Raw genomic sequence first — 226,285 nt, forward strand, 5'->3', positions numbered from 1 at the left:
TAATTTACTGTCCAATTTTGCAAAACGTAAATACCTGCCTTTCTGCTGAAACGTTGGTGGTGGAGATAGTGTTAAAGGGGCTCCCGATAGAGGCATCCAGTCCTACAATTTTAAACTCTTGTATGATTCCGGTTCAAACCAAGTGCCAAATCTTTCCTTTTCACTTAAAAGTTGATAGGACAGGGGCCCAATTCATTCCTCAAACTATACAGATTGAAAATCTTTGTAAGGTGCAACATTCAAAAAGGGGGCAACCTGCCCCCCTTTTTGCTAAAAAAAATATACTAGCAATCAGGGAGGGGGGCTAAAAATACCTTAATGGTTCTCCATTCGGACAGATTGGAAATATGTGCTGGATATAAGTTCAAACAAAATGCAGTGTGTCTGCCTTTCTGATAAAAAGCTGATGCTAAAGGGGAGAATCGTGCAGATTAAAATTATTTCATTTTCCAGTTCAAACATGATGCTACGTTCCTAATTTTTATCCAGAAAATACAGGCATTGAGGGAGAACAGAGTTTAGCTTGGACTTGCTTGAACCGACCAAGGACTTAGCTCGCTGTTACATACAGTCATAACGTAAATAGTTATTTGACTGAATCAGGATTCAGCTAGTGTATGAACAACATCAGGATTCAGGCATCAATCTGCAGTTTTGCTTATTATACTTTTGCACCTAGTCAGGAATGAGCCTCTTTTTGAACTGAGGTAGAACTTAGCCATTTTTGTGTAGATATTATTTGTCTTGATTTTGGTTTAAACGAAAAGCAACGTGGACATTTTTCTGCTAAAGTGCTGGCAGAGGCGGATGTTGAGGGTTTACGGGACCTAAGCAGCTAAAACCGCAAACTCAATGTATATTTGTATAATGTAACTTTGAACATTATGGAACATACTCAACGTTTCTGCTGAAATGCATCAATGACGACTGATCCTTTTGCGGATTTGCGACTTTTTCCCATTGCCGTGCTTGATTTAGGACCCTAGGTTGGCATCTTTTTTTAATTTGTTTATCCTTCTCAAGGGAATCGTTATCCAAATCGTTTGTCTTCGTAAAATGGTCTGGAATAAAACAAAGTTGGGGGGCATGTTGGTCTGTCATTATATTTGACCTTTAAAAAGTTACTAGAAATCTCAATGTCCAATCGAATGATCCTCTTTCGAAGTTTGACCTTCTCTATGTAATGTGACCGGTAAAAATATAAACAGATAATACAAGGAATGTACTCCATTCCTTAGTAAGTCAATTGCTACTACACTTAATCTTACTTGAAACATTGTCCTTGCATTTTTTTTTATTCAGCCGTGAAGACAGCCTATAGAATCCCCTCTGCCAAAAGAAAATAATGTTTCCTGGTATGGATGCTTTCAAATCATTGTTCGAAAAGGAATTCGTTCAACAGGCCATTATCCATAGATTTGGATGATTATTCTGAGCTGCGTCAACTTTACCACTAAACGACGTCCATTCCTTATTTCTGGCAAATAAAACATAAGTTAAGTTCTTCATAATGTAGTTTGTAACTAGGCCTGTTCATATTACTGCTAATACTGCTAACTACGAGCTTCAGCAATAAGCCACCAGAGGCTAGCACCGCTGCACATGCTCCCCCATCATCCCAGTCTATTTAAACCTTCCAAGAAGCTCCAATCGTCCCTAAGTCCTTTTTTACGACCTCTTCCCGTCTCATTCAGGGACGACTTGCTTTTTATTTGGCCTTGTAGTGATGGCCTAAAAAAAAACAATCTTTGACAATCTGTCATCCTTCATCAGCAAAATATTTCCTAGCCATTTCAATCTTTCTGTTATTATAGTCATATAAAGTGGGATAGGACCACATTTTTGGCACATCTTACTGTTTGAAATATGGCCAGTCGGCCGTAACAACGGCCAGTAATTCCTCTAGGAAACATCTAACAAACCCCCTCTGTCTTCTGAAGCAACCGGGTTTTCAGGATCGTACTTAACCATTCTTACCACTATAGCTTCCAATATTCTAATTTTGGTTCCCAGAATTACCTTCCTATTCTTCCAAACTTTTCTTTCCTACTACTGCTTTTAACGTTCTATCCCACTTTTAACATTCTCACTGTATCTACCATCTTTGCTAATAATTCAACCCTAGGTAAGAGAATCTATCTACTTGATCGATCTTTTCGGTACTCAATATTACGTCTTCACCTTCATTTATTCCTTGTCAAAGCAACTTTGTCCTCTTAAAATTTTATTTTCAAGCCTATTATATTACCCTGTACCCCCAAAACCAACGAAAAGCTATTTATTTTGCTGAATTTTTCATATAGGGCAGTGAAACCACAAGCATAATCTAGTTTTAGTGGAGTTAGGTTTAGGGGAGTTTTACCTTCCCAGCTGAGTCGATGCTTTCCCGTAGCCTTTGTCGTTCTCCTCAGGACAAAGTCCGTCAAAATATAAAAATGGGATTGAACACAAACCTGTTGAAATTTTGATTCAATTTGAAACCAGCTACTAGCCTCGTTCCCGCCCTTAACTGCAGCAAATGCTGTTGGTTTCGCAAATAATACTAATCATTTTAATGTATTTATGTGGTATACTATACAAGATTAAAACCTTCACAAAAGCTCTTCTACCTGCTGAATCAAACGCTAGTTCATAGTCTTTAAATCTGAGTACTTTTTTTTACCACACTGTTTATTTTTTAAAGTTTTATCGACAAAATCTCTATGTCAAGAAAGTATCATCATTTAAAGTGCTTTTCTTCCTACAAAAACTAGGCTAATGCCTGTATAGTAACCCCACTAACTCATATCACCTTTTTTTTTTATAAAAGGGCTTAAATAAAGTTTTTTAAACTCACTGGGTACTTCATCCTTTTTGAAATCATAGCCATAATAGTTATTTTTTTTATTATTTATTGTCACCTATATTATTAAATATCTTTTTTCAAGTATTATCCAAAGATTTTTTTAAGTTGGTAAGAGTAGAATCTGTTTTGTTTTTTACACTAGTGCCAATTTCGACTTTCAAGTCCTTTTTTCTTTTTTGGGTTTGTGGACACAACAGAAAACCAGTAAACGAATTAAAGTGCAATAAAAGAATTTAATCAATTTTATTTCAGAGAATTAAAGGTAAATAGGAGAATTTAAGAGAATTTTTTTGAGAATTCAAGCAATTTTAGCGCTACCTATTTTACGCTCTATAGATTTGTGGAAGAGTGCGCAACTGTCTCCCGCCTCTGTGGCACAATTTTTAAAGAAAAGAACAAACTGCCCGTGATTAACAAACTTACGAAGGTAAAATCCTGCTATGATAATATTGTATTGAAGTAAATATAACAGTGAGGAAGTTTTATTAATTGTAGATGATGATCATGGGAAAGTAGAGTAATTGAGTTAGCTGGATTGCACTTTCAGGAATGGATAAAGCCTAGCATAGGCCTTGGCAAATTTTAACTTTTTCACATATCATTGCGAATAAAGTGAACACATTAATAAAAGTATATTTATGTTTTTTTCTCTCTCTCTCTCTATATATATATATATATATATATATATATATATATATATATATATATATATATATATATATATATATATATATATATATATATATATATATATATATATATATATATATATATATATATATATATATATATATATATATATATATATATATATATATATATATATATATATATATATATATATATATATATATATATATAATTATATATATATATATATATATAGCCTATATATATATATCCACTTTAGCCCATGTTGACTGATTCCATTCAACATGCTCAAATGTTCTGTTCTATAGTGACCCCCTCATATAAGGTCTGGGGAATATTTGCAGGGGTTCCAGTCGCAAATTTATAATTTTAAGTAGTTAAAAGCACTTTGGACATTTTTCAAAATGGATACTGAGTCAAGCAGACTGAATGGTTTGTAACCAACAAGCTGTCTCATTTTGATGAGACTTGATACCAGTTTCAGACACAAATTGGGGCCAAACTCTATCATGACTTCTAAATACAAGAAAGAAGCAACAGTTTTGATCTGTAAAAGTTTGACACACCAATTGGTATAACTAATGCACACTTTGCCAGGACAACAAACAAAACATACCATACAAGACCTAGTGAAAATGAAAGGGAAAACTAGAGCTCTCTCTCTCCTTAGGTCTCCCACTGGCATGCTAGTCAACTTTTCTTGTTAGAGTTTTCAATTCCACACACTATCACACTCATACACTGAGTACAGCTACACAGGAGCATGGATGCTTAAGGCTATGAACTGTTGCTCAAGTGGAAACCATGCACTACACCAATACCAACAACATGTTCATTTGGACTGAGATCCACTTTAGCCCATGTTAACAGCTTCCATTCAACATGCTCTATTTTTTTTCTATAGTGACCCCCTCATATAAGGTCTGGGGATTATTGGCAGGTGTTCCAATTACAAATTTATAATTTTAATTAATTAAACACACTTTGGACATTTTTTTACATGGGTACTGAATCATGCAGACTGAATGGCTTATAACCAACAAGCCATTTTAAACTCTCACCCTAATCACAAGCCATAGTGGGAATGAAAGGGAATATGAGCTCTCTCTATCTCACCTTGGGTTTCCCACTGGCATGCTAGTCAGCTTTCCTATGGTATAGGTTTCCAATTCCACACACTCATCAACTGAGTACAGCTACACAGGTGCACAGTTGCTTAAGGCTGTGAATGGTTAGACTGTTGCTCAAGCAGTAACCATGTGCTACACCAATATAAAAAACATGTTCATTTGGACTGAGATCCCATTTAGCCCATCTCCACTGCTTCCATTCAACAGGCTCAATTTTTTTTTTCTATAGTGACCCCCCTCATATAAGGTCTTTGGATTATTGGCAGGAGTTCTAGTTGCAAATTCATAATCTTAATTGATGAAAAATAATTTAGACATTTTTTAGCAAGGGCATTAAGTCAACCAGTCTGAATGGTTGAAACTCACTGAAATTCCTGAAGGGTTAGACTGTTGCTCTAGTGGTAACCCTTCCCTACACAAATGCCAACAATATATTCCTTTTTTTTCAAATAGGATACTTTCTTGCCCATGTTTACTTCTTAAAGCATGAATGCCTCTAAGCTGTGAATGGTTAGACCCATTACTCTAGTGGTAATACACTGCTATATACATACCAACAATATATTCCTTTTTCATATGGGATACCATCTAGCCCATGTTCACTGCTCAAAGCATGGATGCTTATAGGTGTGAATGGTTAGACACTTATTTTAGTGGTAAATATCTGGTATACACATACCAACAAGCCATGGCTAGTTAGACTGTTGCTCTAGTGTAAACCCTGCATTACACAATTACCAACACTATATTCCTTTTTCATATAGGATTCCATCAAGCCCATGTTTGCCACTTAAAGCACTGATGCTTGAAGCCATGAATAGCTTGACTATTGCTCAAGCAGTAGCCATGCCCTATGCACATACCAACATATGGGGTTCCCATGTCCACTGGCATTCAAGCTTCCCTCTCTCTCTCTCTCTCTCTCTTTGGGATAGGCAGGGAGGGGGTGCCTGCAGTCTCCAATCACTTTCCAAATACTATCAATTTGTTGCCTCAGCTTAGTCCATCATTCTCAACCAAGTTCATTTTTCACTATTTTTTCCATCCATACTGACCCCCTCATATAGGTCTGTGGATTATTGGCAGGGGTTCCAGTTGCAAATTTTTCTAATTAATTAATAAAGACAGTCAGATAGTCATCCCATCTAACTTGTGCCCACCTCTTAAAGTATGGATGCTGAAAGCTGTTGAATGGTTAGACTATTTCTCTAGTGGTAATGAATTGTTAAACATATACCAACAATGTAATCCTTTTTCATGCCCATGTTTATTGCTCAAAAGCATGGATGCTTAAAGCTATGGCTAGTTGGACCATTGCTCTAGCGGTAACCTTGAGCTACACACATACCAACAATATATTCCTCTTTTCTCATGGGGTACCATCTAGCCCATGTTTGCTGCTTAAAGCACAGATGCTTAAGGCCCTGAATGGTTAGAATGTTGCTTCAGCAGTAACCATGGCTAACACACAAACCAAAGGTTTGCACATTTTTTAATTAATTAATAATTACCAGACAGTCATCCCATCTAGCTTATGCCCACTGCTTAAAGTATGGATGCTGAATGGTTAGACTGTTTCTCTTGCAGTAATCAATTGCTAAACATATACTAATAATATAGTCCTATTTCATGCCCAGGTTCACTGCTTAAAGCACAGATGCCTTCAAGCCATGGCTAGTTGGACTGTTGCTCTAGTGGTAATCATGTGCTATGCACATACCAACATCATATTCCTTTTTCATTTGGGTTTCCATCAAGCCCATGTTTGCCACTTAAAGCACAGATGCTTAAAGCCATGAATGGTTGGACTGTTGCTCAAGTGTAACCATCTGCTACACGTATACCAACCATATAGTTATTTTCATATGAGGTTCCCATCTAGCCCATTTCCATTGTATGGTATTCAAGCTTCTCTCTCTCTTCCTCTCTCATTGGGAGAGGCACAGATACGCTAAGGTTTGACTCTTTCTCTCAGTTCTTCTTTTTAAAATAGTAAAAAACTTTAGCATAAAGAGCAGGGTGTTGATGAGGAAGCAGGCCCTTTCATATACAAAGTAAGTTCTGCTCGTTTTAAGTTTTAATGTTGCTCCTTACTTTCAGTTAAAAAACTTGTTTTTTTTTAATTTAATTTCTGAACGTTTTTGAATCAATGCATGTTTTGATTTTGGCTCTCCACAGAGGAATAATTAAAACGAAATTTGCATATTTTTTTTTTGGCTAAATGGCTTTCTCATAATTCTGATCAAATGGTTTTGAGAAAAAAAAGCAGGGGAGGAAGCCTAGTTGCCCTCTGATTTTTTGGTTAATTAAAAAGGCATTTAGAACTTTTAATTTATTACGAATTTTTTTATTAGTAAAAGATTTATGTAACTTATAAATTAGCTTACCTAAAGAACTTTTGTATTCTCATGTTTTTTCTACATATATGAGGGGGTTCAGCCCCTTGTCAGTACCTTGCTCTTTACACTAAAGCTTAAATTTTGTCCCAATTCATTAAGAATGACCCCTGAATCACAAAAGCTGTAGAATAAATAGTTGAAATTACTAAAAATACTTTAGCGTAAAGAGCGAGGTATTAGGAGGAGGTGAGCCCCTCATATGGATAATAATTTCTGTTTGTTTTAAGTTTTAATGCTGTTCCTTACCTCCAGCTGAAAAAAACTTTTTCATGTTTATTTTTTCATTGTTTTTTTAAATAATGCTAGTAAATCCTGTGCTCCCTTCATGGAAATTTTCTTCCCCCATGACAAATACTCAATGGAAAGTTCCCCCAGCATATCCCCCTCTTCTTAATCCCTCCCCCCAACCAAAAAATCCTCCTGAAAATGCCTATACACTTTCCAATAACCATTACCATATGTAAGAACTGGTCAAATTTTGTAACTTGTTGCCCCTCCCATGGGGACTGTGGGGGAGTAAGTCATCCCCAAAGACATAGTTATAAGGTTTTTCGACTATGCTGAATAAAATGGCTATCTCAGAATTTTGATCCATTGACTTTGGGAAAATAATTAGCGTGGGAGGGGCCTAGGTGCCCTCCAGTTTTTTTTGGTCTCTTAAGAAGGGCACTTGAACTTTTCATTTCCGTTAGAATGAGCCCTCTTGCAATATTCTTGGACAAGTGGGTCGATATGATCACCCCTGGGAAAAAAAAAACAACAAACAAACAAATAAACATGCATCCATGATCTGCCTTCTGGCAAAAAATACAAAATTCCACATTTTTATTGATAGGAGCTTGAAAATTCTACAGGAGGGTTCTCTGATATGCTGAATCTGATGGTGTGATTTTTGTTAAGATTCTGTAGCTTATAGGGGGTGTTTCCCCTATTTTCTAAAATAATGCAAATTTTCTCAGGCTCGTAACTTTTGATGGGTAAGACTAAACTTGATGAAACTTGTATATTTAAAATTAGCATTAAAAATGCGATTCTTTTGATGTAGCTATTGGTATCAAAATTCAATTTTTTAGAATTTTGGTTACTATTGAGCCGGGTTGCTCCTTACTACAGTTCATTACCACAAACTGTTTGATTGAATAGATACAGGCATCAAGCTACAGTTAATTGTAGAAAAAGCCAAGACAGATAGTCCAATTGAGTGAGAGGCAAATCTGGCATTAACCTCCTATCAACTAGATCTATGTTGTATGGGCAACATGAGGTGTTGCAGCAACCTTTGTTTGGCTTTGCCAAGTAAAGTGTTGCAAGAGCAGCACTTTGGTTTTGTTTCCTTGCTTTGATAAAATGCCGAAGTTGTTAATCTGTAAGGATCTTAAAATAAATACTTAGGTACAACAACTCCCAAAAGTTGCATACCCCTCATTGTAACTAGCAAAAGTTGCAAACCCCTCATTGCTGAAGATGATTGTAGCCTAACACCCAATTATTACTTACATGTCTTACCACTGAAACCAAATTGGTCTTACTATCAAATACACCAGACACAAATAATAAGTACACCAACTAGAAAAAGTTGCAAACCCCTCATTGCCAAAGATGATTATGAGCTAACAGACAAATGTTGCTTAAAACCCCTATATGTCTCACAATTGGTATCAGCCTATTTTTGGTTTCAGTGTGTACCTTACTACTGAAGCTTTCAATCCCTTTAAACTTCAAAATGGTATATCTCAAGAAGGAATTTTTCTACCCAAAAATGGGTGACATACACTTTGATCACCTCATTAAGAGCTATTGACTGCTGTCAAAAACAAAATCTACCTGTCTTAGTTCAAAAGTTGACTTTTTTGCCATAGGCCAAGTTTCTAACATCATCACTTAGAAAGGAGCAAAAGATAAACTCTAATTTCCCCAGCAATAAGAGAACTTTTAAAGTTTAAGAGGTACATCTGATACCATTTCTTTACTGCAATTCTAAGTGCAAAAAAACAACTTATAAACTCAGCTGAAATCACAAACAGAAACGGGAACAGAAAAAATAGATTTTTGCTCCAGGCAAGAGATGAAGCTTTCCAAAATGCAAAGTTATATTCATCAATCAAGCTGAAGTCAGGGTGCTAGGAAAAAAAACAGAAAAAAACCAAAGTGTCGCTCTTGCAACACAATGATGTTAGTTCATTTGCTCCTTTAGAAAATCTTGCCAGGGATGTGACTTCATCTTTGGCAGAATCCCAAGTCAGCTTCCATTCCACATTTCCCCAGTCTTACACTTAGGACACAACCAGTATCATACCAAACTCTCTAGCTGAGCTCATTCAGAAGGTTGCAGACACCCATAAGGGTGACCTATTAATTGCAGGCAACTTCAACCTGCCAATCATCACCTGGAAAGACCAATTCCCCTATGTCACCTCTGATACTGTGAATCCCATCATAGATATGATCCATGATATTTGCCTCCACCAAATTGGTGACCAACTGACCCGTTTCATGAGGGGGCAGCTTCCAAGACTCCTAGACCTAATATTTCTTAGAAGACCAGAATCCCTTCTTTATACTAAGTACATGCCCACAATTGGGAAAAGCGATCATGTTGCCATAGAAATAAAAACAACATTCCTCAAAGTAACTAACAGCTACATCAAAAGGACCTTCATAGACTATGAGAAGATTAGAATGGATCTCAGCATCATCTCCTGGGATGATGTCCTAATCCGCTCTTTAGAACAACAATGGCAATGCTTCAAGGAATTACTGCTAAACAAAGCTGAACAGTACACTTCAAGCAAGCTCATCCCAAAACCACGAACACTGCTGACAATGACAAAAGATATTAAAAAGGAAATCAACCAAAAAAAAAACAGACAATGGAAGAACTACAAAAAGTATCCATCCCCAGAAAACAAAGAAAAATTTTCAAAGAGCAGGAACAGACTTAAAAATTTAACACGCGATTTATACACGGGCTTCGGATCTAAACTTGCAGACAAATCCAAAGAAATTTTGGTTATATGTCTCTAGCCAAGACCATAATAGATGAGGCATCAGGAAACTAATAACTGAAGAAGTTGAAGAAATATCCAATATCAACAAGCTTGCAAATTCACTAAATCAGCAATTCGTTTCTGTTTTCACCACTGAACCCGATGGTCCTTTACCCTCTTCACCTGAATACATGTAACATCCCCAATGGAAAGCATCACTCTATCGCATACAGAGGTTCTCAGACGCTTACAGAAATTAGATACTAACAAATTGCCAGGACCAGATAACCTACATCCCAAGCTATTAAAAGAAACTGCAGCTATCATAGCAGAACCACTTAGGAGAATTTTCCAGACATCACTTACCTCTAGAGAGCTGCCAGCAGACTGGCAAATAGCCAACATTACTCCAGTTTTCAAGAAAGGTAATCATTCCAAGCCTTAAAACTATTGGCCAATTAGCCTGACCCCAGTAGTTGTTAAAATACTTGAGCACATAGTCAATGATTCAATCCTTAAGCATTTGACAACCAACATGTCTTGTCCCCCAAGCAGCATGGCTTCCAGTCAGGGAAGTCAATTGAAACAAACCTCTTGGAATCATATGAGGAAATCACAGACCTAACTGACCACGGACATCCGGTTGACCTGCTACTGCTGGACTTTGCTAAGGCCTTTGACAAGGTTCCTCACAGTGGACTGCACTCCAAAATATCTGCTATCAGCATCAATCAGGCTGTTGTAGACTGGCTGATGAATTTCCTTATGAAGCGCAGGCAGAAAGTTCGCTTATTTGCTACAAATCATCAATGACATATTCGACCATATTGAAAATGGCTTGCACCTATTTGCTGATGATGCCAAACTCTTTGGTATTGCATGCCCCCAGAGTATCTAGCACAACATAGATGAGCTACAAGTTTGGACCCATGACTGGCTTCTCCAATTTAATGTAGGAAAGTGCTGTGTATTACACCTTGGATCCAATAACCCAAAAACTGCACGATCTACAACCCCACCACCAAAGTAAAAGAGCAACTAAAGAACAGAACAGAAGAAAGGGATCTAGGTGTCATTATTGATGATAAACTTAAATTTCACAGCCATGTCCAGCATGTTGTTTCCCGAGCAAGCTCCAGTCTTGGACTACTAAAACGAACCATCAACAGCAGACAGGCATCTATATTAATAAAATTATACAAGGCTCTTGTCAGACCTCATCTCGATTTTGGCATGTGTCTTGCTGGTCCTTCTTATCAACAAGATGTGAGGCTCATCGAAAACGTACAGAGACGAGCAACAAAATGCATAAGAAGTCTAGCATCAATCTCATATGAGGACCGCCTCAAGCACCTCAAACTACCCACTCTGGTTTACCGACGCTTGCACAGCGATATGATGCTTACTTACAAGCTACAGACCGAAAAGTCAGCAATCTTTGGTGGCAATCTCAGTACCAGCCAGGACAACACAAGAGGACACTCCAAGAAGCTACCAAAGTCAAGCTCCCGATCTAAGACTCGCCAAATATTATTTTTGAGAAGAGTCATAAATCATTGGAATAAACTGAAAGATTCAACTGTCAGTGCTCCCTCCATCCAGTCCTTCAAAAACCAACTTGACAAAGAGTGGGAGAAGAAGCAGTGGAGGTTCGATTGCCAGTCATCCACTCAAGAGCACTACAGGTCTGGAAGACCTTAAAGCTCTCAGATGGATTAAGGTAATTTAGGTAAGGTAAATATGGATAGACTAAGGCCTTATAGAGTTTCCATATTGCAAACAGTTTCCTGGTAGTAAAAGTTCTCTTCATGAGTCCAAGGCCCAATTTGCTCTTGCAGTTTGAGGTGGTGTATGGCTATATAACTTAAGCTCCCTGTCTATGATAGTGCATAAATCTGTTTCTTAAGCTACCACCCTTAGCTGGTCATTCCTAATAGTGGATGATTGGTTGTGGCTATTTTGGCTAAGATAAAGAACTTCACATTCAGGTCTGCATTAAATATCTGTGGATTCTTCAGGTTTGTTGAGCAGTCATTGAAATACATACTCAACAGTATAGGGCCCAAGACCTGCAGGGCACCACTGAAAACTGGCTGGCTCAGAGAAGATGGCACCATTCCTGGTATTTGTGGGAACCCTGTGCATTCTACTTGGTAGGAAAGTCCCTATTCACCTTATAACCTTGAAATTGACATATCCTGTTGCACAAGTTTTACATGCCTAATATTACTGCTGAGATTACCCAGGTGACACTTTCAAGAGGACAGCATTGAGAGAAGGGAGAAGGAAAACAAGATTTGAGGGTCATTTTTAAAGTATATTGGAACCACAGAAAACAAAGGTCTGATTGTGGAGACATTAAAGCAACCATTATAAATGTTGTGGTAGAGTGTGGTCTGGATTTGGAAGTAGAAATTGTTTATTGTGCTACTATGCAATCCTCAAGCTTCTCTTTACCAAGCTTTTTGCTAAAAATGTTCAATAGAAAATTAAAACCACATGCAAATCCCAACAACTCCAGAGCTGAAAGTTAAAGGAAGCAAAGTACCTGAAGAATGTTGGACAATGGCCCATAACAATCTCAGCAGTGATAGAGCAAGTTCAGGTTGACAAACTTTGCTTTTTTGTCTGTGGAGCTCAAAATAACTGATGAAATTGATTTTGAGGGTAGGCTATATTCTTAACCATTAGGTTTGGCTACTACTAATGGCTTAAGGCTTTGATGTTATTAAGCTAATTACACTGAAAAAAACAAACTGAAATTGACAAACATCTAACCACAGCACCCAATCACATACTTAATGACCACCTACACTTCAATTCCCACACTATTTTACAAAGCAACTCACAAACCCCCAACTAAAAATACCAACATTCCACATACTTTGCTAAAGAATTAATCCTCCCTCCTCTGTGCTATATTGATCCCACAAATTCCAACTGTCAAGAGAGAAGACACCAGTAGCAGCCAAGGCTGACAATACTTCCAAAACTGCAGTCTTATACACAGTCAGTCATAAATCTGAATTTCATAGTATTAATTTATTTTCATTTGATAGGATCATCAACATAATCATATCATTTATTATGTCTTATTATTTTTGTAAGTAATTCTATATATATATATATATATATATATATATATATATATATATATATATATATATATATATATATATATATATATATATATATATATATTGCCCATCATAAATGTAAAATACAACACTGATGGAGTAATAAAGAAAGAAAAGGGAGAGAAACAAATAAATTTTGACAAATACAAACAAAACCAAAACAGAGAAGAACTGACAAGAAAAAAAAATATAGAGGCAGATATAAGGACAGTATATGTTACAACAAATGCGTGACCACAAAAGCACAATTTCATAATTGCTTTCACCAATAATCTGCCTCTATTATCTCTCATTTTTTTCTGCACTGCAAAAACTAGACTAGCAACTTCATACCATGAGGATAGGGAGTTGTTGTCCAGAGAGGCAACTGTAGTAAATATTTTGCATACTTGTACAAACACTTCCATATATCCTTAATATCTAAAGCAGCAAGAAGAGCCCAAAATGGTGCAAAGTTGAACAATGACAGTATTATTCAACAGGGGCAGAGAAGTAACTGCACCCTGTCTAATACCCTTCTTTACTGGGATTGAAGGAGTAAGTTCCACTGTACTAGGGTGACCTTAACTCTTGGTTTTAGCTTTTAATACATATCATACATCAATTTGAGGACAGAAATATTAACTCCATGCTTATAAGCAGTCAATAAGATATGTGGATATACACTCATGTTGAAAGCTCTAGACATGTCTAACCCAGCAAAATATAATACCTCATTATTTTCTTAAGCATTTAAAAGAAAATTAGCAATCAAATGATGAGCATGGTTGTGGATTACTTCTTTCTTGAAACCAAATTGGTTATCTGGTGTATAACACTTATCGGATATCTCATCAGTAATTACTAACTTAAAAACTTTGCACTAAACTGGTGACACCATAATTGGTCTAAAAGAAGAACATTGATCTAAGGGCTTTCCCCTTTTTGATACCAAGGTTATTACTCCAGTACTGAACAAATCAAGAACTGTACCACAACAGAATGTCATCTGAAATAGTATGGTCAGATGCTCAATCAGGAGAGGGGGCCCACATCTTAGATGCTCTGCACAGATGTCATCAACATCACAAGAAGTTTTCTTTTGTAGCTTAAAAATGCACTCAGTAACTGCCAATTAAGTAACAATAAAACTGATCTCTTGGCCATAGCAACCATTTAGCTCCCTTTCGTATTGATTTGACGATGGTGGATCAGGCTTGGAAAACTCACTTCAAAGTAACCATATCACTGACCACTGGTAATTTTGACAGCATTATAGGCCTTTGAATTATCTCTTATGAGCAATTTCTATACAAAATTAGGATCACCTGTGACTTTACTTGATAGTTTGACTACTGATTTAGCTTGGTGACACTTTTGCAAAACGTCACTTTGTTTTCAGATGAATTTCATTTACCAAACCTTACTGTGGCATACCACACTCCCCGAGACACAAAACCAGAATGTCAATTTGGCACACGAATCAATAAGGTCAGGGGTACCTGACCAACGATGCTTCTCAGTTCTAAGATGTACTGTTTGTACAGGTACATGAGCATGCTCAGCAGTGTGTAGGGTGTGATCAATCTCAGCACAATAAATATTCAGTAAGGTTCGCTTCTCTTCAATGGCTAATAGGTTTTTCAGGGAAAGTAGATGAAACAGCACTTTGATACTTTCCAAAATAGAATCACTAACAGCCCAGGACATAAACATACCTACACAAGCCCAGTCAGCGGTTTCATGCTATTGACTATCATTGTCTTGACTTGGGTCACTTGTTGCAACATGTTGAACAGGGAATATATTGCTGATAGGCATATGGTCTGCAGTTTGGAAAGTCCAGATAAGTGAGGATCTGGAGTCTGGTTTTACATTCAGGGAACACATGAAAAAGTCCTGATGGATATGTATGAAACCTTGGGCATTCTTGACTCCCACAAGCTGAGGACACATAGTATTCAGAGTGTTTGCATGACTGCTACTGTTGTCAAAAATGTTACAGCTCATATCCCCAGCAAGGTTTACTGCTAGATTTTGCACTTTACAATAACATACAAAGGAACTGACTAAGTTGCAAGCTTAATCAAATTGTCTTTCAGATGCGCATAACAGTAATCGGTGGGTAAATAGACTAAGACTCTCGATTGCACAAAATTGATGTAATTGCTGTAACAGAGGTCCAGGCGTAGAGTTCCAATCTTTAACTACTCCGAATTCATAAAACCTTGTCCTCATGACCACCCCCTAGGTAAGAAGGGAGGCGGGATATTATTATTTGTAGGTAGCTATCTTCCTTAAATTAGTTAATACTCCCAACCTTTCAGATTATGATGAAATTATTTGCGTAAGTGTGAGACCCAAAATTCTACCTTGTCCTTTTAATTTGGTTGTTTTTTGCTGCTTTTATCATTCCCCAAATCAAAACACTGCACACAGACAGCAGTTCTTCCTGCGACTGCATAGTAGTACTGCCTTTGTCCTCTGCAAATTCCCAAATGCTGGTATTTTCCTAGTAGGTGATGCTAGTGACCTAAAGTTAAATTCCCTTTGTAGTTCACTTAATTTAAAACAGATTGTAAAAATACCTACAACCAAAGGAAATACTAGTCTTGATCTAATTTGCACGAATAGGTATACTTTCAATAGCTCACCTGTTCCTTTGCCCCCTTTAGGAGGAAGCTACCATTTTTTTTTTTATTGATGAAGCCTCTTTCCAGCTTTAATCATACATTTTACCCAAATCTCTTATCATCCAATTTCCAATGAAAGTCTTTTCGAGTTTGGATATTGGATGACTAATGAAAACTGGCCAGCTCTTAAGGGGAATAACAACATTAATGTTAAAGTGTCTTACTTCTGAAATCTGATTAAAACCAAATACTTAGAATTCTTCCCTGAGAAAAAGTAAAATCGTGTTCTAATGACAAACCTTACACTACTAGTCAGTTAAAAAGCTAATTAGGCTTAAAATTAATCTTTTTCAGAATGGTGAAACATCTGAAGCTAAATCACTGCATTAACATATAAAAAAAAAAGAAATATGTAAATCAGCTTCTGTGTATTACAAATGTAAAGTCAAGGATCTGTTTACGACTAAGCCAAAACAGTGGTACAATAGTATAAAAAAAATTTGTAGGAAAACACATAATAATATAGATTTCCATTTACAAGAAGAGCCCCTTGTTACAGCCAATGATCTGAATAAATTTCTTTCCTCCATAGTGCAAAGCCTCCCTCCCGTCTCTATATATACTGATTATGATCTACACTCTCCCTATTTCCCTATTATTTTGACCTCAGATGTTGAGGCAAAAACTAAAACATTAAAAAATGTAGCACCTGTCCGCAAGACATCCAAATTGTACTAATTAAAGCCTTTGCAGACATTCTTCCAGAACCTTTGTCAGTACTTTTTAATGAAATTACTTCTACTGGTAAGTTTCCTGATTGTTGAAAATCAGGTTTTATTACTCCCGCAAAAAAGAAGGCTATTAAATAAGATTTTGCTAGTGTTTGGCCCATTACTCTTTCACTGGTATTTTCCAAGTTATATGAAAGCTTTTTAGCTGATTGGTTGAAAGTAAAAATAATCCCAAATGTTGACCAAAGGCAATTTGGAAATTTGCGTTCTACTTCTATCGCACACAATCTTGTTCTTCTCTTGGACATTATATGTAATAAACTTGAAAAACCCATTACCTGGCTCAATGTTATCACAATTGACTTACAAAAAGCTTTTGATTTAATTAACCATAATGTAGTAGTAAAAAAACTAACCAATGACTTTCTAGTTGACTCCTATTTAATAAGAGTAATTTTGTCCTTTCTTTCTAATAGAATGCAAGTTGTCAAATGCCTGAATGTATGTTCTCACCCCCCCCCCCCCAATTTGTAATGGTGTACCCCAGGGAACCCTCTTAGGCCCTATTTTATTTCTCACCATGATAAACAGTCTTGGTGTCAGTTTCCCAGATAGATTGAAATTCGTCAAGGATTAAATTGTCTTAGAAAAATATTTCAAAAATCTAAAAAGTAACCCAATGGACATCTTGGTGTCAATATCAGATGAAACTGTTGCTAGTTATATGAGAGTCAACCCTTTAAAGTCAACAGTTTTTACAATTAGTTTTTTAAAACTCCCCCTTCTTTCTCCTATCCAATCTCCCCTGAAATGTCTTTTAATACTATGGAATTACTGGGTGTTACCATCTCAAGTGACTTAAAATAGGATTGCCATGTTAATGATTTCTTAAAACGCACAGATACTGCATTTTCTCTCCTCGAACTTCCTTATATATCTAAATGTCCTAAATCGCATTGTTTGAGGATTTATCTCTGTTTTGTATATCCTACCCTTGAATACACGTGTCCTTTTGGCATCCTGCCATCTCCAGTGAATTGTCAGACAGAATAGAGGCAGTTCAAAAAATTTGCCTAGGAATTATCAATGAAGATGAAGTGCCTTACATTTCCCTTCTTTGGAAAGCAAATATAGTCACCCTTAAGGAAAGGAGAGCACAAATTTCTTTGCATTTTGCCCACAATGCCATGCATAAATCTTGTACTACTTCTCTTTTCTCTAGTGAACATTTACCCCCCGAACCCGCCCCCACGTTTTGTTTCAAGAAAAATCCCCCTGATTGCCCCAATAAGAGTTTCCACTGAAAGATATAGAAGAACTTTTATCCCTCACATAGTTGAAATTTTCCTCCCCTTCTCACTCTACTTTTATCTTATAGTTTTAGTGTCTATTTTGTAACTGTGTACTTTGGAATTCTTGCTAGCTAGACTTTTGTTAAAATTTGTTTTCCCTGTTTTAATGTTACGAGTTTTTATTGTTTGACCTTTTTATTAGTTAAAATTTTATGATTTTATGCCATTGATCATTTCTTAAATTTTTGCTATTTTTTTGGTATTGACACAAAAGTGTGAGTTTGACACTTTTGGGCTTGTGATAGCCTTTTTGTTGAAATAAAATCTTATCTTACCACATAATTCTGAATTTTGACTGCCATAAAATAGTCAGAGCTACAGAAGTGTTCGGGCATGAAGACACTTCTAGCAAGGATAGCAGTACTTACACTTGGCTGACCAGCCTGGGAGTGCTTAGCAGCATATTATGGCTTATTATGGAAGTAGAAGCAATCATGCTCAACAAACATAGACTGTCAGCAGTGAGAAGGTGCTCATGTTGGCAGAGAACACTATTTATGTCATATAGAGTTTGGATTATGGGTAATTTCACAGAGACACCCCCATTAATATTCCATGAGGTAATGCATAGATCAGTGTTCATTTTGGGGGATTCATAAGTTTCTGTGTGAAAGGACATTTTTAGCTGTAACAAGGATGATCAACCTGGTTGCACAATGCACACTGCTTTTTATTTTGACAGGGGGTTTCCATTTTGTTCTAATGTCCAGTCTGCAAACAGCAAGTAAGAGCCTTACTGGGCTGGGCAATGTGTCCTCAAGCGTGGCAGCTATAGCAGAGAAAAGGGAGAGGGAGAAACTTCTCAATGCTGATTCGCTCATACTTGATTATCAATGACAAGGAAATCGCTGCTAATAAGTCTTCTTAAAAAGAAAACCAAAGCTTTAGGACCTAGTTTTGCTGATACAGGAGACTTTCGTACAGTTAGTTATCAAGTTCTGCAACTGAGCATCAGCAACACTGTCAGGAATGAAACAGGCAATTCCATAATACACTGAAACCTTTAGCTATAGTCTTTGCGATTGGTTTTTAGATTTGATAGCATAAGCTACAGCAGTAGCTTCCTTATTATCACTTACAACGAGGTGCCAAGTATCTTTTCCTAGTCTAAGCTCAGTTATTGCTGACTTTGAGTTACCACACAAGTTATCAATAAAAGTTTTGCAATCCTTGGGGTTGTTAGCTATTTAGGTGGATTCTTTGATATAATGGCTATAGAGGGCTTGGATGACTTTGTGGGGACTTGAGACAGAGAAGGTAAGGGGTTTTGCTTTGATAGGATGTAATTATCAAATTTGACATATAGGCTAGTTTGTTAACTTAACGAGTAAGCGTAGCAATTGATTCCTTTCAGTAACGGGTGCTTTGTCAGGCTTGTACAGCATGGAACGTGGTAGTGGTATTTGCTTTATTACGCTTTTCAAGAATTGAAGCATGTCTAGACTGTTTTCTGCAGCTTTCTGTCAGTCATTTGGACGCTTCGTTGTGTTTTCAAAATTCCACAATATTTTCTTTGCTTCCATTAACGCATCATTGCTAAAAAAAAAGTCCACCAGTTTTTGCAATATTGGCTTAAACATTCCCCAAAACCTGGGCACAGTATAAAAAGTTCAAGACTAAAGACCATACAAGCTGCTGGCTCTGCAATGTATGTAGCAAACAAACATACAACAGATATCTCACTTAATCAGAGAGGAAGGTTGAATAGTTGTACAGAAATTACTGGGAGCGCGGGAAGTGTGAAGATCTGCTCACCTGTTCTCTGCAATTTAAGGCTGATTATAACCAGTAGGTACCTATACGGTGCTTCCGGCAGCTTCTCTCCCTTCTTCTGCTTGCTCCCAAGCGATTGACGCGGTTCTGTCGACGCACCTTAAGAAAAGGTTGAAATGTGCTCCAATTTGACCAGATTCTAGAAATTTGGCTAATTTTTATAAGATTCGCCAGAAAAAATCTTCTATAGGCAGCCTCTTATCACCAACAAGTAAAAATAATTATTCCCTGGGGAATTAACACATTTTATTGTGTTAAATATTATCTAATTTTATTTTAATTATCACTTCTTATAATCTTTTGTATTAATAATAATTGATTGTTATGGATTTTATGTGCACGGTTATTAATGGGCTATTCACTGTATCCTATTAATTTGTTCTTTAGATAGTGTTAATTATTATAAAAATATAGTTATTATTGCACTGTATTTATTTTATCTGTTTAATCAATTATTTGCTCGTGGCATTGATGTATTAAGTTTGTCTAACTAACTTTTAAATTATTTTAGTTTTGTCATCTGTTTGAAGGTCTGGAAAACAAAGGAATATGGGAGTTCCAGCATTTTTTAGGTAATGTGGTCTGCTATTTATTTGTGGCAGTATATGACTGCTAATTAGTATTTCATAAACCCTCTAAGTACTGTACTCATTAGAACAGATATAAAAAAAAGATCTGAGAGGCCCAGGTTGTCATCAAGAGATTAACAATAAACAAAGAACCACCTTCGAAAGTCAAAAATTTTGGCAACCTCCAATAAGCATAAATGAGCAAAAATAATTGTTCCCAGGGGGATTCACAGCGGTCAAAATAACCAAACGAAAGATAATCCGATTATAAATAAAAATCTTCAAATAGATGTCCAATGGGAAATCACTCATAATGAAACCTTCATACTTTTAACTTTTTGAAGACCTCTGATCAAACACCTGTACCCCTTTCCCAACAACAAAACTTATTTATAAATAATGGGCAACTTGCATAACTTACAACCCTTGTCCCCAGTGCTGTGGGTGTTCATGACATTCCCAAAGGCATAGTTATTGTACTTTACGACTATTTTGAAAAGATCGAAAAAAATACTTTTTTTGCTTGCTGACCAATGGTCTGCGTTGTGGAGATACTGATCTTCCTATTCACTGGAATCAACCGGGAGTGCAATGCGATGATAGCATATGTGCTTTTTGAGGGTCATATTTAATATATGTCCTTTCTCAAGATTCTAAGCATAGAGGCGAAGTTTCAAGATGTTGGAAAAAATCTAAAGGAACAGATGCTGTGTGCTAATAAAGCATTTTATATTTAATAAGATTTTTCTTCTGAGTTAAAGCTTCCCTATGCGTGATTGATCCTATTCTAGAAGGGGCTTATTAACCCCTATTAGAATTGGCTCCATCTAAGTCTCCTAGTACCATGAGGGATTGTGCTTTTGATAAAGTTTAGGTTTCACATTATATTTCAACTTGATATTTCAACATTGTGTACATATATGCTCCCATTTGCTCTTCATATTATCTTGCTTTATGCCTCAAAACCTTTTCTATCCTATTTATTATAGTTTTTCATTATTGAGGGAAGTGCATTTTCGAGTTTTTAATGGTTATTAGTTGAGACATATTAATATGTCACCAAACATAAATTTGGTTTGCAACTTGGAGTGTGACAAAGCTAAAAAACAACTACCGTATTGATATTTTGACTGACGAATTCAGACACTTTGATTGAGACTTATTAGGGGTTTCAGAAACTCACATCCCAAAGGTCAGAAACGTGAAATTAGGTGATACAGAATTTGTTTACTCAGTCAGGAAGGGCGGGGTGCGAAGTTAAATTGTGCTTTTAATTATGTGTATACAAGATATCTTACATATGGGGATTAGTCATTTTTGTGCTAATGTATATCCTTCCATATATTTTTAAATCCTGAATTGCTAGGGAGTAGCCAAGAATGCAGGATTGTTTTTTTTCAAGGGTGGGAGAATAATTACAAACCAATCTTATTTCATAATTCGAATAAGAAGTTCCCAGGAATTCTGAAAAATTCACGATTTCTGAAAAAATTACGATTTTGGGGCAAAGCGAGCTCTGAGCCCTCCTCCATTCCTGCATCTTTATTTGTCCCTGCTAGGGAGATATTTGAGCTTAAATTGAAGAATAAAACAATTTGGGTTGTATAAAAATCATCACTACTCTGAAGACAAGCTTTTCCTAAGATTGGCAAAGATCCCTGCTGGGAAATACACAAGATTAATGTCTGAAACATCCTTTTGGGTGTTCGAGATGCCTCCCTTTGGGAAAACCCTCAACTATGTCTTCCTCAAAAATTTTCTGGTCGTTTGCACCTACAGAAAAAGAAGAAGAAATAATCACTTCAAATATTTTCTTTTAATCCGAAATGTTTATTTTGTAAAAAATTTAGAGCTATCGATTGAAAAAAAAACTTTTAGAAATTTCCTTTAAATGGGTATTTAGTGTCTTATTATATATACGTTTTCATTGGTGCTTCTTATGATGAGGTCTTTCTTAATAGTGATGTTCCGTGGGATTGAATTTTTTAAGTTTTGCCTATGGTTAAAACAAATTCTCGTATGCCAATGGCTTTCCGCCGAAAGAGGGGTGCATTGGGAAACCCCCACTCTGATAACCCAAAGTACAAAAAACCAAAATTATTCTATATTGGGAACAAAAATGACATTTCTTTTCTTTGAAAGTTCTCAAAACTCCATCCCCCATCCTGGAACATGTTTGCATCAAAGGTTGTATCAAGGGGGTGAGTTAGGGGGGTTTTGGCTCCCCCTAAATGGAAGGTGGAGCTGATAGTGTATATACTACTACTACTAACAACTCACTGCAGCACCAAGCCACCTGAGGCCAACACAGCTATGCACGCTCCTCCTCCATCCCAATCTATTCAAAACCTCCCTGTTTATACCCTCCCAGGAAGCTCCCGTTTCCTTCAAATATTTCTTTATGACATCCCCCCACCCCAGACGAGGATGACTTGCTTTCCGTTTAGCCCTAGACGGTTGGCCGAAAATGACAATTTTCGGCAATCTGTCATTCTTCAGCTGCACAATGAAAAAAACAAAGAAAGAAAGAAAGAAAGTTTATTTGAGCCCTACGGCCATACACAACATGATTTAATAATACAAAACTGCACAGAACCCACACTCAATATAAAACAATGCTTATTTTCATTCACTCGGGCTCGACTGAGCCTCTCCCGCCTTTTCCACATATCGTGCCATTTTGCACATGGTTCCAGGCATCGAAGACCTCAGGATATCAGAAAGCAGCACCAACCGAAGGTCCCCCCAAATTTCATCCCTAAGACTTTCAAGCTCCTGGCACTCCATGAGGAAAAATCTAGCCATCTCAGTCTTTCTTTCATTATAGCCCTAAGAAGCGGGATTGAACCACATTTTTTGTACAGTCTACTGTTTGAAATACGGTCAGTCAGCCGGGTACCCAGAAAAATCCGTAGGCAATTTCTTTGGAAAGTATCTAGTAAATCTTAAGACGAAGTCCACCAAAATGATCCGTGTAAAAGGGGATAGAAAACAACCCTGATTAACTCTTGATTTAATACAGAACCAGCTACTAACCTCATTTCTTACCTTAACCGCGGCAGTGTTATTCTCGTACCTAGCACAAATCACTTTAATGTATTTGTCTGGTATACCATACAAGGATAAGATCTTTGTTAAAGCTCTTCTATCAACGGAATCGAACGCTTGCTCATAATCTATAAAACTGAGGATCAAAGGTGTTTAATAACTAAGGCACTTCTAGATTATTAACCCAAGAGTGAAAATTGGTCAACACATTCTCTACCTTTTCTAAAAACGCACTGTTCTTCTCTTAAAACTTCGTCTACACCATCTCTCAGTCTAGAAAGGATCATATTACTAAGTAATTTGCTGCCTACACAGACAAGACTAGCTTCTCGATAATTACGACACTCACTCTTATCACCTTTTGCATACAGTGGTTTAATTACGGTTTCCCTAAAATCGTTAGATACTTCCCCTTTTTCAAAAATCATATTCATAAACTTCAGTAGCTTTTTTCTAACCTCAGAGCCACCATATTTAACGAACTCATTTGCTATACTATCTGCACCTGGAGCCTTATTATTTTTTAATCCTTTTAGTACTGTCGTTAATTTTCCTCACAAAACAAAACTTTCTTCACATTCAAGGAATCACAAATTTTTTCATTTTCCTCTATATCATCCTTCAACTGTACCTCGGTTTAGCACATTCTCAAAATGTTCCGCCCATCTCTCTTTAACTCTTTCCTTATCTTTAATTGTGGCCCTGTTCATATCTTTAACTGGGACAAGGCCGAATTGACTGCTCCCTAAATATTGTATTATGCGAAAACAATATTTTACTATTATGCCGTCTAGCTGCATCTTCTAGATCGTTGGCAATTTTATCTATGGCCTCAACTTCACACCTCCTTAGCTCATATTTTAATGCTTTCTTTACATTCCTTTTGTTTTCGTATGATCTAATCACTCAGATAATTCTTGTACAAACCCCTTGTCCTCTCTATTAAACATAAAGCCTTTTCTCTAATATTCCTATCTGCAGTCTTAACTTTCTTCCCTAAGACACCATCAGCAAATTCACAAAATGTTTTTCGAAAATTATTCCAACCATCCTCCACATCGTCAGATTTTACACTCTCAAGTTAAGTATTCAACGGTTCCTGGAAATTTTCTCTCAAATTTCCATCCTGGAGTCTACCAACGTTCATAACTTCCCGGGAGGTAGTTACCCTTCCGAAATTTAGTTTCAATTTAACCCTAGACACTACTAGATGGTAATCTTTACTTTTAACATCAATAACAGCCCTCTCATATACCCTAGTATCTTGTATTGATCCTGCCAGTCTTCGGTTTACTATTACATGATTAATAAGGTTCGCTGTCTTACCATCGCCGTGTCAACTTACAGGGAAATTTATGACCAAACACCCTATTGGTTATAATTAGATTGTTATACCTGCAAAATTGCGAAAGTCCGTAGCTATTACTGTTTTCTTTTCCTACACCAAATTTACCTAAGTTAAGATACCACCTATCCCTATTTCTACCGATCTTGGCGTTCAAATCTCCTAGTAAAACCGCTATATTCCTACCTGGGAACCTATCTATTTGCTCCTTTAACTGTAAGCAAAATTCATCTGAGTCAATAGCATCTCTGTTTAGTCGGTTCAACAGGGGCATATACTACTATAACTTATACCCTGAACTTTTTATTCATGAAATGACCAGTTAGTATTCTATTATTAATACTTGCCCAGCCTAAACAAGACTTGGCAGCTTCCTTATTCATCACGAGCCCCACTCCCTGTCTATGTACCCCACGCTTCCTGCCTGAGTAAACAAATTCTATATCACCTAATTTTATGCTTCCTACCCCTGGGATATGAGTTTCTGAAACTCCTATTAAGTCTAGTTCGAATCGTCTGAATTCATCAGTCAAAATTTCGATACGATAGTAATTTTTAACGTCGTAACATTCCAAGTTCCAATTTTCGTGTTCTTTAAATCATGGAAATTATTTTGGCCTCAGGAAAAGCAATGATCCCGGATACCAGTGGAGGATTGGGATCAACATATTTTCTTAAGTCTACACCGAAGCGCTTATGCCGAAGTAGAACTGGGCAGCAAGAATTCCCTGGGACCCTCCAGTATGAATGGAGGCTTTGTGCAACCCTGGGCCCATCTTGGTCACAACATGGTTTTCAGCACTTGGCGATGCTCTTCTATCAACAAGAGTCAAAATCCTGCACAGACAGTTCCAAACCAATTACCTCTGACTCATTGTATATTCATGCCTACAAATATTGTGCTATTATGGGGGGGGGGGCAATCCCATAGTAGATAAATTTGCTAGAAAGAGGTTGTTTCAGCCCGAAAACGACCATCAAAACAGACTAAGCCCAGAAGAATTATCCATTATTTAGGATCACGTGCGAATGCTATGTTGTTTGCTAGGCTATAATTTCTTCGAGGGGCGCCACTCCTCAAGTGCGAATAGAGTTCACCGCAAGGTCTCCAGTCTTGCAGGTACCCCGAAAGGGTCCTGGCATCTCTTTGCAGAGGCCGTTGTCCATAGGTTTGGATCTTACGCCCTGCCGCAGTTGTCTTCCTATAGAGAGTCCTTCCACGATGGTGTTCTCCGTCCTAATGCAATTTAATCCATTACTGGGAGAAGGTTTGTAACTCTTGGGACGTGTGAATATACCAGTGGGCCCTGTTGAGTGTACATTTAAGGGACCTTCTTCCTCCTCCACCTCTTATGGCCCCAGGTGATGGTGCCCCAGTTTCTACTGTGCACCCCCAGGGACAAGGTCCGCCCTTGATCCGCGCCTCTTACGGAGATACCCTACTATTGCCACCTGAGGACACGCTGAGTGGCCTGGGGAGGCCCTTAAAGAGCATTAGACACATAAAGCTCTTTTTTATCTTTTTATTTTTTTTTTGGGTGTATATAGTAAACTTGAGCAATGTTTATCCATTATTTTTGACAAATTATTCTCTTGTTTATAGATGGCTGTGTCGGAAGTATCCCTTAGTTGTTACGGATTGTGTAGAACAGTCAGTGAGTAGACACCTTTCTTTTTCTTTTTAAGTCAAAAACAAACAAACTTGTAGTCCATAGAATATGGGTTACTTATAAGATTGGAAACTGACGCTAACGTCGAAAAATTCACCAATGCTATCTAACAGTTGGACTTTCTTGACATTTCAGTTTAATAATAAGGCAAAATTATTGTATTAATAAGCGTCTGATCTTATTCTGACATTATCAATTATCTAGTGACTCCTTGCAACGGGTTGGATTGAACCTCAGTCCCTAAAGTTTCCAGGTGTGGCTTTATCCAGTATGCTGTTACAAACTCTCAGTTTCTAAAAGAAAACAAAACAATTACGGAGTTTTAAAAGAATTACCAAGAAACGCCAAGTGCTAGATTGCGTTAGTAATTGTTTTTGGATATTAGCGCCGGTTTTCATCCTTATAAGCTTTGCCTACTCTTTGGCACCGTCCTTGATAAAAAAGCGAAACCAAATAAAAGCAATCTGGAGAAATCAAGCTCTTTATCTTTTAATAAAGTCAAGGAACCCTTCCTTGACATTCAGTGCTAGTATATAGCACTGTTGAGCAGTTAGTGAGTAGAAAGCCTTTTTTTTTAGTTCTCTCTGTTTCCCACCGATAGACCATTATGTGTAAGTGTTTCTGTAATCCCAGTTGTAAACAAAACGACGTTTAAATGGCTTTCTAATCTCATTGACCAATTCAATGACCTTTCTAGTCTTATTGGCCTTTCTTAATATTTTTCAATTTGTAAAAATATAATACTTCTTTGAGATTCAGTGAGTAGCAACCCTTTTCAATTTTTCTTTTCTTTGTAAGTTACTGAAAGATCAGTTTGTGAATATGCATTACCTGTTACAAAAAACAAAAACAAAAAACAACACTAATTAAGTAGTCCAGAAAATCTGAGCTCCTTTCAATTCGATTGTTTTGTAAATCTAAAATATTACTTAAGACTCGATATTATCAATTTTCTCGGGGGGGGGATTTTCAGTGAAGATGAAATATTTTGGGGGAATTTTCCGGGGGTTGTATTTTACGCGAGAAGTGAATCATCCATGGAGAACTTTCCATGGAGGAATTCTCTTGGGGGGGGGGTTCTCTTGGGAGAAGAATTTCCCGGCATTATCTTAAAAACGATTAGAAACTAAATAAAAAAAACTAAAGTTTACTAAAAAACTAAAAAATTAAATAAAGTTTTTTTTTTTAAACTGAAAGGAAGAAGTAACATTAAAAATCAAAACGAACAGAAATAATTCCGTATATGAGGGGGATGGGTGCCCCCTCCTCAATAGCCCGCTGTTTACACTGAAGTCTGAGTTTTGTCCCAAATCTTTATAAACGACTCCCGAGCCATTTAATTAGAATCAGAAATATTTTTAAAAAGGCCAACAAAAAAGAAAGAAAGAAGTGAAAAACAAAAACAAAAAAGCAACAACAAAATCTAACCTTCCGAAGTGAACTCTGCAAGATGAGAGTTGGAGAGTTCACTTTAGAAGGTTAGATTTTTTTGATTTTTTTATTTTTTTTTTAGCACTGAGGACGACTTGGCAGAGGTCCTAGTCGAAATATTTGCTTGATTTTCGTCTTCATTTCGTCTATTTGATTTTTTTTCTTTTCATTTATTATTTCCTTTCTTGGTTTCATACGCTATGATTTTAAGATTTTAAGAAACTATTCTTAATTTTTGAAATCGGAAAATTCAGATAGAGCAACAGCAATGGCAATTACCAGTGGCAACGATTTAAATACTACCTCAAAAGGCGGAACTTTACTAATGTCCCATCGTTTGTTTTTTTTTTTTTTTTTTTTTTTTTTTGTCAAGTTTCTTTTTCCTAAGGAGACTTTTATTAACCATCCTAGTGATTTCTGACTAATGGTAAATATTGAATCTAAAAAGAAAGAAGTAATAATAATAGGCAGATTTACGTCTTGTGGTGCACATTTGGGCGCTGATGAAGACTTGAACTTACCTACCTAGTCTCACTTAGGTAGTGAGTATTATTAGTAAAATGGTGGATGCAGTGGAGACGTGACAAATGGAATAGGAAAGGCGTATTGGGCTTTTTCGAGTAGCAAAAAGTTCAGAGGAATCAGAAGATAAGTCTTAGAACTAAACTTAAGATACTAGAAGCTATAGAAATCACGATGGTCAAGTATGACTTTGAAACAGGGTACTTGGAAGGGTTTGGGAAGACATGCTTGAGGTTTTTGAGAGGAATTGCCTAAGGATGATTTCAGATACTTTCTTGAATGATCATATGCCAAACAGTAAACAGAGTAAAAATGAGGTTTTATTCAAGTTTAGATGGTTGTTATGGAAGAAAAGGTTGCATTTTATGAATCAAGGATATTACGTTGCCAGATATTTTTTCTTTTGACAATCCTCCTGGGATGAAGCGACAATCAATTTTAGGGTTATAGTTCTATGTTTTAAAAGGGAATTTCTTCGAATTTTTTTCAGTAGGGAAACCCCCCAAATGGCCATATACCAAACATTAAATTTAGCAAAAATAATGTTGGTATTAAGGGTAAGCAATTATAAGCTAAAATTTGGCTTAATTAGAAAGAGGTAATCAGTAAAGATTTCGAGCTTGTAGGAACTTCATGAGAGGGAGTAAATTCCTCTGATTGGAATTTAGCGAAGGAGGATCGTGCATGGTTATGATGACATCAGGCGTCTCGATGCTGCAGTGAATTATAGCCTAGACAGGGACAAAGCCAGATGATTGACCTGGGTTCATCGATCCACTTTGATAAAGACGATGTTTGCCTATGGTTGAACTAGGGCCTGAAAAGTCTGACGTTTAAAGAACGTAACTTTCATGTTATTATTGATATAAGACGTTGTCAAAAATTGGTCACACATAATTTATATGGGATATCGAAAAATAAACAAAAATGTCACATTGTTTCTGTAAGCTTCCTGTAGTTTTCCTACAAATCAGTCGTGGAGAAGTTGGCACTGCTGGCAGTTGACGCTCTTCCTTGTTGCAATCGCTGTAAGAGTTCTGTCTGTGGTACCACTGCATAGGGCATTTTTCTCTCTATAGATTCTTGTCGTTTTACTGAAGGAAACCGACCAGACGTATAAGTAACTGACTTGGGCTAAAAATATAGAAACAAAATGAATTATATTTAATGCCAAATTGGGACTTGTACATAAGATTGCCTTTGTTTCCCCTAATAGGCCCTAGAGAAGATCAAAGTTGTTTTCAGATTGGCTTGGAAGAGTCTCCATTTTTTCATGAGCAGGTATTTCTATCTAGATCAGATCTTAATCCAATTCACCATTCTTTTCGCGACTCTACTTACAGATATCCATGCTAAATTGGGGCTGTTTTCTAGGTTTCTAACGAAATTCCAATTTGGCAGTCGAAACTCCCATAGTTTGTCCTACGGCCAAAGTGAACAAGTTAGAAACAATGTTTTGACCAGGTTAATTTCTTAAAAATTCAGCAACCAAGTTGAATATCATAGATTATTTTTCTTTTGTGAGACAAAAAGACGACAAACGGGTGGTCCATAAAACAGTGAAAAAGAGGAGCAAAAAAAATGAATCAAACAATTAAAAAAAAAAGTCAAAAAAGCTTCGTGGTGCTTTATGTGATTTTTTTTTTTTGAAAAAGCTAAATGTTGGTAATAATGTGTGTTTTTTTATAATTTCAAGATGGAATTACATTTTATGGCTCGAGTACGTTTTTGATGTCTAGACGAAAATAGTCGGACACTATTTGTATATAGAAACTTAATAAGTATTAGTAGTAATTACACAAAAAAGGCAACTAACAAAACTTTCATAATTAGACTTTTACTTACCTCGCCATCAGTGGCATAAGTACTTTGGCCCGAAACTGAGCTGTAGCGTGAATAGACCGAGCCATCTTTCGTTGGATCGAATATTACGTCGTCATCATCTTCTACCTGAAATAGTATAAAAGCCAATAGGTTCGTTCATGAAACCATCAGTTCAATGCTGTCATCTTCGGAATTCAGATTATTAAGAATGTGGGGATACAACTAAGAGAAAACAAAAGATTTCTTAGAACCTGCCTGTCAAATGGTTTGCGAAGTGAGTTTTAGTAGGTATGATTGTCCCCACATTTGATAGTGCCTATTTGAATCCATTTTTAGTTATTTCTGGCCTTCAATAAGGAATAAAAATTACTGGATTTGGCCGCCATCTATGTTTAATTTTCTCGTGAATTTCGCAATTCTTTTGAATTTGGAAACAGTTCCCCTGATATAATTTTGGGTCCTGTGGTGGCGCAGTGGATTTGACCCAAGCTTGGTAATACGGGACTCAGAGATCGAATTACGCTGTGGGAATGCACTGCAGGACCGACGCAGGGACCTTAGTAGTCAAGAAGCGTCGTTAATTCTTAAAAAAAAATATAATTTTGGATCTAGATCTATCCCTCAAGTTTCACATTTAGCCCCCTAAACTGCTGCTTATTTGGTGTTTTCAGGAACTTTGAAGAAATACGTTATCGCCAGCAGCCTACAGCTTAAAGTCAGTGAGTCTACCTAACCTCTCAAAAAAAAAACAAACTTCGAAATAACCCATGATTACTATGTTAATGCCTGGACTTGATTTAAACAATTTCTGGAAACAAGAGAGTTCTGAGTAATCATTGATCCCAGAGCAATTTCAGCTTTAATCATATAAAAGTACAGATTGATTAACCCTGTTATCCAGTCCTTTTGAGATTTCATACCTTTTTAATGAAGTGATCAGTTTTTCTGCTGTTTTTCTATCTTCCTATTTTCTATTGGCTATCTCCCCTTGCCAAACTGCCAAACTTCTGGCTCATACCGTTTCTTTATGCTCTTCGGGTGAAGCTTATAGAAAAACTAAAAGCTGCCATTGCTCGTTCAAGCTAAAGTAAATCTTTGAAGCTTGTTGGGTTCTATCGCATCTTTTCCTATGGTTAGTATTTTTATGGCTTTTTAACGGTCGAACAACAACCTTTGTTATGCAAGTAGTTGATTAATTACTTACCCCAAAACCACTCTTTTTTTGTAATCATAGAAAATGACCATGTTTCAGACATCAGTTTAAATTTTCACAAATTTGTTGAATTCATACTAGATCCTTCGTTGATATGTAGCAGTGGTAATCTAATAATCGAAATGCATAGGTACTCGAACTAATCCTCCTACTCAGGATGGTACGTAGGGGAGGGATGAGGGAGATCTTTGGTATATACTTCCCCCACCTCGAAATCTTTGGGTTTATGCCAGTTTGAACGATGGTCATATGTTCCATTGAAATTCAAATTTTATTATTTTTAGAAGGCTTACCCCCCCCCCCCCGTACTCCACGAAAAGCAGATGAATTTGTTATCCATAACAAACCTGTCTTTTCCTTCCTCTCTGGTACGTTGGCTGTATTCTAATTTTGGCTTCATCAGGTCGATTAGTTTCTGTAATTCCCCATTTTCATCTTTATTAAGCTTGTCATTTGTCTCTTGCATGCAAATGTTCGAAAACATTAAATTTCCGTTTCACTTTTACTAGATCTACTGTATAATGAGACAAGCAAATGAAAAATAAAGAAAAATCTAGTTTCTGATTTTTATGATGTGTCGAAAAATTTCAAGTATTTTACGAATTCTGATGACGGTAGCAAAATGGGAAACTAATCAGGGTTCCCCCTTAGGAGAACCGTAGTGAAGAAAGAATCATAGCCCATATTAACCGAAAATTTAGTAATATGTTTCGGAAAATCGCCATTTGAAGCTAATTTGACAAAAACTGCATCTCCATATACAAGATGATATAATACACGCATCCTTTAATAAGATAATATTGTTGCTAAAGGGAGGGATATATTAACAAGGTAAGCTTGTTTTGGTTTTACTTGGTTGTTTTACATTTGCTGTTTTTTTTTTCATAGGCATGTATTTTGGGGGTGATACCTGACGCGGGGATGCCATGGATATTCTGTGGTAGCCACAACACTGTGTTGGGTAGAGAATTTAGAGTGGCGAAACCCTATATAGGCCAGTGTATTCTCCTGATGAGCCCTTATGTTGGGTGTTGCCTCTGAATTATTTGTCTATATTATTTTTTCTATTGTTCGGTAAATGACGACTTATACTTATTGACGACATGACTGCCTGTCCATGGATTATTCTTTATGGTTGATTGTGTGTGGCTATGCTGTTTGACCTATGTGATTGTATGGATGAGTAGGGTTAAGGCCTCATTCAAGTGCTGGTCTATATTAATCACTAATTTAGGAAAACAGTCTTCCTTTTCTCCTTCTGTCTCTTTTTTTTTTTTTTTTTTTTTTTTTTTTTTTTTTTTTTGTGTTTGTGCTGTAGCATTGGTGATTTCTCTTTTCATGATAGCACACACATCTTTTGAAAAGTCGTTTCTCTGAGTTATGATGTCATATTTTAGTAAGATCTTAGTCCCTGTGGTTAGGTCTTTTACTATAGCAACTAAGAAAAAAACTGTTTTTTTTTTCCTGTGCCACTAGTAGGGATGAATGGATATTGGCTAAATTTATTGAACTATTGGTAGTTGCTTTGTTTATTCAGCCACAGAATACTATTAGGAAACTAATAAAAAGAAATCCTAGACCACTACCTTTATTTAGGTTTAAAGTGAAATGAAAAGTGAAGTCGAAAAATAGCAAAAAAAAAGTTTAGTTCGCCGATAATTTTAAAACTCTGAATATTTCGGTTCCACGTGTGGAAGTCTTGATCAAGGGGAAAAAACTATACAAACTAACTTGAAATAAACAAAACTTAAAAAGGGAATAAAGAAACGATAAACACGACACTACAAAAAGGAAAGAAAAGCTCACGTCTTAATAACGTCATATATTTAACTTTTTATGTATCGCGAATTTCGTTTTGTTCTTCTTAAAGCCTTTTTCTCTTCTTTTTTTTTTCTTTTACTCATCGTTTTAACTCATCTTAGGTTAGTTTGTATTGTCCTCTTCTGTTTCCTTTTTTCACCGTTAATAAAGGCTTCCGAATATGAAGGGGGAATATTCGGATCTTCATTATTATTAGTGAAAGAAGCTTTTATTTTTATATTGCCACCAAGGCCATATCCAGTTTTTTTCGTAGAGGGTTTTACAAAAGAATTTTTTTTAATGAGGGGGGAGGTTAAAAAATTACCTCAAAAACACATGACAAATTTGTTTAATTTCATTTTTTTACGTTTTTACGAATCGAAAAAATTTCAGGGTGGACGAGGGTTCAACCCCCCTAACTCCCTCTCTCCTGGATACGGCCTTGATTTTCACTATCTTATTCTAGGTTGGTTTGTATTGATCTCTTCTTTCTTTTTATTCCCGTTAATAAAGGTTTCCGAAAGTGAAGGGGCAGTGTTCGGGCCTTCGTTATTATTAGTGAAAGAAACTTATTTTTTCACCAAGGCCGTATCCAGTTTTTTTAGGGGTGGGGGGTATTTATTTTTGTTATGTTTTTACAAATCGAATAGAAATTTTGGGGAGGGGAGGGTCAAACCCCCTAACCCCCTCTCTCTTGGGTACGGCCTTGATTTCTGCTTTCTTATTGAAAATTTATATCCATTTTTCGATATTTTGATTTGTTCTAATTGTTAGAAGCTAAATGAAATAATTGCTCTGCCTTTCTGTTTAAACTATCAAGAAAACACTTCAGAGTATGGGACTTCACAGAAGTGACGCTTACGTAATTACTTTTAGTTTTTTATTCTTCTATGATTTATTTTTCTACATGTATACATTTTCTTCGTAAAATTTTTGAAAATGAAAATGAAAGTAAAATGAAAGGTCAATGAAAAAATTATCCTAAATAAAATAGAAAGTAAAGAAGAAGCTCTTTCTCAAAACTTTCAGGCCCTGTTTAGAAAAAAAAAGAAAAAGAAAAAAAAAGAAATAAAATCAGTATTTCAAGTTTATTGATCGTCCCAAGGAACTTGAAAAATTGAATCATTATTTTAGTTAACCGATCGCACTACGTAACTTTCCGAGTATTAAAACTTTTAAAAAATTGAATTAAATTTTACTAGTTACAAAAGCTTATTATATTATAAAAGTTAAATAGACTTCCCGAAAGATAGCAGGAGGTTACCAGCACAAACCGAGGATCACCCACTCTCCAGCGCCTGGTGTTTACGGCGCTGGGTGCCATATGTGAAGCACTGTCACAAAATGCTCAGTTGGGTTTTACCACACTGGGTACGCCTTACATGGTGTAAATATTTCTGGAAGTCGGTACGCCCAAGGCAGATAGATTTCCCCTTAATTTAAGTTTCTGCTTGTGTATGACATTGGCATAAATTGGCTATTGCTTGTGTTTAAAGTTTATTTTGCAGAGAAGTTCACTTACCGCTTCAAAAGCTTCATTCAATTCCCCAGCTTTCTTAGCAGCCCAGTTGCTTTCTTTTCCATCATCTGACGACGCTTCTTGGTATTGACGCGTTGAACTTTTAATCTGTTTTCTATAATAATAAGCAGCCGTTCCTCTCCAAATTGCCAGTATTGCCACAACAATGACGGCTAAGCTTATCACGGCTAGTGGAACAGCAATAATATTGTAAAAATCAAACATTTCTTCGGGGAAGTAAATGCTGTAATTTGATTTCTTCCGACATTCATAGTCACCCAAGGCTAGTTTTAATTCATTCATTTTTAAAATGTTTGATGCCACCTGTGCTTGGGTACAGTTTTCGAAGTCCACTGTCCAAGAATGTAAACAAGTTGCTATATTCATTAGATATATATTATACGGATCAACTTGTGACTTTTCTAAACATGTATTGCTGGAACAATAGCAGTGCACAATTGTTTCTATGTTTTCCTTGACTTCCTCTGCAGCTGTATCGTTTAATTGATGTGATATTTCCCATCCGAGTATCACGATGCGTATATATTCTAGTTCTGGTGGTGGTCTCAGTGTTGTTGTGGTTGTTAATGGAGATACAGTAGTAATTGGGTCATCATACCTGAATGTTGCTTTAAAGCTGATATTTAAGGGCTTTATATGTCTCCCTGTTTCTAGGGTTACTTGCGTGGTTTGCTGTCGAAATTGAATAGTAACATTCTTAGCTATATATGGCATAACAATTGTTTCAGAAACAAAAGGGATGTCATCACTTACGAGTAAAATATCCCCAGCAGTGGTGGACAGATTAATACTTTCGAAATTGGCTGTTAAGTGTTTTTCACTGCTGTTAAAATTGTTGTCCAGTTTCCATGTGTATATTGCATTTCTTTCAAGAGACTCTGTCTCAATTCCAGTTGCATCTGCAGCATTCTGAAATACTTGTTTTGGAACTGATGTTGCTTGTATAATTATTGTTGGGGAAAAGTCTTTAGATGCAAGGAATTCTATTACAATCCAGAAGTTTTCTTCGTTCGTAAATACTAAGCCATCTTCTGAAGAAGTAGAGCTATAAATACCATTTTGATTGCTTACTTTACCGTCTCCTATGCTTAAGCTACTTTCAGGATTAGGCATCGTTATGTTCTTCACTGTTATTTCGTGGAATGTTTTTACTCTTGAACATGATACTAATAATTCCACAGAGAATCTATCATTGGGGAAGTAACCTTCGCTAAAAAGTATTTTATTTTTGAAAGTTATTTCATTCTCTTCTTCTTGTCCTGGACACTCTAACGTTTCTGTTATTGAGCAAGATGGATTTTGTAATTGTATATCCATGTCACAGAGGTTTGCAATGTCAATAGTTTTACCATTTACACAAACATTAATCAGAATAAAGATTTGCCATATAGATAATTTGCCTCTTACCCAATCCATTTTGCACCTGTAAGATAAATTTTGAAAGGTTGAAAAACTTGAATTTATAAGAAAAAAGAGGAAGGGTGAATCACGAGGGACGATGGAGGATATGTTTTGTTCTTTGAAAATTTACTGCAAAATAAAAATAAAAACTTAATTCGAGTAATTTTTGCAAAAGTCAGTCCTTGAACTATGGCTTTCTGTTAACTCAGGAAGTTTTCATGCTACTTTAACGTATATAGTCAAACTACTTCAGAAGAAGCTATTTTCGACCCATTACGTCAACAATCACCATACTTCTAAGCCCTGGATAATTTATGAATGCAGGTCCTATATTGATCTCATTTTGCTTCTTTTAGACTATAGTTGTCTAATCATAGTATTTGAGTCAGAGCCAATCTTTCAAACCTTGCTGGTAGGGAAATGAGAGGCCAGGTGGGTATGCCCTCCTGTTTGTTCAGTGTATTGGATGGAATTTTATCCTCCCACAAGCAAAAGTTCCAGAATCATAAGAATTCTAATGGTAAAGGGATGATGTAGGAAGTTGAAAATACCTCCAGAGGCCCTAATTCTGCCAGTGCATCAGTTCTCGAGAGGTCTGTTTGTGTAGTATAGTAGGTTAGGTAGATGGATTATATAGAGCAATCTTATATACCAGAATCAAATTACCTGAATTCTCGAGAAAAAAAAACAACTGTCCCTTCTAAAACCTTACTTTGCCGCTCTTACAAAAAGATAAAAAAGTTATATAGTGTGTGGTTTTGTGCACGGAAGCATGATATAAGTATGTCCAAAGGGGATGGAAGGATATTGATCACTCCCCCCCCCCTCGAAGAACGAAAACTATTTTAACAAAGTGCAACAATTGTAATATTTGGAAAGTATGCAACGTTCTTCCTTAAGCCACGAAACAATCAACCCGTTCTCGTTAAACGCCTTATGAACGTAATATATATTTTTTTTTTATATTTTGAGGTTATACTTTTCCACTATTTTTAAGCATTATAAAGTAGAAGCATCACACTCATCAATATTTTAAAAACATATACCGATAATTTTCACTTGGTTTACTACTGTTTTGTTTACCATTTAAACAACCCAGTCCGTCTGTCAGGGTGTTTTTATTATATTTTTTTTTTAGTCTTAAGAAGTATTATTCTTCTCCAAACAACTTCCTTGGTGGGCAATTAAGTAGGAGAGGGGGATTTTATGTCGATGTGCCAAAAGTAAGTGTCATTTTCTGGCACAGTGTGTGTGCTATTTTTCCTACCTGACAATTAATCTTAAAGTTGTTCAGTATAATGCAGCAAAATAATTTACTAAACAGTTTAGTCCCAAACCTTTTTTGTAACCAAAATCGTTGAAGTTCTGTCATAAAAAATGTGAATTATGCTGCTCCTGCATGGCTTATGAGGAAAGTCACAAAATAATACAAATGTTCTTCTACCTTTATTTCCTCTCAGCTATGTTCTGTCACTGAAACATGTCATTTAACTGATAACAGATTGTATGCTTTTGCCTTATCATCGTTTTATCTATAATGATTACATTTTTTAGAATTTTATTACATTCAAATGAGTGGATTCTTAATATTCGCATTTCTAGTTCTTTCGTTTTTTATGGCACTTGGTATTAACCAAGTGACATATAGCGATCGCAAATTCTGTCTTGTCGGTCTGTCTGTCTGTCCCGGTTTTGCTAGTTTAGGCACTTCGAGATAAGCTAGGAAGATTAAATTTTGCAGGCATATCAGGGACCAGACCAGATTAGATTAGAAATAGTCGTTTTCCCGATTCGAGCATCTGGGGGGGGGGACGGTTAATTTGGAAAAATTAGAAAAATAAGGTATTTCTAACTTACGAACGGGTTATCGGATCTTTTTGAAATTTGATATTTAGAAGGATATTGTGTCTCAGAGCTCTTATTTTAAATTCTGACCGGATCTGGTGACATTGGGGGGAGTTGGAGGGGGAAACTTAAAATATTGGAAAACGCTTAGTTTGGAGGGATCGGGATGAAACTTGGTGTAAAAACTAAGCACAAGTCCTAGATACATGATTGACATAACCGGAATGGATCCCCTCTCTTTGGGGGAGTTGGGGGAGGGTTAATTCTGAAAAATTAGATAAAATGATGTATTTTCAACTTACGAAGGAGTGATCGGATCTTAATGAAATTCCATATTTAGAAGGACCTCGTAACTCAGATCTCTTATTTTAAATCCCGACCGGATCCAGTGTCATTGGGAGGAGTTGGGGGGGGGGGGGGGCGGAAATCTTTGAAAAGGGTTAGAGTGGAGAGATCTGGATGAAACTTGGTGGGAAGAATAAGCACAAGTCTAAAATACGTGACTGACAAAACCGGACCGGATCCGCTCTCTTTGGGGGGGGGGGGGTATTTCGGAGAAATTAGAAAAAATGAGGTATTTGTAACTTGCGAACGGATAATCAGATCTGAATGTAATTTTATATTTAGAAGGCTCTTATGCTTCAGAGCTCTCATTTCAAGTCCTGACCAGATCCAGTGACATTGGGGGGAGTTTGAGCGGGGAAACGTGAAAATTGAGGTATCTATCTTACGAATGGTAATCGGATCTTAATGAAACTTGATATATAGAAAGATCTTATGTCTCAGATGTTCCATTTTCAATTCGAATTGGATCCGGGGACATAGGGGGTTGGAGGGGGGAAACAGAAATCTTGGAAAACGCTTAGAGTGGAGAGATCGGGATGAAACTTGATGGGAAGAATAAGAACAAGTTCTAGATACGTGATTGACATAATTAGAAGGGATACGCTCTCTTTGGGGGAGTTGGGGGTGTTAATTCGGAAAAATTAGAAAAATTGAGGTATTTTTAACTTAAGAACGGGTGACCAGATCTGAATGAAATTTGATATTTGGAACGAACTCATGTGTCAGAGGTCTTGTTTTAAATCTCGACCAGATCTGGTGACATTTGGGGGAGTTGGAGGGGAAACCAGAAATCTTGGAAAACGCTTAGAGTGGAGAGATCGGGATGAAACTTAGCGGGTAGAATAAGCAAATGTCGTAAATACGTGATTGACATAACCGGACTGGATACGCTCTCTTTGGTGGCGTTTGGGGGGATTTAGTGCTTTGGCGAGTTTGGTGCTTCTGGACGTGCTAGGACGATGAAAATTGGTAGGCGTGTCAGGGACCTCCACAAATTGACTTGATAAAGTTGTTTTCCCTGATTTGACCGTTTGGGGGGCTGAAGGGAGAGGAAAAATTAGAAAAAATGAGGTATTTTTAACTTACGAGTGGGTGATCGGATCTTAATGAATTTTGATATTTAGAAAGACCTCGTGTCTCAGAAATCTTATTTTAAATCCCGACCGGCATTAAGCCTCTGATTTTCCTTTTTAATCAATCTATTGATTCTTAGAATTTTGCTAGAGCTCATGCCATACTAGCTCTTGGCTCTTCCGGCCTCGTCACAAGTGCCATATGAGCTCCTAGCTCTTGTTATTCTGATTGATGTAAAATTATAGTGATTAATGTAAATTATTGTAGAAGAAAAAAGTTGAATGGGGCACAAAATAGACAGGGAATATATTGGATCGAAATTCTATTTCAAGATTGCCTAGTTTGAAATTTTAATATTTGCTCGCTCAGCTGAATAATTTCATCGTCCGAAGTACGTAGTTCTTCCTCAAGGATAAAAAAAGAAAATATTGTGATGAACAGTCAGAGACGTGTACAGGATTTTGTCTCGGGGTGGGGGGGGGTATACAAATAAAGCTTTAAAAATGTAAACAAAGTTTGTTGAATGAATTTTTATACAGTTTCTATGAATTGGACAACAATTTCGGGTGCAGGGGGGGGGGTTCAAATCTCCTAACCTTATTGGACACGGCCTCATGGGTAGTATTTGTGAATTACATTGAGTAGCATTTTAGTTGCCTTTAAATTCACTCAGCATTGTCCCTCCCAAGGGTGTTGCCGTTGTGTAGAAAAACTTAACCATTAATTTTCTTGGATTGTTGCTGTTGCGTAGGAAAAGTTGCATGTTTGCCTCATAAAAAATAAAGAATTTTAACTCAATAAATTGCTTGACAAAGCAGTTACAATTGCTTAGTTCGGCCACTAAATTGCTATGAAAAGCGAATGTTACTCCTTTGCGAACATAAGTGTGAATCTAGAAGTGTAGAAATTTTAATTAATTAAAATATTAAATTTTATTTTCTGAAATGCGATTTTTTTTTTACCAAAATATATTTTTTTATGGTACTTGGTATTTTACAAAGTGCCACATAGCGATCGCAATTTCTGTCCTAGTCAGGGAGCCACTCTACGAAAATGTGTCGGGTAGGTGATCAGTGAGCAGCAGAAGGTTTGACAACGGAATATGGTGTAATCGATAGCACTGATCACGAAAATGGGCGTTATATACTTGGCCGGGGAGGGGGGGGCTTCACCCCGAAAATTGAAAATTTCGCGTTTTTTGTTTGCTATTAAATCATGTTTCAGAAAAATTTCTACAATGATCGCCAAATCTTTTGTAACTGATGCCAGAAGTGACGAGTACAGTAGGGACCATTGCGAATGACATTGAAACTTACAATTTTAATTTTATTTTTTGTGTTGGAAAAGATTTGACGCCTAGATTCAGCTGGTAGCGGATAGTTTTATTATCTCAGACAGGAAGAGTACCACTATACTCAACAATGACCTTGATTATAACTCTCTTTTGATTCCGAATCATAATTATTAGTAAACTTGACAAGATTATTATTGAATAAACTGAATAAACAAAAAAAAGAGACTACTGCACTAATACCTGCTACGGATTTCGTGAACGGCACTTGTTACTACAAAAGTTAAAAAGTAGCTCAGCATATTAAATTATCCATCAAGCATATCAAACTCGTCCATAAAACACTTCCCACCAAGCCACAAAGTAAATCGCAAGGTCTATTTTTTTGTACAGCGCTTGCACGAGCAGTACTGGGGACCACACCCTCTGGAAATACCTGAAGGGTAGACACAAATGGCCTAACCCCTCCGTCTTGAAACATCCAGCCAAATTGCAGCGGATCCAGAAACTGTGGCTTTGCTCATTTGCTTGCAAAAAAATGTCCAACTGCAGGTACACGCGCTTATCATGACACTCAAAGGCAGCGTCAGATGGTGGCAAATACTTAAGCTACCGCTTTCGGGGGTACAAATGCACTCTTAATTCATTAAGAGAGGTAAAGTGGTCTGGGTCTTTTCCGTATGAGGCAACAAAGACCTTTTTGCAAATCACACTGAATTTTTCTAGAACCGCAGGGTTGAGATTTGGCTTCTGTATCTCTTGCACAAGCAAAGCAATCGGTTTCTCTAATCCCCATTTCTCGACAACCTTGGCCACCACTCCTTTTCCTTTAGAAATAAAGTATGTTATAGCGTAATAGTGTGATAGTATATTTAGAATTAGTATATTGTTTAATTTATTAAATTCACAGCTACGTTAGAATCTATCACAGTCGAATCTGAGCTGTCACTACCAGCATCATCTGAATCTATTAGAACAGCACTGTATTCAAATTCTTCAATCATCGCCTTAACTTGTGCTGCCATATCGCCAGCCGAACTGTTCCTTTCAGATGGTAAAACGTCCCTTTTCGAGGATCCACAAACTTGATTAACTGGCTCCCGAACTGTGTCCAAACTTCTTTTTAAGCCAAAGCAGTCCATGCGTCTGCCCAACAAGTCCATTGTCAATCAAAACCTTTCTTAGCTTTTCTTTGAAATCAGAAATGTGGTAAATCCTTCCTTCTTTAAGCCTAGACTCAACCCCTTCTAAGAACTGGGCAAATATTGTTTTGTTCACATCATGCACAACGTCACATTTTAGCTTTGTAGCCATAAATTCGTCAATGCACTTTTTGTGGTACTTTGCCTCAGCTGCTATTAGGTCAGTCCCACTAACTCTGCTGAATACCACTGGCAGTGTGAGCCAGAAAAGATTAGCTTTCAGGACAATAGCTTCACTGCGAGAAAAAAGTTTTAAAATTGGATAACTTTCGAGTTTTTTTTTTTACTGCTTCCTGCTTTGGAGCAAAACAAACAAGTTTTGTATGAGAAGGAAACGGCTGCAGGTTTCGAGCGCGTTTTTTTTCTGGTAGTGCTTACATTTTCAATGCTGGAACATCCCTCTGGAGAAGAAGTTCCTCTCCTGATGGTGTAAATAAGCTGGCGGTGACAGCTGGAATGCCATTTCGGGCTTTTAGACAAAAAACTGTCTTTTGTCGCCTCAGTCAGCAATCTTCTGAACTTGGGATCAGCAGATGTTTCCAATGTCTCAAGTAGCTTCTTAGAGCTTTTGATGATTGACAGGTTTTCTTTCTTTCCATCTTGGCAAACAAAGCATAAAGAAAAATCAGTCTTCCTAATTTTTTTGGGGCTGTCAAAAAATCCAACCGTTTTCTGTAGTTTTCCATCTGAAAGAATAAATTAGTGAGGAAATTGTACACCTGGTTAAGTTTATGTTAAAACATGGCTAACAATTCTGGGAAAATAACATTTGTTTATGGCTTAACAGTCTGTGACATTTCTCTAGATAAAACCTAGTTTTGTATTTGTTGTAGTCTACAACTTGTATTACAGGAGTAATTTAATGTAGCTTTTACACTGGCAAGAATTCCTGTCGAGTAGAAAGGAATTTGGTCTATTTGGAAGGATTCCGATGGTGAGTAGAGACTAGAATACGAATAGGAAAACGTCTAGCGGGCCGGAATTCGTGCCTACTTTAACGGAATCTCGCCAACAGTACTGTTAAAAGACAAAAAAAAAGTTTAAGCTAGCTTCTGAGCGCAGTATTCATCACTGCTGAGTTCATAAATACTATCAAAACATGTCAGTTGGATAGTGAATTTATTCTTGTCAGATTTTCAGGTTCGAAGAATTATTTTATCCCCAAGACCGGATTCAAGCTTCCCTGTACCGTACTTAAACAAAATCACTTTGGCTACTACTATTAACTCGGTAAAAAGGACTGACTGGCACTGACAGCAAGAAGCAAAGTAGAGCATTAGCCTGTGAATTAAGTGTGATGCTGGGTGTATTTGCTAAAAGAAAAAACAGACTATCCCTAGATATCCCTTAACTTGATTAGTATTTTCTTTTATTTCAATGATATTAGTCATTTAAGAACCAGAAAAGAGAGACTGTTCACACAAGAGGTCAACACTCACCGGTAGTTGAGAACCCAAAAGAGTAGGCTAGAGAACTGTCAAAATAGAAATAAGGCGGAGACTCGTCTCCAGCAGCCTGAGCAAAATGATTTGATCATCATGACATATAGAAATATGTTGATTGAATAGTTTTCAATATAAAAAAAAACAACGAAAACAAAAAACCATGTACAAACTCATTATTTTACGGAAAACTGAGGAAAACGATTTGATCATGAAAATATATAGATGGCTCAAATACAACTGCTCTGTAAAGCGATCGAAAAATCTGTTCGAAATGATTAACCAATGATATAGCCAACTTTTTCTTGGAGAAGAGGAAGAGGGTCATTGGAAGCAATCTTCAGAGGTATTTCTTCTCTCTGTATGCTTGTAGAAATGTCTGATTTTATACCCAGCTCATACATTCTTTGCCATTGACCTTTTTTATATGAATTTTTAGTTGTGCTATTTGAGAATAATTTATTTTTAGCCTCGTAACGGCGAAAAGGTCGATTCAAGTGCATCAAATCCAAATGGCATTGAATTTGACAATTTATATCTAGACATGAATGGTATCATCCACCCTTGTACTCACCCTGAAGATAGGTAAGATTTCAAATTTTATGCTGTGTTTAAGAAGTCGCCCTGAATAAGTGCAGTATTAAAAGTAAAACAGGGGAGGGGGTTACGCTGGCTTCTTCTTCTTAATGGTAGAGATATACCAATTGAAAATGGTTTACAGTGTCATGTTTATTTTCAATCTGGTTTAATGCTTATTCTGTGTTCGGATATCAACAGTGGAGAGGGGAAGAAGTGAGGCTGTATATTCCATTTCACTGTCAAGCATTTTCTTAAATCCCATTTCAAACAAAATAGGGGAGCAAGTTTAACTAGTACAGTGATAATATAAAAATAAATACTGAATGTTTCGAACGCACATTCCGATAGGGGTGCCAACTGTCCCTATAAATTCCCTCCCCCCTCTCGATTTCAAAAATACCTTTTTGGTATTTTCATTTAAAAAATAAAAAACAGCAAAATTACCTCCCTAGATTTAATAAACTAACACACCCCTTCCCCCTTAAATTTTCATAAATTGGTTGTGCTGAACCCCAAGTTGTTTTTTAATCAAAAGATCAACCAACAAGTAAGGCGTAGTTCTATTTAACGAGACAAAAAACTAAATACAAAAATAGAACAAACACTCTTTTCATCTGTCGGTTTTATTTACCATTTCATAAGCACTGTTCTTTTTTTAAACGTAGGGTTCCTTCTTTTAGAAATACACTTCTTAGAAATACTGTCTTGGAAATATTCTAAAGAAGTATTTCTTAGAAATGCTTTCGTAGAAATACTACTTAGAAAAGGACAAGTGCTCCTTTTTCTTGTTACAGGTCAGTGGTCAATAAAGCGCGGCTCCAGAGCAGGGCTGCCAACTGCCGACGCCAAAAAAGAGTGCAAATCAGAGGCTAAAAAGAGTGTAAGTTGTTAAAAAAGAGTCTAAGTAAAAAAAATTCGACGTTGCGCAGCCCCTTCCACCGTTCTGACCACTCTTACGCCTTTTACAAATAATTTTCAGTTATCCTTCGGACAGTAAACATATTACCTTTAAATGTATTTAAAATAGAGCAAGGAGGACTCTCTACGCAAATCAACCTCTAAATAATGGGTTAGATAATGATTATCATTCATTTTTTTGTGCTGAAAAGGTAATCCTCTGCTGGAAATTTGTAAGTGTTTATTTTGATTGCTTGGATCTTAAAGTGAACTGTAGTTGACTGCATAAAACGTTTAGTAAAGTTTTGTCTCCATTTTATCCAAATGTTTTGAAAGATGTTTATAAGAAATGTTTATCAAAATGTTTATAAAAGGTACAAATAACTGGTCGTGAACTATACCTTTTCTATCATCATTTCATAAAAGAGTGCAAAGAGCAAGTAATGGACAAAAAGAGTGCAAATCCGGTCCATGGTGTGAAAGATTGCAAAAAAAAGAGTGCATTTCACACGAAATGTGTGCAAGTTGGCAACTCTGTTCCAGAGCCACATGTGGCTCTTTGGTCCCTTAAGTGCGACTCTGGCATAAGTATCCAGGGAAGGCATGATAATATTTTCAGTAAAAAAAAAACTTGGTAAGAAAGAAATTCCATCTTATTTTGACAAATTAAAATTCTTCTATAAATCGAAAAGATAAAGAATTGTTGTGCAAGTTAAGAAATTTTAAGAACAAAGCAGATGTTTTTAGAAGACCTAAAGAGTTGCCATTGTCTTTCAAAACCATCAAGAACAATTAAAATTTGTTCGAATATAAACACACAGTATATGGAAGATCTGAAATTGGTTTCACCTTTATCAATAGCAGCTGGTAAGCCTTGTGACGTAAATGATACAGCATAAATTCTACTTTTTGTCAGATTTATATCTCATTCAGACCCTAAGAAGAATTTTTAGGATTGTTACCACTCAGGGTTCAGACACTTGAGAAGATATCGCAAGTACTGTAATTGAATGTATGGAGCAACATCATATTCACCTCTAAAAAATTGTGTTGATTTCAACAGATGGGGCGCAAAAGTATGATCGGCGTGAGAAAAAGGGTTTTGTTACTATTTTGAAAGAAAAAAAAACTAATCACGAAATACTTGTTTATCATTCACCCTGAAGTGCTTCGTGCGCAAGCATTCCTCGAAGAAATTGTAAATTGTTGGAATTAGTGGTTACAATAATCAACTGAATTTTAGCTAAAGCAAGACATAGCCAATTCAAAGATTTTTTTTTATTTGAAATGGTGAGTAAGTACGCTAATCTTCTGCTTCATAACAAGGTAAGTTGGTTATTAGAAGGAAACGATTCAAAACGATTTGCGTCTCTCTTTCCAGAAATCAGTGCATATCTGATTGAGAAGGGCGTTTAATATCCAGAGCAAACCAACGATGAGTGGATCCAAAACTTGTAAAAGTAGTTTGTAAATTGATGGAATTAATGATTGCAATAATCAACTCTATTTTAGTTAGAGCTCTTAACCGTCGCCGATTCAAAGATTTTTTTTATTATTTGAAACGGCGAGTGAGTATGCTGGTCTTCTGCTTCATAACGATCACAGCTTAGATGTACAATACAGTTATGAAAACTCCTATCTTGCCCACGAGAAGCTTTTGGTACATAGCTCTTAACTTGGCACCTCCTAGATCGTACTACAACACCATAGGTGGGAACGCAATTTTGTTTTGTCTGTCCAATTGCTCCGATCTTTTATATTCAGATTGCCAGTTTCCTGTCTCCAGCCGTTTGCATCGCAACTGCGCACTGTGTTCCAAAAATAAATTGAGTTTTCATAACTGTATTGTATATCTAAGCTGTGATAACAATGTACCGTCATTATTAAGAGGGAACATCTCAAAAAGTTTCGTGTCCCCTTTTCCAGAAATTAACGCATTTCTATTTGAGAAGGGCTTTCAATATCCAGAACTAACCAACGATCAGTGGGTCCAAAACTTTTATGTCACAGTAGACATTGTGCATAATCTAAGTCAGCTTAATGGTAAACTACAAGGGAAAGGAAACTTAATTTTTTCCATGTTAGAAGAAGCGATAATGTTCGAATAAAAATATCCATTTTGCTTAGATTATTGAAACATTGTTTCACTTCCCGAACCTGCTGAAGTATTGCCAAGAAAATAATTCCTCTATTTATAAACACTATTATAAAACAATAAATTCAAATATGAGGAAAGTTTTTGTCAGCAGGTTTCAGAAATTTAAAAATAACAGAACAACTTTGGCATTTCTGAAAATCCTCTTAATGCTACGATAACCGAGTTTAAATTTTCTCCTTTTGAAATTGACATTGGTAGTTTTGAAATACAGCTGAGGGATTTAAAAACAAGGAGATATGACACTAAATTCGTACTTCTTTGTGTTGAATTGGAGTGGGGAAGAAAAATATAATCTTAGTTTGCAACACAAGTGGTCTGCTTTGAATGATCTTGGCGAAGGAAGACATTAGCAGTTTCAACCCTTAAAACAGTATTCCTGGTTCTTACGATCAGCTGAAATAGCTTGCGTGCTTTCCCTTATTGGTTCCGGATATATATGCGAACAATTTTTTTCAAGCATGAATATTGTCAAGAGTAAACTGAGAAATCATCTTATCGATCAGAATTTGGAATCATGCCTAAATTAAAAGCAACAATATATAGACCTGACTGACAAACTTTATACAAGGAGATGCAAGCACATTGTTCGCATTAATGAGTGTTATTTAAGTGTGAAACCTAGTTTTATTTAGTGTACCCTTATCTAGTGCAAAAAAATTTACTAAACAAGCAGATTTGGCTCCAAATTTTCTAAAAATTGTTATAATGTTCATATTTGGCTCTTTGGCTAATAAGATTGCCGACCACTGGTATAGGCGATTTTATGCACATCCAGTAAAATATGTCGCTGTGTACGTAATTGTTAAAATTTTGAAATCAGCAACTTTTGCTTGATTTAAGTAAATAGTTGCAAGTAGAAAGTAAAGGGTCGACTTAAAAAGTCAGAAAAATGTTGTAAAGGAAAAAAATTGTGAAGTCTGGTGTCAAATAAGCCATTCAACGGTGATTTGGTTCATTAGACAAATAGTATCAAAAATATAAACTCAAAACATAGATAGTTTGTTTGCCTTCAGAAAGGGAAAACCACAGAGATGGCATTATCATATATAAATTCGGTAATCAATGGAGCTCTTGATAATAAGCTTAAAGTAGCTGGTCTGTTTTTTGATTTGGTTAAGGCATTTGACACTGTTGACCACTAATTACTACTTCAAAAATGTGATTTTTATGGACTAGGAGAGGCTACTTTAGCTTTGCTTTGTGATTATCTCCAAAACAGAGAGCATTATGTTCACATTAATGGATTTTCTTCAAGTAAGAGTCTTGCTGAATTTGGTATCCCCCAGGATTCTGGGTTAGGTTCTTTTTTTTCAAAGATCTCCCAAATGCTGTTGCAGCTACTTCTAGAATAGGGGATATAGTGGATACCGCACCTTCGGGAACCAGGATCACTACACCCTTATTTGCTGATGATGTGACATTGATGTGTGTTGCTTCAACTGAACAACAACTTACCTCAACAATTAATGCTGCAAGGGCTATGACATGTCTTTGGTTGAAGTTGGCTGTTGTATTTGAGTACTGGCAATCTTCTTATTATGCCATCATAGATTTTATTAAATTGGCTGGATTTTTTTGCAGTGTTTCCTTTTTTTATATTTATTTTGTATATATTTTACCAAGCCTGTTGAAAATTAGATCTATGAATATAGACCATTAACACCCAATATTGTGCTGCCCCTCTAAAAAAAAAAAAAAAAAAAAAAAAAAAAAAAAAAAAAAAAAAAAAAAAAAAAAAAAAAAATTAAAAGGGAACTTAACCGATTTGACCTTTGAGACTCCCGCATTTCTATTTGTTATGCCTGGAACTTGAAGCTTATACCAATTCCCAAAGGGGAAATTACCATCCCCTACCAAATATCAAAGGAGGAATGGACACCGAGTTATTTTATAGCTTTAGATTGCTATCGGTTGGGAACAGTTTTCCTAATAAAATTTATTTTGCTTTTTCAATGCAAATAGTCAATGGTATTGTATTAAAGTTTAAAACTTAAGCAAATTCCAGAAGGAAAAGTTGCAATCTATAAGTTTATATTGCTATCATTCGGCTGATTATTTCCCAGTGAAGTATCGTTGTTTTCAGCGCAACTGAGCAATGTATAGCATTAAAAATAGGAAATTATTGACAATTCCCAGTGCTATCTATGTGCTTGGAGCCTACCTATGGGTTTATATACCTATTGGCTGGCGAATTGTTTCTCTAATGAAATTATTTTTGCTTGTCGACACAACTGAGAAATGCTATGTTGTAGTTGTTTTCTTTTTTTTGTAATAGTAATAGAATGAATATTTGCCTGTATCCATAAAAAAAATTGTGCTAATTCATTGATTTTCTAAAATTCTATATTGTCTCCCGTTCTTTGATTAATTTTTATAGTATTTTGCAATTAAATTCTGCTATGATTGCGTGGTGAAAAAATTCAACAAACACACGACTAAGAAGAACTAGGTATAAAGTCATTGATTTCTGATTAAATAAAAAAAATACAAGTTTTTTTTTTAACTGAAAGTAAGGAGCGACATTAAAACTTAAAACGAACAGAAATTACTTCGTATATGAAAGGGGCTGGTCCCTCCTCAACGCCCCGCTCTTTACGCTAAAGTTTGACACTTTCTCTCAACTCTACTTTTTAAAACAGTAAGAAAATTTTGCGTAAAGAGCGGGGCGTTGAGGAGGGACCAGCCCCTTTCATATAAGAAGCAATTTCTGTTCGTTTTAAGTTTTAATATCGCTCCTTACTTTCAGTTAAAAAAACTTTTTTTATTTAATTTCTGAACGTTTTTGAATTAATGCATGTTTGGATTTTGGCTCTCCGCAGATGAATAATTAAAACGGAATTTGCATATTTATTTTTTTGGCTAAATGGCTTTCTCACAGTTTTGATCGAATGATTTTGGGAAAAAAGGAGCGGCGGAGGAGGTCTAGTCCCCCCCCAGTTTTTGGTTACTTAAAAAGGCAACTAGAACATTAAATTTTTTAAAAACGTTTTTATTAGTAAAAGATATACGTAACTTACGAATTAGCTTACGTAACGAACTTTTGTATTCGTATGTTTTTATTATGTATATGAGGGGGTTTACCCCCTAAGCAGTACCTCGCTGTTTACAACAAAGCTTAAGTTTTGTCTCAATTCCTTAAGAATGACCCCTGAATCACAAAGGCCGTAGAATAAATAGTTGAAATTACTAAAAATACTTTAGCGTAAAGAGTGAGGTATTGAGGAGGGGATGAATCCCTCATATGCGTAGTATTTTTTGTTCGTTTTAATGCTGCTCCTTAGTTTCAGATGAAAAAACTTTTTCATATTTATTTTTTATTGTTTTTTTTTTAAATAATGCTAGGAAATCCTGCGCTCCCTTCATGGAAATTTTCTTCCCCCATGACAAATTAATCCATGGAAAGTTCCCCCAACATATCCCCCTTTTCTCAACATCTCCCCCCCCAACCACAAAAATCCCTCTGAAAACGTCTGTACACTTCCCAATAACCATTACCATATGTAAGCACAGGTCAAAGTTTGTAACTTGTAGCCCCTCCCACGGGGACTGTGGGAGAGTAAGTCGTCCCCAAAGACATAGTTATAAGGCTTTTCGACTAAGCTGAATAAAATGGCTATCTCAGAATTTTGATTCGATGACTTTGGGAAAATGATTAGCGTGGGAGGGGCCTAGGTGCCTTCCAATTTTTGCGTCACTTAAAAAGGGTACTGGAACTTTTTATTTCCGTTAGAACGAGCCCTCTTGCAACATTCTAGGACCACTGGGTCGATATGATCACCCCTGAGAAAAACAAACAAACAAATAAAGACGCATCCGTGATCTGCCTTCTGGCAACAAATACGAAATTCCACATTTTCGTAGATAGGAGCTTGAAACTTCTACAGTATGGTTCTCTGATATACTGAATCTGATGGTGTGATTTTCGTTCAGATTCTATGCCTTTTAGGGGGTGTTTCCCCCTATTTTCTAAAATAAGGCAAATTTTCTCAGGCTCGTTACTTTTGATGGGTAAGACTAAACTTGATTAAACTTAAATATTTAAAATCAGCATTAAAATGCGATTCTTTTGATGTAACTATTGCTAAGAAAATTCCCCGTTTTTTAGAGTTTTGGTTACTGTTGAGCCGGGTTGCTCCTTACTACAGTTCGTTACCACGAACTGTTTGATATATTATACCCAAATTTTTGTAGCGGGCTATCCGATATTCCGTTCCCTTAAACCGACATAGAATGAAATCTTTGAAAAAGTTCGCATGTAACGCCTCTAAAGCTTATTATTATCATTATCATTTAATTTTTGACTTACATTATACAGAGATATAACACGTGTAGTAATACGAAGAAAAACATACAAAAATACAATGTAAATCAAAATAGAAATCAGATGGAAACCAGTTACAGAGTAACATAAAAATCAAAGACAATAAAACAAAAGAGAAAAAGCATAAAAGGAGGGGAAAAGAGAAGAAAAAACAAAAAAACTCACAACTTGCCAAAACTAATAAAGCAGTAATGTAGAGAAAAATGGACGCAAGCTGTCTTTATTGTTATTATTATTCAATTTTTGCTCACTCTGTACAATACTAAGAAACGGGGAGTAACAAAAGAGGGGAAAACTAAAGTTAAACAAACAAACAAAAGGAAAAATAACTTTCGATTGAAAAAGCTGATAAGATGATGATGCGGAGCAATACGAGTACAAGCGGTATTTCATAGCTTTCTACGCAGTACTTCCAATTTTACTGTAATATCAGGATCAAGAAATTGTTAATAAGAACCGGGTTTTTTCTCCAAGGAGGAAGAAACAACAAAAATTTTCAAAATCTCAAATAACTATTCCGGATTCTTTTTAGTCCTTTTTTCTTGAGAAGGGGAAAAATTCCAGAAGCAAAAAGAATTGAATAGTCGCAAAAAGTTGAGTAGAGCTTGGCCATCGCAAGTTTATTATGTTTACCTTTATTGGCAACAATCTTAGCATATCCTAATTGGATTTTCTTATTAATATCGGAGACTGTGTGCTGGCGTCAGCTTGGAAGAATATTAGTAAATGAAATACCAAGCAATCGAAGGGAATCTACTAGAGGGATAGTAAAGCCACTACAACGAAGGAGGGTGCTAGAATTTCTGTTTAAAGACAGAAATTCACATATATCTATATTAAGAGAAAGTTCTATATCTGAAAAAGAAGTAGCAACACGAGAAACTATGTTAGATAGTACGGCTTATAAGAAGCAGGTCATCAGTATAGGAAAGATACGAAACATGAGAAAAACAGAAAGATAGGTAGCCGGTATCTTTGTCAGAATTCCATAAATACATAATTTATATAGGGTTAGAGATAAAACTCCACCTTGCCTTAGACTACTTTACACTTTTAGTAATAGTAGCTGGTTACAATTTCACCTTGTCAAAACTCTGCCTCCGAGCATCCCCTTGTCAAAGGAAGATTTTTGCATTACATTGTAATTATATTTTTCTAGACCAGCCCCCAAAAATGAAGATGAAATGATGGTTGCCATATTTGAAGCTATTGACAGGCTGTTCAATATAGTTCGTCCAAGGAAGGTTCTATACATGGCAATAGATGGTGTTGTGAGTATTTTAAACTTGCTAATTTTTTAAAGTTGATAAACACTAAGTCCGCTAAAATGTGTCACTCGTTTAGTGCCTTCAGAAAAACTAAAAATATTTTTCATTTCCAGATAAATTTTTTGTTATTATTTGTATGTTTGTCTTTTCAATCGTTGATCCCGTCTGGTTGATCCATCCGGGTAAAGTTAATATTGTGTTTTGGAAATCTCTAGTGTGCAGGGCATTTCGCTCTGGCTTGGTCTTCAGCAATTAGTTAGTGGTGGGTGATTGTTATCATTCTATTTTTACCGTTTGTTTTTGTCCCTATCTTATACTTTTTATTTGTTCTTTTTTCTTTCTCCCTGCATTCCTAGTCATAAAACTTTGTAGGGGGGAGGAGGGTGTATATAATAATAACAATAATTTATTTTTTGCCCTCTTTCGATTCTTTACAAAAATGCACTTGAGGAGTAGGTCTAGAAATAAGAAAATACACGCAAATAGTTAACGATTATACAGTAAAGTGACTAAAATGTCTAACGAAGAAAGAGAAACAAGCAGAAACTGAAATCAAACAGTTCGTGGTAACAAACTGTATTAAGGAGCGACCCGGCTCAATAGTAAACAAAACTCTAAAAAATGGAATTTTGATACCAATAGCTACATCAAAAGAATCGCATTTTAATGCTGATTTTAAATATATAAGTTTTATCAAGTTTAGTCTTACCCATCAAAAGTTATGAACCTGAGAAAATTTGCGTTATTTTAGAAAATAGGGGGAAACACCCCCTAAAAGTCATAGAATCTTAACGAAAATCACACCATCAGATTCAGCGTATCAGAGAACCCTACTGTAGAAGTTTCAAGCTCCTATCTACAAAAATGTGGAATTTTGCATTTTTTGCCAGAAGGCAGATCACGGATGCGTGTTTATTTGTTTTTTTGTTTGTTTTTTTTTTTCCCAGGGGTGATCGTATCGACCCAGTTGTCGTAGAATGTTGCAAGAGGGCTCACTCTAACGGAAATGAAAAGTTCTAGTGCCCTTTTTAAGTGACCAAAAAAATTGGAGGGTACCTAGGCCCCCTCCCACGCTAATTATTTTCCCGAAGTCAACGGATCAAAATTCTGAGATAGCTATTTTATTCAGCGTAGTCGAAAAACCGTATAACTATGTCTTTGGGGACGACTTATTCCCCCACAGTCCCCGTGGGAGGGCAACAAGTTACAAACTTTGACCAGTGCTTACATATAGTAATGGTTATTGGGAAGTGTACAGGCGTTTTCAGGAGGATTTTTTTGGTTGGGGGAGGGGTTGAGAAGAGGGGGATATGCTGGGAAGGGAGAGCAGGATTTACTAGCATTATTTAAAAAAAAAACAATTTAAAAATAAATATGAAAAAGTTTTTTCAGCTGGAAGTAAGGAACAGCATTAAAACTGAAAACAAACAGAAATTATTACCCATATGAGGAGCTCACCTCCTTCTAATACCTCGCTCTTTACGCTAAAGTATTTTTAGTAATTTCAACTATTTATTCTACGGCTGTTGTGATTCAGGGGTCATTCTTAATGAATTGGGACAAAATTTAAGCTGTAGTGTAAAGAGCGAGGTACTGACGAGGGGGCGAACCCGCTCATATATTTAATAAAAACATGAGAATACAAAAGTTCTTTACGTAAGCTAATTTATAAGTTACGTAAATCTTTTACTAATAAAAAGATTCGTAAAAAATTAAAAGTTCTAGTTGCCTTTTTAATTAACCAAAAAATCGGAGGGTAACTAGGCTTCCTCCCCCGCTCTTTTTTCTCAAAATCATTCGATCAAAATTATGAGAAAGCCATTTAGCCAAAAAAAAAGAAAAAAAAAATGCAAATTTTGTTTTGATTATTCCTCTGCGGAGAACCCTGCAGAGAAAAATCAAAACATGCATTGATTCAAAAACATTCAAAAATTAAATAAAAAAAATCAGTTTTTTAACTGAAAGTAAGGAGCGACATTAAAACTTAAAACGAACAGAAATTATTCCTTATATAAAAGGGGCTGTTCCCTCCTCAACACCCCCCTTTTTACGCTAAAGTTTTTTACTGTTTTAAAAAGAAGAATTGAGAGAAAGAGTCAAACTTTAGCGTAAAGAGCGGGGCGTTGATGAGGAAGCAGCCTCTTTCATATACGAAGTAATTTCTGTTCGTTTTAAGTTTTAATATCGCTCCTTACTTTCAGTTAAAAAAACTTGTTTTTTTTATTTAATCAACACTAAGACACAGGTGCTATATTATGCCCTATTATGTAATGGGACATAAAATCAGGCCACATTCTTGGTCATAAATGTGAAGGGCTTTTAAAATCTTTTAATTGTTTGAATTATTCATTCCTTGATTGCTTGAGTTGGCATTTTGACTCATTAAATATTTAACTGAAACTCCAGTGTTTAACTTGATATGTATTATATTAGTTTAGTCTTCATATTAGTTTGGTTTTATATACTGAGTTTGGTCATATCGTATTATATTAGTATATAAAAGAAGGTTAAGTGGAAAATCCGATATTTTCTTACACCGGTCTTCAGAACCAGTCGATAATTCCTCCATCTTAGCAGGTATATCGAAAACATGGTATTTTACTAATGTATGTGTTCCAGAACAACAGAGGAATATCAATAAAATATTTAGCATACCCGTAAATTGGACCCTTATTGGTTTTTTATCCCTACAAAACCAACAGGAGGATATCAAGAAAATACTTGGCATACTAGTAAAATTGGACCCTTATTGATTTTTTATCCCTAAAAAACCAACAGGGGGATATCAATAAAGTACTTGGCATACCCTTAAAATTGGAACCTTATTGGTTTTTGTCTCTAAAAAACCAATAGAGGGATATCAATAAAATACTTAGCATACCCGTAAAATTGTACCCTTATTGTTTTTTTATCCCTAAAAAACCAATAGAGGGATATCAATAAAATGCTTAGCATACCCGCAAAATTGGACCCTTATTGGTTTTTTATCCCTAAAAAACCAATAGAGGGATATCAATAAAATACTTAGCATACCCGTAAAATTGGACCCTTATTGGTTTTTTATCCCTAAAAAACCAATGAGGGATATCAATAAAATACTTAGCATACCCGTAAAATTGGCCCCTTACTGGTTTCTTATCCCTAAAAAACCAACAAAGGGATATCAATAAAATACTTAGCATACCCGTAAAATTGAACCCCTATTGGTTTTTTTTTATCACTTCTAGAGAACATATCCCAAAACGGAATTATGAAAAACAGATGCTGTGGAAACACGGAGTTGTAAAGCTTTCCTACCGTATATTTGTCAAATTGCTCTTTAATTTTTTTACCAGCATACCATATGTTTTACGGAGTTTATTTTTTAGCTCATTAATAACAAGAGTACATTTTTCTCATATCGATGAATCAAAAGGAGCGCCTAAATAACTCATAAGAGTCGGATACTGAGGCTATTTTAAGGGACTCTGATTGCGCCTTTTCATACGGGTATGCAGTCATATTCTCAATTTTCGACGCTTTATTAGCAAGGCCAATCCTGGACAAACTTTAATTTTTTTTAATTTTTAATTTTTTTCCAGCATACCATATGTTGTATGGAGTATATTTTTTAGCTAATTAATAACAAGAGTACATTTTGCTAATATCGATGAATCAAAAGGAGCGCCTAAATAACTCATAGATTCGGATACTGAGGCTATTTTAAGGGACTCTGATTGCGCCTTTTAATGCGGGTATGCAGTCATATTCTCAATTTTCGACGCTTTATTAGCAAGGCCAATCCTGGACAAACTAGCCTGAAAAGCCTTAACGACCCTTCTTGTTGATGACAGGTTATCAGCTAGAAGAAGTATATCATATGCATACAAAGTGAGTGACTAATATTACCTGTCGAAACCTGACTTTAATTGGTCATAAAACATCCCATGTTGAATCTATTTTATCAAATTCATTAAAGCAGCAAATAACATTAAAATAAAGTTTTTTTGCCATCAAGGTTATATCCAGGGGGAGAGGGTTGAGATATAACTCATGAAGAGCATCGAGCAAGTTGAAGCTTGTAGGGCAACGCAATAATTTTCTAATTGTGGCATCCGTTGTTTCAAATCATGTGCCAACCCTATATGGAACTAGAAAATGAAGTTTAGTCCAGGGAAGTCAAGAAGTAATAATAATAACAATTGTTTATTTTATTTCAGTAGAAAAAATTAAAAAAAAAAGAATAGAAAAAGACAATTAAGACAATCTAATCTCAGTTCACTTGTTATTCTAGACACCTAGGGCCAAGATGAATCAGCAAAGGTCTTGTCGCTTTCGTGCCGCTAAAGAGACTGCGGAAGACCAAAAAGAGATGGTGCGAATAATTGGAGCGTCTCTGTTTTACAAGTGTAAAATGTTTGCCATGAAAACACTGTCTTTTTTTTCTACGAAAGTAAAGCTGTTGTTAGTGTATTTATGCTCTTAAAACGGTGGAAGAAAACGCTAGGTCAATCTAGCTATCTAGTCTCACTTCACTTGTTATTTTAGGCACCTAGGGCCAAAATGAATCAGCAAAGGTCTCGTCGCTTTCGTGCCTCTAAAGAGACTGCAGAAAAACAAAAAGAGATGGCGCGAATACGGGAAGAGTTGTTGGCACAAGGTTGTGAGCTTCCACCATTGAAGGAAGGACATGAGCATTTTGATTCGAATTGTATTACACCTGGAACACCATTTATGGCACGGCTGAGTGACTGCCTTCATTACTATATACATGAGCGACTCTCAAACAATCCCGGATGGTTTGGAATTAAAGTTATTCTCTCTGATGCAAGCGTGCCTGGTGAAGGAGAGCACAAGATTCAAGATTATGTTAGGAAACAAAGGGGTAAATATTGGTATTTTAGAATATTTGCGTATGTCGTGAAATCCTTTAAATCAAACATAAAACGCGATCTAACAGGCTGGAGACTCCTGTCATCTGAGTACTTTGTGTCACTAGCTTGTAAAAATACTACACATGCTTAAAAGTTTGCTACTTTTAGGGCTTTTTGGCTCTCTGACTAAAATTACTTCGAAAAAGTTGTGATGTTTCTTGCCATGATTTATTTTTCAGTGTCTTGAATAACAGTGGATTGTAAAACGGAGCTCTGCAGAGTAAAGGGATTTGTACGACACTGCTTCGTCTCCCCCCCCCCAACACACAATCGAGTTTAATTCTCAAAGTACATTTGAATCTCAAATTTTAAGATCAAGTAGTTGTGGGCATCAAGTTGTGGCTAATTGTAGAAAAAGCCGAGACAGGTAAGTCTATCTATCATCCGTCCATGCGTCATTCCTAGGGCAGAAAAACTAAGGTAGATAGTCATAGAACTATGATTGTACAACAAAGGAATTTGTACAACACTGCTTCCAAACACACACACACACACACACACAGTCGAATTTGAATCTAAAGTTTTTTTTTCTATGTTTCTAGATTTTCTTCTGTAATTAATTGGGGCAATAATACACAACGACTTTTATAATAATTAATTTAAAAACTTTTTACATAAGAGTTTTTCAAAGAAAAGTAAAGAGCTCTATTAAGCTAACAAACGGAACAAACCAAAAAATGACCGTGGATTGTCAGTTAAATTGACATGTCTTTGACATGTCATTCGAAAGACATTTCTTCGTTAAGGTTTTTATTATTTTTCATTTGTGAAAATAAGAAAGGTGAAAACATTACAAGTATATGTTTTCAGCAAACCGCAAATTATATTCTGGTCTTGAGAAGGCATATGGCTTATCAGCCCCACTCATGCTATTGCTCGTTTCGAGTCTGACTCGGTTATTTACTGTAATTTCTGTTCGTTTTGAGTTTCATTTATTTATTGATAGTGATTTATGGTAGTTTTAAGCTGGGAAGATTATTTGACTTAATTTTTGCTCATTCTTGACTTAATGAAACTCTTTATTTTTCTTTGAAAAACTTGTCGTGTGAAAAAATTTTTAAAGTTAATTTCTGTCCGTTTTTTATTGACATAATGTCTTTCTTAGGAAAAAATATTGTATATTTTTCATTTTTCTTCTATAAGAATCCATAGTATGGGTCGCTATTTGTATGTTGGAGAAACTTGTTCAACAATTTTTAATCCTGACACAAAAAGTATTTTTAATTTATCCATGGTCCTCATCTACCTGTGGAGCCCCTCAAGGCACTCAGCTCGCAGCCACTGTATTCTTGTCAGTAATTAACTTCCTCATAGCTTACTATGACGACCGCTACAAGTTTGTGGGCGACCTGTCATTTATCCTGAAATATTTAGTACAAAACGGAGTTTTGACGCCACAATTCAGTTCAAATTTTTTCAGTGTTTTCACGAAAGAGTGCGCGGAGCTAAATATTGAGATTAATCGGAACAAGTCGAAGATAGTACGCTTTTACCCGCTAAAAATCAATGTTATGGAGCCAAATGTTCAATTCCCTCTAACAAACAGTCTCAAGATTCTTGGAGTTACTTTCTCCAACGACTTCATCTTTGCCGCACATATCGAAAGCATGATTAAAAGTGCAAACGCTAGTCTACAGACTTAAAACGGTATGTGTAGGTTCTGGAACTGGAGCTGCTCAGGCTCTGGAACTGCTAGGACTGCCGTCACTCCAAAATCGGTACGAAACTCTGATAATAAGTTTTGGAAAGTTCTTGCTTTCTAAACCTCAGAACCGTGACATTCTACCTGATCAACCTCTACCATCAAGAACAAGAAAGCACGTTAAGTTTGTTCCCGTCAAAGCAAGAACAAACCGATATGGTAATTCATTCGTCCCGGTTTTCGTCAAGATGTACAATAAGAGTTAATGTTTATAGTTTGATTTATATTTACAAGTGTAGTCTGAATGTGTTGACTATGTTATAAAGAAATGCAAATCAGCGATAGCTGACAAGTTTTTGCTATTAAACCTGTCTACTATAACTACTAATACCCCCAGTCATTCTCGATATATTGCTGAAGTGTTTTATTGGCAACCATTTAACACAATGCCTTTTGATTTATTTTTAGAGCAAAATTTAGTTTTAAAGTATAATGGGCCAATTGTATAATTGTTGGGGTTGACATGCCTAATATCCCTAAAGATATAGTTGCTGGACCATTCTACTATGCTGAACAAAATGGCTATCTCAAAATTTTGACCGGATGCGTTTGGAAAATGAATGGGCTTGAGAGAAAGGCTGCTTACCCTCTAATCTCTTGTTACTCTCAAAAAGGGCACAAGACACAGTAGTAAAAACATTAAAAAAAAATAAAAATAAAGTGAAAACATTTTAATATATTTTGTTTTCAGTAAAGTGCAAATTGTGTTCCGCTCTTGTGAGAAGCAATGGGGGGTTGTCAAACCTAGTCATGTTAACTTTTGCTCGTCTTGAATTTGGCTCGATTATTTATTGTATGATTTGAAAAAACAAATACGTTTGAAATGTTTTAATTTTTTGACTTTAATAAATTAAAACTATTAAAACTATAAGGAATATATATCTGTATGTGTATACTGATAGAATATATCTATAGAATATATGTATAGTATATGACAATCCACAGCCATTTTTTCGGTATAGAGCAAATTATATTCTGGTCTTGAGAAGGTATGGGGGTTGTTAAAGACATAATTTTCAGATATTTCAACTACACTGAACAAAATGGGTATCTCAAAATTTTGACTAGATGTGTTTTTGGAATTGATGGGCATGGAGGGGGGGAACTTATTGCCCCTTAATCACTTTTGATTAAAAAAAGGCATTAGTCCTATCAATTTCCGATTGAATGAGCCTTTGAAAGTTTCTACGACAGGAATATCATCTCAAAATTTCTATCAGAGATATTACGGGAAAATACGAGGTTTGGAGGGGTGGGGTTTATCCACCCTCCGATCACTCTGAACCTTAAAAAGGGCACTAGAACTCCTGATTACCAATCGAACAAGCCCCCACCGAAGTTTATACAATTACCCTTTCTATATCTATCTTATATTCCCCTAGGGCATAACTTCCCTTGCCCTGAGGGGTGTTGGGGGTTGTCACCCTCAAAGACATAATTTCCGGTCCTTTTAATTACGATGAACAGAATGGCTATCTCAAAATTATAATTGCACGCTTTTGGGGAAACAGTGGACGAAGGAGGGGGGTTAGTTGTCCTCCAATCACTTTCGACTATTAAAGAGGGCACTGGGCTTTTCAATTTCCAATCGAATGAGCTGTTTTTGAAGTTTCTACGAGAACAAATGACCACCTCAAAATTTATACCAGATGCATTTCGGTAAAAATACGAGGTATACGAGCACTTCTGATAACAAATCCAATGAGCCCCCTCCGGAGCTCATATGATCACCCTTTCTATATATACCTTATATGCCCCCAGGGCACAACGTACAACTGTGTACTGCTGTGGGGGGTTTCCATCCTTAAAGACATAATTTCTGGATCTTTCACTTACGCCGAACAAAATGGCTATTTTCAATCTTCAAGTTTTTATTGGATGTGTTTGGGGCAATAGTGGGTGTGGGAGGGGGGATAATTGCCCTCCAATCACTTTCGACTATTCGGTTAGTTTGACGTTTCAGTTTCCAATTGAACGAGCTGTTTCGAAGTTTCTATGACTAAAAATGGCCATCTCAAAATTAAAATCAGATGCATTTCGCTAAAATATAAGGCTGAGGGTTGGATATCCACTCTCTGATCACTGTGGATCTTAAAAAGCGCACTAGAACTTTTGATTACCAATCCAATAATCCCCCTCCGAAGTTTATACGATCACACTTTCTATATATACCTTCTATGTCCACGGGGCATAACTTACAACCCTTGCCCTGAGTACTGTAGCGGGGTTGTCATTCTCAAAGACATAATTTCTGGCCCTTTTAACTACGTTGAACAAAATGGCTATCTCAAAATTTTGATTGGATATGTTTGAGGAAATGTTGGATGTGAGAGGGGCGTTAGATGTCCTCCAATCACTTGCAACTTTTAAAAAGAGCACTAGCCCTTTTAATCTCCAATGAAATGAGTTCTTTTCTACGACAATAAATGGCCATTTCATGATTTCTATCAGACACATTTCGAGAATATGCGAGGTGTAGGGGATTCCGCCCTCTGATCACTCTGAATCTTAGAAAGGGCACTAGAACATCTGATTTCCAATACAATGAGCCCATTCCGAAGTTTCTATGTCCACCCTTTCTATACAAACTTTATATGCTCCCAGAACATAACTTACCACCCTTCCCCTGTGGCCTGTGGGGGATCGTCATCCTCAAAGATACAATTTCCAAACCTTTAACTACGCTGAACAAAATTGGTATCTCAAGATTTTGATTGGATGTTGGAACCAAATTTTGGTTGTCCTCTAAATACTTTCGACTATTAAGAGGGGCACTAGCCACTCCTATTTCCATTCTAATAAGCCCTTTTAGAAGTTTCTACGACAGCAATTTGTATCAGGTGCATTTCTGGAAAATGCGAGGCGCTGGGGGAGGGGGTATCCACCCTCCCATTGCTCTGAATCTTAAAGAGGGCACTAGAACTTTCAATTATTAATTCAATGAGCTCCCTCCGAAGTTTAGACGATCACTCTTTCTATATAAACCTTAATGCCCCCAGGGCTTAACTTACAACCCTTGCCCTGAGGGCTTCGTGGGGGGGGATCGTCATCCTCAAAGATGTAATTTCTTGACCTTTTAACTACGCTGAACAAAATGGGTATCTCAAGATTTTGATTGGATATTGGAACCAAAATTTTGGTTGCCCTCTAAACACTTTTGACTGTTAAAAAGGGCACTAGCCACACCGATTTCCAATCTAATAAGCCCTCTAGAAGTTTCTACGACAACAAATGGGCTTCTCAAAGTTTCTATCGATGTATTTGGGGAAAATACGAGGTGTTGGGGGTATGCACCCTGTGGTCATTTTGAATCTTAAAAAGGACATCAGCTCTTTCAATCGCCGATGGAATGAACCTTATTCAAAGTTTTTATGACAACAAATGGCTATCTCAAAATTTCTATCAGATGCATTCCAGGAAAATACAAGGTGTGTGGGGAGAGGGCATACACCCTCTGATCACTCTGAATTTTAAAAAGGATACTAGAACTACTGATTAGCAATCCAATGAGCCCCCTCCGAAGTTTATACGATCATCCTTTCTATATGCACCTTATATGCCGCCCCCAGGTCACAACATACAACCATTGCCCTGAGGGCTTTGGGGGGCTGTCATCCTCGAAGACAAAATATCCAGACCTTTCAATTCCGTTGAACAAAATGGCTATCTAAAAATTTTGATTGGATGTGTTTGGGAAATGGTGGGCGTGGGAGGGGTTTAGTTGACCTCAATCACTCTTGATTATTAAAAAGGACTTTAGCCCTTTCAATTTCCAATCGAATGAGCCTTTTTCGAAGTTTCTACGACAACAAATAGCCGTCTCAAAATTTCTATCAGATGTATTTCGGGAACATATGAAGCGTGGGGGTTTTTTCACCCTGCCGACACTCTGAATTTCAAAAATGGCACTACAATTTCTGATTAGCGATTCAATGAGCCCTCTCCCTCTCCGAAGTTTATACGACCACCCTTTCTATATAAACATTATTTGCCCCCAGGGTATAACTTACAACCCCTGCCCTGGGGGCTGTAGGGTGGTTATCGACCTTAAATACACAATTTTTGGACCTTTTGACTACGTTGATCAAAATGGCTATCTCAAAATTTCGATTGGATGTGTTCGGGGAAATGGTGGGCCTGGAAGGGGGATTAATTACCTTCAATCATTCTCGAATATTAAAAAGGACAATAGCCTTACAATTTCCAATCTAAAAAGCTATTTTCGAAGTTTCTGCGACACTCCTTTGATACGAAGTGCTCTGGTTTAAAAAAAAAAATAATAATAATGGAAAAAAGCGATACCCACATCGCTCTTTACTCAGGAAGTGCCATTACGCTGCGTATGATATAGTTTAAAACTGAACAGAGTAAAAAAAAAATTTGAAGTGATTGATTGTTTGTGTCCTATACTACCTAATCTTTACGCACTCAGATTTATCGAATTAAGATTGCCTCTTTATATTATTAAATAAAAAAAACTAGTTTTTTTAACTGAAAGTAAGGAGCGACATTAAAACTTAAAACGAACAGAAATTACTCCGTATATGAAATGGGTTGTCCCCTCCGCAGTCCCTCGCTCTTTACGCTAAAGTTTGACTCTTTGCCACAATTCTACTTTTTAAAACAATTAAAAACTTTAGCGTAAAGAGCGTGGGACTGCGGAGGGGACAACCCATTTCATATACGGAGTAATTTCTGTTCGTTTTAAGTTTTAATGTCGCTCCTTACTTTCAGTTAAAAAAACTAGTTTTTTTTATTTAATTTCTGAACGTTTTTGAATTAATGCATGTTTGATTTTGGCTCTCCGCACATAAATTATTGAAATGAAATTAGTATATTAATTTTTTTTGGCTAAATGGCTTTCTCTTAGTTTTGATCAGACGATTTTGAGAAATAAGGGGTGGGGAAGGAGGCCTAGCTGCCCTCCAATTTTTCGGTTACTTAAAAAGGCTACTAGAACTTTTAATATTCAACGAACGTTTTTATTAGTAAAAAATATACGTAACTTAAGAATTAACTTACGTAACAAACTTTTATATTCTTATATTTTTATTATGTGTACGAGGGGGTTTGTACCCTCGTTAATACCTCGCTCTTTACACTAAATCGTAAGTTTTGTCCCAATTCTTTAAGAATGACCCCTGAATCAAAAAGGCCGTAGAATAAATAGTTGAAATCACTAAAAATATTTTAGCATCAAGAGCAAGGTATCTATCTCCTCCTAAATACCTCACTCTTTATGCTAAAGTATTTTTAGAACCCCTCATATGCGTAATAATCTCTGTTCGTTTTAAATTTCAATGCTATTCCTTACTTTCATTTGAAAAAACGTTTTCATGTTTATTTTTTCATTGTTTTTTTTTATAGTAATGCTAGAAAATCCTGCGCCCTTTTCATTGAGTTTTTCTTCCCCCGTGACATATTCCTCAAAGGAGAGATCCTCCCACAAAGCCCTCTCCCATCAACCCCACCCCCCAAACCAAAAAATCCCCATGAAAACGTCTGTACACTTCCCAATAACCATTACTATATGTAAACACTGGTCAAAGTTTGTAACTTGCAGCCCCTCCCTCAGGGATTGTGGGGGAGTAAGTCATTCCCAAAGACATAGTTATTATGGTTTTCGACTATGTTGAACAAAATGGCTATCTTAAAATTTTAATCTGTTGACTTTTGGAAAAAAATGAGCATGGGAGGGGGCCTATTTGCCCTCCAATTTTTTGGTCACTTAAAAAGGGCACTAGAACTTTTCATTTCCGTTAGAATGAGCCCTCTCGCGACATCCTAGGACCACTTGGTCGATAAGATGACCCCTGGGAAAAAAAAAAAAACAAACAAATAAATAAACACGCACCCGTGATTTGTCTTCTGGCAAAAAATACAAAATTCCACATTTTTTAGATAGGAGCTTGAAATTTTTGCTATAGAGTTCTCTGATATACCGAATGCGATAGTGTGATTTTCGTTAAGATTCTGTGACTTTTAATGGATGTTTCCCCCTTTTTTCCAAAATAGGGCAAATTTTCTCAGGCTCGTAACTTTTGATGACAAAGACTAAATTAATTGAAACTTAATATTTAGAATCAGCGTAAAAATTTGAATCTTTTGATGTATCTTTTAGCATCAAAATTCCGTTTTTTAGAGTTTCGTTTACTATTGAGCCGGGTCGCCCCTTACTACAGTTCCTTACCACGAAGTGTTTGAAAAGAAAATAATTCGGTATTTCGGGGCTTCTGACATTATTACTCCTTTGCGGAAGTTAGGCTCAAAATTGAAAAAGGATTATATTTTTTCTCTGGGCCCCTTCCACCTCTTAGTTCGTTTATTTTCCCGTTAGTTTTCACCTGTTTTCGCTTTATAGTTGTGTTATCACTTAGCAGTTCTTTCGTTAGTTGAGTTATGGTTGTGGTATACATGTTTTATCGCTCGTATAGTTGTGTTATTTTCAAATTATACTCCATAATAGAGAGGCTCCGAACACCCAGCATTGTATATTAAGCTCTTAATTTGACATTTTTTTCTAACGTGACCAGATTCGTCCTGCACCCTTTTCATTGAATTTTTTTCCCCCATGGCATATTTCTCCAAGGAAAGATCCTCCCACATAGCCCCCTCCCTCAACCCTACCCCCAAAACCAAAAAAATCCCCCTGAAAACGTCTGTACACTTTCCAATAACCATTATTATATGTAAACACTGGTTGAAGTTTGTAACTTGCAACCCCTCCCCCAGGGGCTGTGGGGGAGCAAGTCATCCCCAAAAACATAGTTATTATGATTTTCGACTATGCTAAACAAAATGGCTATCTCAAAATCTTGGTCCGTTGACTTTGGGGAAAAAATGAGCGTGGGAGGGGGCCTAGATGCCCTCCAATTTTTTTGGTCACTTAAAAAGGGCACTAGAACTTTTCATTTCCGTTAGAATGAGCCCTCTTGCGACATTCTAGGACCACTTGGTCGATACGATGACCCCTGGGAAAAAAAAAAACAAAAAAAAACAAACAAATAAACACGCACCCGTGATTTGTCTTCTGGCAAAAAATGCAAAATTCCACATTTTTGTAGATAGGAGCTTGAAACTTCTACAGTAGGGTTCTCTGATACGCTGAATCTGATGGTGTCATTTTCGTTAAGATCCTACGACTTTTAGAGGGTGTTTCCCCCTATTTTCCTAAATAAGGCAAATTTTCTCAGGCTCGTAACTTTTGATGGCTAAGACTAAACTTGATGAAACTTATATATTTAAAATCAGCATTAAAATGCGATTCTTTTGATGTGGCTATTTATATCAAAATTCAATTTTTTAAAGTTTTGGTTACTATTGAGCCGGATCGCTCCTTACTACAGTTCGTTACCACGAACTGTTTGACCATCTATCTTTTCAGCAAAACCCTAAGACAATAAGATTCACAAAACACTACAACACCAAATAAATAAAACACAAAGACTCCCAATAAAACACTAGAATAGTGTAGTTTTAATTGCCCTAGTTTTGAGTTTTGTTGTTTCTCAGTGGCTTATCTAAAGCCCTTAGAAAACTACTAACACTGTTTTCAGCAATATGTATAGGCTTTCTTTATGTGATAGAATGCACCTGATATTACCGAAGCCTGTTAATCATAGGTCATTAATTAAGGAAGTGTAATTAAATAAATATTTATATACCAATATTTAAGAAGCATAATTAGGAATCACATTCGGCCCATGGGCTATGCTTTCAGATTGAACCTATTTAACTGAATGTCTTTTTTTAAATAATAAATTGATTGAATTTGTTAAGTAAGAGAAACATGGATGCAGTATGCTTCTTCTAGCTGTGATTCTCCATATTAGCGGCTATTTCATCTTCGTATAGATCCATTAAGCACTTTTATGTCTACACGTTCAAATTTTTACCGTGATTTCATATTCTTGGTTATGAAGTTAGAAACATCTACCTTACAATAAAGAAACACTCACCTTACATGTAAAGTAGTAAAGCTCCTTTACCCACCAATTAATTAAAAGAATTAGCAACCGGAATTCAGAGTCAAATTTGGTGGATGTACCTATTAGCTGCCTAATATGCATTTTAATAGTTTTTGAAGGTAAGAGTCCATATTTTTACTCTGAGGGGCTCTATTCCCTTGCTTGTAGTCGATTTTGTTATTTCCTTTCTTTTTTTTCTTTTTTTTTTTTTTTTTTTTTTTTTTTTTTTAGGGTACGAAAACCTATTTTCGTTCTCACGACAGACAGGTTTAATATAGGTTTATAGGTTTAATATAGGTTTTTTTGCGCGCTATCATGTTCTGGATTAAGGAGCTAGAAGCCTCAACTGGACTTCTCGGCAAAAATGGCTGAAGGCTCATTCACAGTGAGATTTTAGCAATACTAAAATTTAGCTGATTTTCGCAGATCAGATTTTTCATAGGACCTTTATATAATTTTTCATTTTTTTTTTAAATCTCATTGTGAAAACTTGGAAAGTACTATTTTATTGCTATGGCCATTGTGGACAGGTTACCTGCATAGCCCATCATTTATATCTGCGAAAATCAGGAATGCCACAAGCATTAAGTGTAATGTAACCGATGCACGGATTCTAGTAATTATATGGTCGTATTGTTTGTCCCAGACGACACACATGGTACGTTCCAAGCTTACCTATATTATTTACATATGCCACGAAATACTATTTTTGGCGAGATAAGTGTGCTTCATAATGATTTAGTTATTACAGTTTTTTATACAAGGTGTTCTAAGAATCCTCACTAGATTTCTAAGAAGGTAAAAAGAAAGCTGAAAGCCGATAGGAGCTGGAACTAATAAAGCTCTAATAAAATTTTAATTTCTGGTACTGCAGATAGTAATATGGTTATCAATTTAGTCGAATTGAACGGGAAAGGGATCTCTATTTTGAAATATTTCCACTGTTGTTAAACTTGTTTCACTTTTGTCTTTCAACTCATGGCAAAGAAAAGAAGCGTAAAAACACAAGTTCGCGTTGACAGATTACTTTCGTGCAGCTGTTGTTATCGCGAGTATGGGGTGGCTCTAATGATTGCTCTGAATATCACGAAAGAAATATAAAACGCTACCAAACAAAGATATTGGGAAAAAGTTATCTTTTGTAAAGTTGTCTGTCTAAAATGTGTAATCGCCGCTTAAGAATAGTTTATTTAATGCGAGAATAAAATTTTCAAAGGAAATTCTCATGTTGTGTAATAAATTTTATGCCAATTGTTTTAGTTTTCTTCTTTTAATGTGTAAGCTTAGCAAAAAAAGTTCTAGGTATTCAGACTAAGTATATAAGACTATTTAACTGAGCAGCATTGTGATAACTTGCTTTTTTTTTAAATTGCTAGTTGACAAAAAGTTGTTTGGAACTAGTTTTAGTGTTGCATCCTACAAGTCTTCTGAGAAACCTTAGGCAATATTGACTGAGAAAAGAGGTGCGCAAAGGATCTATCCTTGCATAGCTTTGGTTTCTTACACATCGTTTGAGGTTAAAATTTTTTTTCAGAAGCTAGATGTAACTTTTTTTTTCTTTTTAGCTCAACCAGGTCACGATCCGAACACGCAGCATGTGCTTTGTGGCGCAGACGCAGATCTTATCATGTTAGGATTAGCTACCCATGAACCGAACTTTACCATAATCAGAGAAGATATTAGAGGAGACAATCCGCCAAGACCATGCGATATGTGTGGTCAAATTGGTAAGTAAAAATTAAACTTGGGCGCAGCAATGTTTAATAAACTGATTTATGATATCCTTGAACTATAATATAGGCTGTAATAACTTGGTATCAAAATAAATAATTTAGATTGAATAATTAAATTTGTTTTTCATTTGAATTTCAAGGGTACGCTACTCCTTTGCCTGATGATCATTAGTTACAGAGATAGGCTTTAATCAAGTATTAGACTTAAACTTATGCAAATGACAGTTTCTTTAAAAAAAAAGGTGTGAGCTCTAGTAACTGGTGTGAAATTATTTTTTTAAATGCAGTTCGACCAAGTAAGTGATTTTTCGCATTCCAAAATCAAGGGCGCATTCCTCGTCACCTAATTATTATCAGTATAAGGTGGGACTAATGGCCAATGGGACAGGGGGACTAAATGGCCAATTTGTGTCTTTCCTGGGCATTTGGAACAATTATATAAATTTTATCAGTTTGTTAAAATAAAGCAGTGTGTTAAAACTTATTTTTAACAGGAACAAGTCTGGATTAACTGCTGAATCTCAATTTATTAACAGGCCAGTATAATATTTTACTATTATGCCGTCTAGCTTCATCTTGCAAACCTTCAATTGAATCTGAAGTGGAGGCAATTTTATCCATTGCCTCCACTTCACACCTCCTTAGTTCATATTTTAGTGCTTTCTCAACTTTCTTTACACTTCTTTTGTTTTCATATGATCTGTCACTCAGATAGTTCTTATAAAATCCGCTTCTTCTATATATTAAACATAGTTTTTTTTTACCAATATTCCTAGCTGTAGTCTTAACTTTCTTCCCTAAGACACCATCAGCAATTTCACAACTTGTTTTTCTAAATAACTCCAACTATCTTCCACTTTGTCAAATTTTAAACTCTCAAGTTTAGTATTCAACAGTTCCTGGAAAATCTCTCTGTAATTCTCATCCTGGAGTCTGCCAACATAATAGCTTCCCGGGAGGTAGTTATCCTTCCGAAGTTTTAGCTTTAAATTAGTCCTAGACACTACTAGATGGTGATCTTTACTTTTAACATGAATAGCAGCACTCCTATGTACCCTAGTACCTATCGTCACGCAAATACCATGTCAACTTATGGGCCAATTTATGACCAAACACCGTATTGGTTTTATCTAGATTGTTATACCTACAAAATTGCAAAAGTCTGCAGCCATTCCTCTTTTCTTTTCCTACACCAAATTTACCTAGGCTAGGATACCATCTACCCCTATTTTTACTGACCTGGGCGTTAAAATATCCTAGTAAAAACACCATATTTCTACCTGGGAACTTATCTGTTTGCTCTTGTAACTGTAAGTAAAATTTATGTGAGTCACTAGTATGTCCGTCAGTCAGTTAACAGGGGCATTTACTACTATTACTGAAACCTTGATCTTTTTAGTTATACAATGAGGAATTAGTATTCTATTTTTAATACCTTCCCAGCCTAAACAAGACCTAACAGCTTCCTTATTTATCTTGCGCCCTACTCCCTGTCTATGTACACCATTCTTCCTGCCTGAGTAACCAAATTCTATACCACATAATTTCATTCCTCCTGTCCCTGAGATGTGCGTTTGTAAAACGCCTAATAAGTCCAGTTCGAACCGTCTGTATTTTCAGTCAAAATGTCGATTTGATAGTCATTTTTTAACGTCGTAAAATTGCAAGCTCTAATTTTCATGTTCTTTAAGTCGTTGAAATTATTTTTGCTGGGTGCATGACGGGGATCAACATATCCTCTCAAGTCTACACCGAAGCGTTTAAGCCAGTTGAAACCGAACAGCAAGAAGTCCCTGGGACCACCAGTATGAATGGAGGCCTTTTGCAATCCTGGCCGATCTTGATCACAACATGGTTTTCAGCACTTGGTGCTGCTCCTCTATCAACAAGAGTCAAAATCCTGCACAGACAGTCCCAAGCCTATTACCTCTGGCTCATTATATGTTCTTGCATACAAATGTTATGTTACTACGAGAGGCAAACCATGGTAGATAAATTAGCTAAGAAGAGGTTTTTCAGCCCGAAAAGGTCCGTCAGAACAGACCGATCCCAGAAGAATTATCAATCGGAATCCCTTGCGAATGCTATGTCGTTTACTAAGCTATAATTTCCTCGGGGGGTGCCACTTTTCAAGTGGGAATAGAGTTAACCGCAAGGTCCCCAGTCTTGCCGGTACCGCAAAGGGTTGAGACATCCCTTTGCAGAGGCCATTGTTCGTAGATCTAGACATTACGCCCTGCTGCAGTTGTCCTCCTGTAGAGGATCGTCTCTTGATGGTGTTCTGTGTCACCATGCAATTTAGCTCATTGCTCTAGAAGGTTGGCAACTCCTGAGATGTGTTGACACGCTGGTGGGTCCTGTTGAGTGTACGTTTGAGGGGCCTTCTTCCTTCTCCACTACTTTTTATAGTCTTGGGTGAAGTTGCTCCAGCTTCTATTAAGGATCCCAAGGGAAAAGGTCTCCCCTTGGTCTGTCCCTCCTGTGGAGGTACCCTAGATATCTGTAGGGAGTTCCTCTATCGCCACCTGGGGACATCCTGAGTGGCCTGCAAAGGCCCCTAAAGAGCAGTAGACTCATAAAACTTTTTTTAAAGCTCCTTCTAATCTAAGCTTTCTGATTTTTTATGGCACTTGGTATTTACCAACTGACATATAGCAATCACAATTTCTGTCAGTCCGCCTGTCGGTCTTTCTGTCTGTCTGTCCTGGTTTTGCTAGTTTGGGCACTTCCAGATAAGCTGGGAAAATTGACTTTGGGAGGCGTATCGGGGACCAGGTCAGATTAAATTAGAAATAGTCGTTTCCCCGATTCGACCATCTGGGGGGGGGATTGGGGGGACGGTTAATCCGAAAAAATTAGGTATTTTTAACTTACGAACGGGTAATCGGATCTTAATGAAATTTATATTTAGAAGTATATTGTATCTCAGAATTCTTAATTTAGATCCTGGCCGGATCCGGTGACATTAGGGGGAGTTGGAGGGGGAAACCTGAAATCTTGGAAAACACAGAGTGGAGAGATCGGAATGAAAACTGGGGGGGGATAAGTTCAAGTTCTATATTCTTGATTGACATAATCGGAACGGATTCATTCTCTTTGGGGTAGTTGGGGGGGGGTGTTAATTTGGAAAAATTAGAAAAAATAAGGTGTTTTTAACTTACGAAGGAGTGATCGGGATGAAATTTGATATTTAGAAAGATCTCGTAACTCAGACCTCTTATTTTAAATCCCAACTGGGTCCAGTGTCATTGGGAGGAGCTGTGGGGAGGGAACTGGAAATCCTGGAAAATGCTTAGAGTGGGGAGATCGGGATGAAACTTTGGGAAGGTTAGGCAAAAGCCCTAGATACATGATTGACATAACCGGACCGAATCCACTCTTTTTGGGGGAATTGGCGGGGAACCTAATTCGGTAATTCGGAAAAATAAAAAAATGAGGTATTTTTAACTTAGGAATGGGTGATTGGATCTTGATGAATTTTGATTTTTAGAAGAACCTCGTGTCTCAGAGCTCTTATTTTAAATCCTGACTGGATCTGGTGACATGGGGGGGGGGCTGAGGATGAACCTGGAAATATTGGGAAATGCTTAGAGTGGAGAGATCTTGATGATAGTTGGTGGTAAAAATAAGAACAAGTCCTAGATATGTGATTGGCATAATCAAACCGGATTGTCCTTCCTTGGGAGAGTTGGGAGAGGGGATTGATTGGGTAAAATTAGAAAAAAATGATGTATATTTAACTTACAAACGGGTGACCAAATCTTAATGAAATTTGATATATAGAAGGCCCTTGTGTCTCAGAGCTCTCATTTTAAATCATGACCGGATCTGGTGACATTGGGGGAAATTGGAGGGGTAAACCGGAAATCTTGGAAAGCGCTTAGAGTGTAGAGATCGGGATGAAACTTGGTGGGAAGAATGAGCACATGTTCTAGATATGTTATTGAAATGACCGGACCATTCCCGCTCTATTTTGGGGAGTTTGGGAAATTTTTTTAGTTTGTGCACTTCCAGATAAGCTAGGGTGATGAAAGTTGGCAGGCGTATCAGGGACCAGACTAGATTAGATTAGAAATAGTCTTTTCCCCGATTCGACCATCCGGGGGGGGGGGCGAGCAAAATAGTTGATAAGAATTTCATTTGCCCATAAAACAAATGACTGTTCTCCTTAAGTATGGCTTGTGGTCTTGGGGTATGATTCTAGCTTAGGTTGCGAGAAGTATCGGGTTCAATCTCTGACTATCCCATTTCTTACATGAAGAAGATCCAAAACTTGATACTTGATCAATATAGCGATTACTGAAAATGGGCAGGCATATAAGGGACCCGACAGGATTAATTAAAAATAGTCGCTTCCCCGATTTGACCATCTTGGGGAGGGAAAGTGGAAGGACGGTTAATTCGGAAAAATTAGAAAAAAATGAGGTATTTTTAACTTACGAATGGGTTATCAGATCTTTGTGAAATATCATATTTAGAAGACCTCGTGTCTCGGTGCTCTTATTTAAACCCTGACTGGATCCAGTGTTATTGGGGGAGTTGGAGGGGGAAACCGGAAATCGTTGAAAACGCTTAGAGTGGAGAGATTGTAATGAAACTTGATGGAAAGAAGTTCTTGACTCTTCTGACCTCGTCACAAGTGCCGAATTAGCTCTTGGCTCTCGTTTCTAATCGAAGCTCATGAAATAAAAAATCAAAGACTATCAAATAAAACTGTGAAAAATGGTAATCCTAGAATAAAAAAAAATAGAAGAAAGTTTCAAAATAAGATCACCTTCTCTTGACAGTTATGAGACAATAAGTGAAAAGTTCAAAACGAGGACAAGGAAAGAATCTGACGTGAAAATTGTTTGCAGAAATAACAGGATTAAGGGACATGTAAGGTGAAGTATTTGGACAACGTGAAGTTAGAAATCTATTCTTACTTCATAATATGTAGAATAATACGTAGCTAATACATTTTGCATGCAGACCCGCTATAATTTATTCCCCTCCCCCCTAATGTGCAAATATATAGTCCAAGCTTGTTTCTAAATCATTACATTTTTCTAATATTTTGATGTATACAATTAGAATTAACTTAACCTAACTTCTCGAGTGTGTACCATTGTGTACACTTGTCCATAGTAGTTTACTAAGGGTTACCGTAAATACGAGAATGGCTGCATTAGCAATCCTTAAAGGATTAAAAAAATAATTAATGGAAAAGAAAAAGAAAACAAATTTGATATTTCTGTATAACTAAAAAGGTAAATAGAGAACTTTGACGACAATAACTCACCATTTGTAAAAAGAAATGGATGTAAAAGGTGTAAAAAGAAAAAAAGAAAAGAAAAGGTAAAAATGTAAAAAAGAAAAGGGTGTAAAAAGAAATAGATGTAGAAATAGTTCCCAAGATATTTATGCTCTGATTAGTTGAAGACCCATCCTTGTCTAATGAAGATTTATACGAGGTTTGAAACTTACGATAGACATTCTTGCGAGACACAAGGCACCACATATTTTTCGTTTTTTTTTTTTTTTTTTTTCAAGTCCTAATAGTTTTTATTAATGATATTTTTGAATTTTTTGAAATAAATAACAAACCTCACTGTGACGGGGTCTGAATTATTTCGTGCGTATAAAAGCTTATTGTCAATTATTAAAGTTGTGAACTAAATAACAAATGCTAACAAATTGAATGGATCGGAATACGAATACAGATAGATGCGTTCATTTTACTTAAGTTACATATAGATAGATACACATATATTTAATGTTTTAAAGCCACAATGTCCATGTCCATAAAAACAAAACTAAAAATGATCATTTTTAGTAGTCACCATCACGTTTAACATCCATAAATTGTAATGCTAAGCTTTCAACAAGCAAGATTGTTATATTATTTTGAGTCCAACTCTATTTCCTACCCGAAAAGGTTTTATACTATACCTGGAATTGTGCCTGATGAATTTCCCTATGAAGAAATTACCAGATGGGTTTTCAGGGAGAAGATTCCTCAGAAGATTATCCGAAATTGAGGTGGTTTAATAAAGTTGTTCTTCAAGTATTGGGTGTGGGATACCTCCTCTTATAGGTAATATAGATGTAGAAAACAGCCATTGATGCTACATCAAATCTTTCACTGAGAAGCTATAAAGTTACCTGGTTGGTGCTACAACACGCACTCTGATCCTTTTGGGTTGAGGTGGTTTCATTTCTTTAGTAACTTAATAAAAAGAAAATCTATAAAATTTCTCTCTAATATATTAGTAATGATTCTTATAGGGTAACTACTCAGACAGTGCTTGATCTCGGTCAGATGTCCTGATTAATAAATATCTTTTCTAAACGTAGACAACAAGCTCAAAATCATGGATATTATGCATATAGGTTAAATAATTTGGACTGGCTGATTAGTTAGGACTAGACTAGTTGGAATTGGCTGCCACTATCTTGGAAAACTTCTGGTTTTTCATAATTTAAATTTAGACGAAAGTTACTTTTACAGCCTAACTAATTTAAACACAATATTTTTTCTTCACAGAGGTTGTGTTGGATTAAATTTGTCCAAGGTTGGGTCTCTCTGTGGGTTGGATGGTTTGGTCCAACTTTAAGATTTTGTGTCCAAAACTGGACAGAATTTTCCATTGGGCTCACGTATTAAACGTGTGCCTGAAGATTGGGTACCACTATCTATCAGTATGCTTGGAATTGTTAGTATTGTATATGGTTAAAATATTGAAGCTAATAATATACTTATCAAGAAGATTTCGAAAATTTGTGAAACAATTTACTTTATATTATCAGAGCCATTCCTAAGACTGGTGGTTCCCGGGGAAAGGTTAATTGCAGCCTACCCTCTCCTGACTCAAATAAAAAAAAACAAAAAAAAAAGAATAAAATGATCAAGGAGGGGGGGGGGGGTAGGAATCGCCCAGCTACGGTGCCCGGGGCAGCTGACCTGGTTGATTGATTTACATGACATAATTTTATTTGATGCTAGGCTATGAAATAGTAGAATACATGAGGTATATATTGCACACAAATGGTGATTGATGAAAAAATTTGGATTGCTTATTCAACTCTAGTGTAAAATGTTAGATTAGGAGGGCAAAGAAGATATCTTGATGTTTTCCCTTGTGATATTTTATTGTTTCTTTTATTATTGGTTGTTTTTAACTAGGCCATGAAATGGCAGAATGCAGAGGACTTCCTAAAGAAAAATCTGGAGAGAATGATGAACTGCCAAACAAAGAAATCCCACCAAAGCCGTTTATTTTTGTTCGATTGTCTGTACTCAGAGAGTACTTAGCCAAGGAGCTGGAAATGCCAAACCTTCCTTTTCCATATGACTTTGAAAGAGCTGTCGACGATTGGGTAAGTAGTTTCAGTTGTCTTTGTTCGTTTTTTTATGTTATTTGAATATTCATATAAATAAATATCCATATTTATAAATAAATATTCACATAAATAAATATTCATATATTCATGAATATTGATTATTCATATAAATACCATGACATTGGAGGGAGTTGGAAAGGGAAACCGGAAATCTTGAAAACATGAAATTTGAGTGGTCTTTATCTTACGAATGGGTGATCGGATCTTAATGAAACTTGATATATAGAAAGATCTTATGTCTCAGATGCTCTATTTTCAATTTGAACCGGATCTGGGGACACAAGGGTTTGGGGAAACAGAAATCTTTGTAAACCAGAAATCTTGGAAAACGCTTAGAGTGGAGAGATCGGGATGAAACTTGATGGGAAGAATAAGCACAAGTTTACGTGATTGACATAGTTGGAACGGATCTGCTCTTTGGGGGAGTTGGGATGGATTTCGAGTGGCTTAGTGAGTTTGTTCCTTCTGGACGTTCTAGGACAATGAAAATATATAGGCGTGTCAGGGACCTGCACAAATTGACTTGATTACAGTCGTTTCTCCGGTTCGGCCATCTGGGGGACTTGGGGGAGTGAAAAATGAGGTATTTTTCACTTACGAATGGGTGATCGGATCTTAATGAAATTTGATATATAGAAGGACCTTGTGTCTCAGAGCTTGTGTCTTTGTCACCAGTTCTTGACCAGAACTGGTGACATTTGGGGGGGGGGGGAGTTGGAGGGGAAACCGGAAATCTTGGAAAACGATTAGAGTGGAGACATCGGGATGAAACTTTGTGGGTAGAATAAGCAAATGTTTTAGATATGTGATTGATGTAACCGGACTGGATCTGCTCCTTTTGGGTCATTCGACCATTTGGGGGGCTGAAGGGAAAGGAAAAATTAGAAAACATGAGTTACTTTTAACTTACGAGTGGGTGATCGGATCTTAATGAATTTGATATTTAGAAGGACCTCGTGTCTCAGAGCTCTTATTTTAAATCTCGACGGGTATTAAGTCTCTGATTTTCCTTTTAAATCAATCTATTCATTCTTAGAATTTTCCTAGAGCTCATGCCATACGAGCTTTTGGCTTTTCCGACCTCGTCACAAGTGCCATATGAGTTCTTAGCTCTTGTTTTTAATTTACTTAGTTAATTTTTACTAAAATACCAAAAAGGAAGTTATATCGACTCGCATTGATTTTCACTCAAGAGGCCTTAGAAACAAAAAAATAATGGCTCGAAGGTTGACTGTTTCCTTTTTTGCAAATCTGTTGATAAGGGACTGTGCTAAGTCTTCCTTGGTATACAAACATTAATTTTATTTTGGGGCTAATTTAACCTTTTAATATGATTTATTTGCGGGCTAATTACATAATTTGTGGCCTATTTGTGGGCTTCAGTTTAAGCTGTTTGGTACCATATGTTTTTACATTTTTTTTATGACTTTTCATCTATGTGCCACACTCCTGTGCCATATTTAGAAGTTTATTACAACTGAACTTTGTTAGCAAGTTTAAAACTACATCAGTTCAGTTTAAGATTGAAATAATTTTCAGACAACTAGGATTCCTGAAGCCTTCTTATTAGATGTTGTAGGGTTATAATTATTTTCTCTGATCTTTATTTCAGGTTTTCATGTGTTTTTTTGTTGGTAATGACTTTTTACCCCATCTACCAAGTTTGGAAATTAGAGAGGGGGCTATTGACCGACTTGTCACTCTTTACAAAGATTGTGTCTACAAGACGGGCGTAAGTAATTCATTTATTGGCTTGAGTTGAAGGTTTTAATATAAAACTTGTGTATTTTATTGAATCATATGCTTATTATTTTTGTCAGCCTCCAGAAGAAATAAAGGTTTTTGCTCCTGATGATTTTGAATGGTCATTATATAAACTTTTCTTTCGAGGATGCCTTGTTGTGCGAGAATGGTAAGTTTCTTTGTGCAACTTTCACAGTTACTTATTTATGATGAAAATAGTATATGTTCGATTAAAATGTTAACCATTCTAATTTATAAAATCGTTGGCTATGTAATGATTATATACTTAATATCACAGTTTTTTTTTCTTTTTTTTTTTCAAGGAGACCATATCTAGGCTCTTAAGCCTAAAATTGGCTTAGTATGGCGTACATACGAAAAATTGACCCACCCCCCTCCGTTTCTAAGCTCTCCATATTTACACTACTCAGATCAACAGTGTTTTGAGTACAATAAAACACAATTTCGAAAGCAGAAAATGAATACTTTCTGAATTTTTGCACGTAAACCATATTTAACTATTTCTTGTTCTTTCTATCTCTTTATTATTTACCTCTTATATCTTATTTACTATCTTATTTACTATCTCTGATCTTAGTATATTTACTGTCTTATACCTTATTATCTTATTTATAATCTATCTCTCTCTTATTACCTTTCAACTTTTTAAATAGGCAAACTTTTTTCGTCCGACATCCGCAAAATTAAGAGGATTTTCTTTTGAACTGATGGGGTATTTAAAGCTTGTTGTAAAATCGTCGAAATATACAGTAAATCTTACTGAAGAAAAATACATTCCTCCCACGAATAGATTTAATTTTTTTTTGTTTCATTTGGGGTAATAGCAGGACCATATCTAGGATTATGGTTCAGGGGGGGGGGACTACAGGATAAACTTTAAAGGATACAACAAAAACATACTTATATGTAATTTTATTACTTTTGTAGGAGTTAGACAAAATTTTGGGAGAGGGTCAAAATCCACTCCCTCTGGATAAGGCCCTCGCTGGTAGGCTATGGATGGTTCAAAGTATAAGAATCAAATCTTTTTGTCAGTATTTCACCTACTGAATGGATTGAAATTTACTTTCGTAAACTCCAGGGTACAAGGAACACTTGTTTACAGAGAAATAGGTTTGGACCAAGAACCCACGAAACCGGAACCAAAAAATGTTTTTTACGGTTGGCTTAAACTAAACTTAAAGTCTTAGGTCGAAAGGACCCTAATTCACAAGAAAATTCGGTTAACCCTAAAAAGGTCCACCTAAAAAGGACTAACTAATTCTGATTTCCGAACAACTTGAAGCTTAAAACCATGAGTTCTTGGCTAGATTGACCGTAAGGAAAAAAAGATATTTTTTTTTGGGGCATGGGCCCCCTTCTGTGTTTTGGTCCAAAAAAGGGTCAAAACTTGTTTCCGATCGGTTTAAACTTTCAAGGTTCACTGCTTCGACAAGGGAAGGTAAAGATCCATATTAAAACCCATAACGAGCAGAAGTAAAGCTATAATTGTACTCTTTATCTTATAATGAGTCAGTTGTTTGTATCGTTTTTAAATGACAGGCCAGTCGTGACCATCGTTATGTGTTCTTATAATGTACCTGAGAGAAAAAATGACAAATTCGGCAGTTTAATGTTGTGAAAGTTCGTCTGTAAATTAAGTTTCATTTATTTAACTAATATAGTTATATTTTAAACAATCAATCTAATTTTATTATGTCTTTGGTTTAGTTTGGGAAGGGGGTCAGTGGTGTGACTCTGTAAGCTCAGCCAGGGTCGACCCAGCTCTAAATGGGTACCTGGAGAAATCTGGGGAAGGTAAACAGGAAGGGTGTGCGAAAGCACAAGATGGTTAGCCCCCAACCCCCCATTGCACTTCCTGAGCTAAGAAACGGAGATCAGCACCGCCGGTAGGGACTATAAAGTCTAAGCCGTATTCTTTACCTTCACCTTTTTGGTGTGATCTTAACTACTATCGTGGTTTGTTTTTTTGTTGTTGATATTTCGACCGATAAAAACTAGACTGTTCAAACATAATACATTTTTCAGTAGGGTTTGAGAGAAGGAGGGAGGAGGCGTAGCTCTACTCTTATTTGTAAACTTTAAGTTGCCTTGTCACAACATATTGTTGTTGTGTTGCTGGTGATGTTATGACAAATAAAAACGCGCCGCTTAAATACAAATTGCATTCAGTAAGTCTTTAATCACGCTCTGGCTTTTCGAACGTTTTGAAGTGGTGTTAATTTCGGTTAGTTTTAACTTTAAATTGATTATTTGTTTCAATTTATGTTCGTTAGGGTATTCAGCTATTCATCAAGAGCCAGTGGCGTCAATTCGCTGAATTGGGGGGGGGGGGGTATTTTTGTTTGATGGAAAGACAAAAAAGCCAAAATTTCAATGAAAATACCAAGAAAAGATCTTTCCCAATTTAGAGGGGGCTTACTGTCCTTCCCTTAATTGAAATGACTGTCTATAAGTGTATTTGTTTATGTTTAATGTTACTATTTATTCTATTTCCTATTCATTTCTGATTGCATTTATCCATTCATTACAATTTCGGCTCGATATAAGTTTGAATTACGACATGGCTTTGTTTCTGCTCGTTTTTGGTTTTAATAAGACTCGTTGCTTTTTTCTGATTTTTTTTTTTTTTTTTTTTTCTAATTCATTCTGTGACAAGATAAGCTTACCATCTGCATGCGTACGCTCTTACAACGCCACGCCTATCCAGCCGTTTTGTTTCGAATTGGGAGATTGTTCGTATGTATAACAGGCTGAGTGTCGTTACTGATTGTATTTCAAAAGGTAATGCATTTTTACTAAAAAGATGATTTTACTCTCCTCCTAGGGTTGGTTAACTGAATCAGGATTTTTCACTGCAAGTCGAGTTCAGATTATTATGAATGAGCTGGGCAAGGTAGAGGATCAAATTTTTCGGGACAGACAAGAAAAAGAGAAGAAATGGAAAGAGCAGGACAAATTTCGAAAAAGAGCAAAGATGGACTCAAACTCCAAACCGAAGTGGGTTCCCGGGGGTCAATTTGAGCCAAAGGTTTGTAATGTCACACATCTTTTATAATTTTTTTTTGCCCTTATCTTTTTTCTCTTTTTTAGAGATTATCGCTTTTTCAGTGCTTGGTGGAAAATTAAGCTCTGCTTTACAGTCTAATTTCGTCTACCTTTATCTGTATCCTACTCTAATTAAATGTAACTATAGGACATTAACCAACTATAAATTTTAGGCTCGACTACAACCAATTTAAACAAGACAAACTTTAACTAGAAAAAAGAAGAACAAATATAGCGTACGCTCTTTTGTGGAACCAGAGAAGAAATATTATTACCTTAACCCCCAAGTATAAAATTAAAGGTCCTCTTGTCCTCCCCCTCCCTATAAAGAAACTAATTGGAAAAATAGAGGTTCATCCCCTTCCACCTGTGGAACAACGGCTGGAAACGTATAAATTAACGTGTTAATTTTTCACCTTCCAAAGAAAACCATTAACTGAATCCAAACTCTTTAAATTGTATATAGTGCCCGCTTGCCTTTGGTCATTAAAAAAGAAGTAAAATAATATTCTCTGTGATCATCGGAAACTAACTGACTCTGTAACTTGTGAAGTATCTTTGGGGATTCTACTTGCCTTCAGGAATCTGCTCCCCGTTGCATTACACAGACATCAGCTATTTAAAGACACTTTAGCAGTTACATAGGTGGACGGACAAAGAAAGATCTTGTATATTAAGCTTGGCAATAATTTGCGTTATTAGCCCGTTGGTCAATAATCAGCCCATTGTTTACGCAGAAGTAGTATTTAACAGTTCTCCTGAGCCTTTTCTCCTAAACTTAACCCGAGTTTAAAACTTTGATTTTTACAATTTCATGAATCAGCCTAGTTCATTGGGTTTTTTATGTTTTTTTTTCGATGCGCTTCATAAATTGTTTGTTTTGTTTCATAATTATTTAATTAAGTTTAGGAAAATTAAGTTTTTGAAGTTATTTTAAATAATTGTTCGTGATTCTTTTAAAGATGATTCTTAAAAACCAACTTACGAAGGGTGACAGAAATAGACAAAAAGGAAATAGATCTATAAAAAGAATCAATGGGCTCCTGGCTAATTACAGAAAGAACAGACAGCAAGTATTTCTAGCCAATATTTTCAAACTGTCCTTACGCCTAATCTTCTTAGCAATAAACAGGAAAAAACCTCAAAAAGTGCATTAAGGTGAAAGAATTATGAACTTGTTTATATTGGAAACACTGCATGTTCGATGCGTAGGCTGTATGCAGTGTGCAAATTTGTGAACGTTTTTTCCACAATTGCTTAACCTCCAGTTGAATATCCTCTGTTCCAGTAGTGCCTGGATTGAGGTTTCAGTTTCCTTTTTAAATTGTAAGCCAATTTTCAAGCTATACCAATCTGTAATGTTAGAACGACTCACGGTACTGACTCAGGGTACTGTGACACCGATCGTATAGCACGCCATTTTAGCAACAGTGCGGCTGCGGTCTGCCAGAACTTTGTATCGACATTTTAAATTTATTGAGACAATAGTAATACCGATTTTTTTTTTCCTTTTGTACAGAACACAGAGGTTGTCCAAGTTTGTTTTCTTCCATTCTTTTGCCACTCCATTTTTTCCATACTAGCTTTTGTATTTTTAGTATATTCGTGCCAGGTTTTGACTTTGGTAAAACGATGAAATTCCTTTTTACTCCTGTAGACACTCGTGTCTAAGAAATTATAGAATGTAGAAACATTCTGATTACATCAATGGATTCGAAGTGTCAAGGTTAGAGAAGATTCTGTCTAAGTTCGAAATTAAACTTCTTTGTTGATGCTAGGTTTTGGTAAAGGATAGTTCAGTGGAGGATCCAGGGGGTGGGGGTGACCCTGCCCCACCCCCTCAAGATTTTTTCTGTTTTTGTCTCTTTTTCAGATAAAATTGTCAATTTGGTCAATTATTGGCACCATTGTCACATTCCTCACCCCAAGATTTTGCATATTGGTGTCCTTGTCACTTTGGGCCTCCCCCCAAGATTTTTTTCTAGATCTGCTCCTGGAATAGTCATATGCCCCGTGGGATATAAGAATCGAATTCTTGGGTGTATTGGCTTCAGTATTCTCACTTTAGGAATCAGAAAACCATATACTATCTTGGAATATTGTCGAATTTCATGGACCTATTGTCTGGAATAATGAACAACTAATGAGATCCGGTAGTGTAGTACTGTGGCTGAATTTTTTTCACCCGCAGTCAAACAGAAAAAAAAAACATAAATTGGAGAAGTAGAAATTTCACTGAAGTATGGCAAATTGAATCTGTTGACATATTTGGAAGTCATTCGTGCAAGTACTGTAGGGAATGGGGATGATTATTTTGGCATTCAAGTTGAGGGGCCGGATCAATTTGCCACGAATTTTAGTCATCTTACAGTTTAGAATCTCTGCTATTGACATTGCAAAAAAAAAAAAAAAAAAATGTAAACAGAGAAATTGCCCAAGTAAAGAGCGATGTGGGCACAATGTATTATTTATTTATTTTTTATTATTATTTTTTGGTTTTAGACCAGACCACTTCGTATCGAAGGAATTGCTGTAGAATTTCCGAAAAGGGCTCATTCGATTTCTAAATTGGAAGGGCTAGTGCCCTTTCTAACAGTCGAAAGTGACTGGAGGGCAACATTACACGCCCTCAAACTTCAAAAAAGACTCATTTGATTGCAAATTGAAAGGGCTAGTGCCATCTTTAATAGTCGAAAGTGATTGGAGGACAACTAACCCCCCTCCCACGCCCACCATTTCCCCAATCACACCCAATCAAAATTTTAAGATAGCTATTTTGTGCAACACAATTGAAAGCTCCGGAAATTATGTCTGAGAGGATGACAACCCACCATACCCCTCAAGTCAAGGGTTGTAGGTTATGCCCTGGGGGCATATAAGGTATTTATAGAAAGTGTGATCGTATTAAACTTGGAGGGGGCTCATAGGATTAGTAATCAGACGTTCGAGTGCCTTTTTTAAGATTCAGAGTGATTGGAGGATGCATACCCCCTCCCTCCCATACCTTGAATTTTCCCGAAATGTATCTGATAGAAAATTTGAGATCGCCATTTGTTGTCGTAGAAACTTCGAAAATAGCTCATTCGGTCGGAAATTGGAAGGGCTTGTACCCTTTTTAATAGTCGAAAGGGATCGGAAGGCAACTAACCCTACCATTTCCCATCCAACACATCCAATCTAATCATTTTTGAGATAGCCATTCTGTTAAACGTAATTGAAAAGTCCGGAAATTATGTCTTTGAGGATTGCAACCCCCCTACAGCTCTCAAGGCAAGGATTTTAAGTTATGCCCTGGGGGCATATACTTCTACTAACAACAACTCAACGCAGGACCAAACCGCCTGAAGCCAATACATCTACACACGCTCCTCCATCCCAATCTATTCAGAACCCCCCTCTTTAAACCCTCCCAATAAATTCCCATTGCCTTTAAATCTTTCTTTATGACGTCCTCCCACCCCAGACGTTGACGACCTGCTTCCCGTTTAGCCCTAGATGGTTGGCTGAAAAGGATAGTCTTCAGCAATCTGTCATCCTTCATCCGCAGAACGTGCCCTAACCATCTCAACCTATCTTTCATTATAGCCCTAGAAAGCAGGATTGAACCACACTTTTCGTACAACCTAGTGTTTGACATACGATCAGTCAGCTGGGTACCCAGAACAATCCGTGGAAAACATGTAGTAAGTCTTCATCTGCTTTTTGGAGCACCCATGCTTCAGAGCCATATTTGACCACTGTCATCACCGTACCTTCCAACATTCTAATTTTGGTTTGCAGACTTATGTTCCTATTCTTCCAAACTTTTTTTAATTGTGAAAAAAACACCCTGAGCCTTGGCTATTCTACTTTTAACATCTTCACTGCTCCTACCTTCGTTACTAATAATACTACCAAGGTAAGTGAAGCTGTCCACCTTTTTTGTTACCCAACGTCACCTTTTAATATTCACTTCATCCTAGCCTTAGTGACTTAGACTTCTTAACATTAATTTTTAAACCTACTCTACCACCCTGAACTCGCAAAACCTGTAAAAGTCCATTCATTTTGCTCATAATTTCATCTAGGATGCTTAGATCATCAGCATAATCTAAGTTCAGGAGAGTTTTCCTCCCATTTGATTCTGTGGTCCCCCATTGCCTTTCGTGTGCTCCTTAATACAAAGTCGACCAAAATGATCCATATCAAGGGAGATAGAACGCAACTCTGCTTAACTCCTGATTTAATACAAAACCAGCTGCTAACCTCATTTCCTACATTAACTGCAGCAGTATTAGTCTCATACATAGCACTGATCATTTTATTGTGTTTGTCTGGTATACCATATAAGGATAATACCTTTGCTAAATCTCCTTTGTCAACAGAATCGAACGCTTGCTCATAATCTATAAAACTGAGGACTAAAGGTGTTTGTAAACTAAGGCACTTCTTAATCATTAATCTAAGAGGAATTCTTTGGTCGACACATCTTCTACCTTTTTCTAAAACCGCACTGTTCTTCTCTTAAAAATTTGTCTACAGCATTTCTCAGTATATAAAGTATCATATTACTAAGTAATTTGCTACCTACAGGGACCAGACAAGTGCCTCGATAATTACGACGTTCACTCTTATCACCTTTCTTATACACCGTTCTTTATATTTTCCGAAATGCATTTGATAGAAATTTTGAGATGGCCATTTGCTGTAGTAGAAACTTCAAAAAAGGCTCATTCGATTGGAAATTGAAAAGGCTCGTTCGTTTTTTATTAGTCAAAAGTGATTGGAGCGCAACAAGCCTCCCTCCTCACACACCCATCAATTCCCAAAACACATCTAGTCAAAACTTTGAGATAGCCATTTTGTTTAGCGTAGTTGTAAGATCTGGAAATTGTTTTTTTGAGATTGACACCCCCCCCCCCACAGCCCCCAATGCAAGGGTTGCAAGTTGTGCCTCGAGGGCACATAAGGTTTTTATAGAAAGGTTGGTCTTTAAGCTCCAGATAGGGCTCAATGGATTGGGAATCAGATGTTCTAGTTTCTTTTTTAAGAGTTAAAGTGGTCGGGGACAGTCGCCGGAATCAGATGTTCTAGTTTCTTTTTTAAGAGTCAAAGTGATCGGGGATAGCCGCCCCTATGTCTCATTTTCCATAAAAGCAATCGATAAAAATTTTGAGGTAGACATTTGTTCAAAAATCGTTCAAAGATCATATAATAAGGCCGTTTTGGTGGACAGAATCTCCCAGAGTCTGAGGGTAAGGTTTTTAAGTTATGCCTTCGGGGTGTATCAGGTTTTTATGTAAGGGGTGGTTGTGTGAACGTGAACTTTATATGAGGCTCATTTTATTTGAAATGTATAGTTCTATTTCCCTTTTAAGAGTCAAACATGACGGAGAGTAACTAGCCCCCCTCCCTGATATCCTCTTTTCTCAAAACACATTCAGTTGAAATTGTGAGCCAGCCTTTTTTTTTACCAATAGTTCAAAATTCATATAGCAATGTCTTTAGGGTGGACACAAACCATCAGAGCCCCGTGGGCAAGGGTTGTAAGTTATGCTCCGGGGCATATAAAGTGTTTTGGGAATGGGTGGTCGTATAAGCTTTGGATCTGATGGAGCTCATTTGATTGGAAGTCCGAAGTTCTAGTGCCCTCTTTAATAGTCAAAAATAAATGGAGGGAAATCAGCCCCACCCAAGCCTATCATTCCTAAAATATATCAGATTGAAGTTTTAAGACATCTGTTTTGTTCAGTCTTTTTGAAATATCTAGTAATTATGTCTTTAGGGATGTCAAACTGTCCAAAGCCCTTAGGGCAAAGGCTGTAAGTTAGGCAATTTGTTCATTATGGAGAAAGGTATGCATGTTTGAACTTTGCTTCCCAACAAGACGAAGGGCACTTAGGTGAGCCCTTCAGAGAATGTTTTGAACTGAATCAAAAGGCATCATGGGTATAAGGAACTGAGAAAGAACTGAGTATGTTAATTTTGAAAACTCAGGAAATGATAAGGGAGATGATAAAAAAGGCAATATTTGCTTGCTACCAATACTACTACAACTACTACCACCACTATCACCTGACTAATCTATTTACAGTATTGAGGGGAAATTCGAGCTAAATCAAAAGACGCTCTGTGTATGCAAATCGTCAAAATAGCGTTTCTTCGAATTGATTTGGGTAACAGATTGGAACTTTCAGAGAATGCTTAAAGGGGAGTATCATCTCAGCAAAAGGCACTACACACTACTGCTAATACTATTGTTACTGCTGCATTTATTACTGCTACTTCTTCTATTGGTACTACTTGTAAGGCTAAGAGCACTGAGACTATAATATATATCAAAAGGACATATCAGCAAGTCGTAGCAACGGGTAATTGTATTAAGTTGAAACCTCTAGGACTTGATGAGAGCAATGTTCTGCTGATCAAAAGGCAATATGTTAATACTATTACTAGTAATATCAATGCCTCTACTGGGACTACTAATACAACTATGCCTAAGGGCATGAAGGTGAAATTTACAATGGATTTCGTGGGGGGAGGCGAACTGAACACACCACGCCGTCTGTATGCAGATTATCAAATGATGCAACAGCAATATCTTAGGAACAGTTTGGTGTGTGAAGTTTGAAACTAACAGGGCTTGTTGTGAGGGATGTTGAACTAACCAAAAGAAAGTATTTTCAACCTAATGCTACAGCTTCTGCTCTTGCCACTACTTATGCTACTATTAATACTAATTCTATTGCTACTGCTGCCACTAAGGCTTAGGCTATTACAATTAAATCTAGTGCTAATACTACTTGTAGTGCTAATAAAGATAAAGTTATTAAGGTGAAAATTTTGGAATGTATAGTGACTAAATGGAACTAAATTGAAACACACTATGCCCCCACAGGCTGTCAAGTGGACATAACAGAAATGCCTTAAGACCGATCGATGGTACTAAGCTGAAACTTTCATCGTGTGTTGAAGGGGATGTTGAAGAAATGCTATGCGCATACTTCCACTAATGCTGCTACAACTATTGCTACTGTGCAATCTATGGGTTTTAAGGTGGAGCTTTTAAGGAACATTTAGGTGGATATTGAACTAAATCAAAACGAACTATAAGCATGTTGCCTTTCAAAAAGTTGACGCAGCAATATCTGAAGAACAAGTTATATTATTAACTTAAACCTTGAAGGGTAAGTTTTGGGGGATTTTGAACTAGTCAGAGGGCACTATATGTATACTTTCAATACTACCACTACAGTTACTTTGATTAATGACGTTAAGGGTGTTAAGGTGAAAATTTTAGGGAAAGTTAGGAGAAGTTTCATTAGAAAAAACTTTGTGCATACAGGTTTTCAAAATGGCATATAAGCAATATTGTAGGCTGCACCACCCTAATAGCTAGAAATATAAAAAAAAAGATTGGAGGGCAAGCAGCGCTCCTCTCAAGCCCATTGATTTTCCAAATACATCCGGTCAAAATTTTGTTCAGCATTGTAGAACGGTTCAGCAACTATATCTTTAGGGATATTGGGTATGCCAACCCTCCACAATTGTGCAATTAACCCTTTATGCTTTAAAACTAAATCTTACTTTAAACTAAATAATAAGGCATTTTGCGCATGGTTGCCAGGAAGACACCTCATTAATACATCGAGAACGACTGGGAGTATTAAGTTAAAACTTCTGGGGCTAATACTATTACTACTTCTGCTCTTATAATTTAAATAAATAAAAAGAGTGTAAGTGTATCTATGAGCAAAGTCAACTGGCTAGGACTTTAAAGGAGCAATAAAAGTGAAAACTAGAAAAATTGTTACATGAAAACTTGTCCAACCATGAAACGTTATATAACAATTAATGACAATAAGGGAATAATTGAGATTTCAATTTTCAATGGAAAAGAACACCGTATGCACTCAAGGTGTTTTCGCTATTAGTGGGCGTCAAAAAAGAAAAAAGAAATGTAGGTGAAAAACCAGCCAAAAATAAACTAAAAATGTATGTTACCAGACAGCTTTAGAAGACATAACTTAGCTTTAGAGGTTTAGTGTTTATGGACGAAAAGCGTTGCCAAATTTAACAAATTGGTTCTGTTTACTTATTTTCGTGGTTTAACTGGGCAAAACTGACGAAAGTGTGATACTGTCCTAAAAACTTCATAATTTTTAAACAGCCAAACAAAAATCTTAAAAAATCGCAGTGTTTAGGTATGAATAGACCTAATATGGATCCAGACTGCGGGAAAGTGTTTTCTTTTTTACTTTAGGGCATTTTGGAAGTAATATGATTACATATTTGCCTTCAGGTTATATTGCCGTAATTTTTGAAAATGTCAAAACTCACCCTTTGATCAGGGATTGTGAAAAAAAGCTAGTAATGTTTTCGATTCGTTGGATCTAAATACTTTATTGTTTCAGTTATATGGTCTAGTTCAGTTTTTTGCAACTATACGAGTTGTATTTTTTAGCCCATCGGTAGAGCAGTAGAACCCTTGGTCGATGCCCACCGGTCAATACAAGAGGTGCGAACTGAGGCTTTCCGCAGAGAGCAATCAGCAAATTATTCAGTTGCAGCTAGTATCAAAACTCAATTCAAGAATGTGAGTATTTTTATAATATTTATGTGGTAATGTAGATGACTTTGGTGAAATACACTGAAGCTAGTGAGCCAGTTATGAATTAGAGGTTATCGGCTAAAGTCTCTACCGGCTGTAATTAGGCTGTAAATTAGCTGTAAGTACCGGCTGTAAATTAGGGGCTAAATTCTCTACCGGCTGTAATTAGGCTGTAAATTAGACAGTAAATTAGCTGTGAGTACCGGCTGTAAATTAGGGGCTAAAGTCTCTACCGGCTGTAATTAGGCTGTAAATTAGACAGTAAATTAGCTGTGAGTACCGGCTGTAAATTAGGGGCTAAAGTCTCTACCGGCTGTAATTAGGCTGTAAATTAGACAGTAAATTAGCTGTGAGTACCGGCTGTAAATTAGGGGCTAAAGTCTCTACCGGCTGTAATATAGTGTTCAGATTATGGATTTATTGAGTAAAAATTGTCATCGAATTTTTGTCACTATTTTGGCCACCAACAAATTCTCAGCAGAAAATATACATATTTTTTAAACTGTTTCTACTTATACTATTAGACTGAAAATTAACTTAGTACTTGTGCAGACTTCGTTGGTTTGCCGTCGTAACTTGATGGTATAAGCAGCCTCATACCTTGTACCTACTCAGTAGGGAGTTATATGTTTGCAATCCATCGATGCCAGGTTTTTTATTGCAATGTTTATGATTTGGTATGCAATTGCTATGACTAGCTGTCTACCAGTAAGTAAATGATGAACCTCGAACAAGTAATATTCAGAACTTTGCTATTAAAAAGGAAAAAATAAACATGGTCAGTATTTGAGCTTCTCATTCAGGCTATGCACAAGTAGGTGAGAACAGTTCGACTTGCTCAATAAAGAGTTTACATAGAATAAGAGCAAGTTTCTTGATATTTATTCCATAGCTTTTATTAAAAATTAGGAGTTTATTGAAGTAGAAATTCGCAAAAGGATAAAAAAAAGATAAAGATCCTCCAGAGCTATTGCTGGTGCATAGGATCGATTAATAAAATTGAATCGATAGAATTGATAGGATAGGACTGTATCGATAGGATTGATAGGATAGGATTGAATCAGCGTAAGAATGCAACTTTCAAGATCCAATTGCATGCAACTTTTTTTCTTCACTAAATACTAATCAAAAGTTTTTTTGTAATCTACTTTTAATACAATTTGTTTTTTTGTTCACTATTTTTTATACAATTTTTTTTCCAATCTTGTTTATGCTCGCTATGTTTTAATACAATTTCTTCTTTGCTAAGTAAATTTTTAATGCAACTTGTATTGCTTTGTTCACTAAGTTTGTCCCAGTGAATTCCCCAGTAAATTGTCCCAGTGATGATATATAGACTAAGCAAGTGTTAATTAATTATATTGTATTCCTTGAATTGATCAAAATCACTAAAAATATCCCGTGATAATATCTGTATATCTGTCCACTTGAGTTGATAAAGGATAAAGATCTTTCAGAGCCACTGCTGGGGCATAGGGCGTCGAATCGACATTTCAGTTGCTGATTTCAGCTTCAGCATAGGAGCAAGTTTCTTGATATATGTACCTTAGCTTTTATTGAAAATTAGGAGTGTACTTTGAGCAGTATAAGAAATAAGAGAGCTAGACCTGTATTGTTAATCAATCCAATATACCCCTTTTCAATTGGATTCTCACCATTCTAATTGAAAATTTCCGACATTTTTACAATTTCCCATCACGAGCTTTACTATCAAAACAGGTCTTATGAGATAAGAATTTTTGATGTAATTTAAAAAAAATTGTTTAATTATATTTTATTTTTTCTCTATTACTGATAAATTGTAATAATTTAATATGACATAATATTTAGTGGATTGTTCGATATCAATAATAAGAACAGTTGTTATTATCTTTCCCTTTTCTTTCAATAACCTTTAAATCGTAGCTTTATCTAATTTTTTCAGTTTATTTTCAAAATCAGCTGCCTTAGATTCAAAACGCTTAGGTTCAGATAGATCAACCATTCCACCTTAAAATCAATATTGATAACCATTTTCGTTCCATATTAAGTTGTAACACGTTTTATTGCTTTAATTGCATATTCCATTCCAATGTCTAAATCTTCTTTCCTAATAGTTCGATTGTATTTATTTTTAATTTTCTTTTCGGTTAAAAGTTTCTACATTTACTAGTAAATTATTTTACTAAAGTAACCTACATGATTGCTTCTCTTTCTGATAATATAATGCAGTAAATGTTATATGGAATAGCAGGTACTTGATCTAATAAAAGTTTAGTTTGTATATCAGAAGTTGATCCAAATAGATAAATATTCGATTCCTGCTTTGATACATCGAAACAAAATAAAGGATATACTGTTTTAAAATCATTATAACTCACAATTGTTCCACTATCAACGTTTTATGTTTATATCCTAACTATAAAAATCGTTCATAAACGTTAGAACAAGCTTTGTTAGCATCGCTTTAATCGCATTTAAAATCTTCTTGTGGATATTTATATCTATTTACTCACATTTCAATTCTATAAGTGTCCATATGGTCAAATACCCTATTGCTTTGCGTATAACTGCTATATTGTTCAGATTTCTCTAACACAACAACAATTTCAGTAGTAATATGGCGTTCACTGAATACCCTCCTTGTTAATTCTTTATCTGTTTTATTATAGAATAGAATAGAATAGGTTTTATTTGCACAATCTCTTGTAGTCATAAAACTAAATGGCGCTTGTGCTTACAAAAAAGAAAAAAAGGATTAAATCAAACGACAAAAAAAAAAAATCAGAAGACAAATAATTTAAAATCAACAATTGTTATACTTTGATACAAAGAAAGGGATGAATGAGTTGGAAAAACGATTTGTGCGTAAAGGAGGTGCTGCTAATCTGTCAAATTTCTTCAACCTAGTACTTCGATGTTTCACTAAAACTGGTGGTAGTATCGATCTGTATTTATCACTTCTGAGAAGATATTGGCCAAATTTAAGAATCAAACTGAGACGACGCTCTTGAAGAGAGGGAATTTGTAAAGTGGATAATGCTAACTTATATTCGATAAAAGCATCGCACAATATTACTTTGACTGCTCTTTTTTGTATTGACTCAAGCTGGTCACTTAGGTAAATAGTGTTATTGACTTGTGGGCCCCATACGGGACATGTATACTCTAAAATTGGTCGAATGTAAGTAAGATAGGCTATCCTTAGTTGTGTCACTGAAAAACCAAATCGACGCATTAGTATAAGTGTCCGCATCGCACTATTTGCCTTTTTGATAATTGTATCTACATGGAGGCTGAAAGAGCAGTCGATGCTAAACTTGACACCAAGCACTACTGCCGAAGATTCACTAGGATAAGGAGGAGGAGGGCACACAAAGTCTCTCTTCAGGGGATTAAAGCGAAGGATTTTAGTCTTTCCTTCGTTGATTTGGAGGCTGTTCGCAGTACATTCATCTTTGAAGTTTTTGATTATTTCGTTACAGAATTGGGGGACAGCCTCAGACTTCTCAACAATGTACTTCAGTAGGACTGACAAGTCGTCTACATACTTAAATCTTTCTTCATAGCCGGAAAGGATGAAATTTATCACTGCCAAAAACAGTAGACTAGCGAGCTTAGTACCTTGTGGGGCTCCTTATGTAAGCTCGACCCATTCGGAGTCGGTATCTCCTGGGAAAAGACTGTAAACGCACTGATAGCGGGCTTGTAAAAAATTGATCACTAAAAGGAGAATATGTGTTTGCGCACCCATGGTGCGTAGACTTGTGATAGCAACGGAATGGCGAATAAGATCAAAAGCCTTTCGGTAGTCTACGAGGAGAAGGTCGACTATAGCACTTCCTCGGTCGAGCCACTCGACAATGAGATGGTACATCCGTACTAAATAAACAGTTGTGCTGCTGCCTCTTAAGCATCCATACTGATACGGGTCTAGATGTGCAGAGACCTGTGACATAAGTTTGCGGTAAATAAACGTTTCTGCAACTTTAGAAAGGTTCGGAGTTATTGATATAGGCCGGAGTTGATCACAAGATTTTGGACACCTTACTTTTGGAATAACGCGGACATATGCTCTTTTCCAAGCACTAGGGAATACTTGCTGAAGGAAACATTGGTTGATTATAGAAGAGAGTGGCTTAGCCAGAAAAATGGCGAATTCACGTAACAGCTTTACTGGAAGCTCACCTGGGTAGGACGCACAGCTCGCTTTCAGTCTTAGGAGTTCCTTATAAACAGTGAATTCAGAGACCTCACATACGTCCTCAATCTCTGCACCAGCAATGATAGTATCAATTTCTGATTTGGTGATTGATGGAAATGAGGTACAAATGTCAGCAAAAAAGGATTGACTTCATTAGCTGAGGTTAAGGTACTGTCCTCTTTGAGGAGCCTTAGATCTCTGAGTGTTGTCTTACCGGTAAGTCTTTTTACTGAGAAATGCCATTTGTTGGGGTCTATTGTGAGTAAGGGAGTAATTTTATCCCTCACATACTGCCTCTTGGCACGCTTGTTTAGTTTAACAATATGATTACGCAACTTGGCTGAAGCTACGTTATCACCAGCGATATGAAGGCGACAACGGGTTTTTATTAAATTCTTTAGATCATTGGTTATCCACGGTTTATCAGTGTCACTCACAGTAATGACTTTTACGGGAAAACAAGTCTGAAATTGCTCCTGAAGCAGAGTATTCAGCTTATTGACTTTAATATTAATATCCTGTTCAGAGCAAATGTCCTCAAACTGATAATTACCGATCCAGCGACCAAATGTAGATATCGAGTCCTCAGTAAGTGGTCGCACCGTATACTTGACTCGTTTTGGCTTCGGAATTGCCGAACTGGCTTCCCAGAAGATGATAAAGTGATCAGAATTCAGAAGGGGTCCTAGGGATCTCGGTGCGTAATAAAAGTCTGTCAAGTTTGTAAAAATCAAGTCCAGTATGCTGCCACTTTGATGGGTAGGTATTGTAACGGCTTGTCGCAAATCTAAAATATTTGAAACCCATTGCCTATTAGTTTGATTGAAGTCTCCGGCAATAACAAAGCCAGGAGAGACATGCTTGCGGCGCATTTTGTCTACGAAAAACTGAATGTGTTCAATCAAGTCTTTCCTGTTTTTAGCACTTTCAGGATAATAGACCGAAGCAACAATTAAACATGAAAATCTTTTTGATAAACGTGCAGGTTTGCATTCGGTCCATAATATTTCGTGGTCGGAGTCAAAAGGCTCACTTAACAGCCTTGAGGATAGGTCATTACGAACATAAAGTCCAACGCCTCCTCCTCGACGATTCAAGCCACGATCGTGACGCGTATTAAAGTAGCTTGCGTAACCTTTGATGCGCGCCGATTCGTCAGAAGTGTCCCAACATTCGCTTATTATTATTATTGAGGCGTTGTTCTGCCTGGCAATAACTTCAAGTGGATCAGTTTTGTTGTTCAAAGATCTAGCGTTACACACAAGTATATTTGGCAACTTACTTTTAGCTAAAGGACGTTCGGGCTTAAGAACGGGCGGGCTATCCTGGAAGGGGCACACGGGAGTTTCGTCAAATCTCTTCAGACTCGGTATTTTAGGTGCTCTGGATATCTTGATTTTCACCAGGTTTCGCTCAAACACTTGTTTTGGCGAAGAACAATAGTCACGGCTTGTCACTAGTACCGAAATAGCACACCCCGTACGCCTTCTCCTTTCATTTTTCCCTGCCCGACATCCACGTTTCTTTCCTGTCGGATTGTTTCCATTGGTGGACGATGCGCCACCTGTGACTTCTCGCAGTAAGTGCAATGCAGTTAGCGTAGTCAAGATAGATGGCGCCAAAAAGGTAGAATGGAAACGCAACTTTATTAAGTCATTTTTTGGCACAGCGACGGCTTCAACAGGAGTGATTCTGGTACTCAAAAATAGAGCGAAAAAAAACTGCATAAGTCAATATCATTCTCACCATGAAAAACCAACTTCCGCGCACAAATAAAAAGGTAAACTATGGTAGGATGTTTTGCTAGCCGCACATGTGACATCATTTTTGCATAAAGTTTACTATCACTTGGGAGAGTCCAAGATTCAACATCTTTTAAATGAAATCATAACTTAATTGTCGAGATACATTCACATTGTTTTCTTTAGTTTGTGTATATTAATTTCTGGGTGTAGAATTATCTATAATAGGCTTTTGAAATATTTTCCAGAAAGGAACAACAACTTGATTCACTGCCATTTATATCCGGAAAAAATTATTAAATAAACTATAAAAGATTAACAGTGGAGGAGGTTCTTCGATTGTCACTGAGGGTGTCAATAAGAGCTTCATTGGGGATATAAGCCTTTCTTCTGCTCATCAAGATGTTTATTGAAATGTCTCTTGTTATTTGAAACTATATTTTTTTTTTATGGGATTTGGTATTTACCAAAAGTGATCGTAAATTCTGTCGGTCTGACGGTCTGTCCCGGTTTACCTAGTTTGGGCACTTCCAGATAAGCTAGGACGATGAAATTTGGCAGGCGTATGAGGGACCAGACCAGATTGAACTAAAAATAGTCATGTCCCCAATTCGACCATCAGGAGGGGGGAGGGGAGTGGAGGACAGTTAATTAGGAAAAATTTGAAAAAATGAGGTATATTTAACTTAGGAACGGGTGATTGGATCTAAATGACATTTGATGTTTAGAAGGATACCGTGTCTCAGAGCTCTTATTTTAAATCCCAACGGGATCTGGTAACATTAGGGGGAGTTGGAGGGGGAAACCTGAAATCTTTGAAAACAGTTAGAGTGAAGGGATTGGGAGGAAGCTTGGTGGGAAGAATAAGCACAAGTCCTAGATACTTGATTGACATAACCGGACTGAATCCGCTCTCTTTGGGGGGATTGGGGGTGTTAATTTGGAAAAATTAGAAAATTTAAGGTATTTTTAACTTACGAACCAGTGACCGGATCTTAATGAAATTTGATATTTAGAAGGAACCTATGTCCCAGAGCTCTTATTTAAATCCCAAACAGATCTGTTGACGTTGGGGGATTTAGACTGGGGAAACTGGAAATCTTGGGAAACACTTAGAGTGAAGAGATCGGGATTAAATTTGGTGGGTAGAATAAGCAAATGTCGTATATGTGATTGACGTAACCGGACTGGATCCGATCTCTTTGGGGGAGTTGGGAGGGTGTCCAGTACTTTGGCGAGTTCGGTGCATCTGGACGTGCTAGAACGATGAAAATTGGTAGGCGTGTCAGGGACCTGCACAAATTGACTTGATAAAGTCGTTTTCCCCGATTCGACCATCTGGGGGGCTGACGGGAGAGGAAAAATTAGAAAAAATGAGGTATTTTTAACTCACGAGTGGGTTATCAGATCTTAATGAATTTTTAATATTTAGAAGGACCTTGTGTCTTAGAGCTCTCATTTTAAATCCCGACCGCCGTTAAGCCTCTAATTTTTTCTTTTAAATCCATCTATTCATTCATAGAATTTTGCTTGAGCTCATGCCATATGAGCTCTTGGCTCTTCCGACCTCGTCACAAGTGCCATATGAGCTCTTAGCTCTTACTAGAAATATCACATCTTGTAAGTGAAGAATGAAGTAAAAAGTTATCAAATGAAGTACAGGCAGTAAAAAGTTAAAAAGCCAAATAGAAATCAATAAAAAGGATGTTCATTAAAATCGTCAATTCGTTCGGGGTTTAACTGGTAGATAGAGTTTTAAAAAAGAACGGAATATTGCTATTTCAAATTTATTTATAAATAAGACGAAAATACGAGAATTTCAAGGTATTTCAGCGTATGTGTTCATAGATGAGGAACAAGATAATAGCCCAAGTATTTAACGGTTTATATAAAACTCCCTTTCAGTTAATATTTCAATGAATGCAAATGGAGGTGATTTTGGATCGCTTTTTGATACTGTTGTTAGAGATTTAAAAAATAGAATCAATGATAGAGAAAGTTATTGAGTTAAATTTAAAAAAAAAACGTTTAATATTTTACTCTCAGAAGAATACTGAGGAACTCGAACCTGTCTTTTATCATAGCTATTCCTGAGTTTTTAGTAAAAATAGTGACATCGGACAAAACCATCTGAAAAGTAATCACATGAATATACACACATTAGTCATAGAAAATACTCCCAGATCAGGCTTACAATTTGAAAGTGTCGATGGAATTGAATATCAAATGATAATATCACAAAATTTCGTGGGAGGTACTTACAAAGAATTGCTTGAATTTATAAAAAATAAAAAAGCTTGCATTAGTGTAAGGAATAATGGAAATAAATGCTTTCTTTGGTCGATACTTGCTTGTCTTCACCCAGATAAAAATCATGAAGAAAGACTATCAAACATATGAAAATGAATTCAACTTTAATGGGATTGCTAATTTTCCAATGGAAATTCGAGTTCTTGTATAAATTTGAAAACAAATATAAAATTAGAATTTGTTTCTTTGAAACAAGTGAAAATAAAGTGGCTAGAGCTCATATTCCTAAATGGAAAACTGCTGCACATGTGAATAGTTACTCCTTTTTAATAATCATTTTGTTTTAATTAAAGATGTAAACAAACTACTTGCATCCCAAATATCAATAACTAAATGGAAAGTCCAACTATGTAAATTATGTGGAAGATACTTCAATGAACAAGAATTTTTTTTTTTAATTATGATAAAAAGGAAAACTGTGAGGATCCTGACATCATTGTGCCAAAACCAGGATCTAAAATTGAATTAAAAAATATAGCTAAACAAATCAAAGTGCCCTTTTGTATTATAGTCGATTTTAGATTTTATAATGAAGAATTTAATCTCAAGAAAGGTAAAAAGACAATTAAAGTAGCAGAGCAAGGCCATTTACTTGTGGATTCCAAGTATGCTGTTCTTTTGAAACAGCACAAAATAAATATTATGAATACTTCGGTGAAGATGCTAGCGGGCACTTTGTAACTATCATAAGAGAAGTGTGTTAAGAAATAGCCAATGAGTATAAAATAGACAGAGAGGACAGGGTTATACACTAGAACAAGTAAGAGAAAAATTCAATAATATAATTTAAAAAAGCTGTCATATTTGTTAATTGGAAATAGTAGCTAATAATTTTCAGTTAGATCGCGACCATATGCCTGGTAATATTCTTGGACTTAATCATACTACATATAATGAAAAATTTAGTATTCCTAAACATATCCCCATTGTAATGCATAATCTATCAAAAAAGACTCATTATTTTTTTGGCAATTAGTACCTGACAACGGTATTTTTGATTCAGCGGAGAATTTTATATCGTTTTATAAAAACAATTACTGTTAATGAAACTCAATACGACATGTGCTTCATAGATTCACTCTGTTTTGTGACTTAATCGCTAGATAAGCTTTCTAAAAATTTAGCTAAATGTGAATTGTTATTTCTTAAACAATTGGAATTGTTTAAGAAATAATTTTTAGTATGCTTCTGATGTATTTCAAAATGCTGAAGAATCCCAAAAATTAATAGAGAAAGGGATTTATCCCCATAAATATATTGAAAGCTATAAAGAAGAAATGATAAAAATTACCTTCAATAGACAAGTTTTATTCTAGATTACCGGGGAAAATGTTTCTGAAGAAGAATATATAAGAGCGAAATCTATTTGGAAATTATTTAAATGAAAAGCGCTATTAGATTAAACTAAATTATACATAAACACTAATGTTTCACTTTTTTGAGATATTGTTGAAGATTTTAAAAGTTTATATTTGAATGATTATAGACTAGATCCACTGTTCTTCTACTCAGCACAAGGACCAACATGGGAAGCTTTTCTCAAATACTAAAGCTGAAAGCCCATTATTTTCTGACAAAGATATGTATACCTTTATTGAAAAAGGAAAAAGAGGATGTTTATCTCAGTGTATTAAAAGATATGCTAAAGCAATTAATAAATATGTGACAAACTTTAATAAAACACAACCTTAACTTGCAATGTATCCAAACACAAACTTGCAATACTACTACTACTACTACTAATAACTCACTGCAGCACCAAGCCGCCTGAGGCCAACACAGCTACGCACGCTCCTCCTCCAACCTAATCTATTTAAAGCCTCCCTCTTTACACCCTCCCAGGAAGTTCCCATTTCCTTTAAATCCTTATTTATGACATCCTCCCAACCCAGACAAGGACGACCTGCTTTCCGTGTAGCCCCAGACGGTTGGCCAAAAAGGACAATCTTCGGTAATCTGTCATCCTTCATCCGTAGAACGTGGCCTGGCCATCTCAACCTTTCTTTCATTATAGCCCCAGAAAGCGGGATTGAACCACACTTTTCGTACAACCTACTGTTTGAAATACGGTCAGTCAGCCGGGTACCCAGAACAATCCGTAGGCAATTTCTCTGGAAAACATCTAGTAAATTTTCATCTGCTTTTCGGAGTGTCCATGCTTCAGAGCCATATTTGACCACTGTCATCACTGTAGCTTCCAATATTCTAATCTTGGTTTGTAGGCTTATCTTTCTATTCTTTCACGGCAGGAGAATGATTAGAAGAATTATTTAAGTAACGATCACTATGTGTGGGTTTTCTATAGACTCCGAACTCGAAGCATATACCATTTCGGTGAACCAGGACATCTAAGAAAGGAAGACGCCTTTCTGCTTCCAATTCCCAAGTAAATTTAAGTTTTGGATTCAAGGAGTTAAGCAAGTGAAGGAAAGACTCCAGAGATTCACCACCATGCTCCCACAAATAAAAAAATTTCATCTTTGAAACGAACCTAAGATTTCGGTTTACAAAAACTTTGCAAAATAGCCTTTTCTTCAAGGTTTTCCATTAAGATGTAACTCTCAATTGGTAAAAGGGTGGCACGCATTGGAAGCTTTATTTTGGTTTTTGGTTTTTTCCTTGATTGTATTTTTTTGTTCGCGCTGAAGAAGAGTTTTCTCTCGAAATGTTCGCTTTTTGTGTTTTTTTCAGTATTTTCATTTGGCCTTTAAAAACCCTCATTTTTGATCGTTTTCTTTCTTTATGTTATGGCAGGCCAACGTGGTTTAAGAAATTATCTATGAACAAGAAAAGGAACAAGACTAAACTGTATCAAGCTAATGCAAAATTGCTGTCACTCATCCAAGATTTGGCTTAAAAATAGCTAGTGTGGGGTTGAAAAAGACAAAAGGGTTTTTTTTTATATTTTCTTCTCAGATGAGGAAGGTTTGTTTGTAAATTTTACTTCTGAGTTTTTAGATTTTTAGGAATTCTTGACGGATATTCGTTTAAATTATGCTGTTTTAGTCTACTAATTTAAAGAAATGCTTTACAATGTTTTGTCTCCTTTATAGCCTTCAGAGGAAGTTCTCGGAGGTGACAAGCGTGGTATAAAGCGACCTCTGGAAGAAGAAGAAGAAGAGGTAGAGAACCCGGACGAAGTAAGACTTTGGGAAGACGGATTCAAAGATAGATATTATGAGAGTAAATTCCGTGTCCTTCCAGATAATTTAGATTTCCGAGAACATGTTGGCCATGAATATTTGCTGGGACTTGCATGGGTTCTACAGTATTACTATCAGGTAAGATTCTTTTTTTTTAAATTAATTTAGAACAATACGTGTATCAGTTCGAAGGATTTCGGCTCTTCATGGGATTTCCTTATAGAGGCTTCACTAACCAAGATATTTGCGGGGATGGGTTGAAGCCTAAAATTTTTCGTGGGTGGCTGGTAAAATTCACTGGCCGTTTTATCGACCGAGATCGACTTTTTTTGTAAAATATATAAAGTTTTCATGGGACAAATTCTATGTCACGCTGTTAACACGCCCGGTCATGGTGTGTGTATTAGTTAGAAAGCACATCTTTCTTGAAATTTTCTAAATCTTTTTCTTGGAAGCGAGATTTTTCTTCAAAAAGATTTTTTTTTTTCTCGAAAAATTAGGCAGGCCGAAGTTTGCCTATAGGGGTCTAAAGTCTCAAAATTTTGAAAGTCTCCATAGTCTCTTCTACTCTTCAAATAATTTGCCTCTTTTGCATGTTGTAAAATTTGAACACTCCCCACACACACACACACACACACACTTCTCCTGTTTCTGCTTCTCCTGAAAGGCGTGGTTCCTGCTCTAATTGAGCCATAGATTATCTTATCAATAAAATGGCAGTGAAAATAATTTAGCACGCTTTTGAGGATAGCATTTGATTTTTAGCTGAATATGGGAAAGTGTGAAACCAAATGGGACGGTAAAACTCTCCTGGACTTATTTTATGCACATGATATGAGTGCCCTAATTCTCTTTTTTCTTTTTTTTTGCAAAATGAATAAATTTGGAGGTTTCGATAGTCCAGGGTGTAAGATTAGGGTTGAAAATTATTTTTGAGAAGAAAAAGTTGCTTTGACTGGGAATGAATGAAGATGAAGAGGGGATGATGGGTAATAAGGAGATCGATGAAGTAGATAGCCCTGTACTATATGCACTATATATGTAATAAGTAAAATAATTGAAGTCCATGGCGTTTTTCAACATTAAATAATGTTTGGAAGAATAGAAAGATAAGTGTACAAACCAATATAATAAGTACTGGAAGATATTGTTGTGAAAGTGGTCAAGTATGGTTCTTAAACGTGGGCGCTTCGAAAGGCAGAGGAAGATTTACTAAAAATTTTCCATAGGAATTGTCCACGGACCAGTTTCGGTTTGACTGACCGTATGTCAAACAACAAACTGTTCAAAAATGTGATTCTTACCAGTTTTTTAGGACTACAAATAAAGAAATGTTGGTATTGCTAGGACACGTTATACGAATGCAGGATAACAGATTGCCAAAGTTTGTTCCTATTGGCCATGCTTTTGGGACCATAAAAAGCAGGTCGTCCCTGAGTGGAGTGGGAAGAAATCATAAGCAAGGATTTAAAAGAAATGGGAACTTCAGAGGAGAGGTAAAGAGTGAGGTTTTCAATAGATTGGTCTGGAGGAGAGGGTGTTGGCCAAAGGAGGCTTGGTGGTGCAGTGTGTTTTTATTAGTAGTAGTAGTATGTGTGCGTCCGTTTTTGCGTACATGAACTTTTTTGTCGTAGGTAGCGCAATAGTGCTGCTTAAGTAAAGAGCGATGTGGGTACAACGTATTATTAATTTACTTATTATTTATTTTTTGGGGGGTTTTACACCAGGGCGTTTTGTATCGAAGGAGTTGTCGTAGAAACTTCGAAAAGGGCTCGTTGGATTGGAAATTCAAAGGTCTAGTGCCTTTTTTAATAGTCGAAAGTGATTGGAGGTCCAAAATTTTCCCAAATACATTCAATCAAAATTTGAAATATGTATTTGGTTCAACGTAAATTAAAGATCCGGAAATCATGTCTTTGAGGATAACAACCCCCCTCCCAGAGCCCTCAGGATAAGTGTTGTAAGTTTTGCCGCGGGGACATATAAGGCTTGTATTGAAATGGTGATCGTATAAACTTTGGAGGGGGCTCTTGGGATTGGTAATTAGAAGTTCTAGTCCCCTTTGTGAGATTCAGAGTGATCAGAGGGTGGATACCTCCCCCCTTATTTTACCGAAATGCATCTGATAGAATGAGATGGCCATTTGATGTCTTAGAAACTTCGAAAAAAAAACTCGTTCGATTCGAAATTTAAAGGGCCAGTGTCCTTTTTAATATTCAAAAGAGATTGGAGGGCAACTAATTCCTCCTCTCGTTCCTACCATTTCCTTAAACACATCCAATAAAAATTTTCAAATAGCCATTTTGTTCAACGTATTTGAAAGATCCATAAATTATGTCTTTGAGGATGACAACCCCCCCCCCCACACACACACACACACACAGCCCTTAGGGCAAGGGCTGTAAGTTATGCACTGGGATTATATAAGTTTTATGTAGAAAGGGTAATCGGATAATACTAAATATGGATAATACTACTATGACTACTATTAAAACTACGCCTAAGGGCAGGAAGGTGAAATTTTCAGGAAATTCTGAGAGGGGAAGATGAAATGAATCAGGATACGCCCTCAGTGTGCAGCTTTTCAAAAGTCTGTAACAGCAATATCTTAGGAACAGTTTGGTGTGTGGAGTTGAAACTAACAGGGTTTGTTGTGAAGGATGAAAGATGTGAATGTGAATGAAGAGAGTGTTTATGAAGGATGTGAAGAGAGAAAAAAAAATTTGTATCGTAAAGCTACTGCTTTTACTTTTACTACTGCTACTATTACTACTACTGCCACTAAAGCTTAGGCTACTACAATTGATACTACAGCTACTACTACTACTACTGCTATTAAAACTAAGATTATTAAGCGAAAAATTTGGGATATATAGAAACTATATGGAACTAAATCGTAACACACTATGTCCACACATGTTGTCAAGCAGACACATCAGATATGCTACAGGAATGGTTGATGGTCTTTATTAAGCTGAAACTTTCAGCGTGTGTTGAAGGGGTTGTTAAAGGAACCAAAGGTGCTATGCGCATTCTGCTACTAATGCTGCTACAGCTATTGCTACTGCACAAGCTAAGGGTATTAAAGTGAAGCTTTTAAGGAATATATAGGCGCATGATGAACCAAAAGGAAACAAATTATGAGCATGTGGACTTTCAAAATGGTGACAAAGCAATATCTGAAGAACAACTTATATCCGTAATTTAGGCTTTTAAGGGTAAGTTGTGGGGGATTTTGAACTACCCAGAAGCACTATATTTACACTTTTTATACTACCACTACTATCAATGTAACTAATGTATTTATTAAGCTTTTCAGAAGGGCATATAAGCAACATAATAGGTATCATCAAATAGCTAGAATACCATTGGAACTTTTAAAGGAGCTTATTCAGTTCAAAATTAAAATTTCTGGTCCCCGTTTTAAGAGTAACAAGAGATTGGAGGGCAAGCAGCCCTTCTCTCAAGCCCTTTCATTTTCCATTGGCATTCAGTCAAAATTTTGAGACAGGTATCTTGTTCAGCATAGTAGAATGGTCCTGCAACTATGTCTTTAGGTATATAAGGCATGTCAAGCCCCCACAAGTATACAATTTGCCCATAATACTCTAAAACTAAATGCTGCTTTAAAATAAATCAAAAGGCATTGTATTTATGGTTGCCAATAAGACACCTCTGCAATATATCGAGAACGACTGGGGGTATTAAATTGAAACTATTGAGATACTACTATTACTACTTTTGCTCTTATAATATGAATAAATAAAAAGAGTATAGTTGTATCCAGGTTGTCAAAGATCATAGATAGAATCTTTTTCTATTTCTACTATTTCTAGGTCAATTTCTAAATAGAATTTAAATAGAATCTATTTCTTAGGTTAACTTCAGAAGCTATAAAATTAAATTAAAAGACACTGTTTGTGTCAGGATTAAAAATTGTTGAAAAAGTTTCTCCAACATACAAATATGAATTCTCATAGAAAAAAAAGTGAAAAGATATAAAATAATATTTTTTCCATGAAAAAGACAATGTAAATAAAAAACGAACAGGAATTAATTTAAAAAACTCTTTCCACAAAGCAAGTTCTTAAAAGGAAAGTGCAGAGCTCCATTAGGTCAAATAATCTTCCAATTGTAAAACTACCACAAATCGCTATCAATAAATAAATGAAATTCAAAACGAACAGAAATTACAATAAATTGCCCAATCAAACTCAAAGCAAGCAGAAATTAACATGAGTTGGACTGATAACCCCTATACCTTCTCAAAACCAGAACACAATTTGTACTTTACTGAAAACAAAATACATTTGAAATGTTTTCACTTTTCTTCCGTTCATAAATAAAAAATTGTCAAAACTTTAAGGAATAAATATTAGTATATGTCAATTAAACTGACAATCCACGGTCTTTTTTTTCTTTCTTTATACTTATTTCATTCATCTCCAGTCTAAGCAACATAATCTTCTTAACATCAATTTTGAACCATCGGAATCTCCAAAGGCTTATTCATTTTGCTCATATTTTATCTTGAATGCTCAAATCATGTAAATCATTTAATCCTAAGAAAATTTTACCTTTCTATTTGATTCCATGCTCTCCCATATTCACAAAAAACATAGAAAAGCACGGTAGAGATACTTCAGGCATTCAAATACAAATCAAAAGGGTCATATTAGGCTATGATTATAACAGAGCTAGAGGAAGGTGCCAGAAGAAATGGCACTCGTAAGCAATACTATATGCTTAAAGACTACAAGAGAATAGGAAACCTGATAGCTGGAAATGTAAAGAAGGCGGACGGCACTGTAATAATTGGCCGACCAATCGTGACCATTTGCGAATGAACCATCTCAATCGCAAAATGAATTCACTGCTGACGTATCGCCTGAAGAAGTAATGAAATCAGTAAAAATTTCTCGAGAGACATAAAGAGCCAGGAGTAGAAAGGTTACCACCTGAGCTGTATAAAGCAGACCCATCCTTAATCAGAACGCTCAAGGACTTCTCCAGGAAGCTCCGGAGGAACGAGTACCTTCCCAAGATTTGAGGGATGCAACAATCGTTCCAGTGTTCAAGAAGGGCGATAAAGTGACTACAAAAGACTATCGAGGCATCTCACTGATCGACACGCCCTGAAAGATTTTCGCCATCTTTGTCGTAAGCACAATTCAGAGGCGAAAAATTGTGCAGACCAAATTTCCTCACCTCGAATACTCCTACACCAGATCGGGTCTACTTATAACTGAGAAACCATGGCTGTCTTTTTGGATCTTATACGAACAATCGACTTGATACTTCGGCCGATACTATAGGAAATCATGGTAGAAGACGAAGTCCTCTGAAACTGGTCAGCCCGATGAAAGCCTACTATGAAAACAAGCTTACCTTCATCCCCTGGTAGTAGAAGCTTACAGTGCTTTTCAAAATCGTTCCATAAGACTGGAAATTGGAATCGAGCTGACATGTTGCTAAGAATGGCAAAGAGCGCTAGCCTGAAAAGTCTGACCATAAGTATCCCCCAAAACAAGCACCTGCCTACAGATAGGAACTCGGCAGTCACCATAAACGGACAACAGCCTGAAATGGTTGAAGGATTCAGGTAACTTGGGCCACTGATAGATATCAAGAATGGGAGCCTTGAACAAAATCAAGGCTAGAATAAGCAGCCCATGAAGCACTTTGTGCAATACAAAAGCCCTTCTGGTACAGAGGCTAGATCAACCCAAAGACCAGACTCGGAGTCTATGTGGTGTGTATTCGCGAATATTAAACCTGGCAGCTAAAGGCAGAAGAAGAATGCTAACTCGACATCTTTGATCGGAAGTTCCTGGGAGCCATTTGCCACTTCAAACTTAGGCGAAGGATAAACAACAGCCATCGAATCCAAAAGTACAATTAGAAGCATTCATTATCATTATCGTCACCAACAGAAGGCTCAAATGATTTTGGCACGTTATGCGGCACCCAAGTGGAATGCCTGACCCGCCCGTCTCTTGAATTTAAGCCTTCCCAATGGAACAAATAGTAAGAAAATCCGACGAAATCATGCCGCACTGAAAAAAGACTTCCAGCCTTTGAAAGGATACCGAATATACGGACGCAAAGGGACAAAGCATGGTTGGAAATGTCTGCCCACAAATAGAAGACCCAGGAAGTGGTAGATTGGGGTCCAACATTTAAAACTAGAATATTAGCCTAAAAAATAGCTATAGAATAATAATTAAAAATAAAACGAGTTAACATCCTAGAAGGTAGCTTTTGAGGGACGAAGCAAAGTAGAAATATCGTACTTGGAAGAAACAGAAAGAGGGTGGAAAATGAATGAGGTTGTGAAGCGGTTGGAAAAGCGGAGACATTTGAGAATCTAGAGGAGACAAAAAGGTAACAGATTGAAGAATAAATGACCATGATGAGTCTCGGAAGATTGAAAAGACAGTTTAAATGATACTGGCAGGACTGTATTTTCATAATGGAATATAACGTGTCGTGGTCGGGTTTTAAGCCGCATTTACGGTTTTCCCAATTAGATTTTCAATATCCAAAGAGATTTCCAATTAGAGAGACAATAAAAGTAAACGCAATACAATTAATTCAGTAAAGTTTTCCAGCGTTAACACCTGTAAATTTAAAGCAAACATCGGCGTTGAAATTCATATATTTTCTGTGTATTAAGATGCATCTGTATCTTACGAAAACAATATAATATAAGAAAAAAAAATATTATAACCGCAGTTTGATAACTGAATATACTGTATATAAAATTAAATGCAACGTAATACAAGAATGCAAAAATATATCACAACTGCAGTTTTTTATTTATCCGCAGTTTTATGTAAGTTCAGCTTACAATTTTTATAAGCTGTCATATCGCTTAAATGTGAACGCCATTCTTTTTTCTAGGGTTGTCCAAGCTGGGAATGGTTCTTCCCTTATCACTATGCCTGTTTCGCTAGTGATTTTATAAATTTGTCTGATGTAAATCTGGAGTTCCCAAAGGATACAAAACCTGTAAGTTTTTTTTTTTTTTTTTATTTTAAAGTTTTAATACGTAGCATACATATCTGCACAGAGTAGGGAATTGTTAAAAAATCCAAAACTGTTCCTATGAAACCCAAGGAAATTTTTCAAAATGTGTCTAGGAATATACTTTGACCCCATCACTCCTCCTTAAAAATAATAATGTGTAAATAATAATATGTGTGTATGCCAAGCGGTCCTCATTGCTAAGAAAAAAAAACTAACCTTTAGAGTGAACTCATAGGCTACAGAGTCGAAGAAACATTGAAGTTAGATTTGGAGTATGGGTTAAAAAAAAGCTCTCCGCTCTACCAAAAATGTGGGTCAATCCCGCTTTCTAATGAGAGAAAGATTTAGATGGCTACGACATATTCTAGGAATAAAGGACGAAAGGCTGCCAAATATCATCCTTGTTGGCCAGCCATTTAGGACCAAACAAAAATGCAAGTCGTCCCCGAGTGGGTTGGGAGGATTTCGTAAGGGAAGATTTAAGGGAAATTGAACTTCTTGGGAGCGTAAAAAGAGATAGGCTTGGAATAGTTTGGGATTTAGGAAGAGCGTCCTTAGCCGTGTTGGCCTCAGACAACTTAGTGCTGCAGTGAGTTGTTAGTAGTAGTAGTAGTAGTAATTTCATCTTCAACCTAAAGTAGAAATTCTAATAAAAACTGACAATTGATTTATTGAACAATCGATTTAATGTCAAGATTCATTTTGTTTCAATCAGCTATGGCTTTGATATTTTTAGAGAAGGTAGCACTAAGTAAGCACCCGATTTCCAGTCATGTCTTATGCCAATGGTGTAATTAATAACTATCCTAACGCTAGCTGAGGTGTTAACATTTCAGAAACAAGTAGAAAATAACTTTATTATAGATAAATGCTATCTTTTAGTATGAATTGCATTCATAAATGGAGTTTGTACTAGGACGATGCTCAACTATTATTGAGGGCATCGCGGATCTCACAGGCGCACGTCGTATCAGATGCAACGCTATAACCTTGCCTATAGTAAAGGCCATACGGCTCCGATATTTTATTATATATTTATTTTTTCTGAGGCACTTCATATGAAAGGGGTCGTCCTATTAACTTCAAAGGAGGCTCATTTTATTGGAAATTGAGAGTTCTAGTGCTGTTTTTAAGAGTCCAAAGTGATTGGAGGACGACTAGCCCCCCTCCACGCTCTTTTTCCTAAAATGTATATCCCATAGAAATTTTGAGGTAGCCATTTTGTTAAAGATAGTTCAAAGACCATATAACAAAAACTCCGGGTTCGACACAACCCCCAGGAGAAATCGAGAGTTCTAGTATAATTTTTAAGAGTCAAGAGTGATCGGAGGGCAGCTAGATCCCCCCCCCACGCAATTTGTCCCCAAGTGCGTCAGATGGAAATTTGAGATAGCCATCTTGTTAATAATAGTTCGAAGGTCAAATAATAAAAACTCAGGTGTCGACACAAATCCCTAGGGTCAGGAGAAAGGTTCTTATGGAAGGGATGATCCTATAAACTTCAGAGAGGGCCCATTTGATTGGTGATTAAAATTTCTAGTTCACTTTTAAGAGTCAAAAGTGGTCAGAGGGCAGCTAGCCCACACCTTTTTCCCCCCCAAATACATTAGACAAAATTTTGGGGTAGCCATTTTGTTAAAAATAGTTAAGAGGTCAGATAACAATAACTCTGGTGTCGACACAAGTCCCCAGGGCCTGGGGGCAGGCGTTGTAATTTATGCCCTGGGGGCATATATGGTTCTTGTGGAAGGGATGCTCGTATAAACATATGAGAGGGCTCATTTGATTGGAAATTGAAAGCTCTATTTCACTTTTTAAGAGTCAAAAGAGATCCGAGGGCAACTATCCCCCGCCTATTTTTCTCCAAATCCATCCGATAAAAATTTTGAGATAGCAATTTTTTTAGATAGCAATTTTGTGTCCTTGGGGTATATATGGTTCTTGTGGAAGGGATGCACTTATAAACACAAGAGAGGGCTCATTTGATTGGAAATTGAAAGTTCTAGTTCATTTTTTAGGAGTCAAAAGTGATCAGAGGGCAGCTACTCCCCTCCACGCACTCCCCCCAGCAAATACATAAGATAAAAATTTTGAGATAACTATTTAGTTAAAAATAGTTCAAAGTTCAGATAACAAAAACTTAGGTGTCGACACAACCCCCCAGGGCCCGGGGGAAGGCATTGTAAGTTATGCCCTGGGGGCATGTATGTTTCTTATGGAGGAGATGCTCATATAAACTTAAGAGAGGGCTCGTTTGTTTATAAAGCGAAAGTTTTAGTCCACATTTTAAGAGTCAAAAGAGATCGGAGGGCAACTAGCCCCTCCACGCTTTTTTCCCCAAATGCATTAGATAAAAAATTTTAGATAGCCATTTTGTTGAAAATAGTTAAAAGGTCAGATAGAAAAAACCTGGTGTTCACAAAACCCTCCAGGGCCAGGGGGCAATACTTAGATTTAGCTGCTTGCGTGGCAGCTTCGATTTCCGGTGCAAGGGCTGTAAGCTATGCAAATTGCTTATTGATACGTTGATACCTTTTTTACTTTTACGATCCTTTCTTTACTTCGCTATTTTTTACTTTGATATTGTTACTTTGATGCTAGTTCTGATACTTTGATGAACGTTTGAAAACTTGAAACTTGAAACTTTTTGCAATCAAAGACGAACAAGAATTAATTAAAAAAAAACTTACCGGAAAAGAAGTTTTTCAAAGAAGAATAAAGGCCATATTAAACTTCAGATGAGCAGATTTTGGGTTTCATTTATTCTTTAATAGTAATTTCTGGTCGTTTTGAGTTTGAACTTTAACAGGTATTTGTGTCTGCTCATCTTAAGTTTAATATGGCCTTTACTTTTCTTTGAAAAACATTTTTTTCGGGAAGAATTTTTTTTTTTAATTAACGTAGGAAAATTTCAACTTTCCTGTTGAAGGATAAAACAAATTTGAAGACCTTTCCATTAGAAATGATTTTGAATGTATGTTTGAAACCCGAAAATTCGATTGAACGAGTTAAAAGTACTACGGAAAGGGTGCCGGAAAATATCACCCTTTTTGTATTTTTGGTCCGAATAGGTCATATATGTCTCAGAGCGGAGACTCAGTTGATACACATAAAAATAAGTCATAGCCAATCAAAGGCGAAAACAGAATCGGTATTGGAAGGGTGGGAGGGGTGCAGAGATAAAAATGCTGCTCCCCATCGGTGTTTTATGGCCCTCTGATCCTATAACTTGTGCAATTTTTAAGATTCTGAGGGGGGCACATGCCCTTAAAACTACTCCCTTGATCGCACCTGTAGCCCATGGTCTTCATTATTTGTGTTTTTTTCTTTTTTGTTGCTCATTGTTAGCAGTTGAATTTTTTTCAGTTCTTTCCCCTTGAGCAGCTTATGGCGGTCTTTCCAGCAGCATCCCGAAGCCATGTTCCAAAACCTTGGGGAGAACTTATGATTGACCCGGTAAGTGAAACAAGATTCGTAAAATTTTAAATGTGTTTTAAACCATGTTTGACTGTGTTTTAAAACAAGATTCATGAAATTTTAAATCATGCTATAGAGGGATTTGATTTAACCATCGTACTGTTAAACGAAAAAGTGCTCTCGCGATCAAGAATGGATTTGTGCCAAACAATTCTGATGGTAATGACTCACAGTTCAAAACCATCTGTGTCGGATCATTTGTTCAATTGAATCATTCTGTTTTGAAATTCTATAACACATGTGTATGATTAAAAAATTTTAGACGACAAAACATTACTCATCTACTTTTTGGTATTAACCAAGTGACATATAGCAATCGCAAATTCTGTCGGTCTGTCTGTCTGTCGGTCCCGGTTTTGCTACTTTAGGCACTTCCAGGTAAGCTGGGACGATGAAATTTGGCAGGCATATTAGGGACCGGACCAGATTAACTAGAAATTGTTATTTTCCCGATTTTACCATCTGGGGGGAGTGGGGGGCGGTTTATTCGGAAAAAATAGAAAAAATGAAGTATTTTTAAATTACGAACGGTTGATCGGATCTTAATGAAATTTGATGTTTGGAAGGATATCGTGTCTTAGAGCTGATATCCATATCAGCATATGATCGGGATGAAACTTGGTGGGAAAAATAAGTACAACTCCTAGATACATGATAGATATAACCGGAACGGATCCGATCTCTTTGGGGTAGTTGGGGGGGAGGGTTAATTCTGAAAAATAAAAAAATGAGGTATTTTTAACTTACTAACGGGTGATCGGATCTCCATGAAATTTGATATTTAGAAGGATATCGTGTCTCAAAGCTCTTATTTTAAATCCTGACCGGATCTGGTGACATTGGGGGGAGTTTGGGGGGACCTAAAATCATGGAAAACGCTTAGAGTGGAGGGATCGGGATGAAACTTGGTGGAAAAAAAAAAGCACAAGTCTTAGATACGTGATTGACATAATTGGAACGGATCCGATCTATTGGGGGGGGGGGGGGAGGGTTAAATCTGAAAAATTAGAACAAATGACGTATTTTTAACTTACGAAGGAGTGATCGGATCTTCATGAAACTTCATATTTAGAAGCACCTCGTAACTCAGATCTCTTATTTCAAATCTCAATCGAATCCAGCGTCATTGGGGGGCAGTTGGAGGGGGGGACCGGAAATCTTAAGAAAATAATTAAAGCGGAGAGATCAGGATGAAACTGGATGGGAAGAATAAAAACAAGTCTAAAATACGTGACTGTCATAACCGGGCCGGATTCGCTCTCTTTGGTGGATTTGAGGGGGGGGGGGGGTAATTTGGAAAAATGATGTATTTGTAGCTTACGAACGGGTGACCAGATCTTAATGAAATTTGATATTTAGAAGGATCTTGTGCTTTAAAGCTCTTATTCTAAATTCTGACCAGATTCTGTGACATTGGGGGGAGTTGGAGGGGGAAACCGGAATTCTTAGAGAACGTGAAAATTGGGGTATTTTTATCTTACGAATAGGTGATCGAATTTTAATGAAATTTGATATATAGAAGGATCTTATGTCTCAGATGCTCCATTTTCGGCTCGAATTGGATCCTTGGACATAGGGGGTTGGAGGAGGGAAACAGAAATCTTGGAAAACGCTTATAGTGGAGAGATCGGGATGAAACTTGATGGGAAGAATAAGCACAAATTCTTGATACGGGATTGACATAATTGGAACGGATTCGTTCTCTTTGGAGGAGCTGGGGGGGTGTCAATTTGGAAGACTTTTAAAAAATCGAGGTATTTTTAACTTAAGAACGGTTGAACGGATCTTAGTGAAATTTGATGTTTAGAAGGAATTCATGTCTCAGAGCTCTTATTTCAAATCCCGACTAGATCTGTTGACATTGGGGGGAGTTGGAGGGGGAAATCGGAAATCTTGGAAAACGCTTAGAATGGAGGAATCGGGATGAAGCTTGGTGGATAGAATAATCAAATGTCGTAGATACATGATTGCTGTAATCGTACTGGATTCGCTCTCTTTGGGAGAGCTGGGGGGAGAGAGGGATTCAGTGCTTTGGCAAGTTCGGTGCTTCTGGGCGTGCTAGGACGATGAAAATTGGTAGGCGTGTCAGGGAGTTGCACAAATTGACTTGATAAAGTCGTTTTCCCAGATTCGACTATATGAGGGGGCTAAAGGGAGAAGAAAAACTAGAAAAAATGAGGTATTTATAACTTACGAGTGGGTGATTGGATCTTAATGAATTTTGACATTTAGAAGGACATCGTGACTCAGAGCTCTTATTTTAAATCGCGACCGGCATTAAGCCTCTGATTTTCCTTTTATATCAATCTACTGGTTCTTAGAATTTTGTTAGAGCTCATACCATATGAGCTCTTGGCTCTTAGCTCTTCTTGCCTCGTCACAATTGCCATATGAGCTCTTTGCTCTTGTTTTATATTATATTAGTTATATTTATGAATAGAATGGAATAAGACCCGGTGAATAGATTAAAGTTTTAAGTGAAAAAGAACGCTTTCTAGGCCTTTAATGAGGGAATTGGCTATAACACGTTCTGCGGATGAAGGATGACAGTCCCGAAAGATTGTCCTTTACAGCCAACCGTCTAGGGCTAATTTCAGTTTCATTTTTTGAATGACAAAATTAATGGCGCCCGGGCACCTTTAAACTCAAGGCCATAAGTCAACCATTTACCTAGGTTTCTTCCTAAAGCTGCGTCTGCTCAATTTCTATTTAAAGGAGTCGGTAGATGGGTCATTAGGGATAACATTCCGCGGGAGACTATTCTGAATGGTGGTGTTGCTGTTCAATTACTGGTTCCGATGTGTCTCTTCTTGTAGGTGATCCGAGCGTACTGTGTTTTTTGCGTATTTGCCATATTAGCTTGGCAAAGGCAGTTAAAGTACAGATACCTGTTCATCGTCTGAGGGAAAGTATTACGCGTAGAAACAACCATTGACGCCGCAAATCTCTCACTGAGGGGTTACAAGGCTAGCCGATAGGAGCCACTACTCGCTCTTGAAGTCTTATTTTGTATCCTTTAGAGTGGTGCCCTTAGGGTTTAAGAAGCCCCTGCAAAAAGCGGGCATCAACCTTCATCAGTTCGCCTAATTCCTGACTTATACAAAGGGACAATCAAGCTGGATCGTCAGAGATTCTTTGAACGAAGAACCACACCCAGATTTCTTGTAGAGGAGGACCGAAACCGATTGAGATGTGCACCCCAAGATGTGGGGAGGAATGAGTTGCCAAGAATCGAAATTTTTCAACTTTCATGATGACCTCACCTTCGAAGTTGAAGTCGAAACGTCGAGGCGATAACTTCGATCGGGTGATTAGTAGCTGCTTAGTCTTGGATTCATTGAAATGGACCATCCAGCCATGAGACCATTTTTCTATTTCCTGGAGATCTGACTGCAAGGATAACGAAGCTTATATACGGGTATTCCTGTTAATGGACAGCTGCATGGGCCTTGGCATCGCCAACAAAAGGATGGAGGTGAATCTGGCTGTTGCCTATTTCTTTTACGTACGCTAAAAAAAAATGCTGGTCCAAGGACGCTACCCTAAGGAGACTCGGCCATTATAAGACACTTATTGAAAGTAAGTCCATCGATAACTAAGCGTAGAATATGATTGCTTAGAATATTTCTTAAAACCTCAGGTACACGACCACAAATCCCGTGCGCTTGAGGCTTTTTTCTCAAATAGCCCTTATGACAAACTCTATTGGGAGCTTTTGCAATGTCAAAAGGAAACACCCTAACATCGCACCGTTACACCCTTGGGTTAGAAGTTTAACCCACTCCTGATGATGGCTATTCAGGCAGTCAAATGTAGAGAGCTTCCGGAAGAATCCATACTACTTATCACTAATGAGACTACTTGGCTCGAAATCCTTATTATCATTATTTAAGAATTAACGACGCTTCTTGACTACTAAGGTCCCTGCGTCGGCCCTGCAGTGCATTCCTGCAGCGTGATTCGATCTCTGGGTCCCGTATTACCAAGCTAAGGTCAAATCCACTGCGCCACCACAGGACGCTCGAAATCCTTTCTACTTATCCGTTCTGCTTTTGAAACATAATTGCGACGTAGAAATAAAAAAAAAGGGAACCATGTTATTCATAAATCTTGTCTTATTTAACGACTGGTTTGACCATGGCGCCTCGGACATTACCAATTTCGGTTTGATCTGAAGGTAAAACCTCAAATTACTATCTACAGTCATATCCGTATTAGTTGACACACTGTATATTATTCTTTACTATTTATTTGCATTTTCAGGAATCGGACATAGCAGATTTTTACCCTAGTGACTTCATGATTGACTTGAATGGAAAAAAGTTTGCTTGGCAAGGGGTGGCTTTACTTCCCTTTGTTGACGAAAAGAGACTCAAAGAAACGCTGAAAAAACATGAACATTTATTGACAAGTCAAGAAAGTAAGTCCAGCTTGTTTCACTTTTCGTCTATGGATTTATTGTTAAATAAGTTCATTCCACCTTTCTTTTATAAATCCGATATCCAACTTATTGATAAGCGAATAAAGTAAATGAAAGTTTAGTCATCTCCTGTCTGCAAATCCACCTTCAAATAGTTGTTAAGTCTTTTATTATATAATATAAGAAGTTTAATGTTAAATAAATTTTTATCACGTTTCTTCTGTTAATTCAACTTGAAATTTATGAATAAAAAAAGAAAGTTATTCAACCTACGTTTTCTCGTTTTTTTTTTTTTCTAACGCACAATATGTTCTATCAAATCTTAAAACGAAATGGATCGAGGTAAAAAAAAGTATGTGTGTATAATAAAACTTCTTAGGATAAAGTAAGTCAACTTTTTTCTCTTTTTTTCTAACAATCTTTTTTTTATACACATTCTATTATATAAATTTTTAACATATAGTGTGCCGCAGCTGAAAAATAAAGTACGTGTGTATTATAAATCTCAGCTTTCTCAATGTGATTAAACACAAAGGAATAGAAACGAGTATTTGATAAAATCTGTTTTCAAAGATATGGTCTCATGAATTTACGCTAGAGAAAAGAAAGTAATCAAACAAAGAAATTAATAACAATCAAAGATTGAGAATCAATAACCAGAACTTCTCAGGAAAGGCCTAAATACCGACATTTTAGTCAGCCATCATCCATTTAGCCAGAATAACAGGATTATTAATTCAGCCAGTTCTGGGGGGGGGGGTGCAACTTTGATAAACTTCAATTGGGAATACACAATTTCAATCGACAATCTTGGTACTTTGTAGAGGAGGAAAACCGTAGAATTAACTTTAGGAATTTCTTGAAGAATATTAAATATAAACTTCACCTGTAAATAAGCAAACTTCTGTATCTGATAGAATTTGAAAAGGGGCTTGAATGACGCAAAAAATTCATCTAGGGTGGCGGTAACGCTACGGAGTTTCCCTTTTACCCTGATTTAAGTGGGAGCATTTCTCATTTTCTTCTTTCTGTACATTTTTTAAATGTTCTTATTTCCTGGAGTGGAATCATCCCTCTCTAGCCCCTTCTTGGCGATTATTATTTGCAAGGGAACGAGAAATAAGGAAACTATGGAAAAGAATCGTTTTTAGGTCTTTCTTAACAATCAACGAATCAAAAAGTGTGCACTTTTATGAAGTTTTTCATGTTTTGATGAGGTCAAGCCTCGATTCCACCTCGTATTTGTTTGAACTCCTTCTTGTGTGGATTGTGAATCATCTGTACAATTTTCTTTTGGATGTACTAACCACTCAAGCTTTAAGTTATGTTTAATCATTCTAATATTCTGTTTAATTACAAGTGTATACTTAATTTTACATAAATTCGCTGTCGTATCTTAAGGTCGTATCTGACATTTTCAAACTGCTGAAATAATTGCCCAGAACCGTTTACTAAGCTGTTCTCAAATGGAGGATCAAAGTATATTCACTCATACTTGAATCGCGATGAAGACCACACTGCCTTTCCATCACAAGCACCAAAAACAAGAAGGACAATAGGGAATTTCCTAAGACAGTGCGAAACAAATTAGAATGAATATTCCGGCCCTATGTCCAACGGCCGTCCTCAGCAATACAAAAATATATGAGAAGAAAAAATATACAACAGGATAAAGTCAATAAATACCATGAACTTTGGCAAATTCTATGTAGGGAGAACTCACTAGAATTTCGAGAAACGCCTACAACATCATAAGGACGATATCACCAAAGCTCTGAATTCTAATATTACTTCTGTTTCTTTTGATTCTGCTTTAAGTAGCCTTGTTTTTGGAAATTCTAGCCACAAAAGACTTTTTGAAGAATCCGCCATTACTAGCAATGACCTAGGCATAAAGAAAGGAAATCGAGAAACAATTGAAATCAGAATTAAGATTAATAATCATATTTCCTTAAATAGAGACTTAGGAGAATATTCACTAAATGCTCTAAACAGAAATTTAATTAAAAATGACCTTACGAAATATTATAAAAAACCAATAGGTATTAACACAGAACCTTTCACAAATACACCTATTAGATGAGCAGTCAAAAAAGCAAGACTGGCATTAAAAACGTGTTTTTAAATCATTCTCTTTCATTTCAATGAATTGGCTCGTTTCATCACAATTTATTTATCAGTCCTGGTTGAACCTCGCTGAGGTAAGGGTGCTGGAATTATTCTGAAAAATTCATCATTTTAGTTTTATTGATTTTATCATGTTGTAAGTTTTTTCTTATATATTTTTGTATTAATAGGACATAGGGCCAAAATATCCATTCTAATTTGTTTCCCACTGTCTTGAGATATTCCCTCTTGTTCTTCTTGTTTTTGGTGTTTGTCATACTTGAATCGTTCTGATCCACATTGCTCGGTTGACCCATCCATTGAGAACGTTTGGGAAACGGAGCAGTCATTACAGAAGTTTGACTATGTTAGGTAAGAATTTTAGCGAAAAATATTGGTATTTACAAGGGTGGAAACTGGCGCTAGTTTTTACAAAAATTGGCCTACGCCATCTAACGTTTGGCGATATCTGTTTTTCGTGTTTTTTTTTTTAGTTTGATAATAAGATTGATTTGTTTTATTAGTATAATCAATAAAATTAGGATAGTGAAAAGTATCTGAGTTCAATTCATCACAAAAAATATTATGGAACTTGAATAAATTGTAAGTTTTGCCACATGCTAGATTGTTGATAGTATTGGTAGTAGATGGCAGGGTAGATGGCTAACATGCTAGGTGGCTAGACGTCATTGATACTATTTTTCTTTCAACCCCAAAGACATTTTCCACTCTTGTAAGTTACCCATACTCTTTGCCCTTGAGACGTATCCTTGATGGTAAGTATGTTTAGCACCTGAGTGTTTTTTATAAATATGCAATATTGTCGTTAACCATTTGAAAATTACATAAAAAAATTATCTTGCTGATATTTCCTTGTTAATTTTAATTTTTATATTCTCAGAGAAAAGGAATACCCGTGGTGAAGCTATTTTGTACACTGGTAACCGCCACAAATCATACAGGTTTATGAGAGCTTTCTATTCTGAGGGTTTAACAGAAGTAACAGTTATTGAGGCAGCAGAGTTTGAGGTAAAGTTAATTTTTTCCTTTTATGAAATCTAGTTCAGAATAGTCCTATATACAATACTACATTGTGATGGCAATGATCCGTTTTCTGGAATAAAGTTGAATATTCTATATCCTGTGCGTAAGTTAGAGCCTAAAATCTAATTTAATGGGGCACAAAGTCAGGTCTGTACTTGTTCTTTAGAAACACGGGTTCAGCTTTTGCGATGTTGTGATACTTTTTTTTAAATGTATATTTCATTTATGCGTTAGTCAAGAGGGGGAGGAGTTTTAGAGTCATTTTAACAACAAGGGAGTTGAACTCTACTTATTTTCACCCATTCCATTGCAGTTTCAACACTTTCTTAGTGTAAATGTCCTAGGCTAATAGCGTAAACTTGTTGTCAAAGAATAGTGTATTATTTTCTATTTTAAATTTCTTTTTTTAACCAGATTTTTTTTGGCAAGTACAAGGGTCAGGATTGCCAGGGACTAAAATGCATTTTCAATTTAGATAAGCAAACAATGTTTGTTTAGCTTCAAAATATTTTTTTTTTGTCGGACTAGCTATTTCTTATGTTCTCTACTGTTTGTTTGCATAATCGTAAACCTTGAACCCTTCTCTAGTTATGACAATAAACAGCTTCATATCCAGATAGAAAAAAAAACCTGTATTTTTTGAAAATAGAAAATTTACAAAAGTAAAAGAATCAACCCCCCCCCCCCCACTCACACGGAGAAAACCTCACATATTGCTATTGCTATCAGTCATATCATTTACTTGATTCACCTAGTGATTGAAACTTCTCTGTCTTTCTTTCTTTTTTTATTCCTACTTGACATATCTTTTTGTTAAATTGTCTTGCAGCATTAATTCCAAAGAGTTGGTACAACCCCTCCTCCACTCAGTGACTTTCTTTAATACCATACTTAGCGTTGCTTTCACTGATTTTAAGTTGCTCTAATGTTAGTTTGAGTGTTATTATTTGGTATATTGCTTTTCTTAGCCCCCCTCCCCTTTCCGTTCCAATCAGTGATGTTTCTCTGTCAATTGTATTACGCAAACGTTAACAGTTGCCCTACAACTTTTTAGGGGATGGGAGGCCGAATCACGACCTCTGAGATTTGTGTGGAAGCTGGTGGCACCTTGGACACGCCTGTGGACGGCCTTCCAGATTTGTATTCGGTTGATGTTGTCTGTGTCAGTTACATGGATCCACAATACAGTTCCAGCTTTGTTTTTGAAAGTAAACCCCTCCCTGGAGCAAAAACTCCTCCAGCACAGCTCAAGTCCTATGATTTAGCTAAAATTGGGAGACCATTCCGAGGGAGAGGAGGAGGTTCTGGACGAGGATTCCATAATATGGGTCCTCGAACACATCAAGCATCTATTCACGAATCAGGCCACAGACACCTCAAGTAAGAATCTTTTCTCTGTGAATAAACATTATTTTGTTTAATCGGTAAGAGGATTTGTCCCCTAACATATTTTACTTAGAGGTTTATTATTATATATAAACCTATAATTATATATAATTATATTTATATATATAATAAATATATATATATATATATATATATATATATATATATATATATATATATATATATATATATATATATATATATATATATATATTTATATACATATGCTTTTATTAAAATTGCATTTTTATATCAAGCTCTCAAATTGGCATTTATTTTGTCCAGACATTGCTGATAACCCGAAGTAAAGGGATTGTACACATAGTACAATAATTCCCTTGGCCTTTGGGTGTATTCATATTCAATAGCTTTCATCAGTTCAGGGACCGTTACAGGTTTATTTGCGCGGACTGTGTCCCTTTGGTATCGCCATAAAAAATCCAGTGGTATGAGGTTTAGTGAACAGGGAGGATATTCGACAAGACCTTATGTGTCCAACTCACTTTTTTCGTAATGGATCCGATATCGTAATGGTAATGTAGGGATGCCTGATTTTGCTGAAAATAAAAACTATTTACCATCATAGTCGTCTCTGATAATTGGCATAAGGGACTGCAGGTTAAATTAAATGCAGGCCTTAGGGTTCTTAGCAGGTTAAACTAAATGGGGCCGGTTACATTAGCGTCAGGAAAGAACGTTATAACTAATCATCTTGATGATAAAGCGCACCGTATTTTGATTCCCAGTAAATTACATCAAGATTGACGGCATACCCGTGGATTCTCAAGAACCAAAATAGGCATAGTGGGTATGGTTACCGGTTTTTTTTTTTTTTTTTTTTTTTTTTTTTTTTTTTTTTTTTTTTTTTTTTTTTTTTTTTTTTTTTTTTTTTTTGGCTCGTTAGTTCCCTACAGTTTTTTGTTGAAAGATCTTCCTTTTCAACGCATTGTTCTAACTATCACTCAAAATAGTCTACTTCTTCGTAGGAATCGTCGCCACTGAGAGCATTGACTGATCTTGAAAAATAACTTTCCAGTGACATCGTTGCATAATGCAATTAGATAAAAAAAAAGTTTCTTCTACTGAAAGTAGGAAACAACATTATGAACATAAATTATTCCATATATTACTGGGACTGCCCCCTCCTCAATGCCTCACTCTCCGTGCTAAAGGTTTTTAAGAATTTTAAAAAAAGTTTCTGATTCTAATTACACGGCCCTTGTGTTTCAGGTATCGTTTTTAAAAAAATGAGACAAAAAGGTCGAATTTAAGCGTAATTTATGATTATTTTGATATTAGAAAGTTGATCCCAGTTCCTTAGCAATTTAATTGGAAAACGTACAACGTACAAACTCCATTGGTGTAGTACCACAAGGATCGATTCTTGGTCTTACTCTGTTTTTAATATACATCAACGATTTATTTAAAGCGGTAAAGAATGCGATTCCTTCTCTATGTCACGAAAAGGATAATACGGTGGCACCTTCTGATATTCTGCCATCCCCTCATGAAGATTTAGTTGCCTTCGCTGACGACAGCAACATCCTATGTGCTGAAGACACGGAACAAGCTTTGGAGGTTAAACTTCACATGCTTATGGAGCGGTCTTACCACTGGTTTGATACTAACCGACTTGCTTTAAATATTGCTAAACCACACTTTCTCATATTTTCTAGGACTGGCAAGGTATGCCCGTCCTTATCAACTATATCTACCTCGAAAGGACCTTTGTCTCGACCTAACGTAAGATACTTGCGTTTCCTTGGAATTTTTGTTGGATGAGAATTTTTCTTTTAGAAACCACACCCAGATGGTCCAAGCAAAAATATCACGTAATCTTGGGATTATTCGGAAACTTAAACACATTTTCTGGATCTATTCTTCGGACCCTGTATTTTTCACTCATTCAGCCGTATTTAACTTACTGCAACTCGATTTGGATGTCTACTTTCCAGTCTCTGCTCCATCCTATTAAACTAATTCATCAAAAGGCTCGCCAGTTAGTTAACAAATTTAATAAAGGACATCGAAAAGTGCTTTTGAATACTTATGCATTCTATGTCGTCTCTTGATTTTCAAGTATCTTCATGGTGAACTGCCTCGCTGTTTCAATTCTTTCTCTCCCGATTTAGTTAATTCTAGGAGCTCTCATAATCTACGCAATAAAGACCACCTACTATTACCTCAAACTAAGACTGTCAGATCAGATTTTAGTCCCCGAATAACATGTAGTAAATTATGGAACAGTCTCCCTGATAATGTCCGTAGCATTCATTCGTTTGGTGGCTTTAAATACCAACTAAAAATATTTTTGGTTGATAAATATAATGGGGAATAAATTTGAGAAAAAATTTATTTTTGAATTGGTTTGAATTAATATTGTTATATGTTCAATAATAAGATGAATAATGAGGGTAGGGTGACATCCCTAGATGCTGGGCTTGAGCACGTTTATTTATTTATTTCTAATTGTTGTGATTTAGTGATGGTGGGTCATATTTTTTTTTTTATTTAATAAGGGAAAAGATTAGATAATTTATAGCACAAATTTTCACAAACTCTCATATTGTTAAATATGACAAGGTGGCAGATTAAGGAATTTTTATGGCACTTGGTATTAATTTCCGTTTATTCGGAAAAATTGAAGTATTTTTAACTTACGAACGGTCGATAAGATCTTAATGAAATTTGATGTTTGGAAGGATATCATGTCTCAAAGCTATTATTTAAAATCCCGACCGGATCTGGTGACATTGGGGGCAGTTGGGAGGGGGAAACCTAAAATCTTGGAAAACACTTAGAGTGGAGGGATTGGGATGAAACTTAATGGGAAAAATAAGCACAAGTCCTAGATACATGATTGACATAACTGGAACGGATCCGCTCTCTTTGAGGTAGTTGGGGGGGGGGCTTAATTCTGAAAAATTAGAAAAAATGAGGTAGTTTTAACTTACGAACGGGTGATCGGATCTCAATGAAATTTGATATTTAGAAGTATATCGTGTCTTAGTGCTCTTATTTTAAATACCGACCGGATCTGGTGACATTGGGGGGAGTCGGGAGAGGGAAACCTAAAACTTGGAAAACACTTAGAGTGGAGGGATCAGGATGAAACTTGGTGAGAAGAATAAACACAAGTCCTAGATACATGATTGAAATAACTGGAACGGATCCGCTCTCTTTGGGGTAGTTGGGGGAGGGGGGGTTAATTTCTGAAAAATTAGAAAAAATGAGGTATTTTTAAATTACGAACAGGTGATCGGATCTCAATGAAATTTGATATTTAGAAGGATACCGTGTCTCAGAGCTCTTATTTTAAATCCTGACCGGATCTGGTGACATTGGGGGGGGGAGATGGGATGGGGAAACCTGAAACTTGGAAACACTTAGAGTGGAGGGATCGGGATGAAACTTGGTGAAAAAAGTAAGCACAAGTCCTAGATACATGATTGACATAACCGGAACGGATTCGCTCTCTTTGGGGTAATTGGGAGGGGGTTTAATTCTAAAAAAATAGAAAAAATGAGGTATTTTTAACTTACGAACGGGCGATCGGATCTCAATGAAATTTGATATTTAGAAGGATATCGTGTTTCAAAGCTCTTATTTTAAATCCCGACCAGATCTGGTGACATTGGGGGGATTTCGGGGTGGGGGAACCTAAAGTCATGGAAAACGCTTAGATTGGAGGTGTCGGGATGAAACTTGGTGGGGAAAATAAGCAGAAGTCTTAGATACGTGATTTACATAATTGGAACGGATCCGCTCTATTGGGGGGGGGGGGATCGGATTTGTTACTTACGAAAGGGTAACCAGATCTTAATGAAATTTAATATTTAGAAGGATCTTGTGCTTTAAAGCTCTAATTTTAAATTCCGACCAGATCCTTTGACATTGGGTGGAGTTGGAGGGGGAAACCGGAATTCTTGGAAAACGTGAAAATTGGGGTATTTTTATCTTACGAATAGGTGATCGGATCTTAATGAAATTTGATATTTAGTAGGAATTCATGCCTCAGAGCTCTTATTTCAAATCCCTACCAGATCTTTTGATATTGGGGGAGTTGGGGGGGATCTTGGAAAACACTTGGAGTGGAGGAATCGGGATTAAGCTTGGTGGATAGAATAAGCAAATGTCCTTGATACGTGATTGACTAGAATCGTACTGGATTCTCTCTCTTTGGGGGAGTTGGGGGGAGGGGTTCAGTGATTTGGCGAGTTTGGTGCTTCTGGACGTGCTAGGACGATGACAATTGGTAGGCGTGTCAGGGAGCTGCACAATTTGACTTGATAAAGTTGTTTTCCCAGATTCGACCATCTGGGGGTCTAAAGGGAGAGGAAAAATTAGAAAAAATTAGGTATTTATTACTTACGAGTCGGTGATCGGATCTTAATGAATTTTGATATTTAGAAGGACATCGTGACTCAGAGCTCTTATTTTAAATCCTGACTGGCATTAAGCCTCTTATTTTCCTTTTTAAATCAATCTATTGATTCATAGAATTTTGTTAGAGCTCATACCATATAATCTCTTGGCTCTTAGCTCTTCTCGCCTCTTCACAAGTGTCATATGAGCTCTTAGCTCTTGTTAAAATAAAATTTTGCAAAAACAAAGTAAATAAAATGACTGTTTCTTATAATAAAGTATTTAACAAATGTAGTTTTTAATTTAATACTGTAGACAAAGAGATTAATAAAATTTCTCCTTAGTTTTCTAGGGGATGACTCGTAACTAAAATCCCTCTCCCCTTCCCATCCCCCATTTGAGAAAGCTATGATTCTGACCTCTTTTTAACACTTGATATTAAAAACAAAAGTGATACTAAGAAAATATATTTTTTTATGATGATATTAAAATTTATCTAACATAAAATAGATAGTAAAAACAATAAAACAACATTATTTTTTTAATTAATACAGAATCTCCTTAAATTTCTAGGAGATTTATCGTAACTAAGACCAAAATATCAATTAAACATTAATTGCGTTTACTTGTTAGTATCTTCATTCGAGGCAATCATGTTTCAACTTATCATTCGTAAGTCCATAAAATTCGAGTTAACTGATCTGGGCAAGGAATGGCTCATTTGTTCTATTATCTCTATATCTTGTCTATATCTATATCTGTCTATATCTTTTTGCTTATTTAATGTCTTTTTCAGTTTCGCGCTACAAGGTCCGGACCGAAACTATGGAGGTTTCAACAGTAGTGGATCAAATGAACATCGTTCGTATAACAGTGTACCCTATCAAAAACCTTCATATAACAATGCTCATCCCTATCAGCGTCCGTCCTACGCGCTACAAAGTCAGGAGCGAAATTATGGAGCTTTTAATAGCAGTGGACCCAATGGACAACCTTCATATAACAATGCCCCTCCTTATCAAAGCCATGCGTACAGAGGTGCTCCTTATGCTCCAGGATCAAATCGTCCTGTCAATCAACCAAATAAACACAGGGGTTAGTATCTCTTTGAGAATTTATATAAAGTTTATATAAGACATAATTCTGTATCACTTTCATCTTTCTGCGGATACTCTATGATTGAAACATGTACATTTTATGAACCCAATAGATAATTGAGTGGTAGCGCCTCACTACCACTATACGAGAATATTTGAAACAGATATTCTCCAAACCTTCTTCGGGGAAGATTGGAAAATAGTTGACAAAATAAAATTTCTAATACTTTTTGATACTACCCCTCTGCTCTCCCGTCACCATAGTCGATCTTGTGCGTAGTTATAATTGTCTCGACAAGCAAATATAAACGAACAGCTTAGTGATAATTACTGCTAGTTTGGTACTGCTAATTCCTACATTTTACTATTTACAGGATATAATCAAATTTTGTTGTCGAAACGGCTTTCACCGGCAAAAAGTGCCGAACTTTGATTGCTTATCACAAAAATATAATCATTTTTTTTATTAAGCTAACTACTGCCGCCTGCAGCATCAAGCCGCCTGAGGTCAACACAGCTACGCAAGCTCCTCCTCCGTCCAAACCTATTCAAAGCCTTCCTCTTCACACCCTTGAAAGATGTTCTCATTTCCCTTAGATCTTTCCTCACGATAAATTCCCACTCCATTTGTGGACGACCTACTTTTTGTTCTGCCCTAGATGGTTGGCTGACAAGGATGATCTTTGGCAATATGCAATCCTTCATCTGCAGAGCATGTTCTAGCCATCTCATCCTTTCTCGCGTTATAGCCATAGAAAGCAGGATTGAACTACATTTTTCGTACAGCTTATTTTTTGAGATACGGTCTGTCAGTTGGTTGTCGAAAACGATCGGTGGGGAATTTCGGTGGAAAAAGTTTAGTTAATCCTCCGTTTTTCGGAGCGTCCAGGTATCAGAACCACGCTTGACCACTGTCGTGACTGGCTTTCAATATTAAATTTTTGTTCTTCGACTTATCTTCTTATTCGTCTTAAACTTTTTTTCCTTTCTTCTTAAACTTTTTTCAACTGTGGAAAAATACCCAAGGCCTTGGCTATTCTACCTTTAAAATCTTCACAGCACCCACCTTCTTTACTAATAATACTGCCTAGGTAAATGAATCTGATCACTTGATCGATCCTAACGAGTCTTCTTAACGTTAATTTTTGAAAATATTCCAGCACACTAAACTCGCAAAACCTCTAGAAGTTCACTCATTTTGCAAACATTTAATCTAAGATGCTTAAATAATCAGTATAATCTAAGTCTAGAAGAGTTAATTTGTTCTTGAACGTAGCACTAATTGCTTTAATGTATTTATCTGGTATACCGCACAAGGATAGGACCTTCGTTAAAAATGTTCTATCAATTGATTTAAACGCTTGCTAATAATCTATAAAACTGACGACTAAAGGACTTTGATGACTTAGGCACTTCTCAAATATTAATCTAAGAATGGAAATTTGGTGGACGTATTCTCTGTACTTTCTTAATTCACCTTTAATACTTTCGCCACTTTTTTTACATTGCTCTTATCTTAATATGATCTTATCACTCAAATAACGCTTGTATAAGCCCATTCTCCTCTCTATTAAACATAAGCATTTTCGCTCATATTCCTAGCTGCGTTTTTCGTAAAGGTTATTCCATCCATCTTCTGGATTGATAAATTTTAAACTCTAGATTTGGCAATGCAAATTTAGTTTTGAATACTTAGTTTTGTATGGAATACAATGTTAAACTTAGTTTTTAAATACTAAGTTTAGTATTCAACCGTTCCTGGAAATTTTCTCTCCGATTCTCATCGTGGAGTCTACCAATGTCATAGCTTCCCGGAAGGTAATTACCCTTCATAAGTTTCAGCTTTAAATTAACCCTAGACATTACTAGCTGATAATCTTTACTTTTAACATCAATAACAGCACTTCTTTATACTCTAATATTGGTTATAACTAGATTGTTATACCTACAAAATTGCAGTAGTCTGTAACCATTGCTGTTTTCTCTTCCTACATCAAATTCACCTAGGCTAAGAAACCAGCTATTCCTATTTCTACCGACCGTGTGTTAAAATCCTCGATTAGAAATACCATGCTCCTAATTTGGACTCTTTTTGTTTGTTCCTGTAGCTGTAAGTAAAATTTATTCGAGTCATTACCACCCCTATCAGTCGGTTCAACAGGGGCATATATTACTAAGTATGATACCTTGCACATTCTAGTCTTAAAATGAGCGACTAGCATTCTATTATCTTGCCAACCTAAACAAGACTTGGTAGCTTCCATATTCATGATAATCCCTACTCCCTACCTATTTACCCCATTCTTGTTGCCTGAGTAAATAAATTCTATATCACCTAATTTCGCGTTTCCCACCCCTGGGGTATGCATTTTTGAAACTCCTAATAATTCCAGCTCAAAGCGTCTGAATTCGTCAGTCAAAATGTCAATATGATCGTCATTTTCTAACGTCGTGACATTCCAATTTGTGATCTTCATAATCTTTAAATCGTTGAAATTACTATGGCTTCCGAAAAAGAAATAGTCCCAAAACCAGTGTAGGACGGGGACTAATATGTCTTCTTTAGTCCAAGCGCGCTTTTTTTTTTTTTTTTTAATTGGCGCTAAAAATATGTATAGATAGGTCAAGACCTTGGGAAAATTCGTTTAGGGCCTTAAAATATTTTTCATATGAACGACCCCACAAATAATTGGAATAGTTATGATTACGCAAAATATTTTAAGAGGCATTTTACAACTTAATGGGATTGTTGATAGTATAGAAGAATTAGTTGGTGTAAACATGCAAAAAGGTTTTCCGAATAAAATAAAAGGAAAACTTTTCAAAGCTCAGTTTTTTGGTACTAGTAAAATACAACAGAAAGTGTAAAATATAAGGACTTACAAAGGAACAACAATAAATGTCGATCAAGTAAAATCTATACAAAAAAACTACTAACGACAAAGAAAACTCAATAAGCTGAAAATTCCAGTCAAAAATAGAATATCAACTAGTAATAAGATAGCACGTGGGATTAAAGGAAGGTGAAGCAGGTTAGCGTTGGCTTAAGCACTAAAACTGAAAACAAAAAGGTGGTATATTACTTCTCTTATACTCTCTTGTTCGTAGTAAATCTGAGTGACTATAGGGACCTTTTTGGTTTTTCTTACTTGGGACACGACTCTTGATTGAAACAAGAGAGGGAATAACACCTTTGTCTAGGAATTCTTTAGGTTATTCGGAGGGTTAATACCAAGGCTATCGTCCGTCATTTAGGGTGACCAAACTTTTAAAAGTGTGAAGTCGGTTTTCGGGCTTCTAAAATAATCTCAAGAATTTTGTTCTTAATTGCTTCGATTTGATATGTATTCCCCCCACCCAAGGCCATCATGCCGAACATGAGGGGTATATTCTCATAAAACCTGAACTGAAACTATGCAAGTACGGTTTATAGGAATTTTTGAAGAAGCTTAAGTAGAGCAAGGATAGGTTAGCCAGTTTTATAATGACTAACGTGGATCCCAATTATGATTGGATTGCATGAAAGCCGAGAAGCTTGGTATAAGAAGCACTCAAAACTGGGGCATTAGGCCAAAAGCGTTTATTAAAGGAAGGGGATTTTTGCCCCAGTTAGATTTTGAAAAATATCTTTTGTGGGTATTTTTATTGAAAAATATCTGTTTGTGCTATTTCATTTGAAAAATGATAAATTTACCTCTCCCCACTAGCTTTTGAAAAATACATTGTGTCCCTCTAACCTTTGAAAAATATATATTTTCCCCTCCCTTCTCCCGACATTTTCGTAAATTGACACCAGTGTATTGGGGTTAAAAAGGATGAACTATTCAGGAAACTAAAGTAAGAACTGATGATTTAGTCTTGTTACCTTTTATAATACTAGAAGAAATTTTACCGGAAATATAATCAAAGGTCTCAAATGTAGAGCGTTTTGTTTGTTTTTTTGTCTTAGTCAAATAGTGTTTTCAATGTATTATCATTTATAGGGTGTACCTATTGTAACTATGTATGTTTTGCTTTTTGCTATTAGACAATTGAATAACTTTATTGGTAACAAAATTATTAGAAAGACCCCCCCCCTTCTCTCTCTCTCCCTTTCTCTCCCTCCCTCTCTCTCCCTCTCCCTCTCCCTCTCTCTCTCCTCTTTCTTTTTTGGTCTCCTCTCAGTCGCTTTGCTATTGCTCTCTCTTGATCAGTCCTGAGAAATTTTTGAGCGAAGTGGTTTGCTACTGTCCCATCTTGCAGGTATGACTTGAGTGGCCTATCCTGGATTTCTAAAAAGGGGGGTTTGGATTATATTGTTTTCACTAGAAATTTCTAGTGTTAATTGCGAATCAGCACTGCAACCGAGAAATATCCGGAATGTCATAAACAGTAGGAGAGAGATCCACGAAGTGGCGTTGAATTGCCTCAAAACGTTATACGACAAAGGGGCAACTTGATAGTTTAAGCACAGATATTTATGTTTCACAATAATCTGTGGTTTTAGATAAGTATATTGCGCCATTAACTGTCAAAACTTTTTTTTCTTGGTAAGGAAAAATATTCCTTTGAATTTTTCCTCTTTTATACTCTTTTTTTAGCCATCAAAAGGTCCTTAGAAATTTGATGTAGCAGCTCTGATTTTCTTCTAATAACTGTTGAAATAACCCTTTTCAATAAATAGACATTTGTTAAGAACTGTTTTTCTTGTAATTCTTAGTGAGTTTTCAGAAAATTGAATGTCATCGAAAGAATTGTATTTGTATTGTAAGAAGAATGTAAAGTAGAGCTTGTTCTTATCAATGTTGCATATATTTTGCCACAAACTTGTAAATTATGTAAAACTTTCGCCATTAAAATTGTAAAATTGACGCCGCTGTATTGGAATTAAAAGAAAAGATTAAAAACCATTCAAGAAACTAAAATGAAAATTGAGGATTTGATCTTGTTACATTTTGTAGTAAAAGGAAAAATTTCACTGGAAATGTCAACAAAGGTCTCAAATGTAAAGCTTTTTATATTTTTCGTCTTAGTCATATTGCCCTATATTGTCAAAGTACTCCCATTTATAGGGTGTACTTAGTAACAAGAAATTGGAAAGACTCTCCCTCCTCCTCCCCCCTCTCTCTCTCTCTCTCTCTCTTTCATTTTTCTCTCTCTCTCTCTCTCTCTCTCTCTCTCTCTCTCTCTCTCTCTCTCTCTCTCTCTCTCTTTCTCTACCATTGCTTCTTTGTCTCTTCTTTGTTGCCTTGCTCTTACTCTTTCTTGATCAAGCGTTAGCAATAAGCCTTCTAAATAAAATTCTATTTGGCAATCGACGGGTTTAAAATATGCATAAAGCTGTGTCAAAGCATAAGCCGAAATCTTTAAAGCCAAAGGCTTTGTGTAAATCTGTGCGAATAAGGCACATTGCTGGTTCAGCTAATATCTGAAGATGCTTTCAAAAAGGTGCCTTTTTTATTCTCTATGAATAGTTTTTAAATAAAACTAGATTTTCTTATAATTACTTTTTCTTTCGGTTAGGCTCCGGTGGATATATCCAGGCGAGAAGTGATACATATGGATACCAAAGTGGAGGATCACATAATTCTTTATCTGGACCAAGACACAGTGGACCACCATCCCGTGGAGGCTTTGGAGGATCAAATCGAGGACGTCAATCACAGTCCAGGGTAATTGTTTTCTTTTTTAGGTGAAAGCTTAGCAAAAAGAATTCCAGATGCTACTTTTGTAATTGCTATCGGTTCTCAGCCTCTTGTGCTTCTTACTCGCAGAAACAGGGATATTTTATGGAGTGGTGTAAGCCCTGTGAACGACTAAACCAGACAGTTGCGAGGGTTCAGCCCTAAATGGGGCTGAAAATCGAGTTTGCAATACGAGTCTTTCATAAGCTATTCTGACTAAGTTCATAAATATATATATATATATATATATATATATATATATATATATATATATATATATATATATATATATATACATACATATATATACCATGACATATAGTATGAGTGAGAGGCGAAGCAGGTATAAGGCTTTTTCCGGAATGTATAAAAATGGTTTCATTTTAACTTGTTGATACGTAGAATGGATGTATGGATGATGACTATCTATCGCAACTCAAGGCCGATTTTCTTGACACTGTTACCTAAGGTATTTATGAGGCGATCGAACTCCAGTTTAAGGCCAAATTTGACCGTATTGAAAAAAACCTTACTGACTTACGGTCCAAAATCGTTCATAATGGGACAAAGCTCCAGAAACTTGAAACCAAGCTAGATGATGTAAGTCAGTCCGCGCTTCTTAGCAAGGTTATTGTGTCAGGCATAGACTCTTCTGCTCGGGATTGACCCCGTCTTTGTGAAAAAATACTAGATCGACTCAAGATTGAAATGGGACTCAGTTTAGACAAATCCGTTATCAAGAGTACAAGACGTTTGTGATCTGCTTCTAAAACTAAGACTCCGATTGAACTTACTTTTTTTACTGAGCCATCTGCGCTGGAGATACTGCGTAGTCGTAAGAATTTGAAGGGCTCCCGAATCTATGTGAACGAGGCTTTGACCAGGGGAAGGCAAGAAATTTACAAGCTTGCACGCAATAAATTAGATTCAAAAAATGTATGGACTTTACGAGGTGTTATTTATGTTAAATGCGGTTCACAAAACATTCCGTGTAGATCGATTTCTGACGTAGTTCAGATTCGTAATGTGTCAAAAGAGCCCGTGGCCTAATTACAAAAATGGTGATTTTTGTTTTCCTTTTTCTTTCTTTATGGATCGTTTTCAGTCTTTTCTTGATTCTCGTTTGAAACTTGATGTTATTCTAAATTCAGCAACTGGCAGTGAGAAAGATATGAATTATGTGAAAAATCTTCCCGGGTGTGAATTTTCTTCGGGTGGCATTCCAACCAGTCTAACAAGTGTGAATTTCTGATCCGATCGTTACTTGTGAATGCGCAAGGGTTGCAAAGTGCATTCAGCGAACTCAAGTTCTTGCTTACATCTAGTCCTAAGGACATTGTCGGGGTTTGTGAAACTTTTTTGTCTGCTTATACACCTCTTACAATGTTAGATCTGCCTGGGATGAAGTGTCTTTCACGTACAAGGTGTCAGAATAGGAGGGGAGGGCAGATATTGTATATTAGTGATGATTGCTCTTTTCGAGTTCTCAGTGATTTTTCTGTTTTTGAGGACGGGTTATGTGAGACTATTTTGTTAAAGTTGACCCCTTGGGCTGTAACCCATTTATTTTTGGGTCTGTTTATAGACCTACGTCTGGCAATCCTAAAGATCTTTTTGAAGTTTTAGAACCGCTGTTAAAAAACATAGAAGTGTCTAGGAAACCAATTATAATTTCTGGTGACTTTAATTTTGATTTATTGAATCTCGATGTTGGCAATAATAAGGATTTTCTAAACATGATGTTGTGTTCTAGTTTTCTTCCAAGTATATCTCTCCCAACTCGAGTCGCAGCTAATACAGCTACACTATTGGATAACATATTTTATTCTTCTGATTTAGTCCACGCAACAAGATCGTTTGTAATTTTGTCTGGTATGTCAGATCATTTTCCGGTGAGTGTTCTTCTTGATTTAAAAAATAGTAATAAACAACATCGTGATTCAATAAGGAATAATTCGAAAAAACGATTTGAATGGATTGATTGTGAAGCCCTTCGGCAGTTAATTGAGGATCATGATTGGAGTTTGGTTTATAATTCAGATGATGCAAATGCTGCTTTTTCGAATTTTATTGATCAAATGATTCGACTGCGGGGTAGGGCTTCTTCGACACGTGTTTTGCATGGAAAATTTGCGCAAAGATTTGACCCGTGGATTTCAGAAGGTATTTTGGTATCACTAAAACATAAAAATAAAAAGTTTAAGAATTATTTAAAATTGCAGACACCCGAATCTTTTCAGGGGTATATAGTTTATAGGAATAAGCTAAATTCTATTATAAGACATGGGAAGAGAAAATTCTATAATGATAAATTCCTGGAATATAAAATCTGATATGAGAAAGACATGGCAAATGGTAAATGAAAGAATACGTCCTCATAGTCGTAAGAGTACTAGTGTACATTGCCTGGAAATAAATGGGGAAAAAATTACACAACCTAAAGATATTTTAAACGCTTTGGGAGATTATTTTAGTAATATTGGTTCTAGACTTGCATCGACTATGAGTGCACAGCTGAATTCCACTATTATTCCAGGGAATGAGCAACATGCGGAAAGAATTTTTACTTTTTCTGAGATTGCGCCTCAGGAGATAAAAAAAAATTTATTATGAAGCTTAAACAATGTTTTTCTATGGATGAATTTGGATTTTCAGCACAAATTGTTAAACAGGTAGCGTCGAGCATTTCCCCTTTATTGGCGCATATTTTTAATCTATCACTTACACATGGGATTTTTCCTGAGCTTTTAAAAAAAGCAAATGTTATAGCATTATCTAAAGCCGGTAACAGTGCTGCAACAAGTACTCCAAATTTCTACTTAAGTATCAAGTATTAAGTACTCATTGTTTTTTTACTTAAATATCAAGTAATAAGTACTTTCCAAATTCTTACTTAAGTATCAAATATCAAGTACTTGCCAAAATTGTACTTAAGTAATACTTCAAGTACTACTTCAAGTATTTATTCTATATAATTATTAAATATAAAAAAATAAATTTTTAAATGAAAGTAAGGAGCAACATTAAAACTTAAAACGAATAGAAATTACTCCGTATATGAAAGGGGCTTTTCCTCCTCAACACCTCGCTCTTGACGCTAAAGTTGGACTCTTTCTCTTAACTCTATTTTTAAAACAGTAGAGACTTTAGCGTAAAGAGCGGGGCGTTGAGGAGGAAAAGCCCCTTTCATATACGGAGTAATTTCTGTTCGTTTTAAATTTTAATGTTGCTCCTTACTTTCATTTAAAAAAAACTTGTTTTTTATTTAATTTCTGGACGTTTTTGAATCAATGCATGTTTTGATCTTGGCTCTTCGCACATAAATAATTAAAACGAAATTTACATATTAATTAATTGCAATTAATCGGAAGATTTTAAGAAAAAAGGAGCGAGGGAGAAGGCCTAGTTGCCCTCCAAGTTTTTAATTACTTAAAAAAGCAACTAGAACTTTTAATTTTTTATCAACGTTTTCATTGGTAAAAAAGGTACGTAACTTACGAATTAACTTACGTAACGAACTTATATATTCATATGTTTTTATTGCGTATATGAGGGGGTTCTACCCTCGTCGATACCTTGCCCTTTACATTAAAGCTTAGATTCTGTCCCAATTCCTTAAGAATGACCTCCGAATCACAAAGGTTGTAGAATAAAAAGTTGAAATTACTAATAATACTTTAGCGTAAAGAGTGAGGTATAACGAGGAGGTAAACCCCTCGTATGCATAATAATTTTTTGTTTTAAGTTTTAATGCTGCTGCTTACTTTCAGTAGAAAAAAACTTTTCATATTTATTTTTTTATTGTTTTTTTCAAATAATACAAAAAAAATCCTGCGCCCCCATTGAAATTCTCTTCCCCCATGAGAACTTTCTCCATGGAAATATCCTCCCACAGACCCCCCCCCCTCAAATATCCTCCCTAAACCGAAAATTCCCCAACACAGGTCAAAGTTTGTAACTTGCAGCCCCTCCCACGGGGACTGCGGGGGTATAAGTCGTCCCTAAAGCCATAGTTATTAGTTTTTTTTCGACTATGGTGAATAAAATGGCTATCTCAGAATTTTGATTCGGTGAAGTTTGGGAAAAATGAGCGTGAGAGAGGGCCTAGGTGCCCTCTGATTTTTTTGGTCACTTAAAAGGGCACTAGAACTTTTGATTTCCGTTAGAATGAGCCCTCTTGCGACATTCTAGGACCACTCAGTCGATACGATCTCCCCTGGTAAAAAAAACTAACAAAAAAACAAATAAACACACATCCGTGATCTGTCTTCTGGCAAAAAAATGCGAAATTCTACGTTTTTTGTAGATAGGAGCTTGAAACTTCTAAAATAAGGTTCTCTGATACGCTGAATCTTATGGTGTGATTTTCGTTAAGACTGTATGACTTTTAGGGGGTATTTCTCCCTATTTTCTAAAATGAGGCAAATTTTATCAGGCTCGTAACTTTTGATGGGTATAATTGATCTTGATGAAACATGTATATTTAAAATCAGAATTAAAATGTGATTATTTTGATGTAACTATTGGTATTAAAATTCTATTTTTTAGAGTTTCGGTTACTATTGAACCAGGTCGCTCAGTACTACAGTTCGTTGCCACGAACTGTTTGATATATATATATATATATATATATATATATATATATATATATATATATATATATATATATATATATATATATATATATATATATATATATATATATATATATATATATATATATTTCTGATATAAAGCCCATGCTACCTTTTTTAAAGCCATTCTGAAGGCTTCTTAGCCCCTTCCCTTGCCTATAAAATGTCGCCTGTCATTCCTCTCTTGGAAATCTTAATCAAGAACCAGAATTTCCGTTTTATCGTTTTTAACCGGTTCCCTTGTTCGGCTGGTATACACCCAATGAAGTCCAAGAAAATAATCTGAACCAATTTTCAACACAACGGCTTGCAAGGAAAAGACTCAAAATATTTAAGTGCAGTCAGAAAACTTTTGATTGGATCAGACTGATCACTTGAAAGGATTAATACAGTGCACATAGAGTTGAACTTCTGGCGATTATTGTTCAGTCAAATCTGGCACGTTTGAAAAAATACAGGGATTCTGAAACACGTCGGAATGGTGGAAAAAACTTTAATAAACTTTGTATTAGCTTTAAAACAGATAAAAGGTAATAAAGTAGTTCACTCTCTGATCCAATAAGTAAAAACCTTAGCAACAAAAAAAAAGTCAAATTTGAAAGTAAGGAGCCAAGTGAGTGAGTTGCAGACTTTTAACAAGAGAAATTAAAACTCAATAATCAAATATCAATAGTCAATTGAAGGCATGTTAAATTTCAGACACGCTATGAAAATGTATGGCATCTATATCCTTTGGCTGGTTTTCACTCAAGCAAGCCGCATGGTCTGTAGTCAATTCAGCTGGTCGGTAAAACTCCCTACAAACATATATTATAAAATCACGAGCCTACAGCAAGTCCGCTGATTCAGACGCATTCCATACGGATGGTCAAACTGCAGAATGAATGAATGAACTTTATTATCCGTAAAAATATAACAAAAAACACAAAGTACGGAGCATTATAAATAAACAAAAATAAAAACGATAAAGAGCAAGAAAAAAAATTCAAACTAACTAAAGACAACATGGACTAATTAGCCAGTTTCAATATGGCTGCAGAGGGTCGTAAACGTGAATAAAGTAGATAGTCTTTTTACATAAATCATCACTGATAGACCGAATCCAACAAGGCATATCTATTAAACCAAATCGAGTTTTGGTGCCATTTAGGAAGCCGGAGAAGGATTTTGCAATATCTGAAATAAGCCGCACGTAGAGTATGGGGATTTTTCTTACGAAACAGACAAGCCATGCCTAATAAAACAAAAGCACAGGGGCGCAATAAGCGTTATAAATCATGCACAAACCGTTGCGGTTGTAACGGCTTTTGTTTGGGGATATTTTTCCGTAAGCGACGAGTAGGTTTTTCACGGCTTGATTTACTAGGGATGAAAAGGTAATGGAAAGTGTTGAACCGTAACAAAGACCAAGCCAACTAACTAAAGAAGAACATGGCAGAATTGCAGTCCCAGCAACGAATGCAGCGACCGCATAAGGGCTATTAAAACAAATAAACTCGCATTTAAACGCATTAACTTACAGTCCAATCTTAGATAGCTCATTGGTTAATATAGTAAAATTGGAAAGCAATCCACGGCGAGTCCCGGCAACAAGAAGAACGTCGTCTGCATATGCAACAGAAGACAAACCAATATTACCATAAGAAACAGAACTTTTAAGGGGACGCAGGTACGATGCAAGCACACATTTAAATATCCTAGAAGACAATACGGCAGAAGTTGCAACCTATCTTTTTCTAGCAGCAGTTTTCATACCATGAAGTGGCAAAACTATGAGACTAAGTCGAAAATCTTCTTAGAAAAAAGGAATAAAACAAGAGCTAAGAGCTCATATGGCACTTGTGACGAGGCCGGAAGAGCCAAGAGCTCATATGGCATGAGCTCTAGTAAAATCATAAGAATCAATAGACTGATTTAAAAAAAAAATGACAGGCTTAATGCTGGTCGAAATTTAAAATAAGAGCTCGGAGACACAAGGTCCTTTTAAATATCAAAATTCATTAAGATCCGATCACCCACTCACAAGTTAAAAATACCTCATTTTTCTAATTTTTCCTCTCCCTTCAGCCCCCCCCCCAGATGGTTGAATCGGGGAATCAACTTTATCAGGTCAATCTGTACAGGTCCCTGACACGCCTACCAATTTTCATTGTCCTAGCACGTCCAGAAGTACCGAACTCGCCAAAGCACTGGACCCCCCTAAACCCCAAGCACTGCTCCACAGAAATCTGGTTCAGTTGACGAGATGACAAAACTTAAACACTAATGTCAGAAATATAAGCCCAAATTGATTACAGTATGCAACATTTAGCACAAAACAAGGGATTTATCTCACTGTCGACCCAGTGAACTGTGAAATAATTTCAATTTTCTTTGTTATATAACTTTTAAACAAAAATTAAACCAAGTGTTAATCGTACTATAAATTTTTTTCGTCTAAAACAATACCTTATTTCAAATCTTATTTGTAGTTTTTCAAACGTAGTTTTAATTAATTGTTATTTTCCGACTGATTACCATGACGATATTTCTTTTGATGCGTTTACTCGATGCTGTTTTAATCTTAGTCGTTTTGTCTCTAATTTACAGTCAAATTTGCGTACTTATATTTTAGGTGATTTTAACTGTGATCCAAATATAGCAAATGAAAGGGGTAGAATTTTATCTAGTCCCAGGATTTTACTTATATTCATTGGAGTGGTAGTACAACTAATATTGATCATGTTTTTTCTTCTAACCCGAGTGATCCTTTGCCTGTGGTTACTGTAATCGAAGATTTCCCCGTTAGTGACCTCATGCCGCTTCAGTTCCTTTTACCCCCTTTGGCTTCTCGTCCTTCCCCATTTCGTTTTTCTGGCAATAAGCTTCCTAATTTTTTGATCGGGTTGATTGTAATCCAAATTTTCGACCGCTTTACCAAGAAAGAGTTGGGACTTTAATTGATAAAGTTTGTATCCCTGATAGTTTTGATTCAATGGACAGTAATCCTTCTTTGACTATTAATTGTCTTTATTTTGAATTAATCCATTGCTTAAAGTATGGTGCTGCGGCAGTTTTTCCTACTAATAGGATCAGATTGGGTGCGCAGAAACCTATTTGGAGCCTCAATCCATTTTGGTAAATTCCAATAAGGCGGCTAAACAAGCGTATTGGGAATGGCGGGCGCTTGGTAAGCCTAGAGACTCGCATCCAGTTTTTTTGCTAATAAAAAAAGAGAAAGGCCGAATTCCAAGCGGAGCTCCGTCGTCATAATAGCCTGATCATGTAAGAAGTTTCTTCAAATATTGATAACGAAAAGGACAAGAATCTCCTTTGGAAAGTTCTCCGAGGCAATAGGCGGACTAACATGCCTGATATTAATTCCACACCATCGCTAAAAGAGTGGGAAAATTATTTTTCTAAGTTGTCGACTTCGTACGATTCTAACAGTGTTGTGTTGCAATTAGATGAAAGGTTGAAGAATTTTTCAACTGATTATAGGATTTCTGAGGATATGTTACGTGTAGCAATCAAAACGTTAAAGGCGCAGTCGGCTAAGGATCATGATGGCTTATTTGCTAATCACCTCAAACTTGCTCCTTCTTCTTTTCTTATTACTCTACTGGCATTTTTCAACCTTTTACTTACTACTTGTTTAGTACCATCGTCATTCTATATTGGCATAGTTACGCCTATTCCTAAGAGCGGGAAAAGAGACTTGTCATCTTGTAGTTCCTGGAGGCCAATTACTAGGGGTTCTATGATTGGGAAAGTGTTTGAGTTGTGTTTGAAGGATCTTCTTAAAATTCTTGACACTGGTTCTAATCAAGTTGGTTTCAAGAGAGGTTTGGGATGTGACCACGCCCATGCATCTTTCAGCAAAGTTATTGAAGAAGCGAGAATCTCTGGTCAACCGCTATACGCCCTCTTGGTTGATATCAAAGGGGCCTTTGATAACATTTCTCATGCATCTGCTCTGCTCACTTTAATCCATGCTGGATTGCCCCTAACTCTCATACGAGTCCTTTGCTCTTGGTATTCTGGTTTAAAGATCCGTATCTGTCCGAGTTCGTCTTCATCTCAGTCCAAATTAATTCAAGTGGGTAGAGGAATTAAACAAGGAGGAATTATTTCTCCTTATATATTCATTTCTTGTTTAGCTACTGCCCTTAATTCTCTTTCCTGCTCTTTTGTTTCATTATCTCGAAATCTGTCTTACATTACGTATGCTGATTACATTATCCTTCTAAGCCGGTTTAAGTCTAGTCTTGTTTCTAATTTTAATATTTTAATTAATTGTTTAAAAGGTTTGAGCCTTTCTATCAGTTTTGAAAAATGTCAATTTTTTGTTGTAAATTGTTCAGAGGATAATGTCAGGGCGACTCTCGATTGCGGCAATGGTGTTATTTTTCAGTCGTCGCCAATAGTCACTTATTTGGGATTACCTTATGCTGCTTCGAAAAGAGATTTTAAACCAGTCCTGGTTCAACATGTTCAGATGAAACTACGCAAGGCATTTGATCTTTTAATTCGTTTTCGGGGTCTTTACCGTCGGGACGTCCTTGGTCGTATGTATAGCGCTGTTGCTCTGCCTCATGTATTGTTCCCGTCCCTCCTCTTCCAAAATTTCACACCTTCTGATCTTTCGCCCATCAAAGTTTCTTATTTTAAATTTTGTAAATTTTTACTTGGTTTCTCCCTTTCTTTTAGTAACACTGAGATTGTTTTAAAGCTTAATGTGAAGGATCCTGTAGTCTGTATAAAGAAAAAATATAAAACATTTGAAGCAGTGCCGTCATTTACTTGAAGTACTTTTACTTAAAGTACTACTTAAGTAAAATTTTCTATTACTTGATACTTAAGTAAGATTACAAAATACTTATTACTTAAGATACTTTTAATGTACTTGTTTTTCAAATACTTTACCTTTGACACGAAAATTTTGTGTGTGTGTGTTTTGGCAGTGTACAAGAAAACCTCACCTTTAGATTTAGAGTAAAGTCAGATATAGCTCCATGCCCTATTTTTGGATGTGAAATAAGGTATTTGTTTTTGACGAAAAAAATTATAGTTTGATTAACACTTGGTTTAATTTTGTTTAAAAGTTATATAATAAAAAAATTGAAATTGTTTCACAGTTCACTGGTCGACAGTGAGCTAAAATCCTTTGTTTTGTGCTAAATGTTGCTTACTGTTGTCCATTTGGGCTTATATTTCTGAAATTAGTGTTTTAAGTTTTGTCATCTCGTCAACTGAACCAGATTTCTACCATTTCATCATCTTTAGGACCATATTATGGGTAAAACTACTGAGGCTATGAATCTTTACCCATCTAAATGTTGTCTGCAATAAACAAGTCTGGGGAACTCTAGCTGGATCCAATGCAGTGGTATTTTGTCAAATCCATTCCAGCAACTGCAGGTATTCAGACGAATCTGACTTCAGATTTGTCACTCCATTCATAAGTTATAGGCCCTACTAAATTAAAGGAAAACTCAACTTTCTTAAAACTTGAAACCCTCTCCCCCTCGCCCTATTTGAGATTGGGTTTGTGATACAAGAACTTGATATGACTCCTAATCTTCGGCATCTTTGGTCTAGTTTTCATTCGAATCCGTTACTCCATTTGCAAGTTATAATTAATTAAACAAAAACTTGATATGTGTCATGGTCTTAGGCCTCTTTGGTTCAATTTTCATTCAGATCCATCACTCCATTCGCAAGTTACTCTGAATTAAACGAAAAACTATTTTTAGCAGGCAAAGCCCTCTCCCCCCTGTTTTATTTGAGCTTGGGTCTTCATCTTTCAACTTGATGTGTCTCATGATCCTTGGCACCAAATCTGGCCATCCAAATTTTCATCCAAATCTGACTAGCGGTTCTCCCTCTATACTTGATTACACAGACGGGCGGACAGACAGACAGACGGACGGACAGATTTTGCAACGTCTTAGGTAGCCATGTTGGCTCATTAAATCCAAAAAAAAGGAAAAGAATAGCATATCATCATCCAGGGATCATCACCTATTTGGATAGTGGAAAATATCCATCAAGATAGGTTTTTGAGATCTGTCTGTCTGTCTTCTAAATATCAAAATTCATTAAGATCCGATTACCCACTCGTAAGTTATAAATACCTCATTTTTCCTCATTTTTCCTCTCCCTTCAGCCCCCCAGATGGTCTAATTGGGAAAAACAATTTTATCAAGTAAATTTGTATTAAAATTAAACTATTTGGCTTAAAATTGAGCGAAATTAGGGCGAGGGGGCTTTAAGTGTTAAAAAAATTGAGTTTTTCATTTAATTCAGTTTAACTTGCAAATGGAAAGATGAATTTCGATGAAAATTGAATAAAAATCCCTAAGGGTATGATATACATTGAGTCCTGGGATGGAGACCCAAGCTTAGTTAGGGGGAGGGGGCTGTAAGTACTAAAAAAAGTTGAGTTTTTTGTTTAACTCGGTTTAACTTGCGAATGAAGTAATGGATCTCAATGAATTTTAAGCCAAAGATGCCAAAACCATGAGACACATAATGTTTGGAGATGAAGACCCTAGCTTAATTAGGGGAAGGGGGCTTTAAGTGCTAGAAAAAAGTTGGGTTTTTCATTTAATTCAGTGTAACTTGCGAGTGGAGTGATGCACCTCAATGAAGATTGAACCAAAGATGCCTAAGACTATGACAGGCATTAAGTTTTGAGATGAAAACCATAGCTCAAATAGCACGAAGGGGAGTGGGTTTTAAGTGCTGAAAAAAGTCAAGCTTTTTGTTTAATTTAGTATAACTTGCAAATGGAGCAACGGATCCAAATGAAAGCTAGACCAAAGAAAACTAGGATTAGGGCTCAAATTGAGCTCTGATATTACAAACCCTATCTCAAATAGGGCGAGGGGGGGGGTTCCAGTTTTAAGAAAGTCGAGTTTTCCTTCAATTTAGTAGGGCCTATAACTACTTCTACCCATGACTTGCCCAAAGCCAGGAAATGACACTTTCCCAAAATGAGCCATACTGAAGCCAAACTTCAACCGAATGTTCCATCCCCAGAGAAAAATTAGACCTCCGTTGCCTGTGCAACGGGAAGTGTTGCAGCAACTGTGCCCTGTTCCTTAGGGCACAGTTGCGGAGCAACACGTGCAACTGTGCCCTACGGGACACAGTTGCTATTTCCGGGAAATCTGAAAGAGATACGGAAATAACGTCTTATAGTTTTCTGCTTAACTTTTGATGGTCTAAACTAGGAAAATATAAAACAAACCAAATTCACCAAAAAATTTAAATTGCCCCGAGGGCATGACAAAAGGAATTTTATTTCCGAGAAACTATTGTAAGCTCCAGTTGTTAGGAGATCGAGACCTGTCGAACCGCGTTGGAAAAAAATTCTAGCTGGTCCAGAACAGAAGTTACCTCTAGAACGTCAAAACTTCGGAAATTATTTCTTAGAGAACGAAGCAACTTGGTATATAGAACACTTCACTTCTTCTTGCATACTTTTCATAGCACTACTCGATAAAAATATAAGAAACATCAAAATCGAAAATTTGAGAAAATTCCAAAAAAATTCGGAACTATATGGGCTTTTCCGGAATTATTTCCGGGAAATCTGTAAGAGCTACGGAATTTTGTGCTCCGGTTCTCGAAGAGACAAATGAAAGTTCTACATGAGTTCAGCATAACTGTATTTCTAACAAGTTTATTTCCGAAGCTAGGGTCGTCTTAACTTGACGCCAAACATCGAACGCACAGTTTCTAAGAAAAAAACCGTTTTATTTTTTTTTATGGAAAACTGTTAGAAATTTTAGGAACTTCTCTGGAACTTTTTTACTCTGTTTCACGTTTCCCTTCGCTCTGAAAAATCTCAAATTTTTAACTCTTACCACTTCGGAGCTACAGGTCGCTGATCACGGTAAAAAAAAAAAAAAAAAAAAAAACTACGAAACAGTAGTGTTGCTCCGCAACACAATTACTTTGTATGGCACTTAGTATTTACCAAGTGACATATAGTGATCGCAAATTCTGTCGGTCTGTCGGTCCCGGTTTTGCTAGTTTAGGCATTCCCAGATAAGCTAGGACGATGAAATTTGGCAGGCGTATCAGGGATCAAACCGATTAAATTAGAAATAGTTGTTTCCCCGATTCGACCATCTGTGGGGGGTTGGGGGACGGTTAATTAGGAAAAATTAGAAAAAATAAGCTATTTTTAACTTACGAACAGGCGATCGGATCTTAATTAAATTTGATATTTAGAAGGATATCATGTCTCAGAGCTCTCATTTGAAATTCCGACCGGATCAGGTGACATTGGGGGAGTTGGAGGGGGAAACCTAAAATCTTAGAAAATGCTTATAGTGGAGGGATCGGGATGAAACTTAGCGGGAAAAATATGCAGAAGTCCTAGATACGTGATTGACATAACCAGAACCGATCCGCTCTCTTTTGCGGAGTTGGGGGGAGGGTTATTTCTGAAAAATTAGAAAAAATGAGGTATTTTTAACTTACGAAGGAGTGATCAGATCTTGAATTTCATCGGATGAAATTTCATATTTAGAAGGACCTCGTAACTCATGTTTGCTACTGTTTTGCTACATGAGACAGTTTGCTACTGTCTCATGTTTTAAATCCTGACCGGATCCAGTGTCATTGAGGGGATTTGGGGGGAGGACCGGAAATCTTGGAAAACGCTAAGAGTGGAGAGATCAGGATGAAACTTGGTGGGAAGAATAAGCACATGTCCTAGATACGTGATTGACATAATCGAAACGGATTCGCTCCCTTTGTGGGAGTTGGAGGGGGTGTTAATTCGGAAAAATTAAAAAACTGAGGTATTTTTAACTTAAGAGCGGGTGACCGTTCGTGAGGTATTTTTGAATTTGATATTTAGAGAGAGCTCATGTCTCATAGCTCTTATTTTAACCCAGACCAGTTCTGGTGAAATTGGGGGAGAGTTGGAGGGGGAAACCGGAAATATTGTAAAACGCTTAGAGTGGAGAGATCGGGATGGAACTTGGTGGGTAGAATAAGCAAATGTCGTAGATACGTGATTGACGAAACCGGACTCGATCTACTCTCTTTGGGGGAGTTAGGAGGGTCCTGTGCTTTGGTGAGTTCGGTGCTTCTGGACGTGCTAGGACGATGAAAATTGGTGATTTAGAAAATTAGAAAAAAGGAGGTATTTTTAACTTGCGAGTGGGTGATCCGATCTTGATGAATTTTGATATTTAAAAGGACTTTGTGTCTCAGAGCTCTTATTTTAAATCCCGACCGGCACTAAGTGTCTGATTTTTCTTTTAAATTAATCTATTGATTCTTATAATTTTGTTAGAGCTCATGCCATATGAGCTTTTGGCTCTTGGCTCTTCCGACGTCGTCAAAAGTGCCATATGAGCTCTTAGCTCTTGTTTTATTTTTTTTTCTCAGGAGATTTCCGACTTAGTCTCATGGTTTTTGCCACTTCACGGTGTGAAAACTCCTGCTAGAAATAAATAGGTTGTAACTTCTGCAACATTCTGCAGTTTGACCAGCCGGGTGGAATGCGTCTGAATCAGCAGGCTTGCTGCAGGCCCGTGGTTTTACAATAAATGTTTGTAGGGAGTTTTACCGACCATCTGAATTGACTACACAGCATGCGGCTTGCTTGAGTGAAAACCAGCCAAAGGATATAGATGCCATACATTTTCATATCGCGTCTGAAATTTAACATGAAAACTTGAGGCAGCTTCCTTGTAAAGGTGCCGAGGGCGAGAAATGTCATCAAAGTGTGAATCAAGACTTCATTTTCATACTCTTCTTTTCTTTCAGTACGCTGACAGCCAGCAACCTTCAGCTAGCTGCCAAAAGTGTGGATTTTTGCTGCTCCTTTTTATTGAGCTTTGATTTCTCTTATTAAAAAAGTCCGCAACTGACTCACTTGACTCCTTACTTTTAAATTTGAGTATATATGTTTTAAAGCCAATCCAAAGTTTGTTTTTCTATTTTCAGTATTTTTCCACCATTCCGACATGTTTCAGAATAACCCTGTATTTTTTCAGACGTGCCAGATTTGACTGAAAACTAATTGCCATAAGTTCAACTCTACATACACTGTGTTAATCCTGTCATGTGATCTGTCTGATCCAATCAGGAGATTTTTGACTGCACTTAATTGTTTTGATAGTATATATATATATATATATATATATATATATACATATATATATATATATATATATATATATATATATATATAAATATATATATATATATATATATATATATATATATATATATATATATATATATATATATATATATATATATATATATATATATATATATATATATATATATATATATATATATAGAATATACATACATAGAATAAATACTTAAAGTAGTACTTGAAGTACTACTTAAGTACAATTTTGGCAAGTACTTGATACTTGATACTTAAGTAAGAATTCGGAAAGTACTTATTACTTGATATTTAAGTAAAAAAAACAATGAGTACTTAATACTTGATACTTAAGTAAAAATTTGGAGTACTTGTTGCAGCACTGATTTGAAGATAAGGCGAAAATTAACCTTTTAGGCCACAATTTGTTTCCGTTTTTTAGTAACAGTTCTGGCTCTTCATGATTTATACGCTAAACTATTTAACAAGTGTTTTGTATCTTTTTTTTCTCTCTTTTTAAGTATTTGATCAATATTTGATAGGTTTTGAGTGTAAGTGTTATCATTTGTTTTTTCTTTATATTATATTGTAGCGTACTCCTCATTATTTGAGGGAAATAAAGAAAATAAATAAATAAAATATCCAAAAATGGGGCATGAAGCTATATCTGAGTTTACTCTAAATCTAAAGGGTGATGTTTTCTTGTATATTGCCAAATCACAGACACAAAAAAGCTATATCTGAGTTTGCTCTAAATCTAAAGGTGATGTTTTCTTGTACATTGCCAAAGCACACACACACAAAATTTTCCTGTCAAAGGTAAAGTATTTGAAAAACAAGTACATTAAAAGTATCTTAAGTAATAAGTATTTCGTAATCTTACTTAAGTATCAAGTAACAAGTACACCCTAGAGTTTTTACTTAAGTACAAGTACAAGTAATGGAAAATTTTACTTAAGTAGTACTTCAAGTAAAAGTACTTCAAGTAAGTGACAGCACTGGCCGGTAATTCAACTGATTATTCAGATTATAGAGGTATTTCTTTGCTTTCAGTTTATAGTAAAATTTTGGAAAAAATTGCAAATAGTCAACTACAAAAATATTTATTCGATAATAAGATATTACACACTTCTCAATATTGATTTATAAAGGGAAAGTCAACTGAAATGGCAATTCATGAACTTTTAGTGAATATAAATGACTCATTAGATGGTGGTCAACATGCTTTGGCTATTTTCCTTGATGTCGCTAAAGCATTTGACACTGTAAATCATTCTTTGCTTCTTATGAAACCTAAGTCTTATGGATTTTCATCACAAACTGTTAATTTTTTTGCATCTTATCTTTGTGGGAGACGACTAGAATGTATCGATAAAGCCCGTGATCTTCGTTCAGATACTTTTCAGATTAATTATGGAATACCTCAGGGCTCTGTCCTTGGGCCTGTTTTATTTCTTCTTTATATAAATGATTTACCAGATGTTTTGCCTCTTTGTAAAATTATTATGTTTGCTGATGATGTAGTAATTTTTTCCTCTCGCCAGGACTTTGCAGTTCTTTTCCATAACCTTGAATGCACGTTACAAGGTGTATCTTTTTGGTACTCAAGGAATTTACTAGCTCTTAGTGAGAAAAAATGCCAATATATGTTGTTTTCGCGAACTGGTTCGGTCATTTCAGATGGATTCTCTCTTTTATTGAATGGTCTTGAATTAAAAAGGGTTGATCAGTTTAAATACCTTGGTGTTTATTTAGATGAAAATTTGTTGTTTCATAAACATGTGAAAACACTATCGTCAAAAATTTCTCGATATATTGGTATTCTATTACGTCTTCGTTATTTGTTTCCTAAAAATATTCTAAAAGCAATTTATTATTCTTTTGTCCACCCATATTTTCTTTATTGTATTTCTGTTTGGGCTTCTACTTTTCAAATCTCTCCAAATACTCCAGAATAAAGCAATGAGAATTCTTTTTAATGTTGAGCATGGATCTTCAATTAGACACTTATATGGGAATTCAGGAATATATTCTTTGGATCAACTTCATACAATTTCTATTTCTAATATTTGTCATGATTATTTATACAATAGTTTACCTTCAAATTTCTCTGGTATTTTTTTCAACTAATTCCCAATTTCATAACTATCCAAACACTCATTGTTCAGATTTTTCATGTGAATTTCGTCCTACATCAAGAGCGGGTTTCAGCATCCGTCATACTGGGTCAAAAATTTGGAACTCAATTCCAATATCAGTACGAGAATGTAGCACTAAGCGAAAGTTTTTAAAATTATTAAAAAAAAACTTAACAAAGCAGTGATGAAAATAATTTTTTCAGAATTAATGAACTTACTATTTATTAAAAAGTTGCAAAATATAATCGCAAAGTTGAAATTTATGTAAGTTATGACGGGTTTTCAAATATTTAATTAAATATCAAATGATTAGGTCTTTTGTGTTTAATATGTTGCGGGGAATTATATTTATGCTGATGCTGTAGGCTTGTATTTACTTTGGCTTGATTTATTTTTATTTTTTCAGTGCTTATGTATGTAACATTCTCAGTGCTAGTTTTTATTTTCGTAGTGTACGTAACATTGTAACATTGTCAGTGCTAAAGTATGCCACCAGGCATGTGCACCGGTTTGTCATATTTATTTATTTAATTGTTGCAAATAAAAAATTATCTATCTATCTAACAAGTGAAAATGAAATAATTTTTATACAATCTCAAAGAGGCTTATGCCAGCTTTGCCTCTCACTCAGACTATCCGTCATGGCTTTTCCTCTAGTTGGCCATGGCTTGATGGCAACTTGATTTTAATTCAAAAATCAACGGTTCGTCCGCTGCTACCACTGTTTGTTGTGGTTACCTTGTGAACTACCACTTTTTGTACTAGATGCCTTAGGGCAATCAGTTATTTGATCTCCAGTAACGCGATCGAGCGGTTTCAAGGTTTCTACGTTTCTTCGCGCGCCGATATTGCAACCAATGTGTATGTGAAAGGTATACTACCTTTTCAAGGACCAAACTATTGGCGAAGGGTTCCCCAACCTGAGTTACCACAAATATATCTCTAACTATCTCTTTGGAGGGTGAACGGACCCTCCTTTCGATATATTAATTACAGTACTTCTCGAAAAACACCTACCCTTGTTGGATTCGGGAGCACTGGTATTGCAACCACTGTGTATGTGAAAGGTATACTACCTTTTCAAAGGCCGAACTATTGGCCAAGGGTGCCACAACCTGTGTTACCACAAACATCTCTCTAACTATCTCTTTGGTGGGTGAGCGGATCCTCCTGTCGATATATTAATAACAGTACTTCTCGAAAAACTCCTACCCTGCCTGGGTTCGGGAACAAATAATCTCATACTGCTGGAGAAAAAAACTCACTTTCACTCTTAAAATTTCAACTCTGACAAAACATGCATCAACAAACTCTATAAGCGAACTCTCAAACAAAGATTTTGCAGTCTAGAAACGGACTAAAAACTAAATCACTATTTTCACACCAAGAAAGCTGGTGTAGGGTTGGATCCTAGAATGACCCTCGCCATTCTGATAAATGAGGGCTTCAAATCCACAAGCTTTTCGAATAACACTATCTGTTAATGGCCAAGATCAGACAGACATAAATAGATTTTAGTCCAAAGATTTACTTCCTGTGAACTTACTAGCTTGGCAACGAGAATTTAGCCTATCCTCTGAAATTATATCATAAGCAATTAAGTACCAAAAATGCATGTAGTCAAATTTATGATACGTTTTGTAATTTCGTTAATCCTGATAGCAGTAGGATGCCAAATATGCCAATGCATGAAAATGTAGGGAGAAGGGACAATGATTTTTTATAATGATTATGCTAAAAAGGTATTTCCAAAATCCAGGGAGGGGTATTTTAGCCTTCTTTTTCTTTTTTCAGTGAGAATACCAAAATCGTATGTTTTTGAAATTCAAGGTGTTGGGAAGAGATTATGTCCCCTCCCCCCTATTGCAGCCCATGTCCACTGAAATATTATGACACTACTCTGAAATGTCCATTTAAAAACGAAGCCTGTTTTTTTCTTTGCTCGTTAAATCTAGATTCTTCTAAGAGTATTTGAAAACATTCTCCTCCCTTATTCTTTCTAGAGATAACTCCTTTGCAAATCCCTTTCGTGAAACTTATCAAATAGCTCTTTAGGGTTTGCAGTTTATTTGGAAAGAGTGTTTGATAATTTTTCTCTCTTTTTTCAGGACTCGAGTAATGGAGCCCCGTATATTCCGAGAGGATATCAAAGAAGGTAAACAGCTAAAAACATAAGTGTACGATCATCGTTGTTGATCCTCAAGACAGATGAGTGTGCAGTATATAGCGATTTCGATTTTGTGAATGGAAAAATAGTTTCAATCTTTTTTTCTATTTCTTTGAAATCGATTTTATTTTTAAACTTATGTTGGATGTATTGAAAATACATGTATACTTTTAGTGCCCATATTTCTGCCCTAATAAATTTTTTGAGTTAGGGACAGCTTAATACAATCGAAATAATTAATGAAGAGTTAAATTAATATTGTTGTTAATAATTTATAATTACCACTGATCAAATAACAATTAGCTAGTGACTTCAAATAAGTTATTGCGAAGAAAGTAAACTTGCCATTCAGGGTTTGACATCTGGCATGATTCATAACAAACAACCCTTAGATGGCATTCAAGAATGCAGTTATCTGAAATATTTTAAATAGTCTAAAAAAAATTTTTTTTATTATTATTAAATACTCTAATGTATCCTAATAATTTTAATAGTTTAATAGCTATATAAGTCTATGTAATACTAATTTTATGTATATAAATTTAATTTAACTTAATTCTAATTTTAATAATTGTATTGTATGTTCTAACAATTTAAGGTCAATCTCCGAGGTTTGAAGCCAATGCTATTTTCCCATAGCAGTGAAATGTGTATTAACAACAGACACAAGCAGATTCTTTGATGAAAAAATTCCTGTGGCTTCATTGAAAGCTTTAACATGAATAGGCCGAACAAATTTGCATTTTTTTTTTCTTTAGAGCTTCATAAAAAATTAATTAGTGGGGACACCTCTAATTTTTAAAAGTAGTTATAAAATTAATTTTAGAAGACGTAGAGAATTGTAAAGTAGCCTCTCGATTTGCCACGAGATTTCAAAATTTTTGGCCGTGAATTTTTTTTTTTTTTTTTGTTATCATCAGTTTCCTTTAAAATTTGCCATTTAAGATATTCTTCCTTTACTATTTAAAAGGGTTGTACTAATCATACAGCCTTGATTTTTGTGTCGTTTTGTAGATCTTATACCGATAAATAATCCCAAAGATTCTCAAGTTTGTAGTTATGTGAAATGATTTTTAGCAATAATTCTTAGTATTCAAGATTTCCTCCTTTCTCATTGGCTTAACCACTCCTTGAGGGGTTTGCCAGAATATCATTAAGAATATTGACATCTCCTTAGCATTGCGACCAGATTTAAAAGGGAGTTGAAAACATGTATAATTGGCAACAACACCTTGAGGCAATATCATATTTAACACTTCATACGAATTGGTATTTTTTAGGTTACAAAGCTGTTACAAAGCAGATAACATTATTGGCCTTTAAAAGTAAAGAAACACCGATTGTAGGCCTATAAAATGTATGAACACTATTTTTAAAAAGAACATTATTCTTAAAAACACATCATTTTAAATATTATTGGCCTTTAAAAGTAAAGAAACACCGATTGTAGACCTATAAAATGTATGAACCTTATTTTTAAAAAGAAAATTATTCTTAGAAACACATCATTTTAAACATTATTGGCCTTTAAAAGTAAAGAAACACTGATTGTAGACCTATAAAATGTATGAACGTTATTTTTAAAAGGAAAATTATTCTTAAAAACACATTATTTTAAACATTATTGGCCTTTAAAAGTAAAGAAACATCGATTACAGGCCTATAAAATGTATGAATATCATTTTTAAAAAGAACGTTATTCTTTAAAACACATTATTTTAAACATTATTGGCTCTTAAAAGTAAAGAAACGCCGATTGTAGGCCTATAAAATATACGAACATTATTTTTTTTAAATCTAAAGTTGTAGGATATTCGTCCATTTTAGTTCCACGGGATCTCATTTCATTCCTAATAGTGCCGTATCTTAGAATATTTTGGTTTTTCCCCATCATCTCATACAGTTGACGATTTATAGGCTCGTTCATAAATGACTGATTACCCCGGTTTGGAACCGGGGTAATCATATACTTTGCTTTACGGAGTAATGCATATACTACTAAATTAATGTCATTTAAAGTAATATATTCGTGAAGGTACATAATAAACATTGGGCACCCTTGCCCTGGGGTCATAAATACAAGTAAGGGAGGAAGGAAACCCCTAGGGGTATTTGATAAATTTTTGAAACTACTTATATTTACATACTATTCGTCAAAAACAAGAGCTAAGAGCTCATATCGCACTTGTGACGAGGTCAAGAGGAGCCAAGAGCTCATATGATATGACCTGTAGTAACATTCTAAGAATCAATAGATTGCTTTAAAAGGAAAATCAGAGGCTTAATGCCGGTCGGGATTTAAAATAAGAGCTCTGAGTCAAGAGGTCCTTCTAAATATCAAAATTCATCAAGATCCGATCACCCACTCGTAAGTTAAAAATACCTCAATTTTTCTAATTTTTCCTTTCCCTTCAGCCCCCCAGATGGTCGAATCGGGGAAAACAACTGTAACGAGTCAATTAGTGCAGCTCCCCGACATGCCTAACAATTTTCATCGTCCTAGCACGTCCAGAAGCACTAAAATCACCAAAGCGCTGAACCACACCACCTAACTCCCTCAAAGAAAGCGGATCCAGTCTGGTTATGTCAATTACGTATCTACTGCGTTTATAAGCGTTTTCCAAGATTTCCGGTTTCCCCCTCCAACTCCTCCGCCCCCCCCCCCAATGTCAACAGATCTGGTCGGGATTTGAAAGAAGAGCTCTGAGACATGAGTTTTTCCTAATTATCAAATTTTATTAAGATCCGGTCACCCATTCTTAAGTTATAAACACCTCAATTTTTAATTTTTCCAAATTAACAACTTCCAGCTCCCCCAAAGAGAACGGATCCGTACCAATGATATCAATCTCGTATCTATAGCTTGTGCTTATTCTTCCCACCAAGTTTCATCTCGATCTCTCCACTCTAAGCGTTTTCCAAGATTTCCGGTTTCCAAGGTTTCTGTTTTTCTCTCCAGCCCTCTATGTCCTTGGATCCAATTCTAATTGAAAATGGATTATCTGAGACATAAGATTCTTCTGCATATTAAGTTTCATTAAGATCCGATCACCCATTCGTAAGATACCTCGATTTTCACGTTTTCCAAGAATTCCAGTTTCCCCCTCCAGCTCCCTTCAATGTCATCGGATCTGGTCGGGATTTAAAATGAGAGTTTTAAAGCACAAGATCCTTCTAGATACCAAATTTCATTAAGATCTGAACACTCGTTCGCAAGTTACAAATACCTCATTTTTTCTAATTTTACCGAATTACCCCCCTCCCTCCCCCCAACTCCACCAAAGAGAGCGGATCCGAGCCGGTTATGTCAGTCACCTATCTTGGACTTCTGCATATTCTTTCCACCAAGTTTCATCCTGATCTCTCCGCTTTAAGCGTTTTCCGATATTTCCTGTCCCCCCCCCCAAATGACACTGGATCTGGTAGGGATTTAAAATGAGAGATCTGGGTTTCGAGATCCTTCTAAATATGAAATTTCATTAAGGTACGATCACTCTTTCATAAGTTAAAATACTTAATTTTGTATAATTTTTTAGAATTCCCCCCCCCCAACTCCCCCAAAGAGAGCAGATCCGCTCCGGCTATGTCAATCCCGTTTTTAGGACTTGTACTAATTTTTACCACCAAGTTTCATCCCGACCCCTATACTCCAAGCGTTTTCCAAGATTTTAGGTCTACCCCCAACTTCCTCTTCACCGGATCCGGTCGAGATTTAAAATAAAAGCTCCGAGACATGATATCCTTCCAAATATCAAATTTCAATAAGATCCAATCTCTCCTTCGTAAGTTGAAAATACCTTATTTTTTTAATTTTTCAGAATTAACCCTTCTCCTCCCAACTCCCCTGAAGAGAGCAGATCCGTTCCAGTTACGTCAATCTCATATCTAGGACTTAAGATTATTTTTACCACCAAGTTTCATTCCGATCCCCCCACTCTAAGCGTTTTCCATGATTTTAGGTTTCACCTCCCATCTTCCCCCCAATGTCACCAGATCCGGCTGGAATTTAAAATAAGAGCTATGAGACACGATATCCTTCCAAACATCAAATTTCATTGATATCTGATGACTCTTTCCTAAGTTAAAAATACCTCATTTTTTCTAATTTTTCAGAGTTAACTCTCCCCCCCCCCCAACTCCCCCAAAGAGAGCGAATCCAGTCCGGTTGCGTCAATCACGTATGCGCGATATTTGCTTAACTCTCCCCCCCCCCAACTCCCCCAAAGAGAGCGAATCCAGTCCGGTTGCGTCAATCACGTATCTGCGATATATTCTACCCACCAAGTTTCATCCCGATCTCTTCACTCTAATCATTTTCCAAGATTTTCGGTTTCCCCCTCCACCTCCGCCTACTCTCACCGGATCTGGTTGGGATTTGTAATAAGAGTGCTAAAGCACAAGATCCTTCTAAATATCAAGTTTCATTAAGATCTGATTACCCGTCCATAAATTACAAAAACCTCGTTTTTAATTTTTCCGAATTACCCCCCCCCCCCCCTCCCAAAGAGTGCGGATCCGGTCCAGTTATGTCAGTCACGCATCTTGCGTGATGTGTGCTTATTCTTGCCACCAAATTTCATCCTGACCTCTCCACTCTGAGCGTTTTCCAAGATTTCTGATACCCCCCCCCCCCCCCCACAACTCTCCCCAATGAAACTGAATTCAGCCAGATCTAAAATGAAAGATCTGAGTCGCAAGATCCTTCTAAATATGAGATTTCATTAAGATTCGATCACTCCTTCGTAACTTAAAAACACCTTATTTTTTTTTAATTAACCGTCACTCCACTCCCCCCCCCCCCACAGACGGTCGAATCGGATAAATGACTGTTTCTAATTTAATCTTGTCTGGTACTGATTTTTCTCATTTTTCAGAATTAACCCTCCCCCCAACTTCTCCAAAGAGAGCGGAAACGTTCCGAATATGTCAATCACGTATCAAGGATTTGTGCTCATTTTTACCACCAAGTTTCATCCCGGTCTTTTTTTTCGAATTAATCTTCTCCCCACTCCCCCCAGATGATCGAACTGGGGAAACGACTATTTCTAATTTAATCTAGTCTGGTTCCTGATACGGCTGCCAAATCTCATCGTCCTAGCTTATCTGGAAGTGCCTAAACTAGTAAAACAGGGAAAGACAGACAAACAGACCGACAGAATTTATGATCACTATATGTCACTTCGTAAATACAAAGTGCCACAAAAACTTGTTAATACCACAAAAATTTACGAAACTTTTTCTAAGACTTTTTAAGCCCTAAAAGCAAGAGATAAATTATGCTCTAACTCGGTGTCTTCAAGTATCGCCCCGATTTACGAACAATTAGCTACAACTGAAGCCCAGCTGGAGAAAATAAAAAGTCATCTGCTGGAAAATATAACCAATCAAACAGTTCTTGGTAACGAACTGTAGTAAGAAGCGACCCGGCTCAATAGCAACCGAAACTCTATAAAATGGAAATTTGATACCAATAGTTACATCAAAAGAATCGCATTTTAATGTTGATTTTAAATATATAAGTTTCATCAAGACCAGTTATACCCATCGAAAGTTACGAGCCTGAGAAAATTTGTCTCATTTTAGAAAATAGGGGGAAACACCCCCTAAAAGTCATAGAATCTTAACGTAGAACCTTATTGTTACCTTATTGTTCTCGTTACCTTATTGTAGAAGTTTCAAGCTCCTATCTACAAATATGTGGAATTTCGCTTTTTTTTTGCCAGAAGACAGATCACGGATGCGTGTTTATTTGTTGTTTTTTTTCCAGGGGTGATCTTATCGACTGAGTGGTCCTAGAATGTCGCAAAAAGGCTCATTCCAACGGAAATTAAAAGTTCTAGTGCCCTTTTTAAGTGACCAAAAAAATTGGAGGGCACTTAGGCCCCCTCCCACGCTCTTTTTCTCCCAAAAGTCTCCGGATCAAAATTCTGAGATAGCCATTTTATTCACCATAGTCGAAAAACCTAATGACTATGTCCTTAGGGACGACTCACTCCCCCTCAGTCACCGTGGGAGAGGCTGCAAGTCACAAACTTTGACCTGTGTTTACATATAGTAATGGTTACTGGGAAGTGTACAGACGTTTTCAGGTAGATTTTTGTTGGTTTAGGGGGGAGAGTTGGGGGGGTTACTTGGGAGGATATTTCCATAGAGAAACTTCTCATGGGGGAAGAGAATTTCAATGAAGGGGACGCAGGATTTTCTAGCATTATTTGAAAAAAACAACGAAAAAATAAATATGAAAAGTTTGTTTCTACTGAAAGTAAGGAGCAGCATTAAAACATAAAACGAACAAAAATTATTACGCATATGAGGGGTTTACCTTCTCTTTATACCTCACTCTTTACGCTAAAGTATTTTTAGTAATTTCAACTATTTATTCTACGGCCTTTGTGATTCAGAGGTCATTCTTAAGGAATTGGGACAACATCTAAGCTTTAGTGTAAAGAACGAGGTATCGACGAGGGTTTAACCCCCTAATATACGCAATAAAAACATACTAATATAGAAGTTCGTTACGTAAGTTAATTCGTAAGTTACGTATATTTTTTACCAATGAAGACGTTTGTAAAAAAATAAAAGTTCTAGTTGCTTTTTTAAGCAATCAAAAACTTGGAGGGCAACTAGGCCTCCTCCCTCGCTCCTTTTTCTCAAAATCTTCCGATTAATTGCAATTAATTAATATGCAAATTTCGTTTTAATTATTTATGTGCAGAGAGCCAAGATCAAAACATGCATTAATTCAAAAACGTCCAGAAATTAAATAAAAAAATAAGTTTTTTTACATGAAAGTAAGGAGCAACACTAAAACTTAAAACGAACAGAAATTACTCCGTATATGAAAGGAGTTTTTCCTCCTCAACGCCCCGCTCTTTACGCTAAAATTTCTTACTGTTTTAAAATAGAGTTAAGAGAAGAGTCAAACTTTAGTGTAAAGAGCGGGGTATTGAGGAGGAAAAGCCCCTTTCATATACGGAGTAATTTCTGTTCGTTTTAAGTTTTAATGCTGCTCCTTACTTTCATTTACTTTCATTTACTGAAAAGTTCAATGACCCAAATTCATAAGGTCATAATGAAACATCCCTGTGGCTTAGTGGTGCAGTGAGCTCTTAGTAGTGGTATCAGTTTCATGTTTTTTTTTTGGTAAGCCATTCATACTATACCTTTAATATTTTCATATATTTTCTTATGTAGCAGTGAGTTGTTAGTTTTTTTGTTGGTAGTACAATGAGTTGTTAATAGTAGTGATATTTTTGTGTTTATATTTGTAAGCCAGTCATATTATACCTTAAGCATTTTCGGATAAGTTCTTAATGTAACATAACAGTGATAGCCTCAGGTGGCATTTTGCTGCGGTGAGTTATCAGTCCTAGTTTTTTCATCATGCTTTTTTCAAGCCATTGATGCTATATATTAATAATTTTCGTATATTTTCTTGAAGAAACGTAGCTGGGTTGGCCTCAGGTGATTTGGTGCTACGGTGAGCTGTAACTAGTAGTTCTATTTTTGTGTTTTTTTGCAAACCATTAATACTATACCTTAAACATTTTCTGATATTTTCTTGATAAAAATTCCCTATGTCGACCTAAATTGGCTTTGTGGTGCAATGAGTTGTTAGTTCTAGCAGTAGTTTCGGGTTTTTTGAAAGCCAAAATAATTTTGGATATTTTTTTTTTTATCAAACGCAAATATAATATTTTCTTAAACATTATTGTTTGGTTAGGTTAGATCATGTTAGGTTAGATTTCTTACATGGAAGTAAGTTAGCTAAACCTAACTTAGAAACGATTGGTTAGGCTAGGTTAGGTGGCGTGTCATCCTTAAGGCCGACACAAAGCCATCAGGCCACCCGAGGTCGACACAGGTGCATTTTTATCAAGAAAATATCAGACAATGTTTAAGGTGTTGTATAAATGGCTTAAAAGAACACGAAAACATTCCTAGCACTAACAATTCACTGCTCCACCAAGTCATATGAGGTCGACAGGGACATTGTATCAAGAAAATATCTGAAAATATTTAGGTTATAGTATAAGTGATTTCACCTGAGGCCAACAAAGCTATGTTTCTTTAAGAAAATATATGACAATTTTTAAGGTATAGTATGAATAGCTGGAAATAAAATGCGATATTACTACTACTACTACTAATAACTCACCACAGCATAATGCCACCGGAGGCTAACACAATTATGATTTGTGTTTTATTAAGAAAATATCTGAAATTGTTTAAGGTATAGTATGAATGGCATGCAAAAAAAAAACACAAAAAAAAAACACGAAGATACCACTACTACTAACAACTGACTGCACTACCAAGCCACCTGAGGTCAACACAGGTACGTTTTAACAAGAAAATATATGAAAATGTTTGAGGTATATTATGAATAGCTTACAAAAAAAAATACGATGATACTACTACTGCTAACAACTCACCACAGCATAATGCCGCCTGAGGCAAACACACTTATGTTTTATTAAGAAAATATCGTAAAATGATTAAGATATAATATGAATGGCATGCAAAAATATGAAAATAATACTACTAACAACTCAATTCACCGCCAAACCGCATGAGTTAGTTAAAGTCTCTTTTGCAGTTTAAATATTTCTGTAACTAAGATATTATATTTCTATAATATTTTGGTATATTTCATTAGGATTAACTAAACTTCACCTCTTTGTTGTGGTTGCTATAACTCGTAAGTGTCGACCATTGCTTGCTCACAGTGACGAACCCGATCTTGGGGGCTTGTCCCCCTTATTCCAAACTAGGTAAATTTTCTGCGGCGCATAACCTTTGATAAGTAATCTTAAACTTGAAATGAAAAGTGACTTGAAAAATGAAATTCATGTATCTGGAACGAAAATATAACGTCGATCATTTAAGTGCATTATATTTTCTTCAAAATTCCATTTTTAGAGTTTTGGTTACTTGAGCAAGTTTGTCTTTACTTACAGTTTGTAAGCTCAAGCTGGTTAGCCAGCCTTTTTATTTTTGTAATATTTATAGGGTCATAGGCAAAATATTCTCCCCGGCGGGGAATCGAACCCCGGTCTCCCGCGTGACAGGCGGGGATACTGGCCACTATACTACCGAGGACACATTCAATATCAGAATCTACAGAAGTCTAAACAATATTTCTTTAAGTGAAAAATTCCAGATGATTTGCAAATATGTTGAGACGAACCTTGGTATAGCCTGATTTTAGATATAAGCTTGGTATAGTCTTTTTGCCAATTTGGAAAATTGGTCTGTTAGATGACTGAAATTTTCAGGAATAGATCCTGTCTCGACCTCTTTCCTCTTTGTAAGCAGCTCACAAAATTTTAGGGGGGGGATGTATTTTTCACTATTCAAGGGGGCACATTTGTGGTTTTGTCAGTGAAAATATCAAAACGTGTTCGTCGTTATTACGTAACACCCGACGTGTGTGACCTTATAGTTGGAAGTGGTGATATCCCACAGGCCCTTAAGAAACAATTCACGTGATAATGCGTCATCCTTAACATAAGTAAAAATCCCTTATTATATAACAACCAAATGAATCTTGAGAAATGTCTTAGACGAAAAACATCTTGAAATGTCTTGAAAAAGTCTTTAACACGTCTTGAACTATTTTGAAACCTATTGAAAAACGTATTGACTGCTAGGGCCTTGGTTGGAATTAATTTCTAGGGACCTCCTGTGAAATTGGATGTAGGGTTCCATCGATGGTTAGGTTACGGGCCTTGTAAAATTGGAAGCTAAGGGGTCCCGTTGGAATTGACCTCTGGGGCTTCCTCCGTTGGAATTGTCTACTAGGAACCCCGTTGGAATTTATTAATAGTTCAGTTGCTAAGGCCCCCGTTTGAATTGGTTACTAGGGCCCCGTTGGAATTGGATGCTATGCCCCTTTGAATTGACAACTAGGTCCCCCTGACAAAAAAAGGTTGCTGGGTTAGGTTAGCCCCCCTCCCCGTAGAAAACGTTGCTAGGGCCCATTGGAATTGCTCGCTATGGCTTGGCGTCTTAAGGGTCCAACACTAGTGGGCCACGAAGGTTTCTGGCCCTCTTAGGTTTTTGAAGAAAAACACTTTCTATTAGGCACCACCAGAACCCTATTACATAACATCCAGAGAAATCCTGAAGTAAGGAAGCCCTGACCCTCACATGTTTTCTAAACAACCAAAGAAAAAACTCCCTGCTACGTAATTAGCACCTGCATCTCTTAGAAAACATTCCCTAATAGTAACATCTGTGTCATGCCCTGAGGGAATCGCTGTTAAACTTCTTCGTCATCTTAAATCATTATAGGAAGAAAGGAGTAGCGAATATGGCTCGCTTTAAAAGCAGTGGGGATACTACTGCGCCCCCTACTGCTATTGAAGTATCGGTAAGAAACTCATTTATTTGCACGTATCAGTAAGCTGATGGTCTACAAAGGATTCACGTGATATCTGTTTTTAATCTGTCGTCCAATAGGCTTTCTCGATAGTACTGAAACAAAAAACAGCTGATCCACAGCTTGTTCCACCGTATACTAAAATAGATTGGGAATGGTCCTCAGCTTGTAATCTTATACTCGTTATTCAAGTGTGCTTGACTTGTTATGTGACTTTAAAGCTTGTTGAGGGTTCTCTTAGAGTTTTCCAACATTTTAGAACAATATAAAAGATTAAAATCATTAAGTTTTGAAAGGTTATTAATAGATGTTTGCTTTCAACCCTATCTTTATTCTAGGTTTGGTTAATATAGTAGTATTTATTTTCGTTTTAATTTTTAGTATCACTCTTTACTTTCATTTGCAAACGTACCTTTCCCTTTAATTTCTTCAAGAAACTAATTTTGCCATATGTGAACTTGGAATGTTTAATATGTAAGGTTTGCAAAATATGAAGTAAGACTCGAATTCTGACGTTCGTTATGTTTGAAATCCTCTACTTTTCTTGCGACCCTGATATCCACTCTGAGCATATATACTTTGCTTATCCAATTGATTAAGGCTCATTCACAATAAATTGTACTAATAACGAGATTTAGCTAGCGCTAATTTAAGCCAATCAGAAATTTTCATAGAATTTTTCAGCCCATTAGATAATTCTATGGAAAAAAAAACGATTGGTTCAGATAAGTGCTAGCTAAATATTGGCATTAATAAAATCTCGTTTTGAATAGGCGTTAACCTCAATTAATTTTTTTTTTTAAGAAAATCCTAGCAATTCCAAATATTCACCTGATTTGCAAAAACTTTATTTGGGAGTAAGCTGATATCGTTGCGTGCCTAAAATTCAGCTCTCAATTGAGGGGGGGACAATGCTGTAAGGCCAGTTTTGTTGTTGTTGTTGTTGTTTTTTTAAATGTAATATATCGGAATAGTCTTGAAAATATTTGGCGAAATTAGTTTCTAAAAAAAACTGAAGGGAAAATAACGTTTTCAGATGAAAGTAAACAGTGACGCCAAAAGTTAAAGGACCATAAATTGATATTACTATATTAGCCAATCGCCTATTAAAGAATGGATTAAAAGTAAAAATTTATCAGAAACCTTCAAAGCTAAATACTATGATGGAGTGATAGTATTAAGGGAAATAGTTTTTACTGTTAACAAACGATTTCCAAAGCTTGGTTTTTATGTGTTATTTTATGGACACAAGTTCAAATAAATCAGCTAATTGAAATCTCCATCTTCCTATGCTGAATTGAAAAAAAACGCTTTGTTTCATTTTCATTGGTTGATTACCTTTCTGTTACCTCTATAAGACGTTAAATGAAAATAGGGCTTAAAACAATCTACTTAAGCCTAATTCACATTTATGCTTAGATAAACATCAATGTGAAAGCATAAGCATCCTCTACCAATCACAATGCCCCTCCTCTTTCAGGAGCAGCTACAATTGGTGTAAGGTCATGATGGCTAGACACTGATGTGTAACTAACCCGTGTAAACGAGACTTTGCTCTATCAAGTCTAATTATTGCCGTTATTGTTTAGAAAGGGAAAAAAAACGGTGGACAGGAAATATATTGCGAAACTTAAAATAAAAGCTCTGGGAATAATGTCAGATCGTTTTATAAATGATAACGTTGGTGGTCAAAATGACTGGAGAATAAGTTGTTTTTTTTATAAGGATGTTAGCTCTCTATACTGAATTCAGATATTTTGTAAGTTACGGATTTGTAATTTTTTTGTATTAGTTATAAAAATGGAGTCCCTTCCGCCTCGTAAGCTAGCTTTAAGGGGGAGCTAGTGGGGTCTCCAGACCGAAATTGCGTATATAATCAAGAACCCAAGCAAGGGCGCAATTAAATCCCAGCTGCATCGTGACTCAAAACCCTTTTTATAAACCTATGTAAAGAAGGTTGAACTCAGAGCTGAAAATACCGGCCAGCTAAATAACAGAATAAGAGAACCCAGAACAAGACTCCTTATGAAAAATACAGAATTTTAGTTTGATACTATTTCTAGTCATAATGTCTCAAACAAGAGGCCGAAATTAGAGCCTTTTTGACACTCCTAGGCTACCATAATTAAAGTAAATAGATTTTTGAGTAATTTGATATTGCAAAGGTATAAGGTACCAAGAACAGTGACAGCAAAATATGATCGTTTGAATTTGTTAAATGAAAACTTACACACTCATGTATATTTTAAAAAATCGGGAGCTCTATTTTTAACGAAAGAGACCTCTATATGCAGTTATGTAGTTTTTTGAGGTATTAGGTGCCAAAGTTAAAAAAAAGAAACATGGGTGAAAAATCACCAAATCAAAGCTACAAACACATGGTAACGAACAACATAAGAAGATGCAGCTTTCTTTTATAGATGTGGTTATTTCAGAAATCAACATATTGTTAATGTTTAAAGATTTTATTGAGGAAAAGCCTTTTAAAATTAATCAATTGATCTTGCTCATTTATTTTCACACCAATGTTGTACTGCTCTAAGAACTTCGCGATTTTGACATAATCAATAGAAAAATCTGACAAAATAATGGTTTTCACGTATTATCGAAACAAAAATAGGTTCAGGTTGCAAAAAAAAATATTTTATTTTGATGTCATATACATCAGAACATTTTTATCATTCCTAAAAGCCAAAAAGATTCATAAGCTTGGTGGGAGGTGTTGATTACAGCCTTTACTAGCCCTTTGATTAACAAGACTTGGCGTGCAGAGAAAGGCGTACACTTGTAATTTCGTTCTCTTTTTTTTTCTATTTTTTGTGAGTTTTGGGTACTCAGTGTAATATTCACAGTGTGAATTAAAAAAGAATATTATGTAAAAGTAAGAACAATATCAGATCTCATCCCCTGTTTACGCCGTTAAAGCTTTTATTGTCCCAACTATTTAAGAACAACTGTTAGGTTAAACTGAAATAGAAAGTGCGTTTAGTTCCCTATAAAACTTTAGTATTGAGAGTGGATAGAGGAGTAGGCAACCTCCCTCATACATAGAATAGTTTTTTTTTCGTGTGAAGTCTTAATGTCGCTCTTTATTTTATTTTTTTTTAATTTAATCAGATCCTTCATCAGAAAGTAGAAGGAAAATAGGGTATGTATTTATGTTAAATGCTTTCCAAGAGTGATATTACAGTTTTAATCATGCTGATAGATTGTACATGGATATTACTTAACTGCAGTGGTTCTATTTAAGCAAAATTGCACCATCAGATTCAGCATATCAAAGAACCCAACTGTAGAGGTTTTAAGCTCCTATCTGCAGAAATGTGGAATTTTGATTTTATTTGCCAAAAGAAAGATCACGGATGATTGTTTCTTTGTTTTTTTGTTTTTTTTTTCCAAGAGTGATCGAATCGACCCGTGGTCCTAGATTGTCGTGAGAGGGCTCATTCAGAGGGAAATTAAAAGTTCTAGTGCCCTTTTTAAGCTACCAAAAAATTGGAGGGCAACTAAGTCCGCTCCCACGATCAATTTATTCCAAAGTCACCGGATTAAAATTTTTAGATAGCAATATGGTCCAGTATAGTTGGAAGATTTAATAACTATGTCTTTGAGGATTAACTGACCCCCGCCCCATAGTCGCCAGGGGAAGGGCTGCAAGTTATCAACTTTGCCCATTGTTCACATATAGTATTTTTATTGGGAAGTATACAAACATTACCAAGGGAGATTTTTTTGTGGGGGGGTCAGGGGGAGAGGCTTACGAGGTGGATCTTTCCATGGAGGAGTTTTTCATGGGGGAGGAGAATTCCCATGAAGGGTGCGCTGTATTTCCCTAAAAACAATCAGAAATTAAATTTTCAAAAAGGAAGATTTTTCAAATGAAAGAAACGAGCAGCATTAAAACTTAAAAACATAAATTATTGCGTATATGAGGAGGTTCACCCCCTCGTCAAAATCTCCCTCTTTACGCTAAAATATTTTTAGTAATTTCAAAAGAGATATTTATTCTAATTAAATGGTTTTTGGGATTCAGGGGACATTCTTAAAGAATTGGACCAAAATATGAACTTTAGCGTACAGAGCGAGGTATTGACGAGGGGTTGAACCTCTCATATTACGTATATGAGTAAGTTTTTTCCCCTCGTCATTACCTCGCTTTTTACGCTAAAGCTAGAATTTTGTTATTTTTCAGCCAATCTTAGCATTTAATATTATCTTATGCAGCTTCTTAACTATGATGATAAACCAAAGATATTGTACATTTTCGGCTTGTGGTTATTATTCAATAAAAAAAAACAAGTTTTTTTTAACTGGAAGTAAGGAGCGACATTAAAACTAAAACGCACAGAAATTACTTCGTATATGAAAGAGGCTGCTACCTCATCAACGCCCCGTTCTTTACGCTAAAGTTTGACTCTTTCTCTCAATTCTTCTTTTTAAAACAGTAAAAAATTTAAAACCTAAAAATTTTTAAACCTAACTATGTCTTTGAGGACGAATTACTCCCCCACAGTACCCGTGGGAGGGGCAACAAGTTACAAACTTTGACCCGTGCTTACATATAGTAATGGTTATTGGGAAGTATACAGGCGTTTTCAGGAGGATTTTTTTGGTTGGGGGAGGGGTTGAGAAGAGAGGGATATGCTGGGGGAACTTTCCATCGAGAATTTGTCATGGGAGAAGAAAATTTCCATGAAGGGAGAGCAGGATTTACTAGCATTATTTAAAAAAAAAACAATTAAAAAATAAATGTGAAAAAGCTTGTTCAGCTGGAAGTAAGGAACAACAATAAAACTTAAAACAAACAGAAATTATTACCCATATGAGGGGCTCACCTCCTTCTAATACCTCGCTCTTTACTCTAAAGTATTTTTAGTAATTTCAACTATTTATTCTACGGCTTTTGTGATTCAGGGGTCATTCTTAATGAATTGGTATAAAATTTAAGCTTTAGTGTAAAGAGCGAGGTACTGACGATGGGGTGAATCCCCCTCATATATGTAATAAAAACATGAGAATACAAAAGTTCTTTACGTAAGCTAATTTATAAGTTACGTAAATCTTTTACCAATAAAAATATTCGTAAAAAATTAAAAGTTCTAGTTGCCTTTTTAATTAACCAAAAAATCGGAGGGCAACTAGGCTTCGTCCCCCGCTCTTTTTTTCTCAAAATCATTCGATCAAAATTATGAGAAAGCTATTTAGCCAAAAAAAAAAATATGCAAATTTCGTTTTGATTATTCCTCTGCGGAGAGCCAAAATCAAAACATGCATTGAGGAACATGCATTAGGTTTATAAGGTTTTTCGACTACACTGAATAAAATGGCTATCTCAGAATTTTGATCCGTTGACTTTGGTAAAATAATTAGTGTGGGAGGGGGCCTAGGTGCCCTCCAATTTTTTGGGTCACTTAAAAAGGGCACTATAACTTTTCATTTCCGTTAGAATGAGCCCTCTTGCAACACTCTAGGACAACTGGGTCGATAATATCACCCCTGGGAAAAAAAATAAAATAAACACGCATCCGTGATCTGCCTTGTGGCAAAAAATGCAAAATTCCACATTTTTGTAGATAGGAGCTCGAAACTTCTACAGTAGGATTCTCTGATACGCTGAATCTGATGGTGTGATTTTCGTTAAGATTCTATGACTTTTAGGGGGTGTTTCCCCCTATTTTCTAAAATAGCGCAAATTTTCTCAGGCTCGTAACTTTTGATGGGTAAGACAAAACTTGATGAAACTTATATATTTAAAACCAGCATTAAACTGCGATTCGTTTGATGTAGCTATTGGTATCAAAATTCCATTTTTTAGAGTTTTGGTTACTATTGAGCCGGGTCGCTCCTTACTACAGTTTTTTCTCCAACTGAAAGTAAGGAACAACATTAAAGCTTAAAACGAACAGAAATTACTACGCATATAAAGGGGTTTCCTCCGTCTCAGTACTTCACTCTTTACACTAATTTTTTACTTTTTGTGCTAATTGTTTAAGAATAACTCCTGATACACAAAGACCGTTTAATTGGAATAATAAGCTTTTTAATAATTCACAAACTTTTTAGCGTAAAGAGCGAGGTACTGAGGAGGGGCAACTCCCTCATATACGTAATAACAACCAAAAGAAAAATTTGAGAAAATTGTGGTTCAAATAATTCGTGGTAAAGAACTGTAAGTAAGGAGCGACCCAGCTCAGTGGTAAACGAAACTCTAAAACCGGTGTTTTTAGGGATTTCGATACTAATAGATATAGTAAAAGAATTGGCCTTTTTATGCCGATTTCAAATATATAAATTTCATTAAGTTTAGTTTAACCCATCAAAGGTTACAAGCCTGAGAAAATTTTCCTGATTTTCAAAAAAAGGAAGAAACACCCCCTAAAAGTCAAGTGACCTTAATGAAAATCATACCATCTGATTCAACGCATCAGAAAACCCTCTTGTTTCAAGGTTCCAGGCTCCCATCTGCAAAAATGTGGAATTTTGTATTTTTTGCCAGAAGAAAGATCACAGATGCGTGTTTATTTGTTGTTGTCTTTTTGTTTTTGTTTTTTTTTTGTTGTTGTTTTTTCCCAGGGGTGATCTTATCAACCCAGTGATTCTAGAATATCAGAAGAGGGCTCATTTGAACAGGAATTAAATGTTCTAGTGCCCTTTTTAAGTGACCAAAAAAATGGAGGGCAACTAGGCAACCTCTCCCGCCCCCTTTTTCCCCAACATCATCCAATCAAAATTTTAATATAGCGATTTTGTTCTATGTAAGATATCCTTGGAAAGTTGATATATTAGCTAGACGAAAGAGTAAAATTCCATCCCTATATTTCCCACAGTGCTTACTCTACCCGCCTTTTTAACCTTGCTAAATAAAGCAACTATTACAATTTTATAGAAGTTTAACATCGTTCGTAAGTTTCAATAAAAAGGTCAACTGGCCTCTGTGTTCTTAATTTATCACTGATCGATGTTTTCGAAGAAAAAGTGCGTTTTTGATCTAGATAAGATATCGTTGGAAAGTGAATATATTAGCTAGGAGAAAAAGTAAAATTTGATCTCTATATTTCCGAACAAATTCAATTTTCAATAAAAGTATAAAATTTGTTAAATAGCACGATTGTGGTCTAAGTGACTAGGGTTATAATAACTTGATCAGGGTCAAGCTGTTTAAAACAGGGGATAAGTGTTGAAAATATACGTGATTATTTCCACGTTATTATGCATGCAAAAATTGCGATGGTGACTTAGTTGGACCCAAACTTTGAACCTCTTTATTTTTGTGCTCGATAAACATCTAATATTCATCATTTGATTACATTTGACTGAAGAGGTAAGTGGACAAGTCTTAATCTTGGAATTTTCAATTTAATATATTATATGATACTTATCTGTTAGCCAACACATACTCGAGAATTTGGATCTACAAGTACGGGGTTGAAACAACTGAGACGCTTGGGAGATTAATAGGTTATATATAATTTGAGCTGTATATTTGCACATTAGGAGGGGGGTAAGTATAGCACGGTTGTATGCAAATCTAACCTGACTTAACTGAAATACCAACTAGATATAATCAAAATATAGCTTCAATGGAGATTTCCTGTGAACCGAAACTAAATGTCTCCGTATGCAAACAGCAATAAACCAGTTACTGTCTGATTTTACAAATCCATATATATATATATATATATATATATATATATATATATATATATATATATATATATATATATATATATATATATATATATATATATATATATATATATATATGTATATATATATATATATATATATATATATATATATATATATATATATATATATATATATATATATATATATATATATATATATATATATATATATATATATATATATATATATATATATATATATATATATATATATATATATATATATATATATATATATATAGCTATGATTCTAAAGAGTTCCTTTGTCACATAAATTAATTGCTTACTAAAATAAAAATATATTGTAGACACCCTTCAGAACGACAATCAAGACATAATTACTAGAACCATTTTGTTGAGTTACGTTGATTTAAGTTTGTCACGCAAAGGGAGAGGCTACATGGACCACCTGAGCCCCCCTTCCACTTCCAGATGATTCTTATAATTTTCCCAGAATTTCTAATATTTTAAATGACATTTGCCACATTTTTTTTTTCAATTTTAGTCCCCCCAGAAGTTCGTGTTTCCATACCTGGTGAACCACCCTCCTAAGCGTAAAATATGCAATTCTCAATGGTTTTTCCATCGAGAACTACAGCAAATTGATCCCTCGATTTCCATTACCCCATCATTATTAGCATTAAGTGTTTGTTTTAGCTCTTAGCAGTACAAATTTGCTGGTATACCCGTCCACCCGAGGGAGGCTGAGATTAGAAATCTCTCTTACTAAGAAGATGTAAATACACAAAAACATGCAAAGCTTTTACAATTTCTCATTTAGAAAAAGATACTTTCCACCAAAAAGATTTTCCAATTAAGATTTTCCAATCTTAGGAAAATAGTCGCTCCCTTGGGAAAATAGTTGCAGGATTTACCCCCTCCATTCTTAGAGGGCGTAAATCGATTAAAAAGTGTTCTAACATGTTCTAACATCTGATAACAAATTTGACATTTTTTCAGCGAGGGAATCTTTTTGTCTTACCCTTCATCCATTCCTTTTTATAACCTTTTCCCATCCTTGAAAAATATTTCCAGGGTTCCCATGTTTGTTGAAACCATCAGCCGTGTCCATTATTATTATTATTTTTTTATTTATTTGAATGGATCTCCTTCCACCTGAAATTCCAGAATGGATGCAAACTCAATTTGTTTTCAATTCTAAAAACTGATACTCTGGTCAAAATATTTGCAAACCTTTATATCCCTTCTTTAAAGCCGTCCTGGCCGAGTGGGTTGGTGCGCTGGATTCGGGATCCCTTGTCTGAGAGGACGCGGGTTCGAATCCCAGTGTACCCAATTCTTCAGTTTGGGACGGGGGTCAGTGGCGTGACTCTGTAAGCTTAGCCAGAGTCGACCCAGCTCTAAATGGGTACCTGGAGAAATCTGGGGATGGTAAACAGGAAGGGTGTGCGAAAGCACAGGATGGCTGGCCCCCAACCCCCCATTGCACTTCCTGGCTGAAGGGCCAAGAAACGGAGATCAGCACCGCCGGTACGGACTGTAAAGTCTAACGCCGTATCCTTTACCTTTACCTTTATATCCCTTCCCCTGAAGAGTTTTTGGTGGTTCCCAAATTAAAGAGATTTTAAGAAGGAAAAACCAACCGTCGAAGACGGTGTCTCGGTCAATTTTTTTTATACAAACGAGGGGTGGAGGTAAATGATCATTCCCCTGCCCGTATGAGCAACCATCGTCCCAACCTAATAATAAGCATGTGTGGTGTCTCTTTGTTTATTCCCATCTAGCAAATTAACTACTTAAGTCCCTTGTGACACATTTTTGATGTTTCAGCAGCGCATGTTCATCAAAACAGGCTGTCTTACTATAGCAATTCTCTTAATTCTGTTAATTGGCTGTCTTACTACAGCAATTCTGACACATTTTTTGACGTTACAGCAGAGTATGTTCATCACAATAGGCTGTCCTACTTTAGCAATTGTGTCAATTCTGTCAATTGGCTGTCTTACTACAGCAATTCTGACACATTTTTTGACGTTACAGCAGAGTATGTTCATCACAATAGGCTGTCCTACTTTAGCAATTCTGTCAATTCTGTCAATTGGCTGTCTTACTACAGCAATTCTGACACATTTTTTGACGTTACAGCAGAGTATGTTCATCACAATAGGCTCTCCTACTTTAGCAAATGTGTCAATTCTGTCAATTGGCTGTCTTACTACAGCAATTCTGACACATTTTTTGACGTTACAGCAGAGTATGTTCATCACAATAGGATGTTCTACTTTAGCAGTTGTGTCAATTCTGTCAATTGGCTGTCTTAATACAGCAATTCTGACACATTTTTTGACGTTACAGCAGAGTATGTTCATCACAATAGGCTGTTCTACTTTAGCAATTGTGTCAATTCTGTCAATTGGCTGTCTTACTACAGCAATTCTGACACATTTTTTGACGTTACAGCAGAGTATGTTCATCACAATAGGCTGTCCTACTTTAGCAATTGTGTCAATTCTGTCAATTGGCTGTCTTACTACAGCGATTCTGACACATTTTTTGATGTTACAGCAGAGTATGTTCATCACAATAGGCTGTCCTACTTTAGCAATTGTGTCAATTCTGTCAATTGGCTGTCTTACTACAGCGATTCTGGCACATTTTTTGATGTTTCAGCATCGTATGTTCATCAAAATAAGCTGCCTTAATACAGAAACTCTGTCGTACTTTAGAAATTCTTGTCAATTTTGCTTACTACAGCATGTACAAGCACAAAAAACAGGCACTTCTTTCGAGGGGCTTCAGATTTCAAGAAGGTCAAATTAAACACACACACACACAGAAACACACACACACACAGAAAAGGGGATAGAATTTTGGAGAGCTTTTACCCAAAGCCCTCCCCCCTATTCTTCCATACCTGGCATGAAATGAAATATTTAATTCAAAAGAGAACTTGAGAAAACTTAATCCCATTTTTATTTATGTTCTAGTCGTGTGAATTGTATTTCGACAAAAAATACGATCTGGTTTTCATATGCTATTTTAAGAGAGGTGCCTAATTAAAAAAAAAGAAAGAGGAAAGAAATAATCTAGATTGAGTAATGTTCAAAGTTCAAGCTTTAGCCTTCCTTTTTTAAATAGCATTTTTGTGACATTTGACACAAAACATATGTTGCGTAATGAAAATACTTTTATGCTAAGAATGCATTGTGCTAATAAATGTAGGATAATAAAAGGAAAATCGTGATCGATGATAAAATATTTGCAACATCCACGAGGGAAAAATCTGTTTATTTAGAAAGTGCGAATATAGAAAATAATTTATGCGAGGCTTAATTTTAATGGATTTTATCTCTTCTTCAAATAAAACAAAAAGAAGCATATTTTTGCTACAAAATAGTCACAGCGCTTAGCCGCTAGCCAGCACAACTGTTAAGTGCTGTATTTGTGTCTAGAATTGTTTAAGTTTTACAGTTGTTAAAATTTTTAAAAATAAGTTTGCGTCCAACAGTTTAAATTCGGGACTAGAGTTAATAATTTTGTACAGTAGTGCCTAAAAATATTCTAAATACATGAATAAATATATAAATATAACCTAAAAATGTATAATGTATAAAATAAAACAAATACAAATATATAATATATGATAAAATAAAAAAAATATTAAATATATAAAACACAATAATATAGAATAGTTTCTAAAAATATACTGTTTTATAAACTATTTAAATCTGTAAATATTCGTGTCTAGAATTCTTTAAATTTTGAAACTGAGAAAAAAATTAAGTTAAACTTGTGTCTATAATTGAGAATTTTCGACATGTGCTTGCCTTTGGTGAATTTAACGGTAATAGAATTGTGACATAATTCTTTAAGAAAAACGGTGGTTATTTCATGCAAAACAGTTTAATCAGGTTTCATATTTAACTCAGAGTCATGTTTAATTCTTGGAATCATGGTCGTAGTTTTAAGAGTTTACTAACCTGTTAAAAGTACAGTAGCAATTTAAAAATATGCAAATTTAGCGTGACTCCGGGTTTGCGACAAAATTTCACAGAATCTGCTCTATTCTTTTTGCCATATCAATGGCTATTAAAAGGCTTTTAAAAGGAATTTGTGTTACTGTTGCACAGTGGAAAGTTTCCACTGGAAACTGCCTTGGACAGTTTTCTGGCTTTAAAAATTCATAATACCTCAAATACATACAGAAAAAAATTGACTTTTAACAAAAAAAGAAACATATTTACAAGATGAGCATACAACAACACCAAAAGAATTCATTGAACAAATTGCAAGATTATAATCTTATTTACGACGGAAAAACTGTGGCTCAAGCAAAGAGGCGATACTGGTGGAAGACTCCCTAAACACAAAAACTCACATATAGCAGCATTAACTGAAAGACCTACTGCAGACAGTACGGCTTACTGCAGATAAAAGTTGGCAATTAGTCTTTGTTTTTTCCGGTTAAAAGCAGAACATCATCAGCATATGCAACGTGACTAATGCATAAAATATCATTGTAAAAAACTGACAGTTGAAGATATCGTAATCACGAGGCTAAAACACACTTAAATATACTCAGAGATAACACGGCACCTTGCCTAATGCTTTTTTATGGCACTTGGTATTTCCCAAGTGACATATAGCGATCACAAATTCTGTTGGTCTGTCTGTCCCAGTTTTGCTAGTTTAGGCACTTCGAGATAATCTTGAACGATGAAATTTGCCGAGCGAATCAAAGACCAGACCAGGCTATATTAGAAATAGTTGTTTTCCCGATTTGATCATCTGGGGGGGGGGGGTAAAAAATTGGAAAAAATGAGGTATTTCTAACTTATGAACGGGTGATCGGATCTTGATGAAATTTTATATTAAGAAGGGTATCGTGTCTCGGAGCTCTACTTTAAAATCCTGACCGGATCCGGTTACATTGGGGGATTTGGAGGGGAAACCTAAAATCTTGGAAAACACTTAGAGTGGAGGGATCGGGATGAAACTTGATGGGGAAAATAAGCACTAGTCCTAGATACGAGATTGACATAACCGGAACGGATCCACTCTCTTTGGGGCAGTTGGGGGGAAGGGTTAATTCTGAAAAATTAAAGAAAATGAGGTATTTTTAACTTACGAAGGAGTGATCGGATCTTAATTAAATTTCACATTTAGAAGGACCTCGTAACACAAATCTTTTATTTTAAATCCCAACCAGATCCAGTGTCATTGGGGGAGTTGGGGGGAAATTGGAAATCTTGGAAAACGCTTAGAGTGGAGAGATCAGGATGAAACTTGGTGGGAAGAATAAGCACAAGTCCAAGATACATGACTGACATAACCAGACTGGTTCCGCTCTCTTTGCGGGAGTTGGGGGGGGGTGTAATTCTGAAAAATAAAAAAAAATGTGGCATTTGTAACTTACGAACGGTGAAAAGATCTTAATGAATATTAATATTTAGAAGTATCTTGTACTTCGAGCTCTTATTTTAAATCCCGATCACTTCCAGTGACGTTGGGGGGAGTTGGAGGGGGAAACCAGAAATCTTGGAAAATGTGAAAATTGAGGTATCTTTATCTTACGAATGGGTGATCCGATCTTAATGAAACTTGATATTTAGAAAGATCTTATGTCTTAAATACTCCATTTTCAATTCAAATCGGATCCGGGGACATAAGGGTTTGGAGGGGAAAAGAGAAATCTTGGAACCAGAACTCTTGAAAAACGCTTAGAGTGGAGAGATCGGGATGAAATATGGTGGGAAGAATAAGAACAAGTTCTAGATACGTGATTGACGTAATCGTACTGAATCCGTTCTTTTTGAGGGAGTTGCGGGTGGGTGGGGGGTTGTTAATTTGGAAAAAATAGAAAAATTTCGGTATTTTTAAAATAAGAACGATGACCAGATCTTAATGAAATTTGATATTTAGAAGGAACCCTTGTCTCAGATCTCTTATTTTAAATCCCGACCAGACCTGGTGACATTGGGGGAGTTGGAGGGGGAAGCCAGAAATCTTGGAAAATGCTTGGAGTGGAGAGATCGGGATGAAACTTGGTGGGTGGAATAAGCAAATATCGTAGATACTTGATTGACGTAACCTGACTGGATCTACTCTCTTTGGGGGAGTTAGGGGGTGGGGTTCAGTACTTTGGCCAGTTTGGTGCTTCTGGACGTGCTAGGACGATGAAAATTTAAAGGCGTGTCAGGGACCTGCACTGCGCAAATTGACTTGATAACTTACGAGTGTGTGGTCGGATCTTAATGAATTATGATATTTAGGAGGACCTCGTGTCTCAGAGCTCTTATTTTAAATCCCAACCGGCATTAAGGCACTGATGTTCTTTTTAAATCAATCTGTTGATTCTTAGAATTCTGCTAGAGCTCATGCCATATGAGCTCTTGGCTCTTCCGACCTCGTCACAAGTGCCATATGAGCTCTTAGCTCTTGTTTAACAAGAATATGCTCCCATAAAGTACCATTCCACTTCACCATAACTGCAGAATTAACATACCAATATTTAAGCACGGAAACAACAGAAAGGTTAACGCCAGACGCTGCTAGAGAAAAAAAAATGAATGAATTACATTGTTAAAAGCACTAGATATATCAATGATCAAACAACACAGGGGACTTTTTTGAGCAACTGCTTGGTTCATGAACCAGCCCATAATATGGTGAGCTTGACCGTAGCCCATACCTTGAAATTAATGGGAGGTAGCACCACATATTCAAGCAGTTTACTAACAAAACAAGACACAGTGACAGGACGGTAATAAGAGCAAGCACTGGGGTACTTACCCCTCTTAAAAATGGAAGATATACAACCAGACGTAAACTATCTGGCACTATGGACTTTGTCAAGCACATCTGAAACAGTGACTGCAAATGCTTCAGTAGTTTAGGACAATCATAAGCAAAAAACTTGAAGCAAAGAGCATCACTATCGAGAGACTCAGACTTATTCACTTGCTTAAGAGCACAGAGTATAACACAAAATTCTACCGATAGCACTTGAGATTGGTTAATACGAATTGAAAGGATTGAGTTGACAAGCTTTGTAAAATGATTTTGGAGACTAACATCAAATGAAAGCAAAATATTTTTATAATGGGAAATAAAAAAAATGTGAAGGATATTATTTACACTGAGCTGACGAAGCAGAGCAGCAATTAAAAACACCATAATTGGTTGGAACTTAATAAAAAGTGTTTTATACTGTCCAAACCAAATCGCATAAGCAATTCTGGTACTTACCCACAAATAATTTCTCGGCAAGGGACCCAATTCCAAAAGGTGCTCGCAATGGCAGAATTTATGGAAAATAAAGGATGCAATTGGTAAAATTCTAAGATATTGGGACTTTAAGGGCTCTATATAAAAGCCACATGTACCCTCCTGGGTATTTAACAGGAAAGATCTCCTAAGCCCCACGAAGTTTTTCGTGGGGACATTGAACTTGCTGGCAACAAGTGCGTTCTTAACTCTGAATACCATTTCCAATCGTCAGCAATTCCGATCCCATATGTACAGACAAGTCAGAGCCGACTCAGTTTACATAAAACGCTTCAGCACTGCTGATGTGTTTTATGCGGAGCAATGACATGCAGGGGATTGAGCTCAAACCGTTCGCTGAGTTTATCCTCAGGCAAGAGGTAATGATACAAAGCTCTGACTTATACCTTAAATCCCCTGCTTTAGTGATGTCCAGAAACAGTACTTAATATTCTCAAAGAATTGCTGCTGTCAGCATATGATCAGTATTGATTATGCGTATGTTCAGAGCAGTTTCTTTCATTCTTCCTCTCTGACAAAAGCATAAGGGAGTCTATGGAACAGCTGCTTTGGGAACTTGCACAAGTGATTTCACTTATGACAAAACATGATGTGAATAAGATTTGGCTGATTTGTGCTTTTTCCGACTTGATTGTCAACAAATTATTATGCCAAGTAAAGTCTATAAGAAGCATCACACAAGGAGGCAAATTTCAGTATATTTAGTCAGCCTGTGAAATTTGTTAGTATTTAACATTAGGGTCTTCAAAGATGGTAACACTGTTTTCTGCTGTTGTTTTTCTTTTAAATACTAAATGCTGTTCGTCAACTTTTTTCCAGGCTTCATAATGAACCAAAATATTTGTCACAGCTTCAGCATATGCCAATTCGTTATTCTGTTCATCCTACTAACAAAGATGGCTGAAAGTCGACCGAGCGATATTAAATCCCTGTGGGGCTGGAAAATTTACAGTACTGGAGCGATGCAAGCATGGAAACCAGTTAGAAATAAATTTGAAATTGAATCTGGTCCCGAAAATGAATGTTCTTTCAAGGTAATACTATAAGGCTTTGGATGGGTGGGCAATGGGAATAATAGTTAAAGAAATGGGTTGAAAATCTGCATAGCTTTGAGATTCTATTCACTGACAGAATTCTGACCCTGCAACTTCTTACATTCATGGATCCACATAGTGCGTTTTGATTTATCTCAACTTCCCACTCGACATTCCCTTAAAGTTGTAACTTAATACCTCTTGCTGCTCTTAAGATATTGCATGCATACCCTTTTGACAAAATTGGGTGCACATAGTCTATTTTGATTTAGTTCAATATCCCCCACAAAAAGCCCTGGACGCTCCAACATAATAACCTAAGTTTTTACTACTATATTGCTAGAATATCCTAGGATGACGTCCCTTTGACAATCCAGATGCACATAGTTTCTTTTAATTTAGTTTTACATACCCCTCAACTTTCCCAGAAAGTTTCAACTTAATATCCAATTGCATTGCATAATATCCAGAGATATAGCATCGTTGCCATTTTGACAACCTGTATGCATTTAAAGTCTTTTTATTTAATTCCATAGCAAAAGTAGTAGTAGTAATAGAAGTAATTGCAGCAGTAATAATATTAGCAGTAGTAGTAGCAGTAGTATCAGTAGCAGCAGTAGTACCAGTAGTAGTAGTAGTAGTAGTAGTAGTAGTAGTAGTAGTAATAGTAGTAGTAGTAATAGTAGTAGCGGTAGTAGTAGTAGTAGTGGTAGTAGTAGCAGTAGTAGCAGCAGTAGTAGTAGTAGTAGTAGTAGTAGTAGTAGTAGTAGTAGTAGTAGTAGTAGTAGTAGTGGTAGTAGTAGTATTAGTAGCAGTAGTAGTAGCAGTAGTAGCAGTATTAGTAGTAGCAGCAGCAGTAATAGTAGCAGTAGTAGTAGTTGTATTAATGTAGCAGTAGGAGTATTAGCAGTAGTAGTCGCAAGTAGTCGAAGTTGAAAGTAGTCACAGACGCAAGTAATAACAAGTAGTTGCAGTCACAACTAATGTACCACTTACACTGTAGCATGCAACGATAGTAGTATTAATAGTATTAGCAGTAGAAGTAGTATCAATATTGGTAGCAGAAGTAGTAGTAGTAGTAGTACGAGTAGTAGTAGTAATATTGGTAAACAGTTGCAGTTGCACTCATAAATAGCCGTAGTAGCAGTAGTAGTAGTATCAATCGCAAGTGGTCGCAGTCATAGACGCAAGAAGTAACAAGTAGCTGCAGTGACAACTACTGTACCACCTATACTATAGCGTGCAACTATAGTAGTATTAATAGTTTTAGTAGTAGAAGTAGTAGCCGTAGTAGTAGTAATAGCAGCAGTAGTAGTAGTAGTAGTAGCAGTAGTAGTAGTAGTATGAGTAGCAGTAGTAGTAGTGGTAGTAGCAGTAGTATCAGAAGAAGCTGTCACAAGCAGTTGCAGACGCAAGCAGTAACCAGTTGTTGAAGTCGCAAGCACTTGTAGTCGTGAATAGTGGCAGTTGCGCTCATAAATAGTCGTACTAGCAGCAGTAGCTGTAGCATTAGTGGTAGTAGCATAAATAGTAGTTACAGTAAAGAAGAAATGGTAGTAATTGTAGTGCCCTAAAATTTCCAATTTAATACCTTCAGCCATCCCTAATATATTGCTGATACACCCTTTTGACAACGCGCATGCATATTGTGTATTTTGATTTATTTCAGCATCCACCAACATCTCTAAAAGTTTCATCTTAATATCTTTTGCTGTTCCTGAGATATCGCAAATATGCTCTTATGACACACTTGGATGTACATAGTGGCTTTTGATTTAGTTTAAAATTCCCAATAATATTCTCTGGGACCTCTAACGTAACACACATAGCTGTTCTTGAAATATTTTACATACACCCTTTTGACAGTCTGGATACATATAGTACCGTTTAATTCAGTTTTACACTCCCTTTACTTTCCCCGTAAGTTCAAACTTAATAGTTTCTTCTGTTCCTAAGACATTGTACCTATGCCATTGTGGCAACCTGGCTGTACTTAAAACTTTTTGATTTACTTCAATAGTAGCTACAGTAGTAATAGTAGTAGCCCTGACAGTCTCAATTTAATACCCTTAACTATTCCTGCGACATTGTTGATACGCTCTTTTGGCAACCTGCATCCACATAATTGTCTTTTGATTTGGTTTTATATCTGCATAAAATTCCCCTGAAAGTTTCTACTTATTATCCTCAGCCGTTCTTGTGATATTGCTGATCCACCCTTTCAACAACCAACGTGCACCTAGTGCCTTTTTATGTAGTTTAACATACTGCTCAACTTTCCAATGCGTTTCGATTTAGTTTTAAATCCCCATCAACTTTTTCTGGTAGTTTCAACTCAACACCCTATTCTAGCCTTGCCATAACCCACCTATCTTTTTGTTAACCTGCATGCATATAAACTATTTTCAATTAGTTAAATAGTAGCAGTAATAGCAGCAGTAGAAATAGTGGGAATAGTAGAAGTAATATTAGTAGCCTTGGAAGTTTTAGCTTAGTATCCTAAGCCACAGCTGAGATATTGCTGATACACCCTTTTGACAAGTTGCATACATAGTGCGTTTTTTTTATTTATTTCAACGACCCTGTCGGCATCTCCTGAAAATGTCACTTTAATACTTGCACCTTTAACAGACGCAGTGAACTAGCAATAGAAATAATAGTATCATGCTTATAGGGCCCCTCGGTCAGTTCAGCATCGCCCACAGTATTCTCTGAAAGTTTCAATTTACTACTCTAAACCACTTCTAACATACAGCTAATACACCCTTTTGACAGTCAGTATGCATATAGTGTGTTTAGATTTAGTTCAACATTTCCTGAAAGTTTCACCTTAATAGCCTTAGCCTCAGTGGTAGTAATAGTAGTAGCAGCAGTAGTAGTAGCCGTAGTAGTAGCAGTAGCAGTATGCGCATTATACTTTTTGATTTGTCCAACGTCCACCTGACCACACCCTGATAGTTTCAACCTATTAACCTAAGCCGTTCTCGGGGTATTGCTGCGACACCCTTTTGACAACCTGCAAGTAGACAGTGTGTTTCAGTTTTGTTCAGCATTCTCTGAAATATCCACCTTACTACCCTTATTCTTGTTAGTAATAGTAGCAGTAGTAAAAGTAGTAGCAGTAGTGCAATAGTGCCAGCAGTAGAAGTAGTAGTAATAGTAGTAGTAGTAGCATGCACATAGTGTCTTTTGGTTAGCTCAACATCCCTCTCAGCAGGCCCTTTAAATTTCAACTGAATGCCCTGAGCCGTTCCTGAGACATTGCTGATGCGGCCTTTTGATAACAAACACGCACATAATGTGTTTGATTTGATTCCACTTTACCCTGAACATCCCGGAAATTTTCGGCTTAATAGCCTTAGCCCCAGTAATAGCAATAGCAGTACACTAACCCATTCTTAAGACGTTGCTGACGCACCCTTTTGACAACCTGAATGCACATATTTCCTTTTGATTTAGCCCAGCACTGCCCTCAGCATTCCCTGAAAGCTTCACCTTAATACCTTTAGCCTTTTTGGAGATCCACGATCAAATATTCCCCCTTCCCAATAACAAACAGTATAATTAAACAATATCTAAATTGCATAACTTACAGACTTTGCCCCTAAGACTTTGAGAGTCATGTCAACCCCAGTAGCATCGTTATTGGACCTTTCAACTATGTAGAGCAAAATACCTGTTTGTGAATTCTAATTGAATGCCTTTGATGGAAGGGCAACAAAAAGAGGCGGGAAATGGGAACTGGCTGCTCTCCAATCACTTTTGACTCCTGCAAAGGACGCTAGAACTTTCAGTTTTCAATCGAGTGATGCCCCTCCAAAGTTCTTACGACAACTCCTTCCATGCGAAATGGCTTGGTGAAAAAAATAAAATAAATAATCCATAGAGTCAACATCACTCTTTACTTCGTCAGCGCTATTGCATGGCTATGGTTATTATTCAGTTCCTACAAAACTTGAGGAACATCAGTGAATCAAGCCACGCTTGGAAACTCTGGGGAGGGGGGCTTTGGTTCAGATCTGCTTATTGCAAGGGTGTCGACCTCGAGGACCAGCGACCATTGCGGAAACATAGGAAAGAAACTGACACAGACTTGTGGTTTTACGTTGGACTTAGACGGCATTGTGTTGCGATATGATATTAGCAGTAAAAGTAGCACCTCGTGAACTGTTCCTCCTGCATAGAAAATCCCTGATATTGGTACTGAGATAAATGATCATTGTGTATTGAGGGAAATTTGAGGAGGAGGAGCAGGGAATTATGCGTTATGGTACTAAACAAAAAGTCACGTTTCAATGAGATGGGGGACAAAACAAATTTTCATATAACGAAGCAAGACAGGATGAACTACGTTTTGAGTTATTTTAACCTTCATGGTTGATAATTAATTCTGGGAACAAGGGGACTGAATAACATTTTTATATCCAATGAATATTTCAGTCGTACTGTCTGGTTCGTCGCAAGTTTGTGTGTCTATCTTTCCTGAAAAATAAAATTACAAATCTGACTCGTATACAGGACTTTATTTTAAGGGGGCCCAACATTTCTGAGGAAAGGAACAAATTTGATGCATAAAAAGAAAGGTTAATTATTTGAAAATTATCATAAACTTAAAGGGAAAATTGTGTCATCTTTTTGATTTTCTTTTATGAAAGAGGAATTCATAAATAGAATATTCATTCTGGATTTTTAAGGAAGGAATATCTTGGTAAGGAAGCTTCCTCGAAACTTAAAGAATTATCTATCGGTGATTTAATATGGGAAGATAGACATAAATAATAAATGTAAAAATATAAATTAATTGATCTCGTTTTCGAAAGTGGACTGAAAAGTTAAAAAAAAATTCTCGAGAATCTACGGATTTTCGTGAAAATAAGAAGCGCAAAGCGGATTGGGCTTTACAGAACATAGATATCGAATTATCGAAGCTATTAATGCATAAATGAAAAAAGTCGATGAGTTAAGGAAAACGAATTAAAAAGGTCACCAAAAATAAAATTTTTATATTATTTCTCATCTTTTCTCCATAACTCCGCTCCCTTTCATATTCCCTCTCCCCCAGATATGAATTCATTTGGATATGCTAGTCATAAAATTTCTTAACTTTATATTCCGCATTCTCGATAACAAGGGATAAGTACTTATAATTCCAAGGATATTAATCTTGTATATATTTATTTGTAGTGACACTTTATTAAGAAATCAGTGATTATAAAAGTTTAAGTGTCAGTTTGCAATTTGAGTCAATAAAAAAGAGGCGCAACATGGACGAAAGATATAATCTAAAATAAACGACCAAAGTTCACACTGATTAAGAATAGATTTCAAAAGCTGAAAATAGATTGAAATCCCCTTGCTTACTAATTAAATGCTACCTTTGGTCAAAGCTAAATTTTAGTGATTTGGCAAGTATTTTGTTAGAAAAAAGCAGATTGACACAAAACATAATCTATAATTCTAATCCACGAATAAGAAAAAAAGACTATCGGTGAAAGCCATCGAATTTTGAAAAGCGTATATGTTCTTTAACGCGCGTAAAATGCTTCATTGTTAACATATTGCTCCATACATGCATGATACAGATTGTCATCTCTCAAAATTTCGTTCAATTTAACTATACAGCTGTGCGGAGGCGTAGTCAGGAATAGTTCCCAAGGGGGACAATGCATACTTTTCAGTTTTTTTTTCCCGCCAGTAAAATTTTTCATATCAATGATACATATGACATCATATCGAAATGTAACAAACCACATTCTAATTTATTCCTGCCATCCTGTTGTACAGTATTCATTAGGACTGAAGTACAAATTTTTGATAGCTAAGTAAAATCAAAAATTTATTTATTGTCTATTTCAGGCCGATGTGCGAGATTTGTGCCAGCGTTGTGCAAAGGTGACAAGAAGTCGTCATGTGTATCCAAAATGTTGCAACCACAATCAAAAGAGTATTTATCAAGACAGAGGCGTGTCATTGGGGGTTAGAGACTGGTGTGATAATTTTTTAAACTTTGGAATAGCTTGAAAGTGTTGTTGTTTAGTTGTAATAGCATCAATTCCTTAGTGTATGTGGACGGAATCGGCTGTCCTGAGCTGAACAGTGATGACATGAAACAGGCGTTCTGAGTAGAGGAAATCCCTTGCTAACATAGTTTTGTTCAGCTATAGACAATTCTTGTGATCAGAATCAAGGCTGTATTCAGTGGGGGGAGGGTTACCGAGTTCGAACTCCTACCGGAATTTTTGCCCAACTCATAAGAACGTCACAAACATACATACAAACAATTTTTTTAAAACATATCCTTCATTTATGTTGCCTTTCTTATCAACTAGTATGAAGATGACGCGGCTTGGGCATAATGCGCATTAAAATCGACCGCTAGTCCATGGGAATCACCCAGGTCGATCTGAATGCGTTCAGTTTTACCCGAAAAAGCGTTACATCCATATGTCCTTTATCTAATGGTTGTTAGGAAAAACAAAAACAGGCTCATCTATGGCATAAATAAACCACTTATCTGGATTATCCTTCTTATCCAGCTTATAAAGGGCACAATGTTGAAAGGAGGATGTGAGGAACAGGAAATGCTTGAAGAACAATCAGATTTTACTCTGTAGGGTGAAAAACGGACAGATAGATTTATCGATTTTTTTAAACTTATTGTCGTAAAGTTTTTCTTTTTCAGGGTTTTACTGCTACTTTTCCATCAATTATTTTGTTGACAAGGAAGGGTGCAACCAGAATTTTTTTGGCGGGGGGGGGACTTTTGAAAAACACATCAAAATTTGTTTATTTGCATTTTTGTGCCGTTTCTATGAGTAGGGCGATTTTTTTTTTGGGGGGGGGGGAGGATTCAAACACCACAGCCCCTTTTCTCCACTGGATACAGGCTTGATTCTAATCCCAAGAATAATCTATTACTGTCTTTATCTTATATCGGATTCATAATACCAATAGGGAAACTACTGTTCCAAACTTCCAATTTCAACATTGCGCTTTAAATTTCACTCGTCAATTATAAAAATTACAATTGAAAGTTGTAAACAAGTTATACACAGAATATATCATTAGACATTTTTTTTTTACACCAAAATAGCGTACAGTAGCATCTGTAGATAGAGCCATTTTGGTGAAGCTGATACAAAATAGCTTAAAATTCTTGGGCTACCGAAATTAGACTTTTGCAAGATCCGCCGTCTTTAACGTTACTTTTCTAGCAACGGTACCTTTGAATGTTGTTTTCTAACATAAACCAATTTGATGTTGGAAGCCTCTCCATTGTATGTTACAGTTGTAGGTAAATTGGATTTTATCCATAAGTATGACTATAATACGAACCGATCGTTATTCGGCGGAAAATTTCAATTATTGAATCCACAATAATACTTGTTGTGGAATAAGGTCACCCAAAATCATTTAGTGTGATTACTGTGTTCTTTGGTTCCCCATGAATTTTAAATACAAAAACCGTTTTTAAAGAAAGTACTGACTTATCAGGGAAACAGCCACCCAGTCATTTTGCAGGCTATACACTTAAAATACTGGAAGAAAATACTACAGCTACGAAGCCTCTATAGCTAAACAGTTAGACTGAATAATTTTCAGCAACCGTATTTGAAAAATTGCATTTTACATTTGGAGACTGTTCAGTTACTTTTTTGTGATCTTTATGTTGGAGTAAATGAATAAATTAAATGCTTTCCATAATATTTTTGTTGGGCAGTTCAAGTTCAAGAATAACACAGTTCATTGAAAGGAAACGATTGCGACGTTTGCTAACAGAAACCGAAAGTCTAAAAACCGAATTTTGATAAAAATGTATAACCTTCATGGAAGACATTTATTTTTATGCTCATTCAAGTTATGCAAAATCGATTAATTTCAAATAATTTTATCGGCAAACGTTTTTCGACATGCGTTCTCAAGCGTGTATACCAAATAAAGCATTTTTCTTACTGGCTTTAACAAGCGGAATACATTATTGATTCCAATTTTGGCTTGCTCATGACCCTGTTAAATGTCTCTCTTCTTGTCACTCGTGCTTTCTTTAGAAAACCTAGTTTTGACTCAATATTGCTCAAGATCAGGTGCTTAAGCTATATGAGCCCCGGCTACTTTTCCCAAATTCGAAATAAAAATGCCGTGAAGTTTTTTTGGATTTTATTAGCCAAAACGTTCTAAAAATGGCAATAATAGGAGCATAGGTCTTTATCGGCAGATCTGACTTTCGACCGTAATATTTTCCAAAAAAGTCGTGAGATCTCCCGAAAACCCAAAGATTTTGAAGCACTGACCCTCACATCAAACAAATAGGCTCTAGTGCAAACTACCAAATGACAGAACTAGTACACCTACGTTTACTTGCCACCAAGATCGGTTGGGATCCGAAGACCCGCTCTGGTAGAAGTCACAATGACAAGAATCTTAGGGTGCATCTCCCAATTTAGTTATAGAAATCCCGTACCGTTATGCATAAATGTACTCAATTCACTTTTTTAAATTTTACAGAAGAGAGAAAACAAACTTAACAAAATTCCGGCAAATCGAAACATAGCTGAAATGCCTTTTCAAAACCATTATCTAGGCAAACTTTACCTGTTTTTTCTGGTGGTAATATTGTAATTAGTCAATTACTTATTGTTTTCAAGAAAATGGAGTGAACATCTTTAATCAAAATATGATTTTACCAGATATAGAAAAAATAGATCGCACAAACGTGTTTAGTCCTTCTAACTTTTTTGTTAAACACAACTAAAAATTGCAAGAGCTAAAAATCAGCATCGAGTATAAAGTATCTGAACAAGCCAGATATGTGCTTGTTCAGATACTGAACAAGATCAATATACTGTGTCGTATATGAGGTTCATTATATGAGGGAGGACATTAAAAGAATGATAGTTTTCATCAAGTAATGGCAAAAGCGACATAATATCGTCGTACTTTGATTTGCTGATTGATTTCCCGTTTGGATATTTGGGTCTCAGCACTTTCGTTATTGCTTCCTCTTTTCCTAAGCTCAGTATTCTAAACGGTTCGTCATCCCCTAAGCTTGTCTTAAAGTTCAAAATGTGTTTCATACCGAATTTCGAAATATTTCTCATACCGAATCCAACGTGTGTCTAGCCAAGAAAATCTACGCTTTCCTGTGTCAACACTTCATTTGGTAAACATCTGTTGAAGCTCATCTTTCTTCATTTCACGTGCAATCATTGGCGTTTCATCTTTTGTAAACGTTCAACGTTGGCCCAATCTCCTTGGATTCTGACAAGAATATCAGATGTTTTCTTTGCCTTTTCGATTCAGGCATGGTCAGTGTCACACTTTAAGTGCGTATGACCAGGCTCTAGGAATTTCTGATCGATATGTGACAGGGTGCTACCAGCTAAGTGAGATGTACAGTAAGAAAATATTATCGACACAAACATATTTCTGTTTTGTGAGCCACAGGTGTCTGAATTAAGTCTCACAGTTTCTAAAGACTCAGCAAGATTAGACAGGCTGTGGAATAAGCATGATGCCACCTCACTGGCCCCTTTGTCCTTCATAGCTTCATGCCAGAGGTAGTTACAGGACCATGTTTCATTATAAGAGATAACATGAACTGCGATATTGTATGTCCTAAGCTGACGTTCATACAAAACAAGTTTCGTTTTAAGATCTGGCGTTGGTAGGCCCTGCTGCAGGTCAAAGCACCAGAATTACTTTTTTTTCCTTCACTAATTTTTGCTGATGCTATGTCTGCTCTTTTTGAATTGCAAGTCCTAGTGAAAGGGGATTCATTGCTGGCTTTTTCTGTTCTGACTGCTTCTTTAGTCTCATCGCTGGGGACTGATTTTTCCTGGATAGCAAACTTTTTAACATATGCTACAAGAATCCTTTGCTAGTGCAGTAAAACCAAGGTTGAAAAATCATAGAAAAAAAGAATTTTCTTTCTAGTAGTTCTCTGAGGTTCACCATACAGATCATACATCTTGCTGATATTCAAATTGGAAGAGAGATACTTGCTCTGAGTTTTCTGTCTTGAATAATGAGATTCGTAAGCTGAGAAACTCATAAAATATTCTTTTATTTCTTCCACACTTTCTGAAGATGTTTTATTAATTGCTCTTCTTGGAGCAGTAGAAGATACAATGCCTTTGTCTGACCTTTTAGATTGTACTGTTCCCACCTCTCTTCTTGTCAAGCAAAAAGCTATCATAAAACACTTCTTGCACACCTTTTGTTTTTTACCTTGGTCATCAGGCAAATAATGTATAAAAATTATTGGGCTTTTTCTGGGGTTCTCTCCTCACTTTCTTGAACATTTTGGAACCTGCTGTTCCATCATGATATCAGGTACTGCGGTTGCACTATTTTGTCTGTACTGTCCCAGACCGACATGAACAGATTTCTTCTGGTATTATCAGCTATTCTTTCATACACTGCAGTCTACAGTCTTATTGACTCTAAAACTTTATGGCGTTATGATTTTTGTCTTTATAGATTGTGCACTCCTTTTCTGAATCCTTAAGTTTCTTTCTCTTTGCGCGAATAATACTTTTTGGTTTCCTCCCTCTTCTCTTCGGTTTATCGATTCTTTCGTCAGGATGAATACTATAGCTTGCTTCTTGTTCAAGCCCATTTCTTTCAGATGTCCATAGCTTCCTCCATGTTTTCTGCTAATATCTCTTCATCTATCAAACAGTTAATGGTAACGAACTGTAAGTAAGAGGCAACCCGGCTCAATAGCAACTGAAACTCTAAAGGTACATCAAAAGAATCAGATTTTTACGTTCATTTGAATATATAAGTTTCATCAAGTTCTTTCAAAGACAAGTTTAAATTTTGAAACTGGTCCATTTAGGTTCTGGTATTCTTTTCCAGTCAGGTTCATAATCTGAGCCTGAATCATCACTTGACAGGTCCTTCATTTCAGAATCAGATTCCATCAAGCTTATAGCTTTCCTCAGATCGATCTTTCTTCGGGGTTTTAGTGCCATCCTGAAAAAGAATGCTTTATAGCAACATGCTTGTGAGGTGTCAAAAAGGGGGGAGGAGCCTAATTTCAGAAAAATACTGTTAAGGGGCATCCTTGGCCTAAGATTCCTCCAAAAGGATAAAACATGGTTAATAATACGCAATAAATGCTGTTGCCAAGAAATGGCAAAAATTTTAGTAATATTTCAGTTTGAGATGAAGAAATAAAAAAAGAAAAGAATTCAATGTTGTGCTAAATAATGATGCAGTATGAGATAAGCTTGAGGAAGGCAAATTATGGTTTGAAGAGCAGTCTCCTGTCCCAGAGAAAACTATAGTTGTTAGGAAGATGATACTTTCAAGCATTTCTCTATGTCAAGAATCCTGAATCCTGGCTATAACAAAGTTTCTGAGAATACCAAGATTATAAATCGTTTATATAGCTAGTTTTCTTGGAATAGAAGGGGGTGGGGTATATTTTAAAATATGATTTACTGTTCAATTATACAATTGGTGAAAAAATAATCAAGTCAATTCAGAAGTATTACTGCAAATGAGAGTACACACGAGAAATATATAAGGAGAAGGAACAAAACAAAAATAGAAGCAGATGTAAAAACTTCAAAAGTGAATGGCCAGAGGCATTCATGAGGAAAGGGAACGTAATATTCCAAAATAACAAAAGAATAAACATAGACAACTCTTAAACAGCAACCTTAGCCACCGGAACCATGGCATGTCATCTGCAACTTCCCAGGTTCTTCTTAGGTGATTTGCATATCTATAGGCTATCACCACCAGATCGAACCCAGGTCATCACCACTATTTTGTAGGACAGCTCTTCTCCAAACTCTATTTGGTTTCTTGAGACATACAGCTGGCTGAAAAACTTATAATACGTCTGATACCAAGCTCATAGGACAAGCTGAAGCATTAACCTTTGTGCTTGCATAAACAAAATCTCTAAAATATGTGAATAGTGTCTTTTTCTTCACCGCAACACTGATAATGCTGAAATTAGACGTGTTCAGACAATTCTTTAAATCCACAAAATGCATAAACGTTGTCAGTCCGGGGAAGTCAGTTTACGTGGACTAAACGCGTTTTTGCTTAATTCTAACTGGCTAAAATAAGACTAGTTACGTTTATGCAAAATATCTAGCTTCAACACTAATGGAATAAAAAACTTATCGCATAGACCAATCGACACAGAAAAAAATTATTCTAGATGGCACTCTGCAAAAAGTATACTGAACACATTTATGCATAACGGTACGGAATACCTTCCTAACATAAGCTGGACCGGGCTAAAGCATAATTAGAACATTGTCTGCAATCTGCACTTCGAAGCTCCAAATGGAACTGAACGGTTCCGTTAATGCAGTCACGGTTCAATCAGTATAGCATCATAATTGAATGTCTCTCAGTCAAGGCCTAATGATATACCGTTAAAAGATTCAGAATAAAAAAGCGCCACACCATTTAAATACAACCAAAGAATGTGCAATTAACTGAGAATAGCAGCAACAGTTGGGTGAACGGAGCATTGAAGACTTCTATTAGCTAATGTTTAACAAGTTGTGGGTCAGGTAATTTTTTTTGCATCAAGCTTTGCAGGAAATCTTTAATCAGAAAAATATTTAATTCAGAAGAAAGCATTGATATGGATGCCACATAAATTAGGCTAATCGAGAATATGTTACATGGTTCATTGGTAAAGTTTTCTTGATTTCATTAACAAGATTGACTTAAGATTGGCAGTAATTTGAGTGTAAATATTTATCAATAAATCATGAAGTCTGATTTCCGATCGTGAGATTTTTCAAGAAAATCACGAAATCTCACGGTAAAATGGTAGGCATAGAAGCACTTTTCTCGGTTTAGCGGGGAACGAGACAATGAACTATCAAGCCCGGCACCGAAGAATCTTGGAATTACTCCCGACGACTACCTCGATCTGTTAGCTGCAGCTTTCCTGGAGATCTTCAGCCGCTCCCGGTCCAATCTCCGACGAAGTCTCCGGAAGCCATCCAAAGGTTTTAGGTCTTCTTTGGATGTTTGCCGAAGATTCCTCTTCTGTCCTCCCGGCTGTCGCTTCCAGAAGGGTACTGGCTCGCAGATGAGGACGTCTCGATATATTGCAAGGTATAGCCGTGGAGCTTGAGGCACCGTATTTTGATGGCAAGAGATACCACTTCAAACTGGTCGCAACGGCTTTTTACTTCGCCGTTTGGAATTCTTGACGCCCAGTTGATTTGGAGTGTATAAAGGAGATATTGGTGATCAAACTCGTCCAAAACTCTCGCCTCTTCTGACTTGAGCGGCCATAGAAGCAATACATTATCATCCCATATAATTTCGCTTTAGAAATAGCTACTAAATTACAGAACTAGAAAATTTAAACCCTATGGTGGCACAGTGAATTAATTTTTGCTTGCCAATACGAGGATCAGGGTTCAGTCGCAGCAGCCGAAAAGCCTGGAAGTGGCGGAGATTATGTATTAACATCTTTAAGCAATCAAAACAAGAGAAAGAAGAAGCATTCCCTTTTTAGTTACTTCAGCACAGTGGCATGAGACTGTCTTTTTAAAACTCAGGAATGATGAGTAGCTTCGCTTTCTCTCCGATCACAATTACCCCGAATCCGATTATACCTTTTCGTCATTAAATTGAAGACTGTAGTTCAAGCAAATTACGCTTTTGGAAGCTAATGTCTGACCGTACGGTATATTTCCAAAGTGGAAACGACCAGGTAACGTCACTATTTAAATCCGGCTGGAATACCAGATTGAAAACAAAATTCGCTCAATTCTTTCAAGACACTTTCTAAAAAAAACCTTGGACTTACAATATATCATGTTTCTATCAATACATTTACAGGAAGCTTTCAATTCATTTTAAACTAGATTTTGCCAGAGAAACGGATTTTTCAACTTTGATTCGAAAGAGAAACGAGTGGAATATTCGCTAACAATACCGTGTTTTTTCTTCATCACCTTTCGTAGACAAATAGTGAAATTTGTAGGTTGCTTTAAAGTCATGAGTTTCCTAAATTGAATTTGAATTAAAATGGAATAGTTTCGGGCATCAAGTCATGGCTAATTGTAGAAAAAGCCAAGACAAATAGTCCAATTGAGTGAGAAGCAAACCTGGCATTAATCCCCCCCCCTTTTATTAAGATTGTATAAAAGGGAAGTTAGTTCGTTTGTTAATAGATATGTCTATCTATTATCCGTCCATGCATCATTGCTAGGGCAGTTGAACCAAGGTAGATAGTCATAGAGCTAATATAGTGATAGAACCTATAGTTTTCCAAGTGTTTGGTTAAATTGGATTGGGTAAACGTCGGAAGTATGCGGGCGCCTCTCTTATTGGACCAATACAGGGTTTGTTATCTTATAGCAAGTCACGCCTGCCAAGAGTCTCAGGCAGGTTTAAAATTGACAAAGGACCATTAGATTGCCTGGAATGAGAGGTAAGCAAGGGACGCTTGCCTATGGTCTTAGGCAGGTTGTACCAAGAATTTAGAATTGAAACATGCTAAAAACCAGTATTCCTGAACGCTTTTCATTGGCAAGTTTTTCGAGAAAACATTTGACGATAAGACCTTCTCAACGGAATTTCACTGTCGACAAAAATACTTCATTATACGAAACGTATATACGTAAAATTATATGTAAACGTATATACGAAAATCGTCGACATAACTGAAACGGCAACATTATACATCATCAGTGGACGTTTATTCTTATTAATATTAACCTTAGATACATATCTAAAAGAGTGCTGTAGTATGTTTTTTGTTAACGCGTAAAGAGGAGACTTTTACATATTTTAAACGCAATTTTTTCACTCGAATCAGTGAAATTTCTTTTCAAATGAAGAAATTCGCTTCACTGAAAATTTTGAATAAAATGAACAAAAGCTCCCTGTTTATACATAGGCAAAAATGTATTGTTCTTAGCGTATTCTCCCACATAGAGGCCTTTTTGATGGTGGAGGGAGGGGGGGGGAGTAATATTCGTAGGCCAGAATGAATTCTGACCTTGTCAGAACGAAGCTTCAGTTTCTCAATAGACAACAAAAAACACAAGTATGTTATTATTTATCAATTCTCCTCTTACAAAACTATTTACAAACATTAGAAAATAGATAGATGGCACATTGAATGTTTCTTCTCTAAAGACACGATCGGAATCCACTAGGCAAAATAACCAATCCAGAGTCAAGATATGCAAAAGCAAAAATGAACAAAATAAATTAAGTTAATTTATACACAACCACTAGATACCCATTAAAATCTACAGTTACGCTGAACATTAATGCATATTTTTCGTTGCCTCTTCCTGGTCAACCAGGCCTTATATATTTGAAGGGAAGGTGCTATGGCTCCATATTTTAATCAGAGTGGAGGATTACATAGAAACATTTGAGATTGTTGAGTAAGAAGTCGAAAAGATTTTCCGGATTAAACTTTTAAAATTATCAGACTTTTAGGTATTTATATAGTATTTAGTAAATATTTATAACGAGAGAGACGAGCCTGGCTTCAGCCACCGAAATGGACACACTCCAGCATACAAATACATTATACTGGGCGTCCCAAAAAGGACGCCGGATTTGAATCAACTATAAGCCAAATTCATTTTTTTAAAGATGCAAACAAAACATACTAGTCTTTTCAGGAGATGTTGCTATTACACATGAAACACAACATCGGGCCTATCCCCATTGTTAGCCCCACAGGCACTTATTCTATCTATGAAAAATAACCTGATAAAATTTGCCTGATTTTCGATAAAGGGGGAAACACTAAAAAAGTCACGGAATCTTAGTGAAAATCGCACCGTATTATTCAGCGTATCAGAGAAAGCTCCTGTAGAGGTTTCAAGCTCCCACCTACAAAAATGGGGAATGTTGTATCTTTTGCCAAAAGAAAGAGCTCGTGATCTTCTTCTGGCAAGAGATGCAAAATTCAACACTTTTGCATATGGAAGCTTGAAACCTCTATAGTAGGTTTCACTGATATGCTTAATATTAGGGTTTAAAAATAAATATGAAAAAAAAAATTGTGATTACTTATCATTTTCATTATGACCACAGTATATCAGTCATATTTATTAATAAACATAATTTGATTGTTTAATGAGCATGTCAACGCCGGCCTTCAGCATATTGTGTCAATATCATGAATACCTTCAATGCGAGCTCAATATCTGACTCCTTTTTAAAGCATTACAATATAGGAAAGGTTTTTCCTCTGGCAAGATATACATTCCATGTTTTTGAAGGTGAGAGCTAGAAATCTCTATAGGTTTCTCTGATTGATTACGTTAGGTTTAAAAGTAACTTATGAAACAAATATAAATTTTCTGGTGATTACTTATGAGTTCTATCCATATTATGACTGCATTATATAAGTTATATTGTTTAATGAACACAATCTTATCGTTTAATAAACGTGTCAACGCCGTCCTCCCGCTCACTATGTCCATATCATGAATCCCTTCAATGCACGCTCAATATACGATTTTTTTTTCAACTTTGTAGTATAGGGAAGTTGGACACTGATATTATATAACTTTTGCCTGTGGCCAGAATTAGCAAATCAGATAAATTTTATTATGAATGAGTCTGGTGTTAGCTACATCATATTGTGAATGAACTTACACTAAATTCGGCTTTTAAAGAGTTTTTACTAGGTAACCTAAGGATACCTAATGTAAAGGACAACCTAGGCATTTTACTAATATGCACGCAGGGTGTCGGGAAATTCTCTTCCCTCTAGTCAGAGGCGGTTTTAGGAGGGGGGGGGGGGGGTAACACAGGGGCACCTGCCCCGGGTGCAGAAATCTTTGAGGTGTAGAATTTCAAATAAATAATGGTTATAACCATTTTATATCTTTTGAAATTCTATTTTTATTAAAATAAAGCATAGGGCGTAGTAAATAAATGAAAATATTCAATAAATTATTAATTAATTAATAAATTTAAAAAAATTAATTAATTCATAAAATTTCGTTAATAAATAAAAAAATTTCAACATTAGGTCTGAAAATTTGTGGGCGTGGGAGAGGGGCGCTAATCAAGGATCCCTTGCCATTTTGCCCCGGGCAAAAGAGAAGACAGAACTCCCATTGCCTCTAGTATTGCTCCAAAGGACCGAAATGCTCACGCCCGGAATTGTTCCAAAGGGCCTCTACCCCTCTCAGTAAAAACTGAATATCCTAATACCTTTGCCATGTTTTTACTGTTATTTCTTTTTCTTTTAGTTAATAAAACAGCCTCGTTTTTCATTTCTTCTTTTACCCTTATGCTCTACTATGTGTACAAGATATAATGACTTAATTTTTATTGTAAATTCCCTTATAATGAACGCTAAAGCTAATTATTTTTTTTTTATCGCCCCTGTGAATTAATTAATAACATGCTTAAAAGATCCGGTTCGTGTTTTTACACGAATTGTGATATATGGAAGTTAACTTACGCATTAATCAACTATATACTTGAAAAATCTGAAAATGAACTTTAGTCGTGTTTTTACCCCCCCCCCCCCTCCCCAAACAGAAAAATATATGCAGGATTCACCCTCAACCCTCCAAGGTTCGGATATGAAGAATGTAGGTGTCGATCAATAATAATCGCCATGCAAAACAAACTGGACATCTATCTAATGGTTGCAAGACTAATAACATTTTCATGAATGGACTAAAATATGAAAGGCGACTCTGGACTGGCAAACAAAAACAGTTAAAACATTCACTAAAATTCGAATGCATGAAACATAAAACTTCGAGAAAGTCAAACACTCCATTAACTCCAGTTAAAATACACATAGTTATTTAGGCGGCCCAGTTTCCTTCCTTTTTTTAGCTCTGAGAACGCCCGAGTTAACCTCACTTTTTTACCTGTACAGATTTTTGTTAATTGGTTCGCGTTCAGAGTTCATGCCGAGACTTAAAAGTTCCCGTTTAGATATTTTGTGCACAATATTCGAAATCGACAATAGTAATTAAAAAAGGGTTTGAGCGCTAGCTCAAACCCTTTTTAAGAGTTTATTTTCAAGACATTTTTGTTTTATATTAGACAATTTATTAATTTTTATATTTTAATAGATATTGGAAGTTCTTAGCAGGGTGTAGAGAAAGAGGCTTTGAATAGATTCGGATGGAACAGGAGTGTGTGTATCTGTGTTGTAATCAGGCGGCTTGGTACTGCAGTGAGTTGTTAGCAGTAATAGCACTATAAGTATATTAAGATTTTTAAAGGCAGTTGATATTTTTATAGTGTTACCTTCTGACTTCTTACCTAGAACCGTAAAAATAGGCCTAGACTTAAAAGTTCCCGTTTAGATGTTTTGTGCACAATACTTGGAATCGACAATGGTAATTAACAGAGGGTTTAAGCGCTAGCAATTAAACTAACTAGTAATTAGAGTAATTAACTATTAATTCAGACTAATTAGTATTGTGCACAATATTTGGAATTGAAAATGTTAATTAAAAGAGAGTTTAAGCGCCCGCCGACATCTAAGGGTCAGTCTTATCAGAAGATAAGTGAAATAAGTTATTTAAAGGAATACATCATACCTGTACACCAAGCTCCAAGACCATCATTCCCTCTTTTATTTAATAGATGATTTTTGATAATAGAAATATCTAGTCGTGCTATGAAGAATGACAAAGAGTCTCTTTTTTATGTGTCAGCTTAAAATAAAATTTGCCCCTTTAAAATATGGGCCAAGTTTGTTACAGACTCCCAAACTATGTAAAATATAAACACTTATTTATCTACGATCACTTACATTTGTTAGCTCCAGAAGCACCATTCCCCCCCCCCCACTCTCCCCTTTAGGTTTTACATGAGATAGTTTTAAAATAGTAAAAATGTCTTTAATTATCCCTTTATGATATATATATATATATATATATATATATATATATATATATATATATATATATATATATATATATATATATATATATATATATATATATATATATATATATAAATATATATCAATTCCCCCCTAATTTTTTTTTTTTTTAATTCGTCACTGATATTCAGAATTGTCACTAATCTTTTTTTTCTTTTTTTTCAAATCCATAAAGGAAGGGCAAAAAAGGGACATAAGTGTGTAGCTGAAACTCAAAATTTAAGATACAAACTCCTTTCGACAACAAAAATAAGGAGACAAAAGCCTGAATTCACCCTCAGACGAGTTAAGCAATGCCTGTGAATTAGTTCGTCTTTCTATGCTTTTAATAAGATCCTACACTTTGCCACAAAAATTCAAAAATAAACAATAAAGTTAAAAAAAAAAATGAATAAGTACTAATGAAAAATAAATACTGAAAAATATGACAGAAACTTCTTAGCTTTTTCTAAAGAAAGGTCAATTTATAGTTTTTTATATAAAGCTTGCCTTTGACGATATATATTAACTATGAAAGTTGCTAATAATTAATTATAATTTATTATATAGCTTATATTCTTCCATACTTTACGTAAACCAGTGTACTAGGCCCGCTAAACAGAGTTTAAACACCATAAGCGAACTTATAGACCATATTTAGCATAGAAGGCGACAAGTCACAGATAAGAGTTATACTTTCAAATAAAAGAACTTGAGGTCAAAGCATTTGTATCTTCTCGATCCATTGAAGTGCAGTTATTTATTTATTTAAGAATTAACGACGCTTCTTGACTACTATGGTCCCTGCGTCGGCCCTGCAGTGCATTCCTGCAGCGTGATTCGATCGCTGGGTCCCGTATTACCAAGCTAAGGTCAAATCCACTGCGCCACCACGGCACACGAAGGAATGAACCTGTCACCCATTAAACAGGATGCGCAGCTTTATCCCCTACACCATCGCAAGGTATTGAAGTGCAGTGGCACCAATTCACGAGAATGTGACTGTGAGGGGGGGGGGGAGCAATTTTGTTTCTTCATTTTTGTAAAGATGATACCAAAAGCAATGTTTTAAAACCTAGGCGGCGGGGATTATTAACGCCATAATAACATAACTACTAGTCGTAAAAAAATGGCGCCAATAGACTATAACTAGAAACTAAAAAGAGCACTTGTTAAGATAACAAGCTTTCCTGAATAAATAATTGCTCAACATTCAGTAAGTTCGAACAACTTTAAAATCATGCAAGTAGCCATAGTTCCTAATTTGTGTAATCGTTTTTCTTTTTTTTAACTTGTTTAATAACGATTCCGCCATTTAGGAGCCACCATCAAAGAGGTATTCCTTTAAAAGAGATGAGAAAAGACAAAAAAAAAAAAAAAAAAGAATACCACACACACAACAAAAAACATATAAAGATTGATAGAACTTAAAAGAAAAAAAAGGCACAAACAAATCTATAGACTGATCACAGACATAGGGATTTTCACCCATAAAATTACAAAAAAAAAACGATGATAAACAAAAATAAATATATTGAGATTCTTCCAAGCCTTTTATACAGTAAGTAAACCTGTTCATGACCCATTTCAATGCAAGTGAGGAAGGTCCAAAGGCATGTTGGTGATCTACGTGGGAGGATCTTTCCACAGAGGGAGTTTTCATGTGGGAGAGATATTTCTATGAAGAGGGCGCCAGATTTCCCAGCATCATTTAATAGACGATCAGAAATTAAATAAAAAAAAATTTTTTTTCAGCTTTAATTAAAAAGCAACATTAAAACTTAAAACGAACAAAAACTATTACGTACATGAGGGGAGTCGCCCCTTGGTCAACATCTCGCTTTTTACGCTAAATTTTGTTTAGTACTTTCAAAAGAGCTATTTATTCTAATTAAACGACCTTTGGGATTCAGGGGTTATTGTTTAAGAACAAAATTCACTCGAGCAAAATTCGAACTTTAGCGTAAAGAGCGAGGTATTGACTAGGGGGCGAACCCCTTTTATATGTAACAATTTCTGTTTCTTTTAAGTTTTAATATTGCTCCTTACTCTCAGTTGAAACAAACTTGTTTTTTTTATTTAATTCTAAAGAAGGGCCCAATATCGTCTTGTAAGATTAAAATTATTTAAAAAAAAAAGACAAAATTATTGCTATGCAATTAATGCAATTTTGTACAAAATAACAATTCAGAAAATGTAACGTGGCCTATTTTAAAGAGCAGCTCAACATCGTGATAAAAGGGGTTAGGGAAAAAGAAAATGTAGGGAACCCCTACTCAAGCAAGACAGGTGTGACTAGTGGCATGTCGTCAGGAAATTAGTCACACCGCAGGTGTCATTCCAAAAGGAGTTATGAACAGGTTTAACTTAGCGGGATTAGTAGACAAAAGATCACTGGTACAATATACAGAGAAACTTGGACAGAGAAAAAAAAAAATAACATAACAACGAAATAGAAACAGTGGAGATAGAGCACAACACATATAAGACTCAAGTAGCTTTCAATAGCTGGACTTGGTTAAATTGAGCGGTTTGTCATCACCTGAAATGGAAATTACATATTCAACAACAGCTCACATTTTGATTAACTTCCACTGTACCCACAAGACAGAAAGAATAATTCATAATGTCAGTCATACATAATTAAAGTATATTACAACCTTCTTAAAATTGCATTTTTTTTTTCCAGTCTTGTGTTGTTTTATCTTAATTGACATGGTACAACTTATAACAAGACAGACAGAGAGACGGAACTCGATCCTTCACCTTTATCACAAAAAGATGAAAAAGAAAAAATAAAATTTCCCAGCGTCACAATGGTTTTACTTCGTTCTAAATTAAACAACCATACGCTGTTTCGTCTCATTAATAAATTAAATATGGTATCTCAAAATTTTGTTTCATTACTAGGGAAAAGTTTTAAATCTTCAAATTTTTCGCTGACGCAAGTTTTTTCAACCAAAATAAAAGGACAAAGCAGCAAGAATAAATTTTCCCGAATTCCAGAGCACTTTTTGTTCAAATTATTAATTTTATTATTATTATTCTTCTCCACGCCACCTCAAAACATAAATTTATGCATACGTGCCAAATTGTAATATTTACATTCCCGAAAGTTTCATCTACACAGCACAATATTTTTGTAATTAGCCAAAATTCCCTCGTCTGCTCTTTTACCTAGCTATACTAAGAGGAGGAGTTACTATGAGGAGTCTGCCAATGCTATGAAGAGGGGTTAGAACATTAATTCTGTAGTTACACAATTGAATCTCAGGCGCCCAACTCCATTGTGCGCAAGTGCACCTAAATGACAGCAAATGACAAGACCAGACTTGTCTGGTAACAGAAACCTTTTTGTTAACAAAGGCAAAAACCGAAGCAACTGAAGTGAGAATAATGAGAAAAGCGAGACTGAAAGTGAAGTCTCACAAAGTGAGGCTGAAACCCCAAAAAGAATGTTTTAGAAATTTTAAGTTGCTGGATCTCATAACTACAGTTTCAGGTTCATATTGGCATACTTAAGGTTAGAAGGAATCAATTTTGATTAATGGATTATTTTGAGCTGACCAACCATAGACCATTTTACATTTTTACGTAAAGCAGCTGATGTCATGGAATGGCAATGTGCATTTGGCATAAACAATAGGCTCCAAAATAAAACTTTTATGAGATCACCATGCTTCTTTCTTCTTGGGCAGAATATAACATATATATGAGAAAAAAAATTAAGTATTCATTTAGTTCAAGTCCATAGACAGTTTAAATCATCTGTGGTTTCTTAGTATAATTTTAGCCCGAAGTTTGAATCTAGTAATATACGATCTCGTTTGTGTTTAACACAATTTGGAAAAGAGACTTTAGAGGGAAAAACCTATCAAGGGATATTGCCTTTTATAATTACGCGTATAGTTTCTATTGTCCAATTTGAAGATCACTCTACTGACAAGAATAAATCATAAGCATATACAAAAGAAATATAAGCTGTTCCACAAACGAGGATTGCCAAAGAACTTGAAAATATCTAAATTTTACGTTTTAGTAAGTTAGGAATAAGAGATTGAGCCAAATAAATACGTTAGGGATCTATAAATCATAAATTACCTATATTATGGTTATCCCTTCAAGGACAATTCCACAACCCTCCTAGGGCCAACAGGATCCCTAACAATTGTTAGTAGATCATATCTTTTAATAAAAAAAGAAAGAAATTCCCAAATAATTTTGGATATCTTCAAGTGTTCATGATAATATAACAAATATATAGATAAAAATAAATAAAAAGATAGCCGCAAATCTTTGCAAGCAGCATTAAAAGTTTTTTTTTGTTTAGACACTAAAAAAAAAGATAAAAAAAGGATCTGCCTTAGATCTTGAAAATACTTCTTTTCCTTACTACTCCAGTTAATTGACTAGGAATTTTGTTCAATTGTTCTCTTTCTTCTACTTGCTCAATCCTGAGAAATAGAGCAGTTAAGAATCTAAGGGTAGCACATGGGAAAATTTCGCCCCCTATAGGAAGATGTAGTCAAGAGGGTGTCTGTAATTTATACCACAGTTTTAGTTCTCCAGTCATATTTTGCTTTCTGGTACTACACATTTGTTTTGGGAAAGTATTGTAGTGCCCTACAAGTGGTCTCTTTCAGATATTGTAATTTGTTCTTTCTTTTACCACGTTGGTACCGAAACAGTAAATTAACGGATAAGTTTAACCTTACTGATATACCATCTCAAATAAATGGGTTTTCTGAAGCTTTATGTGTGAGAACTTCGAATTTTATTTCTGATTATGACCCTTCTTTGCGTTTTTCCCTTCCAGAAGCTGTTTAATTACAATGTCTTTTTTTTGCTTATGGAATTTGATGTCATTTTTTGTACTTTTTTTTTGCTTTCTTTTTATTTTTTTGTCCTTGTACTCCTCATTATTGTTTCGCTTTTTGTGGGTAATAAATATCCTACTATAATCCAAATACATAAATGTGTAGTCAGAGTACCTGTTTTTTAGGGGGGGGGGATTTTTCAAGAAGTTAGAGTGCCAAGAACATCAAAATAAAAATATTTTCCGCTCCCTGGACCCATTTTAACTCGTCTATGCAAATTTGAAAACCACAATTTTCCAAGATTTCCTTTTAGTTGCTTAAAAATTATGACCTATTAGGACAGTAGCATATTTTTGTCAGTGTTGCCACGTTGAAAAATAAATAAAGCAAAACTAACTGGTTAAATTTACAAAGCTATTCATCTGTAAAATTTAAAAATTAGCAATCTGTTTATTCCCAAAGACAACTATCACCTGCTAAGAAAAGCTAAACAGTTTTGTCTTTAAGCCTTTGTGATTAAATTAGCCTTTGTGATTCGGGAGTCCTTCTTATACAACTGAACCCTAAATCAAACTTAGGTTATTATAAGGTTATTATTACATTAAAAAAAAGTAAAGTTAATACACGAATTTCGTTTTAATTATTCATGTACGGTGAGCCAAATTCAAAACCTGCATTAATTCAAAAACGTTCAGAAATTAAATTAATTTTTTTTTCAACTGAAAGTAAGGAGCGACATTAAAACATAAAACGAATAGAAATTATTTCGTATATGAAAGGGGCTGTCCCTTCCTTAACGCCCCACTCTTCACGCTTAAGTTTTTTTATTGTTTATAAAGTACTCCTTACTTTCAGTTAGTAACAACTCGTTTTTTTTATTTATTATAGCAAAGAAATGCCTTTATTTTGGGCTTTTCTGTGTCTGTTTGGTACTCGGGTTCGCTACACCTACAAATTCAAAATCAATGCCAAGGATCATAAGCGCTAGCAACAGAAAAGGCTAAGAATCACAAAGGCAGTTTGGCGGCCCATGGGTTTGGTTTTACACTTTTTTTTTTTTGAATTATGTGACCACTACAACCTAAAACTGCATAGCTGCATATAGAGGCATTTTTCCAAAAAAAAATTAATTCCCACTTTATTTTCAATTTTTTACTATATATGGTAATGTAAGATTTCATTTAAACAATTCTTACAATCAGATTTCAATGTCCTTGATACCGTCATTTCCAGATCAGATTTCATTTTCTCTTGCCTTTGTACACCAGCTGGTATTCCCATAGAGACTTTAGTTATTATTTTTTTAATTTGTAATTCAGTAAATGAAAATATAATGTTGGATAAAAATTTTAATTAATTGATATACTACTCCAAACAACTCACTGCAAGACCAAGCCGCCTCGGGCCAACACAGCTACGCACGCTCCTCCTCCACCAAAATCTATCCAAATCCACCATCTTTACACCCTCCCAAGAAGTTTCCATTTCCCTTAAATATTTCCTTACAACATCCTCCCACCCCATTTGGGGACGATCAGGATGGTTGGCAGACAATAGAGATCTTTAGCAAGAAAGTGAGCTTAAAAAATCCTTTTTTATACATATGCTAATAATCGAAAGACTATTAAAGGCTTATGGACTTTTATTAGTATCCGCACAAGAAAAGCATTTTTTTTGTTCAAGGTTGACTGTCTTAATGGAAAGTTGCCCCTGTTATTATATTTTCATTTCATTTCAGTTTCTGTTGACAAAATTTGTTGTCTTCAATCAAAACCAAGGTGGGTCTTTATTTTACCCTGAAATGATCGAATATACACTTGAATACCTTTTATCAGATCATTTCTTGAGTTGGCTCTCCACTCACCTGAATCCTTGTTTAGGCAGGACTCTCTTAGATCATTCACTTCAGGGGTTCCTCTTCGAGTTGACTGAGGTGAGCCTTGCCAGGGGCTATTTACAGGGGCGGGCCGTTGAATTACGTCTGTCTGAGCAGGAAACGCAGGCCAATAAGGGCTAGGCATACCAAATTGCGCGTTAAGAGGTACATTATACGGATACTGGAAACCAACAGGAACTAGAAGCAAGAAAACTGGATTTAGCTACCCAAAAAAATGAATAAGAAAAAAAAAATGAACCTTTCCAGACATGCAAATGATACCCGGGTTTTATTTTCGCATAAACCCTCCTTCTTACAGAAATCCTAAAACAAACACTGGAAATTCTTCTTAATACGATACCTTTTTTCACATGTTTTCTGGTATTGTCTAAAATTTATAAAATACTTTCAAAACATAAACAAAGAATATTTTGTGTTAAAATTGGCCCTACTTTCCTCCTCTCCTCCTGAAGAAAATCTAAGAAATTCATTCAGAAAAGAATATTCTAGATGAGGCGAGATTAGACCCCTTATCACCAGAAAAATTCTCCCCTTTCCCTATAAAACTTTCGCTCTGTATAATTGTGAACAAAACCTAGCCTTTTTGCTTCTTCTTTTAACTTTTTGATATTATTTATTTGCTCGTTTTTCTAATTATATAAGAAATATGGTAAAAAATTCTATATAGGAATTCTCACCATTCTATATAAGAATTATAATAAGAGTCCAGACTTCACGGAAACAATTATGAAAACACAACGACAAAAAAGAATATAATCAAATTAGCAAAAAGAGGAACTGAATGCAGCAGTCCTCTACAAAAATGCTACCTGGAATTTTAAGGTCTTCGAAAAAATCGCTGACTAACTCTGAAAGTACACCAGGCAGAAAAAATTTGACTGCGCCAGTGAACTTGCTGTTTTAAGACTATAAGGTCCATCTTTAGCTTAAAATCGAATTTTTGTACTGGGTTATGGAATTATGAGCTATGGCATATGGGTTATGGAAGAGGATAGCCCAATGCATTGGCGACTTTTCTAGAGCCAACTGTAATTTCGTTTAAATTATGATAACTTTAGGAAATTTCGATCGTGTAATTTTAGTCGAATAGTTAGTAAGTTTCGGAATTTCAACTTATGACAAAATAACTTGAGAAATTTTGAAAATACTTTGGAACAGAGTCGTGTCCCGTTCTTTTATCATGGCAGAGGGAAGGGTCTACTAAGAGAAGCGTCTTTTTGAGCTATTAAAAACCCATAAAACAGCTAGTTTTATGCAGATTGTGTGAATTTAGTGGAGCTGGTAGTGTTAAAACAAAAATTCTTTGTACAGACACAAAACAATATTTTCTTTATTATTTTCCATTTGTTTATAACATATTGAATATGCAAGTTTGAATAATCCCCTTTGGATGTCATATTTTGTACGAAAAGCTTCTCATAAAAAGGTGCAAAATTTAGGACTTAAAAATGCAATTTTTGAGACCACGATCAGAAGCATAACGGTAAAAAAGAACAGAATTATTGCATGAGAAGAGACAACGAATGACAATAAAAGGGTTCATGATGAGAGAGACAATGAATGAAAGAGAAGAGACAACGAATGACATGAAGAGAAGAGACAACGAATGACAATAAAAGGGCTCATGATGACTGAAATGACATGATGAAATGATGACATGATGAAAAACGGATGACATGAAGAGAAGAGACAACAAATGGCAATAAAAGGGCTCATGATGACTGAAATGACATGATGAAATGATGACATGAAGTAAATGACATGATGACATGATGAAAAACGAATGACATGAGGAGAAGAGACAACAAATGACACAAAAGGGGTCATGATGACGTGATGACATGAATGAAATGACATGATGAAAAACGAATGAAATGAAGAGAAGAGACAACAAATGACAAAAAAAGGGCTCATAATGACTATAAAAGCTGCATTCTAACACTTGTTTACTAACTTTCTCCTTTATATATATTAACAGTGGATTCCCCTTCTCCTCTCCATTTTTATGTGAAAGATCTCTCATGAGCCACACAAAGAAAGAACTGGGCATTGATAATGAAGTTTCAAAGGCCATAAGGACAGACAAAACGGCTGCCAATATTGCAAAACTTCAAAAATATAGTGGCATAAAAGAATTAGTGTTTGCTCCATAGCTACTGGGAAGTGGTCACAGAGGTGGCTTAAAACATCCCGACTGCAAATCTGTATTTTATTATAAATGCTCATTTTTTACTAATACTTTTTTTTTTGGAAACGCAACATGGCCAAAAAATTATTTAATTCCTTTCTAATGTTACAGTTCATTATCAAAACAAGAGTCAAGCATGGGTATTTCAATAGAAATTAACTCTAACAAATTTCAAAATTAAAGAGACTGAAATATAAATAAACCAACTTATTTCTCCTAAAATTTTCATAATTGTAAACTTTGTTAATGCTAAAAAGGCTAAAATTGGATCCTTTAAAATACTGAGCTAAAATTGTCAATGCATGGCAAATCCAAAGAGCTTATACATAACATTAATACTATAGGATATTCCTGGATTTACATCTGGAATGTCACCTACCATTCCAAGCTAATAAAAACTAACGAAAAAAAAAAATATTATCATTACAACAGCATTGACATCACAAGCCTCACCCATGAAATTTGGCGGCTAACTTTTTTCTTAGATGAACATTAGAATAGGTTGTCAAGAGTCGACAAAAAAAAGCATGGTAGAAAGTTGACAAATGACACAGAGAACTAAACAACTTCACTACTACTATCAAGTCACTGCGACTTCAACCAAGATCAACAGAGCTGTGCAAGCTCCTCCTCCGCCTGAATCTGTTCATAACTTCAATCTTTACCCCCCCCCCTACTAGGTTCTAATTGCTCCATTCTGATGGTCTCTTCCCCAAACCATTCACAACGACCTGTTTTTCATATTGCCTAAATTGATGTTCAAAAGGCCTCATTTTTTGACAACTTATCATCATTCGTTCGTAAAACGTGGCTTAGCCATCTTAACCTTTCTTTTGTTAAACTCTTAGAATCAAATAAGATAAGCGACATTACCATCAGCTGAATATTTTGTTGACTTTTAGGCCATTTAATGACACACACTGCATTGGTTATACTAGATTACCATACCTACAAAATTATAGCAGTCAAAATTATAATTTAAATAATTACAAATTATAATTTAAATAAATAATTAAATTATAAATTAAATATATTAAAAGAAGATTCAGAAAAAATGAAAGAACTGCTTCCTATAGAATCCCCCCAAAAAATATTTGAGTGATTCAGAAAAATTTTAGCATTAGATTGCCAGCTAATCTTTCAGAACCAGAAGATGAAATTAAAGAAAAAAAAAAAATTATAGCAGGATTAGAGAATTACATTTGACCTATATGGCCATTTTTAATGCCTGAGAAGTAAGTATATTTTTAAAGCCAGCTTTACAACATATGCACGAAAAATCATCTCATGGATGGACCCCAAAAATAACAAATAAAACAAACCTTGCGTGTTTTGAAGTGATATAACACGCATCAATTCCTGTTGATTGGCTAGAAGATACCCATGCAACGTTGGGTCAAAGGAGGCCGAAACAAAAGGCATTTGCAATGAAGAAGGCACAGGACTAGAAACTTGTTTCCTTCGAGCAACTACAGGACTTGGCATTCTTTTGCTATATACACTACTCGGCCCTGCCTGTTGCTCTATGGTTCCAACAGATCGAGCACGAACTGTCTTATCTTCTTGCTTCCTAAGGATACTATCGATGCTATAACTCGTTTTCTTGTCATATTCTTTCATCTTAGCTTGAAAAGCATTGTGCGGTTTAGTCCGTTTTTGCACTAAAACATTGTTACTACGAGGTTTATCTAAAAGCCGTTTTCGAGGTGAAACAATTTCATCTTTGATCTTTTTACATTTTGTTAATTTTTGAAGAAGGCGTTCAATAACTTCACTAAGAGATTCCTTTTTACTTTTATGCCTCTTACGATTCTCTTGGAATGTAATCGGATCAAAGGGTCGTCTTCCATACCTCCCTGCAATTAACTTTTGCACTATACTTTTTGTACGAGATCCTGCAGGCACTTTTAGATAGAAATCCCGAGAGGAATGTTTTATATATCGAGGACTGCATTGTTTATATCGTGTTTCTCGGTGCCATGAAGACGAATGTACAGACGACGTATCATCTGAAGCTAAACTATGTGGTGTAGGAATGTCGTAGTTCCAGGATGCAATGGAGGTTGGAGGGGGCCAATATGTTTTCTTGGATACTGGAATCCATTGCCGCTTCTCACCTTCTTTTCTATCTGAAAATTCCACAACCATTTTTCCTTCTAAAAAAGAAAGAAGATTTTCTAAAAAAGAAAGAAGAAGGAGACCAGTTTTCCTTTTAAAAACGAAAGACGATTTAGAAAGAAGAAAGAGGAACATTTTTTCTTCTAAAAATGAGAGAAAATTTTCAAAAAAAAAGAAAGAAGAAAGGGACCATTTTTCCTTCTAAAAAAAAGAAGAAAGAGACCATTTTTCCTTTCAAAAAAGAAAGAAGATTTTCTAAAAAAGAGGAACATTTTTTCTTTTAAAAATGAGAGAAAATTTTCAAAAAAAGAAAGAAGGAAGGGGACCATTTTTCCTTCTAAAAAAGAATGAAGAGCATCACATACAGTATTTTTAAGCTAGCAAACTACAGAAAACTAAAGGCCTGCTTCAGATGTCGCAACTGTTGCTAATAATTTTCCAATACCTTGCAGAAACAGAATTGTTAATTAACAAAATATATTACAAACAATTCACGAAGATGTACTAAATGGGAAGGCAGTTCAAAAATGCAACTTTCAAATGGAAAAAAGATTTAAACAGCCTTCAAATTTCAGAGCAAGCATGTAAATATCAAGCAAAAGAATAAAACAACAGTTATTTCTTAAACGAATAAAACTTTAAAGTTTTATTACTGTTTTTGAATTTTTCACCCTTACTGTTGCAATGTCTAACAAAAATATAAGCAGCAACTTTTGGGGTATACAGCCTATGTATGGGGCAAATAGCCTATATTGTGGTATAAAGCCGGTGTTTGACTCTTAAAGTATTAAGCATTAAAAGTAAGAGGTGATGGCAGGTTACACTCCTTTATTACATAGTATCATCTGCTCATTCTAAATTTCAATCTCACTTTCTGCTTAAGGTCATTCAAGACTTTTTGTAGCTCATTTAGCTGAAGGTAAAAACACAAGCTTCAAATGGAGAAACAAATAATTAAAATAGTATTTAAACTTCAAAACAAGTATGAAAAGTTCGGCCACAATCATTTCTTAAACAAAGAAATCCTTAAAGTGTTATTACTGTTTTTTAATGTTTCACACTTACGGTTGCAATACCCGTAGATGTGCCATTATCTTCATACAAAGATTTTACAAAAATATGATCAGCAACTAAGGCCTCTATATTTTAGGGAATAAAGCCATGTTTGGGTCTTAAAGTATTAAGCATTAAACGTGAAAATGTAAAGGCAGGTACACTCCTCTACTACAAGACATCTACTACTACATCTGCTCATTCTAAATTTTAATCTCACTTTTTGCTTAAGGTCATCGGTAAAAACTTTTGGAAGCTCTACTGCTCAAATAGTGATCTATGATTCCTTATACCACATTATCTTTAAATTTTTAATTAAAATTAATTGAAAAAATTGGAAACATGTGGAAATCTTCATAAGATATAAAGCCTAGTAAATAAAAAAAATATTAGCACAAATAATAATACAAGTCAAATACTTCGGTTTCATATGCACAAGCCTTCACCAATAGGAAGAAAAGGGAAAAGATAGGAATAAAATGGTAAAAAAACTCACATATACATAGGCAGACAAGGAAAAGCATGAAAATATACAAAAAGAAACTAGAATCTGACAAACTACAGTTTTTGCTTTCAAACCAGACCAGTTGATAAGCAGAAACACATGGTAGGAGGACAGCAAAACACTATCGTGTGTCCGAGTTGTCTTCTCATATGAGATTCTAGCAAAATGAAACAAAAGACTTCTGGGGGCGACGCCAAACTATTCGGAATTTTATTATTTGTGCATTTTTCTTTTCGCGAAGTTGAGTGTCTAAATAAAAGTTTCACCTGTTTTCAATGTTTTTATTTCATTTTAATGAAATCATGACTACATACCATATTAGGCTTCTTTAGCTGCACAATTACCATTACAAGATGACTGTTAAACACTAGGTTTTGTTAAAACAGATGTTCAAAGAATTAGCCTATATTTAAAATTAAATAAAAAAAAACAAGTTTTTTAACTGCAAGTAAGGAGCGACATAAAAACTTACAGAAATTATTCCGTATATGAAAGGGATCGTCCCCTCCTCAACGCCTTGCTCTTTATCCTAAGGTTTGACTCTTTCTCCCAACTCTACTTTTTGAAACAATAAAAAACTGTTTTATTGTAAACCACGAAATGTTTGACAAGTCTTCCCTTCAAACTGAGGCGTCAAAGCAAGTACACAGGAATTTATATTGGACTTGAACCAAAACGACAAAATACAAAAGTAGGCGAGTCATGTACAAAACAAAAGCTCAACACCAATGTATTTACATAGTAAAGAGCAATAAGTCTCCCATATATTGTTTCTATTTTTCCCCCAGCCCCATCACAATGAATGGAGGGCTATGGAAAGAAGGAAAAAGGTTCATTGAAAAGCTCTGATAAGCTTTTAAACACAAAAACCGTCAAAAGGCAACCATTCTTTTGATGCCGATTGTGCCTCTACTGGAGAAAAATTCCATAATGACAATTTCAATCAAAATATTAAAAAAGTTCGGTGAATAAAAACTCGGGAGACAACATGGTTTGTAGAAACCCCAGATTACGCAAACAATTTATTTTAAAAGAGACTTCATGAAAAAGTTTTATTAGAAATAATGGCATGCTATGCCCTGTTGGAATCAGGACCACATACAAATCTAGGTTTACATAGTTGCAGGACCTTAGGGCCAGAGCCCCCTCCATGCCAAATTCATGAGCATTAAAATCCTGCACTTATTTCGACACATGATTGTTCAGGGAGCATATTGGGACCAGTCTTAAAATCATCAGAGGACTGTTTTAAATCAAAGAAGACTAAGTAAACATTTCCATTGGCGTCAATTGGGAGCCCCCCCCCCTCCTATAGATTTTGTAGATCATCTTTTTTTATATGAAGGGGGTGTTTTTATTGGAAAATATCTCGGTTTGGTATTTTCATAGAAAAAAGGATAAAGTTGCCCCCCCCCCCCTACTCACTACATTTTGAACAATACGACCCCCAAAATTTTTGTGAATTAACGGTGCTGCACATTCTACAATCGTCTCCGATATGTGTCTCATTCTAAGGACAGATTGATTCTTTCATGAAAACAGAGGCTTGTTGCAAATGGCCACCCCAATAAAGCTCACAGCATATCCACTTTTATTCAAAAAAGTCAATGCCTAGTAGGTATGCTTTCTTGAATAAAATATTACAAAAAAAGAGAAGAAACCTTTGATTAAATAGGAAGGATCTTCAGAAATGACATGTATGTATTTTCGGTTAAATCAACATATAAATTGATCAGCAGAGCAGTAATATGAGAAAAGTAGTCTTTCTAGAAAACTACCATGTCTGTTATAAGGCAAACACTATCAGATAAATAAAAAAAAAGTTAAATAGCATTGTGCTTAAGAAATGGAAAAATGGTTATTCCTAAATATATAACAGCATTGTTATATATAGTGACAGTGAAGATGTTAAAAGTAGAAAACCCAATGTTAAGGATGTTTTTCCACAACTGAAAAAAGTTTGAAAGAATAGGAAGATAAGTCTGCAAACCAAGATTAGAATATTGGTAGCTACAGTGATGACAATGGTCAAATATGATTCTGGAGCATGGACACTCCAACAAGTGAATAAAGTTGTGCTAGATGTTTTCAGGAGAAATCGTCTATGGGTTGTTTTGGGTATTTGACTCATTGGCCATGTTTCAAACAGTAGGCTACACAAAAGTGCAGTTCAATCCTACTTTCTACAGCTATGATGACAGGAAGGTTGAGATGGCTAGGGCATGTTCTGCAGATGATGGGTGACAGATTGCCAAATATTGGCCGTTTTGGGCAATCATCTAGGGCTAAACCTAAAACAGGTTGTCCACAGTTGGTGTGAGAGGATGTCATAAAGAAAGATTTAAAGGAAATGGGAGCTTCCTGTGAGGGTCTAAAAAGAGACTTTGAATAGAAGGGAATGGAGGAGTTTGCATAGCTGTGTTGGCCTCAGCAAGCTTGGTGCTGTGGTAAGTTGTTAGTAGCATAAAAAACATTTCTGAATGTTGGGTTTTTTCCTTCAGTGTTAGAGTTGCTTTATACTGCTAAATCTAAGGAAGTCCTAAATCAAAACATGGTAAGCAAATCATTTTACAAATCGTGTTTGATAATCACCAAAGTTGGTATTTAAAGGTTTGACGTCATTAGTTAGAATCATGGAGCTAAATTGTGATATACGAGCTCCCTAGAATAAAACATAATATGCTGCCTAATAGCATCAAATTTCTAAATCTATCTGAATTAAAGAATTTCCGAGCTTATTGATTACTGATCTGGGGCCAATATTGCAATATGCACCCATTAAAACATAGTATACTCATAAAAAAAACTTTTCTACAAAAATTAGAGCAATTTTACATTTTAGAGGAGGGATATTAGTGGATTTACTCCCAAGTGATATACTCCAAAATAAAGCCAATTCAAAAGACTTGTAAAACTTAGTCCATTTTGGCAGTTCAGAAACTAGAAGATAAAGACGGACGAGTCAGTTTGAAGCCTGCAAGTGATTTAAAGGCCTATGTGATTTATAGAATCCCAGAAATTAAAGAAGGGTGAGATCAAACCTTTATTATGTGTTAATTAAGTTAAGTTGTTAATTAATTAAGTTTAATTATTTGCAATTAAGTTTTGAATGCCTGAGTACCCTTGATGACCAAGATATTCTTTGTCCTGTGGTGGTGCAGTGGATTTGATCTTACAAATAAACTATGTGATTTAAAGAATCCCAGGATTGAATTAATTTGTTAATTAATTACATTAACTACATACAGTAGGTATATACAGTCTACTTACATATAGTAGGTAGAATACATACTGATTTTGTTTCTATTACAAAAATATATCTTTGAAGAATCTAGCAAGCTGTACAAGCAGGAAGGGACTGGGATAGAGATTTTAAATCACCTTTCTTTAATGCAGACTTAGCTCTGGAGGTGTTTCTTAGTGCAATGAATTATTTACACTTATTAAATATAACAATCACACTTATAAAAAATATGAGATTAATTTTATATTTGTCCTGTGGTGGAATTTCAATTCTTTGTCCTGTGGCGGTGCAGTGGATTTGATCTTACATAGGTAATACTAAGCCCAAAGTTTGAACTCAGCTACACCAACACACTCCAGGGCTGATGCAAGGGCCTAAGTAGTCAAGAAGTGTCATTAATTCAATACACACTAAGATATTCTTTGATAGACATATAAGGAAAGTATATTTAGACCAGCCAATGACAGTGCTGTCAACAAAATGCATAGTAAGGAGTGATCTTGCATAACAAGAAACAAAACATAATATGTTTAAGGGTAATAGAAAGTCCAAAAAAGAGAAGTTCTCTTAATTGGCGTTTTATATACATCTATGTTCCCTAATTGACTCCAATTACCATGATTTAAAGACCTACATGAGGATTTTCAAAGGAAAGGACTGAGTTGAAATTATGGAAAGTGATAATAACTATCAAATGCTCAAAGGGGATGGGATTCTTAGCAAGCCCTAACTTGTAAAAATTTCCCTTCCTATATGCAAGCATAGAAACTGTCAACAACTTGCAATTTGGCTAGAGGTGCAAGACATAATACTCATGTAGCTGGTTAATGGTATCTAAAAGACATTATAACATTTTAACTTACATTCAAAGAGATAAATTATTAAAAATGACTTACCAAGAAAAATCTTGAGCCTACCACCCATGCCTGACTTCTCATCATGACAGCTTTGAGACTTGGCATATTTTACAATTGCTGGGCTTGCTTTTATAGGAATTTCCTTCTGGAAGCCAATTTTAACAGTATGATGATCATCTGAATCACATTTTATTGCATCTGGTTGAATTCCTATGATAACCTCATTGTGGTTTGAGGTCATTTTACAGCATTCCAAAATTAAATAAGCATGCTTCAACAGTGGCCATTCTAAAGAAATAGCAGAACTTAACAGCCATAACAAAATAAATTATAAAATATATAATAAAAGGGAAAATCATTTATGCATAAAAGCAAATATTTGCATAAATGTTCTCCATCTTTAACAGTTTTTAAGGGAGTTCCCAAAGGTTCAATGTTAAGTCCCCTTTTATTTCTTGTTTATATTAATGATGCATTGGATGGTCTTGATTCTTTTATTCACCCTGTTTGCTGATGACAGTAACTTCTTCATTGTAAACTCTGACATTAGTTTGGCAGTCCAGAAAGCTCTGTTATAATGTTTAAAAATACTAAAAAATGTTGTGTGTTTAATTGCATGGTGCATAACAGTAAAAAAAAAGGGTGCGATTATGAGTTTTAAAATGCCATATTATATGTTGGAGCCCAGCAATATGATCCATTTGTTTGATGGCGAGGATCTCCTGGGTTAGTACAGTTAAGTTTCTAGGAGTGTTGTTTGATTCTTTTTTGACATTTAAAACCCATATAGAACACACGCGTTCAGTCCTTTTAAGGCAAACATCAATGCTAAACTGTGCCAAATCAGTTTTATTGCCTGATATTATGCTTAATCTTTAGTTTGCCTTTGTCTTTCCTTACCTTTCTTATTGCTGCTTAGTTTGGGGAAATACTAACAAATCTGCACTTCACTCTCTTCAGAGAGCCCAGAACAACAGAGCATTCAAGACTGCTTTTTGCCTTCCTTGACTATACCCTTCTTGATACCATTATTGCCAAAAATAATATTTGCCTTGTCTTTACAGGTTTCAATGGTCTATCACCTGAAGTTCTCCAGCAGTACTTTCTCAGGTAGTTTTCATCAAGTAGATACCCCTTATTGTTATATAGTCTTTCTCGAAAGTTATCTGCTCCAAAGTGTTCATCAACAGCTGCTAAGAGATCCCCAATTTACTTTTCTATTTCTTTAAGGAATTCAATGTCATCTGGTATGCCTCTTCACCATACACTGGTCAATTTACTGACCCTTTTTCCATTAATGGAATTAATTTAACAGATCATTTGAATTTAATTATGCTATTAATACTATGAATACTATATTAATACTATGAATTTAATTATAATATTAGAGGGGAGGGGTAAAATGGGGACATCAACATACCTCTCCCCTCTCTCTCTCTCTGTTACAACTTAGCCAGTGCTCATCTATGTATGTAATTGTGATTAGGCCTTTTCTTACCCCAAACTTGGTGTGGTCATTGGATCAAGTTTAGCAAGGAAAAATTGAGAAATTTTTAGTCATAATCATTAGAAGCTATCATTTATTTTGACATTAACAACAATAAAGCATATGTAAACTATGGAAAAAATGATTGAATATCTTGATTCTAACAAACAAATTTACTTGCTAGAATACCCTTGCATTTCGTTGCTCTTTTTGTTCACAGTGTCCAATAGAGTCTGTTCCAAACTAAGCTAGACCAAAGTCTATTCTTTACCATCCTTTTTTTTAGTTTCTTTTGTGAGTTTTCAGTATTGTTGCATGCTTCAAAATTTTGAGCCTTGTTGGAGAAGCTCCAGTAAGGTATAAATACTAGTTATCCAACATCAGCCACTGCAAGCAACAAAGAAGATCCCACCCAACCCCAAATGTAGCATTAGGTTTACTTCATGGTTTTTTGTTGTCCATGTTTATACCATACATTGAAGGTGCCTCATTGATACAGGCAAAATATTCACATTATTTTTCTCTTTTCTTGTGTTATTATCAGTTGTCTTAGACCCCTTGCATTGCCAAAAAAAACAAACATTCCTTTCCTTTTTCAAGAATAACATTAAAAGCATACTTCAGCTTATTTTTAAAGTTGGAAATATGGAATGATCATTTACTACCCTCTCCCCAGCCTTATAAAGGTGAACCTTTATATGATGATGAAATGGTTAAGTTTAGGCATGAGTATAAAGAGAGATTAATTAGGGGATTTTAACATCCAGGTTGGTACAAATAGGGGTAGATGGTATTTCACTCAGGTAATTTTGGCAGGGTGAAAGAAAATAGCAATAGAAGTAAACTGCTTAAATTTTTCAGGCCACATAATCTAGTTATAGTATTATTAATTTAATATAGATGTAAAATTTAGGATGGGTAAATTATCTTTCCAGTTGGTTATGATATTAAACACCACCAGATGAGAATTTAAGAGGAGCTTTCTAAGAGCAGTTGGATATTGAACTATAAATCATAGAACTTGAGAAAAAAAGAAATATACAGAAACATTTTTAAGAAAAAAGTTTCCAAAAATAGTAGAAGATTTTTTAAGGAGGGATTTTACGAACACAACTAGAGATATTAGTGAAAATAATTTTTGGGGTATAGATATAACAAGAATAAAAGGAATGTGAGTGTAGTAGGTGTTTAATTTATATTAGATTATTAATTAGGAGCTGTGAAACAGTGGTGATAGAGAAACAACTGGACCTGGAAGATGGAGTCAAATTGCATAATACCAATATGTTGTACTGGCATTTTAGAAACTGAGAGGAAGTAGTGAATCTGGACTTGTCCCAGTTTAAAGATAGGAATGGGGCCTCAAGTAATGATAATAAAGAAGGTATTAAAGAAATATAGGTAGCCACAAATCCAGAAACATATAAATTATGGAGAGGTTTTTACATTTGCACTATTGAAGAATAAGATGAAGGGTGATTAGTGGACCTGATCACACCTGTGATTACCACGTTTGTGAGGTGGCTGACCTGAGGTTTGTGAATTATTGTTCTCAGAATAGAGCATTTGTCTTGATCACCCTTAATACTGTATCCATAACTAGATATCCATTTGAGCAAGCAATTGAACCAAGGTAAAAGGGCAAGGTCTGTATTCTATATATATTGAATAATTATTCAGCCTGTAGGAGCAAACAAAAGCTAGGTCATAAATATAAACTAACAATTCAACCAATCAGAATACAGACCTTGCCCTGCTGCCTGCAGGTCTCATTGACTAATTTGCCTCACTCTATTGGTAATACTCACTCACAAAAATCACTATTTAACCAAATTTGTTTCACCAAGGCTTCCCACAGCCAAAGAATCTTTAAAAACAAATTTAATCTTGAATTGAAAAACTGTATAATCTCTATTATGTTGGAAGGAATTTCTTCAAATCAACACAACATACATGTAATATTTGACTAATCACTCTGATTTGGCAGTTTTTGGAACTGGAGTTAACTGGCTAATTTCAACAGGAAACTGAAAGTGGATAATTAGTATTAATAGATGAGTGAGTTTTTCATTGTTTTTCAACTTTCAAACAGCCTATACAGAAATTAGCAGTGATGATTGGAAATAGTATTTAAAATAAAATCTTATTCATATTGTACAACCCCAACATTTCCCTTGGCTTCAAAACCCTGCCCACTTAATACATTTTTAGTTTGTTGAAGGGGGGTTTAGAAAGCTAAAAAATTAATGTGCTTCTAAAATTAGCATTTGTAAGTACTCAAAACATTTACTAAACAGCACATGTCTAGAGGCTGGTTTTCTTAAAAATAATTGACCTATCTTAATGGGCAGCTTTAAAACCTGTGAACAATGCTATCAGAAGTATATGGCTTGATTAGGATTCTTATCAAAGTTTCAAGTTTTCACAGCCCCAAGCAATGGCATCAAATTATGGAAATTAAGGAAGGAGGAGAGTGTTAAAAGTGTATTTTTAAAAATTAGATGAGGACAAGCTTTTTATAATGCAAATCCTGAAAACAAGTCATTGTTCAGTGAAAACTGAGAATAAGGTATTTTTCAAAATCTAGAGGAGATAATTGTGTAAGTAAAATTCCAGCTTATTGACTTTTGGCTATCTGGGAAAGAGGTTAGGTTAGGGAAATGAAACTTTCAGGGATGTTTCTACAGGCTGAGGTATATCATGGGAAGGTATTTTGAAGCACCCTCTCTACTCCTTCTCCCTCTAGAGGGCCCTGAAATTTGCATGCATGACAGGTCTACACCTATTGGAATTTTGACAAAACAACATTTTACATTAGTTTTCAGTTACCAGTTGCTTTTTCTCTGCCTTTAGTTCTGAAAATTTGTTCTGTTATTTGAGTAGAATTCTGAGCCATATCAATGATTTTCTTTTTTTTTTAATTTAGGAAATGGATTTCCATAACTTTAAGACTTTATAAATTGGGATTGAACAAAGTTGTAAAGCTGAAAACAATTTTGTTGTACTTCATTCAAGCAGAAGATCTATTTTGCAAGGTTTCACTGTTATAACTCACATATTTTTAAGGTTTATCAAAGATCAAGGCCCTCTAGAGGGAAAAGGAGCAGAGGTAGGTACTTCAAAATATCTTTTTGGGATATATTTTAGCCCCTAGACCTATCCCTGGAAGTTTCATTTTACTAACATAAACCCTTTCTGAGATAGCTAAAATTCAATACACAAGAATTTTACCATTGTATCCTCAAATTAACGTCACTTACACCAAAAAAGTAGGTATAGGCTAACAATTTTCTTTGTGGTCTAAGACCTATAGGCTAATGCCTACCTTGAATTTGGCAAAATATATTGGGTACTAATTTTTCTAAAATCATACCATCTAAACCACTGAAGACAGAGAAATCTACAACCTTGTTTGGTTGGTTTGTTTAAGTAAATTTTGAAAGTTAAAAACCATCTGCAAAAAATTTGACAAAATATATCATCTTTTCTTCAAATCTATGCAAGAGCGCTAGCTAAGATTTTATGTAATAGATGTCAAACTTTCACAAAAACCCAATAAAATGCAAACATAGAGCAGGTCAAAACTAAACGGGATCCAAGGTTGCAGTAAAACCTACAACCTAGTAACTAGAACATCACAAAGAGATTCCCAAGGTCTCAATGGAAAGAAAAATTTTGTATTTAAATACTTTTTTAAATTCATTCTACCATCATAAAGTGCCAAAATGACATTTTGGGTGCAATTTCTGGTGTGGAATGACAGGAAATTACGAAAAGGGCCGCAATCCAAAGTTCTTGATCATATCAATATACTTTTTGTATTTTTTCTTCAATAGAGCAAAAAAAGGCCCATCAAATATCAATAGAACTTCAAGTTCTAAATTACTGTCATAAATTACCATATCATTGTAAATAAGAAATTGGGGCCGTATAGTCGAATGCTTAGGACCCTAGTAACCCACGGTACAGTCTCTGTTATGATAATTTTTTATTGAATATATAGTTGCCTTGTTGCACCACATAAGTGAAAAACAAAAAAAAGGAAAAAGAAATGTTAAAGAAGACGGTTCAGTGCTTCCTATACCAAACAGTGGGATTTTCGTAAGTGTTTAATTCACATTAAACTGTTAATTAGGAGGTGTGAAATAATGTTGACATATAAACTGCTGAACCTGGAAGATGTATTCAAATGGCACAGTAATAAAATGCTGTAATGGCATTTTTAGAATTTGAGAGGAAGTAGTGAATCTGGACTTGTCCCAGGTAAAAGATAGGAATGGAGCCTCAAGTAGTGATAACAAAGAAGGTGTTAAAGAAAGATATTTGGCAACAAAATCCAAAAACATACTGATTACGGAGAGATTTTTGCAGTTGCACTGTTGAAGAACAGGGTGAAGAATAAATATTTTTCAGTGGACCCTTGTCCTCTTCAAAATTACACCATTAAAGCAAACAAAATCAAAAGCCATACATAAAATAGTTACAGTCCTCCATCTGCACTCTAGCCAGTCAGATTTCAGGTTAGAGTTTCCGGGAATAAAATAATAAGGGCACTAAAACTTTTAAATTCCGTCATAATGAGCCCTCTCACGACATTCTAAGACCACTGGTTTGATGCGATGACCCTTGAAAAAAAAACAAAAAAAACAAAGAAAACAAACAAATAAACACGCATCTGGAATCTGACTTGGGGCAAAAAATGCAATATTCTACATTTTTGTAGATAGGAGCTTGAAACTTCTATTGTAGGGATCTCTGAGTCATTGAATCTGACGGTGTAATTTTTGGTAAAATATTATCAATTTCAAGGGGTGTTTCCTCCTATTTTCTAAAATAAGGCAAATTTTGTCAGGCTCGTAACTTTTCATGGGTAAAACTAAACTTGATGAAACTTATAGCCTACAATTAAAATCAGCATTTATATTCGGTTCTTTTGATGTAACTATTGATATCAAAATTCAGTTTTTTAGAGTTGTGGTTACTATTGAGCCGGGTTGCTCCTCATTTTAATTCGTTACCGCGAACTGTTTGATGTTTGCCTTCTCTATAGCTAATTTTGTAGTTCTTTTGGGATTGGGCTTGTTTTTATTGGTTCCTATTTTTGTTTTATTTTGAATTGGATTATTTTCTATAATTAATTTTGTGTACATAGGGTTGAGTGTGTATTCACCCAAGTCTCTATTTAGGGATGTGTTATTATTTAAGTTCCTCGACCCTAGTAAATAATAATCAACCATTATAAAATTAATATGTTCATTGGGGACTTGAATAAATCCCACACAGAGAATATAGAACTCAATTCTGATCCCCGATACATTTTGACGCTAACCACAATCATAAAAAAAAATACAAAGCAAAATTTCTTAACAATGTAAAAGCCTAAGCTTACTCTACAATCAATCAATCCATCCGTCTCTAGACTATTGGTTAAAACAAATAAATCGAAAAGAAGCAAGGAATTCCTCAAAGGTTTACCTTATGCTTCTGCTGAAAGTCGGTTTCAAGCTTCAGGACCTATATACCAAACGGAAAGCTTAGTTATGGTAGTAATAAAAACAGGTGTTTCAACCAATTGAACATTTTTAGTTTCATGACTGTATTCCCTTTTCTTTTATAAGTCCAAAAAAGACACGAGTAATAGATTGGAAAATAGTTTATGCATAAGCAAATTTTTCACAAAATTTAAACAAGGCAAAAAAACATAGAATTGAATGGTTTACCAAAACAATATTGAAGTTGTTTCCCTCTTTTTTCTTCTTCTTTCTTTTTCTTTTTTACCACCTTTTCTTTTTGCTTTTATGTTTTCTTTTAGGTGTCCACACAGGTTTGACTTTTTCCTTGTTGAGATTAGGAATAGTAGAATTATTTGAACTTTCTGCCAGGGTTCCAAGGGTATCCATCGATCTAAGGTTAGCATAAACATGTGTAAGCATAGCTTGCTTTTCTTCTTCGGTTAACTCTTGTCTCTCCAAAGCTTTGGAAAATTCTTCACGGAAAGATGCTATATAATTTTCAAAAAAAGCTTGCTTCTCTTTTCTGGTGCATCCTTCTTTTTCTAAAGCTTCAGAAACAATTTTAGAATAATATGCTTGCATTTTTTCAACAGTAGCTAACAATTTTTCTTCAGGGAATCCTTTTCCTCTTAAAGCTGCTGAAATTTTTGGGATATCTGCTAGTACTCTAATAAAAGCTTTTTCAACAATAGCTTCCTTTTCTTTTTCGGCCTTAGCAAGGCCATCTGCTGGTTTTTCTTCAGGAATGGATTTCTTTTCTCTTTCGGTGCTTTCTTCTTTTTCTGAAGCTTCAAATACCTTTAGGATATCTCGATCCACTTTTTCTAAAATAGATTGTATTTCTTTGTCGATGGATTCTTCTTTTTCTGAAGCTGCAAATGCCATGAAGAAATCTGGTAGCATTTTTTCAAAAATAGATTGTATTTCATCTTTGATGAATTTTTCTTTTTCAGCCTCAAAAGACTCTTGCTCATCTTCAGCAGGCTCTTTCGAGAGGTCATTAGAGGCAAATTTAGCTCCATTTTTACCTCTTATCTGACTAAATCTGTTCTTGTTACTTTGAGAAATAAGTTTTTCTTCCTTCTCAGTAACCTTCTGGGGTTTCTCTTGACCCACATTCCTTTTCAATTCCTTGTTAATAGATTTGACTGTGCTCTTCCTGCCATAATGAGAAATGGGATCTTCTTTCCCCTCATCTGGAGCCTCTTTTACTGGATTCTCTTTTTCTTTGCTAGTCTTAGCAGTAATAGCTGGTTTGGGTTCACCTCTCGTAGTTGAAAGGGAGTTAAGCCCTTCTTTATCTATGGTATTCATTTTATGCTCTATAGAATATCACTGTATATGATTGACTGAATTAATGATTGCATCAGCGTGAGGAATCCAATATATACTCTAAGTGACGTCACTGTATCAAACGGCTATGTTGTTTATACGATGACGTCACAAATATAAAAGACTGCTTGCAGGTATGCAATCATAGTAACGTTATATCAAAAATATTATTGTAATATTGCAATGACGTCATCTACTACGCTGCCTAAGTACCCAAAATGAACAAAAATCCATTGTATAAACCATGCATAAAAAAACATACTATAGGTGCTAGCTAATGTAAATGAATAAATATATCTTAAACCGAATTAAACTTGAATTGAATTTGGAATTGAATATGAAATACTCAGGCTCGTAACTTTTGATGGGTAAGACTAATCTTGATGAAACTTATATATTTAAAATCAGCATTAAAATATGATTCTTTTGATTTAACTATTGGTATTAAAATTCCATTTTTTAGAGTTTTGGTTACGATTGAGGTGGGTAGCTCCTTACTACAGTTCGTTATACAGTTCGTGATAAAAATCATAGTTATGAAGCTGCTTAAGATAAAATTAAATGCTAAGATTGGCCGAAAAATAGCACAAACCAATTATTTAACAAAATTCAAACTTTAGCGTAAAGAGCGAGGTATTGACGACAGGGCGAACTCCCTCATATATGTAATATGAGATGGGTCTTCCCCTAGTCAATGCCTTACTTTTTACGCTAAAGTTTGAAGTTTGTTCCAATTCTTTAATAATAACCCCTGAATCTCAAAGGCCGTTTAATTAAAATAAATATTTTTTTTGAAATTACTACAAATATTTCAGCATAAAGAGTGAGGTATTGATGAGGGGAGGAACCCCCTCACATGCGTAATAATTTCTCTTCGTTACAATTTGTAATAGTGCTCCCTGCTTTCAGTTGAAAAAACTTGTTTTTTAATTTAATTTCTGATTGTTTTTTTTTCCGCGAAAAATTCCTCAATAGAAAGATCCTCCCACGCATCTTAATACCCCCCCCCCCAGAAAAATCCCACTTAAAATGTATGTATACATCCCAATAACTAACACTATAATACAAAATTCTTTCACTTTTAGTGGGTGTTTCCCCTTTTTTTCGAAAATAAGGCAAATATTCTCAGGCTAGTAATTTTTGATGGGAAAAACTAAACTTGATGAGACTTTTGTATTTAAATTAAGCATAACATTTGTCGCTCCCCTCTCCTAAATTTATCCTTGCACAAAACACAAGGGTTACTTTAATTAAGTGACCCTTATGTTTTGGGAGTCGTTATTAATGAATTGAAATAAAATCCACACATTAGTGTAAAGAGCGTGATATTAAGGAGGGGATTATTCTATTTATCTAAGTAATCATTTTTGTTCGTTTAAGTTTTTATGTTCCTCTTTACTTTCAGTTAAAAAAAAAATAATAATAATTTCGGTTGTTTTTTCTAGTGCCGGGAAATCTGGCTCCACCTCCATAGAAAAACCTCCTTCTCAACGGCTTTTTTTTTCCTGAACCCATCATAGGTCGTTTCATACCCGTAAACTCAATTTTCTCAGATTTTTCTTTTGGTTGTTATTGTGTATATGTGGGAGTTGTCCCTTCCTCAGTACCTCACTCTTTACGCTAAAGCCTTTGTGAATTTGTAAAAAGCTTATTATTCTAATCAAACGGTCCTTGTATGTCAGGAGTCGTTGTTAAATAATTGGAACAAAAAGTCAAACATTACCGTAAAGAGCGAGATATTGAGATAAGGACGACGCCATTATGTACGTCATAACTTCTGTTCGTTTGAAGCTTTAATGTTGTTCCTTACTTTCAGTTGGAAATAAACTTGTTTTTATCTAATAACAACCACAAGCCAAAGATATTCAATATCTTTGGCTTATTATCACATAAAAATCAATGTCATGAAGATGCTTAAGATAAAAGTAAATGCTAAGATTGCCCGAAAAATAACACGAGCAAATTGTTCGTATCAACCATTATTTAATAAAATTCTAACTTTAGCGTAAAGAGCGAGGTAATCATGAGAGGGCGGACTCCCTCATATACGTAGTATGAGAGGATTCATCCCCTCTTCAACACCTCGCTCTTTACGCTGAATTTCGATTTTTGTTCCAATTATTTAAGAATGCTCCCTGCATTACAAAAGTCGTTAAATTAGAATAAATAGCTCTTTTGAAATTACTAAAATACTTTAGCGTAAAGAGCGAAGTGAGGATGAGGGGGTGAACCCTATCATATACTGAATAATTTCTGTTTGTTTTAAACTTTAATTTCGCTTCTTACTTTAAGTTGAAAAAAAAAAATTTCTAAAATCTAATTTCTGATTGTTTTTAAATAATACTGGGAAATCCAGTACCCCTTCATGGAGATTATCTTCCCCCATATAGAATTCCTCCCTAGAAAGATCCTCCCATGTCATCGATCCCCAGACACCCCCTTTTCACCAGAAGAAATCCCCATTGAAAAAGTCTGTATACTTCCCACTAACCAACACTATATGTAAACAATGGGCAAAATTCATAACTTACAGCCCTTCCCTCAGGGACTGAGGGGAAAAAATCGCCCTCAAAGACATAGTTATTAGATTTTTTGACTATGCTGAACAAAATGGCTATCCCAAAATTTAGATCTGGTGCTTTGGGAAAAAATCAGCGTGGGAGGGGCCTAGATACCCTCCAATTTTTTTAGTCGCTTAAAAAGGGCACTAGCACTTTTAATTTCCGTTCAAATAAGCCATCTCATGACATTCTAGGACCAATGGCTGTTCCTTTCTCAACACCCCGCTCTTTACGCTAAAGTTTGACTCTTTCTCTCAATTCTACTTTATTAAACAGTAAAAAACTTTAGCGTAAAGAGCGGGGAGTTGAAAAGGGAATAGCCCCTTTCATACACGGAATAATTTCTGTTCGTTTTAAGTTTTAATGTCGCTCCTTACTTTCAGTTAAAAAAACCAGTTTTTTTTTATTTAATTTCTGAACGTTTTTGAATTAATGCATGTTTGATTTGGCTCTCCGCACATAAATTGTTAAAATGAAATTTGCATATTTATTCTTTTATTGGCTAAATGGCTTTCTCTTAGTTTTAATCAGACGATTTTGAGAAAAAAGGTTTTCGACTATGCTGATCAGAATGGCTATCTCAAAATTTTGATCTGTTGACTTTGGGAAAAAATAAGTGTGGGAGGAGGCCTAGGTGCCCCCCATTTTTTTGGTCGCTTAAAAAAGGGTACTAGGACTTTTCATTTCCGTTAGAATGAGTCCTTTTGCGACATTCTTGGACCACTCGGTCGACACGATGACCCCTGGGAAAAAATCAAACAAAAAAAAACAAATAAACACGTACCAGTGATCGGTCTTATGGCAAAAAATATGAAGTTCCACATCTTTGTAGATAGGGGATTGAAACTTCTACGGTAGAGTTCTCTGATACGCTTAATGTGATGGTGTGATTTTCGTTAAGATTCTGTGACTTTTAAAGGTGTTTCTCCCTATTTATAAAATAAGGCAAATTTTCTCAGGCTCGTAACTTTTGATTACAATGGCTAAATTTGACAAAATTTAAAATAAAATTTATGTAGTTAAAATCCGCATAAAAATCTGATTCTTTTGATGTATCTTTTAGTATCAAAATTCCGTTTTTTAGAGTTTCATTTACTATTGAGCCGGGTCACTCCTTACTACAACTCGTTACCATGAACTGTTTGATTGGCTGATCTTTAGTCCTGTAGCAAGAGATCTAGCCACAAAGTCGTCTATCAGAAGTTGTGATTCTCTTACAGACTCAGCCAAGATATCTGCATCATCGGCGTAATCAAGTTCTGACGTAATCAAGGTCTTATTGATAGTGTTGGACTGATTGCCACACCTTTGTATTTGTCAAAGGTCTTCATGATCTGGTTGATGGCAAAGTTAAACAAAATGGGCGATAGGGCACAACCCTGTCGCACTCTTTTGTCCTTTAGAGAATTCTCCGTCTGCTCTTACAAATTCCCTCGTTCCCTCGTAACAAGCTTTAATTAAACGGACAATTTTTTCCGGCACTTCATCATCCCTCATCGTATCCCAGGTAGCGTTTCTTTTCACCGAGTCAAATGCCGTTACAAAGTCGATAAAGACTTGTATTGTTTCCTGCTGGTGTTTAAGGCGGTGTTCCAGGATTTGTCTCAGGGTAAAAACGTGATCGCATCATCCCATACCAGGTTTAAATCCTGCCTGATTTGGCCTTTTCCGACCGTACCTTATATTTCTGAACCTACTTAATACTATTATTGCAAAAACTTTGGCATAAATCGGTATCAGGAAAATTCCTCTATAATTTGTACAATTGGCTCGATCCCCTTTCTTAAATACAGGAATTATTAAAGAGGTCCTACATTCTTCAGGAATGTAATCATTGACCCAGACATCCGTAAATAAGTTGTGGAGCTCATTGAATGCCACTGCTGGAAGGATCTTGAGAAGTACCAGACATCCGTAAATAAGTTGTGGAGCTCATTGAATGCCACTGCTGGAAGGATCTTGAGAAGTTCAGCTGGTAATTCGTCAATGCCAGGGCTTTTATTATTTTTCAATAGTTTTAAGGCATGGATAATTTCTTCTCTACTTGGAGGGGCGATATTGCAATCTTCATACATGGATAGTGCCTCAGAACTATTGTGGGATGGAATGGACTGGCTGAGGTTGTTTTCTGGCGGGTGAAGGAGCTCCTGGAAGTGAGTACGCCAACGGTCGATAGGATCTTCTATGCCTGTGAGGAGGTCGTTGTCTTTACTAAGCAGCGTGGAGGTAGATCTTTGCTTCTTTTTCTCGGTTGATTTGCATAAGCCTAATACACAAAAGCTTTAATACAAATAAATTATTGGAGGTGGCAGGGTCAAAAATATTTATCAATCTCTGTGGGGGGGGGAGGGGACAAATAGGTGGTTGTTTCTTCTTCTTTATCAATAAAATAACCACAAAAGGCATTTTCAAAGAAAACTAGTCTAAAGAAGGTGACTTTCAATATCTTTCGTTGGTGCGCCCAGTGATTGGATTAGCTTAGCTAGAGCAAAAAAAAGGTTCTTGATTTGGCACGACAAGAAATTCGGAATGAATTATATTGTCTGATGTAAGGACCGTGCCCCTTACCTTAGAAGGTGGCCCCCTGAAAGTTTTTAACAGGAAATTCTAATTTGTTGGGTTGATGAAGGTTTTTAATTATACCAAATAAAGAAATTCTGATTTTTTCGTGGGTCTCGTAAGTTTTTAAATGAACTTTCAAAGAAGTTCTGATTTGGCGGGGTTTCCCTTAAGGTTTTTGCCTACACCCTTAGGTTTTTAATCATAAGGATCAAATAAAACAGAATTCGATAGGGTTCTGAAGGTTTTTTCTATAGAAACTTTGCCAAACAAACTTAAAAATCCTGGGGTAAAGAAGCCCCTAAAGGTATTTTTTTAAAAGAATTCAATGAACTATTATGTATTCATCAAAGACATCCTGATTTAATGGGGGCCCAGAAGGATTTTTAAAGAACAACCAT

General features: G+C 35.9%; 3 protein-coding genes, 1 non-coding gene and 1 pseudogene across 7 annotated transcripts; 2 read left to right on the forward strand and 3 right to left on the reverse strand.

Moving 5' to 3' along the window:
- The first annotated feature begins 3,190 nt into the window (after positions 1–3,190).
- On the forward strand, positions 3,191–150,714 carry LOC136028943 (5'-3' exoribonuclease 2 homolog). Its single transcript, XM_065706930.1, has 20 exons — positions 3,191–3,272; positions 20,129–20,189; positions 26,183–26,234; positions 43,649–43,764; positions 52,294–52,405; positions 56,930–57,266; positions 68,550–68,711; positions 75,883–76,076; positions 77,713–77,832; positions 80,692–80,895; positions 89,356–89,487; positions 100,791–101,018; positions 107,784–107,891; positions 111,276–111,365; positions 115,650–115,806; positions 118,814–118,941; positions 120,011–120,336; positions 125,504–125,802; positions 131,307–131,455; positions 150,474–150,714. The coding sequence occupies exons 2-20, from the start codon at positions 20,167–20,169 to the stop codon at positions 150,522–150,524; spliced, it is 2,988 nt and encodes a 995-aa protein (XP_065563002.1). The 5' UTR covers positions 3,191–3,272; positions 20,129–20,166; the 3' UTR covers positions 150,525–150,714.
- Positions 29,035–37,476, reverse strand: LOC136028944 (uncharacterized). Of its 2 annotated transcripts, none has more exons than XM_065706933.1 (4): positions 37,425–37,476; positions 34,562–36,002; positions 30,048–30,152; positions 29,035–29,336 (listed from the first exon to the last, which is right to left on the reverse strand). In XM_065706933.1, the coding sequence occupies exons 2-4, from the start codon at positions 35,993–35,995 to the stop codon at positions 29,166–29,168; spliced, it is 1,710 nt and encodes a 569-aa protein (XP_065563005.1). In that variant the 5' UTR covers positions 35,996–36,002; positions 37,425–37,476; the 3' UTR covers positions 29,035–29,165. The 2 variants fall into 2 exon arrangements, with proteins under 2 accessions (XP_065563005.1, XP_065563003.1); XM_065706931.1 differs by having other exon boundaries at positions 37,318–37,451.
- An 8,848-nt stretch (positions 150,715–159,562) lies between the features above and the next one.
- Positions 159,563–159,634, reverse strand: Trnad-guc (transfer RNA aspartic acid (anticodon GUC)). The gene has a single exon. It is a non-coding gene; the product is annotated as a tRNA-Asp (tRNA).
- Positions 159,635–176,869: 17,235 nt separating this feature from the next.
- On the forward strand, positions 176,870–184,590 carry LOC136029616 (uncharacterized; annotated as a pseudogene).
- LOC136028945 (uncharacterized) lies at positions 184,574–217,418 on the reverse strand. 3 transcript variants are annotated; one of them, XM_065706936.1, is made up of 5 exons: positions 217,293–217,411; positions 212,473–212,721; positions 205,979–206,812; positions 202,436–202,645; positions 184,574–187,863 (listed from the first exon to the last, which is right to left on the reverse strand). In XM_065706936.1, the coding sequence occupies exons 2-5, from the start codon at positions 212,672–212,674 to the stop codon at positions 187,853–187,855; spliced, it is 1,257 nt and encodes a 418-aa protein (XP_065563008.1). In that variant the 5' UTR covers positions 212,675–212,721; positions 217,293–217,411; the 3' UTR covers positions 184,574–187,852. The 3 variants fall into 3 exon arrangements, with proteins under 3 accessions (XP_065563008.1, XP_065563007.1, XP_065563006.1); XM_065706935.1 differs by lacking the exon at positions 184,574–187,863 and adding an exon at positions 191,925–198,296 and having other exon boundaries at positions 217,293–217,418; XM_065706934.1 differs by lacking the exon at positions 184,574–187,863 and adding an exon at positions 191,925–198,296 and having other exon boundaries at positions 202,397–202,645.
- Between the last annotated feature and the right edge of the window lie 8,867 nt (positions 217,419–226,285).

This window comes from Artemia franciscana, chromosome 7 (assembly GCF_032884065.1).
Source record: "Artemia franciscana chromosome 7, ASM3288406v1, whole genome shotgun sequence".
In the NCBI taxonomy this organism is placed as follows: Eukaryota; Metazoa; Arthropoda; class Branchiopoda; order Anostraca; family Artemiidae; genus Artemia; species Artemia franciscana.

Excerpts from the sequence above, each read along its gene's own strand:
- LOC136028945 (XM_065706934.1), bottom strand. The coding sequence starts at position 212,674 with ATGACCTCAAACCACAATGAGGTTATCATAGGAATTCAACCAGATGCA. Across the intron at positions 202,646-205,978 it reads ATCACTTCAAAACACGCAAG|TTCCTGTTGGTTTCCAGTAT; the intron begins GTTTGTTTTATT and ends TCTTGCTTCTAG. Across the intron at positions 198,297-202,396 it reads AAGAAATGATCTGATAAAAG|GTGATGACAAACCGCTCAAT; the intron begins GTATTCAAGTGT and ends TTTCCATTTCAG.
- LOC136028943 (XM_065706930.1), top strand. The coding sequence starts at position 20,167 with ATGGGAGTTCCAGCATTTTTTAG. Across the intron at positions 43,765-52,293 it reads TGTACTCACCCTGAAGATAG|ACCAGCCCCCAAAAATGAAG; the intron begins GTAAGATTTCAA and ends ATATTTTTCTAG. Across the intron at positions 76,077-77,712 it reads AAAGAGCTGTCGACGATTGG|GTTTTCATGTGTTTTTTTGT; the intron begins GTAAGTAGTTTC and ends TCTTTATTTCAG.
- LOC136028944 (XM_065706931.1), bottom strand. The coding sequence starts at position 37,352 with ATGACAGAACTTCAACGATTTTGGTTACAAAAAAG. Across the intron at positions 36,003-37,317 it reads CGATTTTGGTTACAAAAAAG|GTGCAAAATGGATTGGGTAA; the intron begins GTTTGGGACTAA and ends TTTATCTTACAG. Across the intron at positions 30,153-34,561 it reads TGAATGAAGCTTTTGAAGCG|GTAGAAGATGATGACGACGT; the intron begins GTAAGTGAACTT and ends ATACTATTTCAG.